The sequence below is a fragment of the Bombina bombina genome, chromosome 3, assembly GCF_027579735.1.
Source record: "Bombina bombina isolate aBomBom1 chromosome 3, aBomBom1.pri, whole genome shotgun sequence".
NCBI classification, from domain to species: Eukaryota; Metazoa; Chordata; class Amphibia; order Anura; family Bombinatoridae; genus Bombina; species Bombina bombina.
In genome coordinates, this window is record NC_069501.1 from 75,420,409 (window position 1) to 75,708,766 (window position 288,358).

A 288,358-nucleotide genomic window follows, 5' to 3' on the forward strand; every position below is an offset into this window, starting at 1 on the left:
CAGAATCAAGTTCAATCCGATTGGCTGATCCAATCAGCCAATCAGATTGAGCTCGCATTCTATTGGCTGTTCCGATCAGCCAATAGAATGCAAGCTCAATCTGATTGGCTGATGGGATCGGCCAATCGGATTGAACTTGATTCTGATTGGAATGATTCCATCAGCCAATCAGAAAATTCCTACCTTAATTCCGATTGGCTGATAGAATCCTATCAGCCAATCGGAATTCGAGGGACGCCATCTTGGATGACGTCCCTTAAAGGAACCGTCATTAGTAGGGAGACATCGGAAGAAGAGGATGGATCCGCGTCGCCTGCTTCAAGATGGACCCGCTCCGCACCGGATGGAAGAAGATCGAAGATGCTGCTTGGAGAAGATGTTTGCCGGTCCGGATGTCCTCTTCTTGCCGGATAGGAGGAAGACTTTGGAGCACCGGATTATGGATCGCCAACCCCCGCTTGGGTTGGATGAAGATCTTGGAGCCAGGACGGATCGGTGATACCTGGATGGTGAAGACAAGGTAGGAAGATCTTCAGGGGCTTAGTGTTAGGTTTATTTAAGGGGGGTTTGGGTTAGATTAGGGGTATGTGGGTGGTGGGTTGTAATGTTGGGGGGGGGTATTGTATGTTTTTTTTTACAGGCAAAAGAGCTGAAATTCTTGGGGCATGCCCCGCAAAGGGCCCTGTTCAGGGCTGGTAAGGTAAAAGAGCTTGTAACTTTTTTAATTTAGAATAGGGTAGGGAATTTTTTATTTTGGGGGGCTTTGTTATTTTATTAGGGGGCTTAGAGTAGGTGTAATTAGTTTAAAATTGTTGGAATATTTTTCTTATGTTTGTAAATATTTTTTTATTTTCTGTAACTTAGTTCTTTTTTATTTTTTGTACTTTAGCTAGTTTATTTAATTGTATTTATTTGTAGCAATTGTGTTTAATTAATTTATTGATAGTGTAGTGTTAGGTTAATTGTAGGTAATTGTAGGTAGTTTATTTAATTATTTTATTGATAGGGTAGTGTTAGGTTTAATTATAACTTAGGTTAGGATTTATTTTACAGGTAAATTTGTTATTATTTTAACTAGGTAACTATTAAATAGTTCTTAACTATTTAATAGCTATTGTACCTGGTTAAAATAAATACAAAGTTGCCTGTAAAATAAATATTAATCCTAAAATAGCTATAATATAATTATAATTTATATTGTAGCTATATTAGGATTTATTTTACAGGTAAGTATTTAGCTTTAAATAGGAATAAGTTATTTAATAAGAGTTAATTTATTTCGTTAGATAAAAATTATATTTAACTTAGGGGGGTGTTAGTGTTAGGGTTAGACTTAGCTTTAGGGGTTAATCCATTTATTAGAATAGCGGTGAGCTCCGATCGGAAGTTTAGGGGTTAATAATTGAAGGTAGGTGTCGGCGATGTTAGGGAGGGCAGATTAGGGGTTAATACTATTTATGATAGGGTTAGTGAGGCGGATTAGGGGTTAATAACTTTATTATAGTAGCGCTCAGGTCCGCTCGGCAGATTAGGGGTTAATAAGTGTAGGCAGGTGTCGGCGACGTTGAGGGGGGCAGATTAGGGGTTAATAAATATAATATAGGGGTCGTGATGTTAGGGGCAGCAGATTAGGGGTACATAGGGATAACGTAGGTGGCGGCGATTTGCGGTCGGAAGATTAGGGGTTAATTATTGTAAGTAGCTGGCGGCGACGTTGTGGGGGGCAGGTTAGGGGTGAATAAATATAATACAGGGGTCGGCGGGGTTAGGGGCAGCAGATTAGGGGTACATAAATATAACGTAGGTGGCGGTCGGCAGATTAGGGGTTAAAAATTTTAATCGAGTGGCGGCGGTGTGGGGGGACCTCGGTTTAGGGGTACATAGGTAGTTTATGGGTGTTAGTGTACTTTAGGGTACAGTAGTTAAGAGCTTTATGAACCGGCGTTAGCCAGAAAGCTCTTAACTCCTGCTATTTTCAGGCGGCTGGAATCTTGTCGTTAGAGCTCTAACGCTCACTTCAGAAACGACTCTAAATACCAGCGTTAGAAAGATCCCATTGAAAAGATAGGCTACGCAAATGGCGTAGGGGGATCTGCGGTATGGAAAAGTCGCGGCTGTAAAGTGAGCGTTAGACCCTTTAATCACTGACTCCAAATACCAGCGGGCGGCCAAAACCAGCGTTAGGAGCCTCTAACGCTGGTTTTGACGGCTACCGCCGAACTCCAAATCTAGGCCTTAGGTTCCCTGCCCTTTACAAAATGCGTTTCCTGTAGGAACACTATGTCCCCCCTTTTCTCTTTTATGTCTTTTAGCACTACGCTTCTTTTGTGTGGGCTATTGAGGCCTTTTGCGTTTGCCGTTAGGATGTTAAGACTATTCTGCGTGTTTTCTGTCATTTAACTCATTAAGAAGACTAAATCTAACCTTGTTTAACACTTGGAATTTAACTTGTTCCCTAGTTGTGTAGTGTTTCCATTCAAGGCAATCAGGTCGCCCATGCATTTGCTCCTGACCTGTGGCAACTTCAAAACAGTAGCTTAAGACTTTGAAGGCAATAAAACAAAGAACTGCATTTACTTCGTGTAATATAAACATTTCAAACAATTCAAACATTACTATCTGGGCACAATCTATCTTGTGCTATAAATCCCAGCTAGGGGGGATTGCTGGTTGACTCTTCTTGCCAATATAAACATTTCTATGGGGAGGGGGGGGAAGAGAGGGGGTGAAAAGCTTATCCATTTAAAACATTTCTAACATTTCTAGGGGTCTCTTCAGAGACCATAGTATCATGACAGAACCAAACTTAATCTAACTCTTTATACATGCTTTAGTAACGATTTGTTTAACCATTTACCAGATCCGGCTATCAGAACTGGATACCATACTAGCTTAACCCAAATGTTAACTTTTCTCTTTCGTTGAACAGTGTTCATGTGACTTGCGTCACTTAACATTTTAATGTCCTATGTGACTTTTCTCTAAGTTCAATATAGAATTATCTCACCCACAGATTCATTGTCCTGTTAATCATCCTGGATCGCTGCTGGACGATGTTGAGGGTTTTGGTCTTTTCTCCTTTCTTTTCTTCGTTATAACCGTTGACCAGGTCGGCTTTTGGTTCATCTGCTTGCTGAAAGATGCTGTAGCAGTTGGCAATCTTGACCTTTCTTCAGCTGTGGTTGGTGGACTAAAAGAGATGTCCAGTAGTTTAGATAGGTCCTCTAGGTCTTTAGGTGATCTATATGACACTGATCTTCCTTCATGTTGCACATGTAGGCAGAAGGGATATCCCCATTTATATCTCACATTCTTTTCCTGTAGTATTTTAGTTATAAAGCGGACCTCTTTTCTTTTCTGCACTGTTATGGGGCTAAGATCCAGAAATATTTGTAGGTGGTGATCTAAGTAAGTTATTTGTCTCAGTTGTCTTGCTTGGAGCCATATCTTCTCCTTGTCTGTGTACCTCAAAAACCTTAGAATGATATCTCGTGGAGGTGCGTTCGGTGGTGGAGGGGGTCGTAGGGCTCTGTGTGCCCTGTCCAGCTCCATGTCAGGAGCCTGTTGGTCATTCTGTAAGTGCTTAAACAGCCCTTGTAGGTATTCCGGTATTTCTGCTGGGGTAATGGATTCCGGTGCACCCCTTACCCTCAGGTTGTTTCTATGTCCCCTGTTGTCAAGGTCTTCTAGTTTGTCATCCATAGCTTCCATATAGGCTTCTTGCTCTCTTGCGTGGGTTGTTAGTGAGTCCACTATTTTATCTGTGGAATCTTGGGCTTCTTCTATGGACTCTATCCTGTTTCCTATCTCCTTTATGTCATGTTTCATGGAAGACAATTCAGATTGTATTAAGTCTTTTAGACCGTCAAAGTCAGCCTTGGTAGGTAACTTAGCAATGTCCATTTTTAGTTGGTCTGCATATTCTTTTGATATCGCCACAGACATGGAACTAGGCTGCATCTCCATTGTAGTTTTGTCTGCTTCCCTATGGGAATGTTCTTGAGGTTGAAAAAAGTTGCTTACAGGTACTGGTGAGAGTGTTTGATTTTTTAATACTTTGCTCGTTTTGTTCTGCTTATTGGGTCTTTTTGGGGCCATCCCCAGTGGCCTATTTCTGAATAATGATGCTTATGTATGGGTAGGAATATAGGTTCGTCACATCTTGTGTTTTATAGTCCTTTTGTGAGGGAAGTAGCTGTTATGGGGGATTTGAAAGTGCCGGTGTTATTATGTGCCACGTGGGCCGTCATATAATCTGCAGCGTTAAGATTTTTAAGCACCTTTTTCCCCTTGTTTATTGTTTTGAACAAATGTGATTCATACCTGTAGCTTATGTTTGGTCTCCATAGCTCCTAGAAATGTGAACCATGCAACTCCTCATCTCTCTGAAAAACTTGCAAATCTGCGCCCCTCCGGTTTTACAGGCTGTCAGGGCTTGGGCCTACACAGCGTTATCACTTTGCATTACGCCTCCCGGTTTTAACATCGGAGTTTTTCTTGCATCTGCCTATCCCCCAAGTGTAGATGGGTGATATGCCACCAAGTGGTCCTTTTTTACAAAGTCCGATTCTTCTTTTTTGGCTAAGGTTCGTCTAACCTGCTCAGAGCGTCAGTCTTTTGCGGCCATTTCCAGCTTGGCCTCGCTCCGCCCCCGTTTGTAAATATTTTTTTATTTTTTGTAACTTAGTTCTTTTTTATTTTTTGTACTTTAGTTAGTTTATTTAATTGTATTTATTTGTAGGTATTGTATTTAATTAATTTATTGATAGTGTAGTGTTAGGTTTAATTGTAACTTAGGTTAGAATTTATTTTACAGGTAATTTTGTAATTATTTTAACTAGGTAACTATTAAATAGTTATTAACTATTTAATAGCTATTGTACCTGGTTAAAATAAATACAAAGTTGCCTGTAAAATAAATATAAATCCTAAAATAGCTACAATATAATTATAATTTATATTGTAGCTATATTAGGATTTATTTTACAGGTATTTAGCTTTAAATATGAATAATTTATTTAATAAGAGTTAATTTATTTTGTTAGAATAAAATTATATTTAACTTAGGGGGGTGTTAGGGTTAGGGTTAGACTTAGCTTTAGGGGTTAATACATTTATTATAGTAGCGGTGAGGTCCGGTCGGCAGATTAGCGGTTAATACTTGAAGTTAGGTGTCGGGGATGTTAGGGAGGGCAGATTAGGGGTTAATACTATTTATTATAGGGTTATTGAGGCGGGAGTGAGGCGGATTAGGGGTTAATTCATTTATTAGAGTAGCGGTGAGGTCCGGTCGGCAGATTAGGGGTTAATAATTGTATGTAGGTGGAGGCGACGTTGGGGGCGGCAGATTAGGGGTTAATAAATATAATATAGGGGTCAGCGGTGTTAGGGGCAGCAGATTAGGGGTACATAGGGATAATGTAGGTTGCGGCGGTGTGCGGTCGGCAGATTAGGGGTTAAAAAATTTTAATAGAGTGCCGGCGATGTGGGGGGGCCTCAGTTTAGGGGTACATAGGTAGTTTATGGGTGTTAGTGTACTTTAGAGCACAGTAGTTAAGAGCTTTATGAACCGGCGTTAGCCCAAAAAAGCTCTTAACTCCTTGCTTTTCTCTGCGGCTGGAGTTTTGTCATTAGATTTCTAACGCTCACTTCAGCCACGACTCTAAATACTGGCGTTAGAAAGATCCCATTGAAAAGATAGGATACGCAAATGGCGTAGGGGGATCTGCGGTATGGAAAAGTCGCGGCTGCAAAGTGAGCGTTAGACCCTTTCCTGACTGACTCTAAATACCAGCAGGCGGTAAAAACCAGCGTTAGGAGCCCCTAACGCTGGTTTTGACGGCTAACGCCAAACTCTATTAATCTAGGCAATTATCTTGTTTATACATTGTGGTCTCTACTTTAGCCATACCCTGATGCCAGGTGAGAAACATGACGGCGGTGTTGGGATCCTGCACTCCCCCTCCTACACTTATCAGTACCTAGCTCCAATCCCATCTCTCTCCATCTCCTCCTTTGAATCCACTGTATTTGCCTGTTCTCCCCCTCTCCCTCAGAGTGGCAGTCATTTATCACTTCCTGGACCAACCTCCCAATTCTTTGCCAATTTTGGTGCCTGGCTTCCTCACTTTCTATCTACAATTATACCAATGCTAATTCTTGGTAACTTTAACATTCCCATTGACAACCCATCTGCCCCTGCTGCCTCTAAACTTTTTTCACTCACATCCTAATTCGGTCTCTCACTATCCACCCTATTACCTACTCACTGTGATGGACACTCCATTGACTTGGTATTTTCCTACCTTTGCTCTGTATCTGACCTCACCTGTTGCCATTTTCCCATTTCAGGCCATCACCTTGTTACCTATAATATTAATGCAACATCTAAACCCACTTCTCCATACTGCCCCCGCACCTGTAGAAATCTACACGCTGTGGATCCACTCCAGTTTTAAAAAATCATTCAAGATCTCCTCCCTCTCACTTCCACTATAACCTGCCTGATCTCCCTACAGCCCACTATAAAAAAAAACTTTCTTCTCCCCAACTGCACCAAACATCACGCCGTCAGTTACAGCCCTGGCACTCTCAGCAAACACGCTATTTGCAAAAATGCTCACATACTACTGAGCGTGTCTGGAGGAAAACTCACTCTGAACCTGATTTCATCCACTATAAGTTTATTCTTCGTTCATAAACTTCTGCCCTTCACTTAGCCAAGCAAACCTACTTCTCTTCTCTAATATTTACTCTTTCCTCAAATCCTAAATGCCTCTTCTCCATCTTAAACTCTCTCCTCTACCCACCTGCTCCGCCCCCTCAGTCTTTCTTTAGTCTCAAGACCTGGCAGACTGCTTTTTAAACAAACCACGTAATATCCCGAGCAACAGCCCAACACCAACCTGCAATCTTCCAACTCCAGGCCCAGTTACTCCCTCTGTCGACGGCATCACCATCTCCCCACCGCCCCAAGTCAGCTGCCTCAGAGTTACACTTGCCTTTCTTTATCCTGCCGCAACCACCTAAGAAATATTTCCAAGATTTGCCATTTCCTGAGCGCTAACACCACAAAGCAAATAATCAACTCCTTTGTTATTTCTTGAATTGACTACTGCAATAACCTACTTGGGTTTAGTATCCCTTTAACCTTAGCCAAACAACAGTTACTGACTCTACTAGTAAGTAACTAACTAAACACTAAACAACCTATAAAATAACCTTAACCAACCAATAGCATGTAACTAGTAGTATTACTAGTACTAACTAACAAATTTATACTAGTAAATGTAAATAAATGAAATGCACTAACTACTAAACCATAGAAAGACTACACCACCATCTTATCTTGCAATCTATTCTAATATCATCTAATTAAATATCATTATCTATCTATTTTTATGCATCCACAGATGGTGTCACTAGGGATTTACCAAGGCCAATGTTTTCAGTTTCATTGTTGTATGCTGATCTTGTGGAAAAGAAGAATCAATATTCAGCTGATGATAAGACATTTGGATAGATGGTAGTAAAATTTTCACCATGCACATTGCACATCTCTTGTCTCTACCAAATATACTTCCCTGTTATTCAGAATCTGTCTTTGAATCATTTCCAAATTCAGAAAGACGTGTAACCTAACCAAGAATAACAGCATCAAGCCGACTTCACCAGAAGGAAAAAGTTAACCTAACCTTCCTATCCATACAATAATTTAATTTCTTTCTACTGTACCTACTGGATCATTCATTCAACCACTGATAGTTAAACCATAACCAATAACAAACCATTACTAACTCATGCAACTCCTTCATCTCATCATCATTCTTCTCTTCCAAACTTCTTGTTCTAAACATTAACTAACCTACTAAACCTACTAGTACTACTACCAGTACCTATGTGACTGTGTGTGTTGTATTTGTTCTTTGTTGAACTTGTTATTATTTGTAATAACCTGTACTTCTTTATTTTATTAACAAAAACACTGGAACCAGGTGGCACAACGCAAATTCACTCAGATCCTGCTAACTCATATTGCAAAATCATTATCAGCATCTGGTATAATTTATTAAAAATCTCTTTAAAGCAGGTGCCATGCAGGCACAATTAAAAAAAATATCTCTCAGTGATGGCAGGGCTATGTCAGGGTGTGTCTGGAGAGACCACTGCACTCTCTAAGGGATTCATGTTTCTTGTCATTAGATTATGCCAGCCGGGATAATTCTGTCTTGATGGAAACGTCATAAGAGAGACTTTACTTGAAATAATAATAAGTAAGTATAACCCAACCCTCCCCTTCAGAGGTATGAACATTAAAATAAATTTAATATTTCGGCAGTACCAGGCAGCCAATGTCAACCAAACTTCGACTTTTCTTCAAGGTGTCATCAAAGGTGTGTGCACTGCATAAACAATATACAACAACATCCATATTTACTTTTTCATCAGAGGGATGTCCTTGACCTCTGTCTTGGCTGTCTGCTTAGTTACTGTACCTTTAAGTAAATGTTTTAGTTTTATCCAAAAATGCAGTGCACAAAAATGTATACATATATAAAAAAAAATAATTTACAACATAGACATAAAACTAATGCTAATAAAACGGATTAAATTTAATTACAACTTCAAAATGGCCAAAATCTGCACTGTAGCTCAAAACAAAAATGTATTTTAGTTAAAAAGAAAATTTCTAACAAAAATGAACTAAAACAAAAGTTATTTTTAACAAAATGAAAATTTCGGAAGAAACACAAATGTTTCACGTGCACAATGCACATCTCTAGTGGACAGTGGACTGTATACAGTGAAATGATTGAAGCAATAACATGGTGTACTGGCACTTCATGAGTAACACAATATTACACTAATTCAGCCAACATGTATGTGTGAGTGGTATGGAAGCAAAATAAGTGTGTGTGTATTTGTATACACAAATACTACAGTTTTTTGCGATGTGGGGGGCTGGCAGTTTAGGGGTTAATAGGTTTATTTTGTGGCAGGGATGTGGGAGGCCAGAGGTTTAGGGCTTAATAACTTTATTTAGTGGCGGCGATGTCGGGGAGCGGTGGAATAGGGGTTAATATCTTTATTATAGTGTGGGCGATGTTGGAGTTAGGGGGAATAGGGGTTAATACATTTTTTTAGTGGCGGTGATGTTGGGAGCAGCAGATTAGGGGTTAATAACTTTAATATAGTATTTGCGATGCGGGAGGGCCTCGGTTTAGGGGTTAATAAGTAGTTTATGGGTGTTAGTGCACTTTGTAACAGTATAGTTGTGAGTTTTGTGTAACAGTTTTGTTGCACTAAACTCATAACTACTGGTCTCAATTGCGGAACGGATCGCGTCGGTATAGGCTGTAACGCAATCTATTTAACCTCACCACACAACTTGTAATGGCATTTTTTTTATTGCGGGACTGACGTTGCGTTACAGGCTAAAATGCTTGCGGTACTGCTATACCGACAAAACTCTTAAAGGCTGCATTCCGGTTTTTACGCTGAAATGGCCATTTTTTCAGCGTTAAAACCAGAACGCAAAACTTGTACTCTAGGTGATAGTGAGTAGTTTGAAGGCATTTCAGCTTCTATGATGCTCACACCATGCATGTGACTTCTGGGGGTGCGTACTGGCCTCTTGAGCTCCCAGATTGGATGCTGCTGTAACTTTGTTTCCTTTCACTTCAGTGTGATACTTTCTGCTACGCGTTTCAGCTGTTAGAACAGCCTTTCTCAAAGCAAGACTGGTTGTCCAGTCAATGACCCCAGTCCAGTGCCTGGATAGAAGCACTGTGTTCCATCATTCTCTGTACTGAAAGGTTGGGCAATAAACTGCCCATAAAGTTCTCTCTTGTGCATCTTACAAACTATCTATGAGGGCTCTGGCTTATCTAAGGGAAAACCAAGCAACACATTTCTTCTGAAAAAACAAATGTTTTTAGCAAACAAGCTAAAGAAAATTAACCCTTTAGCATCTAAATCATGAGGTATTCATGACAGCATATTTATGCAATATGAATTTTTAATAAAGTTTTTAAGTATGTATATACTGTAAATATTTCAATTTCCTATGTTCTGCATATAACAGAATATGTCTACATATATTTGATGCTTTAGTGGTACTTATATCTATATATATATACGGTACCAAAAAACATCATATATATGTAGAAATATGTATTTATGAATAAACAGAACATATTCTTGTATGTGAAGAACATTAGAGTGTGATATATTGATATTTTCATGTCGGTTTAGCGCACATGAGAATAAGCAGTGTATCATGTCCGCCAGCCATTGTTAAATTGGCCCCACTGTATTAAAAATATAATTAAATATTATAATTACTTATTATTACTTATTATAATTTCAAAGAAACCTTAAAGTAATTATTTATTTTCATTAACAATATTTTTTCAATATGTTATATAAAAAACAAACGGCTAGATTACGAGTTTTGCGTTAGGATTAAAAAGCAGCGTTAGCCGGTCCTAACGCTGCTTTTTTTTAATGCCCGCTGGTATTACGAGTCTTGAAGGTACAGGCTCACCGCTCACTTTTTTGGCCAGACTTGGAAATACCGCAAATCCACTAACGGAAATTGCGTATCCTCTTTTTTCAATGGGACTTGCATAGCGCTGGTATTACGAGTCTGCCAAAAAGGGAATGGTAGACCCTCTCCTGTCAAGACTGGTACCGCATTTTAAAGTCAGTCGTTAAGAGTTTTGCACTACAACGCCGTAGCATAAAACTCTTAACTAAAGTGCTAAAAAGTACACTAACACCCATAAACTACCTATTAACCCCTAAACCGAGGCCCTCCTGCATCGCAAACACTAAAAAAAATGTTTTAACCCCTAATCTGCCAAACCGGACCTCACCGCCACTATAATAAATATATTAACCCCTAAACCGCCGCACTCCCGCTTCGCAAACATTAGTTAAATATTATTAACCCCTAATCTGCCGTCCCTAACATCGCCGACACCTACCCACATTTATTAACCCCTAATCTGCCGCCCCCAACGTCGCCGCCACTATACTAAAGTTATTAACCCCTAAATCTAAGTTTAACCCTAACCCCCCTAACTTAAATATGATTAAAATAAGTCTAAATAAAAATTACTATCATTAACTAAATTATTCATATTTAAAACTAAATACTTACCTGTAAAATAAACCCTAAGCTAGCTACAATATAACTAACAGTTACATTGTATCTATCTTAGGGTTTATTTTTATTTTACAGGCAAGTTTGTATTTATTTTAACTAGGTAGAATATTTATTAAGTAGTTATTAACTATTTAATAACTACCTAGCTAAAATAAAGACAAATTGACCTGTAAAATAAAACCTAACCTAAGTTGCACTAAAACCTAACACTACACTATAATTAAATTAATTCCCTAAATTAAATACAATTAAATACAATTAAATAAAATTAGCTAAAGTACAAAAAAAAACAACACTAAATTACAGAAAATAATAAACAAATTACAAGATTTTTAAACTAATTACACCTAATCTAATCCCCCTAACAAAATAAAAATTCCCCCCAAAATAAAAAAGCCCTACCCTACACTAAATTACAAATAGCCCTTAAAAGGGCCTTTTGCGGGGCATTGCCCCAAAGTAATCAGTTCTTTTACCTGTAAAAAAAATTACAAATTGCTCCCAACATTAAAACCCACCCAATACCCCCTTAAAAAACCTAACACTAACCCCTTGAAGATCACTTTACCGGGAGAAGTCTTCATCCAACCGGGCTGAAGTCTTCAACAAAGCCGGGAGAAGTCTTCATCCAAGCCGGTCGAAGTGGTCCTCCAGACGGGCAGAAGTCTTCATCCAGACGGCATCTTCTATCTTCATCCATCCGGCGCGGAGCGGGTCCATCTTCAAGTCATCAGACACAGAGCATCCTCTTCCTTCTGACGGCTAACACTGAATGAAGGTTCCTTTAAATGACGTCATCCAAGATGGCGTCCCTTCAATTCCGATTGGCTGATAGATTTCAATCAGCCAATCAGAATTAAGGTAGAAAAAATCCTATTGGCTGATGCAATCAGCCAGTACGATTGAAGTTCAATCCTATTGGCTGATCCAAATCAGCCAATAGGATTGAGCTGGCATTCTATTGGCTGTTCCACCCCCCAGTCCCCATCCACAACCTGGAGGTGTAAAGGTCCTAGCCGACCTATGCAAACACTACTTGCTACTAAACTTCATCCCACATCAAGTCAAAGCACCAAAGTCTGGTGGAGAGATGAGTCCCTTGGGGTATGACGTTCCTAATCGGAACATCCATTCTGCCTCTCTTCTTAAAAGGAGTTTATTCCTATCCCCTCCTTGGGTCAATTTTGGAATGTGGTCAATGAGAATAAACTTGATTGCAGATACAGCATGCCTTGCTGTCAACCAGTGGCGTGCCATTGGTTGATCGGATCGCCCTTTCTTAAGGGCTGATCTAATCGCTGCTCGATGGTTAGCCATTCTTTTGCGTATAGTTCCTTGGGTCTTTCCTATGTAGTGTAGTCCACATGGACAAATGATCAAGTACACTACAAATGTCGTAGTACAAGAAATTGGATGATTGATGGTATATACTTGGTTTCCATGCGGACGATTAAACTTCTTGGTGGCTATCATAGCGTTACAAGTTGTACAGTCAGGGCATTGAAAACATCCCTTGCGGGCATGTTTGCATGGGTCGGCTAGGACCTTTACACCTGCAGGTTGTGGATGGGGACTGGGGGGGTGGCATTCTGCCTCTAGGCGGGATGCCTACCCCTTTATACACTCAAGTATGATATAGTGGATGGCGTGGATCATCCTGGTTCACGTGGTTTACGGCTTTTCACCCCCTAAACCTGTGTGGCGGTGTTGTCCTTCCTAATTTGACTCTTGCTACTCTGTTCACACCTGCTCACCCACCACCTAACCACCCCCCCAAAATAAAAAACCTAACTCTAACAAAAACCTAAGCTACCCTTTGTCCTGGAAAGGGCATTTTTATGGGCATTTCCCTTAAAAGGACATTGAGATCTTCTACATTGCCCTGAAAAGGGCATTCAGCACTTTTAAAAAAGCCCCCAAAAAAACCCACCCAAAAAAAGTTAAAAAAAAAAACTAACACTGACCCCGAACATCCACTCACAGTTTCTGAAGTCCGGATATCCATCCTCAACCAGGCGGTGAGAAGTCTTCATCCAGATGGCAAGAAGTCTCCATCCAGGTGGCGTCTTCTATCTTCATCCCAGCTGTGTGGAGTGGATCCATCCATGAAGACATGGTCACCGCTGTACACTAGATCTTCAATGCAAGGGAGCCTTTTCAAAATGGTGTCACTTGCATTCCTATTGGCTGATTTGATTCTTTAAAATTCAAATCAGCCAATAGGGTGAGAGCTACTGAAATTCTATTGGCTATTCAAATCAGCCAATAGAATTTCAGTAGCTCTCATCCTATTGGCTGATTTGAACAGCCAAAAGGATTTCAGTAGCTCTCATCCTATTGTCTGATTTGAATTTCAAGAATCAAATCAACCAAAAGGAATGCAAGGGACGCCATTTTGAAAAGGCTCCCTTACATTGAAGATCCAATGTAAGGCAGTGACTGTATGAAGAGGACACTCTTCAAGGATGGATCTGCTCCGCACCGCTGGTATGAAGATAGAAGACGCTGCCTAGATGAAGACTTCTCGCCGTCTGGATGAAAACTTCTCGCCGCCTGAATGAGGATGGATGTCCGGACTTCAGAAACTGTGATTGGATCTTCGGGGGTTAGTACTTTTTTTTTTTTTTTTACTTTTTCTGGGTGTTTTTTTTTTTTAGATTAGGGTTTGGGCATTTTTAAAAGAGCTGAATGCCCTTTTCAGGGCAATGTAAAAGAGCTCTGTAGCATAAAGACAAAAAGAAGGACAAAGGCGCCACATGTCTAGATCAATAAAAACCAGATAATCCAGATATGGACAAACACAGGGTACGCACAAGTGAGAAGGCACTCAGTTGTTCCAGTAGAGGCAGGCTGGTATTCTGCAGCAAACCAGCTTTTTGTCTTTATGCTACAGAGGTTCATCATCCCATCGGGTGAAGTCAGAGAGCTGCCTACTATGTTCTATGCTTTTTTGAGGACATTCATTGGACTTTGATCACAACATCCAAAGACTATATTGTCATCATTGTTATATTCATTTTTTTATATATTATATTTTTTCATTAAAATCATATATATTTTTTGATCATTCTAGTTTTTGTTTATTTTGTTTAGCGCCTTCTATAGGAGTCAGTGGTTATAGAGGTCTTTCTCTTTCACCGTTTTACACTATCACTCCGTGTACATTTAATGTAAAAGAGCTGAATGCCTTTTAAAAGGAAATGCCCATACAAATGCCCCTTTCAGGGCAAAGGGTAGCTTAGGTTTTTGTTAGCATTGTTTTTTTTAATTTTGGGGGGTTGATTTTACTGTTGGGGGGTCTTTGTATTTTTTTTACAGGTAAAAGAGCTGATTTCTTTAGGGTAATGCCTTACAAAAGGCCCTTTTAAGGGCTATTTGTAGTTTATTGTAGGCTAGAGGGTGTTTTTATTTTGGGGGTGCATTTCTATTTTTTTAGGGCTATTAGATTTGGTGTAATTGTTTTTATTTTTGTTAATTTCATTTGTTATTTTTTGCGATTTAGTGTTTGTTATTTTTTTTTAAAACTTTATTTATAGAAAAGAATCCAAGACATACATGGCAAGTACAGTCACATTGGTGAAAATGTTTCAATGTTAACATATGCATAATAAGACAGGGAAAATAAAGACCGTGTTACAAAGCATGATATTTAAATGAAATTTTCATGCAGCATTTTTCAAGACCATTTTTTGTACAAACAAACAAAGAAAAACATATTAACTAAGATAAGAAGACAAAGAAAATAACATAGAAAGAAAAACAGAAAAAAGAACAACAGATAACAGTTATACTTACCCAGAGCACCTCCTGATCCCCCCATCCGACACATCGATTACACATGTGAGAGAGATCGCTAACGGACTTGATCAGAGGACAGACACCAATTGCCTCTAAGATTTTCATTTAGGACATACTGACTGTTTTTAAAAGGAAGGAGAACTCTGTCTCTCACTATGTCCGGTAAGTGCAACAGATAGACCTCCCATTTAAGGAGAAATGTCTTTACTCTTTTCTCAGGGTCTCCCCTAGTGTCTGCCTGCTCAATTAGCATCTGAGTATGTACTGTCTTGAGTAATTGCTGAAACGGTGGGGTCCGCTCACCTACCCACTCTTTTAGAATGATCTGTTTAGCTAGCATGAGGACTGTAGTTATAAAGATGTCATATTTGTATGTCAGGTCTTTAGGCGTCAAGAAAATCACATGCTGCGCCGAGAGGGACAAATTTTGTTTAGTTAATTTGGTCAGCCAGTATGAAATTTTCTGCTAGAATTTCTGCACCTTGGGGCACTCCCACAACAAATGGATCCAATCAGGAGAATTGCGGCTGCATTTACTATATAAATTATGTGCCCCCTGAACCCATTTAGCATGCATGCCAGGGGTAATATAGGCTTCGTGCAGGAATTTCATATGCGATTCTCTCAATTTCGCAGAAATAGTGCTTTGATTTGCCCTCTCAAAGCTCACATTGATCAACGTAGTAATCTAGTACCTTTTGTGAACACAGCACCACTAAATGTGCACGGTGGTGAGGAAAAACTGCAACTCCTCTGTGTAACATATACATTCATGAAATCCACCAGCACTATTGGGATAAAACATTCATTGTTTATTGAAGATCTTGTTAAAATAAGCAACGTTTCATGACCATGTGTCACTTAATCATGCTCTAAGTGACATATGGTCACGAAACGTTGCTTATTTTAACAAGATCTTCAATAAAAGATGAATGTTTTATCCCATTAGTGCTGGTGGATTTCATGAATGTATAGTGATCAACATAGTGTCAACCTCTAATTCCCCAAAGTGTGACCATTTTGATACAATCCCACATAAGGTGGAGTCCTCAAAATGAAGAAGCAGCAAATTGCATGTGTGTGAGAGTCTGTAAGATCCCATCTTTGCCAAAGCACAAAGTCTATCTAAATTAGAAGTTCCCTTGGATAACAGTCCCCCTGAGATCAGTGTAAAGATGTAATGTCTGCATTGGAAGTATGCAAACCTGTGAGTGTGTGGGAGGTTGTAGCATGTTTGCAAGTCCTGGAAAGGCACTATATCAAAAGTCAGGGGATGAAGAAGTTGATGAAGTCTTGTAAGTTGTAATTGTTGCCATATCTGAAATGCCTGTGTAGTGTACCCAGGAAGGAAATTGAGGTTGCCCTGGATTGGGAGATATTTACTAGTCGATTGCTGTATTCCCCAGAGTCTGCAAATCTTGGCCCAGGCTCTCAGGGGATCCCTAAACAATATATGGTGTTGGACAAACGGGGATAGCGACTTAAGATCCGCATGAGGCAAGAAAGCCAGATGCAATAGCTTAACAAAGTTGGACTCTAAGTCAGGGATGGTGTTGCAGTCTTTCCCCACCAGCCAATCCAGCACAAATCTGGAAAGGGCCGCCCAATTATACCACATTATATTAGGAAGACGGAGCCCACCCCCGCCCACTGGCATTGACAAGGGAGTCCTGCCTATTCTGTGTTTCTTGCTCTGCCAGATAAAATTTCCAATGGAAGTTTGTAAGGAAGTAGCGTCCTGTTGGGTAAGAAGAAGGGGCAACATTTGCAAGGGATAAAGAAGTTTAGGCAGAGCGACCATTTTAAAAAGATGCACCCTACCCGAGAGAGAGAGGGGAAGCCTCTTCCAACCCAGTAACATCTGTTTAATGTCACCGATGATCCCACTAAGGTTAAGGGAATATAACTTATGAGGGTCAACGTGTACCCATATGCCCAAGTATTTAAAGCAGCCTTCAGTGGTTTTAAGACCAGTATCTGCTAGTGTTATGTTGCGGGAGTTTTGTAACCAAGTGACTTCCGATTTGTCGATGTTAATCTTGTACCCCGAGAACCTGCCGAAATTCTTGATAATATCCAGGAGAGGATGTAAGTTAGTGCAGGGATTGCCTACAAACAGCAGCAAATCATCGGCGTACAATGACAAATGCTGCTGTTGACCATATAAATCTAGGCACGCACAGTGTTGTCTGATATAAGATGCCAGGGGCTCAATAGCCAAATCAAAGAGGAGAAGGGAAAGGGGACACCCCTGTCTCGTACCTCTCTGTAGCGTAAAAGAAGGGGAAAGCCCCCCATTGATTATGAGAGAAGCCTTAGGGGCTGAGTATAATCTCTGTAAAAAGTTAGAAAAATTACCCTGTATACCAAAGTGTGACAGTGAAGTGTGTAAGTGGTCCCACTCAATCTGGTCAAACGCCTCTTCGGCGTCAAGCGCCAAAAGGCAAGCGTCTGGTAGCTGAGAGGGAGATTGTGCATGTGCATTGTACCAGTAATGGGCAACAATACCAAGGGTCCTTCTAATATTTATCACAGATGACCTACCCTTCACGAAACCAGTTTGATCTGCATGAACTATGTATGGTAGGACCTTCGCCAGCCTGTCCGCCAAGATTTTTGTTAAAAGTTTATAGTCCCCATTTAGCAATGAGATCGAGCGGTATGAAGATGTTTGAGTGGGATCTCTATCAGGTTTTAATAAGAGACAGATATTGGCTTCAGAGAATCTGTCATCCATCTGCTCAGTACCCGCCAAATAAGCAGAGTACAAGGAAGATAGGACTGGGGCCAATTCCTCATCTAATAATTTAAAATATTCCACAGGCAACCCGTCAGGACCTGCAGCCTTACCCAGTCTACTCTGCCGTATGGCCCTGAGAACTTCCTGAGGTTGTATAGGCGAGTTCAAAAGAGAGGTTTGCTCCTCTGTAAGGGTAGGAAGTTGTACTGTGCCCCAAAAGTGTCGCTTTGCCTCTAGGTGAATTGGTTGTTTAGAGTATAAAGAGGAATAATAGTCTACAAATTCGGCCATAATTTCCTTAGAATTAGCAGTTAGAGTACCCCTAGATTTAAAAGATCTGGGACTTGGGCTTATAAGAGTTAACTAACTTTGGCAAGCAGCCTGCCGGCTTCATTGCCATGCCGGTAGTAACGACCCTGTCTGTAAATATTAACTTTGTTGTCTTGTTGAGCTAGATAATAAGTTTTCCTAGATGATGTCGTGGGGGTAGATAGATAGTTATTGTAAGCATCAGTAAGCTGGGAAAGAAGAACCCCATTCACCTTTTTAAACTGCCTATTGTGATGCGCTGTAAAAGAGGTTATGTGGCCTCTCATTACCGCCTTTGAGGCATGCCAGAAAAGATCTGGAGCTCCCAGATGGGAGGCATTGTTCGACACATAGTGTGTCCAAGAGGCTTTCAAATGGCGACGGAACTCAATATTGTTATAGAGGTGGAGGGGAAATCTCCAACCTCTGTTTGGAGGTTTGGGAGGTTGAGGCTGGAGTACCAAAGTGATTGGGGCGTGATCCGAGATAGTGACTTGACCTATATTTGTGGAGAAGATCTGTGGTGTAATGGTTGGGGAGGTAAAAAACGAATCAATACGTGACATGGTATGATGCGTTTTTGAGAGGCAAGTGAAATCCCTCCCATCTGGGTTTCTCGCTCTCCACACAGCCAACAGATCTAGAGTCTCCTTAAAGGAGCCAACCAGGGATACCTTGCGTTTATATCTAGTCACATGTTTTTTCAGGGTCCTTGAGATAGAGGGATCTTTAAACTCTCTCTCTCTCTAAAGGGAGAGCCTGGGCCAAGTTGAAGTCACCTCCTATAATTATAGGAGCGTTGTATGTGGCCAGTATTGCAAATAAGTTCGTCCAAAAGTCAGGGTTATATACATTAGGGCCATAGACATTACAGAGAGTATATGTGAGGGTATCAATCTGGAGTAAGGCAACTATAAATCTCCCCTTCTTATCTATCTCTACCTTAGAAAAAGTAGCCGCTAGGCCCTTTCGCACTAAAATGGCAACCCCCCTCTTCCTACCTTCTGTAGGGGAGCATAAAATGTGGCCCACCCAATGGGTTTTTAACTTTTCATGTTCCTCAACCGTCAGTTTCGTCTCTTGGAGCAAGGCTATGTCAGCACGTAATGAGTCTAAGTGGTGGAGAATCATGCTTCTTTTTGCCAGGGACGTAATGCCCCCCACATTCCATGCAATGATTTTAAAGGGAGTTGTCATGTCTAAAATACATAAGGGTATGAAACATGCGGCCCGGAGAACAAACCCGGCCAGATGTCCTATTTAGTGTATGAGGTGCAGGGTGCGTGTTTTGACTTACAGTTGTGTGATGGCGCAGATGAGTCCTCAAAGATGAGTGGCGTGGTGGAGAGGGGGGAGCCAGAGGCCTCCAGGCACCGATCTGACAGTAACTGCAAAGAAAGTAAGAACATACGGCAGCATTAGTTATGCATTGAGAAAATAGGCCTCTAACCACTTCTGCATTTGTAACATTAAATATGGTCGATGAGGCAATCTGTCTATAATATAGCTGAAAAAATGAAGAACTCTCTTTGCAAAAACAAAGAACACAGCAACCTAGGTCTATGAGTCCACTTAGGCAAGGGAGAGCAAGGTAAGGCAAAGCCAGATGTGACACGGAAGTATCCAATCTGATTTTAAGGTATAAAGTTGCCTCAAGGGTTCCAGCATGGGGCAGGGGCAGGGGAACAGACATATAATGGCTAGGTAAGGGTTGAGGTGAGTGACCATATAACTTGCATTCGTTGTCGATACCCTGGGACCGAGATACATCTGTGACATAAACAACAGTGGACATCAGAGGGTAGAGGGCGGGCATAGGGTCTCCATAGGGTTTTGTGAAAAACAAATCAGGGGCCAGGCATACGGGTGAGTAAAGGGGAGACCAAAGATAAATAAGAACCTTATTAATAACATAAACTTCCGAACCAAGATTCATATGCCATGGACATTGTCGCATAGCATCATTTAAACTGTGCATGTAGAAACTTGAACCAGTACACACAGTATGGGAACTGGGAAAACAAATTATTTGCAGAGCTGTACATCTTATAGAACCTAATTCGCTCGTACGGACCGGAGAGGAGGCACCTCAACACCAGTAAGTGCAATAAGTGTGTAGAAATTATTCTATCAAAGGCCAAAATTTAAGGTCAGAAGGCACCTTGGCATCACAGCGCCCCATCTCCCAGCCCCACAAGCGCATATTCAAACCTAGAATAAACAACCAAAACCACGAACTCTGCAAAAGAAAAACAGCATACATTATGAAATACATTATATGCGAAAATTGAGAACATTAATACTTATTAGAGTCCCATCATCCATTGTCCTGCCTCCGCTCTGATGCCAGATATGCCTGCGCTGCCGCAGGCGTACGGAAGGTTTTTGGACCTGAGAGGGTCTGGATCTTCAGGGTAGCTGGGAACATAAGAGTGAACCTACGCCCCTGTTCATGAAGGGTGGAACAGATTGAAGCAAAGTCCTTACGTCTCTTAGTTACCTCAACCGAGAAGTCCTGAAATAATAAGAGGCGATGGTCTTCATAAATGACTTCTTTAGCCGCCCTATAGGCTCTTAGAATGGCTAGCTTGTCCTGGAAATTTAAGCATTTAAAAATTACTTGTCATGGCCTTTCCTTGGAGTTGTCCAGATATCTGTTGGGGCCTATGCGGTGTGATCTTTCAATGTCCAGAGGCAGACCCACAAGTTTTGGGAGGGTCGAGGCGGCAAACTCCAATAAATCTTTGTCTTTAATGGATTCAGGAACACCTACGATTCGTAGATTATTTCGCCTACTGCGATTTTCTAGATCTTCCACTTTATCCATTAGTTGTTGATTCTGTTTCAGTAAGTGCTTTAATGAGATTTCTGATTTCTGTTGCCTATCTTCAACCCCAGAGATTCTTTGTTCTGCAGCAGACATACGTGTAGAAAAAAGTCGCACTTCGCTGGTTAATGTATCTACTCCAGCCTGCAAGCTATCCATTTTTGGTAAGAAGAATGCTTTAAGCTCCTGCAAGAGTGAGGAGTGATCTCCTGAGGAGTTGCTCTCAACATCTGCCAGTGAGGAGTTTGCCTGTGCTTCTGTGATGGTTTTTTGTCTTTTTTCCTGATTTTTTGATCTGTGACTCATGGTGCTGCTTGTAGGCGAGGGTAGCCTGTGAAAATACTCGTCCACTTTCATAGAACAAAATACAGAAGGAACTGATAATGCTGCAATGCTGTATATAGACCACTAAGTGGAACTGTTGTACTGTATAATGCAACAATCACATACGTTGTGAGAGAGAAAAATGAGAAAAAACAAACAATGAAGTTGCAATCACCACATCTCAAGATGCAAACTGCAATAAAGCTTTTCCCTTCTTCCCCCACAAAGGCTCTTTATATCAATGGGCTGAGGGCAGTCTCTGAGAGGTGTTAAGGCAATCACTTGGTAGCATTTACAGAGCAACAGTGTGAGCAGCAGTATTGAAGCGTGCTTAAACTTTCCCTTGCTATACAGTTCGCGTACGGCTAGATTTAGAGTTTTGTCGGTAACGACCCGCGTAGCTAACGCATGCTTTTTTTCCCCCGCACCTTTTAAATACCGCTGGTATTTAGAGTTCACAGAATGGCTGCGTTTTAAGTGCGTTAGGCTCCAAAAAGAGAGCGTAGAGCATAATTTAACGCCACTGCAACTCTAAATACCAGCGGTGCTTACGGACGCGGCCAGCTTCAAAAACGTGCTCGTGCACGATTCCCCCATAGGAAACAATGGGGCTGTTTGAGCTGAAAAAAAAACTAACACCTGCAAAAAAGCAGCGTTCAGCTCCTAACGCAGCCCCATTGTTTCCTGTGGGGAAACACTTCCTAAGTCTGCACCTTACACCCTAACATGTACCCCGAGTCTAAACACCCCTAACCTTACACTTATTAACCCCTAATCTGCTGCCCCCGCTATCAGTGACACCTGCATTTTATTATTAACCCCTAATCTGCCGCTCCGTACACCGCCGCAACCTACGTTATCCCTATGTACCCCTAATCTGCTGCCCCTAACACCGCCGACCCCTATATTATATTTATTAACCCCTAATCTGCCGCCCCCAACGTCGCCTCCACCTACCTACAATAATTAACCCCTAATCTGCCGACCGGACCGCACCGCTACTCTAATAAATGTATTAACCCCTAAAGCTAAGTCTAACCCTAACACTAACACCCCCCTAAGTTAAATATAATTTAAATCTAACGAAATAAATTAACTCTTATTAAATAAATTATTCCTATTTAAAGCTAAATACTTAACTGTAAAATAAACCCTAATATAGCTACAATATAAATTATAATTATATTGTAGCTATTTTAGGATTAATATTTATTTTACAGGCAACTTTGTATTTATTTTAACCAGGTACAATAGCTATTAAATAGTTAATAACTATTTAATAGCTACCTAGTTAAAATAATTACAAAATTACCTGTAAAATAAATCCTAACCTAAGTTACAATTAAACCTAACACTACACTATCAATAAATAAATTAAATAAACTACCTACAATTATCTACAATTAAACCTAACACTACACTATCAATACATTAATTAAATACAATACCTACAAATAAATACAATTAAATAAACTAACTAAAGTACAAAAAATAAAAAAGAACTAAGTTACAAAAAATAAAAAAATATTTACAAACATTAGAAAAATATTACAATTTTAAACTAATTACACCTACTCTAAGCCCCCTAATAAAATAACAAAGACCCCCAAAATAAAAAAATGCCCTACCCTATTCTAAAATTAAAATTTACCAGCCCTGAAAAGGACCCTTTGCGGGGCATGCCCCAAAGAATTCAGCTCTTTTGCCTGTAAAAAAAACATACAATACCCCCCCCAACATTACACCCCACCACCCACATACCCCTAATCTAACTCGAACCCCCCTTAAATAAACCTAACACTAAGCCCCTGAAGATCTCCCTACCTTGTCTTCACCACGCCGGGTTCACCGATCGATCCAGAAGAGCCTTGGATGAAGACTTCATCCGGATCATGGACATCTTCAGCCCCCCGCTTGGGCTTGGATCAAGACATCGGAGGCTCTTCTGGATCGATCAGTGAACCCGGCGTGGTGAAGACAAGGTAGGGAGATCTTCAGGGGCTTAGTGTTAGTGTTAGGTTTATTTAAGGGGGGTTTGGGTTAGATTAGGGGTATGTGGGTGGTGGGTTGTAATGTTGGGTTTGGGGGGGTATTGTATGGGTTTTTTTTACAGGCAAAAGAGCTGAATTCTTTGGGGCATGCCCCGCAAAGGGTCCTTTTCAGGGCTGGTAAGGTAAAAGAGCTTTTCTATTTTAATTTTAGAATAGGGTAGGGCATTTTTTTATTTTGGGGGTCTTTGTTATTTTATTAGGGGGCTTAGAGTAGGTGTAATTAGTTTAAAATTGTTGTAATATTTTTCTAATGTTTGTAAATATTTTTTTATTTTTTGTAACTTAGTTCTTTTTTTTAGTTTTTGTACTTTAGTTAGTTTATTTCATTGTATTTATTTGTAGGTATTTTATTTAATTAATTTATTAATAGTGTAGTGTTAGGTTTAATTGTAGATAATTGTAGGTAGTTTATTTAATTTATTTATTGATAGTGTAGTGTTAGGTTTAATTGTAACTTAGGTTAGGATTTATTTTACAGGTAATTTTGTAATTATTTTAACTAGGTAGCTATTAAATAGTTAATAACTATTTAATAGCTATTGTACCTGGTTAAAATAAATACAAAGTTGCCTGTAAAATAAATATTAATCCTAAAATAGCTACAATATAATTATAATTTATATTGTAGCTATATTAGGGTTTATTTTACAGGTAAGTATTTAGCTTTAAATAGGAATAATTTATTTAATAAGAGTTAATTTATTTCGTTAGATTTAAAGGACCAGTCAATACAGTAGATTTTCATAATCAACAAATGCTTGGTAAGAAGACAATGCAATAGCACTTAGTCTGAACTTCAAATGAGTAGTAGATTTTTTTAAAATAAATTGCAACGTTATGTATATTTCCACTCCCCCTGTATCATGTGACAGCCATCAGCCAATCACAAATGCATATACGTATATGCTGTGAATTCTTGCACATGCTCAGTAGGAGCTGGTGACTCAAAAAGTGTAAATATAAAAAGACTGTGCACATTTTCTTAATGGAAGTAAATTGGAGAGTTGTTTAAAATTGCTGGCTCTATCTGAATCATGAAGTTTAATTTTGACTTGAGTGTCCCTTTAAATTATATTTAAGTTAGGGGAGTGTTAGTGTTAGGGTTAGACTTAGCTTTAGGGGTTTATACATTTATTATAGTAGTGGTGTGGTCCGGTCGGCAGATTAGGGGTTAATAATTGTAGGTAGGTGGAGGCGATGTTGGGGGCGGCAGATTAGGGGTTAATAAATATAATATAGGGGTCGGCTGTGTTATGGGCAGCAGATTAGGGGTACATAGGTATAATGTAGGTTGCGGCGGTGTACGGAGCGGCAGATTAGGGGTTAAAAAAAATATGCAGGGGTCAGCGATAGCGGGGGTGGCAGATTAGGGGTTAATAAATATTATGTAGGTGTCGGCGGTATTAGGGGCAGCAGATTAGGGGTACATAGGGATAATGTAGGTTGCGACGGTGTGCGATCGGCAGATTAGGGGTTAAAACATTTTAATAGAGTGGCGGCGATGTGGGGGGGCCTCGGTTTAGGGGTACATAGGTAGTTTATGGGTGTTAGTGTACTTTAGAGCACAGTAGTTAAGAGCTTTATGAACCGGCGTTAGCCCAGAAAGCTCTTAACTCCTGTTTTTTTTCTGCGGCTGGAGTTTTGTCGTTAGATTTCTAACGCTCACTTCAGCCACGACTCTAAATACTGGCATTAGAAAGATCCCATTGAAAAGATAGGATACGCAATTGACATAAGGGGATCTGCGGTATGGAAAAGTCGCTGCTGCAAAGTGAGCGTTAGACCCTTTCCTGACTGACTCTAAATACCAGCGGTAGCCTAAAACCAGCGTTAGGAGCCTCTAACGCTGGTTTTGACGGCTAACGCCAAACTCTAAATCTAGCCGATAGAAAACGATTGCAATCAAAACATTCCCACATGCAAGCAGTAATGAACCCCTTCTTCTCTCCCCCTGCAGAGGCTCTTTATATCAGTGCACTGAGGGCTGTATTCAAAGGATGTTGGGGCAGACATACAGCAGGGGCTGCAAAGTAACAGTGCAGGCAGCAGTGTTGAGGGGTGTTTAAGCTGTCTCTTATTATGCAGAATCAGTAATTAAAAGGCATATGCCAAGTAGTGCAACAGCCCAGGACTTATCCTCCCCAGGGAGATTATACAGATATACAGGGGGTGAGATATTAGAACCGGGCCTTCCTGTCACACATATAACAAGTTAATAGTAAATAGTTCTCCCCAGCCAGCGTGGCCGTTATTCACTGTTAGTAGTGGTTAGTGATGTCGCAAACCTAAAATTTTCGGTTCGCGAACGGCGGACTCGAGCTTCCGGTATTGTTCGCGAACCCGCAAACCGCGCAAACCGCCATTGAATTCAATAGGCAGGCGAACTTTAAAACCTACAAGGACTCTTTCTGGCCACAATAGTGATGGAAAAGTTGTTTCAAGGGTACTAACACCTGGACTGTCGCATGCTGGAGGGGGATCCCTGGCAAAACTCCCATGGAAAATTACATAGTTTATGCAGAGTCTGCTTTTAAGCCATAATGGTCCTAAATCAACTAACATTCCCAAAGTGGCTGTCTCAAAACATCCCGGACAGAAGATAGATTGATAGATAGGATAGATAGATATACATAGATTGATAGTTAGATAGAATCGATAGAAGAGAAATAGATAGATTTGTTAGATATATAATTACCCTAATAAAGTCTAATAATTAAACATGCGTTCTTGGACCCAACTAGGTTGTGTTAAGTAGTACTGTTCTTCGCACTTTCAGCCCTGTAACTCCCCCTATTGGTGGAGGTCTATATGGCGGTTATGATTACCCTGACAAAGTATAACAACAAGACACGTGGTCTGGGACCCATGGTAATTTTGTTGTGTTAAGTAAAACTTTTCTTATCTCTTGAATCCCTCTTACCCCCCCTTTTGTTGGAGCTCTATATGGCCTGCATGATTAGCCTGACAAAGTATAATAAGAAAACATCTGGTCTGGGACCCATGGTAACTAGGTTGTGTTTAAGTAGTACTATTCTTATAACTGTAATCCCTGTTACTCCCCCTATCAAGGGAGGTCTATATGGCCTGCATGATTACCCTGACAAAGTATAACATCAAGACACACGGTGTTGGACCCATGATAACTAGCTTGTGTTAATTAGTACTTTTCTTAGAACTTTAATCCCTGTTCCCCCCCCCCCATCAGGGGGTGTTCTATATGGCCTGCCTGATTACCCTGAAAAAATATAATAATAAGACATGCGGTCTGGCACCCATTTTAACTAGGTTGTGTTTTAAGTACTACCATTCTTAGCACTTTAATCTCTGTAACTCCCCCTATTTGGTGAGGTCTATACGGCCTGGATGATTACCCATACAAAATATAATAATAAGACATCTGCTCTTGGTCTGCGACCCATGGTAACTATGTTGTGTTAATTAGTAATGTCCTTCGCATTTTAATAGCTGTTACTCATACTCACCCTATCGGTGGAGGTCTATATGGCCTGCATGATTACCCTTACAAAATATAATAACCAAACATATGCTCTGGGACCCATGGTAAGTAGGTTGTGTTAAGTAGTACTGTTCTTTGCAGTTTAATACCTGTTACAACACCAAATGGTGGCAGGTCTATCTGGCCTTCATGATTAGCTGCACCCAAACCCAAAAAAAAGCTGAGTGGTCTTAGACTAACACCCATGGCTAACTCGGTTGTTTCAATTAGTACTATTCTTAGCACTTTCATCCCTGTTATGGGTGGTCTACATGGCCATCATGATTAGCCGAACAAAATACTACAATCCAACCTTTGCTCAGTCTTCATAGGCCCTTCATTGTCTGTATTTTGATAGTACAGTTCTTATTATTTTTATAGCTGATACAACACCGAATAGTGGCAGCTCTATATGGCCTGCATGATTAGCCACACCCAATACAAAAATAAATCCAAGCGGTCTTGGATTAACACCTATGGCTAACTCTGTTGTTTCAAGTAGTACTATTCTTAGCACTTTCATCTCATCATCCCTGTTACTTCCAGGACTCTCGGTGGTGGTCTACATGGCCATCATGATTAGCCTAACCAAATACTACAATCCAACCTTGGCTCAGTCTTCATAAGGCCGTTCATTGGCTGTATTTTGGTAGTACTGTTCTTATTAGTTTAATACCTGATACAACACCGAATGGTGGCAGCTCTATATGGCCTGCATGAATAGCCGCACCCAAAGCCAAAAAAAAGCCAAGCGGTCTTGCACTAACACCCATGGCTAACTCTGTTGTTTCAAGTTCTACTATTCTTAGCTCTTTCATCTCATCCCTGTTACTTCCAGGACTCTCAGTGGTGGTGGTCTACATGGCCATCATGATTACCCTCACCAAAATATAACAACAATACGTGCGTGCAGGGAACCATGGTAAGCTTACTTCCTTTCGCAAAATCGAGTATAACAGTTGCAGGCAGAGGGTCTGACCCTGCATTATGGCTGCACCTCTCCCTAAAAGAGGCATGAGTTACAAAGTCTGTGGGCATGTATGCAAAGAGCTGGCCTGCCTAAAAAGAGGAGCAAGGCTGTACAGGTTGTTCTCCTTCAGCCGTTTTATACACTGTCCCACGGCCACGACCCTCAACAACCACAACAGAATGAAACACCACATATGCCATCCTTTTGAACAACAGAGTACAGGTATGGCATTGATTTTAGTTACACTGCGATATTTATTATGAACCGTGAAATTGAAAACAAAAACATGATTGGACACCAAGTACAGTACAGGTCGTTCTCCTTCGGCCTTTTTAGAATAGTGTTCCGGACCCCCAACAAAAACAACAGCAGTAAAGAGGACATATGGCATCCTTTTGAACAATAGATGACAGGTAAGGCATAGATTTTACAAAGCCATAGATAATTGTTTTGCAACTGTGAAATAAAAAAAAAACATTGATTGGACACCCAGCACACTTCTTTATCCTTAGGCCTTTTTATAAGAGGCTCCCGGAGCCTCAACTGAAACAACAGCATGAAAGAGGACATATGGCATCCTTGTGAACAATTGATTACAGTTAAGGCATTGATTTTAGAATCCCAGAGATCATTTATATGACCCGGGAAATAGAAAAAAACATTGATTGGACACCCAGTACACTTCTTTATCCTTAGGCCTTTTTATAAGAGGCTCCTGGAGCCTCAACAGAAAAAACATTATGAAAGAGGACATATGTCATCCTTTTGAATAATAGATTACAGGAAAGGCATTGATTTTAGAATCCCAGAGATCATTTATATGACCCGGGAAATAGAAAAAAACATTGATTAGACACCCAGTACACTTATTTATCCTCAGGCCTTTTTAATAAGAGGGTCCCGGAGCCTCAACCGAAACAACAGCATGAAAGAGGACATATGTCATCCTTTTGAATAATAGATTACAGGAAAGGCATTGATTTTAGAATCCCAGAGATCATTTTTATGACCCGGGAAATAGAAAAAAAAATTGTTTAGACACCCAGTACACTTATTTATCCTTAGGCCTTTTTAATAAGAGGGTCCCGGAGCCTCAACCAAAACAACAGCATGAAAGAGGACATATGTCATCCTTTTGAATAATAGATTACAGGAAAGGCATTGATTTTAGAAACCCACAGATCATTATTTGCAACCGGGAAATAGAAAAAATTTTTGTTTAGACACCCAGTACACTTATTTATCCTTAGGCCTTTTTAATAAGAGGGTCCCGGAGCCTCAACCGAAACAACAGCATGAAAGAGGACATATGTCATCCTTTTGAATAATAGATTACAGGAAAGGCATTGATTTTAGAAACCCACAGATCATTATTTGCAATCGGGAAATAGAAAAAAACATTGATTAGACACCCAGTACACTTATTTATCCTCAGGCCTTTTTAATAAGAGGGTCCCGGAGCCTCAACCGAAACAACAGCATGAAAGAGGACATATGTCATCCTTTTGAATAATAGATTACAGGAAAGGCATTGATTTTAGAAACACAGAGATAATTAGTTGCAACCGGGAAATCTAAAAAAACATTGAATAGACACCCAGTACACTTCTTTATCCATAGGCCTTTTTAGCAGAGGCTCCAGGACCCTCAACAAAAACAAGAGCAGGGAGGTGGGCATAGGAGTACAATGGAGTGTGACAATAATAATGTGAAGGGGAAGATTGCGGAGTTGTGGCATTTTAATTTTGTTATCGTGGGAAGTACTTGCAATGACCTTGCTCTGGTGAATCCATATTGCAAATGTGTTTTTTAAGGCACTGTTTGTCTATTTTTTGAATATCAGCATTTGGTAATTGAAGCTCAACTTAAGGCTGGTGAGAACCGACCTTTCTTCTGGCTGTTTGCAAATGTTGTGGCTCTGGACAAACATGTGAATAAGGGGCCATCAGCCATATTCTGCACACAACCCCTTTGATGATTGATCATAAACATGTGTCACCTGCAATCAGAGCCCGTTACTTCTGTCTAAATCATCTTCCTGGTATGGACAGGCCACTGTTTCCCACAGCAAGTCCGAAGCTTGAACTACAAGATTGTCTTGAGTATGGTAGGAAACCAAAGTTTATTTAATTCTGTACTATCACCACAAAAGCTGAACTTCTTGAACCAAGGAAAATGCAAGCAATTTCATGTGCTTATGGATGACAAGGACGTCCTGTCCTGTGGTGCACAGAGATGAAGAGGATTTTGGGCCTCCCTGTACACTACCCAGATGTCTCCAACATCACCAGAAACACAAGACAGCGACTCTTGGGAAGTTCCTGGAGTGTTCCGGTAGCCATCTCTTTGCGCCCCGAAAGGAATACTTTATCAGTGTTTTTGTATACATCCGACAACAGCTTCGGAGACTGTGATGATGCACATGTTATTTACTGTTGTTCCAGCTGTGGCAATATCAATTGGCATTAAAAAGGTAAGATTTGGGGGGGCGGAGCCTATAGCTGTTGCGGTAGGACGTGTGTTTGAGGAGCTCCAGGTCTTGCAATTTACTTTGGAGTTAGTTTTCAACCTTAATTTAATTTTCTTTTTGGGATTCATAGTCACACTTTCTGGGGCTATCCAAGAGGAGCCTGGAGATACCTTACTCATATCGGCTTACCTATGTTCCTCAGCTGACTGCGTTACAGCTAGCCGTGACACTGAGAGGCCTCTCTAGCCTGATAGTGCTGTCAAAGCTGCCGCCAATATACCCCCCCAGGACCCTGGGTTATCAAACCAGTTCTATAGTAACTGGACAACTCGTTAATCACAACTATTGACAAAGAGAAGGAAAAGCACTAGTCACCCCTTATATCAACGGGTACGGAGACCTGTATTTTGCCTTTCCAATATGGCGCCGGACACCAAACTAATCCTGAATGAAAAAAAAAAGGTAAGATTTGGAGACTAGTGACGCACATTTTATGCACGCTGTGGCAATTGCAATTTGCATTAAAAAGAATCTGCTAACAACCACTACCTACGACCACACCTGACTCCTGAAGTCATGCTTCAGTTATTAACTCAAGTTAAATAAAAAAAATTTTTTTTATTATGCTCAGCAGATTAAAAACATACCATTCTTCTAGTCATATCACATGACATGTCAAAATGCTGCATGGAAAATGGCAGTTTGCAAAGTCATAATCTTAGTGAACCTATAAGTGCATTACATTTTCTAAAATAAACAAAAGTACCGAGAAAAAAAAAAAAAAAGGAAAGAGGACATATGGCATCCTTTTGAACAATAGATTACATTTAAGGCATTGATTTGAGAAACCCAGAGATAATTTGTTGCAACCGGGAAATCTAAAAAAAACTTGATTAGACACCCAGTACACTTATTTATCCTTAGGCCTTATTAGCAGAGGCTCCAGGACCCTCAACAAAAGCAGCAGCAGGAAAGAGGACATATGGCATCCTTTTGAAAAATAGATTTCTGGAAAGGCATTGATTTTAGAACCCCGGGGATAATTTGTTTCAACCGGGAAATCTAAAAAAACATTGATTAGACACCCATTACACATATTTATCCTTAGGCCTTTTTAGCAGAGGCTCCAGGACCCTCCACAAAACCAGCAGCATGAAAGAGGACATATAGCATCCTTTTGAAAATTAGATTACAGGAAAGGCATTGATTTTAGAAACACAGAGATTATTAGTTGCAACCGTGAAATCTAAAAAAACTTAGATTATACACCCAGTACACTTCTTTATCCTTAGGCCTTTTTATAAGAGGCTCCCGGAGCCTCAACAGAAACAACAGCATGAAAGAGGACATATGGCATCCTTGTGAATAATAGATTACAGGAAAGGCATTGATTTTAGAAACCCAGGGATAATTTGTTGCAACCGTGAAATCTAAAAAAAGATTGATTAGACACCCAGTACACTTATTTATCCTTAGGCCTTTTTAGCAGAGGCTCCAGGACCCTCCACAAAACCAGCAGCATGAAAGAGGACATATGGCATCCTTTTGAAAATTAGATTACAGGAAAGGCATTGATTTTAGAAACACAGAGATCATTAGTTGCAACCGTGAAATCTAAAAAAACATAGATTATACACCCAGTACACTTCTTTATCCTTAGGCCTTTTTATAAGAGGCTCCCGGAGCCTCAACAGAAACAACAGCATGAAAGAGGACATATGGCATCCTTGTGAATAATAGATTACAGGAAAGGCATTGATTTTAGAAACCCGGGGATAATTTGTTGCAACCGTGAAATCTAAATAACATAGATTAGACACCCAGTACACTTCTTTATCCTTAGGCCTTTTTATAAGAGGCTCCCGGTCGGAGCCTCAACAGAAACAACAGCATGAAAGAGGACATATGGCATCCTTGTGAATAATCGATTACAGGAAAGGCATTGATTTTAGAAACCCGGGGATAATTTGTTGCAACCGTGAAATCTAAAAAAACGTTGATTAGACACCCAGTACACTTATTTATCCTTAGGCCTTTTTTTAGCAGAGGCTCCAGGACCCTCAACAAAACCAGCAGCAGGAAAGAGGACATATGGCATCCTTTTGAAAATTAGATTACAGGAAAGGCATTGATTTTAGAAACCCGGAGATAATTTGTTGCAACCGGGAATTTGAATCAAACAAATGATTCGATGGACACCCAGTACACTTCTTTCTCCTTCGGCCTTTTTATAAGAGGGTCCAGGACCCTCAAAAAAAACACCAGCAGGAAAGAGGATGTATGGCATCCTTTTGAACAATAGAGTACAGGTACAGCATTGATTTTACAAACCCAGAGATAATTTTGGTCAAATGTGAAATAGAAAAAAAAATTGAGTGGACACCCTGTACACCTCTTTCCCCTTTAGGTCTTTTTATAAGAGGGTCCAGGACCCTCAAACAAAATACCAGCAGGAAAGAGAACATATGGCATCCTTTTGAACAATAGAGTACTGGTACGGCATTGATTTTAGAAACCCACAGATAATTGTTTGGAAAAGTGAAATAGCCCCAAAAACCATGCTTGGACTCCCACTCCAGGTCGTTCTCCTTCAGCTTTTTTATAAGAGGGTCCAGCACCCTCAACAGAAACAACTGCAGGAAACACCACCACATATGCCATCCTTTTGCACAAGCGAGTACAGGTATGGCATCCATTTTAGAAACCCAGAGATAATTGAGAGGAACCAGGAACATTTTTCTAAAAATTTGATGGGGCACCCATTAAAGGTCGTTCTCCTTCAGCCTTTTTATACCATGGGCCACGACCCGCAACAGGCACAACAGCATGAAACACCACATATGCCACCCTTTTGCACAATAGAGTACAGGTATGGCATAGATGGAACACAGAGATAATTTAGAGCAACCAAGAGACGGATAAAGATGCTTGGTCGGTCCTCCTCCTTCAAATTTGTGGCATTTTGCATTCAATTTAATGATCCACCAGATATGAGTGGTTTGCTAAGTTGTACAATTCATAACAGTTTAATCACTAGTGTTATGTGCCTTATTTTTTTTATTTGAGTTTTGTACCCACAGAGCTGCAGCAGAGGCCAGAAAAATTAGGAATGTACAAATGACTGAAAAAATTGGGTATTGTTGTAGCAACTGCTGTAGCAGCGGCCAGAAAAATTGATGTTTGTAAAACATTTATAAAGTGCCCTAAAAGCTTGTGGCTTGAACACTAGTTGTTGGCGGATAAGTCAAGCAAGTCCTCCGGCTTTATAACAAAAAAAAAAGGCCAGCCTGTGTACCAGTTGTAGCCCAAGCCAGCTCATCTCATCATCAGGCCTTTTTTATTCAAATGTATCGCCCAATGTCAGTCCCTTCGGGATCCAGCCCTCATTCATTTTTATAAAAGTGAGATAGTCAAGGCTTTTTTGACCTAGGCGACTTCTCTTCTCAGTGACAAAACCTACTGCTGCACTGAAAGTCCTTTCGGACAGGACATTTGAAGCGGGGCAGGCCAGACGTTCCATTGCAAATTGGGATAGCTCAGGCCACAAGTCCAGCCTGCACACCCAGTAGTCAAGGGGTCCATCGCTCCTGAGAGTGTCGAGATCCGCAGTTAAAGCTAGGTAGTCTGCTACCTGTCGGTTGAGTCTTTCTCTAAGGCTGGATCCCAAAAGGCTCTGATGGTGCATGGGAGTTAAAAAGGTACGCATGTCCTCCATCAACAAGGCGTCAGGAAAGCGTCCGGTCCTTGCCGCCGTGGTCGTGGGAGGAGGAGGATTAATTTCATTAACTTCCCCTGTTACATTCCCGTGGTGCTGTGACATCACCCTTATACGCTGTGTAAAGCATAGTTTTTAATTTATTATGAAAATGCTCCATCCTTTCCGACTTGCGGGAATTTGGTAACATTTCAGGCACTTTATGCTTATACCGGGGGTCGAGGAGCGTGGACACCCAGTACAGGTCGTTCTCCTTCAGCTTTTTTATACGAGGGTCCCTCAACAGGCACAACAGCATGAAAGAACCATTTGAACAAGGTTGGATGCCGAGCCAATCATGTCCCGTTCCTCCTCCTCACTGATCTCACTGATGGTATCTTCTTCCCCCCAGCCACGTACAACACCACGGGTACCAGAGAGGTGACAACAACGAGCACCCTGGGATGCCTGTTGTGCTCGGTCTTCCTCCTCCTCCTCAAAGCCACATTCCTCCTCTGACTCCTCTACCTCACAATCCTCTTCCTGCATTGCCGCAGGTCCAGCAAGCGATGCTGATTCGGCTGTTTGTGGGGGTGATGGACACCACAACTCTCCCGCTTCCTCTTCACGCTCATCTACTGCCTGATCCAGCACTCTTCGCAGGGCACGCTCCAGGAAGAAAACAAATGGTATGATGTCGCTGATGGTGCCTTCGGTGCGACTGACAAGGTTTGTCACCTCCTCAAAAGGACGCATGAGCCTACAGGCATTGCGCATGAGCGTCCAGTAATTTGGAAAAAATATCCCCAACTCCCCAGAGGCTGGCCTAGCACCCCGGTCATACAAATACTCATTAACAGCTTTTTCTTGTTGGAGCAGGCGGTCAAACATTAGGAGTGTTGAATTCCACCGTGTCGGGCTGTCGCAAATCAAGCGCCTCACTGGCAGGTTGTTTCGATGCTGGATATCGGACAAGTGCGCCATGGCCGTGTAGGAATGCCTGAAATGGCCACACACCTTCCTGGCCTGCTTCAGGACGTCCTGTAAGCCTGGGTACTTATGGACAAATCGTTGTACAATTAGATTACACACATGTGCCATGCACGGCACATGTGTCAACTTGCCCAATTTCAATGCCGCCACCAAATTACTTCCATTGTCAGAAACAACCTTGCCAATCTCCAGTTGGTGCGGAGTCAGCCACTGATCCACCTGTGCGTTCAGGGCGGTCAGGAGTGCTGGTGCGGTGTGACTCTCCGCTTTCAGGCAAGTCAACCCCAAGACGGCGTGACACTGCCATACCCGGGATGTAGCATAGTAACTGGGGAGCTGGGGGGGTGCCATAGATGTGGAGCAAGATGCAGAAGTTGAAGAGGACTCAGCCGAGGAAGAGGTTATGGAAGCGGATGGAGTAGGAGGAGTAGAGGAGGTAGCAGTAGGCCTGCCTGCAAGTCGTGGCGGTGTCACCAACTCTTCTGCAGAGCCACGCATTCCATGCTTGTCAGAAGTCAGCAGGTTTACCCAATGCGCAGTGTAGGTGATATACCTGCCCTGACCATGCTTTGCAGACCAGCTATCCGTGGTCATATGGACCCTTGCCCCAACGCTGTGTGCCAGACATGCTATAACTTCCTTTCTCACAACAGAGTACAGGTTTGGGATTGCCTTTTGTGAAAAGAAATTTCTGCCAGGTACCTTCCCCTCTGTGTCCCAATAGATACAAATTTTTTGAAAGCATCAGACTCCACCAGCTTGTATGGTAAAAGCTGGCGGGCTAAGAGTTCAGACAAGCCAGCTGTCAGACACCGGGCAAGGGGGTGACTTTGAGAAATTGGCTTCTTACGCTCAAACATGTCCTTGACAGACACCTGACTGTGGGCAGATGACCAGGAACTGCTACGTAAGAGAGACTGAGTGGAGGATGGTTGAGAGGGGGCAAGGAGGACAGCACTGGTTGACGTGGCTGAAGATGCTGGAGCAGGAGGAGGAGGGCGGCTTTCACTTTGTGTGCTGCTTCTACTCATGTGTTCTTCCCATCGGCCTTTGTGATGGGAGACCATGTGCCTTCGCAAAGCAGTTGTATCTAGGTGGCTGTTGGACTTCCCACGACTCAGTTTCTTTTGGCACAGGTTGCAAATGGCATCGCTGTTGTCAGAGGCAGACACATAAAAAAAATGCCACACTGCTGAGCTCTACAATAACGGCATTCTGGTGGTGGCAACAGCATGCGTTGATGGGCGTGCTGTCTGGCTGACCCCTGGTGACGATGCATGCTGTCTGACTGTGCCACTAGCTCCTTGAGACAACCTCCCCATGCTTCCAAATCGTCTCCTCCTCCTCTCTGTCTCCCCATCTGAACTTTCCCCCTCTTCTTCTTCTCTTCTAGCAGGCACCCACGTGACATCCACCGACACATCATCATCAACCGCTTCACTTGTATCTGAAACATCAAGAAAGGAAGCAGCAGCGGGTACAACATCATCATCATCATCACACCGTACCTCCATGTCGGTAATGCTGCCTGACTGAGACTGATTACTATTATCTACATCCTCTGTCAATGATGGTTGCGCATCACTCATTTCTTCCAAATGATGTGTCAATAACTCCTGTGACAGATCAAGTGAAACGGCAGTGGTGCTAGTGTTGGTGGTGGCGACAGGCGGGGGAGTGGCACTGGTCACTTGAGACCTGCCCAAAGCACAGCTGGACTTAGATGGTGCGTCAAGGTTAGGACTAGCAGCGGAAGCGGAAGAAGATTGGGTGTCCTGTGTTAGCCAATCAACTAGGTCCTCCTCAGAAGTTTTTGCGTCCCCCCTGGCACCCGGCGTCTGAACAATGTGCATATTTTTAGGGTCTAAAGGAATCACAGCACCACGACCACGGAACCTGCGGGGTGGCCTGCCTCTGCCTGTCATTTTTTTTTAAATGGACACTAACAATACTATTACACCAATTGAGTGGTGGCACTGTGAAAGTGGGCACAGTATACGCTGTGAGACTGACAACAACAAAAAAGACAGATGTTTTAAAAATCACAAATTGTTAATTTTTTAAAATATTACAAGTACTGTGACAACAAATATGATTGTTTGGCACTAGTTGGCAAATGGGCCTGTCTGGCACACACGCTGGGAGAAAGGAAACTGCAATTCAATGGCACTAGGAGACTGAAGAATCACAGTCAAAACAGTTATGATTAACAGACATTCCAATCCTGTTACAATAAATATGAATGGTGGCACTAATTGGCTAGTTGGGACTGGCACACAGGCAGGCAGGCAGGAGGAAAATGCAATTCAAGGAGGGCACTAGTAGACTGCAGATTGACAGTCAAAACAGTGATGATTGACAAATTTTGCAATACTGTTAAAATAAATATGATTGCTGGCACTAATTGGATAGTTGGGCCTGGCACACAGGCTGGCAGGCAGTAGAAAAGTGCAATTCAATGGCACGAGCAAACTGAGGATTAAGATCAACAATCAAATTTTTTTTTAATTTTAATTAGTAACTATACTGTGACAAGAATTATGATTGGTGTAAATAGTTGGTAAGACGGCCTGGCACAAAAGGCTGGCAGGCAGGAGGTAGATGCAATTCAAGGACACTAGGAGACTGATTACTGACAGTCAAAACAGTGATGATTGACAATTTTTGCAATACTGTTAAAAGAAATATGATTGCTGGCAATAATTGGCAAGGTGGGCCTAGCACACAGCAGGCTGCAAGGCAGGAGGAAAGTGCAATTCAATGGCACCAGCAAACTGAGGATTCACAACAACTATTACCAAAAATTTTAATTTTTAATTATTAAGAATACTATGACAACAAATATGATTGGTGTAAATATTTTTCAAGTAGGCCTGGCACACAGGCTTGGAAGGCAGTAGAAAAGTGCAATTCTAGGGCACGAGCAAACTGAGGATTAAGATCATCAACAATCAAGAATTTTTTAATTTTAATTAGTAACTATACTGTGACAAAAAATTATGATTGGTGTAAATAGTTGGCAAGACGGCCTGGCACAAAAGGCTGGCAGGCAGGAGGTAGATGCAATTCAAGGACACTAGGAGACTGATTACTGACAGTCAAAACAGTGATGATTGACAATTTTTGCAATACTGTTAAAAGAAATATGATTGCTGGCAATAATTGGCAAGGTGGGCCTAGCACACAGCAGGCTGCAAGGCAGGAGGAAAGTGCAATTCAATGGCACCAGCAAACTGAGGATTCACAACAACTATTACCAATAATTTTAATTTTTAATTATTAAGAATACTGTGACAACAAATATGATTGGTGTAAATATTTTTCAAGTAGGCCTGGCACACAGGCTTGGAAGGCAGTAGAAAAGTATAATTCTAGGGCACGAGCAAGCTGAGGATTAAGATCAACAATCAAGAATTTTTTAATTTTAATTAGTAACTGTACTGTGACAACAATTATGATTGGTGTAAATAGTTGGCAAGATGGCCTGGCACAAAAGCCTGGCAGGCAGGAGGTAAATGCAATTCAAGGACACTAGGAGACTGATTACTGACAGTCAAAACAGTGATGATTGACAATTTTTGCAATACTGTTAAAAGAAATATGATTGCTGGCAATAATTGGCTAGGTGGGCCGGGCACACAGCAGGCTGCAAGGCAGGAGGAAAGTGCAATTCACTGGCACCAGCAAACTGAGGATTCACAACAACTATTAACAAAAATTTTAATTTTTAATTACTAAGAATACTGTGACAACAAATATGATTGGTGTAAATATTTTTCAAGTAGGCCTGGCACACAGGCTTGGAAGGCAGTAGAAAAGTGCAATTCTAGGGCACGAGCAAACTGAGGATTAAGATCATCAACAATCAAGAATTTTTTAATTTTAATTAGTAACTATACTCTGACAAAAAATTATGATTGGTGTAAATAGTTGGCAAGACGGCCTGGCACAAAAGGCTGGCAGGCAGGAGGTAGATGCAATTCAAGGACACTAGGAGACTGATTACTGACAGTCAAAACAGTGATGATTGACAATTTTTGCAATACTGTTAAAAGAAATATGATTGCTGGCAATAATTGGCAAGGTGGGCCTGGCTCACAGCAGGCTGCAAGGCAGGAGGAAAGTGCAATTCAATGGCACCAGCAAACTGAGGATTTACAACAACTATTACCAAAAATTTTAATTTTTAATTACTAAGAATACTGTCACAACAAATATGATTGGTGTAAATATTTTTCAAGTAGGCCTGGCACACAGGCTTGGAAGGCAGTAGAAAAGTATAATTCTAGGGCACGAGCAAACTGAGGATTAAGATCAACAATCAAGAATTTTTTAATTTTAATTAGTAACTGTACTGTGACAACAATTATGATTGGTGTAAATAGTTGGCAAGATGGCCTGGCACAAAAGGCTGGCAGGCAGGAGGTAAATGCAATTCAAGGACACTAGGAGACTGATTACTGACAGTCAAAACAGTGATGATTGACAATTTTTGCAATACTGTTAAAAGAAATATGATTGCTGGCAATAATTGGCTAGGTGGGCCTAGCACACAGAAGGCTGCAAGGCAGGAGGAAAGTGCAATTCACTGGCACCAGCAAACTGAGGATTCACAACAACTATTAACAAAAATTTTAATTTTTAATTACTAAGAATACTGTGACAACAAATATGATTGGTGTAAATATTTTTCAAGTAGGCCTGGCACACAGGCTTGGAAGGCAGTAGAAAAGTGCAATTCTAGGGCACGAGCAAACTGAGGATTAAGATCATCAACAATCAAGAATTTTTTAATTTTAATTAGTAACTATACTCTGACAAAAAATTATGATTGGTGTAAATAGTTGGCAAGATGGCCTGGCACAAAAGGCTGGCAGGCAGGAGGTAGATGCAATTCAAGGACACTAGGAGACTGATTACTGACAGTCAAAACAGTGATGATTGACAATTTTTGCAATACTGTTAAAAGAAATATGATTGCTGGCAACAATTGGCTAGGTGGGCCTGGCTCACAGCAGGCTGCAAGGCAGGAGGAAAGTGCAATTCAATGGCACCAGCAAACTGAGGATTCACAACAACTATTACCAAAAATTTTAATTTTTAATTATTAAGAATACTGTCACAACAAATATGATTGGTGTAAATATTTTTCAAGTAGGCCTGGCACACAGGCTTGGAAGGCAGTAGAAAAGTGCATTTCTAGGGCACGAGCAAACTGAGGATTAAGATCATCAACAATCAAGAATTTTTTAATTTTAATTAGTAACTATACTGTGACAAAAAATTATGATTGGTGTAAATAGTTGGCAAGACGGCCTGGCACAAAAGGCTGGCAGGCAGGAGGTAGATGCAATTCAAGGACACTAGGAGACTGATTACTGACAGTCAAAACAGTGATGATTGACAATTTTTGCAATACTGTTAAAAGAAATATGATTGCTGGCAACAATTGGCTAGGTGGGCCTGGCTCACAGCAGGCTGCAAGGCAGGAGGAAAGTGCAATTCAATGGCACCAGCAAACTGAGGATTCACAACAACTATTACCAAAAATTTTAATTTTTAATTATTAAGAATACTGTTACAACAAATATGATTGGTGTAAATATTTTTCAAATAGGCCTGGAACACAGGCTTGGAAGGCAGTAGAAAAGTGCAATTCTAGGGCACGAGCAAACTGAGGATTAAGATCATCAACAATCAAGAATTTTTTAATTTTAATTAGTAACTTACTGTGACAAAAAATTATGATTTGTGTAAATAGTTGGCAAGACGGCCTGGCACAAAAGGCTGGCAGGCAGGAGGTAGATGCAATTCAAGGACACTAGGAGACTGATTACTGACAGTCAAAACAGTGATGATTGACAATTTTTGCAATACTGTTAAATAAAATATGATTGTTGGCAATAATTGACTAGGTGGACCTGGCTCACAGCAGGCTGCAAGGCAGGAGGAAAGTGCAATTCAATGGCACCAGCAAACTGAGGATTCACAACAACTATTACCAAAAATTTTAATTTTTAATTATTAAGAATACTGTCACAACAAATATGATTGGTGTAAATATTTTTCAAGTATGCCTGGCACACAGGCTTGGAAGGCAGTAGAAAAGTGCAATTCTAGGGCACGAGCAAACTGAGGATTAAGATCAACAATCAAGAATTTTTTAATTTTAATTAGTAACTATACTGTGAGAACAATTATGATTGGTGTAAATAGTTGGCAAGACGGCCTGGCACAAAAGGCTGGCAGGCAGGAGGTAAATGCAATTCAAGGACACTAGGAGACTTATTACTGACAGTCAAAACAGTGATGATTGACAATTTTTGCAATACTGTTAAAAGAAATATGATTGCTGGCAATAATTGGCTAGGTGGGCCTGGCTCACAGCAGGCTGCAAGGCAGGAGGAAAGTGCAATTCAATGGCACCAGCAAACTGAGGATTCACAACAACTATTACCAAAAATTTTAATTTTTAATTATTAAGAATACTGTCACAACAAATATGATTGGTGTAAATATTTTTCAAGTAGGCCTGGCACACAGGCTTGGAAGGCAGTAGAAAAGTGCAATTCTAGGGCACGAGCAAACTGAGGATTAAGATCATCAACAATCAAGAATTTTTTAATTTTAATTAGTAACTATACTGTGACAAAAAATTATGATTGGTGTAAATAGTTGGCAAGACGGCCTGGCACAAAAGGCTGGCAGGCAGGAGGTAGATGCAATTCAAGGACACTAGGAGACTGATTACTGACAGTCAAAACAGTGATGATTGACAATTTTTGCAATACTGTTAAAAGAAATATGATTGCTGGCAACAATTGGCTAGGTGGGCCTGGCTCACAGCAGGCTGCAAGGCAGGAGGAAAGTGCAATTCAATGGCACCAGCAAACTGAGGATTCACAACAACTATTACCAAAAATTTTAATTTTTAATTATTAAGAATACTGTCACAACAAATATGATTGGTGTAAATATTTTTCAAGTATGCCTGGCACACAGGCTTGGAAGGCAGTAGAAAAGTGCAATTCTAGGGCACGAGCAAACTGAGGATTAAGATCAACAATCAAGAATTTTTTAATTTTAATTAGTAACTATACTGTGAGAACAATTATGATTGGTGTAAATAGTTGGCAAGACGGCCTGGCACAAAAGGCTGGCAGGCAGGAGGTAAATGCAATTCAAGGACACTAGGAGACTTATTACTGACAGTCAAAACAGTGATGATTGACAATTTTTGCAATACTGTTAAAAGAAATATGATTGCTGGCAATAATTGGCTAGGTGGGCCTGGCTCACAGCAGGCTGCAAGGCAGGAGGAAAGTGCAATTCAATGGCACCAGCAAACTGAGGATTCACAACAACTATTACCAAAAATTTTAATTTTTAATTATTAAGAATACTGTCACAACAAATATGATTGGTGTAAATATTTTTCAAGTAGGCCTGGCACACAGGCTTGGAAGGCAGTAGAAAAGTGCAATTCTAGGGCACGAGCAAACTGAGGATTAAGATCATCAACAATCAAGAATTTTTTAATTTTAATTAGTAACTATACTGTGACAAAAAATTATGATTGGTGTAAATAGTTGGCAAGACGGCCTGGCACAAAAGGCTGGCAGGCAGGAGGTAGATGCAATTCAAGGACACTAGGAGACTGATTACTGACAGTCAAAACAGTGATGATTGACAATTTTTGCAATACTGTTAAAAGAAATATGATTGCTGGCAACAATTGGCTAGGTGGGCCTGGCTCACAGCAGGCTGCAAGGCAGGAGGAAAGTGCAATTCAATGGCACCAGCAAACTGAGGATTCACAACAACTATTACCAAAAATTTTAATTTTTAATTATTAAAAATACTGTCACAACAAATATGATTGGTGTAAATATTTTTCAAGTAGGCCTGGCACACAGGCTTGGAAGGCAGTAGAAAAGTGCAATTCTAGGGCACGAGCAAACTGAGGATTAAGATCATCAACAATCAAGAATTTTTTAATTTTAATTAGTAACTATACTGTGACAAAAAATTATGATTGGTGTAAATAGTTGGCAAGACGGCCTGGCACAAAAGGCTGGCAGGCAGGAGGTAGATGCAATTCAAGGACACTAGGAGACTGATTACTGACAGTCAAAACAGTGATGATTGACAATTTTTGCAATACTGTTAAAAGAAATATGATTGCTGGCAATAATTGGCTAGGTGGGCCTAGCACACAGCAGGCTGCAAGGCAGGAGGAAAGTGCAATTCAATGGCACCAGCAAACTGAGGATTCACAACAACTATTACCAAAAATTTTAATTTTTAATTATTAAGAATACTATGACAACAAATATGATTGGTGTAAATATTTTTCAAGTAGGCCTGGCACACAGGCTTGGAAGGCAGTAGAAAAGTGCAATTCTAGGGCACGAGCAAACTGAGGATTAAGATCATCAACAATCAAGAATTTTTTAATTTTAATTAGTAACTATACTGTGACAAAAAATTATGATTGGTGTAAATAGTTGGCAAGACGGCCTGGCACAAAAGGCTGGCAGGCAGGAGGTAGATGCAATTCAAGGACACTAGGAGACTGATTACTGACAGTCAAAACAGTGATGATTGACAATTTTTGCAATACTGTTAAAAGAAATATGATTGCTGGCAATAATTGGCTAGGTGGGCCTAGCACACAGCAGGCTGCAAGGCAGGAGGAAAGTGCAATTCAATGGCACCAGCAAAATGAGGATTCACAACAACTATTACCAAGAATTTTAATTTTTAATTATTAAGAATACTGTGACAACAAATATGATTGGTGTAAATATTTTTCAAGTAGGCCTGGCACACAGGCTTGGAAGGCAGTAGAAAAGTATAATTCTAGGGCACGAGCAAGCTGAGGATTAAGATCAACAATCAAGAATTTTTTAATTTTAATTAGTAACTGTACTGTGACAACAATTATGATTGGTGTAAATAGTTGGCAAGATGGCCTGGCACAAAAGGCTGGCAGGCAGGAGGTAAATGCAATTCAAGGACACTAGGAGACTGATTACTGACAGTCAAAACAGTGATGATTGACAATTTTTGCAATACTGTTAAAAGAAATATGATTGCTGGCAACAATTGGCTAGGTGGGCCAGGCACACAGCAGGCTGCAAGGCAGGAGGAAAGTGCAATTCACTGGCACCAGCAAACTGAGGATTCACAACAACTATTAACAAAAATTTTAATTTTTAATTACTAAGAATACTGTGACAACAAATATGATTGGTGTAAATATTTTTCAAGTAGGCCTGGCACACAGGCTTGAAAGGCAGTAGAAAAGTGCAATTCTAGGGCACGAGCAAACTGAGGATTAAGATCATCAACAATCAAGAATTTTTTAATTTTAATTAGTAACTATACTCTGACAAAAAATTATGATTGGTGTAAATAGTTGGCAAGACGGCCTGGCACAAAAGGCTGGCAGGCAGGAGGTAGATGCAATTCAAGGACACTAGGAGACTGATTACTGACAGTCAAAACAGTAATGATTGACAATTTTTGCAATACTGTTAAAAGAAATATGATTGCTGGCAATAATTGGCAAGGTGGGCCTGGCTCACAGCAGGCTGCAAGGCAGGAGGAAAGTGCAATTCAATGGCACCAGCAAACTGAGGATTTACAACAACTATTACCAAAAATTTTAATTTTTAATTACTAAGAATACTGTCACAACAAATATGATTGGTGTAAATATTTTTCAAGTAGGCCTGGCACACAGGCTTGGAAGGCAGTAGAAAAGTGCAATTCTAGGGCACGAGCAAACTGAGGATTAAGATCAACAATCAAGAATTTTTTAATTTTAATTAGTAACTGTACTGTGACAACAATTATGATTGGTGTAAATAGTTGGCAAGATGGCCTGGCACAAAAGGCTGGCAGGCAGGAGGTAAATGCAATTCAAGGACACTAGGAGACTGATTACTGACAGTCAAAACAGTGATGATTGACAATTTTTGCAATACTGTTAAAAGAAATATGATTGCTGGCAATAATTGGCTAGGTGGGCCTAGCACACAGAAGGCTGCAAGGCAGGAGGAAAGTGCAATTCACTGGCACCAGCAAACTGAGGATTCACAACAACTATTAACAAAAATTTTAATTTTTAATTACTAAGAATACTGTGACAACAAATATGATTGGTGTAAATATTTTTCAAGTAGGCCTGGCACACAGGCTTGGAAGGCAGTAGAAAAGTGCAATTCTAGGGCACGAGCAAACTGAGGATTAAGATCATCAACAATCAAGAATTTTTTAATTTTAATTAGTAACTATACTCTGACAAAAAATTATGATTGGTGTAAATAGTTGGCAAGATGGCCTGGCACAAAAGGCTGGCAGGCAGGAGGTAGATGCAATTCAAGGACACTAGGAGACTGATTACTGACAGTCAAAACAGTGATGATTGACAATTTTTGAAATACTGTTAAAAGAAATATGATTGCTGGCAACAATTGGCTAGGTGGGCCTGGCTCACAGCAGGCTGCAAGGCAGGAGGAAAGTGCAATTCAATGGCACCAGCAAACTGAGGATTCACAACAACTATTACCAAAAATTTTAATTTTTAATTACTAAGAATACTGTCACAACAAATATGATTGGTGTAAATATTTTTCAAGTAGGCCTGGCACACAGGCTTGGAAGGCAGTAGAAAAGTGCAATTCTAGGGCACGAGCAAACTGAGGATTAAGATCATCAACAATCAAGAATTTTTTAATTTTAATTAGTAACTATACTGTGACAAAAAATTATGGCCTAGATTTGGAGTTCGGCGGTAAAAGGTCTGTTAACGCTCCGCAGGCTTTTTTCTGGCCGCACCATAAAATTAACTCTGGTATCGAGAGTTCAAACAAATGCTGCGTTAGGCTCCAAAAAAGGAGCGTAGAGCATTTTTACCGCAAATGCAACTCTCGATACCAGAGTTGCTTACGGATGCGGCCGGCCTCAAAAACGTGCTCGTGCACGATTCTCCCATAGGAAACAATGGGGCTGTTTGAGCTGTAAAAAAACCTAACACCTGCAAAAAAGCAGCGTTCAGCTCCTAACGCAGCCCCATTGTTTCCTATGGGGAAACACTTCCTACGTCTGCACCTAACACTCTAACATGTACCCCGAGTCTAAACACCCCTAACCTTACACTTATTAACCCCTAATCTGCCGCCCCCGCTATCGCTGACCCCTGCATATTTTTTTTAACCCCTAATCTGCCGCTCCGTAAACTGCCGCAACCTACGTTATCCCTATGTACCCCTAATCTGCTACCCCTAACACCGCCGACCCCTATATTATATTTATTAACCCCTAACCTGCCCCCCACAACGTCGCCGACACCTGCCTACACTTATTAACCCCTAATCTGCCGAGCGGACCTGAGCGCTACTATAATAAAGTTATTAACCCCTAATCCGCCTCACTAACCCTATCATAAATAGTATTAACCCCTAATCTGCCCTCCCTAACATCGCCGACACCTAACTTCAATTATTAACCCCTAATCTTCCGATCGGAGCTCACCGCTATTCTAATAAATGGATTAACCCCTAAAGCTAAGTCTAACCCTAACACTAACACCCCCCTAAGTTAAATATAATATTTATCTAACGAAATAAATTAACTCTTATTAAATAACTTATTCCTATTTAAAGCTAAATACTTACCTGTAAAATAAATCCTAATATAGCTACAATATAAATTATAATTATATTATAGCTATTTTAGGATTAATATTTATTTTACAGGCAACTTTGTAATTATTTTAACCAGGTACAATAGCTATTAAATAGTTAAGAACTATTTAATAGTTACCTAGTTAAAATAATAACAAATTTACCTGTAAAATAAATCCTAACCTAAGTTATAATTAAACCTAACACTACCCTATCAATAAAATAATTAAATAAACTACCTACAATTACCTACAATTAACCTAACACTACACTATCAATAAATTAATTAAACACAATTCCTACAAATAAATACAATTAAATAAACTAGCTAAAGTACAAAAAATAAAAAAGAACTAAGTTACAGAAAATAAAAAAATATTTACAAACATAAGAAAAATATTACAACAATTTTAAACTAATTACACCTACTCTAAGCCCCCTAATAAAATAACAAAGCCCCCCAAAATAAAAAATTCCCTACCCTATTCTAAATTAAAAAAGTTACAAGCTCTTTTACCTTACCAGCCCTAAACAGGGCCCTTTGCGGGGCATGCCCCAAGAATTTCAGCTCTTTTGCCTGTAAAAAAAAACATACAATACCCCCCCCCCAACATTACAACCCACCACCCACATACCCCTAATCTAACCCAAACCCCCCTTAAATAAACCTAACACTAATCCCCTGAAGATCTTCCTACCTTGTCTTCACCATCCAGGTATCACCGATCCGTCCTGGCTCCAAGATCTTCATCCAACCCAAGCGGGGGTTGGCGATCCATAATCCGGTCCAGAAGAGGCTCCAAAGTCTTCCTCCTATCCGGCAAGAAGAGGACATCCGGACCGGCAAACATCTTCTCCAAGCGGCATCTTCGATCTTCTTCCATCCGGAGCGAAGCGGCAGGATCCTGAAGACCTCCAGCGCGGAACATCCATCCGGACCGACGACTGAACGACGAATGACTGTTCCTTTAAGGGACGTCATCCAAGATGGCGTCCCTCGAATTCCGATTGGCTGATAGGATTCTATCAGCCAATCGGAATTAAGGTAGGAATTTTCTGATTGGCTGATGGAATCAGCCAATCAGAATCAAGTTCAATCCGATTGGCTGATCCAATCAGCCAATCAGATTGAGCTCGCATTCTATTGGCTGTTCCGATCAGCCAATAGAATGCGAGCTCAATCTGATTGGCTGATTGGATCGGCCAATCGGATTGAACTAGATTCTGATTGGCTGATTCCATCAGCCAATCAGAAAATTCCTACCTTAATTCCGATTGGCTGATAGAATCCTATCAGCCAATCGGAATTCGAGGGACGCCATCTTGGATGACGTCCCTTAAAGGAACAGTCATTCGTCGTTCAGTCGTCGGTCCGGATGGATGTTCCGCGCTGGAGGTCTTCAGGATCCTGCCGCTTCGCTCCGGATGGAAGAAGATCGAAGATGCCGCTTGGAGAAGATGTTTGCCGGTCCGGATGTCCTCTTCTTGCCGGATAGGAGGAAGACTTTGGAGCCTCTTCTGGACCGGATTATGGATCGCCAACCCCCGCTTGGGTTGGATGAAGATCTTGGAGCCAGGACGGATCGGTGATACCTGGATGGTGAAGACAAGGTAGGAAGATCTTCAGGGGATTAGTGTTAGGTTTATTTAAGGGGGGTTTGGGTTAGATTAGGGGTATGTGGGTGGTGGGTTGTAATGTTGGGGGGGGGGTATTGTATGTTTTTTTTTACAGGCAAAAGAGCTGAAATTCTTGGGGCATGCCCCACAAAGGGCCCTGTTCAGGGCTGGTAAGGTAAAAGAGCTTGTAACTTTTTTAATTTAGAATAGGGTAGGGAATTTTTTATTTTGGGGGGCTTTGTTATTTTATTAGGGGGCTTAGAGTAGGTGTAATTAGTTTAAAATTGTTGTAATATTTTTCTTATGTTTGTAAATATTTTTTTATTTTCTGTAACTTAGTTCTTTTTTATTTTTTGTACTTTAGCTAGTTTATTTAATTGTATTTATTTGTAGGAATTGTGTTTAATTAATTTATTGATAGTGTAGTGTTAGGTTAATTGTAGGTAATTGTAGGTAGTTTATTTAATTATTTTATTGATAGGGTAGTGTTAGGTTTAATTATAACTTAGGTTAGGATTTATTTTACAGGTAAATTTGTTATTATTTTAACTAGGTAACTATTAAATAGTTCTTAACTATTTAATAGCTATTGTACCTGGTTAAAATAATTACAAAGTTGCCTGTAAAATAAATATTAATCCTAAAATAGCTATAATATAATTATAATTTATATTGTAGCTATATTAGGATTTATTTTACAGGTAAGTATTTAGCTTTAAATAGGAATAATTTATTTAATAAGAGTTAATTTATTTCGTTAGATGTAAATTATATTTAACTTAGGGGGGTGTTAGTGTTAGGGTTAGACTTAGCTTTAGGGGTTAATCCATTTATTAGAATAGCGGTGAGCTCCGGTCGGCAGATTAGGGGTTAATAATTGAAGTTAGGTGTCGGCGATGTTAGGGAGGGCAGATTAGGGGTTAATACTATTTATGATAGGGTTAGTGAGGCGGATTAGGGGTTAATAACTTTATTATAGTAGCGCTCAGGTCCGCTCGGCAGATTAGGAGTTAATAAGTGTAGGCAGGTGTCGGCGACGTTGTGGGGGGCAGATTAGGGGTTAATAAATATAATATAGGGGTCGGCGGGGTTAGGGGCAGCAGATTAGGGGTACATAAATATAACGTAGGTGGCGGTCGGCAGATTAGGGGTTAAAAATTTAAATCGAATGGCGGCGGTGTGGGGGGACCTCGGTTTAGGGGTACATAGGTAGTTTATGGGTGTTAGTGTACTTTAGGGTACAGTAGTTAAGAGCTTTATGAACCGGCGTTAGCCAGAAAGCTCTTAACTCCTGCTATTTTCAGGCGGCTGGAATTTTGTCGTTAGAGCTCTAACGCTCACTTCAGAAACGACTCTAAATACCAGCGTTAGAAAGATCCCATTGAAAAGATACTGTGACAAAAAATTATGATTGGTGTAAATAGTTGGCAAGACGGCCTGGCACAAAAGGCTGGCAGGCAGGAGGTAGATGCAATTCAAGGACACTAGGAGACTGATTACTGACAGTCAAAACAGTGATGATTGACAATTTTTGCAATACTGTTAAAAGAAATATGATTGCTGGCAACAATTGGCTAGGTGGGCCTGGCTCACAGCAGGCTGCAAGGCAGGAGCAAAGTGCAATTCAATGGCACCAGCAAACTGAGGATTCACAACAACTATTACCAAAAATTTTAATTTTTAATTATTAAGAATACTGTCACAACAAATATGATTGGTGTAAATATTTTTCAAATAGGCCTGGCACACAGGCTTGGAAGGCAGTAGAAAAGTGCAATTCTAGGGCACGAGCAAACTGAGGATTAAGATCATCAACAATCAAGAATTTTTTAATTTTAATTAGTAACTTACTGTGACAAAAAATTATGATTTGTGTAAATAGTTGGCAAGACGGCCTGGCACAAAAGGCTGGCAGGCAGGAGGTAGATGCAATTCAAGGACACTAGGAGACTGATTACTGACAGTCAAAACAGTGATGATTGACAATTTTTGCAATACTGTTAAATAAAATATGATTGTTGGCAATAATTGACTAGGTGGACCTGGCTCACAGCAGGCTGCAAGGCAGGAGGAAAGTGCAATTCAATGGCACCAGCAAACTGAGGATTCACAACAACTATTACCAAAAATTTTAATTTTTAATTATTAAGAATACTGTCACAACAAATATGATTGGTGTAAATATTTTTCAAGTATGCCTGGCACACAGGCTTGGAAGGCAGTAGAAAAGTGCAATTCTAGGGCACGAGCAAACTGAGGATTAAGATCAACAATCAAGAATTTTTTAATTTTAATTAGTAACTATACTGTGACAACAATTATGATTGGTGTAAATAGTTGGCAAGACGGCCTGGCACAAAAGGCTGGCAGGCAGGAGGTAAATGCAATTCAAGGACACTAGGAGACTGATTACTGACAGTCAAAACAGTGATGATTGACAATTTTTGCAATACTGTTAAAAGAAATATGATTGCTGGCAATAATTGGCTAGGTGGGCCTGGCTCACAGCAGGCTGCAAGGCAGGAGGAAAGTGCAATTCAATGGCACCAGCAAACTGAGGATTCACAACAACTATTACCAAAAATTTTAATTTTTAATTATTAAGAATACTGTCACAACAAATATGATTGGTGTAAATATTTTTCAAGTAGGCCTGGCACACAGGCTTGGAAGGCAGTAGAAAAGTGCAATTCTAGGGCACGAGCAAACTGAGGATTAAGATCATCAACAATCAAGAATTTTTTAATTTTAATTAGTAACTATACTGTGACAAAAAATTATGATTGGTGTAAATAGTTGGCAAGACGGCCTGGCACAAAAGGCTGGCAGGCAGGAGGTAGATGCAATTCAAGGACACTAGGAGACTGATTACTGACAGTCAAAACAGTGATGATTGACAATTTTTGCAATACTGTTAAAAGAAATATGATTGCTGGCAACAATTGGCTAGGTGGGCCTGGCTCACAGCAGGCTGCAAGGCAGGAGGAAAGTGCAATTCAATGGCACCAGCAAACTGAGGATTCACAACAACTATTACCAAAATTTTTAATTTTTAATTATTAAGAATACTGTCACAACAAATATAATTGGTGTAAATATTTTTCAAGTAGGCCTGGCACACAGGCTTGGAAGGCAGTAGAAAAGTGCATTTCTAGGGCACGAGCAAATTGAGGATTAAGATCATCAACAATCAAGAATTTTTTTAATTTTAATTAGTAACTATACTGTGACAAAAAATTATGATTGGTGTAAATAGTTGGCTAGACGGCCTGGCACAAAAGGCTGGCAGGCAGGAGGTAGATGCAATTCAAGGACACTAGGAGACTGATTACTGACAGTCAAAACAGTGATGATTGACAATTTTTGCAATACTGTTAAAAGAAATATGATTGCTGGCAACAATTGGCTAGGTGGGCCTGGCTCACAGCAGGCTGCAAGGCAGGAGGAAAGTGCAATTCAATGGCACCAGCAAACTGAGGATTCACAACAACTATTACCAAAAATTTTAATTTTTAATTATTAAGAATACTGTCACAACAAATATGATTGGTGTAAATATTTTTCAAGTAGGCCTGGCACACAGGCTTGGAAGGCAGTAGAAAAGTGCAATTCTAGGGCACGAGCAAACTGAGGATTAAGATCATCAACAATCAAGAATTTTTTAATTTTAATTAGTAACTATACTGTGACAAAAAATTATGATTTGTGTAAATAGTTGGCAAGACGGCCTGGCACAAAAGGCTGGCAGGCAGGAGGTAGATGCAATTCAAGGACACTAGGAGACTGATTACTGACAGTCAAAACAGTGATGATTGACAATTTTTGCAATACTGTTAAAAGAAATATGATTGCTGGCAACAATTGGCTAGGTGGGCCTGGCTCACAGCAGGCTGCAAGGCAGGAGGAAAGTGCAATTCAATGGCACCAGCAAACTGAGGATTCACAACAACTATTACCAAAAATTTTAATTTTTAATTATTAAGAATACTGTCACAACAAATATGATTGGTGTACATATTTTTCAAGTAGGCCTGGCACACAGGCTTGGAAGGCAGTAGAAAAGTGCAATTCTAGGGCACGAGCAAACTGAGGATTAAGATCATCAACAATCAAGAATTTTTTAATTTTAATTAGTAACTATACTGTGACAAAAAATTATGATTTGTGTAAATAGTTGGCAAGACGGCCTGGCACAAAAGGCTGGCAGGCAGGAGGTAGATGAAATTCAAGGACACTAGGAGACTGATTACGGACAGTCAAAACAGTGATGATTGACAATTTTTGCAATACTGTTAAATAAAATATGATTGCTGGCAATAATTGGCTAGGTGGGCCTGGCTCACAGCAGGCTGCAAGGCAGGAGGAAAGTGCAATTAAATTGCACCAGCCAACTGAGGATTCACAACAACTATTACCAAAAATTTTAATTTTTAATTATTAAGAATACTGTCACAACAAATATGATTGGTGTAAATATTTTTCAAGTAGGCCTGGCACACAGGCTTGGAAGGCAGTAGAAAAGTGCAATTCTAGGGCACGAGCAAACTGAGGATTAAGATCAACAATCAAGAATTTTTTAATTTTAATTAGTAACTATACTGTGACAACAATTATGATTGGTGTAAATAGTTGGCAAGACGGCCTGGCACAAAAGGCTGGCAGGCAGGAGGTAAATGCAATTCAAGGACACTAGGAGACTGATTACTGACAGTCAAAACAGTGATGATTGACAATTTCTGCAATACTGTTAAAAGAAATATGATTGCTGGCAATAATTGGCTAGGTGGGCCGGGCACACAGCAGGCTGCAAGGCAGGAGGAAAGTGCAATTCACTGGCACCAGCAAACTGAGGATTCACAACAACTATTAACAAAAATTTAAATTTTTAATTACTAAGAATACTGTGACAACAAATATGATTGGTGTAAATATTTTTCAAGTAGGCCTGGCACACAGGCTTGGAAGGCAGTAGAAAAGTGCAATTCTAGGGCACGAGCAAACTGAGGATTAAGATCATCAACAATCAAGAATTTTTAATTTTAATTAGTAACTATACTGTGACAAAAAATTATGATTGGTGTAAATAGTTGGCAAGACGGCCTGGCACAAAAGGCTGGCAGGCAGGAGGTAGATGCAATTCAAGGACACTAGGAGACTGATTACTGACAGTCAAAACAGTGATGATTGACAATTTTTGCAATACTGTTAAAAGAAATATGATTGCTGGCAATAATTGGCTAGGTGGGCCTGGCTCACAGCAGGCTGCAAGGCAGGAGGAAAGTGCAATTCAATGGCACCAGCAAACTGAGGATTCACAACAACTATTACCAAAAATTTTAATTTTTAATTATTAAGAATACTGTCACAACAAATATGATTGGTGTAAATATTTTTCAAGTAGGCCTGGCACACAGGCTTGGAAGGAAGTAGAAAAGTGCAATTCTAGGGCACGAGCAAACTGAGGATTAAGATCAACAATCAAATTTTTTTTAATTTTAATTAGTAACTATACTGTCTGTGACAACAATTATGATTGGTGTAAATAGTTGGCTAGACGGCCTGGCACAAAAGGCTGGCAGTAGCAGGCAGGAGGTAAATGCAATTCAATGGCACTAGGAGACTGAATATTTTCAGTCCAAAAAATTATGATTTTTATTTTTTTATATACTGTTACAAGAATTATGATTGGTGCCACTAATTGGCACACAGGCTGGCAGATATGAGTCGTGGATGGTAGGTAGGGCAGCAATTTAACACAGTATGCTGTGTAAGTGACAAAAACACAGGCCTGATAGAAAATTAAGTTAGATTACACTAGCAAAATATTTTAAAATTTTAGATTTTAATATTAAAATTATGTTAAGAAGTGCAATGCACATATGACTCTATGAGTGGTCGCACTGGCTGGCTGCTACGTAGGGCAGCAATTAACAACAGTATGCTGTGTAAGTCAGATAGACAGTTAGACACAGGCCTGATAGAAAATAAAATTAGATTACACTAGCATAATGATTTAAAGACTTTTTTGGGGGAATTTAAAGAAAAAGGTTAAGCACATACATATCGTCGTGGCTGATAGCCTTGGAAGGGCAGCTATTAAAAACAGTAGGCTATTAGATTACACTAGAAAAATTATTTAAATTATTTTTTGGGGGGGAAATTAAAAAAAGGTTAAACACATATGAGTCGTGGCTCATAGACTAGGGAGGGCAGCAAGTAAACACAGTAGGCTCTGTATGTCAGCAAAACACACAGGCCGGATAGAAAATTATATTAGATTACACTATCAAACAAATTTAAACTTTTTTTTTTTTATATTAAAATTAAGGTGAAGAAGAATAGATATGAGTGCTGGGTGGCTGCCTGGCAGAGACCAATTAACCAAAAGACTGAAAAAAAATGAGATATATTAATGCTGAGTGAGCCTGACAGACACAGGCCTGATAGTAAATGTAATTAGATTACACTAGCAAAATATATATATATTTTTTTTAAATTTAAAATAATGTTATAAATGGATATTAACACTGGTGGCTGCTGGCTGGCACAGAGCAATGAACCAGAGTATATGCTGTGTGACACTGGCCTGATAGAAAATGAAAAAAAATTACACTAGCAAAATAATTAAATTTTTTGGTTAGTTAAATTTAAACTAATGTTGTTAGGGAGATATCAGTGGTGGCAGTAATCACAGCATATGCTGTGAGCCTTAAACACACAGCCTGAAAGCCAGGCAAATGCTAATAAAATAAAATAAAAAAACGGCACGAAATATAGCCCTAAAAAGGGCTTTTTGGGGTGCTGTGCTTGCAGCAGAGATGAGTGGAGTCCTTCTGGACTGTAAATACACTAGCCTAGCTATGTTTTTCCTATTAATGTCAGGAGCAAAAACACAGCACGTCCTCTCATTAAGAAAGCAAGGTCGTTATGAGTCTAAAATGGCGGATTCCGAGTAGCTGGGAGGGTCTGTGAGGGAGTGTCTGATGTTGATTTGCTCTAATGTGTCAGGCGGCTGTGACATAAAGGGTCAAAGTTTCCTCAATGATGACACATAGGGGCGGATCGAACATCGCCATGTGTTCGCCCACAAACGCGAACGAGAACAAGCTATGTTTGCTGTGAACCGTTCGCGGGCGAACAGTTCGGGACATCACTAGTAGTGGTACTGTCCCTGAGTGATCCCGGTTAGCCAGACAGTCCCAAAAGGCCGTGCACATGCAAATAAATGCAGCCTATGTCGTTAGCTCTCTTACTGTACAAGCTGGATTGTAGCCGTGATGAGAGGGATCTGGGTCTTGGCAGAGTCTGAGGTGCCGTTGTCCAATATGGCGCCGTTCGCGCCCTTTTCTTAATCCCTCCGTGGGCGAGGACCGCTGTTAAGGTCCTGCGTGTGTGTGTCGGTAATCAGCCTGGAAATGGTGGCGAGGTGTCAGGCCACCTATCAGGCAAGATGCAGGCACGGGGGCAAGCTGGGAAGCAACTTTAAGAAGCAGTTAGCTAGACGGAGTTGCGGAGCTCCTGTGAGTTGCGACCAGCTAGATGCCCCGCCCACCGGAAGACCTAGTGTTTGTTATTTTTAGTATAATAGTTTAGTATAATAGTTATGTTAGGTTAATTGTTAATTTAAAACTTAGGTTTTTTTAATTTCACAGGTAAGTTTTTTTATTTATTTTAAGATAGGGATATTGTAATTTTAATATAAAGTTAGGGGGTTGTTAAGTTTAGGGGTTAATAGTTTAATTTAGTTTTTTGTGATGTGGGGGGCTGGCGGTTTAGGGGTTTAATAGGTTTATTTAGTGGCGGTGATGTGGGAGGTCAGAGGTTTAGGGGTTAATAACTTTAGTGGTGGTGATATTGGGGAGTGGTGGAATAGGGGTTAATAACTTTATATAGGTGTCGGCGATGTTGGGGAGCTGCGGAATATGGGTTAATAGCTTTATTATAGTGTTGGCAATGTCGGGGAGCGGCGGAATAAGGGTTAATAACTTTTATTAGTGGCAGCGATGTCGGGGAGCGGCAGATTAGGGGTTAATAACTTTATTTCTGTGTCGGCAATGTTGGGGCGGTGGATTAGGGGTGTATAGACTTGGGGGTTTATGCTAGGGTGTTAGGTTTAAATTTAACTTTTTTTCCCCATAAACATCAATGGGGTTGTGTTACGGCGATCGTCATTCCGCACTTCTCCACATTGATGTCTACAAGGGAAAGCATGCACGAGCATGTATTCTCAGATCTTGGCTTTTGTGCGGTATGGAGCTTATCGCCACCATATTGCACGCTCCATGAGGATTTTCAGAAACTTGTAATGGCAGCGCTAAGGAGGGTGAAATATGCGTTAGTTTTGCACCCTGTAATCTAGGCGATTGTTTTTAATAGTACTGTGTTACCTAAAAAAACTATTGGGTATCTGAGAACATGTTGAAATATTATCATAATTTGTGTTTACTGTAAGTGAAACTCCTATTCATACAATCTACATTTAAATAATAATAACTGAATGAATGAAGGTGAATAAACTATGGTAATTACTAGTTGTTTGTTTCAGCATAAATAAAATAACAATATGACAGATTATGGGGTCAATTTATTAATTGGCGAGCGGACATGATACGATGTAACGTCCTCTGCACATCGATAAATGCAGACAGAATACACTGTCTGCATTTATCATTGCACCAGCAGTTCTTGTGAACTGCTGATGCAATACGGCCCACTGCAGATTCGCGGCCAATCTGCCGCTAGCAGGGGCTGTCAATCAACCCGATCGCATTCGATCGGGTTGATTTCTGTCCACCGCCTCAGAGAAGACAGACAGATTATGGAGCAGTTCTAAAAATGGAACACAGGAGCTTGATAAATTTGTCCCTATGAGTCATTTCTTCCTCAGTATAACTGGTGACCTATAGTTATGTTACTTCCTGTTTAGAATGGGAAACTTGCATCATGTCTGTGCAATACAGCTTATAGTGAAAAACATCCAAAAGCCCAGCACACTAAATGCTTCTGTATAATAAAAAAACAATTGCCTGCATTATGTGTGTGATCAGTACCATAATATCCACAAAACTCTTGCACCATGCTGCATGGGACAATTCTATTCTAATCAATGAGCAAATACTTTTCAGTCATCTTTTTGTAGTTTTGTAGCTTAACAGCCTTAAATACATTTTGATCTGTTTCAAGGGAGCATATTTTGGCTGTGAACAGTTATTTTCTGTTTTAGGGCTAGATTATAAGTGGAGTGCTAATTTATTGTACGCCTGCAAATGGGCAAATTTGCTCATTTGCGGGTGTGCGATAAATAACCAGCCATTACAGAAATCAGATCAGATGTAGAATTTTTTTTTAAAATAACAAACAACTGCGCTAGACAGATTTTAGGGTCTAAAGGTGGCGGTAAGGAGGTGTAAAGTGCCTTTACATTGCAGGCTATGGGAACTGTGTTTCCAGTAAATATATGTATATGCTGATATACAGTATCCCACAAAAGTTAGTACACCCCTCACATTTTTGTAAATATTCTATTATATCTTTTCATGTGATAACACTGTGAAGATATTACACTTTGCTACAATGTAAAGTAGTGAGTGTACAGCCTGTATTACAGTGTAAATTTGCTGTCCCCTCAAAATAACTCAACAAACAGCCATTAATGTTTAAACTATTGGCAACAAAAGTGAGTACACCCCTAAGTGGAAATGTCCAAATTGGGCCCAAAGTGTCAATATTTTGTGTGGCCACCATTATTTTCCAGCACTGCCTTAACCCTCTTGGACATGGAGGTCACCAGAGCTTCACAGGTTGCCACTGGATTCCTCTTCCACTCCTCCATGATGACATCACGTAGCTGGTGGATGTTAGAGACCTTGCGCTCCCCCACCTTCCGTGTGAGGATGCCCAATAGGGTTTAGGTCTGGAGACATGCTTGGCCAGTCCACCACCTTTACCCTCAGCTTCTTTAGCAAGGCAGTGGTCGTCTTGGAGGTGTGTTTGGGGTCGTTATCATGTTGGAATACTGCTCTGCGGCCCAGTCTCCAAAGGGAGGGGATCATGCTCTGCTTCAGTATGTCACAGTACATGTTGACATTTATGGTTCCCTCAATGAACTGTAGCTCCCCAGTGCCGGCAACACTCATGCAGGCCCAGACCATGACACTTCCTCAACCATGCTTTACTGTAGGCAAGACACACTTGTCTTTGTACTCCTCACCTGGTCGCCGCCACACATGTTTGACACCATCTGAAACAAATAAGTTTATCTTGGTCTCATCGGACCACAGGACATGTTTCCAGTAATCCATGTCCTTAGTTTGCTTGTCTTAAGCAAACTGTTTGCGGGCTTTCTTGTGCGAGCAACAATTCTTTTTTTCAGATCCTCAGAGTTCTATGCCATCAGAGCCGTTTCTAGAGAATTTGGCTCCCAGGGCAAAATTTCAAAATGTGCCCCCCCCCCCCCCACAGATTCTAAAGTCCCCCTCCTAGGCCTTGCACGTCACTCTGTCATTTAGAGGTCAGCTCCAAAGCAGCAGTGCACTACTGGTACCTAGCTGAACACATCTGGTGAACAAATGACAAGAGACAAATGTGTGTTGCGGCCAGCCACCAGTTAGCTCCTAGTAGTGCATTGCTGCTGCTAAGGATATGCACATATGCTTTTCAACAATGGATTCCAAGAGTACAAGAATAATAGAATTGTCTTAAAATTTGTTGGTGTATCCTGAATTATGAAAGATTTATTTTGACTTTCCTATCCCTTTAAATATGTCCTTTTTCTACTACAATTTTTTTTCCAAATATATTGATATTATCTAAAAATATCTTTATATCTTTTAATAATTGCCATTATATTTATACTTTTCTTATAGCTATGCATATTTATTTGTTTAATGCATATCAATCCCTTTAAATTCGTATCCAAAATGTATCTACAAAACGTCCAATAAACTTTAAAGTTGAACTTTGCAAAAAAATAATCAGGTAAGATTTTCTAAAGGATTGCAATATGGCACTGGGTGTATTTGTAACATATTTAGGGGTCTATTACAATTATTTAGAAAAGTTCTAACATTTTTTTTTTTTTTACAAAATTCACTATTAAAGTCTATGAGATTTTTGCACGTAAATAATTTTATAAAGAACTGTAATAACTGTTTATTTTTCAAATATACTATACACACAGGCAGTAATAGACAGATATATGCACAAACAGGCAGTAACAGACAGAGACATGCATTTACAGACAGTAATAGACTGAGACATGCACGCACAGGCAGTTATAGACAGAGACAAGCACTCACAGATAGTAATAGACATAGACATGCACATACAGGCAGTAATAGACAGACATGCACACACACAGGCAGTAATAGACAGAGACATGCACACACAGACAATAAAAGGCAGATACATGCACTCACAGGCAGTATTAGACAGAGAGATGCACACACAGGCAGTAATAGACAGAGACATGCACACAGACAGTAACAGACAGAGACATGCACTCACAGGTAGTAATAGACAGAGGCATGCACTCACAGGCAGTAATAGACAGAGATATGCACACACAGGCAGTAATAGACAGATACATGCACACACAGACAGTAACAGACAGAGACATGCACACACAGGCAGTAACAGACAGAGACATTCACACACAGACAGTAAAAGACAGAGACATTCACACACAGGCAGTAATAGACAGAGACATGCACACACAGAGACATACACAAACAGGCAGTAACAGACAGAAACCATGAGGTCCCATGTTGAACTTCCAGTGACCAGTATGAGAGAGTGTGAGAGCGATAACACCAAATTTAACACACCTGCTCCCCATTCATACCTGAGACCTTGTAGCCCCCATTCACACCTGAGACATTGTAACACTAACGAGACACATGACACCGGGGAGGGAAAATGGCTAATTGGGCCCAATTTGGACATTTCCACTTAAGGGTGTACTCACTTTTGTTGCCAGTGGTTTAGACATGAATGGCTGTGTGTTGAGTTATTTTGAGGGGACAGCACATTTACACTGTTATAAAGGCTGTACACTCACATGCACACACAAGCAGTAATAGTCAGAGACAAGCAAACGCAGGCAGTAACAGACAGATACATGCACACACAGACAGTAACAGACAAAGACATTCACACACAGACAGTAATAGACAGAGACATGCACACACAGGCAGAAATAGACAAAGGCATGCACTCACAGACAGTAATAGACAGAGATATTCACACACAGGCAGTAATAGACAGAGACATGCACACACTGACAGTAATAGACAGAGACATGCACACACAGGCAGTAACAGACAGAAACCATGAGGTTCCATGTTGAACTTCCAGTGGCCAGTATGAGAGAGTGTGAGAGCGATAACACCAAATTTAACACACCTGCCCCCCATTCACACCTGAGACCTTGTAACACTAACGAGTCACAAAAAATGGCTAATTGGGCCCAATTTGGACATTTCCACTAAGGGGTGTAGTCACTTTCGTTGCCAACGGTTTAGACATTAATGGCTGCGTGTTGAGTTATTTTGAGGGGACAGCAAATTTACACGGTTATACAGGCTGTACACTCATTACTTTACATTGTAGCAAAGTGTCATTGTCAAATGAAAAGATATAATAAAATATTTACAAAAATGTGAGGGGTGTACACACTTTTGTGGGATACAGTACATATATATGTATGTGTTAATATGTGTATATACACATATAAACACATACATACATATATTTACACTTTGCTGCCATCGCTGCGCTACTTACCCCCTTTGCTGCGCTAGTTCTCATGCTGTGTCTCACGGCATGAGAAGAAGGCTCCCATAGTAGCCTATGGAAGCGCACTCTTGTGAGCCCAATGCTCCCCAGCAATACGAACAAGAGCTTGATTAGAGTACGCTGGTATTTAGCACTCCACTTGCAATCTAGCCCTTAATATATAATTAAGTTTGCACAAATCAAACTAAGAAAATTATACTTTACATAAATATGGACATCACAGTGTTCATTTATTATTTAAAGGGACAATCTATACCTTGGTCATCTTAAAGTCTTACCTTAGATTAAGCTGCAAATAGCCTCCTGCACCCCATTCTGTATCATGCAGCAGGAATGGAAAAAAAATATTTTAAAATGAATATTGTTTCTGGCCACTTTCAAAGGGCGGCCAAGCTCAGCCCACTGATGACATCATGATCTGGGCTGCATATGGCATCCAACAACAATAGGCTCACTAGTTGAATTCAACAGACTGTCAGTTCTATTCAGCAGAGTGCCTAGATGTAGCCCAGAATGTGATGTCATCAGTGGGCAGCCATTAAATGCATATACATTTACAAATGTATGTTCTGCCCAATAGCAACAAAATATACAATAGCCATGAATAAAGGTTCAATTAAAGGGACACTGAACCCACATTTTTTCTTTCGTGATTCAGATAGAGCATGCAATTTTAAGCAACTTTCTAATTTACTCCTATTATCAATTTTTCTTCGTTCTCTTGCTTTCTTTATTTGAAAAAGAAGGCATCTAAGCTATTTTTTGGTTCAGAACCATGGAAAGCACTTGTTTACTGGTGGGTGAATTTATCCACCAATCAGCAAGAACAAGACAGTGTGTTTACCAAAAATGGGCCAGCATCTAAACTTACATGCTTGCATTTCAAATAAAGATACCAAGAGAATGAAGACAATTTGATAATAGGAGTAAATTAGAAAGTTGCTTAAAATTGCATGCTCTATCTGAATCACGAAAGAAAACATTTGGGTTCAGTGTCCCTTTAATATAGATCCAATCCATATATACATCTAAAATTGCATCTGTTGCCATATCAGACTGTATTGCACATGTGCAAAATAATAAAGCTATTCAAAATCATCTAGGAATACTCTCAAATATGTCCTCTTTCAAATTTGATAAATGAAAAATGATCCTTTTTTGAGAAATTGGAATGGCATCGGATAGTATCAAATTGCACAGGAATGTCCCACGGTAAGTATAGGGAGTTTTATTAGTGAACCAATCATGTGTTTTTGGGTCTGAGGAACACACGTAAAACCCACAGTTGTGGTCAGCTCAAACTTATCAAAAGGTGCCAATAAATATAAATAGATATAAATAGATATAAATATTAACCCATGAATTGTTATCAACGCCTTAGTTAAAGTAAGCTTTGGAGTGGCCTATCCTTAGCGGAACACAGCTGGGGATTGTCAGCTACACACATATGTTTCCCCTAATTGGCTCAGCAGCCATGTTTAGCTCTAGAGCGGTAGCGGCTTACTAGCCTGTAGATTATAAACACATATGTATAGGCTAGCAATACTGCAATAATACAATGCTTTAATTATTGTTCTTTCTTGTCCCTTCAATATAATCTAAATTGTATAAAATAAAACATTTACTAGTAACTTTAATTATTTTTAATTTCCTGGCAACAATAACAAGAAGCAGAAATTATGAAGAAGTACAAAATAACATAAATTCCAGGGAGGGGAGGTTTAATGACACGTAAAACATTTACTTGTGTAACATTCATGCCAATCTCTTGTTTCTAGCCATTATATTATTTAGGAAAATGCCTCTAGTTATATAAGAACTTCTAAAGAAGTTTTTCCATTGAAAATGAAAGTCCATTAATGTGTTCAGGACATTCTTGTTCTCTTAGATGGAAGAAAGGTTTCTTTTTGGTATTGCAGACAAAATGCATTGGTGTATACCTGACAAAATCATGCCAAATGCTTTACAAATTAATCATATGTATATGTCCTGTTAATTACTACTCTAGAGAACAAACCTTTTTGTTCCAACTGTGAAGAAACCCTGTAGTATCATATAAAGGTCATATTCCTTTCCTTCCAGGCAAGCAACGTTTCAGAATTACCCTTTGCTCATCCAATTAAATTTAAACCTAACAAATTTTTAAAAAAACTAAACATGGAGAACAATAATTGAAAGAACGTTCTTACCTGACGCATATCAAATCCATTTTTGACACATTATCAGCCCTTGCATGGGGACAATTAAACAGTGATATTCCAATCTACCAGAAAACAAAAACACAGTAGCTTTTTACAGAATTTTTAAAATTTGGTTGCCTTGATCTCTTGAAAACCTGGTTTAGCCTGTTTGAGTCACATATCTTGGTGGTGTTTTTAATTTTAATGTTTAAGGATTCGCACATATCCAGTTTACATGTTAAAGGGATAAAACAGTCAAAAATGAAAAGTGCATAGGTGTATTTCAATCTGAAATAAAAGCATTGTTGTAATACACTTCTATTAGCAAAAATGCTTCTAGTAAAAGTTATTACTGTATTTTAGACATGTGCGTTTCGTTCCGAATTTAAATTTGGATGAATTTGTCAAATTCGGAGATTCGGATCGATTCGAATTGCCGAATTACCGTAGCACAGAATCTAATGAATAAATCCGAATTAGTTTGGATTTATTCGTAACATTCGGAAGGCCATGGACTAATCACAATTACACTAGTATTGTACAGTATATTAGGTTATATCACTCTGCTATGGGTTACACCTAATATTACATTACATAATACTAGTCTAATACACAGCACATGCCACCTAACACATACCGAACTTCCAAATTTACTAATCGAATCTGAACCGAATACATCCGAATTTATTCAAATCCGAATGAATCCAAACGAATCCGAAACAGATGTATTTGAATGTATCCGAATACGAATCGATCCGAAAACGAAATTCTAAAACATCTGAATCGATCCAAAATGAACCGCGCACAAGTCTACTGTTTTTCTGCAGCATGCACACATATCTTATGAGGGCTCGTGCACCAGTATTCAAACACTGCTCCTTCTATGCATTTAGGGAAGAAAAATGCAAACGATAATTACAGACTCAATGACACTTTACTTACATTTACAAATGAAGAATGGGACTTGGGGATTTTTATTTCAGCTGATTAAAATTTAGCAAACAATGTAGTACTGCAGCAGGTAAGGCCATAGAATGCTGGGTTGTATTGGTAGAGGTATTTGTAGCAGACATAGTAACGGTTTAAGGAGCAGCGTTCTTAAGAACGTTGCTTCTTAACTTATGTTTCCGGCGAGCCTGAAGTCTTGCGCGGAAACTGCTGCATTTGTTTTAAGAGACTTTCCAATTTACTTCCATCATCAAATTTTGCATTCATATGCACAGTTTCTGAGGTTACTGAGCATGTGCATAAGTTTACGGTGTATACGTATACTAGTCTGTGAATGGCTGATGGCTGTCACATAATATAGGGGGCTGTCAAATAGGGGAAAAATATAAATTTGTCAGAAATTTTTTTTTACTGCTTATTTGAAATTCTGAGTAAATGTTATTTCACTGTGTTTTTATTATGCACTTGTTAATTATGTAAATCTATTGTATTTATTAGTCCTTTAAAGGTTGCAGCTCTTCCATGGATGTTGTAAAGTTCTCTTTGGAATGTTTTTGTGAAAATAGGATTTTCAAGGTGTATATTGAGTTCTGTTTAACATAATTTATGCACGTCCCTTTAAGACCGTAAAAGAAATGAGATTATATTAGGGATTTTTTGTGAAATATCAAGACATTCTAGGTTGATGCAAACAAATTGGGATGAAATGGGGACTCTCTCATGGAAATAAAAGAAATAAAAGAATGGATAATATTATATCAGGGCCTCCATTACATATGCAGCGTCACCCGCAAAATCCTCCGGCGCCAGATTTTATGTCGATTTTGGTATTACATATATGGCGTAGCATACAGGTTACGCGCGTATATTTCACCCGTCGCTCGCAATTATTACTCCCATAAGCTAACAAAGAACCGCGTCGTAAATCGGTATCCAATATCCAGCACAAGGACTTATGTGGTAAAAATGGAGAAATCTTACTCCATTTTTACCTCGCCATAAAATGCAGCCGCAGCAAGCCTTGCGCTGAGTATGGGAGCACCGTAACTCCCTAAAATGCCTGCAAAAATCAACTAACACCTAACGCATGTGCAATGTCTATCTACCTGTCCTGCAATCCCTCACCGCAATAACTAATAAACTATATTAACCCCTATATCCGCCATCAAACCCACACCGCAAGTAATAACTACTTTATTTATTTATTTATTTTTAAAGTAGTGTTATTTTTTTTAAATTTAATAGTAACTTTATTATTTTGTAAATTAAGTAATTTTAGTTCATTTAGGGGGTGTTAGGTTAGGGGGTGTTAGGTTAGGGGGGGTAAGGTTAGGTTAATTGCATTGTGGGCTATGGCGGTTTAGGGGTTAATACATTTAATATTATTAATGAGAGGGGGGGGATTGGGGATATAGGGGTTTTACGTGTCAGGCTTATTTTTTGGGAGGCATGCTAGACTTTTACAGGAGATTTGTTATTTTCTTTACTTTTCTTAGGCGCCGGCAGTTTCTAAAGTGCCGCAAGTCACTGGCGACTCCAGAAATGTGTATTTATGCTTATTTCTGGACATCGCTAGTTTATCAGACTTACGCCATTTAGGAAATGCCGGCTCCGTATATGTAATACCCTGATGTGCGAGGTGAAATTATGGGCGGTGTGGCTTTCTGCGCTTACGCTGAAACCTGCGCCGTATATTTGATCGCGCCCCTGATGTTAATCATGAGCTAAACTTATAAGTAAAAATGTTGCAATATTATAAATTGTAGAAATTGTATCTCTTGTAGTATGTTAACTTGTGTGAACGATTAAAAAGTTTATTAAGACAAATATTTTTACGCTCGATTTTCAAGACCATATAGATACATATGAAAAAACTATATTTTAAAGAAATCCCAGGTTTTCATGGGGTTAACTGCCTGTGACTCTGGTGATAGCACAGCTTCCTGTGAGTGCCAGTGAGCACCCAGGGCTGAGCATGTTGCAGGGTCATGGGATGTGTACCCAGTTCAGTCTGAGAGTGCAGTCCCCTTCCGTGTTTTGTATATGTCTAGGGTGATTACATAAGCCTGTGCACCCTTCACTCATTCCCAGTTTGTTGGATTGAGAGCTTGCATTGCGTGGCTGTTTTAGGGTCCCAGGTTTTGGAAGGGACCTTGATGTGGTACCTAGGCTTGTCCCATTTGGCCAGATGCGGTAACTAACCCTTCCATTTTTTGCTTTTAATCTTAGCTGTGAGCTTATAAGTGAGTGCTGGACTTTCTCTGTGTGTTTGTATTAATTTGTTTTGTAATTTCCCCTATGGTTCTTGCACCCAGACCTGTCTGGGGTTAACTGCCTGTGACTCTGGTGACAGCACAGCTTCCTGTGAGTGCCAGTGAGCACCCAAGGCTGAGCATGTTGCAGGGTCATGGGATATGTGCCCAATCCAATCTGAGAGTGCAGTCCCCTTCCTTGTTTTGTATATGTCTAGGGTGATTACATAAACCTGTGCACCCTTCACTTGTTCCCAGTTTGTTGGATTGAGAGCTTGCATTATGTGGCGTTTTAGGCTCCCAGGTATTGGAAAGGACCTTGATGTGGTACCTGGGCTTGTCCCATTTGGCCAAATGCGGTAACTAACCTTTCCATTTTTGCTTTTAATCTTAGCTGTGAGCTTATAAGTGAGTGCTGGACTTTCTCTGTGTGTTATATTAATTTGTTTTGTAATTTTTCCCTATGGTTTTTGCACCCAGACCTGTCTGGGGTTAACTGCCTGTGACTCTGGTGTCAGCACAGCTTCCTGTGAGTGCCAGTGAGCACCCAGGGCTGAGCATGTTGCAGGGTCATGGGATATGTACCCAGTCCAGTCTGAGAGTGCAGTCCCCTTCCGTGTTTTGTATATATATATATATATATATATATATATATATATATATATATATATATATATATATAAATATCTCACAGCACCCCTGGGAGAAAAGCAATGCACACCAGACAAAGAAAACAGGAGATCACACGCCTGTAAGGAAATAAACTGTAAGGAGATAAGCTTATGATTGCAGACAATATATGATTGCAGACAATATATGATTGCAGACTTTAGCAGGACACATCATGATGATCATCGCCATTGCCGCATCTATAACTTCCAGCGCTGTGTGGCATTCAGCGAACTTTCTCATTGCCCCTTGTTACACGCAGCCTGTCTAGATCTACCCAAATCAGTACATGCCTCCACTGCCATGCACGTTACAGGGAACATATCACCAAGATTACAAGTTTTGCGCTATACCGGGTGCATAAATAACGCAAAAAAAATATCATTATCACACTTTCCATAGCGCTGCCATTACAAGTTTCTGAAAAACCTTCTCTTTTTGTACGTGATAAGCTCCATACCGCACAAAAACCAAGGCTCGTGCACGCTTTCCCCATAGACATCAATGGGGAGAAAGTCTCAGAAAAAAAATGGCGATCGCCTTAATGCAACCCTATTGATGTCTATGGGGAAAAGAAAGTTATGTTAAAATTTAACACCCTAACATAAACCCCTAGTCTAAACACCCCTAATACGCCGCTCCCAGACATCGTCGATACTAAATAAAGTTATTAACTCCTAAACTGCCGCCCCGTTAACACCTAAATAAACATATTAACCCCTAAACTGTTGCCCCTGCATAGCTACTAATGAAAACTCTAAAATTACGAAAAATAAAAAACTAAGGCCTAGATTTGGAGTTTTGCGTTAGAAGGGGTGCGTTAGCTACGCGTGCTTTTTTCTAGCCGCACCTTTTAAATTTAAAATTTAGAGTTCACAGAATGGCTGCGTTAGGCTCCAAAAAAGGAGCGTAGAGCATAATTTACCGCCACTTCAACTCTTGATACCAGTGGTGCTTACGGACGCGGCCAGCTTAAAAAACGTGCTCGTCCTGCAAAAAAGCAGCGTTCAGCTCCTAACGCGGCCCCATTGTTTCCTATGGGGAAACACTTCCTAAATCTGCACCTAACACCCTAACATGTACCCCGAGTCTAAACACCCCTAACCTGACATTTATTAACCCCTAATCTGCCCCCCCCCGCTATCGCTGACCCCTGCATATTATTATTAACCCCTAATCTGCCGCTCCGTACACCGCCGCCACCTACATTATCCCTATGTACCCTTAATCTGCTGCCCCTAACACCGCCGACCCCTATATTATATTTATTAACCCTAATCTGCCCCCCACAACGTCGCCGCCACCTACCTACAATAATTAACCCCTAATCTGCCGATCGCACCTCACCGCTATTATAATAAAGTTATTAACCCCTAATCCGCCTCACTCCCACCTCAATAACCCTATAAGAAATAGTATTAACCCCTAATCTGCCCTCCCTAACATCGCAGACACCTAACTTCAATTATTAACCCCTAATCTGCCGATCGCACCTCACCGCTACTATAATAAATGGATTAACCCCTAAAGCTAAGTCTAACCCTAACACTAACACCCCCCTAAGTTAAATATAATTTAAATCTAACGAAAAAAATTAACTCTTATTAAATAAATTATTCCTATTTAAAGCTAAATACTTACCTGTAAAATAAACCCTAATATAGCTACAATATAAATTATAATTATATTGTAGCTAGTTTAGGATTAATATTTATTTTACAGGCAACTTTGTATTTATTTTAACCAGGTACAATAGCTATTAAATAGTTAAGAACTATTTAATAGCTAAAATAGTTAAAATAATTACAAAATTACCTGTAAAATAAATCCTAACCTAAGTTACAATTAAACCTAACACTACACTATCAATAAATTAATTAAATAAAATACCTACAATTATCTACAATTAAACCTAACACTACACTATCAATAAATTAATTAAATACAATATCTACAAATAAATACAATGAAATAAACTAACTAAAGTACAAAAAATAAAAAAGAACTAAGTTACAAAAAATAAAAAAATATTTACAAACATTAGAAAAATATTACAACAATTTTAAACTAATTACACCTACTCTAAGCCCCCTAATAAAATAACAAAGCCCCCCAAAATAAAAAAAATGCCCTACCCTATTCTAAATTTAAAAAGTTCAAAGCTCTTTTACCTTACCAGCCCTGACGGTTCCTTTAAATGACATCATCCAAGATGGCGTCCGTCGAATTCCGATTGGCTGATAGGATTCTATCAGCCAATCGGAATTAAGGTAGGAAAATTCTGATTGGCTGATGGAATCAGCCAATCAGATTGAGCTTGCATTCTATTGGCTGATCGGAACAGCCAATAGAATGCAAGCTCAATCTGATTGGCTGATCGGATTAGCCAATTGGATTGAACTTGAATCTGATTGGCTGATTCCATCAGCCAATCAGAATTTTCCTACCTTAATTCCGATTGGCTGATAGAATCCTATCAGCCAATCGGAATTCGACGGACACCATCTTGGATGACGTCATTTAAAGGAACCGTCATTCGGCTAGTAGGCGTCGTTAGAAGAGGATGGATCCGCGTCGGCTGGGAAGAAGATGGCTCCGCTCCGCTCCGGAAGAAAGAAGATTGAAGATGCTTCTTGATAGAAGACTTCATCCCGATGATGGACTTCCGACTTCAGCCCGATGATGGATTTCTTCAGCCGCCGCTTGGATCCAGACTTCAGCCCGAGGATGGACGTCACTCTTCAGCCCCCCGCTTGGGCTTGGATCAACACTTTCGAGGCTTGGATCAAGACTTCCGAGGACGGATCGGTGAACCTGGCATGGTGAAGATAAGGTAGGAAGATCTTCATGGGCTTAGTGTTAGGTTTATTTAAGGGGGGTTTGGGTTAGATTAGGGGTATGTGGGTGGTGGGTTGTAATGTTGGGGGGGTATTGTATGTGTTTTTTTTACAGGCAAAAGAGCTGAATTCTTTGGGGCATGCCCCGCAAAGGGCCCTGTTCAGGGCTGGTAAGGTAAAAGAGCTTTGAACTTTTTTTAATTTAGAATAGGGTAGGGCATTTTTTTATTTTGGGGGGCTTTGTTATTTTATTAGGGGGCTTAGAGTAGGTGTAATTAGTTTAAAATTGTTTTAATATTTTTCTAATGTTTGTAAATATTTTTTTATTTTTTGTAACTTAGTTCTTTTTTATTTTTTGTACTTTAGTTAGTTTATTTAATTGTATTTATTTGTAGGTATTGTATTTAATTAGTTTATTGATAGTGTAGTGTTAGGTTTAATTGTAGATAATTGTAGGTATTTTATTTAATTAATTTATTGATATTGTAGTGTTAGGTTTAATTGTAACTTAGGTTAGGATTTATTTTACAGGTAATTTTGTAATTATTTTAACTATTTTAGCTATTAAATAGTTCTTAACTATTTAATAGCTATTGTACCTGGTTAAAATAAATACAAAGTTGCCTGTAAAATAAATATTAATCCTAAAATAGCTACAATATAATTATTCGTTATATTGTAGCTATATTAGGGTTTATTTTACAGGTAAGTATTTATCTTTAAATAGGAATAATTTATTTAATAAGAGTTAATTTTTTTCGTTAGCTTTAAATTATATTTAATTTAGGGGGGTGTTAGTGTTAGGGTTAGACTTAGCTTTAGGGGTTAATCCATTTATTATAGTAGCGGTGAGGTGCGATCGGCAGATTAGGGGTTAATAATTGAAGTTAGGTGTCGGCGATGTTAGGGAGGGCAGATTAGGGGTTAATACTATTTCTTATAGGGTTAGTGAGGCGGGAGTGAGGCGGATTAGGGGTTAATAACTTTATTATAGTAGCGGTGAGGTGCGGTCGGCAGATTAGGGGTTAATAATTGTAGGTAGGTGGCGGCGACGTTGGGGGGGGCAGATTAGGGGTTAATAAATATAATATAGGTTTCAGCGGTGTTAGGGGCAGCAGATTAGGGGTTCATAGGGATAACGTAGATGGCGGCGGTATACGGAGCGGCAGATTAGGGGTTAAAAATTTTAATCGAGTGGCGGTGATGTGCGGGGACCTCGGTTTAGGGGTGCATAGGTAGTTTATGGGTGTTAGTGTACTTTAGACCACAGTAGTTAAGAGCTTTATGAACCGGCGTTAGCCCAAAAAGCTCTTAACTCCTGGTTTTTTTCTGCAGCTGGAGTCTTGTCGTTAGATTTCTAACGCTCACTTCAGCCAAGACTCTAAATACCGGCGTTAGAAAGATCCCATTGAAAAGAAAGGATACGCAAATGGCGTAGGGGGATCTGCGGTATGGAAAAGTCGCGGCTGGAAAGTGAGCGTTAGACCCTTTCCTGACTGACTCCAAATACCAGAGGGCGGTAAAAACCAGCGTTAGGAGTCTCTAACGCTGGTTTTGATGGCTACCGCCCAACTCTAAATCTAGGCGAATGATTACAAAAAATAATAAACAAAATTATCCAAAATAATAAAAATTACACCTAATCTAATAGCCCTATAAAGAAAAAAGTCCCCCCCCACAAAAAAAACACACCCCCTAACCTAACAATAAACTACCAATAACCCTTAAAAGGGCGTTTTGTAGGGCATTGCCCTGAAGCAATCAGCTATTTTACCTTAAAAAAATTACAAAGTCCCCCCTAAAAGTAAAACACCCCACCTAACCAACCCCCCAAAATAAAAAACCTAACGCCTAGATTACGAGTTCTGCGTTAGCCTTAAAAAGCAGCGTTGAGAGGTCCCAACGCTGCTTTTTAACGCCCGCTGGTATTACAAGTTTGGCAGGTACAGGTGTACCGCTCACTTTTCTTCCGTGACTTTTGGCTACCGCAAATCCCCTTACGTCAATTGCGTATCCTATCTTTTTAATGGGATTTTCCTAACGCCGGTATTACAAGTCTTGGAAGAAGTGAGCAGTACACCCTCTCCTGTCAAGACTTCTACCGCATTTAAAAGTCAGTAGTTAAGAGTTTTATGGGCTAACGCCGGAATATAAAACTCTTAACTAAAGTGCTACAAAGTACACTAACACCCATAAACTACCTATGAACCCCTAAACTGAGGCCACCCACATCGCAAACCCTATAATAAAATTATTTAACCCCTAATCTGCCGACCGGACATCACCGCCACTTTAATAAATGTATTAACCCCTAAACCGCCGCACTCCCGCTTCGCAAACACTAGTTACATTTTATTAACCCCTAATCTGCCGGCCCTAACATCACCGACACCTACCTACATTTATTAACCCCTAATCTGCCGACCCAAACGTTGCCGCTACTATAATAAATTTATTAACCCCTAAATCTAAGTCTAACCCTAAGTCTAACCCTCTTAACTTAAATATAATTTAAATTAAACGAAATTAATTTACTACAATTAAATAAATTATTCCTATTTAAAACTAAATGATCCAATCAGCCAATAGGATTGACCTTGCATTCTATTGGCTGATTGGATCAGCCAATCGGATTGAACTTCAATCCGATTGGCTGATAGCATCAGCCAATCGGATTTTTCCTACCTTAATTCCGATTGGCTGATAGAATCCTATCAGCCAATCGGAATTCGAGGGACGCCATCTTGGATGAGGTCATTTAAAGGAACCTTCATTCTTCGTTAGGACTTCGATTGAAGAGGATGCTCCGCGTCGGCTGGATGGAAGATGGACCCGCTCCGCAGCGGAAGGAAGAAGATAGAAGATGCAGCCTGGATGAAGCCTTCTGCCATCTGGAGGACCTCTTCTGCCCGGATCGGATGAAGACTTCTGCCATATGGAGGACCACTTGTGCCCGGCTTGGTGAAGACGGCTCAAGGTAGGGTGATCTTCAGGAGGTTAGTGTTAGGTTTTTTTAAGGGGGGAATGGGTGGGTTTTAGAGTAGGGGTATGTGGGTGGTGGGTTGTAATGTTGGGGGGGTATTGTATTTTTTTTTTACAGGTAAAAGAGCTGATTACTTTGGGGCAATGCCCTGCAAAAGGCCCTTTTAAGGGATATTTGTAATTTAGTATAGGGTAGGGAATTTTATTTTTTGGGGGGACTTTTTTATTTTATTAGGGGGATTAGACTAGGTGTAATTAGTTTAAAATTCTTGTAATTCTTTTTTTATTTTCTGTAATTTAGTGTTTGTTTTTTTTCGTAATTTTGTTTATTTCATTTAATTGTAATTAATTATAGGTAGTTTAGGTAATTAGTTTAATGATAGTGTAGTGTTAGGTGTAATTGTAACTTAGGTTAGGATTTATTTTACAGGTAATTTTGTACTTATTTTGGCTAGGTAGTTATTAAATAGTTAATAACTATTTAATAACTATTGTACCTAGTTAAAATAAATACAAAGTTGCCTGTAAAAGAAAAATAAATCATAAGCTAGCTACAATGTAACTATTAGTTATATTGTAGCTATCTTATGGTTTATTTTATAGGTAAGTATTTAGTTTTAAATAGTATTATTATAATTTATTTAATTGTAGTTATTTTATTTAGATTTATTTAAATTATATTTAAATTAGGGGGTGTTAAGGTTAGGGTTAGGTGTTAATAACTTTATTATAGTGGCGGCAGCAGATTAGGGGTTAATTAATTTAATATAGTTGCAGCGACGTTGGGGGGGGCAGATTAGGGTTAATAACTATAATGTAGGTGTCGGCGATGTTGGGGGCAGCAGATAAGGGGTTTATAAGTATAATGTAGGTGGCGGCGGTGTCCGGAGCGGCAGATTAGGGGATAATAGTATAATGCAGGTGGCGACAATGTCGGGGGCGGCAGATTAGGGGTTAATAAGTGTAAGATTAGGGGTGTTTAGACTCAGGGTTCATGTTAGGGTGTTAGGTGCAGACATATTTTTTCTTTCGCCATAGGAAACAATGGGGCTGCGTTAGGAGCTGAACGCTGCTTCTTTTTTTTTCAGCCAGCTCAGCCCCATTTTTTCCTATGGGGAAATCGTGCACGAGCACGTTTTGCAAGCTTACCGCTACCGTAAGCAGTGCTGGTATTACAGTGAGATGTGGAGCTAAATTTTGCCCAACGCTCACTTTTCTGAGGCTAACGCCGGCTGAAAGAAAACTCGTAATACCAGCGTTGTTTAAAGGGACAGTTTACTCAAAAATTTTCTCCCCTTTAATTTGTTCCCAATGATCCACTTTACCTGCTGGAGTGTATTAAATTGTTTACAAGTAGCTCCTTTACCCTTATATTGGCATTTGAAATTGTTAATTTAGCATGTGGTATCCCCACCTATTCTGAAAGTTTGTGGCCGCGCGTACCAGCTATAGATAAGCTTTGTAAACACAGCCAGCAGAAGAAATTACACTCCCAGTGTGATAAAGCAGAGATAAGGTAATAAAATGTTGATTTTCCATTGTTCTCTCAAAGTATTGGTGATTGGTTTATGTATAGATATAAGATAAAGAAGCAGGTATATGTGCACAATGTGATACAGTAATGAGATCTGATTATACCTACAAGCTCAACCCATTTTATCAGGCTGTGGCTTCAAAACACAAAATCAGAGCTTTAATATACAGAAATAAACCTTAAAAAGCTAATTTTCATACATTTTTTACTCTGCAGTTGGTAAAAAAAGCAATTGTAAACACATTAAGGGAAAAACTATTTTACAGTATACTATTCCTTTAAAGGGAGCAGTAAGAAAAAAAGGAGCGTTAGCACCGTACAGCCATACCGACAAAACTCGTAATCTAGCCGTTAGTCTGAAAAAACCTAAGCTACCCATTGCCCCTAAAGGGGCATTTTTATGGGCATTGCCCTTAAAAGGGCATTGAGCTCTTTTGTGCCCAAAGCCCTAATCTAACAAAAAAACAACCCCCCAAAAAAAGCCTAACACTAACCGCAGGAAATCTACTCAAAGTTCCTGAAGTCAGGACATCCATCTTCATCCAGGTGTGTCATTTTTTGAGTGCGGAATGGATCGTTGCATTACAGGCTAAAATGCTTGCGGTATAGCTATACCGCCGTGACTTGTAATATGGGAGACCTGCCATTCCACACGCAATGGCCAATTTGTCAGCGGTATAGCCGTACAGTACTATACCACAAAACTTGTAATCTTGGTGTTGGTTGCAACATGGATGCATTCTGCTGCAGGTTTATCTGACAGGCAAGGTGTTAATCATTTTAAAATTAGCAGGAATGTTATTCCCCTGAATGAATAAATTCCAGTAAAGGTTATAATACAGATTAGCCTGTGGGCATTACCTTTGTTTGTATTCAGTACATTTAGGGCCAGATTACTAGTGGGTGCTAAATATCGCTTTCTTGAAAGCGATATTTGTGCTCCACTTAGTAATACCAGTGCACGTTAATGTGAGCTGGTACTACAAGTTCACAGCAATGCAAATGCAAGCTCGTGTTTTCAGAACCAAAGCGCAGCAAAGGGGGTAAGTTGCACAGTGATGGCAGCAATATTAAATATATATGATTATATACATATATATTTATGTGTTAAAATGTGTATATACACATATAAACACATATATATGTATATAAACATATACATATATATTTACAGGGAACACACAGTTCCCATAGACCGCAATGCCGTTTGTTTTCTTTACGAAAATCTCTTAGGGCAATGTTTAGTTTATGGGGGTTATTGAGGCCTTGGGTGTTGGCTGTAAGAAAGATTAATGAATTGCCCCTAGGAGCTGTCATGGTAGTATTGTTTTTCTTTGGACTGAGATATAATGGTGAAGGTGCAGAGGAGTGCAGCTGGGAGGAGTGGAGTGAATACTGAAACCCGTGTTTTGCGACAGGTACTGAGGGGAATAATCTTGTGCACCACAGTGTGGTGTGTAGGGATATGCACTGACTGGAGAGGAAAACAAGTAAATGTACCACATATAAACAACATCAAACATAAACATTCGTAAAACATCTGTGTCATAATAAGACACTGACATAGAGGAGATTGTGCAGGAGATATCAAACACCCTCCCGCATAATATTATATGTAGGAACTAACTTTACCATATTTATGGTTTTGAAACTTGAGAACATTATTTGGCTGTGTGCGAGGTTCCCAAATCTCAAAATAAAGGTATCTGAGTAAACTGTTAAACAGAAACACTATAACATTATAACAGTATAATTGTAGGGATCACAATATGTGAGAGTTCAGACATAATATTAGTACTTTTACTTACAGGGCTTTAGGAAGGGTCGAGAGTAAAAACATTGCTTATGTCATAAATCACCAGGTAGATCAGGTAATTTGCATGTTGTCCGTAGGTTTTTCAGAGGTCAGTGGTTTGCTTTTTTTCCGTTTAGGGAGGACTTTCATCCAATTTGATTGATGATCCCTCTGAGAGTGGAGTTGGGCCCTGGAGGGGTCATCATTGATGGAAACATCAGGTGGATGAGGAGGTTTAAAGGTTATTTATATATATACAGTATATATATATATATATATATATATATAAATATATATATATATATATATGTATATGTATATATATATATATATATAAATATATATATATGCTTCTGATAGGGGGCGCAGGTCTTGATCCGACCAGTATGTGATGGTCCTGCCCTCGTGTGAAACATGTAAACAGAAGGGGAATCCCCACCTATATTTTATGTTTCTTTCCTGTAGAGGTTTTGTGATAAATCTGATGTCTTTTCTTTTTTGAACTGTAGTTGGGCTCAAGTCTAGAAATACTTGAATATCATGGTCTAGGTAGTGAATGGATTGAGATGTCATCGCTGCTTTCCATATTTTTTCTTTGTCTACGAATCTAAGGAATCTCAGAATCACGTCTCTGGGGGGGGGGGGGCATTTGGCGCAGGTGGAGGGCGAAGAGCTCTATGTGCCCTGTCAAGTTCCATGTCCAATGACAATGGGTCTATAAGCAGGTGTTGAAAGAGACCTTGTAAATACACATGAAGCTCAGCTAGTGTCACCGTTTCTGGAATCCCCCTGATTCTTAAATTATTTAGGCGACCTCTGTTATCGAGGTCTTCAATTTTGTCTTGCAGGCTTTCTATTTGGGAATCATGGGTATTAGCTTGAGTAGTTATGTTGTCGAATAAAACATTCGAGGAATCCTGCCCCTCCTCCACATATTCTAATCTGTTTCCATTTTCATTTATGTCTTTCTTCATATTAGATAACTCAGTCGTGATTATGGACTTAAGTGCGTCAAAGTCTGCCTTTGTTGGCAAATTTGCGATGACAGCTTTCAACTGGTGTGCGTATTCTGCCGTTATGGATATCGGAGAGACCATAGATTCTTGAGAACTGAGTACATTATTGTCCTGAGTGTCGCAACTAGAAATGTGAAAGAAACTACTAACTGTGGCTTGTTGCGCTGTTATAGGTTTGTTTGGTCTGTCAAGCTTCTGATTTCTCCTGGAAGCCATTTTTGTTTTCTGTGCATGAGGATTCTTTTATTGCACTGATATTTAATGATAATTTTTTCAGGGTTATGAGATGGTAAGTGCAGAAATTTGTAACAGTGTAAACGGTATAACCCTCCCCTCCACAGATCCGACAAGCGAGTGACCCCTGTAAGCTTAAGATCGTGGTAAGGGCTTGTTTAGATGTCAAATGAGGGTTTAGTTAAAGTCCTCTAGCTCCCAGAGATTATGATCGATTCTCTGCTCTTAACGCTCAATTACATTTACTGTTAGTTCTCTGATTTTAACTTTGTCCCCAAGTTAGCATGTCATGTGTCCTGGTCATGACTGTTGGATTTATACACCACTGTGCGCCATTTCACATCATGCTACAGGCCTGAATGATGGCTGCTAACTCATGGCGTGTAGTGAAATTGTACTGCAATATGCTAAATTAGCCTAGGCGTTTAGTAATCTGGAAGAAAGTACCTTATGTATCAGGGTCTTGCAGGATTGTATCTGTGCATGGATGCGCTACTGATGTGGGTCAGCATGTGCCAGCCCCGAGCTGTAGAAAACGTCTGACGGGCCGCTTGGGCCGAGTAGAAGCTGGTTCAGATGCGGTCACAAAAAAGTTAGTAATCCTCGTGAAGGTGGTAGGGTCTGATCCAGCTATCGTCCTCAACGATATTGGGTGGGTTTTCGTTCCATTTAAGCACTTTTAGAGCTGGTGCGGATGTCCCTGAACACAGAGCTTCACCTACATGCGGCCATCCGCTTCTATGGCCTGGCTCCACCCTTAATGCCGTTTGTTTTCTAACACACCACTCCAGCCAACTTTAGCCTCAAAATAGTGCAGATGCCGCTATCTTTATTTTTTAATAAAATACATTAGACTGTCTTTTTGGGGCATTTGGGGCACATTTATAAAATTAACCGGAGATCTGATCTCTGGTTAATTTTATGGGGTCAATTTATCAAGCTCCGTATGGAGCTTGATGCCCTGTGTCTGAAGACCACTGCTCCATAACCTGTCCGCCTGCTCTGAGGCGGCGGACAGAAATCAACCCGATCGGATATGATCGGGTTGATTGACAACCCCTGCTAGCGGCCGATTGGCCGCAAATCTGCAGGGGGCAGGATTGCACCAGCAGTTCACAAGAACTGCTGGTACAATGATAAATATTGACAGCATATGCTGTCTGTATTTATCGATGTGCAGCAGACATGATATGCTACATCGTATCATGTCCACTTCCACATTAGTAAATTGACCCCTATAAGCGCTAATTGCTACCGCGAGCTTGATGTAGCAATAACCAGTCCCTTGCAATGGTTGGTTATTTGTTGCGCTGGTGTTAGAAAATTTAGCACTCCGCTTGTATTCTAGGCTAGCCCATAGAGTTCATACACTTTGTAACATAAAGGTTTTTCTGTGAATACAAGTTAATCTATGAACGAGAAATAAGAAAGGACACAACAAGATTCCAGGTAAAAGCTTTTTTAATAAAAATACTGTGTATGTAAACTTGCGGACCCGATAACAGCGAAAACAGCCAGTGCTTGTGATCAGCACTCACATAGCAATAGGTAGGACACACGGTACTCTGGGGCTTTACTGAAAATTTTTGAATATAATTTTCTAAAAAGGCCAGCAGATGTCACTGTTACAAGAAGTTTTTCCCGTCGCACGTGACAGGGGACAGTGAGAAATCATGTCACAAACCAAATTATTTTCAATCCATTTGAATTATGATACTGTGTTACTACTGATACTGCTATATCAAAAAACTCTCCAAAATTAGACAAACTATAGAATAAAGCTCACTCAATATTTACAGTTGTACCTAAGGCTTAGGGGCCGATTTATCAAAGCTTCAACTGATAATATGATGGAATCCGCTTGAATCTCGCATCAAATTTGACGCAAATTGAATCTGCTGTAATTAACAAAGCATCAACATCGTCAAATGTTGAAATGTGTGGCGTAATATACACTCCAGCGCGATTAATCCAACGCAGATCGATGCTTTTGTTATTTGAGCGGAATACTGATAATTCGCCCTCATATCCGACTCTAATTGAACCTCTTGCTAAGTTATCAAATATTCAACAGGTACGCTTGCGATTATTCCGATGCAGTGTACCTATCGTTCAAACCGCCACCTCAGAGGCCGCAAATGCCATAGAAATCAATGGGACTCTGAAAACACAGAAAGGTTTGTGATACTTTGTAGACGCTAATACAAATAAAACCAATACAAATCTTTTAAATTGCATTCGCTTTCTAAGTCATGTTTGGCAATGTTAATACACCACATTAATCTTCAATACACTCCAATATTTTCCCACAAAGGACAGCAAGAGAATGAAAACCATTCCATACAAAAATACATGCAAATGTTTTTAAAATGGCATTCTACTTCCAACAAAGGATAGCAAGAGAATGAAAACTATTCCATACAAAAATAAATGCAAATGTGTTTTAAATTGCATTTTCCTTCCTACAAAGGATAGCAAGAAACTGAAAACTATTCCAAACAAAAATACATGCAAATGTGTTTCAAATTACATTTTCCTTCCCACAAAGAATAGCAAGAGAATGAAAACTATTCCATACAAAAATACATGCAAATGTGTTTTAAATTGCATTTTCCTTCCCACAAAGAATTGCAAGAGAATGAAAAATATTCCATACAAAAATACATGCAAATGTGTTTTAAATTGCATTTTCCTTCCCACAAAGAATTGCAAGAGAATGAAAAATATTCCATACAAAAATACATGCAAACGTGTTTTAAATTGCATTTTCCTTCCACAAAGGATATCAAGAGACTGAAAACTATTCCAAACAAAAATACATGCAAACGAGTTTTAATTGCATTTTCCTTCCCACAAAGGATAGCAAGAGAGTGAAAACTATTCCATACAAAAATACATGCGTTTGTGTTTTAAATGGCATTCTCCAATTATAAGTCATGTTTGGCAATGTTAATACACCACATTGTTCTTTAATATTGGAGTCTAAAAAACCCCATAATCACTGACTAACCTTTCAAGCCTTCACGACGCTGCTATCCAAAAACAGAAAACCAGAGTCATGAATTTTATCTATATTTAAATACTCATGTGTAAGTAATTAAGTTAATTGCACAATCAATATCAAGCATACACCTGCATTTACAGCTGGTGATCTTGTCATCTGGGAGGTGCTTTCATACATATTACCTTTTAAACAACAACTTTGTGCCCGTATAATGACGCATTCATGAAAAAAACAAAAAACCCTGCCATGTTATGTACTGTGTGTTGCAAAAGTAATTCAGTTAACTTCATCAATCAATATCAAGCATCCACAGGTGGTTTTCAGCAATTTAACTTGTCATCTGGGAGGGTCTTCCATACATTTTTCAGCTGGTGAACTTGTCATCTGTGAGATGCTTCCATACATGTTACCTTTTTAAAAACCACTTTGTGCACGTATAATGACGCAAAAATACAGAAAACCCAAAATTAATTTGTCTGTTATGTAATGTGTGGCGGATAAGTAAATAAATCAATTACTGCAATCATTTACAGCTGGAGATCTTGGCATTATAAAATGGTGTTTCAATCGACACACACTTCACACCCTGATTAATTTGCAATGGAGTTGATGAGCAAGTTAGAGATTGATTTATTATTACGGAGGCGCAGAGCAAGACACGTGATGATAGCTGCGGAGTGTCAAAGAAGACGCCAGCGGGTGCCAAGGGTTTTCCTGCCTAGGATTGGTCTCCATGTCCTCAGTGATCATTCTATTGAGAGACTCTATGTCGAATTCAAGGTCTCTCTCGAACCAATAACTGCAAGGAATAGGGCAATCCCTGGGATGGTAAAGTTACTATCGGCCCTCTTTTTTTTGGCAACCGGATCGTTCCAGGCTGTGACAAGTCTAGGCATAGGTATTAGCCAGGCAACCTTCTCCCGTCATCTGAAGGTTGTCCTGAATGCCTTGCACCAACGCCTAGTCCATCATGTCCACTTCCCAAAAACACCAGAGGAGTGGCATAATGTCAAGCTCCAGTTTTATTATCTAGCTGGGTTGCCAAGAGTATTGGGGGCCATAGATTGCTCTCATATATTGGTGCAGCCTCCCAGGGGAGGAGAGAAGCCATACAGGGACAGGAAGCATAACCACTCCCTGAATATCCAGGTCATCTGTGATGCCAGGTTAAGAATTATAAGCGTCCGCTCTGGATTGCCTGGTTCTAGTCACGATTCCTTTGTCCTCCGGAATTCTGTCACCTATGAAAAGTTTCCAGGAGGGACAAATGTCAGAGGGAATCCTAATAGGTAAATAGCTCTTATAAATTTTAACATATGTATATTTTAGATTTTATTCATTCAGATTGCTAATATCAATGCTCTTATTCTTTTACGCAGGTGATTCTGGATATTCTTGTCTTCCGTGGCTGCTCTCACCCGTCAACAACCTCAATAGAGTGGAAGAGGTGCTCTACATTGAGGCGCACATCGCTACACGATCGGTTATTGACCTTTGGAGTACTGAAGAGCCATTTCCGATGCTTGGACACCTCCGGCAGGTTCTTCAGTACGCCCCCTCATCTGCTATATGTTACACAACATTGCCATTAACGTGCCTGATATAGATCTGGGGAGCTTGGATGACCCCGAGTATGATAATAATTTAGCTCCATTACAGTAAAATGATGCAAGGGGAGTCCAAGCTCAATATGACTATATTTTGGGCAATAATGGTGTCAGGATTGATTGTTTAACATACAGTAGTTTTATTTTTGTTATATTATTTTTCAATATTGCTTTTTTCCCAAATGATGTTAATTTTGGTTATCTTGAAATTATTGACTTTGAAAGTTTGTCAATAAATATCTTGAAAACAAATATCTTCAAATAAAGATTATTTATTGTACACTTGACTCTGTTTTTCATTCAAGATTGTTTCCTGGATTGTCAATATATTTGTGCAGACATAAATCTCCAAGATATATTTGTAACATGGTTTTCATCTCTAAGCTTTGTGAATGTTAAGGTGACAGCAAAGTCAAAATTACACCTTTATCTGGCTTTTTCTTTAAATGTGCTTTGTTCTTTTTTTATTCTTATTTGAAAGATACACCTAGGTAGCCTCATATGATAATATCTAACTACTTGAAGGGTGCCTCTTATCACATGCTGTTTTATTTCGTTTTCACAACAGGGGACTTCTATTTCATGTGAGGCTTATAGATATTATTGTAATCTCGCACATTGCTTTAAGCAGACAATGCACTTATTGGCTAATATGCAAATCAATTGATAATTAATTATATATCATGTACTCAGAGGGCTGTCATGAGATGCTTACATAGAATGTAATAAGAGGTATAAATTATAGTACCGGGACATGAAACACAAAGTTTTCTTTCTGGATTTAGGTAGAACATAAAATATTTAAGAAATAAGTTTCCAGTTTACTTCTACTATAAAGTTTGCTTCATTATCTTGTTAGCATGTGTTGAAGGCGCAGCAATACGCTACTGATTTATAACTGAACGCATATGTAAGCCAATGACAATCGGTGTATATATATGCAGATAACAATTAACAGATGGAAACTATATTCTTTTTACATATGTGATTAACTTGTATGTAGGCCTCTGCAAACTGCCCCCTTATTTCAGTTATTTTGACAGATTCGCATTTTAGCCATTCAGTGCTGGCTCCTAGGAACTCCACATGCGTGAGCACAGTGTTATCTATATGACACACATGAACTAACACCCTCTAGTGGTGAAAAACTGTAAAAATGCCCTGAGAGAGGTGGCAGCCTTCAAGGGCTTAGACATTAGCATATGAACCTCCTAGGTTTAGCTTTCAACTAAGAATACCAAGAGAACAAAGCAGAATTGTTGCTAAAATTTCAATTTGAATTTTTTTAAACATTACAGGCCCTATCTGAATCATGACATTTTATTTTGGACTAGACTGTACCTTTACTAAACTGAGTCAAGTCTCTTTAAGATATTACAACATTTCTTTGCATAACAGTTTTTTTGCACAACATTTCATGCACTATACTATTTTGTAATTCATTGTATTGCTGTTAATATGCTAAAAATGTTATAATGTTTTTGGTAACATAGTATAACTTTGTGTATGATTTTGTATTAGTTAGATTCAGTGGTTAATATGTTTAATTAATCTTGATCTTGATCATACTACTTGGACATTTGAATGTTGTCCAAGGTAGTAAGCAGCTCTGTTCCATGTTGTGTTTTAATTTAAAGGGTTAAATCATGTATTTTAAATTTTGTAATCTGATTGGTTGATTAACCTTTAAAAAGTAACCATATGACCAGTATCTATGAATAAGTGCAAGTAAGGAGTATGAAACGTGTAAGATTGTTTGATGGATTAACCCCCTTCTGTGAATTGTTGTTTTTAAGAAGACACAATAAAATGTTATTGTTTTAAGATTTGGCGTTTGCGGCCCATTTCTGCTTTGGATATTACACAGCTTGGTTCAGCTGTATTGGCCGGCACCCCCGCTATGACGTATGTACACAGGTGCATTCTCTCCCTATGATCTGAGCAGCAAGTGTATCTGGGCCTTTATTACCCATTCCCTAGTTTTGCTTAACCCAAACAGTTAGATAAAAACACTCTTTACATATGTGATTATCGTGTACTAGTTGATAAACCTGCCCATAGGAAAGTCTATGTGTGAAAAATTGTAACCCCCCCCCCCCCCAAGCTAAAAAAATAAAAAATAAAAATACAGAAAAAAATAAACAACACTATCCAAAACAAAAAAATTAAACCTAATCCCTATGAAAATAAAAAGCCCCCCTAAAATAAAAAAATCAGCTTGTTTACATTAAAAATAAACAAAGACCCCCTAACAGTAAAACCCCCCACCCACCAAACCCCCCAAAATAAAAAAACTAACACTAATAAATCTAAACTACCCATTGCCCCTAAAGGGGCATTTGTTTGGGCATTGCCTTTAAAAGGCCATTCAGCTCTTTTGCAAATTGCCCAATAAACCCTAATCTAAAAAAACGACCCCCCCCCCCAAAAAAAAAATAACACTAAAGCTCCAATAGGTACTCACGGTTTCAGAAGTCCGGCCGAGAAGGTATTCTTCCAGGTGGGTCCATCATCTTCATCTACAGCGAAGGCGGCATGGAACCATGAGTACCTATTTGGGGCTTTAGTGTTAGTTTTTTTAATTTTTTTGGGGGGGTTTGTTTTATTAGATTAGGGTTTATTGGGCAATTTACAAAAGAGCTGAATGCCCTTTTAAGGGCAGGGGAAAAGAGCTGAATGCCATTTTAAGGGCAATGCTCATACAAATGCCCCTTCAGGGGCAATTGGTAGTTTAGGTTTATTAGTGTTAGGTTTTTTTATTTTGGGGGGTTTGGTGGGTGGGGGGTTTTACTGTTAGGGGGGACTTTGTTTATTTTTAATGTAAAAGAGCAGACTTCTTTAGGGCAATCCCCTACAAAAAGCCCTTTTAAGGGCTATTGGTAGTTTATTCTTAGATTGGGGGTGTTTTTATTTTGTTATTTTGGGGGACTTTTTTTATTTTTATAGGGATTATGTTTATTTTTTTATTTTGGGTAGTGTTGTTTATTATTTTTTGTAATCTTAGCCTTTTTTATTTTCTGTAATGTTAGATTAATGTAATGTAATTTTTTTAAAATTTAATTTTAATTGTAATGTATTTTCTTTCAAATTTAAAGGGCCACTAAAGCCAAAATCTGATTCAGATAGAGAATAGAAATTTAAACAACATTACAATTTACTTCTATTATTTATTTTGCTTCATTTTTTAGATATCCTTTGTTGAAGAAAAAGCAATGCACATGATGAGCCAATCACACGAGGCTTCTATTTGCAGCAACCAATCAGCAACTACTGAGCATATCTAGATATGCTTTTCAGCAAAGAATATCAAGAGAATAAAACAAATTAGATAATATAAGTAAATTAGAAGGATGTTTAAAATTGCATTCTCTTTCTAAATCGTGAAAGAAAAAATGTGGGTTTTATGTCCCTTTAATTAAGGGGTTAATTTAGGGGGTGTTAGGTTAGGGGTCTTAATCATTAAATTAGTTGTGCTGGTTGGCGGTTTAGGAGTTAATAGGTAAATTAGGTTTAATGCATTGTGGGGGGGTTGGCGGATTAGGGGTTAATATATATATTAGGTAGTTTGCAATGCTGTGGTTGGCAGATTTAGGGGTTAATAATGTTTTTTTTTTTCTTAATACTTCTGTGTGGACGGTTAGTTTTTTTTTTATTACTTATTGCGGACGGATAGTTTTTTTTTTATTGCGGTTGGTTGGAGGTTTTTTTTTTGTAATGCTCCATTTGCCTTCGCTGCATCCCGGTGGATTCTGAAAATGGCACCACCCTGAATTCTTTTGGCTGCTAACATTCCTTTGAGGATGCGTTTGCAACTGCCAATGGCGACGGACGTGTTACAAACACGATTATAGTATAGATGTAGGCCTCTGCAAAGGGCCCCCTTATTTCAGTTATTTTGACAGACTTGCATTTTAGCCAAACAGTGCTGGCTCCTAGGATATCTATATGACACACATTAACTAACACCCTCTAGTGGTGAAAAACTGTCAAAATGCCCTGAGAGAGGTGGCAGCCTTCAAGGGCATAGAAATTAGCATATGAACCTCCTAGGTTTAGCTTTCAGCTAAGATCATTCGGAATTACACACCTCTCTTCAGTAGCTACAATGTTGTACAGGCTTCTTACTGTGTTGATCCCAGGTTTGAATTGTCCCATAACATTCAAATCAGCTTAGGTTTATTCTTACACAAAGTCCTCTTACAGACATTGTATCATAAGATATAACAAGGGTCACACACTTTTCTTCAGCAGCATATTTTATTGCCACACTGTTGTATATTTAATACATTAATTGATCTTATTGGATTATTCTAGCCAAATTTAACTTTAATACTGTATCCTCTTTCGTCGACACAATAGAGTATCTGCTTTCTTCTACGCGTTTCGACTGGCTTGCAGCCTTTATCAAGATACTCTAGCCTCTATTTAACTTTTAATGTCTGTGATGTCATTTCCTATTTCTGATTAACCCTAAGTGTCCTGATGACTTTTAATTAAATTTCTGATAGCAATCACTTTTAAAGCTATATTACACATTCATAGTTATTAAAAATCAAATATTCTTACAAATACAAATAATATTGTTTTGTAAATTAATAAAATATCTTTATGTTAAAATATATAGTTTAAGTCCATTCCTGCATTCAATCCTCTTAGATACAAGGTTTTATTTTTAAATTCAAATATCAATTCTGATTCTTTATACAGCAACTTCCTTTCCAGATAATTTTTCATCTTAGAATTTTTTTTTCTAAATCTTTAGGGCTTTGTCCATGTACCTTTTTAAAATATTTTTAGAGTAGATGGTCTTCATTACCATTTCTAATATTAAACAAATGTTGTTGTATCCTGTCTCTCACTGGTTGTGTTGTTTCACCCAAATACTGTTCCACGGGTATTGGATAATGCATACAAGATTCTTATTGCAAACTCTAATCTGTTCATTTTGAAAATATTCCCCGTATTTGTTATTTCTTTCTTATCTTTTTAAGTATTGAATGTACATGCTGCACAGGTATGATATGGAAAGAAACCTTTAATCATATTCACATATAGATTTAAATTTGTTTTTCTTTACCATTTGGGTTAGAATTACTTGGGGCCAATATGTTTTTAAAGTTCCTTGCATTTTTATTTATCACTTAAGGATCTTTCTGTAGTATATACCAAGGTTTTGTTTTGTTTGTGGTATAATTTGTTATAAATAGTACAGTTGGTCTATCTACTCATCTATATTAAAAATCAGTCTTTATTGATGTTCATATAAAAATAGATCATATGGAAGCAAACCACTGAATATCTTGGCACAGAATATGGGTGCTTACTGTACCTGTGAATATACAGAAGGCACTGCAGACTCTGCTACTTCCTACTGCTCACAAAAAGTTCAGTCCAGTCCCTCAGTCTTGACTGGCAGTGAGTATGTCTGCATTCAGTTCTGGAAAAAATTAAACTTAAAATAATTTGTAAGGATTTTAATTCCCCCCTAAGAAGATACTGAAATACCCACACATGTATACTTGCACACTACTCCTATTTTTCTGGGACATTTCCATGTTTTGGGGGTCAATTTATCAAGCTCCGTACGGAGCTCCATAACCTGTCTGCCTACTCTGAGGCGGAGGACAGAAATCAACCTGATCAAATACGATCGGGTTGATTGACACCTCCTGCTAGCAAATCTGCAGGGGGCGGCATTGCACCAGCAGTTCACAAGAACTACTGGTGCAATGATACGCTGTTGGCATTTATCAATGTGCGGCAGACATGATACGCTACATTGTATCATGCCCGTCCGCACAATAATAAATAGACCCCTTGGCCTCTTGTCTATCCCAGAAATCTGACCTGAATTGTTAAACAATCTTTCCTGCAGAGGAAGTTTGGTATAAATGTTTGCCTATAGGAATTAGACAAAAGGTCTTTATTGGTATTATGCTTACATGTGTTTGCATATTTTAGCGTCTAAATAACATAATTTATGCTTACCTGATAAATTTATTTCTCTTGTAGTGTATCCAGTCCACGGATCATCCATTACTTATGGGATATTCTCCTCCCCAACAGGACGTTGCAAGGGGATCACCCACAGCAGAGCTGTTATATAGCTCCTCCCCTCACTGTCATATCCAGTCATTCGACCGAAACAAACCGAGAAAGGAGAAACCATAGGGTGCAGTGGTGACTGAAATTTGATTAAAATTTAGACCTGCCTTAAAAGGACAGGGCGGGCCGTGGACTGGATACACTACAAGAGAAATAAATTTATCAGGTAAGCATAAATTATGTTTTCTCTTGTTAAGTGTATCCAGTCCACGGATCATCCATTACTTATGGGATACCAATACCAAAGCTAAAGTACACGGATGATGGGAGGGACAAGGCAGGAACTCAAACGGAAGGAACCACTGCCTGAAGAACCTTTCTCCCAAAAACAGCCTCCGAAGAAGCAAAAGTATCAAATTTGTAAAATTTTGAAAAGGTATGAAGCGAAGACCAAGTCGCAGCCTTGCAAATATGTTTAAAGGCCCAGGTGGAAGCCACAGCTCTAGTAGAGTGAGCTGTAATTCTTTCAGAGGGCTGCTGTCCAGCAGTCTCATACGCTAAACGGATTATACTCCGAAGCCAAAAAGACAGAAAGGTTGCTGAGGCCTTTTGACCTCTCCTCTGTCCAGAGTAAACAACAAACAGGTTAGATGTTTGACGAAAATCTTTAGTAGCCTGCAAGTAAAACTTCAATGCACGGACTACGTCTAGATTATGCAAAAGACGTTCCTTCTTTGATGAAGGATTAGGGCATAATGACGGAACAACAATTGATTGATTGATATTCTTGTTATAAACCACCTTAGGTAAAAACCCAGGTTTTGTACGCAGAACTACTTTATCTGAATGAAAGATCAGATAAGGAGAATCACAATGTAAGGCAGATAACTCCGAGACTCTTCGAGCCGAGGAAATAGCCATCAGAAAAAGAACTTTCCATGATAGAAGTTTGATATCAATAGAATGAAGGGGTTCAAACGGAACTCCTTGAAGAACTTTAAGAACTAAGTTTAAGCTCCATGGGGGAGCAACAGGTTTAAACACAGGCTTAATTCTAACTAAAGCCTGACAAAATGCCTGAACGTCTGGAACGTCTGCCAGACGCATGTGTAAAAGAATAGACAGAGCAGAAATCTGTCCCTTTAAAGAACTAGCTGATAATCCTTTATCCAAACCCTCTTGGAGGAAGGACAATATTCTAGGAATCCTAACCCTACTCCATGAGTAATTCTTGGATTCACACCAATGAAGATATTTACGCAATATCTTGTGGTAAATTTTCCTGGTGACAGGTTTTCGCGCTTGTATTAAGGTATCAATTACTGACTCGGAGAAGCCACGCTTTGATAGGATCAAGCGTTCAATCTCCATGCAGTCAGTCTTAGAGAAAGTAGATTCGTATGATAGAAAGGACCTTGTATTAGAAGGTCTTGTCTCAGAGGCAGAGTCCATGGTGGAAAGGATGACATGTCCACTAGGTCTGCATACCAGGTCCTGCGTGGCCACGCAGGCGCTATCAATATCACTGAAGCTCTCTCCTGTCTGATCTTGGCAATCAGACGAGGGAGCAGAGGAAATGGTGGAAACACATAAGCCAGGTTGAAGAACCAAGGCGCTGCTAGAGCATCTATCAGTACCGCTTCTGGGTCCCTGGACCTGGATCCGTAACAAGGAAGCTTGGCGTTCTGGCGAGACGCCATGAGATCCAGTTCTGGTTTGCCCCAACGGAGAACCAATTGAGCAAACACCTCCGGATGGAGTTCCCACTCCCCCCGATGAAAAGTCTGACGACTTAGAAAATCCGCCTCCCAGTTCTCTACCCCTGGGATATGGATAGCTGACAGGTGGCAAGAGTGAGTCTCTGCCCAGCGAATTATCTTGGAGACTTCTGACATCGCTAGGGAACTCCTGGTCCCCCCTTGATGGTTGATGTAAGCCACAGTCATGATGTTGTCCGACTGAAATCTGATGAACCTCAGTTTTGCTAACTGAGGCCAAGCCAGAAGAGCATTGAATATTGCTCTTAACTCCAGAATATTTGTTGGAAGGAGTTTCTCCTCCTGAGTCCATGAGCCCTGAGCCTTCAGGGAGTTCCAGACTGCACCCCAACCTAGAAGGCTGGCGTCTGTTGTTACAATGGTCCAATCTGGCCTGCGAAAGGTCATACCTTTGGACAAATGGATCCGAGATAACCACCAGAGAAGAGAAGCTCTGGTTTCCTGGTCCATATTTAGTAGAGGGGACAAATCTTTGTAATCCCATTCCACTGGCTGAGCATGCATAATTGCAGCGGTCTGAGATGCAGGCCCGCAAATGGCACTATGTCCATCACCGCCACCATTAAGCCGATTACTTCCATGCACTGAGCCACCGTGGGGCGCGGAATGGAGTGAAGAATACGGCAAGCATTTAGAAGTTTTGATAACCTGGACTCCGTCAGGTAAATTTTCATTTCTATAGAATCTATCAGAGTCCCTAGGAAGGAAACCCTTGTGAGAGGGGATAGAGAACTCTTTTCTTCATTCACTTTCCACCCATGCGACCTCAGAAATGCCAGGACTATCTCTGTATGAGACTTGGCAATTTGAAAGCTTGACGCCTGTATCAGGATGTCGTCTAGGTAGGGAGCCACCGCTATGCCTCGCGGCCTTAGAACCGCCAGGAGTGAGCCCAGAACCTTTGTAAAAATTCTTGGGGCTGTAGCCAACCCGAATGGGAGAGCTACAAACTGGTAATGCCTGTCTAGAAAGGCAAACCTCAGGAACCGATGATGATTCTTGTGAATCGGAATGTGAAGGTAAGCATCCTTTAAATCCACTGTGGTCATGTACTGACCCTCTTGGATCATGGGTAGGATGGTTCGAATAGTTTCCATCATAAATGATGGAACTCTGAGGAATTTGTTTAGGATCTTTAAATCCAAAATTGGTCTGAAGGTTCCCTCTTTTTTGGGAACCACAAACAGATTTGAATAAAATTCCTGTCCTTGCTCTATCCGCGGAACTGGATGGATCACTCCCATTACAAGGAGGTCTTGCACGCAGCTTAGAAATGCCTCTTTCTTTATCTGGTTCGCAGATAATCTTGAAAGGTGAAATCTCCCTTGTGGGGGGAGAAGCTTTGAAGTCCAGAAGATATCCCTGAGATATGATCTCCAACGCCCAGGGATCCTGAACATCTCTTGCCCACGCCTGGGCGAAGAGAGAGAGTCTGCCCCCTACTAGATCCATTGTCGGATAGGGGGCCGCTCCTTCATGCTGTCTTGGGGGCAGCAGCAGGCTTTCTGGCCTGCTTGCCCTTGTTCCAGGCCTGGGAAGGTTTCCAGGCCTGCTTAGATTGAGCAAAAGTTCCCTCTTGTCTTGAGGTAGAGGGAGTTGATGTTGCGCCTGCCTTGAAGTTTCGAAAGGCACGAAAATTAGACTGTTTGGCCTTTGATTTGGCCCTGTCCTGAGGAAGGGTATGACCCTTACCTCCAGTAATGTCAGCAATAATTTCCTTCAAACCAGGCCCAAATAAGGTCTGCCCCTTGAAAGGAATGTTGAGTAATTTAGACTTCGAAGTCACATCAGCTGACCAGGATTTAAGCCATAGCGCCCTGTGCGCCTGGATGGCGAATCCAGAATTTTTAGCCGTTAGTTTAGTCAAATGAACAACGGCATCAGAAATAAAAGAGTTAGCTAGCTTAAGTGTTCTAAGCTTGTCAATAATTTCAGACAATGGAGCTGTATGAATGGCCTCTTCCAGGGCCTCAAACCAGAACGCCGCCGCAGCAGTGACAGGCGCAATGCATGCAAGGGGCTGTAAAATAAAATCTTGTTGAATAAACATTTTCTTAAGGTAACCCTCTAATTTTTTATCCATTGGATCTGAAAAAGCACAACTGTCCTCGACAGGGATAGTGGTACGCTTTGCTAAAGTAGAAACTGCTCCCTCCACCTTAGGGACTGTCTGCCATAAGTCCCATGTAGTGGCATCTATTGGAAACATTTTTCTAAATATAGGAGGTGGGGAAAAGGGCACACCGGGTCTATCCCACTCCTTACTAATGATTTTTGTAAGCCTTTTAGGTATTGGAAAAACATCAGTGCTCGCCGGCACTGCATAGTATTTATCCAGCCTACACAATTTCTCTGGCACTGCAATTGTGTCACAGTCGTTCAGAGCAGCTAATACCTCCCCAAGCAATGTACGGAGGTTCTCAAGCTTAAATTTAAAATGAGAAATCTCTGAATCAGGTTTCCCCGATTCAGAGACGTCACCCACAGACTGAAGCTCTACGTCCTCAGGTTCTGCATATTGTGACGCAATATCAGACATGGCTCTTACAGCATCTACGCGCTCTGTATCTCGTCTACCCCCAGAGCTATCGTGCTTGCCTCTTATTTCAGGCAATCTGGCTAATACCTGTGACAGGGTATTATTCATGATTGCAGCCATGTCCTGCAAAGTAATCGCTATGGGCATCCCTGATGTACTTGTCGCCATATTAGCGTGCGTCCCTCGAGCGGGAGGCGAAGGGTCCGACACGTGGGGAGAGTTATTCGGCATAACTTCCCCCTCGACAGACCCCTCTGGTGGCAATTATTTTATAGATAAAGACTGATTTTTACTGTTTAAGGTGAAATCAATACATTTAGTACACATTCTCCTATGGGGCTCCACCATAGCTTTAAATGAACAAGTAGTTTCCTCTGTGTCAGACATGTTTGTACAGACTAGCAATGGGACTAGCAAGCTTGGAAAACACTTTAAACCAAGTTAACAAGCAATATAAAAAACGTTACTGTGCTTTAAGAGAAACAAATTTTGCAAAATTTGAAATAACAGTGAAAAAAGGCAGTTACACAAACAAAATTTTTACAGTGTATGTAACAAGTTAGCAGAGCATTGCACCCACTTGCAAATGGATGATTAACCTCTTAATACCAAAAACGGAATAATAAATGACAAAAAACGTTTTTAAAACACAGTCACAACAACTGCCACAGGTACTGTGGTTGTTACCCTCCTCAAACACGACTTTTGAAGCCTTTAGAGCCCTTCAGAGATGTCCTGTATCAAGCAGAAGGAAGCTGAATGTCTCTGTCTGTAATTTTAGCTGCGCAGAAAAGCGCTAAAATAGGTCCCTCCCACTCATATTACAACAGTGGAAAACCTCAGGAAACTGTTTCTAGGCAAAATTCAAGCCAGCCATGTGGAGAAAAAACTAGGCCCCAATAAGTTTTGTCACCAAACATATATAAAAACGATTAACATGCCAGCAAACGTTTTATATTACACTTTTATAAGAGTATGTATCTCTGTTAATAAGCCTGATACCAGTCGCTATTAAATCACTGCATTTAGGCTTAACTTACATTAATCCGGTATCAGCCTCATTTTTCTAGCAAGTTCCATCCCTAGAAATATGTTTACTGCACATACCTTATTGCAGGAAAACCTGCACGCCATTCCCTCTCTGAAGTTACCTCACTCCTCAGAATATGTGAGAATAGCAATGGATCTTAGTTACTTCTGCTAAGATCATAGAAATCACAGGCAGATTCTTCTTCTAATGCTGCCTTTGATAAAACAGTACACTCCGGTACCATTTAAAAATAACAAACTTTTGATTGAAGTTAAAAACTAACTATAATACACCACACTCCTCTTACAACATCCATCTTTGTTGAGAGTTGCAAGAGAATGACTGGATATGACAGTGAGGGGAGGAGCTATATAACAGCTCTGCTGTGGGTGATCCTCTTGCAACATCCTGTTGGGGAGGAGAATATCCCATAAGTAATGGATGATCCGTGGACTGGATACACTTAACAAGAGAAAACTTGTTCTTTACATTAGACCTTATTTGGTGAACTGGTATCCGTGAATCCTAAAACAATAGGGTTGTTCCAACCTTTCCAAAATTAAAATATAATATTTGAAAAACAGTTTTTTGTTTGTTTTTTTAATAAAATTGATTACAAATATACTCAGTCACACATATTTAAGGTTGATAACTCACAAGATATTCGATCTCCATTTTACAAGAACTCCACCCAGAAGGATCAATAATGGTTTCAATAATCAAACACCTGAAATGATACACACGAAAAATAATTTGAAGTGTGTAACAAGCACTCAAATCCAACATGGTGAATTTGTGCATTTTTTACTTGACATTCCATCCCTCCCAACTTCCCAGCCAATCACAATCCTGAATTAAATAATCAAAATGAAATATTGTTGCACACTATGCAGAACCACAATTTTAGAAGGAGCTCAATGTCGGGACAAGAGAGAGAGAAATAGCTATAGATAGAGATAAAAAGGGAGAGAGAATGTTACATTTTTAATATATATACTGATGGACAGTGAACTTCTGCACAGTGCAAGGGGCTGGCAAAAAGAGTTATTTAGGCAGGAGGTTAAGTATAAGGGTGCACATATACCCAAAACATTATTAAAAGATTAAGAGGACACAAGTTTTCAGAACAAGAAAGCATAACTTTAGTTGAGGCAATATTAGAGCACAATAAATATTATTTGCACCATCTGATAACAAAATAAGTGCATGTTATGGGCTAGATTAAGAGTGGTGTGATTGTAGTGAGGAAGCTGTATTGTTTTTTTCCTTGGCTTTTTGCACACAACGGAAATAACACATTTATTACGAGTTAAAAGTAAACAACGATTTATGCTCACCGGGTTAGTTTGACTTCAGAGCTCATGTAAAGGGTAGGAAAAAAGTTGCATAAAACACAACATAAATACACGTAAGAGTACAGTTACACTCACATAAACATTGTCTGATCAAAATTATAAGGGATCAAAGATGGTAAAATGTGTTTAAAAGAAAGGGTTTTAACATTTATATGCATAAATAGACATGTCTAAATATGTATGTATATGTGTATATATATATATAATACATTATTTCTATTATAATGAACTACACTTTGGATCAATAATCGTAATTTATTTTTTTAAGCGGATACTAATAATAATAATATATATATGTGTGTGTTATAAATTTGGAGTATATGAAAACTTTGAACATCGTTCTGAACTAATTTTAATCATAAATGATTTGTGAAATACATTTATATGTTCCACAATTAATATATTGTTTAATCAAAAATCTTCTATGCTTTGTAAAAACTCATATTCACACTCACCGGACACTTTATTAGGTACACCTGTTCAATTGCTTGGTAGCACAAATTGCTAATCAGCCAATCACATGGCAGCAACTCAATGCATTTAGGCTTCTGGACGTGGTGAAGACGACTTGCTGAAATTCAAACCAAGCATCAGAATGGGGAAGAAAGGGTATTTAAGTGACTTTGAATGTGGCATAGTTGTTGGGGCCAGACGGGCTGGTCTGAGTATTTAAAAAACTGCTGATCTACGGGATTTTTATGGACAAGTTGTGAGCAGCAGTGAGCGGCAGTTGTGTGGACTAAAAGGCTTTGTTGATGTCAGAGGTCAGAGGAGAATGGGCAGACTGGTTTGAGATGATAGAACGGCAACAGTAACTAACCACTCAATACAACCAAGGTATGCAGAATATCATCTTTGAATGCACAAAACATCGAACCTTGAAGCAGATGGGCTACAGCAGCAGAAGACAACACCGGGTGCCACTCCTGTCAGCTAAGAATAGGAAACTGAGGCTGCAATTCACACAGGCTCATCTAAATTGGACAATAGAAGATTGGAAAAACGTTACCTGGTCTGAGGAGTCTCGATTCCAGCTGCAGATGGTAGGGTCAGAATTTGGCGTAAACAACATGAAAGCATGGATCCATCCTGCCTTGTATCAACGGTTCAAGCTGGTGGTGGTGGTGTAATGGTGTGGGGGATATTTTCTTGGCACACTTTGGGCCCCTTAGTACCAATTGAGCATCGTTTAAATGCCACAGCTCACCAGAGTATTGTTGCTGACCATGTCCATCCCTTTATGACTACAGTGTACCCATCTTCTGATGCCTACTTCCAGCAGGATAATGCACCATGTCACAAAGCTCAAATCAACTCAAACTGGTTTCTTGAAAAAGACCATGGGGCCTATTTATTATGGTGCAAGTGGAGATGATCTGATATAGCGGATCATGTCCGCTGCACATTGATAAATGCCGACAGCATACGCTCTTGAGATTTATCATTGCACCAGTATTTCTTGTGAACTGCTGGTGCAATCCTGCCCCCTGCAGATTTGCGGCCAATCAGGGGGTGTCAATCAACCCAATCGTATTCGATCGGGTTGATTTCTGTCAATTTCTGTCCGTCACCTCAGAGCTTCATAACTTCTGTTTCCCGCGAGCCAGAATGCTCGCCAGAAACACTGGGCATCAAGCTAAATATGCCCCCATGAGTTTACTGTACTTCAATGGCCTCCACAGTCACCAGATCTCAATCCAATAGAGCACCTTTGGGATGTGGTGGAATGGGAGATTCACATCATGGATGTGCAGCCAACAAATCTGCAGCAACTGCGTGATGCTATCATGTCAATATGGACTAAAATGTCTGAGGAATGTTTCCAACCCCTTGTTGAATCTATGACACTGAGAATTAAGGCAGTTCTGAAGGCAAAAGAGGGTCCAACCCGGTACTAGCAAGGTATACCTAATAAAGTGGCTGGTGAGTGTGTATATATATATATTTATATAGCCCCTTGCGTGTTGATCAGATAAGGTAGATAGCATTTGAAAAAAATTAAGGGTCAGTGTGACGCAAGGTGGCCTGAATGCAGAAATAAAAAGATGATGTAATTTTGAAATATATCTTTGCTTACAAGCCGTTTACTACTAGTGCGGAGAATGAACCTCATAATATTTTTTAAACCTCAATATAATGGCACAGAGTAATGTGGTTTAATTTACTATCACTTTAAGTCCAGATGAGTGCTTTCTATTTCTGAATATGCAAGTATTGCTTTCGGATTATATATGTCTGTACAATAGATAGAAAGCGTTTTCTATTGGCTGGTTCTAATTTGAAATTGAAAAAATCAGCCAATAGAAATGCAAGGGTACTCCTATATAAAGAGGGTGTGCGGCTGGTGACCGCATGAAGAGGACGTCAGTGACAGAAGATAAGAAGATGGATGAAGATAAAATACTGCCAATGGGGTGAAGACAGAAGACCATGTGCAGGGATGAAGATGGACCACCGCCCAGATTAAACTTTTGTGAGCACCATCTTTGGGGTTTAGTGTTAGGATTTTTTAGAGTGTTTTTTTTAGATATGTTTCTTATTTTAATTTTATTTTGGGCAGAAAGAGAGCTAAATGCCTTTCTAAGAGACTAAGTCACTTTAGGGCACTGCCCTACAAAAATCCCTTTTAAAATATGTTGCTGTAGTTTAGTGTCAGTATAGGTTTTTATTGTTTTTTTTTTCTTTTAAATGAAAAATATTTACTTTCAACTTGTAATATGACATGCGCAAAGAGCAGAAGTCAAGAAGAGTTAGCGTGTGAGCGGGAGCGGTAATTACTGCTCTACTGATAATCTACCCCTTTATGTTTAAGTTTCTGCATAATTGACTTAAATAACGGCTTCTTAGGTGGGCAGCTCTAGCGGAGCTCCTCTTCTTCCATCTTCCACCCGTCTTCTTCTGATCTTCCATCCGACATCTTCCTCAAGCTGTCACTAAAGCTTGAATGCGAGTTTTCCCCTCATAAAGGGGTGCCCTTGTATTTCTATTGGCTGATTTTTAAATTTAATCCAATCAGCAATAAAAAAAAGCTTACATTCTATTGGCTGGTTGGACTAAGAACACAAAAATCAGCCAATAAAAATGCAAGGGCACCCATTTATATGGGGGAACCTTGTATTCAATCTTCAGTGTTCTGGGGGACAGCATGAAGAAGACGTCAGACAGAAGCTCAGAAGTAAAGAATATGGAAGAAGAGGACACCCCAAAAGAATGGAAGAAGACAGAAGAGGAGCGAGATTCTAGCTGCCACCTAAGGAGCCAGATTGAACTTGGTAAGTACTAACTTTTGTGGTTTAGTATTATGGATTTATTTTTTTAGGTTAGGGTTGGCAAAAGAGCTTAATTACTGGTGCCCTTTTCAGGGCATCTTTTTTTTAGAATAGTTTTTTTTAAAGATATGTTTTTTGGGGATGGGTTGCAGGGTTACTTTGGTTTTAGTATAGGGATTTTTTAATGCAAAAGAGTTAATTCACTTTAACTAGAGCACTGCCTGAAAAATGCCCTTTTCAGGGCATTTTTAGAATGGGTTTTAGTGTTAGTTTATAGGGTTTTTTAGAGGTGGGCTTTTTTAAAGGAGAATTTAGTTTTATTTAGTTTTTATTTTTAGTAATTTGTTGTTGTTGTAATGCTAGTGTATTTTTTTTGTAAGTTAGGTGGTGTTAGGTTAGGGGTCTTAGGGGTATTGGCGGTTAAGGGGTTAAGTAGTGTGGGGTAGTTTGCAGTGGGGTATTGGCAGTTAGGGTTTAAGTAGTGTAGGGGTATTTTGCAGTGGGGTAACCGTTTGTTATATTTCACTGGCTTATATGAAAACAAGTTCTCTACAAGAGTTTTTAGAAAATATTATTTTATGTAAATTGATAACTTAATGGGACACTTGAAAGTAATGAACGCTCCCTTGCAAGTGCCAGATCTTCATGATTGGCTTCTTAAAGTCTCTTTACAATGGACTGTGGCTACTGAAGAAATTTTGAGATACGTAGAGATGTTCAGGTGATATTTTCTAGTCAGCTTTTTACAGATATGTTGTATCACTTTCAAGTAATTTAACATTTAAGCATCATACCCCTTTAAGGGAATCTCATGAAAATACAAATTTAAAAATGCTGATGGTAAGTTTATGGATAAAACAAAATACAATGAGATAAAATATCATGGCTGCTTTCAACTACTGTGTAAAATGTGTAGGCTGGAGGAAATAATTACATTTAGTTTAAAGGGACATTAAACACTAAATAAATGCTAGATAGAATGATGCAGTCAAAGAAAAGATCAAATTTTAAATATTGACAAAATAGGTGTTAACATTTTAGGCTTCGATCACATACTTGGCGACGTTCGCAAAAACCAGCGTCACCATTTTTTTCACACATCCGGCAATCACAAACCCGGTGCAGCACATAAGTTACTCACGTAGATTTTACACAGCATGCACAGTTTTTACTCCCATAGACTAACATAGAACTGGCGTCAGCAGTCGGTATCATAAAGGCAGCGCATGAACTTATGCGCCCAGAATCTATATATTTTATGCCAGTTTTAGCTCTCCACACACAGGCAGGTGCAGCAACCCTTGTGCACAGTAAAAAAACAGTGTAAGTTCCTGGAAGGCTAAAAAAACACCTAACACATGCGCACTCAAACATTTAACCCTTGCATGGCCACTTAATAAATCAAACCAGTATCCACCCTCTGCAAGTTTGTCAAACCAATCACAAACAGCACAACCTCACATCTGCAGCCTTAAAACACCTGACAGACAATGCACACCCTGATTACCCACAATGTTTACATTGCTGTTTCTGAGATGTGAGAGGGATCGTTTGAAAAGACACCGTTTGAACTTTTACGTGTGAAGTCAACATAAGCACTCCTACTCTTTCGTGCAATATACTGCGTGCAATATACTGGTTTAAAGTACTGACGATGCCAGAAATGTGTAGTTGCGCATATTTCTGAATGTTGCCAGATTAGCTTACTTATGCCAGTATATCATATGGTGGCATGTGTTATGTGATTCACCCAATATGTGAGGTGAACTTACAGGGGACGCAGGTTTCGGCAGTTGCGCTGAAACTTACGTGAACTATGTGATCGTGCCCTGTGTGTCTATTAAATAATCGGAGCAGCCATGTTGTATCTTAGGTTACCTTTTCTGCTGTGGCCAATTAAAGACAGGTATAAATAGGTCACAAGAGTGTGCAGCCAATGGCTGTGCGGAATATCACAGTGTTCAGTACTTCCATTTCTAAGAGGAACTGCAAAGCTCACAATTTCAGAATTGAATTACAGGAAAAGGGGCCAAAATAAATAATGAAAGTATATTGTAGACATTTTTTTAATATATACAATTTATAATTTTATTTTACCATCTCAAAGTTTTTAATGTCCCTTGAATGTACTGAATAAGAAAAGTAAATGAGCATTGTCAAGTTTCTATAAGAAACATTTATGACATTGCAATGTTGTGATTCATATTTAAATGTGAGTGCTGCTTATCATGTTATGGAAAACAGGTTAATTTCAAAACATAACTAAATACATTCCTCAAATAATATATTACACAATTAGTTTGTAAGTACAATCTAGCATTAGATTGCAAAACATAAACTGAAAAGCATAATACTGATCATTGGATAATTGACGGTAAGTACTTTTATCCTTTTTATAACTTGCATAATTAAAAGATTTCCGGTTTACATCAACCATATAAAATGTATCCAATCACTTGTACATCACGACAACCGCACCCTAATCACATGGGAAATTCCCAAATATTTTGTGCTTACTCAACAAAAGCGCAACCTACAAACATGATATCAAACCTAATGCTTGAGAATAATTAATAAGCCTACTGTAAATAGTTTTGCAAGTTGTACATAAAAATGTTTCATGAAGTCAAAACAAGCCATTTAAAGGGACATTAGGCACGTTGAGATGATAATAAAAAATGATACATGTTGTGTATATATATATATATATATATATATATATATATACAGGGAGTGCAGAATTATTAGGCAAGTTGTATTTTTGAGGATTCATTTTATTATTGAACAACAACCAAAACACTCAAAAGCCTGCCATCCATGGATTCTGTCAGTGTTTTGATCTGTTCACCATCAACATTGTGTGCAGCAGCAACCACAGCCTCCCAGACACTGTTCAGAGAGGTGTACTGTATTCCCTCCTTGTAAATCTCACATTTGATGATGGACCACAGGTTCTCAATGGGGTTCAGATCAGGTGAACAAGGAGGCCATGTCATTAGATTTTCTTCTTTTATACCCTTTCTTGCCAGCCACGCTGTAGAGTACTTGGACGCGTGTTATGGAGCATTGTCCTGCATGAAAATCATGTTTTTCTTGAAGGATGCAGACTTCTTCCTGTACCACTGCTTGAAGAAGGTGTCTTCCAGAAACTGACAGTAGGACTGGGAGTTGAGCTTGACTCCATCCTCAACCCGAAAAGGCCCCACAAGCTCATCTTTGATGATACCAGCCCAAACCAGTACTCCACCTCCACCTTGCTGGTGTCTGAGTCGGACTGCGCTCTCTGCCCTTTACCAATCCAGCCACGGGCCCATCCATCTGGCCCATCAAGACTCACTCTCATTTCATCAGTCCATAAAACCTTAGAAAAATCAGTCTTGAGATATTTCTTGGCCCAGTCTTGACGTTTCAGCTTGTGTGTCTTGTTCAGTGGTGGTCATCTTTCAGCCTTTCTTACCTTGGCCATGTCTCTGAGTATTGCACACCTTGTGCTTTTGGGCACTCCAGTGATGTTGCAGCTCTGAAATATGGCCAAACTGGTGGCAAGTGGCATCTTGGCAGCTGCACGCTTGACTTTTCTCAGTTCATGGGCAGTTATTTTGCGCCTTGGTTTTTCCACACGCTTCTTGCGACCCTGTTGACTATTTTGAATGAAACGCTTGATTGTTCGATGATCACGCTTCAGAAGCTTTGCAATTTTAAGAGTGCTGCATCCCTCTGCAAGATATCTCACTATTTTTGACTTTTCTGAGCCTGTCAAGTCCTTCTTTCGACCCATTTTGCCAAAGGAAAAGAAGTTGCCTAATAATTATGCACACCTGATATAGGGTGTTGATGTCATTAGACCACACCCCTTCTCATTACAGAGATGCACATCACCTAATATGCTTAATTGGTAGTAGGCTTTCGAGCCTATACAGCTTGGAGTAAGACAACATGCATAAAGAGGATGATGTGGTCAAAATACTCATTTGCCTAATAATTCTGCACTCCCTGTATATATATATATATACACTGTCGTCTGCAATACTTTATTTATTTATACTTTATTTATTTTGTCTCCTTTTCCTTTCATTTCATTCTGAAATTGTGAGCATTTCAGTTCCTTTTAGAAATTGAAATAGATACAGTTCCATTTACATGAGAACAGAGTATTTTTTAGTTTGGCAACACATGTATTCATGTAATGAAATGTTTGTCATACTTGAGATAAGATTCTGGCGCAAAAGCGTCCTGCAAGACGCAATGATGATAAAAAAATAATACGTTATTTTATATTTCACCCTGTTGGATAAAAAAAAAAAAAGAAATTGAAGTGCAGATCATTGGTATATTCCACACAGCCATTGGGGCCTATTTATTAATGGTTTTGCGGACCTGATCCGACAAGACCTCGCTGAATACGGAGAGCAATACGCTCTCCGCATTTAACATTGCACCAGCAGCTCACAAGAGCTGCTGGTGCAACACCGCCCCCTGCTGACTCGCGGCCAATGGGCCGTCAGCAGGGAGGTGTCAATCAACCCGATCGTATTCGATCAGGTTGATTTCCGGTGATTCCTGTCCGCCTCATCAGAGCAGGCGGACAGGGTTATGGAGCAGCGGTCTTTAGACCGCTGCTCCATAACTTGTATTTCTGGCGAGTCTGAAGACTCGCCAGAAACACGGGCCCACTTGATAAATGGGCCCCATTGATTGCTCGCTCTAGGGACCTGTTTATAACTTTCCCTAATTGGCCACTGCAGAGTTACAAAATGGCAGCTCCCATTGTTTTATAGGCACTAAAGCATTAAACTTATTTTGTCAATATTGAAACAGCTAATGAAACTTTAAAAATATATATATATCTACATGTTATACTGAGACTGATCTTTCCTTTGAATGCATCACAAAAGTCCCTTTAAAAGATGGATTGTAAACATCTATGGATAAGCAGCCTGCTCTGTGACTTTCCTGGATTTCACAAAGGTGAAGTCAAATCGCTTTTATAATTTCCCTCATTCATTTGCAAGATCAATGCTCTAGATATGCAGTGGGCAACCTTTTGTTTGTGATTTGCCAAAGTAACACTTTGAGGTCCCTTGGAGTGCTGTATACTCTGTATAGACACGCAATTAGCTGCATAATATAAATGTGTGTGATGAAACATTTAAAAAAATTAACACTTCATTTTTTTGGAAAAGCCTAAATATGGTTTTAAACCCACATTATCGTTCCTGTACTACACAGACCTTTACCGATTGACATTTTATAGTGGAAATCCCCCCTGAGAATATGTGACTGTTTCAGTAGGTTGCAAATAAATGCAACCTGACAGTAGATAATAACCTTTTTAATCTTCTATAATAAATGAAAAATTGTGAGAATGCCAACTATTGGCACATCGTAGCCATGCACTTGGAACCCGGAAGCTTCATTAATTATTAGATCTAAAGATAATACTGTGCTTCAGCTCTGAACAGTATGTTCCATGTGGGGAAGTGTTACACAGGAATCAAGTAGATTAAAATGAAAAACTGAGGAATGAACCTATTTCAAGCTCTTTATTTTCAAAAAGATACCTATTCTCTTGCCGTACTTACAGACTCACACTAACCTATAGCTGGTTGTATGGCTATAGTAATACAGGTAGAAAACCCTTAAGGGGCCACTGTAAGTAAATATTTTCTATGCCTGTTACTAACTAACTACCCTAAATACGCTTTTTAGCAATAGCATTTCATTAACATATCTCTACCGTATATCAGAAATCTTGTCTGCAAATTTAATTGTTTTCCAAACCCACTCCGTGGGTATCCTTTGCTCTGTACCAATCCGTTTACAATACCTAGGTTTCAAAATGGCGCTTTAAACACAAAGTTATTGGTTTAAGTATTTTGAACATGCAGTGCTGAAAATAGTGGGCAGGATAACGTGACATCATCGGCGAATAAAAGATATAGCTTTTAGAACGTTATGAAACTTTGTTTTGGAGAAAATATAGGTCAGTAGGTTATAATTAATGTTTATTAACTTTAATATGTTAGTTGTTTAGTTTAAAAATTATAACAGAAAGTAATCCTTTAACCAAACTGCTTGGGACCAGAAAAGGTTTGGATTTCGGAATAGTTTGGATTTTGGAATATTTGCATCTTTAAAATGAGACAGTAAGGAGAAGGCATGGAACCAAGTGTAACCAGCAATATCTTATGCCATTTAGGCAATATTTAGTTTCTATAAATAGTCCAATTCATTAATACATTTATACATTTTGGGCTAGGTTGCAAGTGGAGCAGTATGTAGTGCTCCCGCTCGAGCGTAAACTCCACTAGAAGTAATCTTTTTGCGCATGTGGGTTATCGCACGTATTACAAGTTGAAAGTGAAAGTTTTGCAAGTAAGTGAAACCTGGCGCGCTAAACGTGATAAATGTTTCTCCCTATAGACTTCAATGGAAAGCGTAGCAGATAAAACCTTACACATAAATCGCGCACTAACAAGACAGGAGTTAATAATATTTCACATACAGTAATATGTTATTTGTATTTTAAATACATATTTATATATATTTATATATACCTGTATATCTATTTCTATAGATATATAAGTATATATATTTTACATTACCACACACACACACACATATATATATATATATATATATATATATATATATATATATATATATATATATAGAATCAAGTCAGTAGAATAGGCACTCCATAGAACAATAGCAGCATCCAGGGTGCACTTGAAAAATATCCAGTAATCCAAAGTAGATAAAAGGCACTCACTGAAAAATATCTAAAACTTAACGTTTAATAAATTACATAAAATTCATAACGTTTCGGGAACGTTACGTCCCCTTTGTCAAATGCATGATATAGCAGAGTAAAAAATTACAGAGCAATATACCAAACACCCCAACCCGTTACCTTAAATACCTATATGTCTATATGTGACTCCATAGAACACCGAGCGTAGCAGTGACGTCACCAGCGTGTACCACGCCGGGACGTTTACTTACATTACAACGTAAAGAAACATAATCAGAAGGGGCCAGCCAATAGAGGAGCACTCTGATCGCCTGTCAAAACAAAGCATATATGCGATCATGAACGGACATAGTGCAACATACCTCTACAAATAATTGCAGCCAGCTTGTGAAGGTTAAAGTATAACCCTGCATAAAGATAACATCATATGGAGTAAAATGCATATAAAAACATCACATTTTAACACTTAATAGCGATTCATAGAGGACAAGTAGTAGCTTTAAAAAATAGGTAAATGGAACAATGTTATAACATAGTCAGCACATTATGACAGGAAACAAGAACGGCATTATGACAGATGACAATACCTCAATCTAGAATCATAACAGATATTATGCGCACATACATAATTAACTATTGATCTTACACACACCCTGGAATATGGTAGAAAACCTGGGGCACGATCCGATATGCAGTGTCGCCCGCAAAAGCCGGCGACGCCGAAATTTGCACTGGTTTGGTATCCTATATACGGCGTAACCTAGAAGTTACGCTCGTATATTTCTGCCTTCGCCCGTAGTTTTTTGGGCCACAGGCAGGTATACCAAACAAGCGCAGTTTGGTATCCAATATACAGCGTAAGGACTTACGTGGCGAAAATGGAGAAATCTTACTCCATTTTCACCTCGCCACAAAATGCAGCCGTAGTAAGCCTTACGCTGTCTATTGGAGCCCCGTAACTCCATAAACTAGCTGCTAAATAAAACCTAACACCTAACGCATGCGCAATGTCTATCTACCTGCCAACCGCGATCCCCCACCGCAATCCCTAATAAAGTATTTAACCCCTAATGCGCCGCTCCCGGACCCCGCCGCCACCTACATTAAAAGTATAACCCCCTAATGTGATCCCCCTACACCGTCGCCAGCTACATTACATACCCCTAAAGTGAGCCCCTACCCCGCCGCCATCTACCTTACCTACCCCCTAAAGTGAGCTCCTACCCCGCCGCCATCTACCTTACCTACCCGCTAAAGTGAGCCCCTTACACCGGCGCCATCTACCTTACCTACCCCCTAAAGTGAGCCCCTTACACCGCCGCTATCTACCTTACCTACCCCCTAAAGTGAGCCCCTTACACCGCCGCCATCTACCTTACCTACCCCCTAGAGTGAGCCCCTTACACCGCCGCCATCTATTTTATAAATATTAACCCCTAATTTAATCCCCCTACACCGCCGCCAGCTATATTAACTATATTAACCCTAATTATATTAGGGTTAATATAGTTAATATCGTTCTTATATTATATATATATATTAAGTATAATAACCCTATCTAACTCTAACATCCCTAACTAAATTCTTATTAAAATAGCTCTAATGAATATTAATATTATTAATTAAAATATTCCTATTTAAATCTAAATACTTACCTATAAAATAAACCCTAAGATAGCTACAATGTAATTAATAATTATATTGTAGCTATTTTAGGGTTTAGATTTATTTTACAGGTAACTTGGTATTTATTTTAAATAGGTACAATAGCTATTAAATAGTTAATAACTATTTAATAGCTACCTAGTTAAAATAATTACCAATTTAGCTGTAAATTAAATCCTAACCTAAATTACAAATACACCTACACTATCAATACATTAAATAAACTACAAATATCTAAACTAAAATACAATAAAATAAACTAAACTAAATTACAAAAAAACAAACACTAAATTACAAAAAATAAAAAAAATATTACAAGATTTTTAAGCTAATTACTCCTATTCTAAGCCCCCTAATAAAATAATAAAGCCCCCAAAAATAAAAAAATGTCCCTACCCTATTCTAAATTAAAAAGTTCACAGCTCTTTTACCTTACCAGCCCTTAAAAGGGCCTTTTGCGGGGCATGCCCCAAAGAAAACAGCTCTTTTGCCTGTAAAAAAGAAAATACAATACCACCCCCCAACATTACAACCCACCACCCACATACCGCTATTCTAAACCCACCCAAACCCCCCTTAAAAAAACCTAACACTACCCCCCTGAAGATCTCCCTACATTGTCTTCACCCAGCCGGGCAGAACTCTTCATCCGATTCAGGCGATGTCTTCAATCAAGCGGCAGAGAAGTCTTCTTCCATCTGGGCGATGTCTTCAATCAAGCGGCAGTGAAGTCTTCTTCCATCCAGGCGATGTCTTCAATCAAGCGGCAGTGAAGTCTTCTTCCATCCGGCGATGTCTTCAAGCAAAGCGGCATCTTCAATCTTCTTTCTTTGCTCCTCCTCCGCGGAGCATCCATCCGGCACGAAGACTGAACGAGGAAAGAGGTACCTTTAAATGACGTCATCCAAGATGGAGTCCGTCGAATTCCGATTGGCTGATAGGATTCTATCAGCCAATCGGAATTAAGGTAGAAAGTTCAAGTTCAATCCAATTGGCTGATTGGTTCAATCAGCCAATCAGATTTTTCTACCTTAATTCCGATTGGCTGATCAGAATTTGACGGACGCCATCTTGGATGACATCATTTAAAGGTACATCATTCCTCGTTCAGTCTTCGTGCCGGATGGATGCTCCGTGGCGGAGGAGCGAAGAAAGAAGATTGAAGATGCCGCTTTGCTTGAAGACATCGCCGGATGGAAGAAGACTTCACTGCCACTTGATTGAAGACATCGCCCGGATGGAAGAAGACTTCACTGCCGCTTGATTGAAGACATCGCCCGGATGGAAGAAGACTTCACTGCCGCTTGATTGAAGACATCACCCGGATGGAAGAAGACTTCACTGCCGATTGATTGGACATCGCCCGGATTGGATGAAGAGTTCTGCCCGGCTGGGTGAAGACAAGGTAGGGAGATCTTCAGGGGGGTAGTGTTAGGTTTTTTTTAAGGGGGGTTTGGGTGGGTTTAAAATAGGGGTATGTGGGTGGTGGGTTGCAATGTTGGGGGGTGGTATTGTGTTTTTTTTTTACAGGCAAAAGAGCTGTTTTCTTTGGGGCATGCCCCGCAAAAGCCCTTTTAAGGGCTGGTAAGGTAAAAGAGCTGTGAACTTTTTTAATTTAGAATAGGGTAGGGAATTTTTTTTATTTTGGGGGGCTTTATTATTTTATTAGGGGGCTTAGAATATGTGTAATTAGCTTAAAAATCTTGTAATATTTTTTTTATTTTTTGTAATTTAGTGTTTGTTTTTTTTGTAATTTAGTTTAGTTTATTTTATTGTATTTTAGTTTAGATATTTGTAGTTTATTTAATTTATTGATAGTGTAGGTGTATTTGTAACTTAGGTTAGGATTTATTTTGCAGGTAAATTGGTAATTATTTTAACTAGGTAGCTATTAAATAGTTATTAACTATTTAATAGCTATTGTACCTATTTAAAATAAATACCAAGTTACCTGTAAAATAAATATAAACCCTAAAATAGCTACAATGTAATTATTAATTACATTGTAGCTATCTTAGGGTTTATTTTATAGATAAGTATTTAGATTTAAATATGAATATTTTAATTAATAATATTAATATTAATTAGATCTATTTTAATAAGAATTTAGTTAGGGATGTTAGAGTTAGATAGGGTTATTATACTTAATATATATATAATATAAGAACGATATTAACTATATTAACCCTAATATAATTAGGGTTAATATAGTTAATATATATATAATATAATAACGATATTAACTATATAAACCCTAATATAATTAGGGTTGATATAGTTAATATAGTGGCGGCGGTGTAGGGGGATTAAATTAGGGGTTAATATTTATAAAATAGATGGCGGCGGTGTAAGGGGCTCACTTTAGGGGGTAGGTAAGGTAGATGGCAGCGGTGTAAGGGGCTCACTTTAGGGGGTAGGTAAGGTAGATGGCGGCAGGGTAGGGGCTCACTTTAGGGGGTAGGTAAGGTAGATGGCGGCGGGGTAGGGGCTCACTTTAGGGGGTAGGTAAGGTAGATGGCGGCGGTGTAAGGGGCTCACTTTAGGGGGTAGGTAAGGTAGATGGCGGCGGGGTAGGGGCTCACTTTAGGGGGTAGGTAAGGTAGATGGCGGCGGAGTAGGGGCTCACTTTAGGGGGTAGGTAAGGTAGCTGGCGACGGGGTAGGGGCTCACATTAGGGGGTTATAGATTTAATATAGCTGGCGGCGGGGTCCGGGAGCGGCGGTTTAGGGGTTAATAACTTTATTAGGGTTTGCGGCGGGGGATCACGGTTGACAGGTAGATAGACATTGCGCATGCGTTAGGTGTTAGGTTTTATTTAGCAGCTAGTTTAGGGAGTTACGGGGCTCCAATAGACAGCGTAAGGCTTACTACGGCTGCATTTTGTGGCGAGGTGAAAATGGAGTAAGATTTCTCCATTTTCGCCACATAAGTCCTTACGCTGTATATTGGATACCAAACTGCGCTGGTTTGGTATACCTGCCTATGGCCCAAAAAACTACGGCCGAAGGCAGAAATATACGAGCATAACTTCTAGGTTACGCCGTATTTGTTATACCAAACCAGCGCAAATTTCGGCGTCGCCGGCTTTTGCGGGCGACGCTGCATATCGGATCGGGCCCCAGATATCTAAGGACTAAGAAAGTAGATATGTGCTATAAACATAAAAATAAATTCACACTAAGAAAGTTCTCTTCTTATATATATATATATATTCAACAACAATTAAAATTATGGGGAGGCGAAAAGTGAGTTTAAAATCCTCCACTAAATACAAAATATAGAGAAAATAACTCATTGTGTAAACCATTTACAAGCCATTTTACAAATCTAAACAAGTCTGACTTGTTTAGATTTGTAAATGGTTTACACAATGAGTTATTTTCTCTCTCTCTCTATATATATAAATATATATATATGTATATATATATATATATATATATATATATATATACATCCACTCAGTTGTTTAAGTCCCACCAAAGGTCATCCACCAGGGTGCAATATTTGAGTACAATAAACTAATAAGGATATGCACTCTCAGGGTTTGTGAAAAAGCAAGTCAAAATGTATTGACGTTTCGGGGTCACAATTAACCCCTTCTTTAGAATAAGGGGTTAAAGTGACAGTTAACACCCGACACAACATGATTCCATATTTTTATAACGCAAACGAAGATCCACCTGCACCGCCTCCCTTCTCTATTACCTCTATCCTTGTACAAGTCATCCTTCAAAATACAGAAGTTAATCTACTCGAAATATGGCCACCTAACTCCGCCCACATTTACGTATCTACCTTTTCTTTCAAGCCATCGGCCAATCAGAATGCAGTCCTCAGTCAGAATTTTCAAACTCGTTCACGGAGTTTAGCGCATGCGCGTTTCAATAGGAACCAAAAAAGCGGAACTTTATTCTGCACAATTGTTTCTGCCGGCTTCTATTTCTAGCTTTTGAAATGAGCGTTTTAGATTTTTGTGACCTAACAAATTAATTGGCTGCTGCAAGTCCAATTTCGGATTACGATGTGACTGATTTACAAATGCTCATGCACCATGACGTATGAAGAGCATCATCAATACCTACATAAACGAGCCTGAAATAGCATAGAGATGGGGAAGAAGGAGTAGGGGGAGGAGTTTGGCGGCCATATTTAGTGTAGATTAACCGATGTATCGTGAAGGATTACTAGGACAAGGATATAGGTAATACAGAAGGGAGGAGGTGCAGGCGGATCTTCGTTTGTGTTATAACAATATGAAATCCTGTTGTGTCGGGTGTTGACTGTCCCTTTAATTGTGACCCCGAAACGTCAATAAATTTTGACTTGCTTTTTCACAAACCCTGAGAGTGCATGTTTCCTGTATGTGAAATATTTACAGATTATTAAGCATTAGTATTGATTTATTACTTAGACACACACACACACACACACATATATATATATATATATATATATATATATATATATATATATATATATATATATTATACCCATTTGCAGTCAAATACATGGCCATATACCATATACATTTGAACCCTTATAACCTTTTTTAAAATTACAAATTTTTATCAGATAGTGTTTATATGAGTGCAACAGTATAGTTAAATGTATATATGTTATGGTTTTGTTCCAAATATTACTAGATTCTTGACATTCTTCCCAGTGATACAACAATGTATGTAACCAGTGCAAAAACACAGAGGCTTGTACAGCAGGCCTGGACCCCAGACGCTGAGGCTTGTACCACAGGCCTGAACCCTAGACACAGAGACTGAACTGTGTGTGTGAGATAGGAGCCCTTATAGCTAGTGAGAGACAGACCCTGAGACATAACTGCCACTGACAGAGACTCAGAGGCTGAGACTGACCAGGACATCACCCAGACCGAAAGCAAAATGCATAGTAAAGCTTTGGGAAATGATAGAAAAAGGAAATATTAATCAAACATCAGACAATGGTCTGCTTTTTAACCAATGAGAACAAGACCCTAGGTCAGGTGACCAGCATTAAGAGTAACCGCTATGCCAATAGAAGCGCTACACTGAGAAGCAGGAAGTCTCACAAGGTTTACACACAGTGTGCATAAGGCTTGGGAGACGTAAGATCCGCTGTTTGTGAGCACCAGGCATACGGTGAAAAAAGAAGTCACAAGGGTCAGGTAGTATAAACGACTTTTGCTGCTTTGGAACTGTTTGGAATTACAGACTGACCACAAAGTACTGTAATAATAATCCCAGCTTAAATTGCTGGAACGGCTATACGAGCCGCATATTTCATCACAATTGCACTGGATTAAGGCTAATAATGGCTTTAAAGGGACAGTGAAGTAAAAAAAAAACTTTCGTGATTTAAATAGGGCATGTCATTTTAAACAACTTTCCAATTTACTTTTATTACCAATTTTGCTTTGTTCTCTTGGTATTCTTAGTTCAAAGCTAAATTTAGGAGGTTCATCTGCTAATTTCTTAGACCTTGAAGGCCACCTCTAAGCTGAAGCTCCTAGGAGTTAGCACTGATTGGCTAAAAATGTATGTCTGTCAAAAGAACTGAAATAAGGGGGCAGTTTGCAGAGGCATTGATACAAGCTAATCACAGAGGTAAAAAAGTGTATTATTATAACTGTGTTGGTTATGCAAAATTGGGGAATGGGTAATAAAGGGATTATCTACCTTTTTGAACAACAAAAATTCTGGTGTTTACTGTCCCTTTAACTGAAAATGACTCCAATGCACTTCTTTAGACATGTATATGTATGTATCTCTAGGTAAAGCCCTTTGCCTGCTTTTTTTTTCTAACACCTGAGACCTAATTTCTTTGAGCATTTATAACTTTTTTGTGCAATAATTTTTTTTAAATACTGTACTTTGTAATCTATTTTTGATGTGTTTTGTGATACTTTATTGTTTCGCGAAACAGTTAAACAGAGCTTTTAGGAAGCGCTAACCCTAGTAAAGGGATAGTAAAGTCCAAATTAAACTTTCATGATTCAGATAGGGCATGTCATTTTAAACAACTTTCTAATTTAATTTTATCATCAAATTTGCTTTATTCTTTTAGTATTCTTAGTTGAAAGCTACACCTAGGTAGACTCATATGCTAATTTCTAAGCCCTTGGAGGCTGCCTCAGCATTTGACTGTTTTTCACAGCTAGAGAGTGTTAGTTCATGTATTTCATAAAAATAACATTGTGCACATTCACAAGTTTTTTAAGAGTAAGCACTAAGTGCCCAAAATGCAAGTCTGTCAAAAGATCTGAGATAAGGAGGCAGTCTGCAGAAGCTTAGATACAAGGTAATTACAGAAGTAAAAAGTATATTTCTATAACAGTGTTGGTTATGCAAAACTGGGGAATGGTAAATAAAGGGATTATCTATTTTTTTTAAACATAAAGATTTTTGGTGTTTACTATCCCTTTAACTTGAATTGCGCTCAAGAGATTGCGTTTACTTTAACCCAACGCATGCAAACAGTTGCGATAAACCCCTTATCGCTTGCACGTAACTGTTAGTGCACCACTCGTAATCTAGCCCATAATGCTTAATTTTGCGTAGTAAAACAAGTTTGCAATACATATTCATTATTTATTTGTGCAGTAATTCATTTCTAATAAACATCATGGGCGGAACTACCGGTGATGCAGCATACGTGGTCGCGGTCACGGACACAACCGGACCCCTGGGAGGTCCCATTCAGAGGGGCCCCACCTTCAGCACAACTTACCCCCCAGAATCTCTTGCGCCCCCCCTCGTGGACCCCCCTTCTTCATCTGCCTGTTTTGTTGTCTCCTACTCCTGACAGTTTTAAATCAGAGTGTTGCCATGGTAACCTGCGGCAACACTCTGATTTAAAACTGTAATTTCTTGCTGAGCGGGAAAGAAGGAGCTGCCTGTGTAACACAGTTGTAGTGAGTACAGTTAAGTAGAACAGTGTCTGGATTTTGGAGGGATGGCATTATGGCCAGGCAACCTCATGTGCATGTGCAGAGGGAGGAGGGCAGGTACCGTGCTCAGGCCCAACTTAGTTCAGTCAGTGCATTACAAGTCAGTGTCACTATGGCTAGCAAAGCTAACGACAGGCACAGGAGACATGAAGAGCAGCAGATTGAAGGTATGTCCTCAATTAGCTTGTTAATGGTACCACTGCTGACTTCAGAAACTGACACTCTACAATCCATACAGGGAGTGCAGAATTATTAGGCAAATGAGTATTTTGACCACATCATCCTCTTTATGCATGTTGTCTTACTCCAAGCTGTATAGGCTCGAAAGCCTACTACCAATTAAGCATATTAGGTGATGTGCATCTCTGTAATGAGAAGGGGTGTGGTCTAATGACATCAACACCCTATATCAGGTGTGCATAATTATTAGGCAACTTCCTTTCCTTTGGCAAAATGGGTCAAAAGAAGGACTTGACAGGCTCAGAAAAGTCAAAAATAGTGAGATATCTTGCAGAGGGATGCAGCACTCTTAAAATTGCAAAGCTTCTGAAGCGTGATCATCGAACAATCAAGCGTTTCATTCAAAATAGTCAACAGGGTCGCAAGAAGCGTGTGGAAAAACCAAGGCGCAAAATAACTGCCCATGAACTGAGAAAAGTCAAGCGTGCAGCTGCCAAGATGCCACTTGCCACCAGTTTGGCCATATTTCAGAGCTGCAACATCACTGGAGTGCCCAAAAGCACAAGGTGTGCAATACTCAGAGACATGGCCAAGGTAAGAAAGGCTGAAAGACGACCACCACTGAACAAGACACACAAGCTGAAACGTCAAGACTGGGCCAAGAAATATCTCAAGACTGATTTTTCTAAGGTTTTATGGACTGATGAAATGAGAGTGAGTCTTGATGGGCCAGATGGGGCCCGTGGCTGGATTGGTAAAGGGCAGAGAGCTCCAGTCCGACTCAGACGCCAGCAAGGTGGAGGTGGAGTACTGGTTTGGGCTGGTATCATCAAAGATGAGCTTGTGGGGCCTTTTCGGGTTGAGGATGGAGTCAAGCTCAACTCCCAGTCCTACTGCCAGTTTCTGGAAGACACCTTCTTCAAGCAGTGGTACAGGAAGAAGTCTGCATCCTTCAAGAAAAACATGATTTTCATGCAGGACAATGCTCCACCACACGCGTCCAAGTACTCCACAGCGTGGCTGGCAAGAAAGGGTATAAAAGAAGAAAATCTAATGACATGGCCTCCTTGTTCACCTGATCTGAACCCCATTGAGAACCTGTGGTCCATCATCAAATGTGAGATTTACAAGGAGGGAAAACAGTACACCTCTCTGAACAGTGTCTGGGAGGCTGTGGTTGCTGCTGCACGCAATGTTGATGGTGAACAGATCAAAACACTGACAGAATCCATGGATGGCAGGCTTTTGAGTGTCCTTGCAAAGAAAGGTGGCTATATTGGTCACTGTTTTGTTTTTGAATGTCAGAAATGTATATTTGTGAATGTTGAGATGTTATATTGGTTTCACTGGTAAAAATAAATAATTGAAATGGGTATATATTTGTTTTTTGTTAAGTTGCCTAATAATTATGCACAGTAATAGTCACCTGCACACACAGATATCCCCCTAAATAGCTATAACTAAAAACAAACTAAAAACTACTTCCAAAACTATTCAGCTTTGATATTAATGAGTTTTTTGGGTTCATTGAGAACATGGTTGTTGTTCAATAATAAAATTAATCCTCAAAAATACAACTTGCCTAATAATTCTGCACTCCCTGTATACCTATGTAGTCAGAGGGATCAAGTTTCAGCATAAATGTGTTCATTTCTGTTTGGTTGTACTCCCTCCCTCCCCTGTGTCTCCCTCCCTCCCCTGTGTCTCTCTCCCTCCCTTCCTCCCCTGTGTCTCTCTCCCTCCCTCCCCTGTGTCTCTCTCCGCTCCTCCCCTGTGTCTCCCTTCCTCCCCTGTGTCTCTCTCCCTCCCCTGTGTCTAACTCCCTCCCCTGTGTCTAACTCCCTCCCCTGTTTCTCTCCCACTCCCTCCCCTGTGTCCCTCCCTTCCCTGTGTCTCTCCCCTGTGTCTCTCTCCATCCCATATGTCTCTCTCTCTCCCTCCCCTGTGTCTCTCTCCCGCCCCTGCCTCTCTCTCCATCACTTGTGTCTCTCCCTCCCATGTGTCTCTATCCCTCCCCTGTGTCTCTCTCCCTCCCCTGTGTCTCTCTCCTGCCCCTGTGTCTCTCTCCCTCCCCTGTGTCTCTCTCCCTCCCCTGTGTCCCACCCCCTCCCTCCCCTGTGTCTCTCTCTCTCCATCCCATATGTCTCTCTCTCCCTCCCCTGTGTCTCTCTCCCTCCCCTGTGTCTCTCTCCCACCCCTGCCTCTCTCTCTATCCCTTGTGTCTCTCCCTCCCCTGTGTCTCTCTCCCTCCCTTGTGTCTCTCTCCCTCCCCTGTGTCTCTCTCCTGCCCCTGTGTCTCTCTCCTGCCCCTGTGTCTCTCTCCTGCCCCTGTGTCTCCCTCCCTCCCCTGTGTCTCTCTCCCACCCCTGCCTCTCTCTCCATCCCTTGTGTCTCTCTCTCCCTCCCCTGTGTCTCTCTCCTGCCCTTGTGTCTCCCTCCCTCCCCTGTGTCTCCCTCCCCTGGGTCTCTCTCCCTTTCCTGTGTCTCTCTCCCGCCCCTGCCTCTCTCCATCCCTTGTCTCTCTCTCTCCCTCCCCTGTGTCTCCCTCCCCTGTGTCTCTCTCCTGCCCCTGTGTCTCCCTCCCTCCCCTGTGTCTCTCTTCCTCCCCTGTGTCTCTCTCTCCCTCCCCTGTGTCTCTCCCCCTCCCCTGTGTCTCTCTCCCTCACCTGTGTCTCTCTCCTGCCCCTGTGTCTCCCTCCCTCCCCTGTGTCTCTCTCTCCCTCCCCTGTGTCTCTCTCTCCCTCCTCTGTGTCTCTCTCCTGCCCCTGTGTCTCCCTCCCTCCCCTGTCTCTCTCTCTCTCCCTCCCCTGTGTCTCTCTCTCCCTCCCCTGTGTCTCTCTCTCCATCCCTTGTGTCTCTCTCTCCCTCCCCTGTGTCTCTCTCCCTCCCCTGTGTCTCTCTCCTGCCCCTGTGTCTCTCTCCTGCCCCTGTGTCTCCCTCCACTGTGTCTCTCTTCCACCCCTGCCTCTCTCTCCATCCCTTGTGTCTCTCTCTCCCTCCCCTGTGTCTCTGTCCCTCCCCTGTGTCTCTCTCCTGCCCCTGTGTCCCCTTCCCCTGTGTCTCTCTCCCACCCCTGCCTCTCCCTCCCCTGTGTCTCTCTCCCTCACCTGTGTCTCTCTCCTGCCCCGTGTCTCCCTCCCCTGTGTCTGTCTCCCACCCCTGCCTCTCTCTCCATCCCTTGTGTCTCTCTCTCCCTCCCCTGTGTCTCTCTCCTGCCCCTGTGTCTCCCTCCCTCCCCTGTGTCTCTCTCCCTCATCTGTGTCTCTCTCCTGCCCCTGTGTCTCCCTCCCTCCCCTGTGTCTCTCTCCCACCCCTGCCTCTCTCTCCATCCCTTATGTATATACATGTGCACATACATATGTTCACCTATAAACACACTCAAACACACTCAAACACACACACACACACACATATATATATATATATATATATATATATATATATATATATATATATATATATATACACACATACATTTAATCTCTTCCCAGTCCACAGTCCAACACCTTGTCATCTACCTTATCCATTTAAAGCAATGTTAACACCATTTTTTTTATTTTCTATGACAGAAATACTTAAAATTGCACTGTTTTTCAGTCAGATATATGTATATAGCTATATATACAGTATATATATATATATATATATATATATATATATATATATATGTATACATATATGTACACTGTTGAGTGAGAGGTAAGCATAGTGAATGGTTTGGTCTGAATGGGAGCGTAAAAGGAAGCTGTGTCGGCGCCTCTCCCAGCACAAACCTAAGCTAGCAGACCAGGCTGCTGGTTCTCAGGTATAAATATCAACAAGAAAAAATTCCCCTATATACGATTCCCAGACCAGGTGAGATGTCCACTGAGTTAGGCACAACACAAGCACATAAGTCGAGATAAAGTAAATCAATTCATACCTTTATTGTGGCATGTCGGACAAACACTCTGCATACAATTGTGGTGTGACTACCAGCAGGTGTGTGCGGAGTGTGACGTCATCTGATGCGTTTCACGCCCTTCTGGCGCTTTGTCAAAGATTTTTGGTTGTTATCCTTGGTTGAAAAGCATACCTAGGTAGGGTCAGGAACAGTCATGCACTACTGGGAACTAGCTGTTGATTTGTTCAGATATATATGCCTCATGTTATTGACTCACCAAATGAGTTCAGCTAGCTCCCAGTAGTGCACTGCTGCTCCTTCAAACAAATAATACCAAGAGAATGAAGCAAATTTGACAATAGAAGTAAAGTGGATTGTTGTATTAAATTGTATGCTCTATCTTATTCATGAAAACATGAAAGAAAAAAAAAGTGGTCAAATATCCAGTGAGACAAATCTCTTCAAATTCTTTATCATACAAGTGTCCTAAAGTGAATAGAGCTACCTAATGGATTAGTGCTTCCAATGTCAATTTTCAGTGAAAACCTAAGAGTTTCTATGGTTTTTAACATAGGCATCTCCAGGGGGTAGGGGTGGCACTAACACCCCAGTTTAATGGCTGGCCCCTCACATGTGACTCTCAGCTGTGATTACCACTCCCAGACCCAGAATAGAGTTTTATTACCACCACGACATGACACAGCTCCACTCTTGAAAACACATTGTGGGTTGGGAGGTATGTACTGTATATAGTAGGTCTTTGGCAGTGACCTTCTGCTTTTGACTGAGTGCCCCCTGACAACATCACTGGTTTTTACGTTAAGAGCCGTCATTGAATTCAAATTGAGTCAATGACAATATTTTATGTACTTTTTTCTAATAAAGGCAGAAATTACAATAATAATTTTAATATTCAATTATCTCTTTCTTCCCTAATATAAACTAAGGGACACTAAAGTCAAAATTAAACTTTTATGATTCAGATAGAGCAGGACATTTAAAAAAACTTTCCAATTTACTACCATTATCAAATTGTGCTCAATGTTTTTATATGCATGATTCTGAGGCACCAGCTGCTACTGAGCATATGCAAAGATTCAAAGTATATACACACTAGTCCTAAAGCGCATGTACACGGGACATTTTCTGCAGTGCAGCGGTCCCACCCACCCACTTTTGCCTGGCCATGCCTCTACCATGCCTGCTCCCACTGGCCGCATCCCCGCCATGCATGCCCCTGTCTGGTCCCATCCCGTCATGACGGCTCCTGTCTGGCCATGCCCCCTGTCACACCCACTTTGCACTGCCACGCCCCCGCCACACCCGCTTCCGTCCACCCTCTCTGCTGTCTGATCTTCACTGACTGATCCTTCCTTACGAATTCCAAAAGAATCCACAGCACCAAGGATATATTCACAACTTTATTGGAACATCTAGGTCAGACAGATATTATAAGCAACGATTCGGGATAACATAATTAAGGGTTGTTAACCCGAAATTTTGCTTATAAAATCTGTCTGACATAGATATTCCAATAAAGTTGTTAATATATCCTTGCTGAGCAAATGACCAGGCGAGACTCGAGGCACTTGTAATCAAATCAAAGGTTAGCTTTATTGGAAACTCGTAAAAACATGCATAGCAGAGCCTGACAGCTCCAAGACAAAAGGTGTCTTATGCGTTTTGGCTCTAATAAGACTTACTCACAGACATATATCCTTGGTGCTGTGGATTCTTTTGGAATTTGGATGAATATCTTTGGGTGTCTGCAGTAACCCTTTCAGTGTGCACTAGGACTAAGGTGTTGAGGTGCTGTGTCTATTGGGATCGCATATGATCCTTCCTTATGGCCAGGTATGTTTGTCCTCGTGCTGTCACATGAAAGGAAATAACTGTCAGAAAAAACTCTACTAATCATTAGACAATTAAAGTTATCAGTATTGCATTGTACTTTTATAATGAATTTGTTGATTATGCAGTTCTACTGTATTTAATAATCTTTTAAGGTATTAAAGGGACATGAAACCCAATTTTTTTCTTTCATTTAGAATGAACATGCATTTTTAAACAACTTTCTAATTTACTCCTATTTAATTTGGTTCATTCTCTTGATATCCTTTGCTCAAAAGCATATCTAGATAGGCTCAGTAGCTGCTGATTGGTGGCTACACATAGATACCTCATGTGATTGGCTCACTATGTGCATTACTATTTCTTCAACAAATGAAATCTAAAGTATGAAGCAAATTAGATAATAGAAGTAATTTTAAATGTTTTTTAAAATTGTATTCTCTACCTAAATAATGAAAGAAAATATTTGGCTTTAGTGTCCCTTTAACCCCTTAACGACCAAGGACGTACAGGGTACGTCCTACAAAAAAGGTCAGTTAACGACCAAGGACGTACCCTGTACGTCCTTAGGGGTTTGAAGCGGTGGAAAAGATCCTGATCGTTTCCAGCTGCTTTCATAGTATTGCAGTGATGCCTCGATATTGAGGCATCCTGCAATACCATTTTTTTTACACACCAATGCAGAGAGAGCCACCGGGGGGCCTGCGGGGCGCTCATGCATGTGTGTGCGCGTGCGGGCAGCAACTACTGCCGTCAATGTATGTGTATGGGAAGGGGCGAGAGGGAGGGGGGAATAAATAAAGATCAAAGGATCTAGGAGGGGGGTATTGAGGGGGGCAGCTACACTACAGAATTTTTTTATATTTAATACAAAAAATCTTTTTTTGGCAAACTGGGTACTGGCAGACAGTACTGGGCACAAACTAGCATTGGTGTTGGTAAATACGGCAACTCTTGTTTATGGTAGTTTAACTTTTTTGCACAAACATAATATAATATTAGTAACATTACATACATTAATGGAAATGTGCTCAGCAAATAAGAATAGTTGGGGTTATAGATTATGTAAGTTAGTTTACAAAAGTCCCAAAAGAAACAATGGCCCCATTAGTTTTGAGCTAATATTGCCAAGGATACGGTACAAGATGTATCAACATGTGATATGTATGCTAAAATTATAATGTAATTATTATTATTATTATTATTATTATAATGTAAGTTTTGCAAGGTCAGAACTAAAAGTTTTTTATGTCTCTTCAAGTACTTTATCTATGTGCTTAACTTTGACATTTACTTTGCATCTTTTATTCTGTACTTTGTACACAGCACTTTAGCATATATCGAGAGATATACCACATCTGTGTGATTTCAATTTCAGTGTTTAGATAATGCAGTAATTGTTTATTTAATACAGCCCACAGAATAATAAACAATAAGTAATTAAGAACATTACATACATCAATAGAAATGTGCATAGTAAACATCAGTATTTGAGTTACAGGTCAATAAGGATCCTTGAATTGAACAGTCAGTTCATGAATGTCTTATAGGAAATACACGTCCCATTAGTTTATTGAGCCAGCATGGTCAAGGACAAGTTTATAAAGTATTAAAATGTGAAATGCATGACAAGATTACAATTTAGCAATTTTTTTGCTAGGTCGAAATTAATAAGCTTTTCTATGTTTCTTTAATTATTTTATCTATGTGCTTAATTGTGTCATTCACTTTGTATTATTTACTATGTACTCTGTATACAGTATTATACTTTATATTGTGAATGTAGGTATAGCGCATTAGTGTCATTCAAATTTCATTGTTTAATTAATGTATGCGATTGTTTATAGATTGTAGCCCACAAAAGGGTTAAACATGACTTGAGGAAGTTAATGTTCCCTAATGTCTAATTGGTCAAACCTTATCCAATAAGCATTAAGCAAAGGGTATATGTTTTTAATTACACATTTGTTTTAACCAGGTCTATGATTAAGGCTATGGCCGAAACATGTTAGACAAGCAAGCACCCTAGAGCTATTGCACTTTATCTTGTTCTCGTTTTATGGAAACTTCAATAGATTTGGACTTTTAATCAAGAAGTTGAGTGCTGGCTTAACTTTAACTATCTTTGCATGAATTTTCCCTAACAAGCTGAGCACCTTTTTGGGTCCACTATCACTAAGATACAAGTTCCAAATATCATCCGTGATTGTAGGAGGTGAATACAGAGGCGGCACTGATCATTTGGTGCAGGAGTGACAGACAAGTCCCGCACAGGTGCCGGTAATCAAACAGGCAGTGGAGAGCCGAAAGAGAAGTACTACAGAGCAATCCCCCGCTAAGGAGGTACCATTCCGTCTGGAGAAGTATTTCCTGTGTTACACACGGCTGCGGTGGCGGCAGTAGGTATATCGCAAGGTATCTGAGGAGGCTGGAAGTAAGTTTTTACCCTTATCCTGGGGGAGTCCGGTTAACAGAGGCGCTTAGTACTCGGCAATTTCTGCTGGAATTACATCAGTGACTGCCTGATACATTTGGCTTGTTGATTGAGCACCAGCTCATAGGGGTATTTTGAATCTGTGTATACATTTTTTGTTACAGGTATCAAGGAAACCCGTCACCCCATATGAACTTAGGGTGCTTCTCAAGTCATACGGACTCGTAACACCTTATGGAACTTTTACAAAGAAAATTATTTTAGTGACAAGTGATTTTGAACTGAGTTTCCAGGAGAACTTTTTACCCAAGAATTAAGTTTGATCAGTTATATGGACAACTCCCTCGTGTTGAGAAAGTTATTCCAGATTTGACAATTGTGAAACTGTGGTTACCTGCTGCTAGATTCTTTACATATATATTTTCTTCTTTTTCTTTTTTTCTAATTGTACTTATAGTCCAGATTATTAGACGGTTCATTTTTGTCTCTTTGCATTTTATATATCGTATATCCTTTTGGCATTCATAATAGCGACAAGAAGTGTGTTCCTCTAATATTTATAGAGAGGATTTCTTACATACACTCATTTGTTCAGTTTAATGACTAACTATTAATGCATTTAAATAAATTTACTGAGCACTATGAAAAAATAAGGAAAAGGATTAATTACACCTAGCGAACAGGTGGGGTAGAGAGCAGACACTTTATTAGACAGAAGCCTTACAGTCTACGGACCTCTGTCTTACCCTTTTAATTGTAGAATTATTCTGTGGAGTTTAGGTTCATAGTACCTTTAATTGATTTTGGCATTCCGCTATTGCAGCATATATTTACTTGAACCTATAGGACACACTCAAGCTATGACAGTCCTTTTATACTGTATACTTTGATAGTACAGTTTTTTGTTACATATATGCAATGCTTTGTTAGTGCTTAACAATTTATTAAGTTATTACACTGACTCTCTCTAGTATAAACAGAATTGATGATTCTCTGATAAACTCTTTAAATACAACCTATACCTTCAACACCTATTCGGTTAATAAGCTGAGTACTTGAAAGTTGAATCTTAAATCTTTTTTTTTTGCTGGATTTGATTCAGAGTAGTGACAATATTTATTTAAAGTGTTGTCACAATTTTGGATCAATCATTTTCAACTTATACAACTTATAAGTGATTCAGGTTTCCAACGTCTAGATTATTATTATAGGCTGATAACAACCTTTGAAGCTATAATTATATTTTGTGTTATCATATTTTGTATTATTTGTTTTTTCCAAATATTCGATAGTTTATTCCAAATACTTGATAGTATAAAGTCTTACTGTAGGCCACCAGGTGTGACATTTGAATTACTGACCTTAGGATAATATAGAGCATATGCTAATACTTTGTTCTATCTTTTTCATATATACACTGAATTTTCTGAGGGTATTGAAGTTCTCAATATGGAAGCTTCCATTGGATAAGAGGGTACTTCTACTAGTGGTTATTACTCACAGATCTCAATGGCTGAATTAGATGAATTAGAGAATGATTTTGAACGTATTTTTAGTGACACAGTAGTCACAAGCTCTCTGAGTGGTCATTTTCAGTCATTGGAGGGATTAATAGTGAAAGAAACTAAATTAAAATGGGACAAATGGACCCTTGAAAGATACATCAGATTAAAGATAGTCCCAAGAGGACTTAGGATCAGGAAGTTCCCTACTTTTGCAGTGGAGGACTTAATATTCATAGAGAATTGGAATAATTGCTTATCGGATTGTTTATTCAAACTTATGAACATGATTATTGAATATAAGGATTCCCAACTATTGAGAGTGAGGGAAGAGATAGAAAGATTACAGAGTGATTTAGATACACACACAGCTGAGGAGAAATATAAAGAGTATGATACTATATTGAAGGAAACCATAGCAGCTTTAAAAAAAGAACTTATCGAAACTAAGCACGACAAATTTAAGAGAGATCAACAAGATTACCTACAAAACAAAGTTTATCTCTGGCAAAAATCTTCCAGAAATAGAACAAGAGATAGGGGTAGAAGAAGATTTTCAGTTAATGGTGATCATATCATCAGTGATAACTCAGGCGGCTCCGACATAGGGGGCATCAGTCATTCAGACAATGACTCTTCTGAGAATGATCTTAGTAATAAACAGTCAATAAATAACCCAAAACCGATACTAAAGAGTAATAAAGAACACAAAACAGAAACATTTGCAGGTAATACGGCAGTTGCAAGGCCACCTACACACACAGACCCCATGAACACTGACATAACTTTGAACACAAACAATGAGAGAGGTCAGTTAGATTAGGTTTTTCAAATTACCCCATGAATCACTCCGTAAGAGGAGGAAGAGGAGGGGAGGGAAGAAGAACAGGAAGAGGTTTAAGAAGAGGAAGAGCCACTCACTCACAGTACTCTCTGAGGGAGAACAGAAAACAGACCAAATACCAATAAATTCAAACAATACAGGCATGGTCAGTAATGTAATTAATTTAACTAACTATCAACTAAACAAACATGAACTAAGGGTCTTGAGCTACAGGTTGGGTTTTGTACCAACTAACAAATTTAATTTGTTTCAGACCTTAGTGGACGTAAACAAGTTGATATGTAATATGACTCTTAAAAAACACTTCAGAGATCAGTCAGATACAGAGAGATGGGAAGTATCCATCCCAAAGTTTACTAATCCTAATAATAATGACATACATTAGGACTTCTCAGAATTCCAGGACATAGTCAATATGACAGACCTCATAGGAGACAGAGACACAGAGGTGTCAGTCATCAATTCACATGGGGGTTTTAGATCAAAGTCAATTTTCTACCCGATACAATCTAGAGGGGATATACTTATGAGTTTTCAACGTAGGATAGAGGCAGGCCTAATAGATTTAGCAAAAAAACCTGCCACTTGCAAACCAAATCTCTCCAAAGAAGAGAAAAATGCCATTGAAACCCTAAAAAGGAATGATCATTTAGTGATCAAGATGGCAGACAAGGGAGGTAGTTTAGTGGTTTGGTGCAAAGAAGCCTATCAGGAAGAAATTATGAGACAACTAAGTTGCCAGGATGATTACCGGTCATTATACTGTGACCCTACCTCTATCTTCTCAAAAGAGATTAAATCACTTTTAGACGATGGCCTAGAGGAGGGACATATTGATCAGGAAACTTGTGCATTTTTAACTGTCAAAGAACCTATCATACTCATATTTCACGTACTTCCGAAGGTTCACAAATCTCTAGTAGAGGTAAAGGGTCGCCCAATTGTCTCTGGTATAGGCTCAATTTGTGAACCTCTTTCAGAATGGCTGGATGATCTGCTCCAACTAATGGTATCCAACTTGAACAGTTATCTTAGAGATACAAAACATCTATTGCAGATCCTAGCCAAGAGTAAGTGGGAACCACACTACGTTTGGCTTACTGTGGATGTGGTATCCCTTTACACTTCGATCCCGCATGATATGGGCTTGGCAGCTATTAGGTTTTTTCTAGAAAGAGACACACTTTACACTACAAATTTCATCAATTTTATATTAGAAGTAACAAACTTCTTACTGAAACATAATTATTTCAGATTTGACGGGAATTTTTTCCTCCAAATGAGAGGTACAGCCATGGGGGCAAAATTTGCCCCCTCTTTCGCAAACCTAACAATGGGTTGGTGGGAGCTCAATACCATTTATGGAGGGCCGAACAACTATGCCAGTAAGATAAAATCATTCTATAGATATATTGATGATTTGATTTTCATTTGGATGGGTAGTGAGACTGAGGCCAGTGATTTTGTGAAGTATCTGAATGATAATATATGGGGTCTAAAATTCACATTTGAATACAACAAGTTGACTGTATGCAATTTGGATCTTAGATTAATAGCAAATATAGAAACCAATAGTGTTGAAACTACTAATTACAGAAAACCTATTTCAGGTAACACGTTATTACAAGGCAAGAGCAGCCATCCAGCCATTGTACAGAAATCAATAGTGAAGGGACAATTGATCAGACTAAAAAGGAGTTGTACAAGTAACCAGGAATACAAAAAACACAGTGAGGATTTGAAGAACAGACTCCAAGACAGAGGTTATAAAAAGCCATTGTTGGAAAAAATTGGAAAGGAGATAGATGAGTTAGACAGGAAAGAATTACTCAAAGATACACGAAAAGCAACTAGATCGGGACATAATGGTGAAGGAGGACAAGTGTCTTTTGTCACACAATATTCCTCCAACTATAGCGACATATGCAAAATTATCAAAAAACACATACCGATGCTAGCAGCTGATGAGGGACTTATTCAAGTAGTCCAAAAAGGATGTAGGTTTTCTTATAGGAAGGGTGTCACTTTGGGCAATATGCTATCACCCAGTGACTTACCAGGCAACAATGCTACAAGTTCCTAGCTAACTACTAAAGGGGTGTATAGATGCAGTTATAGCCAATGCATACCGTGTGGCTTTATAGACAGAGGAGAAACATTCAAATCCAATATCACTTCAAAGGACTACACAATAGAAGGGTGTGTTAATTGCAGATCAAAATATGTAATCTATCTGGCATGGTGTACCTTCTCTAGCAAACAATATATAGGATGTACCTCAAGAGAAGCCAGTGAGAGAATCTGGCAACATCTCTCAGATATAAAGAGGTCTGATGCTAAATCGGAATTAGCAAAACATTTTATAGACAGACATGATTGTTCAAACCACACTTTCAAATGGAAAATCATAGAGAAAATCAAGAAGCCAAGAAGAGGTGGTGATTTGAACAGACTATTGCTAAAGAGAGAGGCTTTCTGGATTTTCTCCCTGGACACTAGGGTACCAAAAGGCTTCAACTCTATCTATGATATCATAAACTTTTGGGAATAGTCTGTCTTAATACTAACTAGTTTCAGAGAGATTACAGTAAGTAGAAAGGCCACTGTTCAATGGGGAACATGATAGCGAATATCGACTGAGATCAATATCTCATTAAAGTAGTCCTTACATACAGAAGACAATTTTCATGTCATTACACCTAGTAGGTAACAAGTATGAATGATATGTGTTAAATAAGAGATAGCACATATATTCTTATCAGAAAATTGTAATCTAAGGAACAATATTAATCTGTTACTGAGATATCGTGAATGGGCACAAACTAGCATTGGTGTTGGTAAATATGGCAGCTCTTGTTTATGGTAGTTTAACTTTTTTGTACAAACATAATATAATATTAGTAACATTACATACATTAATGGAAATGTGCTCAGCAAATAAGAATAGTTGGGGTTATAGATTATGTAAGTTAGTTTACAAAAGTCCCAAAAGAAACAATGGCCCCATTAGTTTTGAGCTAATATGGCCAAGGATACGGTACAAGATGTATCAACATGTGATATGTATGCTAAAATTATAATGTAATAAGTTTTGCAAGGTCAGAACTAAAAGTTTTTTGTCTCTTCAAGTACTTTATCTATGTGCTTAACTTTGACATTTACTTTACATCTTTTATTCTGTACTTTGTACACAGCACTTTAGCATATATTGAGAGATATAGCACATCTGTGTGATTTCAATCTCAGTGTTTAGATAATGCAGTAATTGTTTATTTAATACAGCCCACAGAATAATAAACAATAAGTAATTAAGAACATTACATAAAAAAATGTGCATAGTAAACATCAGTATTTGAGTTACAGGTCAATAAGGATCCTTGAATTGAACAGTCAGTTCATGAATGTCTTATAGGAAATACACGTCCCATTAGTTTATTGAGCCAGCATGGTCAAGGACAAGTTTATAAAGTATTAAAATGTGAAATGCATGACAAGATTACAATTTAGCAATGTTTTGCTAGGTCGGAATTAATAAGCTTTTCTATGTTTCTTCAATTATTTTATCTATATGTTTAATTGTGTCATTCACTTTGTATTATTTACTATGTACTCTATATACTGTATTATACTTTATATTGTGAATGTAGGTATAGCGCATTAGTGCGATTCAAATTCCATTGTTTAATTAATGTATGCGATTGTTTATAGATTGTAGCCCACAAAAGGGTTAAACATGACTTGAGGGAGTTAATGTTCCATAATGTCTAATTGGTCAAACCTTATCCTATAAGCATTAAGCAGAGGGTATATGTTTTTAATTACACATTCGTTTTAACCAGGTCTATGATTAAGGCTACGGCCGAAACATGTTAGACAAGCAAGCCCCCTAGAGCTATTGCACTTTATCTTGTTCTCGTTATATGGAAACTTCAATAAATTTGGACTTTTAATCAAGAAGTCGAGTGCTGGCTTAACTTTAACTATCTTTGCAATAATCGTCCACTGATATATAACATGACCTAACATAACAATTCTTTACAAAATGTGTTCTAATTGTTTTCAACAGAAATGCTAGGCTGTGGTTCACTTCCTGCTATGTGTGTGTTTTACTGACATGAGGGATTATAATGTCTCCTCTGTAAATGTTACTGCAGTGAGAAGGTTACATTTCTGCACTGTGAGTAACACAAAGAGGTCCATGTACTAAAAGCGTCAGTTGTCTTGCTGGTTGACAATCGGATAAACTCGCTCTTGCTCGCCACGAGCAAAATGAAGCCTGTTTCTCGTATATACTAAAAAACACCTCTGAAAATGTTGCGTCTAATCCGTCACAAGTTGTTGCGGATGATTGATAAATCTGACGCCTCGCTCACCGCGATGTTTCCAATGTACTAAAGTGTCTGACTTGCGAAGTAAATTATTTTTTTCTTGTCACACTTGACCTACAAGGTTTCATAGACGTCATAGTCACGGGAAGTGCAGTCAACCTGTTATAAAATCAAGTGTTGTCAGGTGGTTTTACATTCTAACAACTTTTTTCAAAGTAGTTAGTTATCGACTTAAACCAAATAACATGGCTTCTTCTGCATCCGATTCTCAGCCTGCAAAACCTAAAAATTATAAATTTTCCCACCAGCAGAATGTCGTCCTTGTTGACATGATCCTCGAAGCTTACGACTGTCTTTTTGGAAGTCGCATGAGGCAGACACCTACCAGTCACAAGAAGTGCCCTGGGCCCGGGAAAAAAGGACATTGATCAAATTAAAAAGTGTTTCAACAACATTAAATGCTTCTCCAAACAGAAATTGGCTAAGGAGAAAAATTCCGCAAGGGGTACTGGTGGAGGCCCAGCCTATTACGCTGATCTGACCGACTATAAGCAAAAGTTAATAGATCGCCTGGGTCCCGAGGTTATTGTCGGAGTTGCCAAAGACTGTGACAACGACATAAGAAGTAAATGTATTACTACAATTTAGACTCCATTTGTTTATAAATAATAGTTTGAATTGTACCTGCATTATGTGCTATTTTGATCGCTATATTTTCAGAATATTCTCTTTATTTTTTTTGTTTTTTTTAAACATTCAATATAATTGAACTAAAATTAAAAAAAAGAAAATAAAAAATTATAATATATTCTTACATGGAATATATTTATTTTTGTAGTACATACACAACACTGTTGTGAATATAGTTATGACGCACTTATTTAGAAAATGGATTCCTTCCATAAGAATGAAATCTATTAGGTTACAAAATAGAATAATCTTATATTGTATCAATTATTACAATATCTATAAATCATATTGACAACCTAACCAAAGAATATGGAATGCATAATCAAATTTATGCTCTTTAATAAGATAACAAACCTTGAACCTTTAAAGCACCTTTTTGTTCAATATCTATCGATCTATCTATCTATTTATCTAATATATATATATATATATATATATATATATATATATATATATATATACTATATATATATATATATATATATATATATATTTATCTCTCTCTCTGTCTCTTTTCTCTCCCTCTCTTCGTTTTCAGTTCGGATCGATTCGGATTTTTCGAATTTCGGTTCGGGTCGAATCGAATTCGGCAAAATTTGAATGAATTTGTTTCGGATTTATTCAGATTCGGCTGAATTCGGTTCGATTTGGTTCCGAAATTCGGTATGTTTTAGTACACTAACACCCATTTAGTACACTAACACTCATAAACTACCTATGAACCACTAAACCGAGGCCCCCCCACATCGCAAACTCTATAATAAAATTATTTAACCCCTAATCTGCCGACCGGACACCGCCGCCACCTACATTATAGCTATTAACCCCTAATCTGCCGACCGGACATCGCCGCCACCTACATTATAGCTATTAACCCCTAATCTGCTGTCCCTAACATCGCCGACCCCTACATTATAGTTATTAACCCCTAATCTGCCCCCCCCAACGTCGCCGCAATCTAACTACAAGTATTAACCGCTAATCTGCCGACCGGACATCGCCGCCACCTACATTATAGCTATTAACCCCTAATCTGCTGTCCCTAACATCGCCGACCCCTACATTATAGTTATTAACCCCTAATCTGCCCCCCCAACGTCGCCGCAATCTAACTACAAGTATTAACCGCTAATCTGCCGACCGGACATCGCCGCCACCTACATTATAGCTATTAACCCCTAATCTGCTGTCCCTAACATCGCCGACCCCTACATTATAGTTATTAACCCCTAATCTGCCCCCCCCCAACATCGCCGCAATCTAACTACAAGTATTAACCCCTAATCTGCCGACCGGACATCGCTGCCACCTACATTATAGCTATTAACCTCTAATCTGCTGTCCCTAACATCGCCAACCCCTACATTATAGTTATTAACCCCTAATCTGCCCCCCCAACATCGCCGCAATCTAACTACAAGTATTAACCCCTAATCTGCCAACCGGACATCGCCGCCACCTACATTATAGCTATTAACCCCTAATCTGCTGTCCCTAACATCGCCGACCCCTACATTAAAGTTATTAACCCGTAATCTGCCCCCCCCAACGTCGCCGCAATCCTAACTACAAGTATTAACCCCTAATCTGCCGACCGGACATTGCCGCCACTATAATAAATGTATTAACCCCTAAAACGCTGCACTCCCGCCTCGCAAACACTATAATAAACTTTATTAACCCCTAATCTGCCCTCCCTAACATCGCCGCCACATACCTACAATTATTAACCCCTAATCTCCCGCCCCCAAAGTCGCCGCTACTATAATAAGGTTATTAACCCCTAAACCTAAGTCTAACCCTAACCCTAACACCCCCTAACTTAAATATAATTTAAATAAAACGAAATAAATTTACTATAATTAAATAAATGAATCCTATTTAAAACTAAATACTTACCTGTAAAATAAACCCTAAGCTAGCTACAATATAACTAATAGTAACATTGTAGCTATCTTAGGGTTTATTTTTATTTTACAGGCAAGTTTGTATTTATTTTAACTAGGTACAATAGTTATTTAATAGTTAATAACTATTTAATAACTACCTAGCTAAAATAAATACAAATTTACCTGTAAAATAAATCCTAACCTAAGTTACAATTACACCTAACACTACACTATCATTAAAATAATTAAATAAATGAATCCTATTTAAAACTAAATACTTACCTGTAAAAAAAACCCTAATATAGCTGCAATATAACTAATAGTTACATTGTAGCTATTTTAGGATTTATATTTATTTTACAGGCAACTTTGTATTTATTTTAACTAGGTAAAATACCTATTAAATAGTTATTGACTATTTAATAGCTACCTAGTTAAAATAATTTAACCTAAGTTACAATTAAACCTAACACTACACTATCATTAAATAAATTAACTACAAGTACCTACAATTATCTACAATTAAATAAACTAAACTAAAGTACAAAAACCCCCCACTAAATTACAAAAAAACGCACTAAATTACAAAAAATAAAAAAATATTACAAGAATTTTAAACTAATTACACCTAATCTAAGCCCCCTAATAAAATAACAAAGCCCCCCAAAATAAAAAAATGCCCTACCCTATACTAAATTACAAAAGTTAACAGCTCTATTACCTTACCAGCCCTTAAAAGGACCTTTTGCGGGGCATGCCCCAAAGAAAGCAGCTCTTTTGCCTTTAAAAAAAAACCACAATACCACCCCCCAACATTACAACCCACCACATACATACCCCTAATCTAACCCAAACCCCCCTTAAATAAACCTAACACTACCCCCCTGAAGATCTTCCTACCTTGAGTTGTGTTCAGTGTTCACCCAGCCGGGCCGAAGTCTTCATCCGATGGGGCAGAAGAGGACATCCAGACCAGCAATTTTAAACTAATTACAGCTAATCTAAGCCCCCTAATAAAATAACAAAGCCCCCCAAAATAAAAAATGCCCTACCCTATACTAAATTACAAAAGTTAACAGCTCTATTACCTTACCAGCCATTAAAAGGGCCTTTTGCGGGGCATGCCCCAAAGAAAACAGCTCTTTTGCCTGTAAAAAAAACACCACCCCCAACATTACAACCCACCACCCACATACCCCTACTCTAACCCAAACCCCCCTTAAATAAACCTAACACTACCCCCTGAAGATCTCCCTACCTTGAGTCGTGTTCACCCAGCCGGGCCAAAGTCTTCATCCGATGGGGCAGAAGAGGACATCCAGACCGGCAGAAGTCTTCATCCAAGCGGGGCAAGAAGAGGTCTTTCATCCATCAGAAAAGTACCAAAAAACAAACAAACACTAAATTACCAAAAATAATAAAATATTACAATAATTTTAAACTAATTACACCTAATCTAAGCCCCCTACTAGCTATTAATATATCTACAATATAACTAATAGTTACATTGTAGCTATTTTAGGATTTATATTTATTTTACAGGCAACTTTGCATTTATTTTAACTAGGTACAATAGTTATTAAATAGTTAATCCTAGGATTTAGTTAATAACTATTTAATAACTACCTAGCTAAAATAAATACAAATTTACCTGTAAAATAAATCCTAACCTAAGTTACAATTACACCTAACACTACACTATCATTAAATTAATTAAATAAATGAATCCTATTTAAAACTAAATACTTACCTGTAAAATAAACCCTAATATAGCTACAATATAACTAATAGTTACATTGTAGCTATTTTAGGATTTATATTTATTTTACAGGCAACTTTGTATTTATTTTAACTAGGTAAAATAGCTATTAAATATATATTAACTGTTTAATAGCTACCTAGTTAAAATAATTACAAAATTACCTGTAAAATAAATCCTAACCTAAGTTACAATTAAACCTAACACTACACTATCATTAAATAAATTAAATAAATTAACTACAAGTACCTACAATTAAATACAATGAAATAAACTGAACTAAAGTACAAAAAAAACCAACCACTAAATTACAAAAAATAAAAAAATATTACAGGAATTTTAAACTAAGTACACCTAATCTAAGCCCCCTAATAAAATAACAAAGCCCCCCAAAATAAAAAAATGCCCTACCCTACACTAAATTACAAAAGTTAACAGCTCTATTACCTTACCAGCCCTCAAAAGGGCCTTTTGCGGGGCATGCCCCAAAGAAAACAGCTCTTTTGCCTGTAAAAAAAAACACAATACCCCCCCCCCAGATTCAAGTTCAATCCGATTGGCTGATCCAATCAGATAATCAGATTGACCTCGCATTCTATTGGCTGTTCCGATCAGCCAATAGAATGCGAGCTCAATCTGAATGGCTGATTGGATCAGCCAATCGGATTGAACTTGAATCTGATTGGCTGATTGAAACAGCCAATCAGATTTTCCTACCTTAATTCCGATTGGCTGATAGAATCCTATCAACCAATCGGAATTCAAGGGACGCCATCTTGGATGATGTCACTTAAAGGCACAGTCATTTAGTCGTCGGATCAAGAAAGAAGAGGATGCTCCGCGACGGATGTATTCAGGATGCTGCCGCTCCGCTCCGGATGGATGAACATAGAAGATGCCGCCTGGATCAAGACTTCTGATGGATGGAAGACCTCTTCTTGCCCCGCTTGGATGAAGACTTCTGCCGGTCTGGATGTCCTCTTCTGCCCCATCGGATGAAGACTTCGGGCCAGCTGGGTGAACACGACTCAAGGTAGGGAGATCTTCAGGGGGGTAGTGTTAGGTTTATTTAAGGGGGGTTTGGGTTAGAGTAGGGGTATGTGGATGGTGGGTTGTAATGTGGGGGGGTATTGTGTTTTTTTTTACAGGCAAAAGAGCTGTTTTCTTTGGGGCATGCCCCGCAAAAGGCCCTTTTAAGGGCTGGTAAGGTAATAGAGCTGTTAACCTTTGTAACTTAGTATAGGGTAGGGCATTTTTTATTTTGGGGGGCTTTGTTATTTCAGGATGCTGCCGCTCCGCTCTGGATGGATGAACATAGAAGATGCCGCCTGGATCAAGACTTCTGATGGATGGAAGACCTCTTCTTGCCCCGCTTGGATGAAGACTTCTGCCGGTCTGGATGTCCTCTTCTGCCCCATCGGATGAAGACTTCGGCCCAGCTGGGTGAACACGACTCAAGGTAGGGAGATCTTCAGGGGGGTAGTGTTAGGTTTATTTAAGGGGGGTTTGGGTTAGAGTAGGGGTATGTGGGTGGTGGGTTGTAATGTGGGGGGAGGATTGTGGGTTTTTTTACAGGCAAAAGAGCTGTTTTCTTTGGGGCATGCCCCGCAAAAGGCCCTTTTAAGGAATGGTAAGGTAATAGAGCTGTTAACTTTTGTAATTTAGTATAGGGTAGGGCATTTTTTTATTTTGGGGGGCTTTGTTATTTTATTAGGGGGCTTAGATTAGGTGTAATTAATTTAAAATTCTTGTAATATTTTTTTATTTTTTGTAATTTAGTGGGTTTTTTTGTACTTTAGTTTAGTTTATTTAATTGTATTTAATTGTAGGTACTTGTAGTTAATTTATTTAATGATAGTGTAGTGTTAGGTTTAATTGTAACTTAGGTTAGGATTTATTTTACAGGTAATTTTGTAATTATTTTAACTAGGTAGCTATTAAATAGTTAATAACTATTTAATAGCTATTGTACCTAGTTAAAATAAATACAAAGTTGCCTGTAAAATAAATATAAATCCTAAAATAGCTACAATGTAACTATTAGTTATATTGCAGCTATATTAGGGTTTATTTTACAGGTAAGTATTTAGTTTTAAATAGGATTCATTTATTTAATTAATTTAATGATAGTGTAGTGTTATGTTTAATTGTAACTTAGGTTAGGATTTATTTTACAGGTAAATTTGTATTTATTTTAGCTAGGTAGTTATTAAATAGTTATTAACTATTTAATAACTATTGTACCTAGTTAAAATAAATACAAAGTTGCCTGTAAAATAAATATAAATCCTAAAATAGCTACAATGTAACTATTAGTTATATTGTAGCTATATTAATAGCTAGTAGGGGGCTTACATTAGGTGTAATTAGTTTAAAATCTTTGTAATATTTTATTATTTTTGGTAATTTAATGTTTGTTTGTATTTTGGTACTTTTCTGATGGATGGAAGACCTCTTCTTGCCCCGCTTGGATGAAGACTTCTGCCGGTCTGGATGTCCTCTTCTGCCCCATCGGATGAAGACTTCGGCCTGGCTGGGTGAACACGACTCAAGGTAGGGAGATCTTCAGGGGGGTAGTGTTAGGTTTATTTAAGGGGGGTTTGGGTTAGAGTTGGGGTATGTGGGTGGTGGGTTGTAATGTTGGGGGTGGTGTTTTTTTTTACAGGCAAAAGAGCTATTTTCTTTGGGGCATGCCCCGCAAAAGGCCCTTTTAAGGGCTGGTAAGGTAATAGAGCTGTTAACTTTTGTAATTTAGTATAGGGTAGGGCATTTTTTTTATTTTGGGGGGCTTTGTTATTTTATTAGGGGGCTTAGATTAGCTGTAATTAGTTTAAAATTGCCGGTCTGGATGTCCTCTTCTGCCCCATCGGATGAAGACTTCGGCCCGGCTGGGTGAACACGACTCAAGGTAGGGAGATCTTCAGGGGAGTTGTGTTAGGTTTATTTAAGGGGGGTTTGGGTTAGAGTAGGGGTATGTGGGTGGTGGGTTGTAATGTTGGGGGGTGGTATTGTGTTTTTTTTTTACAGGCAAAAGAGCTGTTTTCTTTGGGGCATGCCCCGCAAAAGGCCCTTTTAAGGGCTGGTAAGGTAATAGAGCTGTTAACTTTTGTAATTTAGTATAGGGTAGGGCATTTTTTTATTTTGGGGGGCTTTGTTATTTTATTAGGGGGCTTAGATTAGGTGTAATTAGTTTAAAATTCTTGTAATATTCTTTTATTTTTTGTAATTTAGTGGGGTTTTTTTTGTAATTTAGTGTTTTTTTTTGTACTTTAGTTTAGTTTATTTAATTGTATTTAATTGTAGGTACTTGTAGTTAATTTATTTAATGATAGTGTAGTGTTAGGTTTAATTGTAATTTAGGTTAGGATTTATTTTACAGGTAATTTTGTAATTATTTTAACTAGGTAGCTATTAAATAGTCAATAACTATTTAATAGCTATTGTACCTAGTTAAAATAAATACAAAGTTGCCTGTAAAATAAATATAAATCCTAAAATAGCTACAATGTAACTATTAGTTATATTGCAGCTATATTAGGGTTTTTTTTTACAGGTAAGTATTTAGTTTTAAATAGGATTCATTTATTTAATTAATTTAATGATAGTGTAGTGTTAGGTGTAATTGTAACTTAGGTTAGGATTTATTTTACAGGTAAATTTGAATTTATTTTAGCTAGGTAGTTATTAAATAGTTATTAACTATTTAATAACTATTGTACCTAGTTAAAATAAATACAAACTTGCCTTTAAAATAAAAATAAACCCTAAGATAGCTACAATGTTACTATTAGTTATATTGTAGCTAGCTTAGGGTTTATTTTACAGGTAAGTATTTCGTTTTAAATAGGATTCATTTATTTAATTATAGTAAATTTATTTCGTTTTATTTAAATTATATTTAAGTTACGGGGTGTTAGGGTTAGACTTAGGTTTAGGGGTTAATAACCTTATTATAGTAGCGGCGACGTTGGGGGCGGGAGATTAGGGGTTAATAATTGTAGGTATGTGGCGGCGATGTTAGGGAGGGCAGATTAGGGGTTAATAAAATTTATTATAGTGTTTGCGAGGCGGGAGTGCGGCGGTTTAGGGGTTAATACATTTATTAGAGTGGCGGCGATGTCCGGTCGGCAGATTAGGGGTTAATACTTGTAGTTAGATTGCGGCGACGTTGGGGGGGGGCAGATTAGGGGTTAATAACTATAATGTAGGGGTCGGCGATGTTAGGGACAGCAGATTAAGGGTTAATAGCTATAATGTAGGTGGCGGCGATGTCCGGTCGGCAGATTAGGGGTAAATACTTGTAGTTAGGATTGCGGCGACGTTGGGGGGGGCAGATTAGGGGTTAATAACTATAATGTAGGGGTCGGCGATGTTAGGGACAGCAGATTAGGGGTTAATAGCTATAATGTAGGTGGCGGCGATGTCCGGTCGGCAGATTAGGGGTTAATACTTGTAGTTAGATTGCGGCGACGTGGGGGGGGCAGATTAGGGGTTAATAACTATAATGTCGGGGTCGGCGATGTTAGGGACAGCAGATTAGGGGTTAATAGCTATAATGTAGGTGGCAGCGATGTCCGGTCGGCAGATTAGGGGTTAATACTTATAGTTAGATTGCGGCGACATTGGGGGGGGGCAGATTAGGGGTTAATAACTATAATGTAGGGGTCGGCGATGTTAGGGACAGCAGATTAGGGGTTAATAGCTATAATGTAGGTGGCGGCGATGTCAGGACGGCAGATTAGGGGTTAATACTTGTAGTTAGATTGCGGCGACGTTGGGGGGGGGCAGATTAGGGGTTAATGAAATTTATTATAGTGTTTGCGAGGCGGGAGTGCGGTGGTTTAGGGGTTAATACATTTATTATAGTGGCAGCGATATCCGGTCAGCAGATTAGGGGTTAATAAGATAATGCAGGTGTCAGCGATAGCGGGGGCGGCAGATTAGGGGTTAATAAGTGTTAGATTAGGGGTGTTTAGAGACTCGGGGTACATGTTAGGGTGTTAGGTGCAGACTTAGTGTTTCCCCATAGGCAACAATGGGGCTGCGGTGTTAGGTTTTTTTTCAGCCTATGGGGAAATGCCGAATTTTACCGAGCTAATTCAGATTTATTCGGAGATACGGCAGCTATTTCGGATTCATTCGGTAGATTCGGAAGTATTTTAATTCGGAAATTCGAATCTATCCGAATCTCAGAATTTACCGAATTTTCCGAATTTCCGAATAAATCCGAAATGAACCGCACATGTCTTATATATATATATATATTTATTTATTTTTATATATTTTGTTATGGAATATGTGATCTATATATGTATGTTACTATTTCTTTAATTTATATTTTTTTTTATTCAAAATATTTTTTTTCTTAACAGCACCACAAGAAGTCATGGTTGGAAGGTCATCTGATCAACATGCCACCTCCCAAATTTCTGAGTCCATTGCATCTACCTCGAGTGCCAGGCCTTCTACAAGTTCTGCACATGGGCAATACATTCAATCCAATTCCACTGTAAGTCACAGTTTGTCTTTGGCTGATACCTTCCCAGACATCAGAAGCAGCACTCCAGATCTAGCAGTTGGAAGAGGATCAGGTAATATACCTTTAATACAATTATATTAAAAAAAAACTATATTTCTGTTAGCCCAAATAATTTATATGTTTATACTACTATTTGTAGAATATAAACATATAACATTTCTTCAAAATTATATCAATTTGATTAAATGTTTTATCCAATAGCTTGTATGATAGCCTTTGTTGAACAACATGTATATTTGTAAGTTTACAGGAGATCCTTGTCTAGATTCATTTGTAAATGTGTCATTTGGCCTGTGTTATAAACCTTTTCAAAGTGTCCCTATTTTTTTTATATATATATATGTGTTATAATCCCATCCATTAATATTTTTATATTGAAGCTAGTTTGTAATCACCAATTAAAAAAAAATTGTCTGTGTAAACACTAATAATTATGTATATAGCGTAATTAAAAAAAACCATATTTCTTTCACAGTTTTATTTCAATCAATGAAAAGCAAATTATTTCCATAAAAAGCTAAATTACATAAGGGATAAACCTCCTATTATGTCCTACATTCTGTACTACTTCAAATAAAAACACAACACAACTGCTTGGGGAAAAGACCGGTCACGGTCGCGTTTATTAAATAAACCTATTTAATTCTGCCTAATATTAGCCGATGATTAGGCAGCTCTTTTCAACTTACAACTGAACTTGTAACAAGTTCCTTCCAGTTTGTGGCGGCATCTTCTTCTAACTAACTAACCCCTACTGATTGCCGGTCAAGGCCCCTCCGATGTCTGCAGCGTGGCACAGAGGTTGCACACGCTCATTGGCACAGAGAGAGAGATTTGTTACGAAGAGCTCTTCGGCCTGCAGCTCTTTAAAGGGAGAGGAACCCCTAAGCCGGCCCTTAGTGGGCGACACCTCTCCCTGTGTTCGAGCCGTCACTCTGCTCTCCCTGTGCCTGCTCCCAGGGCCTTGCCCGACCGCCAGCTAGGGCACAACTTCACCAACCCAGTAAGGCGTCCCCTTCAACCGAGTCGTCCAACACGCTTGAGAGAGGTGGATGACTATCTTACAACCTCAGGCTTATGGGGCTGGTTCAACTAAACCTACCCCCGCCGAGGACAGACTTACCCTAAACTTACTTGCCGCCACATACCTTCTTCCGGGGACGGGCGGGCGGGGAAAATTCTCCTCGAAGTCTGGAGGCAGGAAGAGGCCGGATCCACTGCAACAGGACCCTATAAAGGCAAGAGGTACACCCGCCCACCCACTTGCAACATTGTAACATACACACAATCCAGAACCCTCCAGACTTCAAGTCAGCTATCCCTTAATTTTGCTACAGGCCCACTAGAGGGCCTTCCACTGCCACAAGGGATAAACCTCCTATTACGTCCTACGTTCTGTACTACTTCAAATAAAAACACAACACAACTGCTTGGGGAAAAGACCGGTCACGGTCGCGTTTATTAAATAAACCTATTTAATTCTGCCTAATATTAGCCAATGATTAGGCAGCTCTTTTCAACTTACAACTGAACTTGTTCCTTCCAGTTGGTGGCAGCATCTTCTTCTAACTAACTAACTAACTAACTAACTAACCCCTACTGATTGCCGGTCAAGGCCCCTCCGATGTCTGCAGCGTGGCACAGAGGTTGCGCACGCTCATTGGCACAGAGAGAGAGATTTGTTACGAAGAGATCTTCGGCCTGCAGCTCTTTAAAGGGAGAGGAACCCCTAAGCCGGCACTTAGTGGGCGACACCTCTCCCTGTGTTCGGGCCGTCACTCTGCTCTCCCTGTGCCCGCTCCCAGGGCCTTGCCCGACCGCCACAAGAGAAACATTCCCTCTTGCCGCCACCCCTAACCAACACAGCCCTTAAATAACCTTAACTCTATATACAACTCTGATCAATTAGCAATATATATATATATATATTTTTTTAATATAAATTGCTGTGCAAAACAACCGTCGGATGCCAACCATAGCACAGAACTTCAACAAGGTTAAAACTATTGCACTAACAACTTTTCATGTTTAAACAACCAATGAGACGGCTTTCCTTAGGTCAGCCAGAAAAATGTCCAACCCGACGTCCGTCAGGTGGACTCCATCCGGTCGGTAAAGGGCCTTCTTGTCGGCCGTGATAGCATCATGCCTGATGACAAATCCTCCCACGGCCGTGACCGCTCTCCCCACTTCCCTATTCACTTTCTTGCAAACATTATACGCTGCCCTCTGCGTGACAATATGACGCCAACGCAGTTGTGCAACCACGTTTGACCATCCAATCCGCACGTCCTGGAGCCTAGCACACACCCACTTTAAGTCCGCAATCATAATCTTATCCTTATCAAGTCCAACACAGGGATAGAGCCCAGGTCGTTCCCCCCTAAATGCACCACAATCACTTGAGGCTTTCCCCACCTCCTATGCGCATCTTGTAACAGAGAGGGAAGCTCGCTCCAATTTAGCCCCCTGCGCCCGAGCCAGCGAATGTTAGCCCTGGATGTCGCCAATCCTAGCTGCTGCCCGCCCGGGGATTGATGCGCCCTGATAGCCGCCCAGTGGATAAAGGAATGCCCAATAATCCACACACGCACTGGGGTCCTTACTTTACCTAGAACAATATGAATGGGGACACATGAAATACTGCTGACCGTCGAAACCTAGGCCTCCCTCCCTCTTCTAACCCGGCTGGGAAGGTGTTTGAGAGGCCCTCCCCCAGCTTTCCCCCATTTCCACTTATCCTAGTCCCTCAAAGGGCAAATGTAACCCTTATAGCGCTTGGATTTCCACCGCCCCAATTTCTTAATCTCAGCTTGCGATGACCCGCTAGCCGCTGAGCAAGTCGCCGCCCCAATTCTAAATAAATGCGGCGCTATTCTAGACAGTTCGAAACCCAACGCTGCCGCAACTTTTGCCAACACTTTGCGGAACTGGAAAGCTGAGAGTGAGCTTCCATCCTCATGCACGAGAAACTGCTGAGCTCCACTCGGCCGAACGCGTAAGTAATCCTCAACGCTTAAAACCGGGCAGCATTCTGGGAATTCATGCCTAGCTAAGGTAACCAAGCCCCCTTTTCATCCTGATCTGTTTTGGATCGCGGGATCAACAGGAGCAGACCTTCCTCTGAGGCCCTCACATGCTCCAACTTAATTCCTCCTACCTCTCCCTTAGTTGAGGTGGAAACCAGCTCTCCTATTCTCATAGCCCCGCTGAACGCAAGCGCATAAGCATGCCCGAAACAAACAGGCTTCGTAAGAAGAACTGCATACCAACCCCAATTTTCCCACCATCAGCCTCAAACACGCCAAAGTGATGGGTTCTCTTTGATCTTTGGGGCGTGGGGCCACCCGGACCCAACCCTTCAAGATCTGCCTCACCAGGAAAGTATTTGAAAAGTCAGAGAGACCCAGTGCCTATTTAAAAAATGACAAAGCCACTAACCTACTCAGGGCCGACAATCTGGACACACCCTCTATTTTCAAGCACGCCAACCATTCCAGCACATGTACCTGAGACGCCTGTTGAAGTAAGAAGCCTCTCTGCTCGCTGAAGCGATCCCATGCCCTCCAATGCAACAGGTACGTCGCCCATGTCTTAGGCGCCAGCGAAGCCCTCAACAAGGGGAGAATGGTCTCCCAACACCCACTAACTGTCAAAGAAATGGAGGGCACGTTAGACCCTCTGTCGCCGCCCTCGGGGCCACCCTCCTGAACTGACCCCATTGAAATCTAGAGAGGGCATCTGCTATAACATTCGTAACCCCCGGCACGTGCCGCGCCGTGAAGCGAATATTTTGCTGCAAGCATCGCAACACCAGGTGTCTAAGGTAGGTCACCACCACGGCGAAGCCGCTGACAACCTGTTTATGGCGTACACAACGCTCATATTGTCAGACCAGAAAATCACCAACCGATTGGCCAGCCGATCCCCCCCAGAGCTTGACCGCTACAACTATAGGGAAAAGCTCCAGCAGTGCCAGATTATGCGTAAGGCCGGCGGAAATCCAGTCTTCCGGCCACACCTCCACGCTCCAGTCCCCGTCCAGATAAGCTCCGTAACCCAGCCCTCCTGCCGCGTCTGTGAACAGGTGTAGGGCTTGGTTGGAGGTAGGTCCCTCCCTCCAGAGGCAAACACCGTTGAAGTGAACTAGGAACTGTTCCCAAACTCTTGAGTCATCCCTAATCTGAGCCGTAACCTGGCACCGGTGATTCCGACCCCGAGGACCTTTCAACTGCCCCTCTAGCCTGCGGTTGAAGACTCTCCCCATTGGGATAGCCCTCCCCGCAAAGTTCAGGAGACCCAACAGCATTTGCAGCTCCTTACTGGAGATGCATTCGGCCCGTGCGACTGCTTGAACTGCCTCCAAGAGGCGGCCAACTTTATCCTTTGGGAGCCGGCATAGAGACTCCACAGTGTCAATCTCGATACCCAAAAATGTAAGGCATGTGCACGGGCCCTGAGTTTTGTCCTCCGCTAACGGAACCCCAAACTCGCCCATTACCTCCTGCATCACCTTCATCACCCTAGCATATTCGTCTTTTCCTGAACGCCCTACCAGCAAAAAATCATCCAGGCAGTGGGCCACGGCCCCACCCCCAGATGCCTTCTGCACTACCTAGTGCAGGAAGGAACTGAAACATTTGAACAAGGCGCACGAAAGCGAGTACCCCATCGGCAAGCACCTGTCGACAAAGTACTCCCCTGCAAACTTCATTCCCATCAACCGAAAGGAAGACGGGTGAAGCGGGAGCAATCTAAAGGTGGATTCTATATCCAATTTCGCCATTAAAGCCCCTCTACCTTTTGCCCGTACCGCCCCAAGAGCCTCATCAAAGGACTGATAGTGCACTGAGCTGAGGTCTGGGTCAATCGCGTCATTCACTGACGATCCCTTGGGATACGACAGGTGGTGAATTAGCCTGAACTTTCCCTGCTCCCTCTTAGGGACTATGCCCAACGGGGAGACCACAAGGTCCGGGAGTGGCCATTCCCGGAATGGCCCTACTACCCTCCCCAATGTCAGCTCCTTTGCCAACTTTTCCCTCACCACATGAGGGAATTCGTAGGCTGACTTCAGGTTATGATGGACCGATGACCCCACTACTTGCGTAGTAGTCGGGATCCTAAAACCCTCCCTCAACCGTGACAACAGGTTGGTCGCCGCCTCCTGGTCAGGGTAAAGCACCAAGCATGGCGCCATCACCTCCACTCTAATTGGGGTTGGAGCCCTTGACCCCAGCCCAGCCCCTTGGAGTCTGGGAGGCGATAAAGGAGTCTCTTCATTTTCTGCACTCCGAACCCGGGTGCGGTCCACTGCAAAATTTACAGATGTGCCGAAAAGAGCAGTTTGCTCCTCTGTCACACTGTTTATCCTGGAACTTCCAGCATTCCCTCCCATGCTTTTTCTGCCGTGGTAAGGAACGCTGAGCCCCAGGCCTGGCTACCGCTGGTGGCGAAGTCGATCTTTCGCGCCCCAGTTTCGACCACAGGGGCATATCCTGTGTCCCAAAGTGTAATATGGGGTTTCCCACCATTTTCTTGCGGAATGCCACATTGTAATCCCGCCAAGCACCCTCTTTAAATCTCTTATGAATATCTTCAATGGTGTCTTGATATTTGAAGAGATTATGCCCTTGGGAGGGCCATTTATCAATGTAACACGCTGCTAGGACCCTATAACCGGTCTGCCATTCCTCTACATCTCCTGACGCCGAAATTTCTTAGGACCAGACCCTTCGGCCGCCCTCTCCTTTGCCCTGCATGCCTCCGGGGAAAGTTCGTAGATATTCACATATCTACCTTCCTGTATTTTCTTTATGACTTTGGCTTTCAGGTGCCCATACAATCGGTATGTATCGCCGTGCACCGCCACCTTCCGTGGTTCTATCTGGCCCGCCGACAATGCCGACGCCTCCACTATCTGCGATAGAGCAGTGCCTTCTACTACGCCTTGCGCCGCCTCCTTAGCCTGCACCTGCGCTGCCACCAATTTCTTTATCATCCTAAACATCTGTTGTTGCCCCTTTCCCACTAACCCCAGCCCTGCCTCACTGTCAGAGCCCGAGTCACTTGAGGAAGAACCCATGTTCGTGTGTGTGATGCTAGTGATGGAGCACTCAACCAATTGCGCCAACTGCTGCGGGGTCCCGTCCGAAAGGGGTTGATGTCCAGCTGATGCCGAAGTAGAAGGCTCCTGTGCACCCCTGGCAACTGTGCTTTGGCTGCTTGTTCCGGCCTGCATTCTCTGCAGGCTGTCAGCGGGACCCTGCGAAAAGAAAGCAGATTGGGGAGTACTCTGGGCAGCAGGAAGGGCCCCAGGAGGGCTGCAACCATCCCCCCTTGCTCCCTGCTGCACCCCCAAGGCAGACGCCACTGCTCTCCTTATCAAGTCCTCTTGCCCACACATAGCCTGATTCACGCACTCTCTCACCTCTCTTTGCAGGGATGAAGCCTGCAGACTACCCACTGGGCCCTCACACACCCTATGTGACTGCCCAGCCCCAGTTGGTCCTACTGCGACACGGGACGCAGACCCCCTGAGATCCTGACTACCATGCACCACACCATGCATACTCATAGCCCCCTCTGAGCGATCATCCCGCTGCCTTGTCCCCATCTCATGCGCAACACCCCTGTCTGCACTCCCGGCGTCATTTGCTCCAATGCCCCCACAGTGTCTAAGAACCGAGGCCTCTCCATGCACATTCCAAGCCCCCAATGTGCTGTTATCCTGCTGGCTGGGCCTAATCACATGCAACACCCCCATCTCAGAGTTGTCGGCGTCATTTGTGCCCCTGCCTCCATTCACTCTCATGACCGGAGCCTGTCCTTCTGCCCCCAAACCTCTCTGAACATTTTGGGCAAACGCGCCAGCCTCTCGTACCGCCCCTCCCACCTCCTGAGGCCGTAGCCGCCACCTGGAGCCTCCCCAACTTACTAGGAGCGCTTCTGGATGGCGAACCAGGCCTTGATGTGGAGTGCTGCCGTCTGCGCGCGCATCCACGCTCCTCCCCCACTGAAGAGTCGTCGGAATGGGAGGAGTCACGTCGCGCATCACGTGCGGGGGCGTGGCCATACCTCGAAGACGACACAGGTACCTCGCGCACATGCCCAGGAGCTCCGCCGCTGCCGCCCGACACCCCAGCCCCATCCTGGCCCTGAGGCACACCAACCGGTACAATGACCACAGCTAGTGACTGTGCCAGGGCCAGGACAGCAGCCAGAGCCGCCGGCGGAAGCACCGGGAGCTGCTGTAATAGTGCAGCATCTTGAGCAGGCTGGTCCCCCATGGCCCCCACCCCCCTTTGTGCCTGACTGTGCCCCACATGGGAATTATCTGCAGCGGTAGCTAGAGGCAACCCCGGGTTCCCTCCCCGGGCCCTAGTGACAGATGCAACTTCCTTTCTATTCCTAGAGGGCAAAGCTAGCTCCCTCCTAACCGTTTCCCTAGCTGCTAAGGAGGGCCTATTAGATTTCTTAGGCTGTGGGGTGGGGGGTACCACACTCTCAGAATCTGATGCCTACTTTTCTCTTCCAGGTGTCCTCCGTCGTGATGACTCTCCAACCGCATCCCTGTACCGCCTGGGAGGCAAAGAAGTACGCCTGGCACGCTCCATCACCACAGAAGGCCTTCAACTGATGACAACCAGAACAGCAGAAAATTCTCCTCGAAGTCTGGAGGCAGGAAGAGGCCGGATCCACTGCAACAGGACCCTATAAAGGCAAGAGGTACACCCACCCACCCACTTCAAGTCAGCTATCCCTTAATTTTGCTACAGGCCCACTAGAGGGCCTTCCACTGCCATTAAATCTAAATATTTTATTTTTTATTTTTTACAGCTGATGTAGGTCAGATTTTTCAAAGGATGCTTACCAACACCTCTCAATCTTTATTTGAAGGTATGTTAGATTTTTATATATCTATCATTTTTGTTATTTTATCTACTCTTACTATTTTTGTCTATCTCTCTCATCTCTTTCTCCATTTAAATATATCTCTCTTTATCTAGTACTCTCTTCCATTCCTTTCCTTTGTAAGTTTTATATTGCTCTTTTGCTCTATCTCCTTCTCATCTTTTCTCTCTCTAACATCTATCTCTTTATTATGCTTTATCTCTTTCTTTGTCTCTCTCTCTATTTCTTTTTCTCTCTCATCTCTTAGTTTACTAAGCTTTATATCTTCTTTTGTTCTCTCGCTTTCTCTTATCTATTTCTTTTTTATTTCAGACTCTCTTTTTCTCTCTCTAGAATCTCTTTCTTTATTATTTTTTTTTTCTATTTCATTATCTCTACCTGTCAGGTTCTAAACCTACCCCTTTAAGGCTCTCCTGATAGTCTATTTAAGGCTCCTCCTGTTCCTGCTTCAGGGCTAAGTATTTTGTGTTCAAAGGTGATTCTACACTGAAGACGTCACAACTTAGCCTTACTACCATAGGATTTCTAGCCAAAGAACCTGTGCTCCTGCACCAAAACCTTTTGTGGACTCAGTTCTACACTGCTGTATTCACTTATACAGTTAAATCTTTGATCCCCACAAAGCGCAACATTGTTTCACTACAGGCAGCTGGAGATTGCTACGTCACGCTGACACGCTGCCAACGGATTCCGTTCTCAGACTCAAACAGCTGATCCTCTGCTCTGCTTGCGAGCACTACAGATGCCGCCGACGCAGAACTGCTCCTCTTACCTGCAAGTGTATTACACACGGCTGTCTTCGCAGCACATCTGACTCTCTCTGTCAGGCTTCTGCTGACAACCTGGGGCTCAGGGGAAGGAACGCTGCTATAAGGTAACACTCACAGGCCTTTTGCCAACAGAACCATTAGCCCATATAGCCAACGAATTACACATTATTCAAAGGGCAAGCAATTCTGGAGTAGCTCATACTTAAAAACAGCTTTTGATGCTAATCAGCAGATACGGGACTTTGCTTTGTTAAAACATCATTTAAAGGGCAAGCATTTCTGGAGTTGTTTATTATTACAGAGCATTTGGTTTTTATCAACAGATACCGGACTTTGCCTAGTAAAACACACATCTATTGTGTACAACTCTGCTGCACCGTTTCTTCACTTATTGCAGAGCACTGGCACACTTCTTACTATTCTTGCACCTGAACTCTGGCTATAAATCTTATAGCATTTTCTCTGATACATTCTGCTCACTCTAACTACTTCCTTTTCTGACTGCCTTCAGTCCCCTCAGTCGATGAGCAAAAACTTGACTCTGATTACACCTAGAGTCACAGGTTTGGTGTGAGACTGAGCGGGGAATAGGCTGCATGCTTACATCTTTTTAAACACAGGTTCAGAAGCCTTACACTACCTCTCTTCTCTTTCTTCATTTTCTTTCTCTCTCTCTATTTCTATTATTCTCATTGTCATCTCTTACTAAAAAATGTTTTATTGTTGTAAAATGCTCAATTAGGTATTCCTATAGAGGATAAAACTGTTCAGAGGAAGTAGTGTTAAATCTGGTCCCTGTGGAGAAAGAAACATGTATGTCTGCTGAAAATCAAAGACTTGGAGGAGACAGTGAAACCCCAGATCTAATTCAAGAAATGGGAGATGCACAGCCTTTTGATATTCATTCACCACCAGAGCATGATCTTCCAGGAGCACTCCAAGAAGAACCTTGTCGTGATGGGGTACAACAAGAACCAAATGTACCCGAGGTTACCAATATACCAGAGGCTGAATGCATAGGTGACGTTGGCCTCACTAACATGCTAGACCTTGGTCGTCAATATAGGGTTGACCATGTTGAACTTCAAAACCTAATTAGCTCAAAATTTGATGGATGGGCAGAAATTTCTCAAAGTAACATGCATTTAGAAAAAGAAAGATTTGAGTTTCAAAGACAAATGGATCAGCAACGCTTTGAGTGGCAAAAGCAAATGGATGAGCAGAGGAATGAACAAACAAATAGAGCTCTCCATATTGCTGAACGTACATTAGAAACTCTGTTTTCAATTGTAAGGGATACAGATGGACCATCAGATCCTAAGAGAGCCAGACATGAGTTATTACAATGCATGTCCTATTTTTAATAACATGTTCTCATGCCCTGGTTGTTTGTTAATTGTTTTTTTGGTTTGAAATGTAATATTTATTAATGTATTGGAAAAGTTAAATGTTAATTTCCATGACATTTAAAATCAACCAAAAGAGTAAAAAAAAAAATCAAAATTAAATCCAATTTTTTTTTTCTTCAAAATTAGAAAACGTTTTTGAAAAATGTATCAATTATAGAATGTTCATTGTTCAGATAACATATCTCCAATACAGAAATTCAACCTGTTCGGTAAGCATGTTTAAAGTTACCCTGATTTTTGCAAGTTTGATCATGAAGTTGTCTGTGTGCTTTTGTCTTCAGTATCATCAATTAATAGTGAAACAACATCTGCAAAATCAGTATATAATATTATTTAAATCATTTTTAGGGGGATTAGCATTTTAAAAATATAAAAATAGATATTTAATATTTACCTTCTGTTGTAGTTGTCACTGTATCAACTGTAATATCTGTTTGCATAATTTGGTCAACCATAACAATAAGTTCTGAGGATCCAACAGCTAAATTAAATTTTATAATAACAAATATAGAATAATTATATGTAGTTGTTATATATTTTTAGAGCTCTGTAATTTTTAAAAGAAAAAAATATATACCTTTATCTGTGAAGTCGCTAGTTACTGTCTAAGCATTGTATGTCAAATTATCTTCAAATTCTAAAGCAGATCTATTAAATTCTTGTTCTGTGTCTATTTCAATCAAAACAATTTAGTTTAAAATCTGGAGTATCATATTGGTTAATAATGATATATTATTAATTAATTACCATGATCTTGGTCTTGGTCTTCAGCCACACAATCTTGGTTCCAATAACATTCTGTACTTATGTTATTATCTGTGTGGTTTAAATTTATATAATTATCGATAATTAAAAAAAAAAATATAAGAATTGTTTTATTTTTTATTTTTACATGTATGTTACTAGAATTAAATAATTATATAATTACCAGTCTGAGTCCTTCAATTTACAATTTTAACACCTTGGACTCTTTTTGGGTAACACTCTCGATCCATCAAACGTAAAGGTAGAGGTGGGGAAGAAGCCTCACTCTTTGGAGTTGTAACAAACATGGATCATAAGTAACGTGGTGGACGTTTGCCCTTCAATTTCTCTTTCATCTGATCTATATAACAAAATAAAAAAATAAAAAATGATTATACTGTTATTTGCATGTCACGTTTTGGCCCAAAGGGGGGATGAAACGTAAATAAATGTTATTTTGAATGAAGAAACATGAGTCAGAGTTATCTGTGAGTTATGTGAATCTTTGACTACCACTGTACATGGATTGAAAGTGTGCAAAGCAAAACTGGATACATATATATATATATACGCTAGTTGTGGGATCCAAGCACTCACTGTTGATAGTATTGCCTGGGTGCACTCTATGGTAGGTAAGTAGAAACTTCTCAAAAGAAGAGGCACTCACAGGTCTTAATTAGCAAAAAATAGTTTAATATTTCATAGGTTCAGTCAACGTTTCGGTCCTCGCAGGGACCTTTGTCAAGACTGTTCTTAGTGCTCCTTATCGGTCAGCGGTGATACATATATATATGTACACAAATATATATGTATACACCACTATAATATATATATATATATATATATATATATATATATATATTATTTTGAAGAATATATATATATATATATATATATATAGAGAGAGAGAGAGAGAGAAAGAGAAAGTGATTAAATTACAGAAAAATTTAACATCAAGTTTATGGGCCATTAAAACCACAATGTTGATTTCAAAATTGTTAAAAACAAGAGGTTATTGAAATGAATAATAACATAGCTTTAAAGGGACACTAGACACAGATTGTTAACTCCTTATTCAGATAGAGCATGCTAGAGAAACAAGAATAATATATAAAAGGAGTATAATATAAAATAGCTTACATTTTCAAGATGTATCTGAATACTGAAAGAATTGATTTTGGTCCACTGTAAATTGAAACAGTAAACTATGCAAATCTAGCAATACACATTTTTATTAATTCTATCATGATGCTATAAAAATACTTACATGTCCGTAGCAGTCTTTTAATGGAGTGATAATACTCTGGCTCCCTCCTTTTTAAATCGCTATATTTCCTAAGGCATTGACGTCTTGTTCATTTATATTAGAGACTCTATACATTCTACGTAACATCTCATATATAACCTTATCTCATATAAAATAGTTAAGCATTACAAAGTGTATATAGTTTGATATGAAAAATGTTAAAATGTATAAAAAATGTTTTTGTACTGTTAAAAATAAAGAAAAAATCCATGTAATGAAAAAACAAAATTTTTATTTTTTAATGAACTTTAAAAACTAAAGAAAAAGGCTTTTAATAATTAAAACAATAGTCAAGCATCAAAATAATTATCTGCAACCGTGTCCCTAGTTGCAATACCATGTCTGTTGGGAGCTTCACACAAATGTCATCTGGAAATTCTTCAATGTTTATTGGTGTCTCATCTTCAATTTCACATCAGCTCCTGATGGCAATGTTATGCAATATACAGCAAACCAAGATATTTTTTGCCACTTTCTCTGGTGCATACTGCATCACAACACGTGAATGATCGAGACAACAATATCGCATTTTAAGCAAACCAAATGTCCTCTCAATTATGCCTCTTTTATGGGACTCATTAAATATTATCTGTTGTCTTCCTTGAGGATTCTGATATGGAGTAAGTAACCATTCTGACAATTTGTATCCGGCATCCCCTGGAAGAATATTTTATATATATATGGTATTGAGCCAGTTGTTCGTTCCTGTGAGTGCACTTCTCTCTGTATGTATTTAGTCTCCCTATGGGAAAAAGGGACAACCAGACGTGGACTCCTTGCTCAGTGTGCTTAGAGGAATATGGCTACACCTCACTGACGAGGCCCAATGAAGGCTGAAACGATCGTCTGGGGTTGCTGTGTTCCTTGTACAGAGAGGAATTGCCTGGTATTTCGGCGCTGGACTGACCGTAATAGGCGGGATCAGACTGATATACTACAGGAAAGTTCTACTCTGTGAAAAGCATTACTGGGCTAAAAAGCTGCACCCAGGTGGTAAATCGCCATAGAACAGGCTAACAATGGTATTGAGCCAGTTGTTCGTTCCTGTGAGTGCACTTCTCTCTGTATATATATATATATATATATATATATATATATACAGTATATATGTATTTATTTATAAGACATAAAATTAACAATTTGGGTTCAGTGTCTCTTTAAGTATTGTTGGATGGTTAAAATATTTAAAGTGACAGATTAAACCAAGATTTTCTTCAATTTAAAATGTTCACAATGATCCATTATACCTGTTTGAGTGTATTAAACTGTTTATAATTCGATTAAACTTACCCCTATTTTGGGATTTGAAATATCTGATTTTAAATGAGGTTTGACAACCGATAATGAAAATATTGACACTTGAGTCTCAGATATGAAGTAGCCCAACTTAAACACAGCCAGCACAATAAAATAAACTCACGGTGGGGTGCAGGATAGTTAAAGGGACAGTCTACACCAGAATTTTTATTGTTTTAAAAGATAGATAATCCCTTTATTACCCATGCCCCAGTTTTGCATAACCACCCCAGTAATTTTAATATATGTTTTACCTATGTGATTACCTTATATCTAAGCCTCTGCAGGCTGCCCCCTTATCTCAGTGCTTTTGACAGGCATGCAGTTTAGCCAATGTTATCTATATGAGCCCAATGTTATCTATATGACACACATGAACTAGTACTGTCTAACTGTGAAAAACTTTCACAATGCTCTGAACTAAGAGGCATTTTTCAAGTGTTTAGAAATCAGTTTGAGCCTACCTAGGTTTAGCTTTTCAAAAATACCACCAAGGGAACAAAGCAAATTTAATGATTAAAGTCAATTGGAAAGTTGATTAAAATGTCATGCCCTATCTGAATCACGAAAGTTTAATTTTGACTAGACTGTCCCTTTAAGTAATAACATTTAAATTTGACATTCTTATCTCTTTGTATTTAACTTTAGTTTTAGAGATACATTGAAGATAAGGAAGCATGTGTGTAAACATTAAAGAGATAGCATAATGAAATTTAAGAGATAATGCAAACTGTGAGTGAAAGTGTTAAATCAAATCAATACCTAAAAGGATGCTGTCTGAATGAGCTTTAAAAATGTAATTCTTATGTTTCAGAATTGTTAAGCTCGAAATCCCCATACACAATTAATTTTATGGCTGTTTCTTTCTTTAGGAAAATTGCATAAGTGAATAGGGATTATCAGATGGGCATTGCTCGAAGCTGTGAACAAAGTTGGAAAAAACACTGATAAGAGTGGGGGAGTTAAATGCTCCAAACAGCTTAGCTATGTAATTATTTAATTATTATTATTTTGGACAATTATTTACTAATACTTTCCAACAATTTTCCAAAATGTTATTTATGCAAATTATATCAAATGATTTATCTCTTTTGGGATATGCACAAATCTCAACCTGTTTTATGGCACTTTAAATTACAATTTAAACATAAATTTGCGTCACAGTAGACAAATTAATTATTTAAAAAAAGAATTTTGACACAATTGAGCTTACCTAACAACCACCCCTCAGGCATATCTCCATTTTCAAATTTATGGTACAATCCAGTTTGAAGAAGAATGTATGAGCCATGACAAGACCCAAGGAAATTGGAACATACACTTATAATTTTCATATTGTGGTCACACACCATTTGGACTTTTAAAGAGTGGTAATACTTTCTGTTCCTAAACACCTCTTCACGGTCACATGATGGTCTGACAGCAATATGAGAACAGTCAATTGCACCAAGGACATTTGGCATCCCTGCCATCCTGTAGAAATTGGCTTTGACTGATTGCCACTCTTCCTGGGCAGATGGTAGACAGACGTAACACTAAAATACAACCATCAATGCGTCAATTACCTTAGAAAGGTGCCTTGAAAAAGCAGACTGACTCATTCCGATGATGACGCTTGAAACCGACTGAAAAGAACCAGTTGCAAAAAAGTGTAATGCCGCCATCAACTTCAGTAATCCGGGAATGGCCCGTGATCGCGCCGTCATTGGCTCCAGATATTGGGATATTTTGTTATACAGAATAATAATGGATTCTTTATCTAGCCGAAATCGTTGCACAATTTGTCTGTCGGAAAGGTCATGTAAACCCATTTTTGGGAGGATTTCTCTTGGTACTCTTCTTCTCCTTCTTCCTTCTTCTGTCATCATCCACAGGAGCTTCTTGAATCTGCCTTTGACTTCTAATTTGTATGTATCGAAGCATGAACAAGTGCATATGTGACTCCATCACTGACGATAAAAAAGTAAGTAATACACTTTCGCAATAGATTAAGCTATACTTTGGCGTCAGATTCGAATTTCCTATTAGTTTGTATTGTGCTCGCCACCTAAATGGTTGTGTGAATACGATGCGTAAAGTGTTACGAGCGGGCGGATAAGTTGATTGTTTAGTAGTTATGAATAATTGCGAGTTAATTGGTGAGCGAGGTCTTTTTAGTGAGAAAAAAAAGTCAGATTGAGTAGTAGCGAACAGGTACGCTCGCAAGTAAAAAAAAGCGGATTTAGGCATGTTTGACTGCTTATGTATGTATATATTGGGCACTTGTAAAGCGCGGCTAATCACCCATAAGGGTCTCAAGGCGCTGCTCATTTTATCGACCTCGGAAGGATGAAAGGCTGAGTGGACCTTGCCGGGGATCGAACCTGCAACCCTTGGGTTGCTACAGAGCTCAGTCACAGTGCCTTAGCATGCTAAGCTATCTGTCTGGCTGCTTAGTAAATGTGAATTGTATACAGAGAAAGATGCAATATTGGAAATGAAAAGTAAAATGACTGCTTAGTACATAGAGCCCAAAGTGGGTTTATTCTCTGCTCAGTGTATGTGTTACTGACATATAGGGCTTATATCCTTTCTGTGGGCTAGATTACAAGTGGTGCACTAAATTATTGAGCTCCCGCAAACGGGCACATTTGACTGTTTGCAGAAGCGTGATAATTAACCAGCCATTACAAGTGGCTGGTTATTGCTACCAATTAGCACTCCAATCCAGATCCAATCTCTGGTTAATTTTCAAAAGATGCCCCAAATGCACTCAAAACAGAGGGCATTATAGTTTTTTATTTTAAAAACAAAATTAGCATTTATTTAAATAAAAAAAAAACTTCACTAGGCAGTTTTGGGGTTTTAAAGTTCGTGGGGTGCTAGAAAAAAGTCCATGGGAACTGTGTTCCCAGTAAATATATATTTATATACACATATTAACATATATAAGCATATACATTACTAACTGCTGCCCATTGATGCGCTACTTACCTGTTCACTGCATCTGTGACGGCATCAGATTGAGGCTCCCATAGGAGCCTATAGAAGCGCACTCATATGAGCGCAATGTTTTACAGCAATGCAAATGCAAGCATGTATTTGCATTGCTGTAAACTTGTAATACAAGTGCACATTAGTGTGCGCTGGTATTACAATGTGGAGCGCAAATATCACTTTAGCTAAAGCGATATTTTGTACTCCACTTTTAATTTGGCCCTGGGTGTTCTACAGATATATATCAATATTTATGCCACATGTTTAGAACTCATAAACACATGTTTTAAAGAAAAATCTTCTTTATATTATTTATTTTTTAGCTATTCACTATAAGGGACAGCAAATTCAAAATGAAATGTTCATGATTCAGGTAGAGCATGCTATTTTATGCAACTTTGCATATAATTTCAATTTGCTTTGTTCACTTAGTATTCTTTGCTAAAGAGTAAGCCTAGGTAATCTCAGGAGCATTCACGTGTCTTTAGCCATCTAGCAGCAGTGTTTGCAACAATGTTTATAGCAATATTATACATAATTACAATCTCTGCTGCCATATTGGTTCTGTAGTATTCTATGGCAGCAGTGTATAACATTGCTATAAACATTGTTGCAAACACTGCTGCTAGATGAGTAAGGACACGTACATGCGCCTGAAAACTCACCTAGGGTTACCGTTACCAAAAGATAGCAAGAGAACTAAGCAAAATTGATCATAGAAGTAAACTTAAACGCTGTTTAAAATATTATGCTATATCCAATCTTTTTAAGTTAATTTTTAAATGTACTGTCACTTTAAAGATATAACAAATAGTGTATTGTAAAGGGCTATGTACCTCAAAATTAAACTTTTATGACTGAGAGCATACAGTTTTTAATCATTTTCTAATTTACCTCTTTCTCTTAGGATCCTTTGTTAAAACATATCTTCTTTGCATGAGAGCATATTGTGATAGGCTCAGGAGTGTGCATGTTTTGTGTACTATATGTCAGATGTATTTGTAACAACAATATCATCTCTCTGTAGCTTGCATACTACCCTTTGTACATAAGGGGTTAATTGGGATTTTTGGGGTTTCACGCAGCAGCCAGGTTGAATATTGAGAAGTGTACCATTCCCACTGGGAATTCCCTTTTACAATGATCTTCACTCTTAGTTAAATGTCTTTACAGATTTCAAATGCACAACAAAAAGACAGAAAATTAGAGAAAGTACAACATAGACATTTTTTAACTGAGATATTTGTGTAGAAAGTTTTCATTCACTGGGAGTAATAAAGATAAGGAAGTACAAAAATATCCAGCGATGATGTGGTGCCTGGGTTACAAAGTCATAATAATGTTTTTTTTATAAAGAAGACATTGAACTTTAAATAACATTTTCCAGGGTGTAGTAGATTTGTATTGCTATGAATCTAGTGTAATGCTTATTGTTTGTTCTGTCCTAGATACTGGGAACTTTCCACCCTCAACAATTTTAAAATATTTTGACTCATATATTTCTCACAACCATAGACTCAAAGAGCGGTCATGTACCCTTACTAGACAACCTGGGAATGTTGTAATACTATTAAAAATAAAACATTTAGAGAGTGTAGGAGTGTGAAGGGATTATGCTATAGAACCAACCCTAAAATGAGCAGCCCACATAAATCCTCTGCCCTAGGCACATACCATCAATCCAGTTCAGGCCAATGTAGTGCCAACAGGTGAAGGATGGACTATAATCTCCTAAAACTATAAATGATTTATCCCCAAAACAGCCCTAATTACAAGTATTGCCGTTCTCTTGTTGGTGATAAGCCTTTAATAATTTAAACACTGGAGGTGCTAGTAAAGTTTCCTACAGAGATCAGGGGTCATCTTTCTTCTTTCTTTTCACATTTAAAGGGACATGAAACCCAGATTACAATTTTAAAAAAGTTGTCAATTTGCTTCTATTATCAAATGTGCTTTGGGCCTCTATTTATCAAGGTCTGTTGGACTTGAAATGACAGCGCGGATCAGGTCCGACAGACCTCTCTGAATACGGCGAGCAATACGCTTCCCATATTCAGCATTGCACCGCCGCCCCCTGCAGACTCGCGGCCAATCGGCTGCCAGCAGGGGGGTGTCAATCAACCCGATCGTACTCGATCGGGTTGATTTCCGGCGATGTCTGTCCGCCTGCTCAGAGCAGGCGGACAGGTTATGGAGTAGCGGTCTTTGTGACCGCTGCTTCATAACTGCTGTTTCTGGCGAGCCTGCAGGCTCGCCAGAAACACGGGGCATCAAGCTCCATTCGGAGCTTCAAAAATATGCCCCTTGATCTCTTGTTATTATTTGTTAAAGAGATATCTATATAGGTAGCGTGCACATGACTGTAGTACCACATGACAGGAAATAGCGCTGCACAGGGCAACTGATCACCAACCTTATAACAATTTAAAATAATTTACTTATGTTCTAACAGTTTTCTTTTTAAATATTGTTTTCTGCAATTATCTGTTCTTTCACATTACATTTCCTAACTTTCTGAATTTTGCTAAGTTATTATTTATTCTTGATTTTAAATGGGAAGTGTTTACTTTGATTTGATAAATAAATAAATATATTGTGTTTCACTGCACTGGTAATTCTATTGTGTGTGACCTTTTAAAAATGTGTTCCTCTTTTATCCCCTTTCGCTATGATCCTTTTTTGTGTTTTTCTGCAATAATGTTTCATCAGCTTATATCACGTATCATATTTAATTCATGCAAATTAAAGGGACATGAAACCCACATTTTTTATTTTATGATTTAGAAAGAGCATGCGATTTTAAACAACTTTCTAATTTACTTCTATTATCTATTTTGTTTAATTCTCTTAGTATCCTTTGCTGAAAAGCATATCTAGATAGACTTAGTAGCTGCTGATTGGTGCCTACACAGAGATGCCTCATGTGATTGGCTCATCTATCTGCATTGTTATTTCTTCAGCAAAGGATATCTAAAAAATGAAGCAAATTAGATAATAGAAGTAAATTGGAATGTTGTTTAAAATTGTATTCTCTACCTGAATCACAAAATAAAAATTTTGTGTTTAGTGTCCCTTTAGCGCTCATATTACAATGTGAAAGTAAACGCGATTGCCTTTAATTTAATGCGTGTCGGGTTAGTGCGACCTCAAAGCTCTGTTCCTGTTATATAAAAAAAGTTGCACAAAGCAGACTAAAAATACATTGAAAGGTACAGTTACACTCATAATAATACTATCTAATAAAAAGTATTAAAAAAAATATTGCACAAAAAAGTTATAAGGGCACAAATATATGAGATCTCAGGTACATGTCTAAATATATATGTGTATTTACAGAAAAATATAAAGGCATAAATACATATGTACACATATATAGATATATATTTAAGTGCACTGGAGCCTTTTGCAGTCAAGTAGATGCAATATTCATATTTAATATTTTTTATATGTATTTACTGTAAATATTTCACATTCCAATGTTCTGCACATAGCAGAATATGTTCTATGTATGTATAAAAAGTTATTCATATATAATTATCTATATATATATATAAAATCATATATATATATATATATATATATATATATATATATACACAGTATATATAGGTATAGATATATATTGTACCAAAATACCATCATATAAATGTATATATATATATACAGTATATATACATATACTCATGTATTTGTGTATAAATAGAACATTCTTCTATGTGAAGAACATTGGAATGTGAAATATTGATATTTTCATGTCGAGTTAGCGCACTTGAGAATCTGCAATTGGGTTAGGGTGCGAGTAGGGTGTTAGGTTTTTCTCCCACTCTTTTTGCTCCATTGACTTCTATGGGGAAAAAGGTTAACGAGCATGTTATTCAAACTTCAGCTTTTTGCGCATCAGGTTAGTGCGCAAGCGATAACTTTTAACTTTCAGCTTGTAATAAGAGCACTACCTGATGTGCGCAAAATACCTCTTCACTTATAATCTGGCCCACAATGAGTTGTTAAAAAAACCCACCAAAAATAAAAAACCCACAGTTATGCCTATTCTAAAACTAAAGCCCTCCCCTTAAAAAACACCCCAAAATAAAAAACCCTATGCTAACATAAAAAGTTACTAAATCAATATCCCTTAGAATGTATTTTTCGTAGGGCATTGCCCTAAAGCAATTTAGCTCTTTTGCTACAAAAAATACAAACCCATTCTAAAATAAAAGTCACCCCCAACAAAGCATAACAAAATAAAATTGCCCTGATAGCGGCATTTGTTAGGACATTGCCGTAAAGCAATCATAGCTCTTTTTACAATAAAAAAATGTCCTTTTCTAAAAAAACTTCTGTAAAGTCAAAATTAAACTTTCCTTATTCAAATAGAGCATGTCATTTTAATCAATTTTCCAATTTACTTCTATCTAATTTGCTTCATTCTCTTTGTATCCTGTGTTGAAAAATTCACTGTTGGGAGCTAGCTGCTGATTGGTGGCTGCACCTATATGCATCTTGTCATTGACTCACCAGGTGCATTCAGCTAGCCCAAGTAATGCATTGCTTCTCCTGTATCAAAGGATACCAAGAGAATGACATTAATTTGATAATTGAAGTTAATTGGAAAGCTGTTTAAAATTGCATGTTCTGTCTGAATAGTAAAAGATACATTTTTTGTTTCATGTCCCTTTAAGAAATCTCTGGAAAACTCATGTCCAGCCCCTCATCTGTCTCTCTCTCTCTCTCTATATATATATATATATAGAGAGAGAGAGAGAGAGAGAGAGAGTGTGAGAGAGAGAGAGACACTCAGCTGAGACAGAACAAAAGCTAGAATAACTTGCATGCCTGTTCATTTTCAGTGCCACTCAGGGTGCAGTCTCTTTTTGCACACTATGCCTTTTCACAGAGAAAAAATATCCTGTAGCACATCAGTCTGACACTGTCCAATGACAGTCCAGCTCCGAAATACCAGGCAATTCTTCTCTGAACAAGAGAAACAACAACCCCACACAATCTTTCGGCCTTCTGTGGGCCTCGTCAGTGAGGTGAAGTTGCATCTCTCTAAGGGCATGTGTGCAAGGAGTCCACGTCTGGTTTCCCCCATTACTCTTATGGAGACTTAAGAGCAGTTTGGTTATAAATATGAAAAGAGAGAGAGACGCACTCAGCTGAGACAGAATAAAAGCTAGAATAATTTCCATGCCTGTTCATTTTCATTGCCACTTAAGGTGCATACTCTTTTAGGACACTAAGGGGCCAATTTATCAAAGCGTCAATCGCTGCATTTGCTGGAGTCAATACACTCACCAGATATCGCCAGACATTGCTGATGAAAATCTACATACGACAGCCTTATTTATTAAAAAGTCTGTCAAAAACACGCGCATCAAGTACGGTGCAATGAGCATCGAACTGTTGATAAATAAGAGTTATTGATGTTGCGGATATTCTGTTTTTTCCAACTTTATACCATTTCATTACTGTCCATGAACAAGCACATTTCTCTAAAGCTAATCTTTTATTTTTCATCTGTTAATGTCCAGGAAACAGCTAGATTTATACCTCAACAAACAATAATATCTCATAGAAAGTTATTTTTCTATTTATTTGTTATACAAAAAATCTGATATATGATATTTCCACATAAATGAATGTGTATTTGTATTTCTAGAAGTCATGATATGCCTATCTCAGGTTTCTTTTCTTTTTTTTTAAATGATTATTAATGCTAGAATTTGTACATATATCTTTGCACATACTTGTATATATATATGTTATGTCAGAAATCTTTTGCAAACATATTTACATGTCCCTAAATTCCTTTTTTTGTTCTAAACAATGTTGTCTTTCATATAGCTGTGTTTATTTATACCACTATATATATATAGTGTAAATTTATTATTATTCTGAGCAGGAATAATTGCGAATATAACATGTAATCAGGGTATCATATGTATTTATTTGCAATCAATGTGTGTAACCGCTCCTGATTGCAATATAGTTTTAAAAACCACCGCTTCACAGGTGTTATAAAATGGGCTGGCATATAAGATGACATTTCTTACTGAAAAAGAAATTCAAGAGAAGGAAGAAAATACTGAAAATAGCATGCCAGTAAAGAGGTGATTTTAATTTCTTCTGTATCTGATTCATGACAGTTAAATGTTAGGTAAACTATCCCTTTGAGCTATTAGCATAATATTATATTGAATCAAACATCATTCGATTATTAAAATCATTGTCAAAAATATTACACTGTGTGTCCTAATGTCAGCATCATTGTTTAACTGTAATACTAATTTCACATATACATACTTTCAAAGTATAATACACAATGTAACAAATGGCACTTACAAGTTCTGATGAGTGATCAATGACTCAAGTATAGAGTAATTTGATTCATTAGTGAAAGTAGAAAATGTATATTTCAATCAGATTGGCTGATTTCACTAATCACGTGATTATGCATTTACCAATAAAAAGTTGTGGAAAACTTTACTAGTTTGTGGGTTGTTTAGGAGTTTGAGTATAGGGTCAAATTTGGTGCGAAGTGGAGAGCGGGATTTGTATTACATGAGTTAAACATGGTGCAAATAGATCTATCCAAAAAAGGAAGTTAGCTATATGTAATGTATTTATTTAATTTTTATCCCTATATCTACTAGTGCACCACATTTGAAGCAGTACTTTGCACCAAATTTGAAGCAATAATATTGTCCCCTTGCTTTATAATGAGAGACAAAGATGTAACATAATCCATAAGTAGGGTAACATCTCCCTACTTGATTTTATTTAGTAATAAGGGCTAAATAAAATCAACTTAAAAGGAAATGAAACCCATATTTTGTCTTATGATTTAGAAAGAGTATACAATTTTAATAAAGTTTCTAATTTACTGTTATTATCTGATATGCTTCATTGTCTTGCAGCATCGAACATAACCTTTCTGTGTTTTCAGACTCCCATTGATTTCTATAGCATTCGCGGCCTCTAGGGTGGCGGTTTGAACGATAGGTATGCTGCGCCAGAATATATACACACGTGTACCTGTTGAATGTTTGATAAATTGGCAAGAGGGTCAAATAGCGTTAAATGTGACGGTTGGACGATCAGTATTCCGTTCGAATAACACAAGCATCAATCTGCATCGGATTGATATCGTGGGAGCGTATATTACGTCACACATTTCAACATTTGATGATCTTGACACTTTGTTACTACAGCGGATCAACTGTGCTTTCAATTTGATGTGGACTTCCAGCGCATTCACAGTTGAAGCTTTGATAAATCGGCCCCTATGCCTTTTCACAGAAAAAAATATCCTGTAGCATATCAGTCTGACCCTGCCCAATGACAGTCCAGCGCAAAAATACCAGGCAATTCTTCTCTGAACAAGAGAGACAACAACCCCAGACGATCGTTTTGGCCTTCTGTACGTCTCTCTCTCTCTCTCTCTCTCTCTCTCTCTCTCTCTCTCTCTCTCTCTCCTCTCTATATATATATATATATATATATATATATATATATATATATATATATATATTCAATAACAACTGAATTAAAAGTGCTGCAGTTGTAATTATTCATTTTCCATGCTGCAAACAGCTGCAAAACAGCTCATGTATGATGTGTGAAATATCATGTATTGGAGCAGTAAAGTCAAAATGAAACTTTTATCATTCAAATAGATCATGTGATTTTAAATAACTATACAATTTAATTAAGTTATCAAATTTACTCCATGTCTATTGAATCCTTTGTTGAAAATTAATCTCCAGAGCAGGAATGCACTACTGGGAGCTAGCTGAGCACATTGGGTAAGCCAGTGACAAAAAACATATGTGCAGTCACCAATACATGCTATTGCTAATCAGCTGATTATTGCCCCTGTGCTCCAGTTCAGATATCCTCAAAATGTGGACTGTTAGGGAGGTCTGAGGACAGGTTTGAAAACCAGCGATCTAGTTAGTGTCCTCTAAGGTATAGGCCGCTTTTTTGTGCAAATGAATTACTTTGTATGTATTATAGGCATCCAAAGTGCATGTTGTTGTTGGGGAGATGGTTAACACCGCTGCTTTGTGTGCGTCACTAGCAGCTGTGGGTAAAATTGCTGCTTTGAAGACTGACAGCCAAGTGGGGGAAAAAAAGCTGCTCAAACCCTTCTTGGACCATACAAGAAAATAGATTGACAATGGCACTATAAAAGGCAAACTCCCAAAAAAGATTCTGTATTAAAAGCAAATATCAGTAATAATATGTTGTTCTATACTAGTGTTTGGGAGTGGTGCTCTGCATTAGAGACCTATTGATTTTGTTGTGGAAAAGAGATGAGATTCCACTAAAGAATACAATACAGCACTCTCTGCCCAGACTAATAAAGTAGAACAAAAGAATGGAATTCAGATTAAAACATAACTTTTTTAAAAAAAATCCTATTTTTAGTATTAATAAAAGTTATGTTTTATTCTAAATTCCTTTCAGTCAGGAAAGGGTCTAACGCTCACTTTCCAGCCGCGACTTTTCTATACCGCAGATCCCCTTACGCCAATTGCGTATCCTATCTTTTCAATGGGATCTTTCTAACGCTGGTATTTAGAGTCTTGGCTGAAGTGAGCGTTAGAACTCTAACAACAAAACTCCAGCCGCAGCAAAAAGTCAGGAATTAAGAGCTTTATGGGCTAACGCCGGTTCATAAAGCTCTTAACTACTGTGCTCTAAAGTACACTAACACCCATAAACTACCTATGTACCCCTAAACCGAGGCCCCCCCACATCGCCGCCACTATTATTACATTTTTTAACCCCTAAACTACCTATGTACCCCTAATCTGCTGCCCCTAACATCGCCAACACCTACATAATATTTATTAACCCCTAATCTGCCCCCCCAACGTCGCCGCTACCTTACCTACACTTATTAACCCCTAATCTGCCGACCAGACCTCGCCGCCACTATAATAAATGTATTAACCCCTAAACCGCCCTTTTAAGGGCTGGTAAGGCAAAAGAGCTTTTTACTTTTTATTTTAGAATAGGGTAGGGCTTTTTTTTTTATTTTGGGGGGTTTTGTTATTTTTTTAGGGGGCTTAGAGTAGGTGTAATTAGTTTAAAATTCTTGTAATCTTTTTTTATTTTTTGTAATTTAGTGTTGGTTTGTTTTTGTAATTTAGTTTAGTTGATTTAATTGTAGATAATTGTAGGTAGTTTATTTAATTAATTTATTGATAGTGTAGTGTTAGGTTTAATTGTAACTTAGGTTAGGATTTATTTGACAGGTAATTTTTTAATTCTTTTAACTAGGTAGCTATTAAATAGTTCTTAACTATTTAATAGCTATTGTACCTGGTTAAAATAAATACAAAGTTGCCTGTAAAATAAATATAAATCCTAAAATAGCTACAATATAATTATTCGTTATATTGTAGCTATATTAGGATTTATTTTACAGGTAAGTATTTAGCTTTAAATAGGAATAATTTATTTAATAAGATGTATTTTATTTCGTTAGATTAAAATTATATTTAAGTTAGGGGGGTGTTAGGGTTAGGGTTACACTTAGCTTTAGGGGTTAATACATTTATTAGAGTAGCGGTGAAGTCCGGTCGGCAGATTAGGGGTTAATACTTGAAGTTAGGTGTCGGCGATGTTAGGGAGGGCAGATTAGGGGTTAATAATATTTATTCACACAAAAAACTGTTTAGTAAAGCTCACCTTTAAGTTAATAATTTTAATCAATTAACTATAGTGCAACCTAGAAGACTATATACTTAAAAGGCAGGAAAAGAAAGAAGATTCCACAAATAAGTGAAATCTCAAAGTCTAGGATGCAAAGCACATATAGAAACAGGACCAGTAAATTCAGTGCAAAAAAAGATATATTTGAATATATATAATGAACAATAAAGTATACACAAATGTACATTCAACTAATCATTCATACACACACATACATACTTCAAAAAAAGGGGTACCCCAGTTTGCAGCAAAAGAGTAAAGTATTATCGTGGTGCACCACACAAGTCCAGAGACTGTAAATCACAAATAGCACAGGATGTAAAAGCCAGGCACTAGGTAAATGTAGGTAGATGCGTTAGCAAGGTGCAGTAAAGCAGGAATTAGGGCATTTATCCAAAGGTTACACATGCAGGTTTGTTAGTGCGCTAAGCTTATGAGTCATAGTCCCATCCAGGCATACTGTAGATGCAAGCAGTAGCGTGCAATAAAGCAGAGTTCAGTACAAATTCTTTTAAATGCAGAAAAGTTTGTAAAGCACAATCTCAGCCAAAGACACTGCTATGTAGAAAGTTGGTATCAAAATAGTGTATACGTCTCATTGGTGCATGTTTTCTCACAATCGACAAGAGCCACAGCACATACTAAAGTCACTTGCAGTTCCCGAACAAATGCTTAATAAGCACAATAAAGAAGCACAGACAGGTAATCACACACCAGCCGCATCGAGCGGCATACTTGGTTATAGAACACAGTGATCCTCATCCGTCTGTGTAGAGCGTCAGTGGCAAGTGGTCTTTTCCATTGGCTTCTTGGCTTTTGCATGCAAACGATGGGCCTTCCCAGTGGCGGGCAAACAGTGTGAGGTAGCGACCTACCAACGCGTCCCTGTGCGCGTTTCGCTCCGCTCTCGTGGCCGCTCGGAGCTTCTTCCGGGTTTGACGTCACTACAGCTTGCATATCTTTTTATTGGTTATTCTAACCACATGACTTAGAGGCTCGTTCTGTTTGTCTTATTGCATCAGAGTTCCTCATTGGCTACAGCTGACAACAAGCATAGTATAGCTGTCACGCTTCTGTGTTAGTTCAAAATCGTGCCATCATTTAATCAATTCATAAGAGCACATAAGGTCTTATAAGCTGAGAGATTTTTTAGAGGCTGCAGAACATGAACATAATAAACCAGACATACTAAAACATACATACATTGATAGTGCTAATAATTTGCAAAAAACTAATACATTTTTTCGATTTGCTAAGATCAAATCACAGGAACATGGTATAAATAATAAATGCTAAATATAGCATACAAAATTAGTAATTGATTATTCATATCGAAACATGGGTGGCCAAAACCCCAGAACATCATGACGAATACATCACGAAAAAAGTGTGTCAGTTCAAAAAAGAGGCAAACTCTAATTTCTCATTAAACCCATGTGGGGATAAAGTATTGAGATAATAAATCCAGCGAGTTTCTTTTTGTAAAAGAATGGTATCAATGTCACCACCTCGTTTGCTGACTTTCACTGTTTCAATCCCAATAAATTTCAAATCATCTGTCCTAGACTGATGGCACTGGGCAAAATGCCTTGCTATGGGACTGTCAATATTAAAGTCTTTTACATCATCACGATGTTCAGTTATTTGAGAGCGAAACTCTCTATAGGTTTTTCCTACATAAAATAAAGGGCAGGAACATGATAGCAGGTATATAACACCTGTTGTTGAACAATTTATGAAGGATTTGATTTGATAGATTTTATCGGTATTACTAAAAGGTTAGATCCTGGTATCAATCTAAGAGGGATAGATGCCAATAATGAATTTATTGAGAAATGGAATGAGATATTGACAAAATGTTCACTTGATTTAATTACTCTAATGATTGCAGAAGATGAGAAGAAATTGGAAAACTGTAAAATTGAGGTTGATACCATCTATGAGAAATTGAAATATTATGAAAGTGATTCTTCTTTTGAGAAGCTAAATAAGGAGACCCAGAAACTAATTGAGAAATTGCAGAGTGAAATCAAATTAAGAAAGAGACGTAAATTGATCAGAGATCAAGATGACTAGAGGAGAAATAAAGTTTACATTTATCGTAATAGATTTAACAGCAGAAATCATTATGATTCTGGAACTGATGGGTCTGATATGGACTCTGATCAGGACAATTTAAATCATGAAATCACTCAAGAGTCACACCCTTTAGGGGTAGGACCAGGAGAGGGGGGAAGTGGAGACACGCGAAGGCCCCCCCTAGAAAGAAGAGATGGGGGAGGGAGAAGGAACAGGGGTCACTACATGATTACAAGAAACAGGTTGAGGTTCAATTAACATCTGATCCCATATCCCTTTTAGGTGAACCCCCTTTTGAACAAAAATCTAATATTGTAAATCTGTCTTCCTTTCCCCTTAATCAACAGCATATCAGTTTGTTGGAAAAAGCTCTTAGTTTCTGTCCTTCTAACAGGCTTGATCTATTCGAAATTACCAAAGATCTGCATCTCAGCGAACAACTATTAATCTTAGGAGTGTTGAAGATAGGGAGGCTATTCATAATCTTGAAACTTTAGCGTTCAAACAATCTATAGAACCAATGATGATATGTCCTCACACTGATATGAAAAAAAGATCTACCTATATGCCATCTTTTTCATCTATTCCAAATATTGCGGTATTTGTGCAGAGTGTGACTGAACAATTTGCACAGATTCAGTTCACTGGTGTATTGAATGATAATCTATCAAAAGGTGAGCGGAAAGCTTTGGAGGAATTGATAGCTCATAATGAGCTTGTGGTAAAACCAGCCGACAAGGCAATGCGCAAACTTCAAGATGATGAGCAATATGTATCAGTTGCTTTTGATGATTTCCAGAGATCTCACAATGAACTGTTATTTATTCTCAATGATGCGAGAAGATCTAATCTAATCACTAGTCAAGAACAAGGGTATATGTATAATGCTAAACCAGTAACTCCTGTATTCTACTGGATACCGAAACTACATAAATAATAATGAGCTTGTGGTAAAACCAGCCGACAAGGCAATGCGCCAACTTCAAGATGATGAGCAATATGTATCAGTTGCTTTTGATGATTTCCAGAGATCTCACAATGAACTGTTATTTATTCTCAATGATGCGAGAAGATCTAATCTAATCACTAGTCAAGAACAAGGGTATATGTATAATGCTAAACCAGTAACTCCTGTATTCTACTGGATACCGAAACTACATAAATCCTTGGAAAAACCTCTGGGCCGTCCCATTATTTCTGGGATCAGCGGTCCAACTGAAGGTATCAGTAGAAACATTGACTATTTCTTAAAACCATTTGTCAATGGACTCCGGACTTTTGTACAGGACTCCACTGACGTGATTAAAAAACTGGATGGTATTACTATATCGGAAAATATGCTGTTTGTTTCCCTGGACGTTGAGTCTTTATACTCTTCGATCCCGCATTCAGTTGGAATTGAAGCCTGTAAGTCCTATTTAACGATTAGGGGACCAGGTTATTTGAAACATACTCAGTTTGTTGTTGACCTCTTGGAGTTTGTTCTAAGTAACAATATTTTTCTCTTCAATGGAAGGTACTACAGACAGAAACGCGGTACAGCCATGGGGGCCACATGTGCACCAACCTACGCCTGCCTCCATCTTGGATGGTGGGAAGATAACATTGTGTTTAGTGAACATTCTGAGTGGGTTGATGCACATGTGGCCCTCTGGATCCGCTATGTGGATGACATCCTTATTTTATGGGATGGTACTGAGCAAGAGTTGTTGGAATTTGTTTCTGTTCTTAATCAAAATGATCTCAACATATTTCTAACCTGCAATTATCATGCTAATGAAATAAGCTTTCTGGATCTTCTTGTTGGCAGAAGGGAGAACTTGGTGGTAACTCAGGTGTACAGGAAACCGACTGCATCCAACAGCCTGTTTTTAGGATCGAGTCATCACCCTGAAAATCTAAAGAAAAATATCCCTTATGGGCAATTTCTAAGACTACGTCGAATTTGCACTGATGAGTGGATCTTCAATAAGCAGGCTAGTGAGATGGCTGAGAGATTCAGTGCTAGAGGGTACTCTAGAAGATGTGTAAAAAGGGCTCTTTTTAGAGCAAGAAATATGAATAGAAGAGATCTTCTATTTCAAAATCAAACTACTGAAAATGTAAAAGAAATGACAACTACTAAAATTAGGTACATTACGAGATACAATTCCCATTGGGGAAAGATTAAAAGTATACTACAGAAAAATTGGCATCTACTCTCTCTTGATCCCATTTTAAAGGAACATGTGGGGGAATATCCCCTTATGACGGCACGAAGGGCTAGAAATCTTAAGGATTTTCTGGTCAGGAGTGAGTTTAATCAGGAGTGAGTTTAATCAGGTTAAGAACACTAATTGGCTAGAGAAGCACTCTCAGAAAATTGTGGGATGTTCCCCGTGTAATCACTGTGTTTGCTGACAATATGTAAAGAGAACAAAAAGTTCACCGATAAAATCTATCAAATCAAATCCTTCATAAATTGTTCAACAACAGGTGTTATATACCTGCTATCATGTTCCTGTCCTTTATTTTATGTAGGAAAAACCTATAGAGAGTTTCGCTCTCGAATAACTGAACATCGTGATGATGTAAAAGACTTTAATATTGACAGTCCCATAGCAAGGCATTTTGCCCAGTGCCATCAGTCTAGGACAGATGATTTGAAATTTATTGGGATTGAAACAGTGAAAGTCAGCAAACGAGGTGGTGACATTGATACCATTCTTTTACAAAAAGAAACTCGCTGGATTTATTATCTCAATACTTTATCCCCACATGGGTTAAATGAGAAATTAGAGTTTGCCTCTTTTTTGAACTGACACACTTTTTTCGTGATGTATTCGTCATGATGTTCTGGGGTTTTGGCCACCCATGTTTCGATATGAATAATCAATTACTAATTTTGTATGCTATATTTAGCATTTATTATTTATACCATGTTCCTGTGATTTGATCTTAGCAAATCGAAAAAATTTATTAGTTTTTTGCAAATTATTAGCACTATCAATGTATGTATGTTTTAGTATGTCTGGTTTATTATGTTCATGTTCTGCAGCTTCTAAAAAATCTCTCAGCTTATAAGACCTTATGTGCTCTTATGAATTGATTAAATGATGGCACGATTTTGAACTAACACAGAAGCGTGAAAGCTATACTATGCTTGTTGTCAGCTGTAGCCAATGAGGAACTCTGATGCAATAAGACAAACAGAACGAGCCTCTAAGTCATGTGGTTAGAATAACCAATAAAAAGATACGCAAGCTGTAGTGATGTCAAACCCGGAAGAAGCTCCGAGCGGCCACGAGAGCGGAGCGAAACGCGCACAGGGACGCGTTGGTAGGTCGCTACCTCACACTCGGCTAGATTTGGAGTTTTGTCGGTAACGACCCGAAAAACTAACGCCGGCTTTTTTCTGGCCGCACCATAAAAATAACTCTGGTATTGAGAGTCCACATAAAGGCTGCGTTAGGCTCCAAAAAAGGAGCGTAGAGCATTTTTAACGCAGCTTCAACTCTCGATACCAGAGTTGCTTACGCAAGCGGCCAGCCTCAAAAACGTGCTCGTGCACGATTCCCCCATAGGAAACAATGGGGCTGTTTGAGCTGAAAAAAAACCTAACACCTGCAAAAAAGCCGCGTTCAGCTCTTAACGCAGCCCCATTGTTTGCTATGCGGTAACCCTTCCTACGTCTGCACCTAACACTCTAACATGTACCCCGAGTCTAAACACCCCTAACCTTACACTTATTAACCCCTAATCTGACGCCCCCGCTATCGCTGACCCCTGTATATTATTATTAACCCCTAATCTGCCGCTCTGTAAACCGCCGCTACTTACATTATCCCTATGTACCCCTAATCTGCTGCCCTAACATCGCCGACCCCTATATTATATTTATTAACCCCTAATCTGCCCCCCACAACGTCGCCTCCACCTGCCTACACTTATTAACCCCTAATCTGCCAACCGGACCTGAGCGCTACTATAATAAAGTTATTAACCCCTAATCCGCCTCACTAACCCTATAATAAATAGTATTAACCCCTAATCTGCCCTCCCTAACATCGCCGACACCTAACTTCAATTATTAACCCCTAATCTGCCGACCGGAGCTCACCGCTATTCTAATAAATGTATTAACCCCTAAAGCTAAGTCTAACCCTAACACTAACACCCCCCTAAATTAAATATAATTTTAATCTAACGAAATTAATTAACTCTTATTAAATAAATTATTCCTATTTAAAGATAAATACTTACCTGTAAAATAAATCCTAATATAGCTACAATATAAATTATAATTACATTGTAGCTATTTTAGGATTAATATTTATTTTACAGGCAACTTTGTAATTATTTTAACCAGGTACAATAGCTATTAAATAGTTAAGAACTATTTAATAGTTACCTAGTTAAAATAATTACAAAATTACCTGTAAAATAAATCCTAACCTAAGTTACAATTAAACCTAACACTATACTATCATTAAATTAATTAAATACAATATCTACAATTACCTACAATTAAACCTAACACTACACTATCAATACATTAATTAAATACAATATCTACAAATAACTACAATGAAATAAACTAACTAAAGTACAAAAAATAAAAAAGAACTAAGTTACAAAAAATAAAAAAATATCTACAAACATAAGAAAAATATTACAACAATTTTAAACTAATTACACCTACTCTAAGCCCCCTAATAAAACAACAAAGCCCCCCAATGGGTCGGCGAAGTTAGGGGCAGCAGATTAGGGGTACATAAGGATAACGTAGGTGGCGGCGCTTTGCGGTCGGCAGATTAGGGGTTAATTATTGTGTGTATGAATGATTAGTTGAATGTACATTTTTGTATACTTTATTGTTCATTATATATATTCAAATATATCTTTTTTGCACTGAATTTACTGGTCCTGTTTCTATATGTGCTTTGTATCCTAGACTTTGAGATTTCACTTATTTGTGGAATCTTCTTTTCCTGCCTTTTAAGTAATAATATTTATTATAGGGTTTTTGAGGCGGGAGTGAGGCGAGGTCCAGTCGGCAGATTAGGGGTTAATAAGTGTAGGCAGGTGGAGACGACGTTGTGGGGGGCAGATTAGGGGTTAATAAATATAATATAGGGGTCGGCGGTGTTAGGGGCAGCAGATTAGGGGTACATAAGGATAACGTAGGTGGCGGCGCTTTGCGGTCGGCAGATTAGGGGTTAATTATTGTAGGTAGCTGGCTGCGACGTTGTGGGGGGCAGATTAGGGGTTAATAAATATAATATAGGGGTCGGCGGTGTTAGGGGCAGCAGATTAGGGGTACATAAGGATAACGTAGGTGGCGGCGCTTTGCGGTCGGCAGATTAGGGGTTAATAAGTGTAGGTAGGTGGAGGCGACGTTGTGGGGGGCAGGTTAGGGGTTAATAAATATAATACAGGGGTCGGCGGTGTTAGGGGCAGCAGATTAGGGGTACATAAGGATAACGTAGGTGGCGGTCGGCAGATTAGGGGTTAAAAAAATTTAATCGAGTGGCGGCGATGTGGGGGGACCTCGGTTTAGGGGTACATAGGTAGTTTATGGGTGTTAGTGTACTTTAGAGCACAGTAGTTAAGAGCTTTATAAACCGGCGTTAGCCCAGAAAGCTCTTAACTACTGACTTTTTTCCTGCGGCTGGAGTTTTGTCGTTAGAATTCTAACGCTCACTTCAGACACGACTCTAAATACCGGCGTTAGAAAGATCCCATTGAAAAGATAGGATACGCAATTTACGTAAGGGGATCTGCGGTATGGAAAAGTCGCGGATGAAAAGTGAGCGTTAGACCCTATTTTGAGTGACTCCAAATACCGGCGGTAGCCTAAAACCAGCGTTAGGAGCCTCTAACGCTGGTTTTCACAGCTAATGCCAAACTCCAAATCTAGGTCACTGTTTGCCCGCCACTGGGAAGGCCCATCATTTGCATGCAAAAGCCAAGAAGCCAATGGAAAAGACCACTTGCCACTGACGCTCTACACAGACGGATTAGGATCACTGTGTTCTATAACCAAGTATGCCGCTCGATGCGGCTGATATGTGATTACCTGTCTGTGCTTCTTTATTGTGCTTATTAAGCATTTGTTCGGGAACTGCAAGTGACTTTATTATGTGCTGTGGCTCTTGTCGATTGTGAGAAAACATGCACCAATGAGACGTATACACTATTTTGATACCAACTTTCTACATAGCAGTGTCTTTGGCTGCGATTGTGCTTTACAAACTTTTCTGCATTTAAAAGAATTTGTACTGAACTCTGCTTTATTGCACGCTATTAACGCTACTGCTTGCATCTACAGTATGCCTGGATGGGACTATGACTCATAAGCTTAACGCACTAACAAACCTGCATGTGTAACCTTTGGATAAATGCCCTAATTCCTGCTTTACTGCACCTTGCTAACGCATCTACCTACATTTACCTAGTGCCTGGCTTTTACATCCTGTGCTATTTGTGATTTACAGTCTCTGGACTTGTGTGGTGCACCACGATAATACTTTACTCTTTTGCTGCAAACTGGGGTACCCCTTTTTATGAGTATGTATGTGTGTGTATGAATGATTAGTTGAATGTACATTTTTGTATACTTTATTGTTCATTATATATATTCAAATATATCTTTTTTGCACTGAATTTACTGGTCCTGTTTCTATATGTGCTTTGTATCCTAGACTTTGAGATTTCACTTATTTGTGGAATCTTCTTTCTTTTCCTGCCTTTTAAGTAATAATATTTATTATAGGGTTTTTGAGGCGGGAGTGAGGCGAGGTCCAGTCGGCAGATTAGGGGTTAATAAGTGTAGGTAGGTAGCAGCGACTTTGGGGGGGGGCAGATTAGGGGTTAATAAATATAATATAGGGGTCGGCGATGTTAGGGGCAGCAGATTAGGGGTACATAGCTATAAAGTAGGTTGCGGCGGTGTACGGAGCGGAAGATTAGGGGTTAATAACAAAATGCAGGGGTCAGCGATTGCGGGGGTGGCAGATTAGGGGTTAATAAGTGTAAGGTTAGAGGTGTTTAGACTCGGGGTACATGTTAGGGTGTTAGGTGCAGACTTAGGAATTGTTTCCCCATAGAAAACAATGGGGCTGCGTTAGGAGCGGAACGCTGCTTTTTTGCAGGTGTTAGGTTTTTTTTCAGCTCAAACTGCCCCATTGTTTCCTATGGGGGAATCGTGCACGAGCACGTTTTTTAAGTTGGCCGCATCCGTAAGCACCGCTGATATTGAGAGTTGAAGTGGCGGTAAATTATGCTCTACGCTCTCTTTTTGGAGCCTAACGCAGCCCTTCAGAGAACTCTCAATACCAGCATTATTTAAATGATGCGGGGGAAAAAAAAACACGCGTAGCTAACGCACCCCTTTGGCCGCAAAACTCTAAATTTAGCCGAATATTATTTAAAAATTAACCTTTACTCAAAATGAATTAAATATCAAATATCACAGTTGAATGCTACTAGAACAATTTATAATTAGTTATTAACATTAACCAGGAAATAATATGGCTTATTTAACAATGTTTGGATAGCAAGTCTGTCCAAATATTACTAAAAAATCTTACCAATATATACATTATTAGCAGTTTAATATATAAATCAGTAAAGCATTAATAATTCCGATCTAGCCACAATAATAACATTTCTAAAATATATCACAGTAATCTAAAATTAATTTATGAGTATTAATGCATAACCCTTTTTCTCAATAGTAAATTCACTTAATGCTGATATAATTATCTAGAATACACTATTTAATATTAGATTGTAAATATAAGGGACACATTAAAATCACAGCTTCAATTACACTATTGCTATAAATAATGTTTAAGCTGTAGTACTTATTAAAATATTTCTCTTATATGTTACCCGTTAGCAATATTTGAGAGTTTCAGCACCCAGAGTTTCATTCACTGTCATACAAGGAAGATATCCACAATTTAGGATGTGAAGTGGCCCAATATTCTTATTTCCTAAAAAGAGTGTTCCAGCAACGGTTGTCTCATCAAGACTGTGTCACACAAGAGTCTATGTAAAAGCAGCAGAAAAAAGGCCCTACTCTTCCAATGTGTAGAACGTTTGTCCTTGTGACATAGTTCCTCCTCCATTTTAAATTCATCCAATGAGGAAAATTATGGGTGTGAACTCTGGGTTCTCATAGGTCCCTTGCTTGGCCCACCTAGTGATTTAATTGATCAGAATTAAGTACCTTTGCTGCATTTTTCAGGTTCGGCCACTCGGAGCGCAGGACCTTGAATAAGTTTTATTTTTCTATAACATAACTTTATTTCTCAAATACAAAAGTATAATTTTTCTTTATATATTTTCATAAAGCATTCATTTAAATACACTTATGATTTCATAGTTTTAATAAAATATTGGTTCATAGTATATGGTCTATTTAATTTGAATTAGTATGTATGTATATACTTAATATTAGATATGTGTATAATTGTATATCTGATTATATATAATACACATATTTTTTAATGTATGTTTCTATAGAATTCCTTATTTAGGTCTCAAGAGATGTATTTGAGAGGTTTATTGTTGGAGATTAAGGAATAAAATATTTTCAGTATATTATATCAATAAGCCAATTAAGATATATTAATGTTATCATTTCATTTAATATTTTGATAGTACATTTTGTTACACTTTCTAGTCATTTTTTTATATCCTACACATATACTTGTTGAGGTCTGAGGGAACTAATTATATAGATATATTTTATATTTGAGTCTTATTATTATTGGCTATTTAACATAAATATATTACATCATCAGAGGATATTTCTTAATGATGTTTGAGTGTATCAAAACATAATTATGATATAAATCATAATACAATTTATATAGGTATTGGTCATTTCAGAACCACATTGGTACATCAGATGTCTGTAATAAAATGTAACTTTCTAAGCATAATTTGTCAAGCATTTATAAATATAGTTATTTTAGATATACTGGTACATTTATACAGTCTTGATGTATATTAAATATATGAAAATTACATACACAAGTTATTAAACTTTAACACTACTAAATACCTTGATGTTACCTTAATGACAGACATAACCCCTAATAAAGTTGAAACTAAATCATATAGGAAGCCGATAGCTAAGAACAATCTGCTGCACTCTTTGAGTAATCATCCAAAGAATGTTTCCAGAGCAATAGCGAAGGGGCAATTTATCCTTATGAAACTTTCTCTAGAGCAGAAGATTACAGAGATGAGTGCAGCAGGCTGAGTGAAAGCCTTCTTGAAATAGGCTATGGTAAGAGAACTATAACTAATGCATTAAGAGAAGTTAATACTATCCCTAGAGAGCAGCTTCTTGAGAAATCTGACAGGGACACTGCAACTATATCAGGCAAAGATACTCCAAATATTACCTTTGTCACTAGTTATAGTAACCAGTATCAACAAATCTGTAGTATTATTAAGAAACATCTTCCCATTCTACTTGCAGATAATAAGGATGCAGATTCTCCTACAGACATAGTGTGACCCTAGGAAACATACTCTCTCCTAATGTTTTACCTAGAGTAGGTGTAACTAGCAGTTGGTTGATCCATAAAGGTACTTTTAAGTGTGGCATCTCTAGGTGCAAAGCCTGTGACTATATTCAACAGTGTACCTGTTTTGAATCCTATGTTACAGGTAGTAGGTATGAAACCTCCCAATGTATACACTGCAGTATGGGATATGTAGTCTACCTTATCTCATGCGTGGTGTGCAAGCTTCAATATGTGGGCCTCACTACTAGAGAAGTGAGGTCTCGTATACGTGAGCACTTAAGTAACATCAATTTAATAAAGAGTGTTCAGCTCTAGCTGCTCATTTTATTCATTGACATAAACAGTCAGTAGAGTCCTTGAGGTGTCAGGCCATTGAAATAGTATACCGCCCAAAGCAAGGAGGTGACAGAATTAAGGAATTAAATCACAGAGAAACTTTTTGGATTTTTAAATTAGACAAAAGGTATTCTATGGGCTTTTATTCTGATGATGATATTATGAATCACTGGGAACAATAAGGCTTAATGTTCTCTAAACTTTCTATTTTCACATAATGCCAGTGAATCTTTGTATTAGCGAATCATCTTGGATTATTGATATATGAATGAACCTTTAGCATTGTATATGTTATTACTTTGGTTTATTTTTGGCAGATTTTTAGTCCTTATCTATATTGCTAAATTGATGCATTGTATCTGTATATATATTTTTCTATGCCTGATACACCAATTTAAATCGCTGGTATCTACTCTCATTTAAACACTTCAGAAAGTTTAGAATAAATTATTCTATCTGTTGTTTTGTAGGAACAATGAATGTACTTCGAAATATGCTAACAGCAAATATGGTAAATTATATAGTATAAAGATACATTGTCAATTATATTCTTTAATATGTTCTAAAACATTTTTGGTTTTGTGTGTCTTTGATTTACAGGACATGTCACTGCTTTTCTATGGACCATTAGTCAGTTCACATTGTTTCATTTATTTAGATGTAGGAGAATTCATCTAGGTAAGATTAATCTCTATTTTTCATATATAAATATGCTGTATTTAACCCCTTAAGGACCAGCGACGTACCCTGTATGTCACTGGCCTTTTTTTGGGACTTGATTGTTTTATAGCGCGGTCTTGCCACCAGCGTTGAGACTGCTCTATTCCACAAAGCCTGCTGGAGGGAGTGCATTAATAGCGTCTTCTTGCTAGACTTGTGCTATTATGTCCTGAAAAAACCCTTAACGACCAGTGACATACAGGGTACATTGTGGTCATTAAGGGGTTAAATTGCAAATTGTATGCCTAGTAGAGTTAAATAATACTAAATTATATTCTTTAATATGTTCTAAAACATTTTTGGTTTTGTGTGTCTTTGATTTACAGGACATGTCACTGCTTTTCTATGGACCATTAGTCAGTTCACATTGTTTCATTTATTTAGATGTAGGAGAATTCATCTAGGTAAGATTAATCTCTATTTTTCATATATAAATATGCTGTATTTAAATTGCAAATTGTATGCCTAGTAGAGTTAAATAATACTCTCCTTATTGATGTTCAACATGTATTTATAAAGTTGAATTGTGTTAACAATGTGTATATCGCTTTTAAGCCTTTATTATATCTTGGCGCTTTAAATCTGACATACGCAGGTGTTCATTAAGCATGTGTCCTTTAAAAGACTAATCAGCAATAACCTGGCTTTATGTGAGTACGGGGCAATCCCGAAATGCGTCCTTGGCTGGGATGTGTGCTGTACTGCTTCGCTTTTGTTTTTAAATTCTTGTATGCTGTTTGCCCACGCTGGTATAACATTTTATCAATAAAGTGTTTTTGAGTGAGCCGTTCTGGATTTTCCCTTCTTCTTTTGCATTCATCTTGAAACATTCCAATGGGCTCTCCATTCACATACCAAGGCCTTGACCCCCAACCCAGATATGCCTGCTTCACACGCAGTCAAAAGACTCAGAGGAGGAATGCAGCTGACTGGTAAAGCATGATGGTGCAGTTTACCTTGATGAAGGGAATTGTTTCCAGTTTGTGGATCTGCGGTTGTCACGTATCGTAAGTGGACTTCTTAGTTTACTCCTGTCTGTTGAAATGCTGCTATAATCATCATTCTCTAACCTAATTCCCAGGGATTTGTACAGTCACGTCTAGTGCTGACTGCTCATTTTTTGCTGTAATTAAACTTTAAGGTCACACATTTTTTATATGCCTGCAGAGGGAGCATGGCAAATGGTTTCCCAGACAAAGATGTGTGTTGATACTGTTGAATAAATTCAAAGATTTCCTAGTGTCTTGTCATTTGTTTACATTATGCAAGTGTTAGATTTACTACATCCTGGGATTCCTCTAGGTCTTAAATATATGTGTAGCCTTTTTTCTTCTGTCACCAAAGGGATGCTCTGATCTAGCTTCTATCTCATGGAAGTTATTGAGGGTAATTTAATTTAGAAATTTAAAATCTGATAGAGATCATAGAACAAAGACTGTTTTGAAGTGACATCCTTACCATTTGAGCAAATACATTTTCTTTCTTTGTACTTGGAGACATTCTGGCTGGTCAGAACAGTAGGAGGTCTAGTCATGAGCCTGTTTAGGCCCATTGAATAAATAGATTTGTATTTTACAATGGTCAAAACAGTTTATATCAAAGTACAGGCAGTCCCCGGGTTACAGACATCCGACTTAAGTACAACTCGTACCTACAAACGGAGAAAATAAAGCTTTATCGCCAATCCTTCTTTCCAGGATAACCCAAAATACCCAAATCCAATTGTCACAAGGACAGAAAGTGATGTGAAATGTTCTGAACAGGGGCACAGATAGCAAAACAAACTTTTCCCTATGCTATCCAAAACTAAAAAAAAATGTTTGGCTAGAGTTTTACCCAAAAAAAGTGCCTGTTCCAACTTACATACAAATTCAACTTAAGAACAAACCTACAGAACCTATCTTGTTCGTAACCTGGGGACTGCCTGTAGTTATAAATATAAATACAATATTAATCTATATGATATATATAACTTGCAATGCAACTTACCTTTTACCTGACATAATTCCCCCTTTCCATTCCATTGTCAGGATTCGCCTCAAGTATCACTTGTTAACAAGAATTAGGGCTGCTGTACCTTTAATAACATTTTGCTTCACTTCCTGTTTCCTATAAAAGTTTGCCACTCCTTTAGCTCATTGCTTGGTATTGAGTCAACCTTGATACTATGCTCTCCTGACAATCTACAGATTTCCTTTCTAGTGATTCAGCTTACTAAAAAACCTTTTAAGCTTTCTACTCAGTTGCTGTGTTCTTATTCAAGTTTCTCCTGCTGCTACGAATCCATCAGACATTCCGGCCGGATCTACAATATCCATCCACGGTGACGTCACACGCCAACGGGACCGATCAACCAGGCAACTGCCGCAGCTCACATACACATCGGAACTCTAAGTTGGCATTGAAGCTACCTCTCAAAATCTATACTTGCCATCCGGCTCTGATAAGGTACCTCTCTTCTTCCATGGCTTTATCCTAATCTACCAAATACTCTCAGCTATCATGTTTTAACCAATTATTATCAGGAGTATGTAAGCTCTATTAAACCCTGCCTGTAGTTTTTTTTCAATCAGTCTCATTTGTAACTTTCATTTCTTAATTGTGTTCAGAAAGTTGATACTTTTAGCTACAGTCTCTCAGCTTGTATTTTTCCTGTTACTTCTGTCATTATTCCACACAAGTTTCATTTATTAAACTTAACTGCATTTCACTGTAGTAACTCACAGGTGGCAGTTATAAGCTCTTCTTATTTTTATTTTGAAACTCATATCAACTGCTTAGAATTATACTTGTGACTCACGTTATCTATCTGGTAACCTATTTGTTTTACATATAATTCTAATCCACAATTCCAAACTTTTATCTCAGCAGCTGTGGTCTAATTGAAGTTTCCTTTTTTGTTCCCTAGATAAGTTTGTTTAACAAACAGACTGTGACAGAATACCAAGCCCTTTTTTTGTAACATGGACCCAGCTGAGATGACCGCACAAATACAAGCTCTTAATCAAAAAGTAGATTTATTGGCTGATGGCCTTAACACATTAAAAGCAGAGAATGTAGCACTTAAAGCTTACATAAAGGATTACCTAGAGACTAAAGTACATACACCTGAGCCACAAGTTAGTCTTCCTGAAAAATTCTATGGAGACAGGGCACACTACAGAGATTTCAAAAATGCATGCCTTCTCCTGTTCACTTTAAAACCACAATCATACCCTAATGATAGAATCAGAGTTTTGACTATTATCTCGTTCCTCAGAGGGGAACCACGCAGTTGGGCCAATACTTTTTTTGAGACCAATGAAAATATACTCAACTCATTGGATCAATTTCTCTTAGCCATGGGTCAATTGTATGAGGACCCTTTCAAACAGCAGACTGCAGAGACAGCACTCAGGGCTCTGAAACAAAGAAAAAGGGTAGTCGAGGACTACATTACAGATTTCAAGAGGTGGGCAAAAGATTCCGAATGGAATAATCTCTCTTTAAGGAATCAGTTCCGCCTGGGTCTAGCAGATTCTGTTAAAGATGAACTCTCCCGCACAGATATTCCTCCCACACTAGAAGAGTTAATGAAGCTCAGTATTACTATTGATAGGAGATTAAGGGAGAGACAGCACGAAAGAACATACCCAGAGGCATACACTAAGAAAAATACTAGTAGTACACCTGTCACTTCCTCTCACAAGTCTAACATAGAACCAATGGAGATTGGCTTTCTAAAAGGCCCTTTAAGCCCCCAAGAAAAAATTAGGCGCAGGGAAAACAGTCTGTGCCTCTACTGCGCTTCAGACGAACACTCAGTTAAGGATTGTCCAGCCCTGCAGAGATCTAACAAGGGTGAGTCTGTTACTTCTAGTACTTGCTGTAATACTTCTGAATTACGAACAACATACTGTAAACTCTCACTCTTTTTTCAGTGGGATCAACATCGGATCAACGTCCCCGCAATAATTGACTCTGGAGCAACAGCTTGTTACATTGATAAAGATTATACATTTATCAATAAAATTCCCCTTATCCACAAAAAGTCTCCTGTTTTATTAAAGGGTATTGATGGAAGGCCTATTTCCTCAGGTCTTGTAGAGTTTCAAACAATACCCATACTAGTCTCTACTCCTGAACAACATAGGGAATATCTTACGTTTGATGTCATTGCTTCCCCTGCATCCCCAGTCATAATAGGGTTAAATTGGCTAACATTACACAACCCTGACATAAATTGGACAACTTTGACGCTTACTTTTTCTTCTAAATACTGCAGTACCACATGTTTCCCATTAAACATCATGCACATCACCCAGGTACAAGATGATATACATTTACCTGAACAGTACAGGGATTTTGCAGATGTATTTAGTAAAACTCAGTCAGAAAATCTTCCCCCACATAGGAAGTATGACTGCCCTATTGAGCTAGTCCCAGGAGCACAGATACCCTATGGCCATATTTTTCCTCTATCCAAACCCGAACTTTCACATCTAAAAACCTATCTTGAGGAAAATTTAAGAAAGGGATTCATTCGCCCCTCCACCTCTCCAGCTGGAGCGGGCATATTCTTCGTGAAAAATAAAGACGGCTCTCTACGGCCTATAGTAGATTACAGACAACTTAACAAGATCATAATAAAAAACCGGTACCCCTTACCACTTATCCCTGAATTGATCGAAAGATTAGAAGGGGCTAAATACTTTACCAAATTAGACCTGAGAGGGGCTTATAACTTAATACGTGTAAGAAGTGGTGACGAATGGCTCACGGCGTTCCGAACTCGATACGGCCTGTTTGAGTACACCGTGATGCCATTCGGCTTATGTAATGCCCCGGCCACCTTTCAACATCTGATCAACAATCTTTTTAGGGATTTTCTAGATGTTTTCCTTGTCATATATTTGGATGACATACTCATTTACTCAAAGACCTTCTCTGAACATATTCTACACGTAAGACAGGTACTTTCTAGGTTGAGGAGTAATTCCCTTTATGCAAAACCCGAGAAGTGTATTTTCAACACACAGAGTATAACCTTTTTAGGTTATGTTATAACATCCACTGGAATTCACATGGAACAAACCAAGATTCAGGCCATTATCGATTGGCCCCCGCCTAAAACCAGGAAAGAGGTGCAAAGGTTCCTTGGTTTTGCGAACTTTTATCGGAAATTCATAAAGAACTTCTCGAACATAACAAAGCCTCTAACTTTCTTAACTAAATCCAATTCACCTTTCAAATGGAATACTGAAGCTCAATCAGCATTTGATATATTAAAACACCGCTTCACTACCGCACCAATCCTAAGATTTCCTAACCCTGAACTACCTTATACCCTGGAGGTAGACACTTCGGATGTAGCCGTAGGAGCAGTCTTATCTCAACGTTCTGGTATAAACCAACCCCTCCATCCTGTAGCTTTCTTTTCTCGCTGTTTATCCAGCTCGGAACAAAACTACCCTATTGGAGATAAGGAGCTCTTGGCCATTAAGTTGTCACTCGAACACTGGCGTCACCTACTAGAGGGCACTTCAGTTCCCACTGTCATATATACGGACCATAGGAATCTCCAATACCTTAAAACTACAAGGACGCTTTCCGCTAGACAGGTCCGCTGGAACCTCTTCTTCTCTAGGTTTAATTTTCAAATTGTCTACCGGCCAGCGAACAAAAACCATAAAGCAGACGCCTTATCAAGGTTACCTAACCACACTCGTTTCGATTGTCCAAAAGATACTATCATCCCATCAGAAAACTTTGTCTCTTTTGTCATAGACACCAACCCAAGTCTTTCCCAGGAGCAATCGTTGGACTCCAGTAAACCGATCTCCCACTTGCAGAAGAAGGCTGATGGCTTATACTACTTCAAGGATAAAATATACATCCCTCCTAAACTAAGAGGGATTGTTCTGCAATCCTCACATGAATCGTTACTTGCTGGGCATCCCGGCATTAAAAAGACACAGGAACTTATCACACGTTCCTATTGGTGGCCAGGAATCTGTCAAGACATAAAAAAGCACGTCCTCACCTGTACAGATTGTACAATTTCCAAAAGAGCTAAACATCCTCCCTATGGACTCTTGATTCCAATACCTACGCCTAGCAGACCTTGGCTAGAGATCGCTCTAGATTTCATCGTTGATCTTCCAAAATCAGACAACAACACTACCATCTTAGTTGTTGTCGATCTGTTCAGCAAAATGTCACATTTCATTCCTTACCATAAACTTCCCTCTGCATCTGAAACCATTCAACTACTTATTCATCATGTTTTCAAGCATCACGGTATCCCCGATACTATGCTTACTGACAGAGGAACTCAATTTTCTAGCAAACTCTGGAGTGAATTCTGTAAGGTTTTTTCAATTGACAAGCGGCTGAGTACGGCTTATCATCCCCAGACCAACGGCCAAACTGAGAGGTCGAATCAGTGGCTCGAGCAGTTCCTTAGGACCTACTGCTCGTCTCAACCACTGCAATGGTCGAACCATCTTCCCTACGCAGAATTCTGCTTCAATAACACCACTCACTCCACAACTAAACAAACTCCATTCTATATTAACTACGGTTATCATCCCAGATTTCAACTACTGCCCGACAACCAGAGTTTTTCACCCAACATCTCAGATCTTTCCATTCTTATTTCGTCCAATTTTTCCACTGTTAAGGCTGCTATAGAAGATGCAAAGAAGACCCAAAAGTACTATTATGACAGGAAAAGAATACCATCTCCGTTATACTCGATTGGTGACTTAGTTTGGTTATCAACCAAAAACCTCAAACTTAACATTCCTTGTAAGAAATTTGCTCCACTTTTTATTGGACCGTACCCTGTGACTCACATCGTCAATTCCAATGCTGTTCGTCTTAAGCTGCCTGATTCAATGAAGGTGCACCCCACCTTTCATGTATCTCTACTAAAACCATACAAGGCTCTTAGAAATTCCTCTTCTGGTACCGTCCATCCAGAGGTTGTTGTGGATCCTAACACTGAATATGAGGTGCTTTCTATCCTGGACTCCCGTATCCATCGGGGAGTTCTTCAATATCTTGTCCGTTGGAAGGGTTACACCCCAGATGATGATTCGTGGGAACCTGCTGTTAACATCTCCGCTCCTAGACTGGTTACACTGTTTCATCGTAGGAATCCTGACCGTCCCAGTCCTTGAGCCCCGGAGTTGCTCCTTGAGGAGGGGGTCCTGTCAGGATTTGCCTCAAGTATCACTTGTTAACAAGAATTAGGGCTGCTGTACCTTTAATAACATTTTGCTTCACTTCCTGTTTCCTATAAAAGTTTGCCACTCCTTTAGCTCATTGCTTGGTATTGAGTCAACCTTGATACTATGCTCTCCTGACAATCTACAGATTTCCTTTCTAGTGATTCAGCTTACTAAAAAACCTTTTAAGCTTTCTACTCAGTTGCTGTGTTCTTATTCAAGTTTCTCCTGCTGCTACGAATCCATCAGACATTCCGGCCGGATCTACAATATCCATCCGCGGTGACGTCACACGCCAACGGGACCGATCAACCAGGCAACTGCCGCAGCTCACATACACATCGGAACTCTAAGTTGGCATTGAAGCTACCTCTCAAAATCTATACTTGCCATCCGGCTCTGATAAGGTACCTCTCTTCTTCCATGGCTTTATCCTAATCTACCAAATACTCTCAGCTATCATGTTTTAACCAATTATTATCAGGAGTATGTAAGCTCTATTAAACCCTGCCTGTAGTTTTTTTTCAATCAGTCTCATTTGTAACTTTCATTTCTTAATTGTGTTCAGAAAGTTGATACTTTTAGCTACAGTCTCTCAGCTTGTATTTTTCCTGTTACTTCTGTCATTATTCCACACAAGTTTCATTTATTAAACTTAACTGCATTTCACTGTAGTAACTCACAGGTGGCAGTTATAAGCTCTTCTTATTTTTATTTTGAAACTCATATCAACTGCTTAGAATTATACTTGTGACTCACAATATCTATCTGGTAACCTATGTGTTTTACATATAATTCTAATCCACAATTCCAAACTTTTATCTCAGCAGCTGTGGTCTAATTGAAGTTTCCTTTTTTGTTCCCTAGATAAGTTTGTTTAACAAACAGACTGTGACATCCATAGATAGTGGGATACATGTAGTGGAATTGACTATAGTCCAGTGGTAATTTGTGAGGGTACTGATGGTAAATGTATTATAGACAATCTTACAAGAAGAGAGTCTGTTATTTTTGAATCCTCATATTTATGTTATTTAGCAAGATATCTTATCTTTACTTTAATTTACAACACTTCATTAGTGTGTTTGAGGATATGATCTTTTATTCTGTTAAAAAGAATTATGTATATGTGCGCTAACAGCTAAGGGGTAAATCTCTGAATGATAATCCAAAGACAAACAATGTCTAAAAACAATATTTAATCAGTAATATAAATGTATAGTACACCAAATTAATAACAGTATTAAAATAAATCCTCACATATGACCAGTCATCTAAATGTGAATAAAAATGGAAACATAAAACAATGGTAAATAATTGCGAATAATATCCATCTTAAAAGTTACCTATGTAACCAAACTTTAGAGATATATATCATGGTGCAAGCATACTAAAAGTCCTTAATCAGGGTACACCCTGGTGTCCCTTTAAGAAATTTCTCCACTTATAGCTTTAATAGGGATCCGACCTTGAGGTAGTGTTAATAGCAAAAAATGTTTGCTGGAGGTGTCCATTGTTAGCCCACCAGGGTATAAACAGATGTATGAATTTGCAGGTTATCGATAGTGTTTCAGCATTATAATGCACAAGTATAGGAAGTCAATTAAAGGAGAGTCCCATTAAAGAACCACAATCACAGGCTGTTACACCTCTGTGTGCCTACCTGATTTCATGAAAGGTTTAGCCGATCCGATTGGGGCAAGGCACAGGTGTCTGTACAGCTCTGTGTAGTTTATGACGTCACTCGTTACGTCGCTCCTGGGAGAAGTAGTTCCGTAATCTTTTATTCTCCCCCTATGATTTGGAATTGGGACCTAGGGTGGCATGCTCGCAACTGATTAATGTGAACCCATTTATCTATAAAAATATACTTTTTAAGGATCCTTCTTTTATAGGCAACTGGGGATATTTTGTCAGTAAGTACATATGGGCCTTTCCATGAAGGAAGGAATTTGCTCTCCTTGACCTGATCTCTTTCAAAATTATAAAGATAAACATTATCATTTATTTCATATTCCTTTTTGGAAATTTTGAGGTCATAATAAGTTTAAGCAGTAGTTGTGGACCTTTATTTGTTCTTTTGGGCAAAGGAAAAAGCATATTGTAGATCCTTAACTTCTTTACACACTGATATGTAGTGGTAGCATTTATTAAATTCTGGTCTGAGGTGCGATACAGTAAATGTTGAGGTAGAACCATTTTGCTACGAGTCATCAGTTCAAAGGGTGATATCTTAGTAGCACTACTCAGTGTTGCTCTTAAGGACTAGAGGTAATTTTACATCGCTGTCCTTACCTGTTTCATTCACAAAATTTTTGAGGTTTTTTTACGATGGACTGGTTGTAACACTCTACACCACCACTAGAGGCAGCTCTATTTTCTATATGGAGCTTCCTTTTGACCCCTAGAATTTTCTACATTTTGGTCATCACTTCGCTAATGAAGTGAGTCCCACGATCAGATTCAATCCTCTGGGGTAAACCAAATCTAGAAAACATGTGGTTGATGAGCAATGCTGCGCATGTTTCAGCACTATTATTAGGTGCTCTGATGCACTCTACCCATTTGGTGAACAGGCATGTTACTGTTAACATGCATTTGTTACCTCTGGATGATCTACTTACTTGACCAATAAAATCAATTAGTATACCTAACCATGGCATTACCATCCCCCTTTTCTGCAATGGCGCTCTATGCGTTGGCACAGTGGGTTAGAACTGTGGACAAATTAAACATCCTTGACAGTAAGTCTGGACATTCTTTAACATATGTTGCCAGAAAGAGTAATCATGCAATATTTCCTATGTTAATTTGGCACCATGATGGCCAGATGTGGGAGCATCCTTAAAGTGTTGAAGCATGAGACCCCTGAACTGGGTAGGTACGACCCATTGTTGGATACCTGTTTTGGTGGTTCTGATTAACAAACCATCCTGTAATTTTTAATTGTGATATGGACTTCATTAAGATTCTAAGATCTTCCTTACCAATACAGTGCTCTTTTGAAATAGGGTTGTTGTCAGGATTTTCTATATTTTTATAGAAAATACCTATAATGGGGTCCTCTTTTTGACTAGTGATCAGGTCCTCACTAGGAGAATCCTGACTCCATTGTACCATATTAGGCTTATTTTGTTGTTTAGCTTGTTTTCTGGTAATTGCTTCCACATGAATAGCACCCATTAAGTGGTTAATATTAAGGAGCTCTCCATCTATGGCCTCTTGTTTGGCTAATGAATCTGCTAGATCATTCCCTTGTTTATCTTTATGGAATGACCCTTAGTCTTTTTCCAGTGTATGGTTAACACATTGGAAACCACTAACTTATCAATTTTACAGAACAACTTACCAAACATGTCAGGTTTGTTGTTAGTTTTATGCATGCCTTTTCTTTTCCAAGTTGGAAGGTATTCAACAAAACTGTCACACACATAATTTGAGTCAGTAATGATCACAAATTCCTGAATATCTTGCTCAATAGCCATCTCAATGGTTTTTAGAATAGCAGCGAGTTCTGCTACTTGACTGGATCTCGGTCCAATGTTGAATCCTACATTAATATAAGGGAATCCATTTGCCCAAGCTATACCAAAACCAGCCACTAATCTGCACTCATTATCAACAGTGGCATGGTAAAAACAACCATTAACATATACCCAAAGTAATGTTTGACAAGGGTCCTCATTGTATATTTTATATGGGGAATCAATTGTTCCTCTAGGAAATCATATTCTATTAAGTCTTCCCCATGATCTTTATTTCCCTGCATGACTGGATTCTTCTTATTTTGCTTATAGCGGATTTCTAATGGCCAACCCTGTAGGGAAAGAGTCCAAGCTGTTATGTGGCTATTGGACAGGTTCCCATCTCTAATTTTCTCACTTTGCAAATATAGCAAAGGCTGGTGGGCCATTTTTACAATAATTTTATTGCACTGTATGGAGCTGCAGACATTTTTTAGAGCCCATACAGTTGATAAGAGGGCTTTCTTGCAATCATTACATTTCATTTCCACTGGGGATAACATTTTGCTCGCATAAGCAATAACTTTACTTAAGTTATCATGTTTTTGGTATAAAACATACTTACATCATCAGTGTAATTTGTTTCTAAGTAGAAAGGTTTGACACCTTCAGGGTAAGCTAAGCAATTTCTTGAATGAATTTTCTTTTAAGTTCTCTCATAGCTAGACATGTGCGTTTTGTTTCATTCCGAATCTAAATTCTGCCAAATTCGCCAAATTCGGAGATTCAAATCGATTCCAATTACCAAATTACTCTAGCAACAAAAACTTAACTAATCTGAATGCATTTGTAACGAATAAATCCAAATTAGTTCAATTCAATTCAATACAATTCAATACAATTCAGTATAAAAATTACATTTAGTGAGATAGAACAGTGAAATTATTCCATTTGTGTAACTTGGAACCATCTGAATCAACATAACACATACCGAACTTCCAAATTTACGAATCGAATCTGAAACGAATACATCCAAATTTATTTGAATACGAATGAATACGAAACGAATACATTCGAATGTATTCAAATTCGAAACGATCTGAAACAAAATTAGAAAAAATCCAAATCGGTCCAAAACGAACCAAAAAATTTTTTTCCGCTGTGCATATGTCTACTTATGGCTGTCTCTTGAGCCTCGCTCCAGTGCCATTCTACATTCTTCTTTAGAAGATTTAGCAGTGGTTTAGCAAATTCTGCATAATTATCAATACATTTGCAAGAATCATTTGTCATACCCTGGAATGATCTCAGTTCCTTTAGATTAGTTGGGTTTTTAGAATTTATTATGGCTTCAAACTTTTTCTTCAGAGGATTTAACCCTTTGGAAGTAGCATCATGTCCCAGGAAGTTTACACGAGTATGGCACCATTAAGCTTTTTATAGGGATAATTTGACACCGGCTAATTTATATGGTCTTCCTCATGCAACTCATTCACCTTTATAGTCCAATATCCCTGTGCACAATCAATTGTATTGAATATTTTAGATCCCTGCATCTGCGCTAGACACAGTATATGGCACAGGCCAGACAGACATGTATACTCGTTTGTTTAGCTGTCTTAAGTCAGCACTCAAACGCCATTTAGAAAACCAAAAAAACACACATATTTTATGATACGAACTGTATATGCAAGTACCTGTTTATGCTGTTATATTTATAGGTTGTTTGTTTTTGATGTATACATTCTCAGCACCTGTGAATATTTGTTATTAGAGCTGCATTAGTTTTTGAGGTCTATTTGGCCTATTTTGTGCTAACGTTGTTATAGGTCTATATCAGCATACGTATGCTTAGGCAGTTAATACCGTATTACTGACAACCTTTGGTCTGTTCCTTTTTTAAACTTGGGTTACTGTTGTCTGACTTGGCCAAATACAGTAATTCACTGAATGTGTGTGGGAAATAATAAATTGGAATATTTATTTTTTATAAAGGACTCTCTGTGTGCTCATTTGTATCCCTTGCTTTTTCAAATTACTAATATATAATTTGAATTTTTCTTTCTATTATAATTTTTTATACTCAAACGCCATTGTCCATTGAGTTTAAGAATACCTAGAATAGGATTATTATAAGAGCTGTGCACCTGTCTGATGATACCCCTTTCTTCCAAGTTCCTTATGATTTTTAAAAGTGAATAATATGAGGCTAAAGGAAGTCTGTCTTGTTTGACAAATACAGGTGGTGCATTGGGATTGGTTTGGATTCTTGCAATGTGTAGGTCTGTAGTCCCACAGTCATAAGAATCCCTAGCAAAAATATCCTGGTACTCCATCAGTTCTATTAGCTGTTGGCGTTCATCATCATTGGAGTAGCCATTTGCTAAAGAAATTTGCTCTTTGACTATTTGCTGAAATCCTGGAAAATGTTCAGGCTTTCCTATCTCATAGGCTTCTTCAAGCCTAGATGTGAGGTCTCCTTGATTATAATTTACATTACCCTCATGATTTTGGATATTGGGGTATTCTTGCTCTTTGATTGGTTGATCAAATACTAGGGAGGTTTCTTCAATTCTACAGATGCCTTCTTCTGAACTAAAAGGAAAAATATATTGAATTGTAAATAATCCTTCTGGCATGGATGCAAAGGACTGTTCTATTAACTGTTCTTTAGTTAAATACCTTTTAGGTATTAGCCCTATTACATTACTCTGGAATCCAAAAGTATAATAACTAGATTCCAGAGTGAATCCTACAGTAGTTCATTTGGATAAGGTAATATCATGTGGGGTCATGTTATGAATGATAACATGTATTGGAATTTTTCCAATATTTACCATGGGAGTATGGGTCATTGTTGTGCCCATATTTTGCATCCTCTGGGAGATGCAAATTAGTGCTTCAGAAGTTTTCAACTTCTGACCGCTTTTTACCTGAATAGGTAATAGAAATGTATTATGCCCAGCAGGGATAACAATATCGTTAGACACCTGCATATTTACAGCATATGGCATTTGCTGATTTGATTTCAGGGTTGCATTTTCATCCTGAAATACTTCAGGGTCCCCTTTTAGCCTGCTCCAGAGGCAAAAGTTAATCAAATCTATTTGTATGGCATATCTATGCAAGAGATCGTTGCCAATGTATATTTGATTATGAGGATTATTAAAAACTAAAAACAGGTATTTTGCAGACTTATTACCTATGGAAATAGAAAATAAACATTTAGCTATAATGTTATAGCTCTCAGAATTATCATCTAGTTCGTGGACCCAGTGATCTTGGGGAGAAAGATATTTAATCCTCTTAGGATCTATTATTTGTGCTAATAAGTCTTGGCTTATATAGCTAGCTTCCTGTTTTAAATTTATTTTGGCATACTTGGATTTTCCAATGTCATGCATTTGTATATGGATAAATAAATCATCCTTACATATCTCAATTCCTGTAAGGAACGGAGAATGATCGGCCCCTTTAGGGAATTTATGATCCCCTAATATGGTTAATACATCGCCTTTCAGGAAAATATTTGCTATTTTCCCAGGCAGAATTTTTATTGTATGATCATCAGTGCCCTTTATGGGAGTTTGAGCATCTATTTGTAGGACAGTTTTTTCAGGTACGGAGCTGTTCCTGAAATTAATTTCAACAGCATCTGGCTTTTCCTCCACCATATGACAGTTATGTCTGGTGTGAGGTATTCTGGACCATTTATATATAATAGGTATTTTGACCTGTGACCAAATTATATAATTTATGCAATCAATTATGGTATTTAATCTTTTGAGAAGATCAAAACCGATTATTAATTGATCATTTGGCAGATCCACTATGATGAAAGAGTGTCTTATTACACTGTTTCCCAGCTTAAGTTTTAAACATTTAGTGCCCGAGACTTTGAGAGAGTCACCCCCAACATCGAGTAATGAACCATTAAATTCCATGATTTAATTTATCAGAATTAAGTACCTTGACTGCATTTTTCAGGTTTGGCCACTGGGGGCACAGGACCTTGAATGAGGAGTTTCTTTTTTCTATAACATAACTTTAAATACACTTATGATTTCATAGTTTTAATAAAATATTGGGTCATAGTATATGGCCTATTTAATTTGACTGAGTATGTCTTTATATACTTAATGTTAGATATGTGTAAAATTGTATATCTGATTTTTTTAATGCATGTTTCCATAGAATTCCTCATTTAGGTAATGTCTCAAGAGATGTATTTAAGAATTATATTTATATTTGGAGATTAAGGAATAAGATTTAATATTTTCAGTATATTATATCAATTAGCCAATTAGGATATATTAATGGTATCATTTCATTTAATATTCTGATAGTACATTTTGTTACACTTTCTAGTCATTTTCTTATATCCTACACATATACTTGTTGAGGTCTGAGGGGACTTATTATATAGATATATTTTATATTTGAGTCTTATTATTATTGGCTATTTAATATAACTATATTCCATCTTCAGAGGACATTTCTTAATGATGTTTGAGTGTATCAAAACATAATTATGATATAAATCATAGTACAATTTAAATAGGTATTGGTCATTTCAGAACCACATTGGTACATCAGATATCTGTAATAAAATGTAACTTTCTAAGAATAATTTGTCAAGCATTTATAAATATATGGCTAGATTACGAGTTTTGTGTTATGAGTGAAAAAGCCTCATAACGATGCTTTTTCACTACCGCTGGTATTACGAGTCTTGCAGGTATATCTGTACCGCACACTTTTTTGGCCGTAACACAACGTAACTATCGCAGCTTTCAAAAAGTCCTTTTTCAATGGGACTTCCATAGCGCTGGTATTACGAGTTTGCCTGTCCGGCCAAAAAGTGAGCGGTACAGCCTATAACTACAAGATCCATACCGTAAACTGAAAGTCAGTAGTTATGGCTTTTATGTTTCAAAGTTGTAACATAAAACTAATAACTTAAGTGCTAAAAAGTACACTAACACCCATAAACTACCTATTAACCCCTAAACCGAGGCCCTCCTGCATCGCAAACACTAAAATTAAATTATTAACCCCTAATCTGCCACTCCGGACATTGCCGCCGCTATAAAATATTAACCCCTAAACCGCTGTACTCCCGCATCGAAAACACTAGTTAAATATTATTAACCCCTAATCTGCTGTCCCTAACATCGCCGCAAGCTACATTACTTTTATTAACCCCTAATCTGCTGCCCCCAAAATCACTGCCACTATACTAAAGTTATTAACCCCTAACCCTAAGTCTAACCCTAACACCCACTAGCTTTAACATAATTAAAATAAATCTAAATAAAAATTACAATTAATACATAAATAATTCCTATTTAAAACTAAATACTTACCTGTAAAATAAACCCTAAGCTAGCTACAATATAACTAATAGTTACATTGTAGCTATCTTAGGATTTATTTTTATTTCACAGTTAAGTTTTTATTTATTTTAACTAGGTAGACTAGTTAGTAAATACTTATTAACTATTTAATAACTAACTAGTTAAAATAAATACAAATTTACCTGTAAAATAAAACCTAACCTGTCTTACACTTACACCTAACATAACACTACAATTAAATCAATTACATTAACTAAATACAATGAACTACATTACAAAAAATAATAAACACTAAATAACACAAAATAAAAAAGAAATGATCAAATATTTAAACTATTTTCACCTAATCTAATAGCCCTATCAAAATAAAAATGCCCCCCAAAAAGAAAAAAAAACCTAGCCTAAACTAAACTGCCAATAGCCCTTAAAAGGGCCTTTTGCAGGGCATTGCCCCAAAGAAATCAGCTATTTTACCTGTAAAAAAAAATACAAACAACCCCCCAACAGTAAAACCCCCCACCCACACAACCAAACCCCCCAAATAAAATCATATCTAAATAAACCTACGCTCCCATTGCCCTGAAAAGGGCATTTGGATGGGCATTGCCCTTAAAAGGGCATTTAGCTCTTTTCCATTGTCCAAAGTCCCTAATCTAAAAATAAAACCCACCCAATAAACCCTTAAAAAAACCTAACACTAACCCCCGAAGATCCATTTACAGTTTTTAAAGACAGGACATCCATCCTCATCAAGCCGGGAGAAGTCTTCATCCAAGTGGGCAGAAGTCCTCAACGAAGCCGGGGGAAGTCTTCAACCAAGCAGCAAGAAGTGGTCCTCCAGGAGGGCAGAAGTCTTCATCCAGACGGCATCTTCTATCTTCATCCTTCTGACGCGGAGCGGCTCCATCTTCAAGACATCCGGCACGGAGCATCCTCTTCTTTCAATGGCTACTGAAGAATGAAGGTTCTTTTAAGGGACGTCATCCAAGATGACGTCCTTTGAATTCCAATTGGCTGATAGAATTCTATCAGCCAATCGGAATTAAAGTTGAAAAAATCCTATTGGCTGATGCAATCAGCCAATGAGATTGAGCTCGCATTCTATTGGCTGTTCCAATCAGCCAATAGAATGCGAGCTCAACTATAATTCCGATTGGCTGATAGAATTCTATCAGCCTATCGGAATTCAAAGGACACCATCTTGGATGACGTCCCTTAAAGGAACCTTCATTCTTCAGTAGCCATCGAAAGAAGAGGATGCTCCGCGCCGGATGTCTTGAAGATGGAGCCGCTCCGCGTCGGAAGGATGAAGATAGAAGATGCTGTCTGGATGAAGACTTATGCCCGCCTGGAGGACCACTTCTTGCCGCTTGGATGAAGACTTCTCCCGGCTTGATGAGGATGGATGTCTGGTCTTCAAAAACTGTAAATGGATCTTTGGGGGTTAGTGTTAGGTTTTTTAAGGGTTTATTGGGTGGGTTTTATTTTTAGATTAGGGACTTTTGGCAATGAAAAAGAGCTAAATGCCCTTTTAAGGGCAATGCCCATCAAAATGCCCTTTTCAGGGCAATGGGGAGCTTAGGTTTATTTAGATAGGATTTTATTTGGGGGGTTTGGTTGTGTGGGTGGTGGGTTTTACTGTTCGGGGGTTGTTTGTATTTTTTTACAGGTAAAAGAGCTGATTTCTTTGGGGCAATCCCCCTCAAAAGGCCCTTTTAAGGGCTATTGGTAGTTTAGTTTAGGCTAGGTTTTTTTTTTATTTTGATAGGGCTATTAGATTAGGTGTAATTAGTTTAAATATTTGATAATTTCTTTTTTATTTTGTGTAATTTAGTGTTTATTATTTTTTGTTATTTAGTTCATTGTATTTAATTAATGTAATTGATTTAATTGTAGTGTAATTTTAGGTGTAAGTGTAAGACAGGTTAGGTTTTATTTTACAGGTAAATTTGTATTTATTTTAACTAGTTAGTTATTAAACAGTTAATACCTATTTAATAATTATTCTACCTAGTTAAAATAAATACAAACTTAACTGTGAAATAAAAATAAAACCTAAGATAGCTACAATGTAACTATTAGTATTATTGTAGCTAGCTTAGGGTTTATTTTACAGGTAAGTATCTAGTTTTAAATAGGAATTATTTAGGTATTAATTGTAATTTTTATTTAGATTTATTTTAATTATGTAATGTTAAAGTTAGTGGTGTTAGGGTTAGGGTTACGCTAGGTTTAGGGTTAGACTTAGTGTTAGGTTTGGGGGTTAATAACTTTAGTATAGTGGCGACGATGTTGGGGGCGGCAGATTAGGGGTTAATAAGTGTAGGTAGGTGGCGGCAATGTAGGGGGCGGCAGATTAGGGGTAAATAACTGTAATGTAGGTGGCGGCGACATTGGGGGCGACAGATTAGGGGTTAATAAGTGTAGGTAGGTGGTGGCGACATTGGGGGCGGCAGATTAGGGGTTAATAACTGTAATGTAGGTGTCACCGATGTCTGGGGCGGCGGATTAGGGGTTAATAAGTATAATGTAGGTTGCGGCAATGTCGGAGGCAGCAGATTAGGGGTGTTTAGACTCGGGGTTTATGTTAGGGTGTTAGGTGTAAACATAAATTTTCTTTCCCCATAGGAATCAATGGGGCTGCGTTACAGAGCTTTATTCTCCTTTATTGCAGGTGTTAGGCTTTTTTTAGCCGACTCTCCCCATTGATGTCTATGGGAAAATCGTGCACGAGCACATAAAACCAGCTTAAATATATGAAAATTACAGACACAAGTTATTAAACTGTAAGGTCACACTTTTTTATATGTTTTCCTAGACAAATATTGGTATTGAATAAATTTAAAGAATTCCTGGTGTCTAGTCATTTGTTTACATTATGCAAGTGTTAAATTTACTACATCCTGGTATTCCTCTAGGTCTCGAATAGTAGGAACTCTAGTCATGAGCCTGTTCAGGCCTGTTGAATAAATAGATTTGTATTTTGCAATGGTCAAAACATTTTATATCAAAGTAGTTATATATATATATATAAATGCAATATTAAGCTATATGATGTATATAACTTACAGGGCCACTCAACTTTTACCTGAAAAGGCTCTCAAGCAGACAGGGGTTAAGATGCAGAAACTGCTTGTGGTTGCAGGCTTTAATTTCAAGGTTTTAAAAGCTGCAAATTCAGCTTGATTATGTTTCCTTTAATACATTATCAATGTATCCTTTTTTAATAAAAAACTAAATTCAGGGGGGCGGAGTCTAGCCACGCTAGGAGATGGCAGCTAGATAGAAGGGCTCCTGTCTCCTATACCGACATAATAAGCTATTTGATGGCTAAGTACCCCTAATTTTACCCCATCTACACACCCGATGACCCTCTTTTACAGCCAGCACTAACCGGGTGCCTCCATAAGAAGCTGCACGGCACTATCTGTGGGGGATTGCTGGAGGCCTAACACCGCGGCCGCAGTAACGGAGAAGATCCTGTGGCTAAAGTCCCCAACTCTGAGCAGGCAAGGCTTACCACCCCTCTAAAGCAGCGGACCGACGGCTAACGAGCTGCATAATTACATTACAGGACCAAGACCGGACCCGAGGTGAGCGCTCCGATTTACAAAAAGGTAGAGTGCGGGTGACCTCAGCGGCGTTTAACCGCTCGCTTCACAGATTATTCTTCTGAGGGTCCGGGGAGAGCTGATTCACAGTGGTCTCAATCATAAAAGGCTATTGGGGCTGGCCTCAACTCAAATGTCAGCACTATATTAAGACCAGGGCCACAGAACCGCAGTGGACCTTAAGTGCGACATAAACACTACGCAGGGAAGCGCAGCTGCAGGGCCTCACCCTGTCTGCAGTTAGCACATTATAAATTTAACCCAGCGATTGATAGGGGATTAAACAGAAGCCTCAACACTTCACAAGCATCTTTTTGGGTTACAGCACCATTTGACTACAAATATATAAATACTACAAAGCAAAAATTCTTATCACGCAGTATATTAAAGGGGCAAGCAATAATCAGAAACCACATTCCGGTGTGCCCACAGCTAGCCTGAAAAGGACAGACACCCTCTCCCTCATAATTTCACATTAAGATCAGGGGCCTTTTACATCTTCCTCCCTAAACACTAAGATCTTTTACCTTACTTCTCGAGATCAAACCTGGAGGGTCAGGGGATGCCTTGTAAGAGGCAAGCTAAAGGTGAAAAAACCCCTTCTTCCAAAACCCTCAACCAATACTTAATACCTAAAGGGCCACACTCCTCAAACGCAGAGGGACCTACAGAATTACAATCATCTATGGCAGAATCAGAAAACACAGAAGACCCTGGATTGGGGTCTTTTCTCACAAAGAAAGACATCACCCATCTATCATCCAAAGATGATATTAAAGTAGTTCTGCACGAAATGAGAACACTGTTCGGTGACTTGAGGGCTATGGAGAAGAGAGTAGTCTCACTGGAGACCAATCAAAATGCCTTGCAGACAGAGGTCCAGACTAACACATCATGTGTCCAGGAGCTTGATAACAGGGTGCACACTCTAGCAGACAAATTAGAGGACCTGGAAAACAGGACTCGCCGTAATAACCTTCGTATAAGGGGGGTTACCGAAACCATCTTCCCCCCAGCGATTGAGGGTTATCTCCAAGCCCTTTTTAGAGTTGTTAAAGATGACCCCTCTGGTAAAGATATCCAAATAGAAAGAGCCCACAGGGCCCTAAGGCCCAAACCTCCACCTAAGGCCCCGCCACGGGACATAATAGTTAAATTCCTTAAATATAAGGACAAAGAAGACCTTCTCCGCTGTGCAAGAGAAAAACATCCAATCATGCATGCAGGAGAGGAGATTCAACTGTTCACTGACCTCTCCCCCACCACTCTCCAAAAAGGAAGGGACCTATCCCATATTACTAGCACCTTGAAAAGGCACAAAGTTCAATATAGGTGGGGCTTCCCAGTTTCTTTGATTGCCAACGCCAATAACAAAACAGCCATTTTTAGGCCTGGAGTAAACCTTGAACTCTTCTACAAGGAACTATCTCTTCCATATACCACAGACAGAGGGGACCCTCCGCAAAACAATAGAGACACCCAGGAAACTGGTTCTCCCACAAGAGCTCCTTCTGCCCTAAGATGACTTTCATCATGTAACTTCTCAACACCCCTCCAGTGCTTTCCCCCAAAGGTTTTATAACACATTGGCACAGCATCATCTACTGGTCCACAAGAGACTTTAAGGATGGATCACTCACAAACTGCCTCTCATTGACCAAACCAGCCTTTTGGCCCTCGAGAACTTTCTCAAGGGTAGATCTAACCTCTCTAATCAGGAGGGATGAGGGCGATTGCAGAGGCTAAGACAGGAGTCAGATGAGCTCTCACTCACAGAAGTATCCCTTTTTGGTCTGGTCCACTGGGGGGTGGACGCTTAGAGTCTGCTCAACATTGGATAGAACTATATCCCTATGATTGATTAGTGCCCGCTCTCTTATGACAATCTGGGAAAGTTATATTGTTAACATGTTTTACAAAGTTTTTTTCTTGTTAGAATTTTTGAGGGAATGTTCTAAGGATTGTTTGCTGTGTTTGTAACTGTTTATGCCTTCTGTTTTGGACAGTTGCTTGCGCATCTCACTAAAAGCTTTGACCCCCCCCGGGGAGGTTACATCATACACGCAAGGTAACGCTTTGTTAGAGTAACATGTAGATAGCCAAAGTCCAAAGGTTTGTTTAATTCACATTATTTTATGTTACTTTTTCTTCTTGCCTTATCTCAGAGAAGGTCCTTTGGTAGACACTCAAGCAGACTCTCCACAGCACCCAGACTTAAAACTTAAAAATTACAACATTAATATAATTGGATTAAATTGATGAAATACTTCACACATTGTGGGTCATACACCCCCTTTTACACCTTCCCCCCTCCCCTCCCCCTCCCCCTATCTTCTGCCTTCTATACCCTATACCCTTCCCCTATACTTAGACCATCAGTTCCAATGCACTTTTTCTTAAGCACTACACATAGTCGGTTATGGAGTCACTTCCCCAGTGTAGTTACCTTTTTAACAAAGGGTTCCAACTCCACTCTGGGAGTAGTGTTTTTTTTTCTTACTCAGCTCTATCAAGCTCACAACTCACAAAGGGTATTACTCCTGTTTGCTCAGCTCATTACCAGCTTCTTGTACCCTTGCTAGTCCTACTTCATCTTTTCTTAGATCTTTTTCTCTTTCCTTCTATACTACTTCTCAGCTATCTCTATCTCTATCTATAATTTTTCCTAGATCCCTTTTTTTTTTTCTTTAAGATGCCGCTCAGTAGATTTCAAGACCACTCGCTCAAACTCCGGGAATTGAACAAACTAAACAGCCAGATCATCTTACTACAGGAAACCCACTTTCAAAAAGGTAAAGAACCCCATTGGTCCCCCAGACACTTTCCCATATCTCTCTTTGCCTCTGGCCCAAATAAAAAAGGTGGGGTTAGAATTCTCATTCACAAAACACTGCCCCTGAAGATCATACACCTCATAAAAGACCCGAAAGGACGCTATATTCTATTGGTAGGCACACTATTTGGACAACACATCACTATACTGAACGTTTATGCTCCCAATCAAGCTCAAGATAAATTTTTTAAAGATGTCATGAACACATTACTAGATCACGCTAAAGGTGTAACATTCCTAGCAGGGGACTTTAACCTTTGCCTTGACCCCCTTGTGGACGCCTCAAAAGGGACCACTTGTGTTCCTGGACCAGCTCTTAAAAAGGTTAGACACATCTTCAATACCCATATCATGCATGACACATGGAGGATATTTCACCCCAATGACAGGGATTATACATTTTTCTCTGCACCACATAACTGTTACACACGCATTGACTATGTGTTGACTGACGCTCAAGGACTATCTCTGATTACACATTGTGACATAGGAAACATCACCTGGACGGACCATGCCCCAGTAACCTGCTCCATTCTGTGGCCTGATCTTCCAATAACACACACAGAACTTGGAAACTAGATGACTCACTCCTGGATAGTCCATCTATCCTGGAGGAGGTGGAAAAGGCTCTCTCTGAATACTTTGCACTTAACACAGACACGTCCTCCTCCCCTATAGTAGAGTGGGAAGCCCACAAATCAGTGATTCGTGGAGTATTCATTAAACACAGCGCTAGACTTGCTAAGCAAGCCAGAATATATCATACCAGTCTTCTAGATAAGATTAGTGCCTTGGAAAAATCACACAAGCAGGACCCTTCTAATGACACTTGTAAGCAGGAGCTAATGTCCACAAGAACTGAACTGAAGCAATATCTTATTAAATCACATCAGCGTAATGCCCTCTTTCTTAAACAACAATACTATGAGGGAGGCAATAGGCCGGGTAAAATACTAGCGAGAACTCTTCGAAGGAAACAATTAGCTACTTACATACAATTCTTACACACCAGAGAGGGCACAGCAGTCCACAGTAGTAAACTTATCGCTTCTACTTTCAGGGATTATTATAAGTCACTTTACAACATCAATAGTACTAACACTCCACCACAATCACTTTTAGATGATGGAAATCTCACGGATCACATGTACAGCTTCTTTAATGACCTAAACCTCCCTACCCTAAATGACACTGATAAACTAGACCTTGCATCCAATATTACAGGGGAGGAACTACAACAAGCTATTACAGACACACCATCTGGTAAAAGCCCTGGCCCTGACGGCCTTACTTCTAGATATTACAAATTATTTAGCAACTTACTATCTCCCCACCTGCTACAGTTGTTTAACAATCTAAGAGAAAGTCCTATCTTATCCAAAGTACTTCTCGAGGCCCACATTACAGTTATACCCAAACCCGGGAAACCGGCATCTCGCCCTGAGAATTTCAGGCCCATCTCGCTCATAAACACTGATATGAAGTTACTTGCTAAAATTTTGGCCAATAGGCTAAACAAATACCTACCTAGACTGATAGCCAAGGACCAAGTGGGTTTTGTCCCGGGAAGAGAAGCCCGGGATAACACCATTAAAATATTACAACTGATAAATCACGCAAAAGTTACAAATACGCCATTGGTCCTCCTTGCAACCGACGCGGAAAAGGCCTTCGACAGGGTTCGTTGGTCTTTTCTGCAGAAAACCATGTCTGAGATGGGCATCCCGAAGCCCTTTTTAAATATGGCCATGGCATTATACTATTTCCTGAACGCCAGAATTAGAGTTAATGGCACTCTGTCGCATTCGTTTAACATAACAAACGGTACCAGACAGGGATGCCCTTTATCTCCTTTGCTCTTCGCTATGGCGATGGAGGTACTAGCTCAAAAGGTTAGGAATAACACAGAGATTAGGGGCATGACTATAGGGGAATTAGAACACAAACAAGCCCTATATGCTGATGATGCCCTATTCTCCCTGACTGAAGCCGAAACATCCGTCCCTGCCCTAATCAAGGAGATGAGTAGCTATAGCAAGATCTCAAACTTCCAATTAAATTTCTCTAAATCGGAATTCCTCAATATAAACACTAACCCGAACCAGATAAAACACTTAAGCAACGCATATGACATCCCCATGGCCAAGAATAAGCTGAAATATCTAGGAATATATTTAACCGCCTCCACTACAGACCTGTTTAAACTCAACTATAACACCCTAAAAAATGATATAATCCGGGATCTGTCTTCCTGGAAAAGCAAAAAACTCTCTTGGCTAGGAAGGATTGGGGTGCTCAAAATGAATATCCTACCTCGCATATTATATCTGTTCCAAACCCTTCCCATTTCGCTCCCTGAGGGATATCTCCTGCAACTACAAAAAGCCTTTGAGCAGTATATATGGGTCGGAGCTAGACCCAGGATTCCTAGGAAAACCATGTATCTTCCCAGAGACGAGGGTGGTTTGGGGGTACCCTGCTTAGAAAGATACAAGCAAGCAATATCCTTACAACACATTGTAGAATGGGCACACAACTCCAATGATAAAGCATGGATCCACATAGACAGGCATATCTTTAAACTTAACAATGTCGCTTCGCTGGGATGGACAGTTCACCAAAAAAGGCCCAAATTAATTGATAACTACCATGTTACAGCAGGCATCTTATTAGATTGGGACAAAATCCTTGCAACCAGCACACACATCTCCTCGAAATATGCACCGCTTACTCCAATCATCGAACAAGTAGATCTTCCATATTATCGGTTAGGATTTTCCAGGCTACAACCCTATAGTCTAAACTCTGGGACGGTGCTCTCCGCCATGAAAGAAGGGGGATTTAAAACACAATCTGAAATGGAAGAGGCCCATGGGGGGATCTTCTCCTCGTGGCTCCACTACCACCAATTGATCCACTTCATATCATACCACAAACACAAAGGAGACCTAGGTAGGAAGTTAACACCCTTTGAGGACCTTTGCATAATGCAAACGTTCCCGTCCCACTTAATATCTAAACTTTATAAAATACTCACCAAACCTGTCTCCCCGGACCTCCCGTCCTACACGTACTCGTGGAAGACGGAGCTTAACTATGACCTGGAGGATGAAGCTTGGCTTCAAGCTTTCAGGTTAACTAAAAAATCTTCTGTTTCAGCGGTGACGCAAGAAATACATATACAACTCTTGTGTAGATGGTATCTGACGCCATCCCATCTGCACAGGATTTACCCCACGCTCAGTAGCACTTGTTGGAGAGGATGCGGGGGAGAGGGATCCCTCCTCCACATCTGGTGGACGTGTCCGCGTTTGACGGATTTTTGACATGAAACCCTGTCAGAAATGTCGGTGATCTTGGGAACACATATTGATCACAGCCCTCACACCCTACTACTCCTCTCACTCCCTAAATTGATAGAATTGGCCAAACACCCATTGTTACTAATTATGCTTACGGCAGCTAATCCCGAAATTCTGGAAAACCCAAACAGTCCCTACCCTCAGTATATGGAGAACAGCTGTTGCTGACCTCCTCTCTCTTGAGAGATACCACTACCTGAAAACCCATAAGCTGGAGGTACATGAGATGATGTTGGCCTTGTGGTATAGGAAAATATAATCTAAGTACTATTACCATACATAACCCCTATTGGCTCGACTTGAGCGAGATTGTCCATTTTTTTTTGTTTGTTTGTTTTTTCTTCTCTTCTTTCCCCTCTTTCTTCCTTTCTTTCTCTTCTCTAATGTCCTTTTGTTCTAATTACTGAGACTTGCAATTTAGTGTCTCAGTTACAAATGTATACCTTTGTTCCTGCTTGATTTCATACATGCCTATTACTAAAATTTAAAAAAAATTGTTAAGCATCACGAGAAAGCCTGTTACAATTTATAATCTCGACTTCAAGATTATACTTTCTCTATTTATATGTGTTTTATGATGGAATAGAAAACTATGGTTGTTTCATGTAAATAATGGCTTAATGTAACTTCTTGGACTTTAACAGCATATATTTAGCCACATTCTTTGTTTCTTTTTATGTACCGATGCCTATACACCCTTGTTGTCATTTGGATTATCTCAATAAAAATGTATTTAAAAAAAAAAAAAAAAAACTAAATTCAAAATTTTACACATGAAAATTCTTAATCAAAAACGGATATTCGTTTCATTTCCTTGAAATTAATATCTGAACAATGCACCAACTAAATTTATAGAAAAGAAAGAAACCCTGAAGAAATTTGCCAGTATACATATTGTTTCCTTTACATTACCTTTAGGGGTTATAATATTTACCTGTATTGTGCTGGAGAGCTGCACTAATCCCAACCCTACTTCTTAGAGCCCCGGGCACTGCTAATAGAAGGTTTAGCATGGCAGTTCCTATGGCCTGAGTTAAAGGAGAAGGTCCGCCCCACTATGCCTCTTAATATCGCCGTCATGAGCTCTGTGAAGAAGGGTTGCGGCTCTACAACATGTTTCCTCAGAGGAAGCGTTAAGTGAATCACATGCCAGGGTTCACACTAATAGGAGCTTAGTCTCTCTATTTAACTAAATTGCCTGTGCAATGGTGAACTGATTGTGCAACTAATCCCAGGTGGTGATTGATATATATGGATGTATGAGCAATACCTGCAAGTCTACTAAATGATAGTTGTAATAACTTAGGGATCACAATAATGGTAACTTAGCTCCCAGCATAGTAGGAGCAATTCAAATCTGTTTATATTGGCAGTTACCTCTATCAGGGATCACCTAGTTAATAATAAAGTGGCTCACGGATTGTAGGTGCCTAATTGAGCTATAGAATAGTAGGACTTGTATTGTTATAATTTGCACACCAATACTCAGTTATATACAGATGATTCTTGTAATTGTTGTAAACATCATAAAACTCAAAAATGTGTGGGGCACAAGTATACTATTTGATTTAATAAAAATACTGAATGGAATTGAATGATTCAATTGTAAATATATAATATACCTACACTATATAATTAAATTTAAGGAAGGGCAAATTTCTTTCCTTTCTTTTGAAATTATATTGCAATATGTAAAAGTCTGACATTTTTATTTTTTGAGACTTTCCAACCTCCTCTAAAATATTAAGGGTAATTTTAGGCCATCCAAAGAAGTAATTATAGTGTAGTTAATTCCCTACTTTTTGTTTTTGAGGTATAAATGCTTCTATCAGCCATTGAGCATTAAAGGGACAGCCTACTAATTTTTATTGTTTAAACAGAAAGCTAATTCCTTTATTACCTACTAGTCCTAAAGCCCGTGTACACAGGCCATTTTTTGCAGTACAGTGGTCCCACCCCTTGCTCTCTCTCTCTCCTCTCTCTTCCCCCCTCTCTTTTGCTCTCTCTCCCCCCCCTCTCTTTTGCTCTCTCTCCCCCACCCTCTTTTGCTCTCTACCCCCCTCTTTTGCTCTCTCCCCCTCTTCTGCTCTCTCCCCCCTCTTTTGCTCTCCCCCCTCTCTTTTGCTCTCTCCTGTCTCTCTTTTGCTCTCTCTCCCCTCTCTTTTGCACTCTCTCCCCCTCTTTTGCTCTCTCTCCTCTCCCCCCTCTTTTGCTATCTTTCTCCCTCTTTTGCTCTCTCTACCCCTCTTTTGCTCTCTCTACCCCCCTCTTTTGCTCTTCCCACTCGCTCTCTTGCCCTCTTTTGCTCTCTCTCCCCCTCTTTCGCTCTCTCTCCCCCTCTTTTGCTATCTCTCCCCTCTCTTTTGTTCTCTCTCCCCTCTCTTTTGCTCTCTCCCTTCTCTTTTGTTCTTTCTTTTCCCCATCTTTTGCTCTCTCTCTCCCCCCTCTTTTGCTCTTTCTCCCCCTCTCTTTTGCTCTCTTTCCCCTCTCTTTTGCTCTCTCTCCCCCACTCTCTTTTGATCTCTCTCCCCCCCTCTTTTTCTCTCTCTCCCCCTCTTCTGCTCTCTCCCCCTCTTTTGCTCTCCCCCCTCTCGTTTTCTCTCTCCTTCATCTCTTTTGCTCTCTCTCCCCTCTCTTTTCCCCTCTATCCCCCTCTTTTGCTTTCTCTCCTCTCCCCCCTCTTTTGCTATCTTTCTCCCTCTTTTGCTCTCTCTCCCCCACTATTTTGCTTTCCCCACTCCCTCTCTCTTGCCCTCTTTTGCTCTCTCTCCCCCTCTTTTGCTCTCTTTCCCCCTTCTTTTTCTCTCTCTCCCCTCTCTTTTACTCTCTCTCTCCTCTTTTGCTCTCTCCCCCCTCTTTTGCTCTCTCTCCCCCCTCTTTTGCTCTCCCCACTCGCTCTCTCTCCCTCTTTTGCTCTCTCTCCCCCTCTTTTGCTCTCTCTCCCCCTTCTTTTTCTCTCTCTCCCCTCTCTTTTGCTCTCTCTCCCCTCTCTTTTGTTCTCTCTTTCCCCCATCTTTTGCTCTCTCTCTCCCCCCTCTTTTGCTCTCTCTCCCACTCTCTTTTGCTCTCTCTCCCCTCTCTTTTCCCCTCTATCCCCCTCTTTTGCTCTCTCTCCCCCTCTTTTGCTCTCTCTCCCCCACTATTTTGCTTTTCCCACTCACTCTCTCTTGCCCTCTTTTGCTCTCTCTCCCCCTCTTTTGCTCTCTCCCCCCTTCTTTTGCTCTCTCTCCCCTCTCTTTTGCTCTCTCTCCCCTCTCTTTTGCTCTCTCCCTTCTCTTTTGCTCTCTCTCCCCCTCTTTTGCTCTCTCCCACCCTCTTTTGCACTCCCCCCCTCTTCTTTTGCTCTTTCTCCCTCCTCTTTTGCTCTCTCTCCTCCCTCTCTTTAGCTCTCTCTCCTCCTCTTTTGCTCTCTCTCCCACCTCTTTTGTACTCTCTCTCCCTCTTTTGCTCTCTCTCCCCCTCTTTTGCTCTCTCTCCCCCTCTTTTGCACACTCTCCCCCTCTTTTGCACTCTCTCCCCCTCTTTTGCTCTCTCTCCCCCTTCATTTGCTCTCTCTCCCCCCTCTTTTGCTCTCTCCCCTCTCTTTTGCTCTCTCTCCCCCTCTTTTGCTCTCTCTCCCCCTCTTTTGCTCTCTCTTCCCCTCTTTTGCTCTCTCTCCCCCCTCTTTTTCTCTCTCTCTCCCCCCTCTTTTGCTCTCTCCCCCCTCTGTTTTGCTCTCCCCCCCCCTCTTTTGCTCCCCCCCCTCTTTTGCTCTCTCTTCCCCTCTTTTGGTCTCTCTCCCCCCTCTTTTGCTCTCTCTCCCCCCCCTCTTTTTATCTCTCTCCCCCTCTTTTGCTCTCTCTCCCCCCTCTTTTTGGTTCTCTTCTGCCTCTCTTTTGCTCTTTCTCCCCTCTCTTTTGCCCTCTCTCCCCCTCTTTTGCTCTCTCTCCTCTCCCCCCCTCTTTTGCTCTCTCTCTCTCCCTCTTTTGCCCTTTCTCCCCCTCTTTTGCTCTTTCTGTCCCCTCTCTTTCCTCCCTCTCTTTTCCTCTTTCTCCTTCCTCTTTGTCTTTTGCGCTATCTCTTGGCCACGCCCACTCCAACCTGGCCATGCCCCCATGTCCTTTCCCATTGGACACGCCCCCTCCGCATGCACACACCGACCATGCCCCTAGTCACATCCGCCCGGCCATGCCCCCACTACGACTCTCCCATCCAGCCATGCCCCCCACTACGGCCACTCATCCTCTCTGCTTCTCAAGGCCAGGCATGTTTGTCCTCACACAGTCTCTACTGTGCATGACTGCATCTGACAAACATACCTGGCCTTTTATTATATAGGTTTCCCCAGTTTTGCATAACCAACACTGTTATATTAATTCACTTTTTACTTCTGTGATTACCTTGCATCTAAGCCTCTGCAGACTGCCCCCTTTTTAGTTCTTTTGACAGACTTGCATTTTTGCCAGTCAGTGCTGACTCCTAGGTAACTCCATGGGCGTGAGCACAATGTTATCTATATGTCACATGTGAACTAATGCCCTCTAGCTTTAAAAAACCTGTCAAATGCATTCAGATAAGAAACTGCCTTCAAGGGCTTAGAAATTAGCATATGAGCCTACCTAGGTTTAGCTTTCAACAAAGCAAATTTGATGATAAAAGTTAAAGTAAAGTTGTTTAAAATGACATGCCCTATCTGAATCATGAAAGTTTAATTTTGACTAGACTGTCCCTTTAAACAGCACATGCCTTTATGCACAATTGTTACTGCTATATTAGTTTTAATTTAAATTTAAAACTTTTACTTCACAGTTTTTAAGGCAACACGTTTAAATGCTGTTTTTTCATATAGATGAAATAATTACTTTGAGTGCACTGTCACTGTATTTGTACTAGTGCTTTTTTCATCAAACATATCCTGCTTGGCTTATCTACCAAATTATATTGCATAAAGTTTCAGTGGTCCAATCCATCAGGTAAAGCAAAAAAATCCAACTGTGTTTAAAAAAATCATGTGGCGTTTGAGAAACAAACTACCTGTTCAGAAAAGGTAAAGACATAAGGGTTAAATCTTGTCATAACTGTTCAAGAGCCTATACCAAAAAGAGGTGACCCCACCCCCAAACACAGATTCAAATAACAACACTTACACACAAGGCTGGAATAATGGACCAACATGGTCACGTTTATTTATCAACAAACAGATTTAATGTAAGAGCACTAAACATAATGGAAAAATTCCAATAACAGGTAGGTGCTGAGTTCCTAATATATATACAGTATATCTATCTATCTATCTATCCATCTATCTATCTATCTATCTTTCTATTCAAGTAGGTCAGGTCCCCAATGATAGCTTATTCTGTGACAAACCAGCCGACCATCACCTAACAAAAATTTTATGTAATTTGAAGCTTGGGTCAGCAGACCCGAGGGGAGGGGCTATCCAGGCTCCAACCTGAAGTATCATGCTCCTCCCATTAGCTCAGCCACACTTCATCCAGACCCTTGCATTAAAAAATTGGGCCCCCCTAACCTCGCCTGCTAGGATGAAACATATAAATCCCAGCCCAGTAGGAAGCAGAAGAAAGCTGGCCTTTCCATGTGCACTCACCCTGGTCAAGACAAAAATTACAGCCATTGACTTACTCAGAGTTTAGAGGTAGCACGAATGCCCATGCTCCCACCATAGCATCTACACAACCCTAAGAAAGCTGAATCTTCAGTGCCACTGTGAAACCGCTGTGCGAGCTGAACGTGTTAGGGAATTGGAGAGGGGAAAACAACTTGATCCCAGGATAAAGAAGAAGATGATGCCACAGGAACAATCATGTAATGTAAGTAATAGGCACACCCACAACATTGCTACAAAGTTGCCACACAAGAAAGATAAGTTCTTGACCTTAAAGGGATAGTAAACACCAAAAATGTTATTGTTTTAAAAGATAGATAATCCCTTTATTTACAATACCTCAGTTTTGCATAACCAACACTGTTCTATAAATATACTTTTTACCTCTGTAATTACTTTGCACCTAAGCTTCTGCTGACTGCCCCTTATCTCATATCTTTTGACAGATTTGTATTTCAGGCAATTAATGCTGTCTCTTAAATAACTTCATGTGCATGAGCACAGTGTTATCTATATGAAACACATGAACTAACGCTCTCTAGCTGTGAAAAACTGTCAAAGGCAGAGGCGACCTTCCAGGGCTTAGAAATTAGCATATGAGCATACCTAGGTTTAGCTTTCAACTAAGAATAACACGAGAACAAAGCAAATTTGATGATAAAAGTAAATTAGACAGTTGTTTAAAATGACATGCCCTATCTGAATCATGAAAGTTTAATTTGGACTTTACTATCCCTTTAAGGTTAACCCTTAAAGTGATATGAAACCCAATTTTTTTTTTCTTTCATGATTCAGATAGGGCATGTAATTTTAAGCAACTTTCTAATTTACTCATATTATCAATTTGTATTCATTCTCTTGGTAACTTTATTTGAACAGCGGGAATGTAAGCTTAGGAGCTGGCCCATTTTTGGTTCAGAACCTGGGTAGCGCTTGCTGATTGGTAGCTATATGTAGGAGTAAATTCGAAAGTTGCTTAAAATTGCATGCTCTACCTGAATCATGAAAGAAAAAAACATTGGGTTTCATATCCCTTTTAAAAGACAGAGGCCTAGATTTAGAGTTTGGCGGTAGCCGTGAAAACCAGCGTTAGAGGCTCCTAACGCTGGTTTTAGGCTACCGCCGGTATTTGGAGTCATTCAAAAAAGGGTCTAACGCTCACTTTTCAGCCGCGACTTTTCCATACCGCAGATCCCCTTACGTAAATTGCGTATCCTATCTTTTCAATGGGATCTTTCTAACTCCGGTATTTAGAGTCGTGGCTGAAGTGAGCGTTAGAACTCTAACGACAAAACTCCAGCCGCAGAAAAAAGTCAGGAGTTAAGAGCTTTTGTGCTAACACCGGTTCATAAAGCTCTTAACTACTGTACTCTAAAGTACACTAACACCCATAAACTACCTATGTACCCCTAAACCGATGTCCCCCCACATCGCCGCCACTCGATTAAATTTTTTAACCCCTAATCTGCCGACCGCCACCTACGTTATACTTATGTACCCCTAATCTGCTGCCCCTAACACCGCCGACCCCTATATTATATTTATTAACCCCTAATCTGTCCCCCTCAACGTCGCCTCCACCTGCCTACACTTATTAACCCCTAATCTGCCGAGCGGACCGCACCGCTACTATAATAAAGTTATTAACCACTAATCCGCCTCACTAACCCTATAATAAATAGTATTAACCCCTAATCTGCCCTCCCTAACATCGCCGACACCTAACTTCAATTATTAACCCCTAATCTGCCGACCGGAGCTCACCGCTATTCTAATAAATGTATTAACCCCTAAAGCTAAGTCTAACCCTAACACTAACACCCCCCTAAGTTAAATATAATTTTAATCTAACGAAATTAATTAACTCTTATTAAATAAATTATTCCTATTTAAAGCTAAATACTTACCTGTAAAATAAATCCTAATATAGCTACAATATAAATTATAATTACATTGTAGCTATTTTAGGATTAATATTTATTTTACAGGCAACTTTGTAATTATTTTAACCATGTACAATAGCTATTAAATAGTTAAGAACTATTTAATAGTTACCAAGTTAAAATAATTACAAAATTACCTGTAAAATAAATCCTAACCTAAGTCACAATTAAACCTAACACTATACTATCATTAAATTAATTAAATAAAATACCTACAATTACCTACAATTAAACCTAACACTACACTATCAATACATTATTTAAATACAATATGTACAAATAACTACAATGAAATAAACTAACTAAAGTACAAAAAATAAAAAAGAACTAAGTTACAAAAAATAAAAAAATATTTACAAACATAAGAAAAATATTACAACAATTTTAAACTAATTACACCTACTCTAAGCCCCCTAATAAAATAACAAAGACCCCCAAAATAAAAAATGCCCTACCCTATTCTAAATTACTAAAGTTCAAAGCTCTTTTACCTTACCAGCCCTGAACAGGGCCCTTTGCGGGGCATGCCCCAAGAAGTTCAGCTCTTTTGCATGTAAAAAAAACCATACAATTCCCCCCCCAACATTACAACCCACCACCCACATACCCCTAATCTAACCCAAACCCCCCTTAAATAAACCTAACACTAAGCCCCTGAAGATCATCCTACCTTGTCTTCACCTCACCAGGTATCAACGATCCGTCCTGGCTCCAAAATCTTCATCCAACCCAAGCGGGGGCTGGCGATCCATCATCCGGTGGCTGAAGAGGTCCAGAAGAGGCTCAAAAGTCTTCATCCTATCCGGGAAGAAGAGTAGATCCGGACTGGCAACCATCATCTTCCAAGCAGCATCTTCTATCTTCATCCGATGAGGACCGGCTCCATCCTGAAGACCTCCACCGCGGACCCATCTTCATCCGGCGACGTCCAACTGAAGAATGACGGTTCCTTTAAGGGACGTCATCCAAGATGGCGTCCCTCGAATTCCGATTGGCTGATAGGATTCTATCAGCCAATCGGAATTAAGGTAGGAATATTCTGATTGGCTGATGGAATCAGCCAATCAGAATCAAGTTCAATCCGATTGGCTGATCCAATCAGCCAATCAGATTGAGCTCGCATTCTATTGGCTGTTCCGATCAGCCAATAGAATGTGAGCTCAATCTGATTGGCTGATTGGATCAGCCAATTGGATTGATCTTGATTCTGATTGGCTGATTCCATCAGCCAATCAGAATATTCCTACCTTAATTCCGATTGGCTGATAGAATCCTATCAGCCAATCGTAATTCGAGGGACGCCATCTTGGATGACGTCCCTTAAAGGAACCGTCATTCTTCAGTTGGACGTCGCCGGATGAAGATGGGTCCGCGGTGGAGGTCTTCAGGATGGAGCCGGTCCTCATCGGATGAAGATAGAAGATGCCGCTTGGAAGATGATGGTTGCCGGTCCGGATCTACTCTTCTTCCCGGATAGGATGAAGACTTTGGAGCCTCTTCTGGACCTCTTCAGCCAACGGATGATGGATCGCCAGCCCCCGCTTGGGTTGGATGAAGATTTTGGAGCCAGGACGGATCGGTGATACCTGGTGAGGTGAAGACAAGGTAGGATGAACTTCAGGGGCTTAGTGTTAGGTTTATTTAAGGGGGGTTTGGGTTAGATTAGGGGTATGTGGGTGGTGGGTTGTAATGTTGGGGGGGGTATTGTATGTTTTTTTTTACAGGCAAAAGAGCTGAACTTCTTGGGGCATGCCCCTCAAAGGGCCCTGTTCAGGGCTGGTAAGGTAAAAGAGCTTTGAACTTTAGTAATTTAGAATAGGGTAGGGCATTTTTTATTTTGGGGGTCTTTGTTATTTTATTAGGGGGCTTAGAGTAGGTGTAATTAGTTTAAAATTGTTGTAATATTTTTCTTATGTTTGTAAATATTTTTTTATTTTTTGTAACTTAGTTCTTTTTTATTTTTTGTACTTTAGTTAGTTTATTTCATTGTAGTTATTTTTACATATTGTATTTAATTAATGTATTGATAGTGTAGTGTTAGGTTTAATTGTAGGTAATTGTAGGTATTTTATTTAATTAATTTAATGATAGTATAGTGTTAGGTTTAATTGTAACTTAGGTTAGGATTTATTTTACAGGTAATTTTGTAATTATTTTAACTAGGTAACTATTAAATAGTTCTTAACTATTTAATAGCTATTGTACATGGTTAAAATAATTACAAAGTTACCTGTAAAATAAGTATTAATCCTAAAATAGCTACAATGTAATTATAATTTATATTGTAGCTATATTAGGATTTATTTTACAGGTAAGTATTTAGCTTTAAATAGGAATAATTTATTTAATAAGAGTTAATTAATTTCGTTAGATTAAAATTATATTTAATTTAGGGGGGTGTTAGTGTTAGGGTTAGACTTAGCTTTAGGGGTTAATACATTTATTAGAATAGTGGTGAGCTCCGGTCGGCAGATTAGGGGTTAATAATTGAAGTTAGGTGTCGGCGATGTTAGGGAGGGCAGATTAGGGGTTAATACTATTTATTATAGGGTTAGTGAGGCGGATTAGGGGTTAATAACTTTATTATAGTAGCGGTGCGGTCCGCTCGGCAGATTAGGGGTTAATAAGTGTAGGCAGGTGGAGGCGACGTTGTGGGGGGCAGATTAGGGGTTAATAAATATAATATAGGGGTCGGCGGTGTTAGGGGCAGCAGATTAGGGGTACATAAGGATAATGTAAGTAGCGGCGGTTTACGGAGCGGCAGATTAGGGGTTAAAAATAATATGCAGGGGTCAGCGATAGCGGGGGCGGCAGAATAGGGGTTAGTAAGTGTAAGGTTAGGGGTGTTTAGACTCGGGGTACATGTTAGGGTGTTAGGTGCAGACGTAGGAAGTGTTTCCCCGTAGCAAACAATGCGGCTGCGTTAGGAGCTGAACGCGGCTTTTTTGCAGGTGTTAGGGTTTTTTTCAGCTCAAACAGCCCCATTGTTTTCTATGGGGGAATCGTGCACGAGCACGTTTTTGAGGCTGGCAGCGTCCGTAAGCAACTCTGGTATCGAGAGTTGCAGTTGCGTTAAAAATGCTCTACGCTCCTTTTTTGGAGCCTAACGCAGCCATTCTGTGGACTCTCAATACCAGAGTTATTTTAGAGGTGTGGCCAGAAAAAAGCCAGCGTTAGCTACGCGGGTCGTTACTGACAAAACTCTAAATCTAGCCGAGTGTATGCCAAAACAAAAAATCTATTAAACTTTGTAATATACATTAATTACAAATTTTGCAACCAGGTCTGTTAAAACTGAGAAACTTCAAGCAGAGCTAGGGGTTTTCCCCAATGGTGTATTTAGGTTTTGTGCTGCCCTAGGCACTCAAAATTCTGTGAGTTCCATTGCACAGTAATACACTGCTCACACTAAGTACATCATGAAGCACATTGCCCAGTAATCAGTAGACTGCAACTTGCATGAGACTTTAGAGCAGGAAGTATTTTGAGGAGCTAGCTACACAATAAGATTTAAGAAACCACCCAGCAAAAAAAAAAAAAAAAAAAAAAGGGAGAATAATGTGAATTTCTTGTAATAATTATAAAAAGGATTACTCTACCTTCACTCTACATAGCTGTACTCCCTGCTATGGAGGAAATTAAGTGCATGAGCCTCCACAAATGTCAGTTTGTAAAACACTTTGGGGCCGATTTATCAATGTCTGTCCAACACGATACGTTGTAGCGTATCATGTCCGACAGAAATCCCTGAATGGCGACAGCATACGCTGTCGGCATTTAACATTGCACAAACAGTTCTGGTGAACTGCTTGTGCAATGCCACCCCCTGCAGATTCACGGCTAGCAGGGGTGTCAATCAACCAGATCGTATAGGATTGAGCGGATTGATGTCCGCAGGCAGCGGACCAGTTAAGGAGCAGCAGTCTTAAGACCGCTGCTTCATAACTGGTGTTTCCGGCAAGCCTAAAGGCTCACACAGAAACAGGGGCATAAGGGGGTCATTTGGCCCTTGATAAATTGGCCCCAGAGGCAGGACCTTGGCGGCTTTGATAACCCCATGGATTAAAGTCCTTACCCACAGCAGAATCTGGCTGTTAATTTTGTTTTTAAAAACTGCAGATGTGAATTAAGATAAACTGGGGGCTTATACAGTTCGCCAGAAAGCCCTCCTCCTGCTCTGTCAGCTTCGTTCCCATGCCTGGGCTGTGCCTGCCGCCCTAGCAAAAACAATGACATTAACAGGGCATTATTATTGTGGTTGGAACTGTTGACTAATTGCTATTATGGGGATTCATGTCATGCTCATAGGAGCTGGTTCAGGAGTTTGGAGCTTATGTTATGAGACTGGGGGGCCGATTTATCAATGTCTGGCAGACACAGTGCAATTTTGTAACCTTCTATTTGTTTACTCAGAATGTCCCAAGGAACTCCCAATCTAAGGAGGTATCAAAGATTAGGACTGGTAAATTACTACCTTTTTTTGCAGTCTTAGTATCATGTCTGTAAATACATATGTGGGATATGCGGAATATATCCGCGTTCAGGTATAGTTTGTACATATATACCCTTAGCACTGACTGATTAAAAAATCTGCACCCCATAAATTGCATTTATAAAACCTGTAATCCCTTGGGACGGAGGTGGAGCTTGGCAGGGAAGGAAGATGGCAGCAGAGTGAGAAAGCTCTGTGTTAGTGCAGACCTCCCACCTCATCCAGACTCCCTATAATACCGGGAACATTATCGCCGAGGAGTGCAATATGCACTGACCCCAAAAGGGCTCATCCAACTCGCAAACCGCAACGCTCATTCCAGAGCGAACACAAAGAGGGGCGTGCTACTTCAGACCGCAGTCACCACACCTAACTCCGTGACATGCAGATCGTTGCATGCATTGCCGGGGATTCATCTGAGAAGCACCGGTCCAGAAATTTACGGCTGCCATTCCTGACACCACATGGCGTGGCCTGTAACAAAACAGAGCAGAAGATAAAGTAAATGAGTGCCCTCTAACAGAGGATGCATTGATAAAAAAAGCAGGAATTCTCTGAACAGTGCATGGAAAATGCAAGTATGTATATATATCCGTTAAGCATCTAAACACACTGATTACTTAATATGCTGCATCCACAGTTATCCAACATATAGCTCTGGATTTTCACAATAGCTCTATTTGCTCACTTTACTAACACATTAATGAGAATATCAAGCAGGGATTACTACCTTTTTATTATGATCATGCGATTGGCCACCAATTACCTATTTGTAAATTAACGTACTGTGCATTAGAGTTAACCATCGCTATTATATTGTCAGTATCTAAAGAGTTTATAGACCGATACCTTAATATGCACACAACTATTTGTACATTATTCTTATCAGATATCCTTATAGGTCGTAAGTACTTAGATGTGCATTTATCCTACTCCAATTTTTTATTTTTTTTATTTTAGTTATAAACCTTTTAAGGACATATGCATTCACAAGCTAATAATTGGTTCATTTAGCACTTTACTATAGTTCACAATATTGCATAACATAGTACTGTTCTGTTTGTCATATTAATGTGTTTCATACAAGGATATAGTTCATCCTATTAACTTTCACATTATCACATATACATAGTTGTCCATTAACAACATATAAATACACAAGACACATCCCCTACACTGTTAAGGGTTTATTTAGTTTGTTTTATATCAGCTGTTCAATTTTGAATTTCAACTACTATCATGCGATTGGCCAATAGTGGTCACGTGTCTAAATGACCTATAAGGAAATCAATACGTAGTTGATTTCTGTCGGCTATCGCTTCCATATTTGCAGGTTTAGCATTAAAACAGTTTGTATATTCAAACAGAAATATGCACATACTATCACTTATAAGGTAAGAAATATAATTTCATGATTTTAGTATCATAATACAAATAACGAATATGGAGCATTATGATTGAACATTACGATGTAGTTTAATTAACATAGCACCTGATTACATACAGAGTTGCGTTGATTTACACAATGTTGGGATCAGGGAGTTAAGTTTAGAGCTCACATTAAATACTGGTTTATGTACAATGATACAAGTCATGGAAGTTGTTAATAATTTGGTAATGTTGTATTTGTTTATGTTTTATTTAAAAGGGTTAGAATCTTGTAAGCTACTAAATGCCTGATGAAACGGCTGCTTCCTAAGCCGAGAAATGCGTTGCATATAGGAGGCTTGTGTGAATCCCCTTTTCACTCACTGAAACCTTCAAGGTTTTTTCCAATTCATCAAAACTGACTCCCAAGCAAAACCCATAAAATTGGAAAGAGCTCACAGAGCCCTCAGAGCTGCTTTACCCAACTCTCCACCCACAATGTTATAGTTTGCTTTCTAAAGTATAAAGATAAAGAAGAACTCTTTCTCAAGGCCCGACAAACACCTCAAATCCAGTAGTTGGACCAAATTATACAAACTTTTATGGACTTATACCCCATCATGATTCAAACGAGAAGAGAAATCAGATTCCTTACTAAAGCACTACAAGAAAATAAAAACATCAAATATAAATGGGGCTTTCCTTTTAGCCTAATAGTCACCAAAGATGGAAATACCCACATCTATAAAGGTCAGCATGACCTTGACTCTTTTGCAAAAAGCTTAGGCCTGACAAAAGAGGGAAAACATCCAGAACTCCTAACAGGATCCTTACAAGCCTACTCTTTGGAACAACTCAAATCTAAGGAACATTTTCAATGTTGGCATAAGGTCCAACACAAAAAACACAAAGACAGGGCATCCACTTCTCCACAACCGAGTCTTAATGAACAGATAACTTGAAACATCCAACACTGTACTGTGGTGATATAATAACTATTAGTATAATGAGTATCCTATATTTATAGTACTGGACAGTCAAGAGACGATAGATCTCATACTTTAAGTTGAAATCTATGGTTTTCATAGAAAGAGCATATTTCTGCTCAATACTATCCACTGACTAGTTATTAGTCAATGTATCATTACGTTTACATCTTTATGTCTTTGTTACCACCCGTTGCATGGTTTATTTAATGTACTGTTGCATTATTTTTTGCACTGTGATTATTATATTCTTAGTATTAGTTTTAAAAATACTCAATATTTAAAAGTAAGGAGACCCAACTGACTAACTCTCATCCCACTTGATAAGAGATACCACTCTTATCAATTGCTGAATTTGTTATATTTAATAAGTTTATTCATTATATTTCTGTTTATTTTGTTTTTTGGTTCAATACAGGGAGTGCAGAATTATTAGGCAAATGAGTATTTTGACCACATCATCCTCTTTATGCATGTTGTCTTACTCCAAGCTGTATAGGCTCGAAAGCCTACTACCAATTAAGCATATTAGGTGATGTGCATCTCTGTAATGAGAAGGGGTGTGGTCTAATGACATCAACACCCTATATCAGGTGTGCATAATTATTAGGCAACTTCCTTTCCTTTGGCAAAATGGGTCAAAAGAAGGACTTGACAGGCTCAGAAAAGTCAAAATAGTGAGATATCTTGCAGAGGGATGCAGCACTCTTAAAATTGCAAAGCTTCTGAAGCGTGATCATCGAACAATCAAGCGTTTCATTCAAAATAGTCAACAGGGTCGCAAGAAGCGTGTGGAAAAACCAAGGCGCAAAATAACTGCCCATGAACTGAGAAAAGTCAAGCGTGCAGCTGCCAAGATGCCACTTGCCACCAGTTTGGCCATATTTCAGAGCTGCAACATCACTGGAGTGCCCAAAAGCACAAGGTGTGCAATACTCAGAGACATGGCCAAGGTAAGAAAGGCTGAAAGACGACCACCACTGAACAAGACACACAAGCTGAAACGTCAAGACTGGGCCAAGAAATATCTCAAGACTGATTTTTCTAAGGTTTTATGGACTGATGAAATGAGAGTGAGTCTTGATGGGCCAGATGGATGGGCCCGTGGCTGGATTAGTAAAGGGCAGAGAGCTCCAGTCCGACTCAGACGCCAGCAAGGTGGAGGTGGAGTACTGGTTTGGGCTGGTATCATCAAAGATGAGCTTGTGGGGCCTTTTCGGGTTGAGGATGGAGTCAAGCTCAACTCCCAGTCCTACTGCCAGTTTCTGGAAGACACCTTCTTCAAGCAGTGGTACAGGAAGAAGTCTGCATCCTTCAAGAAAAACATGATTTTCATGCAGGACAATGCTCCATCACACGCGTCTAAGTACTCCACAGCGTGGCTGGCAAGAAAGGGTATAAAAGAAGAAAATCTAATGACATGGCCTCCTTGTTCACCTGATCTGAACCCCATTGAGAACCTGTGGTCCATCATCAAATGTGAGATTTACAAGGAGGGAAAACAGTACACCTCTCTGAACAGTGTCTGGGAGGCTGTGGTTGCTGCTGCACACAATGTTGATGGTGAACAGATCAAAACACTGACAGAATCCATGGATGGCAGGCGTTTGAGTGTCCTTGCAAAGAAAGGTGGCTATATTGGTCACTGATTTGTTTTTGTTTTGTTTTTGAATGTCAGAAATGTATATTTGTGAATGTTGAGATGTTATATTGGTTTCACTGGTAAAAATAAATAATTGAAATGGGTATATATTTGTTTTTTGTTAAGTTGCCTAATAATTATGCACAGTAATAGTCACCTGCACACACAGATATCCCCCTAAAATAGCTAAAACTATATTCAGCTTTGATATTAATGAGTTTTTTGGGTTCATTGAGAACATGGTTGTTGTTCAATAATAAAATGAATCCTCAAAAATACAACTTGCCTAATAATTCTGCACTCCCTGTATGTTGTTAACACCATTCATAAGATTGCTCTCAATTATTCAATGCTACATGACACAGCAGGTCACAACCTCAACTATTCACAAAACTCAGATAACACCTATCCAAACGAGCAAACTTCTAATACTCCCACATAGTAACGCAAACCCTATTACCCACACAATGACTACCATACATAAACCAAGTTTAGTCTTCCTAACAATTAACACTAAAGGTTTAAAAAGCCCAAATAATGTGGCCTTAAGGGACTTCAAACACAAAAAGGGAGATATTATATTTGTACAAGAAACACATTTTGTCCAAGGTAAGGAACCCAAGACCTTTCAATTCAAATGAAGGGAGTCATATTATGCATTCCATAAAGTAAAGAAAAACTGCATTGGGATATTATTAAAGAAAAAATATACCATTCAAACTATCCAAGAAAATTAAAGACACTGAAGGACATTTTCTAATTTTCATTTGCACATTCTACAACAGTCAAGTTACCCTAGTAAACATTTATGCACCAAATTCTAACCAAGATACATTTTTTAAGAAACTTACAAATATCATTCTTGAGGAAGGCAAATGATCACTTATAGTTTCTGGTGACTTTAATGCCACACTTAAGCCAACCTTAGACACTTCATCAAGAACCTCCTACATTTCTCCTAGCAATAATAATAGAGTTAGAACTTGCCTAAAAGACATAGTATTACAAGATGTATGGAGAACCACACACCCTGAAGATAGGCATACACTTTCTACTCCTCACCTCACAATAGTCACTCACACATTGACTATGTTATGATGGATGTCACTAGTCTTATTACAGTTAAAAACATAGCCATTCAACCCAGAGTCTGGTTCGATCACTCTATGATCAGCTGCACCCTTGCCTGGCCCACGGCTCCACTTACTTCATACTACTGGAAGCTAGATGAAGAAATACTAGCGATCCACTCTATTAGTCAAAAATTGAAAAATCACTCATAGAGTATTTCAAAATAAATCTAGGTACTGTGCAAGACAATAGAATACTATGGGAAGCCCATAAGGGTGTATGTACTTAGAGGAAAACTTATGAGTATTAGGGTTAACAGGTTAAATTAAATAAAGCAAAACTGAAGGTAATTTAAGACAAGATTGAAGAGTTAAAATTAGCCCAACAAATAGACCCCTCTAACCTAACTATACGGGAAGAACTAGAAACTCAAAGAACGCAAGCCAAATCCTTTCTTGCTTATGAGAGTAAGAAATAGGCTCTTAAGTTACAACAAATATATTATGAAGGGGATAATAAATGCAGTAGAATTTTCACACATTAGTTAAAATGCAGAACTCATAAATCCTTAAAACTAGAGATAAAAGGCAAACATAACCAAAAACACTCTGCAACTGAACAAATAGTCGAATCCTTCAGGACTTGCTATGACTCATTATATTATTTAGCAACATCAGATACAGTAAAAGGGACCAACTCCGGCCCAACTAAACAACAGCGAATTAAAAAAAAAACCTAGATAAATTTAAATTCCCCCGAATTACTAGAGACCAAGCCAACTCCCTTAACAAACCCTTTAGTAGGGAAGAAATAGAATCCATCTGGTAAAGCACCAGGCCCAGACGTATTCACAAACTATTCACAAACGTATTGACAATTACTAGAGACCAAGCCAACACCCTTAACAAACACTTTAGTAGGAAAGAAATAAAATCCATCTGGCAAAGCACCAGGCGCAGATTCATAAACTACTATTATAAAAACTTCAAAGAACATTTACTCTCACATCTTCTACCCCTCTATAATTCCCTTTTTAAAGAAAATGCATTCCCAACACAAGCCCTGGAGGCACATATATCTGTCATACCCCGAATTACTAGAGACCAAGCCAACTCCCTTAACAAAGCCTTTAGTAGGGAAGAAATAGAATCCATCTGGTAAAGCACCAGGCCCAGACGTATTCACAAACTATTCACAAACGTATTGACAATTACTAGAGACCAAGCCAACACCCTTAACAAACACTTTAGTAGGAAAGAAATAAAATCCATCTGGCAAAGCACCAGGCGCAGATTCATAAACTACTATTATAAAAAATTCAAAGAACATTTACTCTCACATCTTCTACCCCTCTATAATTCCCTTTTTAAAGAAAATGCATTCCCAACACAAGCCCTGGAGGCACATATATCTGTCATACCTAAACCAGGAAAAAGCCCAGATAAAGTGGAAAATGGCAGACCCATTTCATTATTTAATTCCCATGTAAAAATCTATGCAAAACTAAAAGATTTAACCAAATTGTCCCAGACACTAGAGAAGCAAGGGATAACTCTGTCAGGGCCCTACAAATTATAGACTACACCTCAACCAAACAAATCCTGCTGGTCATTGTGTCAACGAATATGGGGAAGGTGTTCGACCGTGTCTAGTGGCACTTCCTTAAGGCAGTAATCTCTAGATTCGGATTAGACAATACCTTCATATCTAAAATATTCGCCCTGTGGGGGCGGAGCTAACTCTCAAGCTGAACGGTCGCACATCACAACAGCTCCGGCTATACTATCAATAAAAAACAAGTTTGGCGACCGTTCTAGCCCAAATACTGCATCACTACTGAAAATTGGGAAGCCCAGACGACCTAACTATCTAAATACAAAGTGTGAGACAATAGACGGACAACACTTCACTGTCTAAACACCTCTATCCTACCGACTAGGATTTCTGAGAGCGGTCATTTGCTGGCCCACGTGGAAACTGACAGGCAGAATGAGACCGGCTAACGGCCAATTTGCTACCTTCCATAGAGTCACTAAATCAGCTCCCAGCGGAGTGGCATTGCTGTTTGGACTCTGAACATGGGGACGAGAATTTATTCACTATTTGCGGGTTTAAGCTCCCAATTGGCAGACCATTTCAGGAGTCTTATCAAGGAAATAGAAGCTGCATTCTCTCCTGCCTTTGCTACTACTACGAGCGCTGATCTCACGCAGGTAACCCAGAAGCAGTTCATAATACCGGTGGCTCGTAAGTCAGAATGCTCTTGTACATTTGGAGCTCTGGATAGTACCCACATTGGGATCACCAAATTACAAGCTGTTCTGAGACTGGAAGATTTCTACACGAAACACCCCACATAGACGGGATGACTCCATATGATCCTGCAGCTACGGCAGACATAAACTTACCTGAGAGCAATGGACTGTCTACCCCAATGGCCGAGCGGATCTCCATGCTTCAAGTGCCCATGCTGCCTACTTGGTCACAGGATAACATGTCTAGCGAGGTGGGTGTCACATTTCTAAAGAGCAACGGATGTGGAGGGTTATTCCGCTACCTCAGTGTGATGTGTCCTGGCAGTTCAGTGGTGAGTCTCACCACCCCAGATCTACAGAGCAAATACGATGCTCAGACTGATTGTCTCAGTCTTCTGAAAGGACATTCTCATAATACCGGAGTGAGATACAAACTAAAGATAGGAGTTGGCTAAGTACCCGGTCATACTCACGACCCCAACAAACAGACCCGAATTGTTCAGATTTTTCATAGAACTTTCACTGCTGATTTGTTGGAGGACTTATCACAACTGTCTCTTTGTTTTTGTTATAGTATTAATATGCAGGTATATTTACATGATGCTAACTAGCTGAACTATATACAGTATGCCAGTAACTTAATTCCTAAAACTTCACTATGCTATGGTAATGAGTACAATTCTTAAAAAATGCCTAAAACGTCCTCAAAACACATAACTAGGAAACTAATATTCCTTTATACCTCATACTTTGCTGCTCACCATATAGAGAACTGGGTCTTAATACTCTATGTTAACAAGGCTATAGATCTTGAATGTATTGCGTTATGTGAGTTCCTTAAACAGAAATATGAAGTTAAATCTCTAAACATGATTTCATAAGTTTACACTATAGTACTATGTCAGGTAAGATCTTGTATTTTGCAGGGAAACGATCTCTTCCTATGGGTATGGGGGCATTGTCTAGTCACTATATCCACATAGCGCTGAGGGTCCAAAAATCCCATGCATAGGGGTGCGAGCCCCCACGTGGCCGATGATTTGAGTGATCAAAATGTATGCTTCAATATAGCTAGGTAGCAGAGACGGGGTGTATTAGCTCCTTACTGACATAGGCTGACTTATGATGCAGGGGGTTGTTTATTACCTGCAAGGTTGTATAGGCTATAGAATAAGCTTTGTTTGCCTCCTACACTCTCTCACAGGATCTGCGGTGCTCAGTGTTAGGTATTAATAGGATTCATGTATTATAGCTGCTTCTGACCAACATGAGTTACCCTTTGAATTAATTTACATGATCCTACCCCTCTAGCCCTATACAACTTAAATTCTATCTCTTGTAAGCACTAGTATTGTTATCTACTCATGCCCATAGGTTAGGTTAAATATTGGTAGGCACAGAAGACCTCCTGAGATGTAGAAAATGCATTGTTAGGTCGCTCCCCGTACTCACCTTCTTACAGCTCTCTTTTTAACTATGTTTATGTTTATTGATAAAGCCCCTAGTTAACGTTTATTGTTTTTTATAGAGTTATGGTTTTCCTGATGCAGTACCTCTGTGTCTCTTGTTTGGTGACACTAATTTAATTTATGTAAATAGTGTGCTTTCTGCGGCCGGGACAGCATACCAAGGTTTCACTATAAAACACAGCCAAAATAATATTTGGGATGGTATTCATAAATTTCATAGCCCCAGGTCTTAGACATTTACTAATAACCACACACTTAACCCATAATATACAAGTGCACTATAAACCCAGAGGTACACAAATGTCTAAATGCAGAGAGCTCATGATAGTGTCTATTGGGGCCACTGGATTATATTTAGTTAGATGCCTAGCATTAGTAGTCTCCCTATACATATAGGGGTAACATCCATTATTTTTGTTCTCCTCTTCTCATGTCTGTAACATTTTGTATTCTAACTAGCTAAAAGTACTTAATTCTTGTTTTTTTTTTGTTCCTGACTAACCTGGATGTTTTTGCATTTGAGCTAGTTATCTCTACTTTCAAGAACAGTACAATTTTGCTCTCCTGCAGCTTAATAATTAATCTCCTCTTGCTTGAATTTTGAGACTTTTCCTTAGTGGATAGAGGGATCGGAAAATACATAGCAACCAGTAACAATGATTATGAGCCTTATCTGCATACTTGATTAGTTAGCTTGTGAGCCCCAACATACCCCTCTAGATTGCACTGAGCTGGCGGCCGCGATAGTGGCTTGTACCCCGATCTCATCTAGTCCCCTCATATAGGCACATAATATAGCACAATATAGCAGACTATAGCTGACCAGCGATGTATTGTATACTGTGAAAGAAATAAAAACATATCTTAGCTTTCCCCCTCTATACACTGTGCTGATAGGAGATATCCTTACCTGCTTTGTATTCAAAAGTTTAGAGGCCCAAAAAGTCTTTACCAGTCTGGCAACCTAATTGGCTCCACTCCCCATTTTCTCCCTTTTCCCCCTCACCTCATCTAGAGCGGCTTTTGTCAGTTGATTTTCACTTCCCCAAAAACTAAGAAGCCAATCCCCCCTAGCCCCATTTTATCTAGAATAGATAAACCAATGTATATTCTCTAAGGCAATGCGGGGACCGTTCCTCTTCTTAATATAATATAAAACTGAGGTTACATTATATTATACGAAACTTCTACGGACATACTAGTTCCATTCACTGTGGACTACCATTCCCACTTACTAGCTCTATGTTATAGATTATTTTGCCCTTTTACAAACGGGTGGAATAATAAACTAGGTTATATACTATATAGGTATTGGTTCTACACTTTTCCTGAGATTTACAGAATTTATGTCTTGAGTTATTACCACTTGGTTTTATTGCCATTTTTGTACGCTAAGAATGTATGTCTCATTACAATGTTATTATTGTTCATGGGTGAATCTTATATGTAACGTCTTTAACAACATCAATAAAAAAAAATTCTTTAAAAAAAAAAAAATATTCGCCCTGTATGCTACACCCTACGCCAAGGAAAAAATAAATGGCACTCTATCTCAATCATTTTATATAATAAAATTGCACTAGGCAGGGATGTCCCCTATCGCCTCTGCTCTTTGCATGCCTAGTAGAAGCATTTGCCATACAAGTTAGATCCCTCCAGGATATTGAAGGTATGCAGATAGCGAATTCCATGCACAAAATAATGCTATATGTCGATGTCATACTGTTTTACTTTACGAACCCCTCCAAGTCCATCCCTATCCTACTGCATACGTTTACCGAATTTAATGCAGTCTCTAATTTTCTTATTAATGAATCAAAATCAGAAATCCTGAACATATCTCTCCCCCTTTCCGATGTGCAACAAATAAAACAAATATGCCCTTTCAAATGGCAACCAAAAAGATGAAATACCTATGAATCTTCCTGTCCCCAACCATAGAAGATATATCCAAGACCAATAAAAATTTACAAAAGACATTGATCATAGAGATGTCTTCTCTGCGCTCACGTAACTTATAGTGGCTAGGAAGAATCAATGCATTAAAAATGAACATACTTCCAAAAATGTTATTTATTTTACAGACCCTCCCGATCCCCCTACTGAATACTTTCCTCATCACTCTGCAAAACCAAATCTTTGAATACAAATGGAACAAAAAACCTGCTAGAATTAACAAGCACATTATGTGTCTCCCAATTGCACAGGGGGCATGGGTATCCCCAATTTGATTAACCCTTTGAGTGCTAATGACGGCTCTGAGCCATCACAGAGTTTCTCTCTCTGGTGCTAATGACGGCACAGAGCCATCACTAGCACTCTCCCACCTTGATCCCATTTTACGTGGTGAAGTCACCGCGCAACTTTATTTATGCTTAACAATGTTAAGTATAGGAGCAGGGGGCATGCTGCTTAGAAGCCTGTATCTCAGGCATCTAAGCAGCTACAGACCCCCAAGACCCACCATCGGAAAGGTAATCGCCTAACCTTTTCAACAGTGTAAGTCTTGGGGGTCGGAAAAAAGTAAAATGAAAGTTAAAAAAAATTGTTCAAAAAATAAAAAAAACATTAAAAAATCTTAGCACCCAGGTGGGAAAGTGCTTAGCACTCAAAGGGTTATATATAGACAAACTATCTATTTACAGGGAATCTTGATTGGTTATCTAATTATGGTAAAAAAAGCATGGGTAAAAATGGAGTGTGATATTGCTGGCAAAACACATTTTGGTGCCTTGTTTTGGGGACCTAAAATCACCAAATTAAGCCAATCAGAATACATATCAATTACACAAGAAACCTACTCCATTTGGGAAAGACTACTGTTAAAAGTAGACCTTCCCCCTTAACCCCTCTCACAAATAACCCCAGATTCCCTCCAGGATTTGGCAACTAAGCATACCTAGCTAAGAAATCACATAGATCCCTAATGACATATCACCTGGGCAATGAACAAAGGTGGTTTACAGTGAACGAAGGAAAAAGGGTTAGACTTTCTACAAGATTGGTTTAAACTATGCCAGTGTCACTCATACATCTCCTTACACCTGGAGAGGAAAAACATGATGAGACCCTAACTCAATTTGAATCCTTGTGTAGTAATTATGTACCAATTAAACACACTTTATCACTAATATACACTATATTACAGACCCAAACTACTGGACATACTCCATACTATATTAATCGATGGGAACGTGAACTGGGCATAGACATCTCCCCCTTAGACATGAAACGGATGTTTGCAAATATTACTAAATCCACAGATTCTAGTAGAATGCTCAAAATAAATATTAAAATAATGCATAGATGGTACCTCACTCCTGTGAGATGCCAGAAACTATTGCTGGAGATGTCATACCGATTTAGGTAGTATGTCAAACATATGGTGGCAATGTCTCAAAATAACCTTATTCTGGACAACAGTCTTAAATGAAACATCTAAAACCCTGGGCCCAACAGTCACCGACAGCCCACTTATATGGCTATTCAATTTGACCCCAAAAAAACTAACCACTTGCCAAACTAAATTGTTTCATAACCTGATTAATAGCGCAAAAACATTGATAGCAAGAAATTGGAGATCAACCACAGTCCCCAACCTAGCACAATGGATAGATCAAGGTAACACGGTTTTAAATCTAGAAGAGTTCTATTATATAAAAACGAAAAGCAAGGATATGTATGTTGAGATTAAAACTATGCGGGAATCCTACCTATCTCAACAATTCTAGGACTTGACATAGATGAATATCTGACCCTACCTCTTGTAATGTCTCTACAAGATTTCCCAGACAGTTTACTGAAATGAGAGTATTGCTGAGTATAATTTACTGACTGGCTGAGATGTAATGGTGTTAAACTTTTCAGTTTTCTAATATTTGTTATTATTATTGTACTTAAGACAAAATTGTACGTCAACCTTTATTTCATTATTCTTCTTCATCTTACAAATATGTATGTACATTTCTGCATATGTTTAATAAAAAAACTTTAAAAAAAAACAAACAAACCTGTAATCCCTTGGTTAAGCCATGTACCACTTTTTTCCCCCTTTTTTTTAGATAACATTTGATATGGTTTTATTACCTCTCTTTGCATATAATTAAATTTTTTATGATTATGCCATTTTAGGATTTATCAGTATAACTTTTATATCATTTAAATTTTTTTATATTATTTGTATATTTTTTACATTTTTAAAATTTTATAATTTTAATTTAGGGAAATCCTATTCATATTTTTTATTTTGCATAATTCAATTTCTTGTTTACTCGGGTCCATCGACCATGCATGTATAAAAAAATGTTATTACACTTTCAAGGTTACACAATTCAACAAGTATACATATAATACAAGATGTGATTCAATAATTGGATATCATATGAGTGTTAGGAACCCGTTTGTATAGCAACAGAAGTAAAGCAATAAAGTTTGGACAAACCCAGAATAATGTTATAATATGAGAAGTATATCCTTGTTAAATCAGATAGATAGCCTGTCTTTTTTGAAGAATAAAACCCAACCTGTTGATATCTTGAGTATAAATTGAGTACTATGGCATATGCACCATTAAGATAAAAAAGAAACATTTACCAGTGTCACTCTAAGACTGATAGGTTTCTTAGATTTAACAGGTATAATTAAAGCTCTAGTAGGAATAATTGTTTTAAATTATGAACTGTAGAGCATGTTTAATAATCTTGTAATAAAATCCAAGGGAGAAGAAGTAAAAAAAAAAAATAAAGAGAAGGGAAAAAAATAATAGGGTAGGGTATGGGGAAAATTCAATTCAATTTCTGCAGGAGATTTCTAATCTTTAAGAAAAAAAAAAGGAATGAGGGATCTGTGGAGCTTAAAAGCCAAAATAGTATTTTAAGGATAATGATTCTAATAACCAAAGCCTATCAATGGGACCAAGCGTCCCATATCTCTCAGTAAACCTCTATCCTATCTTGGGTCCCATAGATGTATTTCTCCATTGTAGCCATGTAGTCTACCATAGCGCAAACCTTAAAAAACTGGGATGATCCAGCTTTTTCCAGTCATGGGCAATACATAGCTTTGTTGCAGCTAAAATATAGATCATCAGCCTTTTTGACGTATCTGGGAATTTATCATCTATAATGTGAAGAAGAGCACATGAAGGAGAAGGATTAGAAATTATATCAAGGGAGTCCAACAAGGATTACATCTCATGCCAAAAGGTATTCGTTTTGGGCAATCCCACCATATGTAGATTTGACCCTATATCTCCACAAAGTCTTCAGCTTTGGGGTGAACTACACGTGAAGATTAGATTAGTAAATCTCAAAGGTGTTTTATGTCATTTCCAAAGTATTTTAATATTGACGTCTAAGACCGTAATACAGTGAAAAGTCTTCTTTGTAAGGGTTGCAGCTTTTTCCAAGTCTTGGTTAGAGATCACCCGACCCAATTCTCGACTCTACGCTGATTAGAATCCCAAGGAGTTTGAGATGGTCTGTAGACCATGAGAAATTATTAGTTTTCTTCAGTTATGTAAGAAGTTTCAGAGAACACTAGATTTTTCTTTGCATAAATATTTTGTAAATGACCGATTTATATAGCCTATATAGCTTTTTTTTTAAATGTATAGTTTTGCTTATTTTTAAATATCATTAAACTGTGTTATACTGGATTTTAGATCAGTATCTGTGCATTTTATTCTTTATAGTAGTGTCTATTACATGCAGTTAAATTCAAATTGGGGTAAACTGTCCCTTCAATAAAAATGTATTTTATAGTAACTCAGCCTGCCTAATAGTCCAATTAATATAAAGATAGTTGGCATAGAGGAATTAGTGACTATAGTAAGCAGAGTAACATCAGCTGCGAAAAGTACAGTTTTCTCAGTGGGAACTCCATTAAGAACATCTAAGATAGACTGGGAAATATGGACAGCCTAAGCAAAAGGTTCCATTACCATTGCAAAAATCAATGGGGACAGGGGGCAGCCTTGTTGGATGCCATTACAGATCTGGAGTTTTGGGTAACAAAAGCCCATTCCGCTCACTCTTGCAAATGGGGAGGAGAATAAAGCTTGAATAGCCAAAACAAAAGTCTCTGGAAACCCAAAAAATCTTAGTACCTCCCTAAGATAATCCCATCTAACCCTGTTGAAAGAGTTTTCGGCCTCAAGACAGACTGGCACCCACCATAGCAGCCATAGTTACATACAGTCCCCTTAATACATAGGTGGTTGTTTAGGAGTGATCCAGAAGGAGCGGTGGCTATTCCCAGGTACCAAAGGAGAGATCCGGGCCCCAAGGTGTTCCAGTCCAAAAAGCGACATGATCCATTGCTGGGGGCCAGAGCCGCATGGGATTAAAGGTACACCGTGTAAGCCCAGTGGAGTAGGGGCTGTAGGGGGGTCAGAAACACCAAGTTCCCAAGGGAGCTCCCTTCCAGCAATCACCCCACCTCTTGAACTCCCTAGAGGGTACCAATCCCCAAAAGAGCTGAGCTCTGGGCAAGGGGCCTCTGGAGTGACCTGGGGTAAAGATTAGTGGGTATTCGGGGTAGTCTGGCGAGCCAGTAGTTCCAGGAGCCCGGCCAGCCAGAGAGGGGTCAGGCAGTAGGCGATCAGCTCTTCTATGAGGAGGTACAACAGTAAAAACATGAAACAGGAAGAGTTTGGGAGATCCTGTAAGCCATGAAAGGGCCAAAACTGGTGTGATTAATAGTGAGCCAGGTATTAGGGGTGGGGTGGGGGTAGCCTTGGCAGCCTGGTATCCGTGACACTACTGATAAAAAATACAGAATAAACTGGTAGCAGAGACAGGCTGGTAACCAGAGAGAAGTCAGAAGACAGGCCGAGGGTTAGATACCAGGAACCAGTCTGATCAGTTACCAAACACTGGGAGAATCCAGAAGAAAAGTCCCGAAAACAGGCCAAGTTCGGAAAACCGGAGAAGCTGACCAATCCTTCATCAAATCCATAGGAGATCCAAAAGAGAAGTCAGGATGTAAGCCTGATTCAAGAACCAGAAGAATCACCCAACAACCGTGCACTAAACATGTGCACAGCGGAAAAAAAAATTTGGTTTGTTTCGGACCGATTCAGATTTTTTTGAATTTCGTTTCGGATCGAATTTGAATACATTCGAATGTATATGTTTCATATTCATTTGTTTTCAAATAAATTCAAATGTATTCAGATGTATTCGTTTCGGGTTTGATTTGTAAATTCGGACGTTCGGTATGTGTAATGTTGATTCAGATGTTTTCAAGTTACACAAATGGAATTATTTCACTGTTCTGTCTCACTAAAGTATTATTGTATTGAATTGTATTGAATTATATTGAATTGAATTAAATTGTATTGAATTGAATTAAATTGAATTGTATTGAATTGAATTGAGTTGAATTGAACTAATTCGGATTTATTTGTTACAAATGCATTCAGAATAGTTAAGTTTCTTGTTAGGGTAATTCGGAAATTCGAATCGATTTGAATCTCCTAATTTGGTGAATTTGGCCAAATTTAGATTCGGAACGAAATGAAACGCACTTGTCTACAGTGCACTAACAGCAAAGATAAACCACACTGTCAGGGCCGGGAGTAGCCTGTGAAGCAACATTTTATAGCTGTGCTAATTGTAAAACTACCTCCAGCTGGCAAGTAGGTAGAGCTAGAGAGCTAACCAGTGCAGGCAGTAGATCTCCAGGAACAACAACAGAAGCCAGAGCCCTCTGGTGGCACATAGACAGAGAATCAGGCTGTGAATAAGGAGCCCCAGGTTCAATCCTTGGCACGGCCATAAAAGCACATTGATGAAGGGAGATTTCTTGCTGAGACTGAGTAACTGTTTAGTTGCTGCTCCCTACTGAGGCTGAGGCTGTAAAATGTGCTGCCACCCTAGACACAGGCCTTGTTCCCACACTAACCACCTGTCTACAGCCAGCGGAGATACTGACTGTAATCTGAACAGCTTAGCTGTGATACTGAAGTTTTATTTTCAAGTTATCAGGTAAAATTCATACAGTCATGTCTGCTTCTGTCCGGTAATACTGCTAAACTGTTTACAAATTATTATTTTTCTATTTATATTTTTTATTGAGAAAATTGGGTTCCAACATAAATCATATAACGTATCCACACAGGGATGTACATGTACTGGAACAATCACATTTTTATCAGTAACCTAGGGTGAACATAATCAATAACAAGAAAATAAATAACAAAGAAAATTAGAGTACTGTCCTTGAGGAAATCAAGTATAAGTGATCATATAGCGTACCTAAACAACAGTATTTAAACAGTAAAATGTTGTAGTAGGATTGGGAGAGTTGTTGTATAAGAAACTTCTGATTGGATTTACTCAAGGGTATCGAGATTATTTCTCAATTTACAGTTCTATGCCTTATAGCTCTGCGCCTCTCGTAGATTGGGAGGGGGAAGAGAAAAATTAAAAAAAAGGGGGGAATGGGGAGATGAAGACGATAAGGGGAGGGGTAAGGGGGGTCAAGTTTTCCCATAGGTCTTAATAGTAAAATTTTTCAATCCATGGCAACCATATTGCAAAGTAGGTGTCTATCTTGTCTAGAACTGAGTAAGAGTATGATTCCATCTTCTGTATGTAAATTATTGTTGCTATGACTTGTGTAATTTTGGGGGAAGATTTTTGCTTCCAGGCTTTCGTGATTTCATAAGACTACGTTTAGTGGGTGAATTGAGACCCTGAGAGTTAAGGGTTAAAACACGCATTTTGTACCATTATGGGGAGGGGGGGTAGGGATATGAAAGAAGGGGGGGAAGAGAGAAAGAAAAAAAGGAGAGATTCTACGAGATTAGCAGTTCAAGATATATTGGTCAATGCGTTATATGAGGCAGGAGTAGGGAGGGGATGTTCAGCCGCTCAAAATAGAGGAGGGGTAATGGAAGGATGTATTATAATGAGGAAACACTCTGGGGTGCACTGTAGGCTTAATCGGTGGAAAGAACCAAGTATTTTGGGTATCAGGATAGGGTCAGTAGAGAGGGCTTATATAACTAGGATAGTTGGGGGAGAGTATACTTGTATAACCAAGTGTTTAAAGAATTAAGGAGTCTAATGGTATAGGAAGGGGGGGTGCCAGGGGTAGAATGGGAGAAGGGGGTCTCCACTTGGGGTGAAAAAGAAAATGCCATATGTGATAGGATATAGGGGAGGGGTTAATATATATGAACCTTCAGGTTAGAGCTTGCAAGTAGGCCTTTATGAAAAATAGAGTGAATCCATTATGATTAGTGACAGTTCTATACATGACAAAACTACAGATAAGATAACATAAAATACATAGAAATCTCGCATATAAGGGCCACAATAGGGAGTGCGTAGCAATATCATGAAGAAAGGAAGGGCTGTGGTGGTAATGTAACCTTTGTCAGTTAATCATCATGTGTTGGAGCTAAACGGTATACTGAGGTTTGGGAAGACTGAAGGAGGTGGTTTATACATCTGTAACATGTGTAAGTTTAATGGCGCAGTGGTAGTCTGAACCAGTAATCAGTAAGGCCTAAGGGTGCAGGAAAAAAGTATGATCAGGAGCACTGCAAAAACTAGACTAATAAGCTATATTCTGAGTCAGTAGTAAGTGAGGAATACAAATAGTATAGTAGTGAGGGCTATGTTCACTATGAGATTCAGTTTATAGGAATCACTGAGTATAGCTGCCCCATTAAAGTAGGAGTCCAGGGGAAGACTGTAGAGCAAATGAACAGGTAACGTGGCAGATTGAAGTACGTGGTATAGGTGGGCCCGCTGAGTCTCATACCATAAAGGAAATTTCCCCTATATTAAAAGGATATACTTTGTCTGTGATATGAGAGGTGGGAGGGGTGGTATACCACCTGTAGGGCTGAGACTCCAGGGTACACCATTAACTTACATGAATAGGGCACTCCGCACATTCTCTACAGTTCTGTCAGTGTGATGTTAAAGTGGTGGACATTACCCCTGCCACTAGGGCTTGCTAAGGGGTCCACACAGCGGTTAGAGCGAAAACACCAGGAGCATTAGCTGATCTATATATAACAGGCATACACAGAGGAGAACATTATGTACACACAGAATCTTACACATAGCAGTAACATAGCAAGGAGCTTAAGGAAAAGAAGGCCAGTGGTAACAATGTCCTCTATATTAGCTAATCTGCTGTGTGTTGGGCCGTAGCTCCATAAAGGAGTGAGACTAAAGACAGTGAGATGGGTTATATATCTCCAATGTGTGCACTCCTCATGGCTCGGTAGTAGGTGGTTTCTTTAATCAGTGAGGCTTGAGCATGTAGAACTTAAGCGAGGTTATGCCTTCAGAGGTACTCAACGTATAGGTCATTTCCTGTGATAATGGCGGGTAAAGGGGGTGAGCAATACTGCAACTGAGGTTAGGTGAGATATGAAGACTGGTCTATAAAGAATTCTAAGTACAGTTGGTATGTTATAGCAAATTTATAACAATAAGCCATGAAGTACGGGGGTGGGTGTTATAGAGGGACTATATATGGAGCGTAGATAAGCTAATCAAGACCACTGACCATACAGATAACCTCTCTGAAACTAAAGATATACATCCTGTCTGTAAGAGGAGCAGAAATACACAAAGAGAATAGGCGATGACATAGGATTAATTTGACACACACAAAAAAAGAACTGTAAAGAAAACCAAAATAACTTTATGAACCATGAACTTAAATAATCAGGCTGTATTACCCAACGTCCATAGATCAGTCAGTGTTGTATGACAGCAACCGGAACATTCAGTAGACCACCCCACTGGGTGTGAGTTATGACAAAACTGTCCAGGTGAAAGTGTTCAATTATAAGCCCAGAAGTATGTCTTCAGAGCTACAGATCTGCCAGGACATGGAGTCAAGGGTCTTCATTAGGTGGTGAGATTTCTTTTCTTTTGGACTGGTAGGTAAACCTCTGTGGTAGTGGGCGCCAGTCCGGGGCTGCAGGATTTAGTGTCTCTGTATTGTCGGCTGAATCTTTAAGTGAGTTTGAAGGGTGGAGCAGACCCTTAGAATGTAGAAGCTTGATCCCCTGATCTGGTGTAGAAATGGAATAAGAACGGTCTTCTAATTGGAAGTATAGCTTAACTGGGAAGCCTCATCTACAGGGAGTGCAGAATTATTAGGCAAGTTGTATTTTTGAGGATTAATTTTATTATTGAACAACAACCATGTTCTCAATGAACCCAAAAAACTCATTAATATCAAAGCTGAATATTTTTGGAAGTAGTTTTTAGTTTGTTTTTAGTTTTAGCTATTTTAGGGGGATATCTGTGTGTGCAGGTGACTATTACTGTGCATAATTATTAGGCAACTTAACAAAAAACAAATATATACCCATTTCAATTATTTATTTTTACCAGTGAAACCAATATAACATCTCAACATTCACAAATATACATTTCTGACATTCAAAAACAAAACAAAAACAAATCAGTGACCAATATAGCCACCTTTCTTTGCAAGGACACTCAAAAGCCTGCCATCCATGGATTCTGTCAGTGTTTTGATCTGTTCACCATCAACATTGCGTGCAGCAGCAACCACAGCCTCCCAGACACTGTTCAGAGAGGTGTACTGTTTTCCCTCCTTGTAAATCTCACATTTGATGATGGACCACAGGTTCTCAATGGGGTCTCAGATCAGGTGAACAAGGAGGCCATGTCATTAGATTTTCTTCTTTTATACCCTTTCTTGCCAGCCACGCTGTGGAGTACTTGGACGCGTGTGATGGAGCATTGTCCTGCATGAAAATCATGTTTTTCTTGAAGGATGCAGACTTCTTCCTGTACCACTGCTTGAAGAAGGTGTCTTCTAGAAACTGGCAGTAGGACTGGGAGTTGAGCTTGACTCCATCCTCAACCCGAAAAGGCCCCACAAGCTCATCTTTGATGATACCAGCCCAAACCAGTACTCCACCTCCACCTTGCTGGCGTCTGAGTCGGACTGGAGCTCTCTGCCCTTTACCAATCCAGCCACGGGCCCATCCATCTGGCCCATCAAGGCTCACTCTCATTTCATCAGTCCATAAAACCTTAGAAAAATCAGTCTTGAGATATTTCTTGGCCCAGTCTTGACGTTTCAGCTTGTGTGTCTTGTTCAGTGGTGGTCATCTTTCAGCCTTTCTTACCTTGGCCATGTCTCTGAGTATTGCACACCTTGTGCTTTTGGGCACTCCAGTGATGTTGCAGCTCTGAAATATGGCCAAACTGGTGGCAAGTGGCATCTTGGCAGCTGCACGCTTGACTTTTCTCAGTTCATGGGCAGTTATTTTGCGCCTTGGTTTTTCCACACGCTTCTTGCGACCCTGTTGACTATTTTGAATGAAACGCTTGATTGTTCGATGATCACGCTTCAGAAGCTTTGCAATTTTAAGAGTGCTGCATCCCTCTGCAAGATATCTCACTATTTTTGACTTTTCTGAGCCTGTCAAGTCCTTCTTTTGACCCATTTTGCCAAAGGAAAGGAAGTTGCCTAATAATTATGCACACCTGATATAGGGTGTTGATGTCATTAGACCACACCCCTTCTCATTACAGAGATGTACATCACCTAATATGCATAATTGGTAGTAGGCTTTCGAGCCTATACAGCTTGGAGTAAGACAACATGCATAAAGAGGATGATGTGGTCAAAATACTCATTTGCCTAATAATTCTGCACTCCCTGTATATTTAACGTTGTTCTTGCGTAGGCATTGGGTAACCTGCTGGAAGGATCGTCTCTTGGATAGAGTATGAGAGGACAGGTCTGGGAAGATCTGGATAGTTTGATAAGGCTCCTTCAAGTTTTTGTTCTGGAATGAAGCTTTGAGTATCCTTTCTTTGAACGTCTAGTAATGTAATCTGATTACGTCTCTTGGGGATCCAGGAGGAGAGTTTCTCGGCCGAAGAGCCCTATGAGCTCTGTCCACAAGAGCTTCTTGGTCTTGCATGGGTCCAAGGAGTTCCCTGAAGAGATCCATCAGATATTTAGTGAGGTGTGGTTATCCAACCTCCTTTGGAATGCCACGGCTCCTGATGTTGTTCCGGAGAGACCTGTCTTCCAGGTTCACCATTTTGGACTCCAAATCCGAGATCATCTCAGTGAGAGACTGGGTATAGGCGAGGTTGGAGTGATCTAGGTGGAGGTCTTCTTGTTTCCTCTCAAGTGTCTCTGTCCTCTCACCTAGTGAGGAGATATCCCTTTTCAATTCTGACACTGACATTTTAAGCTCTTGTTTAACAGATGAATGGTGAGAGTCTATTTTATCCGACAGCTCTTTGATGGAGTCTAGTATAGAGGCATTTACGTTGACAGACCTCTCTGCTGAGTGACCCGTCACTCTATGGGTCCCTATAGAGGAGACTATCGATTCTCTAGAGTCATCGTCAGACATGTCATGCTCATAGAGGTTTTTGCTAAGAAAGTGATCTGATAGGGTTCTCTTCGGAGTATCAGTATGCTTTGGTTTCGTCTTTTGAGAGTGTGACATCTCGGAGATAATGGATATACCGTAACTTCAAGTACTTTTTAAATGGACAGAATGGGTAATCTCCCATATCTAATGGTAGATGGAGAGAGTGGATCTGGCACCCCCGCAGTTACAAAGTTAGCACATCATACTATTCTGTGGGTATGTGTCATAAATAAGGTTTCCGTTAACAATTTTATTTCTTGGCCTATAGCTTGCTTGAGGGATCCCTTGTCGCTGCAGCCAGTCTGCCTCTCTCCTGGGGAAGGTGCTCTCTCTGGGCAAGTATGGAAAAAGGAGCTTGGGATATGACCCGTAGGCAAGGAGGGCCAACGGGAAAGGGAGGAGAGAGGGCAGTAGATGCAGGTGGTCAAGCGCCGTGCGCTACTAAGGATTTAGATGGGTATGTGGAATAGGGCCTCAGTGCCAGACCAAAATATGGCCAGTGAAATTCTCTCTTATAGATGGACAAAGCGTGCCCTAGATGTGAATAATGAAGGTTCAGAGAAGAAGGTATGAGGCCTCCTCTGGCATTGGGTCTTGAGAAATTACTTTTTATTAGGTTTAAGTGAGTATAGAGGTGCTAATTGGCCCTGTGTAAGAATTTCTAGCTGGGGTAGAAAGGACCGCAAAAATTGGCCCAAAAAGTCCAACAGACATATGACTAACTGCTTTATTAAAATAAGTCACAAAAGGAATGTAGTGTGCAGTCTTACCACTTTATATCTTCCTATGCAAGGCCTCTACTGTAGCGGGAGTGAGTGTGATGCTCAGGCTGATGAATTGCCTGCAGGTGCAATGGAATAAGAGGCTCCCTGCTGCGATCCGGGAATTGATTGTGCCTGACCTCAGTGACATAAGTGAGACATGGAGATGTATATGCGTCCCCCTCAACTGGCTTGCGGTGGAATGTAGGGGCCGTGTGGCGATCTTCCTAGGATATGACGGCCGGTGTTAGCAATGCTCGATCTGGCACTTTTCAGTCCTCTGTGCACTGTCTCTGGAGGGAACTGTTGTAGAGTGGTGAGCACTCGCTCAAAGTCGGAAGCTGTGAACTGTGAGGTCCGACTATGCGAATAGGATGATCTCGCTAACTGGCACCAAGATGGAGCTGGAGGAGGTCCAGTAGTTAGCTGCCCGGGTCAGTCAGGAGATTCACAGCACTCTTTCCCTCCGTTTCCTTTGTTCCTCAGTATCGACCAGTACTCTGGGGTCCGTGAGGGTTAGGGTATGGGTGATAAGTAGAGTTAGACCACAATGAAAAATAACATTTATGGGACTTGGTTCAGAGAGCTCGGTGAAAGTGCGTCCACCCTGTAGCGTGGCAAGCTTCGCCCTGTTTACAAATTTTAATCTGCACCAGTTACCATGGAAATAAAAATAAAGCAGGTTCTGTACTGGAAGATATGGGAACCCTGGTTCCTATACCAGGACAACTAAAGACTATCACATATACATTGCAGTGCCCCCACCCTTACCCGGTAAATCAGTACTTAATGCAGAACTCTACCCAAAACCCCATCAATCTTAATTCCCCCCCTCCCTTTCTCCAAAATGCAACACCATCCCCTTTCCCTCCCCTCCCCTCCCCTCTTGAGGTTGCTTGCCCCGCCTGGAGACGGCCTCTGAACTCGAGCTTCTACCAACAGAGGTTTACCCATCCTATCGGCTAGATTACGAGACTTGCGTTAGCCTTAAAAAGCAGCATTAAGGGGTCCCAACGCTGCTTTTTAACGCCCGCTGGTATTACGAGTCAGGCAGGAAAGGGTCTACCGCTGACTTTTTTTCCGCGATTTTAGCTTACCACAAATCCCCTTACGTCAATTGCGTATCCTATCTTTTTAATGGGATTTGCCTACCGCCGGTATTACGATCGCCTGAAAAAGTGAGCAGTAGACCCTCTCCTGTCCAGACTCCTACCGCATATAAAAGTCAGTAGTTAAGAGTTTTATGGGCTAATGCCGTAACATAAAGCTCTTAACTAAAGTGCTACAAAGTACACTAACACCCATAAACTACCTATTAACTCCTAAACCGAGCCCCCCCCCCCACATCACAAACACTATAATAAAATTATTTAACCCCTAATCTGCTGACCAGAAATCGCTGCCACTTTAATAAATGTATTAACCCCTAAACGGCCGCACTCCCGCCTCGCAAACACTAGTTAAATTTTATTAACCCCTAATCTGCCGTACCTAACATCGCCGATACCTACCTACATTTATTAACCCCTAATCTGCCGACTCCAACGTCGCCGCTACTATATTAAATTTATTAACCCCTAAATGTAAATCTAACCCTAACCCTAACCCCCCCAACTTAAATATAATTTAAATAAAACGAAATTAAATTACTACTATTAAATACATTAATCCTACTTAAAACTAAATACTTACCTATAAAATAATCCCTAAGATAGCTACAATATAAATAATAATTACATTGTAGCCATCTTAGGGTTTATTTTTATTTTACAGGCAACTTTGTGTTTATTTTAACTAGGTACAATAGTTATTAAATAGTTATTAACTATTTAATAACTACCTAGCTAAAATAAGTACAAAAGTACCTGTAAAATAAACCCTAACCTAAGTTACAATTACACCTAACACTACACTATAATTAAACTAATTACCTAAGCTACCTACAATTAATTACAATTAAATTAAATAAACTAAATTACGAAAAAACCCCACTAAATTACAGAAAATAAAAAAGAATTACAAGAATTTTAAACTAATTACACCTAATCTAATCCCCCTAATAAAATAAAAAAGCCCCCCAAAATAATAAAATTCCCTACCCTATACTAAATTACAAATAGCCCTTAAAAGGGCCTTTTGTGGGGCATTGCCCCAAAGTAATCAGCTCTTTCACCTGTAAAAAAAATACAATACCCCCCAACATTAAATCCCACCACCCACACACCCAACCCTACTCTAAAACCCACCCAATCCCTGCTTTAAAAAACCTAACACTACCTCCTTGAAGATCACCCTACCTTGAGCTGTCTTCACCCAGCCGGGCACAAGTGGTACTCCAGAGGGTCCGAAGTCTTCATCCTATCCGGCCAGAAGAGGACATCCAGACCGGCAGAAGCCTTCATCCAGGTCGGCATCTTCTATCTTCATCCTTCCGTAGCGGAGCGGGTCCATCTTCAAGACATCCGACACGGAGCATCCCCTTCATCCGACGGCCGACGACTGAATGACTGATCCTTTAAGTGACGTCATCCAAGATGGCGTCCCTTGAATTCCGATTGGCTGATAGAATCCTATCAGCCAATCGGAATTAAGGTAGGATAAATCCTATCCAATTAGCCAATAGAATTGAGCTCGCATTCTATTGGCTGTTCCAATCAGCCAATAGAATGCGAGGTCAATCCTATTGGCTGATTGCATCAGCCAATAGGATTTTTCCTACCTTAATTCCGATTGGCTGATAGGATTCTATCAGCCAATCAGAATTCAAGGGACGCCATCTTGGATGACGTCACTTAATGGACCAGTCATTCAGTCGTCGGCCGTCGGATGAAGAGGATGCTCTGCATTGGATGTCTTGAAGATGGACCCGATCCGCTCCGGAAGGATGAAGATAGAAGATGCCGTCTGGCTGAAGTCTTCTGCCGGTCTGGATGTCCTCTTCTGGCCAGATAGGATGAAGACTTCGGACCCTCTGGAGGACCACTTGTTTCTGGCTGGGTGAAGACGGCTCAAGGTAGGGTGATCTTCAAGGGGGTAGTGTTAGGTTTTTTAAAGGGGGGATTGGGTGGGTTTTAGAGTAGGGTTGGGTGTGTGGTTGGTGGGTTTTAATGTTGGGGGGGTATTGTATTTTTTTTACAGGTGAAAGAGCTGATTACTTTGGGGCAATGCCCCGCAAAAGGCCCTTTTAAGGGCTATTTGTAATTTAGTATAGGGTAGGGAATTTTATTATTTTGGGGGCTTTTTTATTTTATTAGGGGGATTAGATTAGGTGTAATTAGTTTAAAATTCTTGTAATTCTTTTATTATTTTCTGTAATTTAGTGGTTTTTTTTCCGTAATTTAGTTTATTTAATTTAATTGTAATTAATTGTAGGTAGTTTAGGTAATTAGTTTAATTATAGTGTAGTGTTACTTAGTAATAGTGTAATTGTAACTTAGGTTAGGGTTTATTTTACATGTAAATTTGTATTTATTTTAACTAGGAAGTTATTAAATAATTAATAACTATTTAATAACTATTGTACCTAGTTAAAATAAATACAAAGTTGCCTGTAAAATAAATATAAATCCTAAGCTAGCTACAATGTAACTATTAGTTATATTGTAGCTACCTTAGGGTTTATTTTATAGGTAAGTATTTAGTTTTAAATAGGAATAATTTATTTAATTTTAGTAAATTTATTTAGATGTATTTTTAAATTATATTTAAGTTAGAGGGGTGTTAGGGTTAGGCTTAGACTTAGGTTTAGGGGTTAATAAATTTATTATAGTGGCGGCGACGTTGGCGGCGGCAGATTAGGGGTTAATAAATTTAATATAGTTGCGGCGACGTTGGGGGGCAGATTAGGGGTTAATAACTATAATGTAGGTGTCGGCGATGTTGGGGGCAGTAGATTAGGGGTTCATAAGTATAATGTAGGTGTCGGCGGTGTCCGGAGCGGCATATTAGGGGTTAATAATATAATGCAGATGTCAGAGATAGCGGGGGCGGCAGATTAGGGTTTAATAAGTGTAAGATTAGGGGTGTTTAGACTCGGGGTTCATGTTAGGGTGTTAGGTGCAGACATAAAATTCCTTTCCCCATAGGAAACAATGGGGCTGCGTGCTTTTTTGCAGGTGTTAGTTTTTTTTTCAGCCTGCTCAGCCCCATTGTTTCCTATGGGGAAATCGTGCATGAGCACGTTTTGCCAGCTTACCGCTACCGTAAGCTAAATTCTCCTCTACGCTCACCTTTTTGCGACTAACGCCAGGTTTAAAAAACCTGTAATAACAGCTTTACTTTAGGTGAGCGGTGAGGGAAAACTGTGCGTTAGCAACGCACCCCTGTTACCGCAAAACTCGTAATCTCGCCGATTGTTAATAACTACCTTCTTGTTGAAATAAATATGTTTATTTTATATAAATGGAACTTACTTTTAAACTTAGCCCACCATGATAAGCTACTTAAACACAGAATTTCTTTTGTGACAATACTGGAAGTCTAATCGCATACATACCTCTGACCATTTAATTTCCTGAAATTTTTATTGAAACTGTTATCAGACCATTGATAGGTCTTTGATTCTGTGTGCTATACTTGAAACTGTTGTCATCATATCATGATTTCTTTCTCAATAAAACACCATTGAAACAAAAAAAAATAAAGTAGGTTCCATACAGAATATTATAGATCTTACAACAATAGCTGTACAGAAATGACAAATATAATACTCCCCTCTGGGTGAACCGCTGCCTTCTCTCAGTCTCTCCCAAGGGACTGTTAAGAAATGTATGGATTTTGGAAGTAGAGGCGCAGGTCCCAAAGTTTTCTTTTCTGATGTTTCAATTTACCAGGACTTCAGATTAAGGCTGGGAAAGAAAGAACTTCACTTTTGTGAACACCAAATAATGTGTGCAGTATAACTCACTCTGAAAAGTTCAGAGTCCAACTTCATCAGTTGTTACAATGATTTTCAATGTGAAGTGTAGCTTCAGTCTGTTTCCCTTGGTATAAACGTAACTGCAAGTAAAAACTTTCACTGGTGTATGCTATATTCAACAATGTGAATTATATGCAGTATACTCACTCCGAGGTAAACGGAATCCGGCTCCTCACAAGATGATTGCAACGATTGTTTGGCAGTTTTCAAAAAGCAGCAACAAATATTCGTTGTATAGAACAAACATTTATTTAAAACATCTCAGCCGCAAGTATAAAATAGCTCTATGCATTTCAACGAAGAACTCGTCTTTTTCAAGAGCAGTAAAAGTTGAAAAGTGCTGCTTTTGATAAAAACAGGCGCTTTAAATACAGGTTATTAATGTTCCACTTCCGGATATCCCAGAATTGGACTCACAAAGTTAAAATTGCCAAACATCAGTATTTTTAGTTTATTCCCATCCGATTATTTGATTAAGCTAATTTTAGCTTTAGAAATATAAATTAAATTAAATAGGGACACTGAACCCAAATTTTTTCTTTTGTAACTCAGAAAGAGAATGCAATTTTAAGCAACTTTCTAATTTACTCCTATTATCAATTTTTCTTCGTTCTCTTGCTATCATTATTTGAAAAAGAAGGCATCTAAGCTTTTTTTTGGTTTCAGACTCTGGACAGCACTTTTTTATTGGTGGATGAATGTATCCACCAATCAGCAAGGACAACCCAGGTTGTTCACCAAAAATGGGCCGGCATCTAAACTTACATTCTTGCATTTCAAATAAAGATACCAAGAGAATGAAGAAAATTTGATAATAGGAGTAAATTCGAAAGTTGCTTAAAATTTCATGCTCAATCTGAATCACGAAAGATAAATTTTGGGTACAGTGTCCCTTTAACTATTTCAAAATCAGATGAGTATAAGCTTGCTAACGTATCGTTAGCCTTTCCACCAATCATAAGAAGCCAAACAGGTAGTTCCCTTTCGAGTCTCCTGTGAATATAGCTCCAAATCAAGTCCGTTGTTGTTCCGGAGTCACGTGTTCTGTCTGAACCAATGATGGGATAGATGGTGTGTTCATTCTTTATTTGCGTAATGTTCATATGTCCAATGGTGGTTAGTCCCATATTGATTCTTGGCCAATGAAAATTAATCTTTTGTATAATCTAAAATACACAATATTTGTACAAATCACAGTGGCAACATATTATATTGTAAGACGTTACATTTTTGCATATTGAAGATTACATTTATAACATGGTGATTGAGTCTAAACCAAAATAAAATCTGAAATATATAGTATTTCTAGCATTCGCCAATTGAATCTAAACCATGATAAAATCTAAAACGGTAGTGCACAAGAAAGGATATAACACACAAGCGCCAGAGTGTGGCTAAAATAACCAAAGAAAACAAGATTATGTAGTAAAAAAAATATTTTATTATTTTATTACTGAGCTATATAAAATAAGTAGAGGTTAATATAAAAGGTTATACTCAGTTAAAAATGTTTAAACTGCATACAAAACGTTGGTCATCACAGTGCCAGAGGTGATAAGTATATTCAGGTTGGCCAACCTTAGGATAAAATATATATAAAGGAAGATATATAGAGAAGTATAAAAACGAGTACAGCACTGAGAGATATTCAATAAATAGTTCCAAATGAGAGGAATAAACTTTCTATATACAGTATCTTCACATGGACTCCATACCGTATGTTACGGTTTTTACTAGAGTCTATAGCAGAGTTTTAACAGTAAAGTTCTTGATAGAAAAATTCCATACAGTATATGTGAAGTGTCAAATAATACGTTTCAAATATTAAAGTTATGTAGAGTGAAATGTCTTTAAAAGTATATCGTATAGTCTCTATCACGGATTACTCGTATAAGTGTTCTGATGCCATTTACCAATTATCAGGCTTATAAATCACTGATCACCGGTATAGATATGCAGCTGAACGGTACCTTAAATTTCCTTGCAAAGTGCACTGTGAGGATCTTCTGCTTCACTTCAATTGAAGCTCTGTGTGCGAGTCCTTAGAGTTCTCAAGTTGCAGCCGATTGTGGAGCCGGTCTGGTCTGTTCGGCGTTCTCCTGCTGTGAGCATACAGAGTCCGCGCCTTCTCCAGAAGGGGCTCTGATTGGTCCTTGCTCTTGGGGGAGTTGCCGCTTCAGAAGTAGATCGCGGCTCTACGGCTGAAATTGGAAGATGGTCTGTTTGGTCCTTAATGATACTCTTTCCTCTTCTTATAGTCTAGCTGCTGATTAGGTAACCAGCTACAGTTGGCAGGCAGGTGCAGCCAGAGAGCCAGTGCAGGCAACAGGTCTCCTGAACAATCAGGCTGAAGCAGAGCCCTCCAGTGGCTTAGAGCATTGTTTCTTAACCACTGTCACCTCTGGCACTGTGATAATGACCAACGTTTTGTATGCAGTTTAAACATTTTTAACTGAGTATAACCTTTTATATTAACCTCTACTTATTTTATATAGCTCAGTAATAAAATAATAAAATATTTATTTTTACTACATAATCTTGTTTTCCTTGGGTATTTTAGCCACACTCTGGCGCTTGTGTGTTATATCCTTTCTTGTGCACTACCTTTTGGGACCTTTTAGAGGAAGTTCCTTTTAACCCACTAGTATATACCCTCTTGTTCTAGCGCAGTCTATTATCACAACCTTCATAAAATCTAAAACGGACAATGTTTATAATGTTCACCAGTGGATCTAGACCGGGATAAAGTCTAGCATAGCTAATCACATTATCCTAAACCTTTTTTCTTATTTAAATGTGTATTTTAGTACTTCCCGGTTTTCTTGGTAATTTTATTTTGATAAAGTGAATGTGTCTATTCTGTTCAGGGCAATAGAAGAGAAAGTGAAAATGATAATATTCTGTGCATTGGAATAAAATAATAAAATATATATTATACAATTGTAAGAAGTTAATTTGTGTTTAGCTATCAAGTGCTATGTTAAAAAGACCTATTTATAGTGTATATAGCTTAAGTGTTGGGGTTTCTTAAATATTTTAGTGCAGTCCTGGTTTGAGGTTATAACCCTATCGGTTCACAACTAATTATTAAATAATGTTATAAGAACATCCAAATAAAATATGGATCTGTGTATAATCTAAGTGCTTAATATAAAGTAGATCCATTTATTAAGAATATAATAGTATCTGTATAGTATAGTATAGTATCTGTTTACCACTATATTTACAGAACATATAAATGGAGCATATGTGAATAGAGTTGTGAGAATGTTATAATATTGTGAATTTGTTATACGTGCAGATTACTTCTAGAGGAATGCTGCTACTCTGATGTCTTTGTTTAGTCCATAGTGTCCATATGTTTTCATGGTGTGTATCGACCAGAGTTCCCTCTTATCAAGCTCTTTTTCCATCTTTTTCCATCTTACCAATCTCCAATGTAAAGAAACCTTCTCAATACCAATCCAAAGTAGATTATTTGTGTTATAGAAAGGGCAGTGGTTATAGAAAGGGGACCCCATATTTCTCTTTTTCAATTTTTTTAAGTGTTCTAATATTCTAGTTTTTACAAAATGGGAGGATTGGCCTAGATATTGAATCCTGCAATTACATTGTAATAAATAGATCACATTTTAGTTTTACAGCTAATGAAATCTTTTATTTGGTGTGTTTTTCCTGTGATAGTCGAGGTAAATGTCTTATGTGTTCTTTTTGTGTTATTGCATGCTTTACAATGGCCACAGGTATAAAAGCCTGTGAGATTTTAAATTTGGATGGGTTTGGGTGGATTCATGCCTTTGATTAGGGAGGGTGCCAGTCGTTGTTTGAGATTGGTTCCCTTTCTGAAAGTTATCATTGGTTTATCAGGAATTATAGTATTAAGGACTTCATCATTCTTTAGAATGTGCCAATGTTGGCCTATGATGTGTTTACTTTGTTTATGGCCACAATTGAAGGTGGTAAAGAATCTGGGAAAATTCTGGGTTGAAAAGCAGCACTTTTCAACTTTCACTGCTCTTGAAAAAGACGAGTTCTTCATTGAAACACGTAGAGCTATTTTATACTTGTCGCTGAGACATGTTTTAAATAAATGTTTGTTCTATACAACGAATATTTGTTGCTGCTAAAACTGCCAAACAATCGTTGAATCATCTTGTGAGGAGCCGGATTCCATTTACCTCGGAGTGAGTATACTGCACACAATTCACATTGTTGAATATAGCATACACCAGTGAAAGTTTTTACTTGCAGTTACGTTTATACCAAGGAAAACAGACTGAAGCTACACTTCACCTTGAAAATCATTGTAACAACTGATGAAGTTCGACTCTGAACTTTTCAGAGTGAGTATACTGCACACATTATTTGGTGTTTACTACACACACAAAAGCGAAGTTCTTTCTTTCCCAACCTTAATCTGAAGTCCTGGTAAATTAAAACATCAGAAAAGAAAACTTTGGGACCTGCGCCTCTACTTCCAAAATCCAACCATGGCAATAAAGTAGCAAGCTTCTACACACACACGGGAGCTGACAATGTAACTTCTACACACTGCTCTGTGAAACAATCATAGCCAGGATCATATAGAGCAAAGCAGCTACAGCAAAAATGTACAGCTCCTGATTTGTATTATGCAGGCTGGTGAATCTTGAAGTTGGTTGGACGCTAGACCCCACCCCTTGAAATAAAGTCCCTCCTCTCATATATATATATATATATATATATATATATATATATATTCAGTATATATATTAGATACAGATATGAAAGAACGCATGCACAACACACATACATATTAGTGGTAGTGAGGTTAAAAATAACAAGAAAAATAATAGCAGCACTTAGCCAGTCTGCACATTATTACTTGAAATTGTTTTCAGTGATCAATGTTATTATTGAAAATTAGAAGCCTTGTATAGTGAGGGGGTCACATTACAAGCCATAAAAAATCATAACATTTAAATACCAGGATACATTAAACAAGATAAGAAAAGTGATCATTATAAATTATATATTTTCTAGAAGCTCCCATAAAAACTGCATTCTTCTTTAATATCAATTACCTACCTTGAATCCCTGTGAATAAATAGGACACAGACCAGATAGTGTAATCAATGTAGCCTCACTGCAGCAAAAGGGTTAAACTGTGAGTGGGTTGGGTCTCTGACTCTGAGGATAATGTATTTCCTGTTTAGGGTGGTGGAAAATGTGTGGAGGGCATTGAGATATGCAGTCATTAGGGATGTCAGGGCTGATAAACATGCTCTCCCTACAGCTGGGGAAACGGAGGGGGGAGACTGGGAGGCACACGGTTGTAAGGTAACACTCAGTAAACATAGAGCTGCATGTTATCTGCTTGGTGGTTATATCTGCTCTCCAGTCTGCATAGTAACTGCTGTTGCATGCAGATAATCTACAAATAATCCTCTCACTATCACAGCAGATGATACAGTCATCAGTCACTTCTCTTGCACAGTCACAGTCTGTAGTTGCAGACACAATACAGAAGCCTAGAGTTGATGATCCAAGGGGCCCCACACCAGCTTTCCACTGCTTGCTCAGTAATTGCCTAACAAAGTAATTAAAAAAAGCACATGCCACTCACTTATTTACACATGTAGCAGCATGCTTTCTTAACTTTTATTTTCAGCTCCACTCTGTGCTCTGGAAATCTGTGTGGCCCCCTAAGCCCTCCCGATGCAGTGGCACCTCTGCACGGTGCACCAGTAATATTTCTGCCTCTATTGCATTCAGAAGCTCAGAACACACCTTCCATTGGTCATGTGATTCAGAGTGACCAATACCAGACAAGTATTTCCAGAGAGCTCAGCTCTCAGTTATTACAAGTTAAAAATTTAGAGTGATATGCTCTCAACCATTCAGAGATTCAAAGAACGTTTGTGCTTAGGCATCTGTATAGAAAGTAAATTATAATAGAAGAAGACAAAGAATGTGCAAAAGTGTTCTGAAACAGGGCACATGTCAATAGTGCCCTTAGATAATGACAGTGCTTTTATTATAAGAAAAGCTTTTTAAAATAAATTATTATTTTAAAACAAACGTCTACTTAACTTCTGAAAACAAACTTACTTGTCCCACTGACTTTACAATGGCATTTTATTTATTTTATTTTTGCCCCAAGAATCATTTGGGGCGTTGCCCACACTGCCCCTATGGCGGAGCCTCAACTGGTATGCACACTAACCTGAAACACTTTATATAGCTATAAAAAAAATAAGCAATATTACGGATCTGTGAGTGTGCACAGCTTCTGTCACAGGCTGTGAGAACACCTGAGATCCAAGATGGCAGTCCCCAGTGCAAAAGAAGTGGGTCTTAGTATCTGGCACATTTAACTAATTAAAACAGGAGAACTCATTTGAAAAGAGCTGCAGGAAGAAGATGAAATGTAACATATTGAGTACTTACTATCCTTTTGTAGTTGGGCAAAGCAATTTAGTGTCCATTTAAAGTGCTTTAGTCAAGACTTCCTATGCCTGCACAGACAAACTGTATTGGATGCATGTTTATTTTTTCTCAAAAATGTTTAGTTGCACATTATGCATTACATCCCTATTAATACAGGTGAGTCTGCCCAGAACATAACTGTAACCATGTGACACCAGATCAGCTGTATTGGTTAGATGACTCACTGAGGCTTGTAACTTTTAGACTGCTTGTGTATTCTGTGCTTCAATATTTATATGTGTCAGGGTGCCAGGAATCAGACTGAGACGAGAAGTGCAAAAATAATCACACCTTTATTAATAGCAAAAAAATAATAAAAAGTCCACAAGTCAAATAACAAGCCAGGAATCAAAACCAGAACTGGTAGTCAGATTAGCCGAGTCAGGAGCCAAAGCGAATAGTCAGACAAGCCAGGGATCAAGCCAGGGATCAGGAACCAGGAAGGACGTCAGGCAGCCAGGTAATACACAGGAACTCTCACAAACAGGTCTCAGACAACGCAAAGGCAAAGCATACTGAACAGAGGCCCTTTAAATAATAAGTGATGACATCACAATTCTGAGACTGCATCCTGTCTCACATGGATGATGCACAGCAGTTTGGCCATAAAAGGAAGTGCAGGAATTGAGCAGCATCCCCTACAATGCACCATAGTCAGGAAGAGAGGTGAGTAAAATGGCAGCCAGCAGCACATGGCAAACACAACAGGGAAAAAACCCTGACAGTACCCTCCCCTCAACGACCCCTTGCCCACGGGAGGACAAAAGACTTATTGGGGAAATGGGCATGGAAGGCACGGAGGAGGGTGGGAGCATGAACATCAGAGGAGGGAACCCAAGAACGCTCCTCCGGACCGTAGCCTCTCCGGTGAACCAAATACTGTACACGGCCCCTGGACATACAAGAGTCAATAATGCTGCTGACCTCATACTCCTCATGGTTGTCAACAAAGATAGGACGGGGACAAGGCAACACAGTGGTAAACCGATTACAAACCAATGGTTTCAAGAGCCAAACTCTCTCACCAACCTGGTAGGAAGGTGCGGGCAGACGCCTACGATCAGCCTGAAACTTTTGGCGCTGCATAGAATGATGAAGGCAATCCTGAATCTGCACCCACGTGGAACAGAGTTGCCAGAGATGCTCCTCCAAAGCCGGAATACCCTGAGACATGAATGAATCGGGCAACAAGGATGGTTAAAACCCATAATTCACCATGAACGGGGATATCTTGGAGAAAGCATTAATAGCACTATTACGAGCAAACTCTGCCCAAGGTAACAGTTCAGACCAATTATTGTGGTGATCTGAGACATAGCAACAGAGGAACTGTTCCAGAGCTTGATTAGACCATTCCGCAGCCCCATTGGATTGAGGGTGATATGCCGAGGAGAAGGAAAGCTGGATCCCCATTTGAGCACAAAAGGAACGCCAAAATCTGGAGACAAACTGGCTACCCCGGTCCGACACTATCTCCTTGGGTAACCCATGTAAATGGAAGACCTCCCGGGCAAAAATTGAAGCAAGCTCCTGAGCGGTAGGCAGCTTCATCAAGGGAATGCAATGTGACATTTTAGAAAAACGGTCAACCACCATAAGGATAACAGTATTGCCATTGGAAACAGGGAGCTCGACAATGAAGTCCATGGAAAGATGTGTCCAAGGGTGCTCACCATTAGCAATAGGTTGAAGAAGACCCACAGGAAGACGTCGAAGAGTCTTATTCTGTGCACAAACTGAGCAGGAGGCAACATACGCAGCAACATCAAAACGAAGACCTGGCCACCAGAATTGTCGAGTGACAGACCAAATAATTTGGTTCTTGCCTGGGTGACCTGCAGCTTTAGGATAGTGGTAAGTGTGCAAAAGTTTAGTTCTAAGATTCTCAGGAACAAAACACTTACCACTAGGTTTTTCAGGAGGTGCATTGGTTTGTGCAGCCAGGATCTCCTCCCCCAAGGGAGAAGTCAAATTAGTATGTATGGTAGCCAAAATATGGTCAGGAGGTATAACAGGAGTAGGTACAGACTCCTCCTTGGACAGAGGCGAAAATTGTCGAGAGAGGGCATCAGCCCTAACATTCTTACTACCAGGCAGGTAGGAGACCACATAATTAAACTGAGACAAAAATAGCGCCCATCTGGCCTGTCGGGGCGACAAACGTTTTGCTTCAGATAGATAAGTTAAATTCTTGTGGACAGTAAGAATGAGCACTGGCACGCTAGTACCCTCGAGAAGATGCCTCCATTCCTTAAGTGCCAAAATTATGGCCAGTAATTCCCTGTCGCCAATTTCATAATTGCACTCCGCCGGAGACAATTTCTTAGAGAAGAAACCACACGGATGCAAGGAACCATCAGGCGTAGGACGTTGAGACAAGAGGGCACCTACTCCAGTCTCAGACGCATCAACCTCAAGAACAAAAGGCAGGACAGGGTTAGGATGAGCCAGAACTGGAGCGGCAGCAAAGGCAGTCTTAAGACTATCAAAGGCCTTAATGGCAGTAGGTGACAAATGGAGTGGATCATTCTCTTTACGGTTCATATCTGTGATAGGTTTGACCAAGGAAGAAAAGTTTTTAATAAACTTTCTATAGTAATTGGCGAACCCCAAAAAACGTTGAATAGACCGAAGACCAACTGGGCGAGGCCACTGCAGACAACTTGTCAGGATCCATGGAGAACCCTGCAACGGAGATAACATAACCTAGGAAGGTTACTTGAGTCTGATGGAACTCACATTTCTCGAGTTTACAAAACAGGCCGTTCTCACGTAGTCTCTGAAGAACCCGTGTAACATCAGAACGATGAGCCTCAAGTGTGGGTGAGTGTATGAGGATGTCATCTAAGTACACCACAACACACTGTTGCAACATATCTCGTAGGACATCATTAATAAATTCCTGAAAAACAGCAGGAGCATTACATAGGCCAAAGGGTATTACAAGATACTCATAATGCCCGCTCCTGGTGTTAAATGCTGTTTTCCATTCGTGGCCCTCCTTAATCCTAACGAGATTGTACGCTCCTCTCAAATCAAGTTTAGTAAAGACAGTAGCTTCCTTGAGGTGGTCAAAGAGTTCCTTAATAAGCGGAATAGGGTAAGCATTCTTAAAGGTAAGACAATTAAGACCCCTATAATCGATACATGGTCTTAACTCGCAAACCTTTTTTCTTCACAAAGAAGAAGCCAGCCCCTGCAGGAGAGCAGGATTTGCGGATAATCCCCCGCGACAGAGCATCGGCAACATACTCCTCCATAGCACAATTCTCTGCAACAGACAGAGGGTACACCCAGCCCCGAGGAGGAATGGCTCCGGGTTGCAGGTCTATGGCACAATCGTAGGACCGGGGAGGAGGCAACGCACCGGCACGAACCTTGTCAAACACGTCTAGGAACTCTCGTTACTCCTCTGGCAATTGAGAAACCGAAGAAGTGCACAAGACTTTAACTGGTTTCCGAAGACAAGAGGAAATACATTGCGGGGACCACAACAAAAATTTTGGACCTGGGATTGTGCTTTTGGAGCCAGGGATAACCCAGAACAACCAGAAAATGTGGAGAGTTTATTACCTGGTACTGGAGGGTTTCTAAATGGAGAGCCCCAACAGCCATGGACAATGGAGCAGTTTCGTGAGTAACGAGTGCGGGCTGAAGGGGCCTACCATCAATGGCCTCAATAGCAAGCGGAACAGACCGTGGCAAAACAGGAATGGAGTGCTTTGATACAAAAGCACTGTCAATGAAAAAGCCCGCAGCACCGGAGTCAACAAGAGCCTGGATGACTATGGAGGAGTCCACCCAGGAAAGGACAACCGTGACCAAAGGTTTCTCCTTAAGCAGTTCCGGGGACGAGGATAAACCACCCAATATCTGCCCCCGACAGGACCTTAGGTGTGAGCGTTTCCTGGCCGTGTAGCACAAGACTTCAAAAGGTGGCCCTGTAACCCACAATAGAGGCAGAGCCCCTCCCTCCTCCTAAAGGCCCTCTCCGCCGCGGAGAGGCGCGTGAATCCCAGACTGAGACGAGAAGTGCAAAAATAATCACACCTTTATTAATAGCAAAAAAATAATAAAAAGTCCACAAGTCAAATAACAAGCCAGGAATCAAAACCAGAACTGGTAGTCAGACGAGCCAAATCAGGAGCCAAAGCGAATAGTCAGACGAGCCGGAATCAGGAACAAGGAAAACAGCAGAGTCGGGAACAAGCCAGGGATCAGGAACCAGGAAGGACGTCAGGCAGCCAGGTAATACACAGGAACTCTCACAAACAGGTCTCAGACAACGCAAAGGCAAAGCATACTGAACAGAGGCCCTTTAAATAATAAGTGATGACATCACAATTCTGAGACTGCATCCTGTCTCACATGGATGATGCACAGCAGTTTGGCCATAAAAGGAAGTGCAGGAATTGAGCAGCATTCCCCACAATGCACCATAGTCAGGAAGAGAGGTGAGTAAAATGGCTGCCAGCAGCACATGGCAAACACAACAGGGAAAAAACCCTGACAATATGGTAATTGTGACTTGAAGACTAGAAGGTGTTCAACTTAGATGGTTTTTGATTGAGATATATATATATATATATATATATATATACACCATGCCTGACCATATATATATATATATATATATATATATATATATATATATATATATATAAGAAACCTATCTATCCATCTATCTATCTATCTATCTATCTATCTATCTAATATATTGGGGATTAATGAGAAAGTAAAGGAGAAAGATGCCATGTTCCACAATTCTAGCTAATATATAGGACAATTGGTTTGAAGGGTCTGTCCTGCTGTTCCTATGCCCCTCTTCCTACACTAATATGGCCTGGATACCATAGTAACACAAGTTATAGCAGTTCCTCTCCCTGTATTCTTCAGTGTGTGCTACATTGTACCAGGCAACTCAGGTACTTCCCACTGTCAGTGACTGAGATGTCAATGCCGGTAAGTCAGATCTTCCCTTCGTATAAGATTTGTTTTTAACCACATACTTTGCTGGGATTTTAAATCTAGATGTATATTTGTGAAAGTTCCAGCATTGCTTTGTATTTGCTTTATGGATAATGATGAATAGTTGTTGTCTTAAATATTAAAGGGCCATAATACCCAAATGTTTAAACACTTGAAAGTGATGCAGCATAGCTGTAAAAAGCTGACTAGAAAATATCTCCTGAACATCTCTATGTAAAAAAGAAAGATATTTTACCTCAAAAGTTCCTCAGTAGCCACCTCCAATTGTAAAGGATTTCTAAGCAGCATTTTAGTGTGTCTGTCCTGGGACAGCTTAGGGGATGAGCCTCGTGAACTCTCATATTATTTCACCAATCAGGTAAAGGAAGCTTACTATGAAATCTCATGAGAGTTAAGTCAAATCTCATGAGATCACAGTAAGAGTTCATGACCTCAGCACTGCTGATGCTGATTGGCTGCTGTTCATTTCTTCATTTTTTTTTATTTTTACCTGCAGCTGGGAGCAGCTGAGTTATAACTTTTTACACAGAACTTACTCTGCCGAGCTGAGGAGATTGTGAGGTAAAATATCTTCCTTTTTTACATAGAGATGCTCAGGTGATATTTTCCTGTCAGCTTTTTACAGTTATACTGCATCAGTTTCAAGTGATTTAGCATATTAGTATTATGTCCCTTTAATGAGGTTCAACATATTTTTTTCTAGTCTTAAAGGGATATGAGACCCAAAAATGTTCTTTTGTGGTTCAGACAGAGCCAACCATTTAAAAAGGTTTTCAATTTACTTGTATTATCGAATTTGCTTTGTTCCCATTACATTCTGTGTTGAAGAGATACCCAGGTAGACATCATGAGAACTACATGCAGAAAATAGTGCTGCCATCTAGTGTTCTTGCAAATGGATAACATTCTTCAAAAACTGCTGCCATATAGTGCTCCATAAATGGGCCAACGCCTGAGCTTACGCTCCTGCTTTTCAACAAAAGATACCAAGAGAATGAAGAAAATGGATAATCAAAGTAAATTAGAAAATTTGTTTAAAATCACATGCTCTCTCTGAATCATTCAATAAAATTTTGGGGCTTCATATCCTTTTAATATCTAATGTTTCAAATCCATGTTGATTAGATATATACTGTAGATAGAGGCAGATAGATAAATAGAGGCAGATAGAGGCAGACATATAGATAGAGGTAGAGAGAGAGAAAGATAGATAGACAGATAGATTGATAGATAGATAGATAGATAGATAGATAGATAGATAGATAGATAGATAAAGAAAGAGAGATAGAGAGAGATAGAAATAGATAGAGAGATAGATAGATAGATAGATAGATAGACAGATAGATGATAGATAGAAAGAAAGAAAGAAAGAAAGAAAGAAAGAAAGAAAGGGAGAAAGAGCGATAGAGAGAGATATATAGATAGATAGATAGATAGATAGATAGATAGATACAAAGATAGATAGACAAATTGATAGAGAGAAGAGAGATAGATAGATAGATAGAAGACATACATACAGATAGATAAAAATATTGATATATAGATAGATATAGATGATAGATATAGATAGATAGATAGATAGATAGAAAGAAAGAAAGAAAGGGAGAAAGAGCGATAGAGAGAGATATATAGATAGATAGATAGATAGATAGATACAAAGATAGATAGATAGATAGATAGATAGATAGATAGATAGATAGATAAAAAGACATACATACAGATAGATAGATAAAAATATTGATATATAGATAGATATAGATGATAGATATAGATAGATAGATAGATAGATAGAAGACATACATACAGATAGATAAAAATATTGATATATAGATAGATATAGATGATAGATATAGATAGATAGATAGAAAGAAAGAAAGGGAGAAAGAGCGATAGAGAGAGATATATAGATAGATAGATAGATAGATAGATAGATAGATAGATACAAAGATAGATAGACAAATTGATAGAGAGAAGAGAGATAGATAGATAGATAGATAGATAGATAGATAGATAGATAAAAAGACATACATACAGATAGATAGATAAAAATATTGATATATAGATAGATATAGATGATAGATATAGATAGATAGATAGATAGATAGATAGATAGATGCAGCCCCATTCAAACTGCTCATTTACTTGTGCCTCGCTTGCTGGCTATGGGCTAGATTACAAGTGGCACAATATTTTTTCCCCTGCAATTGTGAAAACTTTGCTAGAGTTAAGCTTTTTCCGCTGGTCCGGCTGTGTTTGTATTACAAGTTTCAAAAAAACATATTTTGTGCAAGTGTTAACAAGAATAACGTGAAAACGCACCGACATCTTTTCTTTCATGGATACAAAAAGGAACAGGCGCACAGCCCGATTCAAGTGTATTAAAAAATAAACTTTAGTAGCCCCTATGATCGGCCTTCACTCACAGGATAAAAATGATACATAGGCACAACAAAAAGTTAAAATCTTTCTGTCCTCGTTCCACCCGACTTAGTCATTGAGGTTCAGTGCAAGCAGGAGTCTCAACAGTCTTTCAACATTTCAGCTCTCCCCCGTTTTGTGGTTATAATGTGGTGTGATAGTCCAGATATAATATATATAAAATACGTAAGTTTAAAACTTACCAAGAACAATCCCTCGGCTACCGCTTTCTTGTACAAGACTGCACAATAGTGAAAGTGAACAACTTGTTGAGTTGTTTGTCCCTAGGAGGCATCCGTACTTTCACTATTGTGCAGTATTGTACGAGAAAGCAGTAGCGGTATCACAGTAATCCTGTTTATCTTGGTGTCTGGAGCGCTACATGACAGGAAATCGTGTTGCCATCTAGTGCTCTTGCAAATGGATAACATTCTTGCAAAACTGCTGCCAAATAGTGCTCTAGACACGTGAATGCTCCGGAGCTTATGTTCCTGCTTTTCAACAAAAGTTACCAAGAGAATGAAAAACAATTGGTAATAGAGGTAAATTCAAAAGTTGTTTAAAATGGCGTGTTCTGTCTGAATCATGAAATAAATAAATGTGGGTTTCATGTCCCTGACTGTGTCAGTCCTTGTTGACAGTAGATATTTGTATATACTTTCTGGCAGTATGGTCTGTATTGTCCTCTGATTATTGGCTTTTAGCTATCGTTATATTACACTAAAGATTACTAGTTATATTTTTTGCACATTATGTTCCTGTTTGGCTTTTTGCCTGGACTTATCTGGATCTAAATCCGTCACTCAGCTCTGGCCTATATCCTCTTTACTCTCCGACTTGTCAGACCAGTTGCACAACCGTATCAAGCCTGCTGCTAATTCCTGGCTCTCACCCACTAACCTAAAACTGTGCAGTGCTCATTGTTATCAATCAGGCAGATTACAAGTTATGCTCGCTATAAGGAAATTAACGAACACAACAAAAGTTGCGTTATTTAACCCTCTACAGCGCAGCCATTATAAGTTTTCAAACAGCCGGCTGTTTGAAAAGTTTCAGCAGCTCTCATCCTATTGGCTAATTTGAACAGCCAATAGGATTTCAGTAGCTCTCATCCGATTGGCTTATTTGAATTTCCAAAATCAAATCAGCTAATAGGAATGCAAGGGACGCCATTTTGAATTGCGTACCTTGCATTAAGGATTCAGTATATGGCAGGGACCATATGAAGAGTATGCTCCGCGCCGGATGTCTTCAAGATGGACCTGCTCGGCGCCGCCGTGTTGAAGATAGAAGATGCTGCCTGGATGAAGATAGAAGAGACCGTCTGGATGAAGACTTCTTGCCGCCTGGATGGGGACTTCTCCGCCTGGATGAAGATAGAAGAGGCCGCCTGGATGAAGACTTCTCACGGCCTGGATGAGGACTTCGCCGCCTGGATGAAGATCGTTCAAGCGGGACTTCAAAAACTGAAAGTGAATCTTCGGGGGTTAGTGATAGTTTTTTTTTTTAAGGGTTTTTGAGTGTTTTTTTTTTTTAGTTTAGGGTTTGGGCTATTCGTAAACAAGCTAAATGCTCTTTTCAGGGCATGCAAAAGAGCTAAATGCCATTTTAAGGGCAATGCCTATACAAATGCCTTTTTCAGGGCAATGGGTAGCTTAGGTTTTTGTTACAGTTAGGTTTTTTATTTTGGGGGGTTGGCTGGGTGGTGGGTTTTACTGTTGGGGGTATTTTTTACAGGTAAAAGCTGTTTAACTTAGGGCAATGCCCTACAAAAGGCCCTTTTAAGAGCTATTAGTAGTTTATTGTAGGCTAGGGTTTTTTAGATTAGGTGTAATTCTTTTGTTATTTTTCGTAATTTAGTGTTTGTTACTTTTTGTCATTTAGTATTTTTTATCTTTTTGTAATTAGATACTTTGTAATTGTTATAGTAGTGTTAGGATTTTTGTAATGTGTATTTCAGTTTTCTTTAATTAGTAGTTAGTTTAATGTTAGTTTAATAGTTATATTAGTTTAATTGTTAGTTTAAACTTAGTTTTTATAATTTTACAGGTAAGTTTTAATTCAATTTAAGATAGGGAAATTGTAAGTTTAATATAAAGTTAGGGGGGCCTAGGTTTAGGGGTTACTAGTTTAAATGAGTTTATGGTGATGTGGGGGCTTTTGGTTTAGGGATTAATAGGTTTATTTAGTATATTTAGTTGTGGGGGCTTTCAGTTTAGGGGTTAATAGGTTTATTATAGTGGCAGCAGAATTAGGGGTTAATAACTTTAGTATAGTGGGGGCGATGTGGGCGGATGGCAGATTAGGGTAAATAATATTTAAATAGTGTTTGCGATGCGGGAGGGTGGCGGTTTAGGGGGTTAATAACTTTAGTATAGTGGCGACGATGTCATTGAGCAGTGGAATAGGGGTTAATAATTTTTAATACTAGCAGCGATGTCGGGAGCGGCAGATAAGGGGTTAATAACATTAATATAGTGTTTGAGATGCGGGAGGGCCTCGGTTTAAGGGTTAATAGGTAGTTTATGGGTGTTTAGTGCACTTTGTGACAGTTTAGTTATGAATTTTATTTAACAGTTTTGTTGCATAAAACTCATTACTTCTGCTTTCAGATTGCAAAACGGATCTTGTCAGAATAGGCTGGAACGCAAGTTTTTTAGCCTCACCGCAAAACTCGTAATGGCAGCACTATGGAAGTCCCATGAAAAAACGTATTTTTTACGAGTGCAGGACTGATGTTGCGTTACACTAAAAGGCTTGCGGTACAGCTATACCGACAAGACTTGTAATGGCTGAGGTGCTGTTTTAACGTTGAAATTACCATTCTTTCAGCGTTAAAACACGAACGCACAACTTGTAATCTAGGTGAATGTTAATTATTTGTTAATTGAAGAATAAAAAAAAGTTTCTTTAGCATTGATTGTTTTCTCAGTTACTACCGCGTGTCACAGCTTTAATGATGGGGAAATGAGCTGTGCAGTAGTGTGCTGTCAGGTTTTGCCCTAATCTTTCTTCCTTTAAATGCCCCCTGAAGACTTTTCTGTTCAGGGAAGCCTACCCCCCCATTGACAGCGCTGCGAAATATGTTGGCGCTTCATAAATAAAGTACAATAATAATAACATTAGTGAGCAGTGTGGGCCAGCTATGAGGCTTAGTTAAAGGGACATTCTAATAAGCCCATCACTGGCTGTTTTCTGCTTAAAAGCAGCAAAGCTTGCAGCTCTCCAGCAATACATCACCTTTGTGTTTGCTGGGGTTAATCACTTACGGCTAGATTTAGAGTTTTGTCGGTAACGACCCGCGTAGCTAACGCCGGCTTTTTTCTGGCCGCACCATAAAAATAACTCTGGTATTGAGAGTCCACATAAAGGCTGCGTTAGGCTCCAAAAAAGGAGCGTAGAGCATTTTTAACGCAGCTTCAACTCTCGATACCAGAGTTGCTTACGCAAGCGGCCAGCCTCAAAAACGTGCTTGTGCACGATTCCCCCATAGGAAACAATGGGGCTGTTTGAGCTGAAAAAAAAACCTAACACCTGCAAAAAAGCCGCGTTCAGCTCCTAACGCAGCCCCATTGTTTGCTATGGGGAAACACTTCCTACGTCTGCACCTAACACCCTAACATGTACCCCGAGTCTAAACACCCCTAACCTTACACTTATTAACCCCTAATCTGCCGCCCCCGCTATCGCTGACCCCTGCATATTATTATTAACCCCTAATCTGCCGCTCCGTAAACCGCCGCTACTTACATTATCCCTATGTACCCCTAATCTGCTGCCCTAACATCGCCGACCCCTATATTATATTTATTAACCCCTAATCTGCCCCCCACAACGTCGCCTCCACCTGCCTACACTTATTAACCCCTAATCTGCCGAGCGGACCGCACCGCTATTATTATAAAGTTATTAACCCCTAATCCGCCTCACTAACCCTATAATAAATAGTATTAACCCCTAATCTGCCCTCCCTAACATCGCCGACACCTAACTTCAATTATTAACCCCTAATCTGCCGACCGGAGCTCACCGCTATTCTAATAAATGTATTAACCCCTAAAGCTAAGTCTAACCCTAACACTAACACCCCCCTAAGTTAAATATAATTTTAATCTAACGAAATTAATTAACTCTTATTAAATAAATTATTCCTATTTAAAGCTAAATACTTACCTGTAAAATAAATCCTAATATAGCTACAATATAAATTATAATTACATTGTAGCTATTTTAGGATTAATATTTATTTTACAGGCAACTTTGTAATTATTTTAACCAGGTACAATAGCTATTAAATAGTTAAGAACTATTTAATAGTTACCTAGTTAAAATAATTACAAAATTACCTGTAAAATAAATCCTAACCTAAGTCACAATTAAACCTAACACTATACTATCATTAAATTAATTAAATAAAATACCTACAATTACCTACAATTAAACCTAACACTACACTATCAATACATTAATTAAATACAATATCTACAAATAACTACAATGAAATAAACTAACTAAAGTACAAAAAATAAAAAAGAACTAAGTTACAAAAAATAAAAAAATATTTACAAACATAAGAAAAATATTACAACAATTTTAAACTAATTACACCTACTCTAAGCCCCCTAATAAAATAACAAAGACCCCCAAAATAAAAAATGCCCTACCCTATTCTAAATTACTAAAGGTCAAAGCTCTTTTACCTTACCAGCCCTGAACAGGGCCCTTTGCGGGGCATGCCCCAAGAAGTTCAGCTCTTTTGCCTGTAAAAAAAACCATACAATACCCCCCCCCCACATTACAACCCACCACCCACATACCCCTAATCTAACACAAACCCCCCTTAAATAAACCTAACACTAAGCCCCTGAAGATCATCCTACCTTATCTTCACCTCACCAGGTATCACCGATCCGTCCAGGCTCCAAAATCTTCATCCAACCCAAGCGGGGGCTGGCGATCCATCATCCGGTGGCTGAAGAGGTCCAGAAGAGGCTCCAAAGTCTTCATCCTATCCGGGAAGAAGAGGCGATCCGGACCGGCAACCATCTTGATCCAAGCGGCATCTTCTATCTTCATCCGATGACGACCGGCTCCATCCTGAAGACCTCCACCGCGGACCCATCTTCTTCCGGCGACGTCCAACTGAAGAATGACGGTTCCTTTAAGGGACGTCATCCAAGATGGCGTCCCTCGAATTCCGATTGGCTGATAGGATTCTATCAGCCAATCGGAATTAAGGTAGGAATATTCTGATTGGCTGATGGAATCAGCCAATCAGAATCAAGTTCAATCCGATTGGCTGATCCAATCAGCCAATCAGATTGAGCTCGCATTCTATTGGCTGTTCCGATCAGCCAATAGAATGCGAGCTCAATCTGATTGGCTGATTGGATCAGCCAATCGGATTGAACTTGATTCTGATTGGCTGATTCCATCAGCCAATCAGAATATTCCTACCTTAATTCCGATTGGCTGATAGAATCCTATCAGCCAATCGGAATTCGAGGGACGCCATCTTGGATGACGTCCCTTAAAGGAACCGTCATTCTTCAGTTGGACGTCGCCGGAAGAAGATGGGTCCGCGGTGGAGGTCTTCAGGATGGAGCCGGTCGTCATCGGATGAAGATAGAAGATGCCGCTTGGATCAAGATGGTTGCCGGTCCGGATCGCCTCTTCTTCCCGGATAGGATGAAGAATTTGGAGCCTCTTCTGGACCTCTTCAGCCACCGGATGATGGATCGCCAGCCCCCGCTTGGGTTGGATGAAGATTTTGGAGCCAGGACGGATCGGTGATACCTGGTGAGGTGAAGACAAGGTAGGATGATCTTCAGGGGCTTAGTGTTAGGTTTATTTAAGGGGGGTTTGGGTTAGATTAGGGGTATGTGGGTGGTGGGTTGTAATGTTGGGGGGGGGTATTGTATGTTTTTTTTTACAGGCAAAAGAGCTGAACTTCTTGGGGCATGCCCCGTAAAGGGCCCTGTTCAGGGCTGGTAAGGTAAAAGAGCTTTGACCTTTAGTAATTTAGAATAGGGTAGGGCATTTTTTATTTTGGGGGTCTTTGTTATTTTATTAGGGGGCTTAGAGTAGGTGTAATTAGTTTAAAATTGTTGTAATATTTTTCTTATGTTTGTAAATATTTTTTTATTTTTTGTAACTTAGTTCTTTTTTATTTTTTGTACTTTAGTTAGTTTATTTCATTGTAGTTATTTGTAGATATTGTATTTAATTAATGTATTGATAGTGTAGTGTTAGGTTTAATTGTAGGTAATTGTAGGTATTTTATTTAATTAATTTAATGATAGTATAGTGTTAGGTTTAATTGTAACTTAGGTTAGGATTTATTTTACAGGTAATTTTGTAATTATTTTAACTAGGTAACTATTAAATAGTTCTTAACTATTTAATAGCTATTGTACCTGGTTAAAATAATTACAAAGTTGCCTTTAAAATAAATATTAATCCTAAAATAGCTACAATGTAATTATAATTTATATTGTAGCTATATTAGGGTTTATTTTACAGGTAAGTATTTAGCTTTAAATAGGAATAATTTATTTAATAAGAGTTAATTAATTTCGTTAGATTAAAATTATATTTAACTTAGGGGGGTGTTAGTGTTAGGGTTAGACTTAGCTTTAGGGGTTAATACATTTATTAGAATAGCGGTGAGCTCCGGTCGGCAGATTAGGGGTTAATAATTGAAGTTAGGTGTCGGCGATGTTAGGGAGGGCAGATTAGGGGTTAATACTATTTATTATAGGGTTAGTGAGGCGGATTAGGGGTTAATAACTTTATTATAGTAGCGGTGCGGTCCGCTCGGCAGATTAGGGGTTAATAAGTGTAGGCAGGTGGAGGCGACGTTGAGGGGGGCAGATTAGGGGTTAATAAATATAATATAGGGGTCGGCGGTGTTAGGGGCAGCAGATTAGGGGTACATAGCTATAATGTAGGTGACGGCGCTTTGCGGTCGGCAGATTAGGGGTTAATCATTGTAAGTAGCTGGCGGCGACGTTGTGGGGGGCAGATTAGGGGTTAATAAATATAATACAGGGGTCGGCGGTGTTAGGGGCAGCAGATTAGGGGTACATAAGTATAACGTAGGTGGCGGTCGGCAGATTAGGGGTTAAAAAAATTTAATCGAGTGGCGGCGATGTGGGGGGACCTCGGTTTAGGGGTACATAGGTAGTTTATGGGTGTTAGTGTACTTTAGAGTACAGTAGTTAAGAGCTTTATGAACCGGCGTTAGCCCAAAAAGCTCTTAACTACTGACTTTTTTCTGCGGCTGGAGTTTTGTCGTTAGATTTCTAACACTCACTTCAGACACGACTCTAAATACCGGAGTTAGAAAAATCCCATTGAAAAGATAGGATACGCAATTGACGTAAGGGGATCTGCGGTATGGAAAAGTTGCGGCTGAAAAGTGAGCGTTAGACCCTTTTTTGAGTGACTCCAAATACCGGAGGTAGCCTAAAACCAGCGTTAGGAGCCTCTAACACTGGTTTTCACGGCTACTGCCAAACTCCAAATCTAGGCCATAGTAAGCTTGTACTAGCAATGTAAGCCATGTTTGCAATGCAATGTCCCTTTAAATATTTTTAATTGGAAATGTTAAGCCCATTAAACATATAGCTCATTAGGATAAAGTAAGAGTAATCTATAAAGGAAATTAGTATGTTATTTAAAGGTTCTGTATAGTAAAGCCTGAAATGCACATCAGTTATGATTAGATTATGCTTTTTTGGCAAGCTATGTGGCCATCCTAGAAGAAGACTACAAACAGTTTACCTCCTGAAATCTCCATAAACTTTCTGGGACAGAGGTGGGAGAGGTTAGTGGCCGGGTTGGGTGAGGTCAGGTATCTGGTGCAAGTTCTGTAAAAAAGGATTTGCCTTGAAGTGAGAAACTACCACCTAGATTACGAGTTTTGCGTTAACAGCGGTGCGGTGCTAACGAGCAGTTTATGCTCACCGCTCACTTGCAGACAACGCTGGTATTACGGGTTTTTAGAAACCCGGAGTTAACCGCAAAAAAGTGAGCGAATAGCAAAATTTAGTTCCACATCTCACCTCAATCCCAGCACTGCTTACGGTAGCGGTGAGCAGGAAAAACGTGCTCGTGCACGATTTCCCCATAGGAATCAATGGGGGAGAGCCGGCTGAAAAAAACACCTGCAAAAAAGTAGTGTAAAGCTCCTAACGCAGCCCCATTGATTCCTATGGGGAAATACTTTTTATGTCTACACCTAACATCCTAACATGAACCCCGAGTCTAAACACCCCTAATATTACACTTATTAACCCCTAATCTGCTGCCCCAACATCACCAAACCCTACATTATATTTATTAACCACTTATCTGCAGCCTCCAATGTTGCCACCACTATAATAAAGTTATTAACCCCTAAATCTAAGTCTAACCCTAACCCCCCCAACTTAAATTTAATTTAAATAAATCTAAATAAAATTAATACAATTCACTAAATTATTCCTATTTAAAACTAAATACTTACCTATAAAATAAACCCTAAGATAGCTACAATATAGCTAATAGTTACATTGTAGCTATCTTAGGGTTTATTTTTATTTTACAGGCAATTTTGTATTTATTTTAACTAGGTACAATAGTTATTAAATAGTTATTAACTATTTAATAACTACCTAGTTAAAATAAAGACAAATTTAACTGTAAAATAAAACCTAACCTAAGTTACAATTACACCTAACACTACACTATAATTAAATTAATTACCTAAACTAAATACAATTAATTACAATTTAAAAAAAATATCTAAAGTACGAAAAAAAACCCCACTAAATTACAGAAAATAATAAAATAATTACAAGATTTTTAAACTTATTACACCTACTCTAATCCTCCTAACAAAATAAAAAAGCCCCCCAAAATAAAAAAAAGCCCTACCCTACACTAAATTATAAATACCCCTTAAAAGGGCCTTTTGCGGGGCATTGCCCCAAAGTAATCAGCTCTTTTACCTGTAAAAAAAAATTACAAATACCCCCCCAACATTAAAACCCACCACCCACACAACCAACCCTACTCTAAAACCCACCCAATCCCCCCTTAAAAAAACCTAACACTAACCCCTTGAAGATCACCCTACCGTGAGACGTCTTCACCCAACCGGGCAGAAGTCTTCATCCAAGCCGGGCAGAAGAGGTCCTCCAGATGGGCAGAAGTCTTCATCCAGATGACATCTTCTAGCTTCATCCATCCGGCGTGGAGCGGGTCCATCTTTAAGACATCCGACGCGGAGCATCCTCTTCTTTCTTCATCCAACGACTGAATGAAGGTTCCTTTAAATGACGTCATCCAAGATGGCGTCCCTTCAATTTGTGCTGATGGAGCAAGCCAAGCCATTTTGGATTATGTCCGCCCATTCTTTAATATCTCTAGAGAGGTTGACCTCTCCTTCCCATTTAAGTTTAACTTCTCTGATCATTCCCATCAGCCATTCGGAATTAAGGTAGAAAAAATCCTATTGGCTGAAGCAATCAGCCAATAGGATTGAGCTTGCATTCTATTGGCTGATTGGAACAGCCAATAGAATGCCAGCTCAATCCTATTGACTGATTGGATCAGCCAATATGATTGAAGTTCAATCCTATTGGCTGATTGCATCAGCCAATAGGATTTTTTCTACCTTAATTCCGAATGGCTGATGGGAATGATCAGAGAAGTTAAACTTAAATGGGAAGGAGAGGTCAACCTCTCTAGAGATATTAAAGAATGGGCGGACATAATCCAAAATGGCTTGGCTTGCTCCATCAGCACAAATCTGAAAGAAAGCAATATAAAGGTTGTATATAGATGGTATATTCACCCAAGCAGATTTAGACACAGACATCGCTAGTTCACCCCGGTGTTACTGAGGTTGTCAAGTTGAAGGTACTTACATTCACATGTGGTGGGAGTGCCCGAACAGTGCCAAAGTATGGGTAGCTACCTCTGAGCTACTGAGTAAAATAGTCAACAAACAGATTGCACTAAATATGGATTAAGCCCTCCTACACTTCCCCATTGAAGGACTCCAGAGGCATTCTTTAAAGCTAGTGGGTATCATATGTACTGCTGTTAGAACAGTTATAGCAAAATATTGGAAAACTTCGATCCCTCACTACGATGTTATACTAAACAAAATTAAATACTATCATCAAATGGCCAGCATTGCAGCCTCTTTATTAGACAATAGAAATGAGTTCTTAAAGGTCTGGGAAGAATGAATAGTTTGGGAAGATACTGTTAGAATGCAGACGAGAAGGTGTGTTGGAAATCGGGTCTGTTAAGACATAGATAAAACTAGAGGCAGATTCCGCGAATGTTCACCACAGCTCTTTCTCTTCCTCTCTCTGTCTTCTTTTCTCTCTTCTCCACTCTCTGAACTTCTATCATATTTCCTCTTTTATTACTACTATAAATGTTAATTTGAAAATACCGGAAGTTTACTACTGTTTCAGGATACTGGACCAAGTCAGACAACCCTCATAGACTTGGCATGTGGACAGTGTACAATTCTATACTATCATATTCACTGTGTTGAGTAAGTTGTTAATTCATATTGTACTTTGTAAAGGTCCATTTATTAATGCAACATTATCTGTTCAAATGGAAATGCTTCAATAAAAATATTTCAACATAAAAAATGTATAGTTTTGCTTATGTTTAAATAACATTGCTCTGATTTTCAGACTCCTAAACAAGTCCCAAAGTTTTATGAGAGTACAGTCAGCTACCTTCTCCAGCTTGCTCCTGTTTGTGTAAAGGGTTTTTTCATATGCAAAATAAGGGGAGGGTCTTATTTCCCACTTGCAGTGGACTTTCCAGCTACCTTTTCAACAGAGCTAAACTGAGAGCTTCTAAATAAGTTTTTAAAGGGACAGTCAAGTCCCAGTCCAAAAAAAACTTTCATGTTTCAAATAGGGCATGTAATTTTAAGCAACTTTCCAATTTACTTTTATAACCAATTTTGCTTTGTTCTTTTGGTATTCTTAGTTGAAAGCTAAACCTAGGAGGTTCATATGCTAATTGAAGTCCACCTCTAATCTAAATACATTTTGATAGTTTTTCACCACTAGAGGGCATTAGTTCACATGTTTCATATAGATAACATTGAGCTCTTGCACGTGACTTTACCATGGAGACAGCTCTGATTGGCTAAAATGCAAGTCTGTCAAAAGCACTGAAATGAGGGGGCAGTCTGCTGAGGCTTAGATACAAGGTAATTACAGAGGTAAAAAGTGTATAATTATAACTGTGTTGGTTATGAAAAACTGGGGAATTGGTAATTAAGGGATTATCTATCTTTTAAAACAACAAAAATGCTGGTGTTGACTGTCCCTTTAAACAGTTTTATACTAGATTTTTATATCACTATCTGTGCATCTTATTCTTTATAGTAGTGTCTATTACATGCAGTTATATGAAAATGAGTGTATACTGTCCCTTTAATTTGCTACTGAGTTGGGTTGTAGGCTTCCTCAACAAAAATATATTTAGAGAGCATTTAAATTGGAGGACAGATCAGGGAAAAGTCACATAGTGCAAGGGAGAGCATTCCAGTGGGTTGGTGCCACCTAAAAGAAGCCCTGCAGTCTAGCATGAGAAGAGGTGATAATAGAAGATGCAGAACATTGTTGGACCTTAGGGAGCAGGCTGGAGTATATTTGTTGATTACCTCCTGTACGGCTAGATTACGAGTTGTGCTTTAGGGTTAAAAAGCAGCGTTGAGAGGTCCCAACGCTGCTTTTTAACGCCCGCTGGTATTACGAGTCTTGAAATGACAGGCTCACCGCTCACTTTTTTGGCCAGACTCGGAAATACTGCAAATCCACTTACGTCAATTGCGTATCCTATATTTTCAATGGGACTTGCATAACGCCGGTATTACGAGTCTAACCAAAAGTGAGCGGTAGACCCTCTCCTGTCAAGCCTGGTACCGCATTTTAAAGTCAGTAGTTAAGAGTTTTACACTACAACGCCGTAGCATAAAACTCTTAACTAAAGTGCTAAAAAGTACACTAACACCCATAAACTACTTATTAACCCCTAAACCGAGGCCCCCCCACATCGCAAACACTAAAATAAAAATTTGAACCCCTAATCTGCCGAACCGGACATCGCCGCCACTATAATAAATATATTAACCCTAAACCACTGCACTCCCGCATCGCAAACACTATTGAAATATTAACCCCTAATCTGCTGGCCCTAACATCGCTGACACCTACCTACATTTATTAAGCCCTAATCTGCCGACCCCAACGTCGCCGCCACTATATTAAATGTATTAACCCCTAAGTCTAAGTCTAACCCTAACCCTAACCCCCCCTAACTTAAATATAATTACAATAAATCTAAATAAAATTACGATTGGCTGATCATTGGCCTGCACACAGAAACTTATATAGAATGGAAATTGCACCCCTAATCCTGGTTGTGGAGCTACATAGTTTTTCAAACAGTGTGGGACTGTATGGGTCTCCAGGTCTACGGACTTCGTCTATTCTGGATTTTAACTGAAAGTAGTGAAACCAGGAGTGTGGTGTGGAGGGTGGGAGGTCATTGTATTGCTCAAATGAGAGGGCATCGGTATCTCGTAGCATACCAGCTATTCTATATAAGCTCTTATTAGCCAAAATTTTGCTAGTCTTGTTACCATAGCTACCTGGAAAAACAGCCAAAGGTATCAGAGGTGAGCCCCTAGGAATTAAATTATATTTGTTTTGGAAATTATCCCATAGACCCAAAGTATGTGCGAGTGATACGTATTTTGTCCAGGAATCTTGTCTGTCTTTTTTAGGTGTCCAGAACATCTTATAAATTGGATTAAAATTTAACATATCACTCCCCTATTGGACCCATGCTAACTCGCTTTCAGAGTTATGTAGGTGCGCTGTTTGAGCTAGTCTAGCAGCATTAAAGTAAACCTGGAGATCAGGTACCCCTAGTCCTCCCTGCTCCTTGTTTTTTTAGGAGGGTGTCCCTATTGATCCTTGCTTTTTTATTGGACCAAATAAATTCAAGGATATGTTTCTGAAAGTTTTTGATATCTCTTGAGGGAACATTAACCAGATATAATTGTTTTGGGAGTATTACCATCTTGCTAACAACCATTTTCCCATAGAATGATATCTTGTATGTGCCCCAGGTTTTCATTTCTTTATGGAGATATTTATAAAGGGGGGAATAGTTAAGTTTATACAAATCTCTCAGATTATATGGAATTGAAACTCCAAGGTATTTGATCGCCTGAGTGGCCCATTTGAAATTGAAATTTATTTCTAATAGTTTTTTTGTATAAATAGGGAGATGCACCTCAATCGCCTCGCATTTGTCATTGTTAACTCTATAACCAGACAAGGTTCCAAAGTTTAGTAGAAGGCCGTATAAAATTGGTAGCGATAGTAGTGGTTTGCTAATTGTTAATATAATTTTGTCTGCAAATAAGGATAATTTGTGTTCATTTTTACCTACTGTTACACCGGCAATGTCTTTATGATTTCTAATGCTAATGGATAGAAGTTCAATGCATATGGCAAACAACAAGGGCAACAAGGGACACCCTTGTCTGGTGCCGTTGTGGATGCTAATTCTTTTGGATTGGTATCCTGCTACTCTGAGGTATGCAGACGGGCTAGTATAAATGGCTTGTATGGTTTTTAGCGAATGGCCCAGAAATTCCAAATTGTGACAGGGTTTCAAACATGTAGTCCAAATGAATTCTATTGAATGCCTTCTCTGCATCCAAAGATAGGAACAGAGAAGGCACTCTTGCATTTGTTGCAAAGTCAATCAAGTAATAATCAATAACCCTACGAACATTAATAAACCCTACTTGATCATTTGAAATTAATTTAGGTATATGCAGATTTAATTTAGTGGCAAGTATTTTAGTAAGAAGCTTAAGGTCTAAATTAATAAGTAAAATTGGCCTGTAATTTTTACAGTGTAATTTGTCCTTGCCTGGTTTAGGGACTATCGAGCTATTAGTAATTCGGTTGGGATAATACCTGCTCCCATTATGTGATTAAATGATTCAACCAGATGAGGGATAAGTTCGATTGAAAACCTTTTATAAAAGCTCCCTGAATATCCATCGGGACCCAGGGCTTTATTACTTTTGAGCTGTTTTATTGCTATGGCTATTTCTAGTTGAGGAAGATGACAATTGTTTAAGAATGTTTGTATTTTATTTATTCTAGAGTCTGACTGGTTCTTTGGTAGTCTGTATAAAGATTGATAAAAGTCGGCAAAGGTTAGCGATATGGGAAGGATTATTAGTTATCAAACCTGATGGCAACTGGATTTGGAGATAGAGGTTGATCTGGTGATGTTTCTAATTTTCCTGGCCAAAATTTGGTCAGGCTTATTAGCGTAAACAAAGTATTGTGCATCAATAATCCTCAGTGAGGCTAAAATCTCTTCATCAAGCAATGTGTCTAGTTCTGCTTTCTTAGTTTTAATTATGTTAGCTAAATTGGGGTTTCTGGTTATGATATGTTTTCTATTAAAATATTCAATCTCCAGCTTCTTTTCCTCAATTAGCTGTTTTTTAAGTTTACTTATGTTTGATTTTTCCTGAATTAAGATTCCCCTAAGGAAAGCTTTGAATGCTCCCCAGATATATAGAAGATTGGGCGTTGAATTTTTGTTATCTGACCAAAAGTGTCTAATTTGTTGCGTGAGCTTCTGACATATCTCATTTCTTAATAGGGATGGGTCTAGGGACCAAGAACTGTCCCTGGAGGGGTTAAAAAAGCCACTCAGCAAAATTTCCACAATAGAGTGATCAGACCAGCTAGTTTGCGCTATATTAGCATGTCATTAATGGGCATAAAATTTGGCTAGCAAAGATATAATCGATCCTGGAAAAGGAATTATGAGCCGCAGAGTAATATGTATAGTTTTTAACTCCCAGATTATGGATTCTCCAAACATCTATCAGATTATGGTCTAGTATGAAATCGCTCAAAAAATTTTTGGGAGATGTACCTGTTGGGGGGATCTATCAATTTTATCATTAAGTTTTAGGTTAAAGTCCCCACCCAGAATAATTTTGTATTTTTTCCATGAGGTCAGTAATTTACTGATTTTGGACATAAAATGTCCCTGATTCTCATTTGGGGCATGTACAGTATATTCCCTAGCACTACTGTGTTGCCATGTATTTTCCCTTTAAGAATTATGAATCTACCTTCTGAGTCCCTGACTACCTCTTCTTCTTGGAAATTGAGGGACGCATGTAAAATAATAGAGACCCCTCTCTGTTTCTTCTGGCCAAATAAGTGGTATTGGATTGGAAAAGCCGAGTCCCAATACTTTGGGTTCCGTGTGGAGGTAAAGTGGGTCTCTTGTAACATAATAATATGTGCCTGTATGCTTTTGTAGTCTGCAATAGCTTTTTTCCGTTTGACATGAGAGTGAAGGCCCCTCACGTTATGTGAAATTATTTTGAATGACAGCAAGTGAGTGCCTAAGTAATGTGATACCAGGCTAAATAATACTTGGTGTACCTGTCATTATAAGCCAAATTGCTCAGTCCTCCCACCGCCCACCACCAGAACCCGGCATTCATGCCCCCGCAAGTGTTCAGAGATAAAGAGAGAACAGCTAGAAAAGAGAGAAGCATATTATTAATAAACATACAAACAAAAAGTAACAGTAGAATCAGTATGAGATACTCAATTTTTCCGTATACAATACTTAGTGGTTTAATGGTGTATAAATAATTTAGCCAACACAGGTTATTATAGTAATTCCAGTCACCAATCAGAAATCTGCAAACTTAATTCTTATTTCACAGAGGGTTGCTGATATATGAATCTATATCTGTATGGGGTATCATTAGAACAATGCCATGGGATAGGCGCAATGAGTATAATAGCTTATGTCTAGTATATAACATAGAGCTCCTGGTATTAATTTAGGGGGGCCCAGAACTGTATAGAGAAAAGAATGCTGAATACTCCACATTACTCCCAATGGGTCAATGTTATCCTAAAATGTATCAATGGTCTTCCATGCTCTTGGGGAGATAGTGTATCAGAGCCCTATGTAGTTAATACAGAATGCACTTGAGATTTAATATTGCATTCCCCAGTATGGGAACCTTCTAAACCTTTTGTAGCAATAACAAATTTCTATTAACTCTAAGGTGAAGGGTTCCAATTAACTCAACCTTATGGGTTTAGGTATGTTGAGGACTCCTCATTACCCATAGTGGGCCAATGTGATCCTGGAATATAACAGTAGTCTCCTGTGGTCTTGGGGATATAGTGTGACAGAACCCTATGTAAATAATATAGACTAAACTTGAAACTTAATTTTGCTATCCCCAACAGGGGTAGCTTCTAAACCTTTTGTAACAATAACAAATTTAAATTAACTCTATGGTGAGGGGTTCCTATAGACTCCATATTTCAGCAGTAGTTGGATACCCCTACATCAGCATACTTCAAAAGTTAGACCCCCACAAATCTTATAGTTTGTGAATGGAACGTGGACTCTCCATCTTAATATTATATTTCTTGGGCAATGACCAAAGAGTTCCGGTAAATATCCAGCTGAAAAAAGTTTGTAAACAAATCCCATGTGTTTAAAGGACCAGTCAACACAGTCGATTTGTATAATCAACAAATGCAAGATAACAAGATAATGCAATATCACTTAGTCTGAACTTCAAATGAGTAGTAGATTTTTTTTGTGACAATTTTAAAAGTTACCGGTATGTCTTTTTCCACTCCCCCTGTACCATGTGACAGCCATCAGCCAATCACAAATGCATACACGTACCATGTGACTGTCAGAAATCGGCAGATCAACTAGAATTCTCTATCAATTGAATAGAGGTAAATGTAACACTATTCAAGAAAGGAAACACTAGCTTCAAAGTGAATCCACATAGAACAGTGTAAGTTATTATTCAATACAGAAGTCAGGATATACTGACTGGTAACGTTATTAGATGTCTCTTTTGTCCTTATTGAAGAACAGGAGACAATATTGCCTTAATATGATTAAAGTCATGAACAGGAATTGGTATACTTCTTAGAAATTAGCAGCTGAGATACACAGGAAATGACAGTTCAATTGATTAATCCAAACAGATCACAAGTTTGAAGCAGTGTTTCAAATAAACAAAATGTCCCAGATAACTCTTGTAATGTAATACTCAGATGGAGTACAGTTGACAACTTAATAGAAAAGTTTGCTAAGTACTCACAGTGTCTTGTTATGTGGCAGTGAAACTCCGGTGTCTGTACGAAAACTGGCAGCAATCCAGATACTTCCTGTCTGAACAGCGAGAGGAGTTGCAGGCTGTCAGAGTGACGTCAGCGGTTGAACGCTGTGAGAGAGCAGGGGAGAGATAACCGGAGAGCTGACAAGTTTCCAGGTTAAAAGGCACACTTACTACAGATACGGTTAGTTATCCTGTGTTTGTAATAAAGCTGTCCAGAAGTAGGTCCTGTGTTAGAGATTCCAGGCTGTGAGAGGTTTTGAATTAATTGTATGATTAGGTTCTTTAGTAGTTCGGCAACAATTCCTCCTGTATAGGAAAACAAACAAGCTTTGTTAAGGAGAGTTCAGTTAGATAATGAATATCCAGTGAAACTAGGAAGTCTCAAGGAAAAGGCTCAGTGTTGCTCTGGCAAGGAGAAACAAAATACTAAGCAAGGTTAGTTAGGTATTCAGGTGTTATATAGGCGTTGTCAGAATATGATTGGTGATCCAATTAAGAGTAGAAACAACCTGATCCCTGACAGTGACAGACATCAGCCATTCACAAATGCATACACACTTATTCTTGCACATGTTCAGTAGGAGACTGTGCACATTTAGTTAATGGAAGTAAATTGGAAAGTTGTTTAAAATGCTCTATCTGAATAATGAAAGTTTAATTTTGATTGAGTGTCCCTTTAAGTTGATGAAGTATGGATAGCGGCTCTCTTCATCCATTAGTTGCAGCTTGGGTTTGCAGGTCTGGGTCTTCTCTCGGTTGGTCTCTGACCCTTCTGTTGGGTGTCGCATCTTTAGAAACTCTGTTCCACATCTGTTGGATCTGTTTCTTTGGAGGTCTAGGTGGCAATGGTAAAGGAGTGTCCTCTCTTACTCTCTTACTGGTTCAGTAGGAATCACAATCATGGGAAAGACTGCTGACCTGACAGTTGTGCAGAAAACCATCATTGACACCCTCCATAAGGAGGGAAAGCCTCAAAAGGTAATTGCAAAAGAAGTTGGATGTTCCCAAAGTGCTGTATCAAAGCACATTAATAGAAAGTTATGTGGAAGGGAAAAGTGTGGAACAAAAAATGTGCACAAGCAGCAGGGATGACCGCAACCTGGAGAGGATTGTCAGGAATAGGCCATTCAAAAGTGTTGGGGACTTTCACAAGAGCCACCACACACAGACGGATCCTGGACATGGGCTTCAAATGTCGTATTCCTCTTGTCAAGCCACTCTTGAACAACAAACAACGTCAGAAGCGTCTTACCTGGGCTAAAGAAAAACAGACTTGGTCTGTTGCTCAGTGGTCCAAAGTCCTCTTTTCTGATGAGAGCAAATTTTGCATCTCTTTTGGAAACCAAGGACCCAGAGTATGGCGGAAGAATGGAGAGGCACACACTGCAAGATGCTTGAAGTCCAGTGTGAAGTTTCCACAGTCTGTGTTGATTTGGGGAGCCATGTCATCTACTGGTGTTGGTCCACCGTGCTTCATTAAGTCCAGGGTCAACGCAGCCAGCTACCAGGAGATGCCCACACTGCCAAAAGCACCAAAACCTGGTTCAATGACCGTGGGATTACTGTGCTTGATTGGCCAGCAAACTCGTCTGACCTGAACCCCATAGAGAATCTATGGGGCATTGCCAAGAGAAAGATGAGAGACATGAAACCAAACAATGCAGAAGACCTGAAGGCTGCTATTGAATCATCCTGGTCTTCCATAACACCTCAGCAGTGCCACAGGCTGATAGCTTCCATGCCACACCGCATTGAGGCAGTAATTGCTGCAAAAGGGGCCCAAACCAAGTACTGAGTACATACAGTATGCATGCTTATACTTTTCAGAGGTCCGATATTGTTCTACAGGTATGTACAATCCTTGTTTTATTGATTGCATGTAATATTCTAATTTCCTGAGATTGTGGATTTGGGGTTTTCATGAGCTGTAAGCCATAATCATCACAATTATGACAAATCACAGCTTGAACTATCTTGCTTTGCATGTAATGAGTCCATCTCATATATTAGTTTCACCTTTTAAGTTGCATTGGTGAAATAAATGAACTTTTGCACGATATTCTAATTTTTCTAGTTTCACTTGTATATACACACATACATAAACATATAAACACATAAAGACACACACTTACATATACATACTTTGGTATCCTTTGCACTCAAACACATTTAAACATAAAACATAATTTTTATTCAATTCTAATATTTAATCATGTGTTTTACTGTGTATTTACTGTAAATATTTCACATCCCAATGTTCTTCACATAGGGGAAAATGTTCTTTGTATTTTTAATAAAATATGCCTCTATATATCTTTATATTTCTATAGCTTTATATATTCATATAGAATATGTGCGCAAAACCCGACAGGAGTACACTAATTATTCATGTGCGGCATGATTTATATTAAGGTGTTATGTATAAAATTAAATATAAAATATTGAAAAATATTAATAATTAATTTAAATAATTATTATAGATGTTCTTAAAAATTAAATTCTATAAAATCATATGATTATATATGTATTTTTATACACCTAGATTTAGAGTTTTGCGGCCAAAGGGGTGCGTTAGCTACGCGTGTTTTTTCCCCCCCGCACCTTTTAAATAACGCTGGTATTTAGAGTTCTCTGAAGGGCTGCGTTAGGCTCCAAAAAGGGAGCGTAGAGCATAATTTACCACCACTTCAAATCTCAATACCAGCGTTGCTTACGGTAGCGGCCAGTTTGAAAAACGTGCTCGTGCACGATCCCCCATAGGAAACAATAGGGCAGTTTGAGCTGCAAAAAAACCTAACACCTGCAAAAAAGCAGCGTTCAGCTCCTAACGCAGCCCTATTGTTTCCTATGAGGAAACACCTCCTAAGTCTGCACCTAACACCCTAACGTGAACCCTGAGTCTAAACACCCCTAACCTTACACTTATTAACCCCTAATCTGCCGCCCCCGCTATCGCTGACCCCTGCATATTATTATTAACCCCTAATCTGCCGCTCCGTACACCGCCGCCACCTACATTATCCCTATGTACCCCTAATCTGCTGCCCCCAACGTCGCCGACACCTACATTATATTTATTAACCCCTAATCTGCCCCCCCCAACGTCGCTGCTACCTTATCTACACCCTAATCTTCCGACCGGACCTCGCCGCCACTATAATAAATGTATTAACCCCTAAACCGCCTCACTCCCGCCTCGCAAACCATATAATAAATTTTATTAACCCCTAATCTGCCCTCCCTAACATCGGCAACACCTAATTTCAAGTATTAACCCCAAATCTGCCGACCAGACCTCACCGCTACTATAATAAATGTATTAGCCCCTAAAGCTAAGTCTAACCCTAACCCTAACACCTCCCTAAATTAAATATAATTTAAATCTAATGAAATAAATTATTTCTTATTAAATAAATTAATCCTATTTAAAGCTAAATACTTACCTGTAAAATAAACCCTAATATAGCTACAATATAACGAATAATTATATTGTAGCTATTTTAGGATTTATATTTATTTTACAGGCAACTTTGTATTTATTTTAACTAGGTACAATAGCTATTAAATAGTTATTAACTATTTAATAGCTACCTAGTTAAAATAATTACAAAATTACCTGTAAAATAAATCCTAACCTAAGTTACAATTAAACCTTTACACTAAACCACTACACTATCAATAAATTAATTAAATAAACTACCTACAATTACCTACAATTAAATCAACTAAACTAAATTACAAAAAAAACCCCCACTAAATTACAAAAATAAAAAAAGATTACAAGAATTTTAAACTAATTACACCTACTCTAAGCCCCCTAAAAAAATAACAAAGCCCCCCAAAATAAAAAAATGCCCTACCCTATTCTTAAATAAAAAGTTAACAGCTCTATTACCTTACCAGCCCTTAAAAGGGCCTTTTGCGGGGCATGCCCCAAAGAAATCAGCTCTTTTGCCTGTAAAAAAAAACATACAATACCCCCCCCAACATTACAACCCACCACCCACATACCCCTAATCTAAACCACCCAAACCCCCCTTAAAAAACCTAACACTAAGCCCCTGACAATCTCCCTACCTTGTATTCACCCAGCTGGGTATCACCGATCCGTCCAGAAGAGGGTCCGAAGTCTTCATCCTATCCGGGAAGAAGATCCTCCAGAGGGTCCGAAGTCTTCATCCTATCCAGCAAGAAGAGGTCCTCCAAAGTCTTCATCCAGGCGGCATCTTCTATGTTCCGATCAGCCAATAGAATGCGAGCTCAATCTGATTGGCTGATCCAATCAGCCAATCGGATTGAACTTCAATCTGATTGGCTGATTCAATCAGCCAATCAGATTTTTCCTACCTTAATTCCGATTGGCTGATAGAATCCTATCAGCCAATCGGAATTCGAGGGACGCCATCTTGGATGACGTCATTTAAAGGAACCTTCATTCGTCGTTAGTCCGTCGGTGAGGAAGGATGGCTCCGCGTCGGCTGCTTCAAGATGGATCCGCTCCGCTCCGGATGGAAGAAGATAGAAGATGCCGCCTGGATGAAGACTTTGGACCCTCTGGAGGACCTCTTCTTGCCGGAAAGGATGAAGACTTCGGACCCTCTGGAGGACCTCTTCTTGCCGGATAGGATGAAGATTTCGGACCCTCTTCTGGAAGGATCGGTGATACCCGGCTGGGTGAATACAAGGTAGGGAGATCTTCAGGGGCTTAGTGTTAGGTTTTTTAAGGGGGGTTTGGGTGGGTTAGATTAGGGGTATGTGGGTGGTGGGTTGTAATGTTGTGGGGGTATTGTATGTTTTTTTTTACAGGCAAAAGAGCTGATTTCTTTGGGGCATGCCCCGCAAAAAGCCCTTTTAAGGGCTGGTAAGGTAATAGAGCTGTTAACTTTTTATTTTAGAATAGGGTAGGGCATTTTTTTATTTTGGGGGGCTTTGTTATTTTTTTAGGGGGCTTAGAGTAAGTGTAATTAGTTTAAAATTCTTGTAATCTTTTTTTATTTTTTGTAATTTAGTGGGGTTTTTTTGTAATTTAGTGTTTTTTTTTTTTGTAATTTAGTTTAGTTGATTTATTTGTAGGTAATTGAAGGTAGTTTATTTAATTAATTTATTGATAGTGTAGTGTTAGGTTTAATTGTAACTTAGGTTAGGATTTATTTTACAGGTAATTTTGTAATTATTTTAACTAGGTAGCTATTAAATAGTTAATAACTATTTAATAGCTATTGTACCTAGTTAAAATAAATACAAAGTTGCCTGTAAAATAAATATAAATCCTAAAATAGCTACAATATAATTATTCATTATGTTTTCTCTTGTAAGGTGTATCCAGTCCACGGATCATCCATTACTTGTGGGATACCAATACCAAAGCTAAAGTACACGGATGAAGGGAGGGACAAGGCAGGTACTTAAACAGAAGGAACAACTGCCTGTAAAACCTTTCTCCCAAAAATAGCCTCCGAAGAAGCAAAAGTATCAAATTTGTAGAATTTTGAAAAAGTATGAAGCGAAGACCAAGTCGCCGCCTTGCAAATCTGTTCAACAGAAGCCTCATTTTTAAAGGCCCATGTGGAAGCCACAGCTCTAGTAGAATTCTTATTAGATACTACCTTAGGTAAAAACCCAGGTTTGGTACGCAAAACTACCTTATCTGCATGGAAAATCAGATAAGGGGAATCACATTGTAAGGCAGATAACTCGGAAACTCTACGAGCCGAGGAAATAGCTACCAAAAAAAGAACTTTCCAAGATAAAAGTTTGATATCTATGGAATGAAGAGGTTCAAACGGAACCCCTTGAAGAACTTTAAGAACCAAATTTAAGCTCCAAGGTGGAGCAACAGGTTTAAACACAGGCTTGATTCTAACTAAAGCCTGACAAAATGCCTGAACGTCTGGGACATCCGCCAGACGCTTGTGCAAAAGAATAGATAGCGCAGAAATCTGTCCCTTTAAGGAACTAGCTGACAACCATTTCTCCAATCCTTCTTGGAGAAAAGATAATATCCTGGGAATCCTGACCTTACTCCATGAGTAGCCCTTGGATTCACACCAATAAAGATATTTACGCCATATCTTATGATAGATTTTCCTGGTGACAGGCTTTCGTGCCTGAATTAAGGTATCAATGACTGACTCGGAGAAACCACGCTTTGATAAAATCAAGCGTTCAGTCTCCAGGCAGTCAGCCTCAGAGAAATTAGATTTGGATGGTGTTACAGAAGCATTAGTTATTTTGTTGTGAAGAGCTTATTTCCCAGCAGCAATGCCTGAACCAGCAAGCCAGCGCCTAAGAAGGGCTCCAAGAAAACCGTAACAAGTATCATTTCATAAAGAGTTAACTCTTTTTTTTTCAGCTTTTAGAAACTATTGTCTAATCACCTCTGGAGCCAGACTGCTAATTGATAAGATGAACTTGTAAACTTGTTATCTTAAGTACTGTAATCCTATTGTGGCCTGTCAAAGGACAGTGCTCTCTATCTAAATGTGTGATGGGGGATTTTGTGCTTCCCCCCCTCTCCCCCTGGGAGTGCCCTGTGTGCATGTAACCTTAATAAAAAGCAGGCTGGGCATCCCAGTCCTGAGTTCTTGTTTGACCCTCAATCGCAGCGTTGACTCGTTTTTGTGGGCAGAAGGGTATCCTAGCGGTACTGCAGCTAAGGGAGATTATTCTATATTTGCGAGACTCATATAGAATACTATGGAAAGCAGCTTCTCCCCTCTTTAGCAATAGGGATCCAGGCTACTAAGCGGTCCATCTCTCAGCGAGACTAAGGGTAACCGTAACATTTGGCGGCAGCGGCGGGATTTTCCTGGATTTCCTAGGAGAGGTACAGAACGGATGGAGAGCGCTTACGAAAAATTGAAGCGTACAACCCAAAAGGATTTACTTGAAAGCAGAGGGGGGTACGCCAGCAACCGGCCGAGGAGAGAGCTGATCGCAGAATTGACCGAACTGGATCAGAGCTTCACAATGGCGGAAACACCGACCACGATTAGTGACGAAAAAACCAGGATTGTTCGGGAAAGGCTCTCATTATACGGGCCGAACCCCTCCATGGAATTGGTACAGCAGTTGATGGCAGAGGCGGACGAGGATATACGAGAGACTCGAGCCCACGAACTCAACCTAGCGAATGCACACCGCAATGCTGAAGCCCCGCAGGTAATCATCCCTGTCGAAAATGCTGGGAGGCCCAAGATACCCTATGCGGCATTTCGACCCTTCCTAGAGAGCGAGACAGGGATTGATGAATATTTGGCGGACTTCGAAAGGCAATGTGCCCTGCACCAGATTCCCAACAGAGAGTGGCCCACGATATTGTCTGGGAAACTATCCGGGCGAGCCCTGGAAGCCTTTCGTACTCTGGGTGCTGAGGAAGTGACACAGTATGAGCTAGTTAAGGAGACACTGTTGCGACGGTACGCTGTAACTCCGGACACGTATCGCCGACAGTTTCGGGGCACGGAAAAGAAGCCTAACGATACCCATATGGAATGGGCGCACCGAATGCGGAGAGCGGCAAATCACTGGCTGAGCGGAAGTAAAGCGGTGACTGGGGAGGAAATTTTACAATTGTTTCTCTTAGAACATTTTTATAATGGCATGGAACAGCAAGGGAAGGAATGGCTGCGAGACAGGCGGCCTTCTACCTTAGAAGAAGCAGCCAAATTGGCCGATGAACATTATGACTCCCGTCTTCACGAACCCATGAACTACCGAGCTCCAGCACGGGTCGAACCCAGAGAGGTTTACCGTGCACCCCCTCGTACTGAATTCCGAGCCCCGGTGCCCACAAGGCCCGTCCGACACTCAGGACCACCCAATAACAGCTCTGAGCGTCCCAGACCGACTTGCCACCGATGCAAGCAACCAGGGCATTTCATGGCTAGCTGCCCCCTTAATACGCACCAGACACCCAGGAATTACAATTACCCCTCTGGGTCCTATCGTCCGGCCCGGGCCCTCTGTGTTAACCAAGAGGCCCCTATGGAGGGATATGTGGGGCCGCTTCACGAGGCAGACCCTGTATATGCTGCCTCAGATAACCGCCAGCACCATCGGCAGAGGGTATGGCTCGAGGGGCGATCTACCGAGGGATTGCGAGACACAGGGGCTACTATCACGCTGGTACAGAGTCATTTGGTGCCAGAGCACAAGTGATCCGGACAGACTGTGGCCGTTAGAGTGGCGGGGGGGGATGTGTACAAAATTCCTACAGCTAAAGTGCATCTTGATTGGGGAGCGGGAAAGGGGGCTGTGAACGTGGGCCTAATGGATAATTTACCTGCCGAAGTACTACTGGGCAACGATTTGGGCCCCATGACTTCTGCCTATGCTCCAGTATGCAACAACGAGGCGGACCCAGTGACTACACGGGCCCAAGCCCGGACGGAGCGAGAGCTCTCACCAGTGCGGGAGACACAGGTAAGACCTACCCCGACCTTGCCTGACAGGTTAGGCCCCATACCCTGGGACACCCCAGATGCTTTCGAGGCAGAGTCTAAGACTGACCCGACCTTACAAAAGTACCGGGAACGAGCAGAGACCGGAGGGGGCGGGGCAGATAACGAAACATTCTTATGGGAAAAAGGGAAACTATACCGCTGGACAGAGAAAAGGGGACAGCGTAGGCGACAGCTGGTAGTGCCCCACAAATACCGTCAAGAAATCCTCAAAATAGGCCACGACATCCCCTTAGCAGGCCACCTAGCCGTTACCCGTACCCTACACCGCATTACTCACACGTTCTTTTGGCCAGGGGTGCACGCTGACGTTAGAACTTACTGTAACACCTGCGATGTGTGTCAACGAGTAGGAAGGCGAGGCGATCACCCTAAAGCCCAGCTAGTAAATATGCCCATTGTAGAGGAACCCTTCAGCCGGGTTGCTATTGACCTAGTGGGACCACTGGCTACCCCTAGTCCCTCCGGTAAGCGATACATTCTTACCGTAGTGGACTACGCTACCAGGTACCCAGAGGCTGTCGCCCTATCCAACATACAAGCGGATACGGTAGCGAATGCACTAGTACAGGTGTTCTCCCGGGTAGGATTTCCAAAAGAAATCCTATCCGACCGAGGCACCCAATTTACGGCTGAATTGACCCAACAACTCTGGCAGGTTTGCAAAATTAAGTCCCTCCTGAGCTCCCCATACCACCCCCAGACGAACGGGCTGTGTGAGAGGTTCAATGGGACCCTCAAGCAAATGCTCAAGACGTTCACTCAGGAATACCGAGACTGGGAACGCTTCCTGCCGCACCTCCTATTTGCTTATCGGGAGGTGCCCCAGGAAACGACAGGGTTCTCTCCCTTCGAGTTGCTCTACGGAAGAAAGGTACGGGGACCCCTAAACCTGATCCGGGAGCACTGGGAGGGAGAGATGGAGGCTGACGGTGTCCCCATTGTGCCATACGTGCTGGAACTCAGGGACCGAATGGAGCAATTAGCCAAATCCGTGCGGGCTAATCTCCAGTTGGCCCAGAGAAGACAGAAAGTATGGTACGATCGGGGGGCCCGAAAGAGAATCTTCACCATAGGACAAAAGGTGTTAGTACTTAAGCCGGTGAAGACAGACAAATTGCAGGCGTCCTGGCAGGGTCCCTACCAGATCGTAGAGAAAAGGGGAGACACCACTTATGTGATAGCTAGCTGCCACGACAACAATCTTAGAAAGACATTCCATGTAAACATGCTCAAGGAATATTTTGAGCGGCCAGAGAACGTGACGGCCGTATGTTGTTCCCCTCAGGAAGACCCCGACAGTTTACCCATTCCAGACCTATTAGAAAAGAGCCTCCCCACAGGTATAGTGGCGCAGGTTCAGATAGGGGACTGACTTAGCCCCACTGAAAGGGAGCAGCTCAACCAACTCCTCCAGTCTAAACACCTCACCTTCTCCCCGAAGCCAGGGTACACTACTTTAACCACCCACCAGGTAGATACTCCGGGACAAGCTCCCTTGCGCCAGGCTCCGTACCGAATCCCCGAAGCAGTTAGGACAGGAATGAAGAAGGAGATCGATGAGATGCTCCAGCTCAGGGTAATTGAGCCCTCCGATAGTCCCTGGGCCTCCCCAGTTGTCTTGGTGCCCAAGAAAGATGGGACCACCCGGTTCTGCGTAGACTATCGGAGGCTCAATGAAAATACCGTGACGGACGCTTACCCTATGCCCAGGGTAGACGAGCTACTCGATCGTATAGCCAGGGGAAATTACCTGACCACTATTGACCTCTGCAAAGGTTACTGGCAGATTCCCCTGGCCCCGGAGGCTATCCCCAAGTCGGCATTCGTCACCCCATTCGGCTTATATCAGTTTAGGGTAATGCCGTTTGGGATGAAGAATGCCCCAGCTACATTCCAGCGCTTGGTGGATAGGCTCCTGGATGGCTTCCAGAGTTTTGCTTGCGCCTACCTGGACGACATAGCGATCCACAGTGAGTCCTGGGAGGACCACTTAGCTCATGTGGGAATGGTTCTGGATCAGATCCGGGCTGCTGGCCTGACTCTGAAGCCAGAAAAATGCCACTTTGGGATGGCCGAGGTACAGTACCTGGGTCACCGGGTGGGGTGTGGAAAGCAGCGACCAGAGCCGGCCAAAATAGAAGCTGTCGCCAATTGGCCCACCCCCATCACTAAGACTCAGGTCCTAGCCTTCCTGGGCACGGCAGGGTACTATAGACGGTTCGTACCAGACTACAGCACACTTGCCAAACCCCTGACTGACTTGACCAAGAAGAACTTACCTCGACAGGTCCTGTGGTCTCCCCACTGTGAAACGGCTTTCCAGGCTCTCAAAAATGCTCTAATTAACGCTCCTGTCTTGGCGGCCCCAGCCCTTAACAAACGTTTTATCGTCCATACAGATGCTTCCATGTTCGGGCTGGGAGCCGTCCTCAGCCAAGTAGGCGAAGATGGAGGGGAGCATCCAGTTGCCTACATCAGCCGGAAGCTCCTGCCCCGCGAAGTCAGCTATGCAGCGGTCGAAAAGGAGTGTTTGGCTTTGGTGTGGGCATTAAAGAAATTGACTCCCTATTTATATGGTCAGGAGTTCACTCTGGTCACCGACCATAACCCGTTGGTGTGGCTGAACCGGGTCTCTGGAGATAACGGCAGGCTATTACGTTGGAGCTTATCGTTGCAACCCTTCAATTTCACCATTACTTACAGACCTGGGAAACAGAATGGCAACGCCGACGGGTTGTCCAGACAAACCGACCTCAGCCCCGCATAATCAGCGGTCTGGACAGCCTTAGTCTGCCCCGAAAAGGGGTCAGACCGTGTCTGCCAGAGTGTTCCACAGAAAGGGAGCACTGTTACAGAAGCATTAGTTATTTTGTTGTGAAGAGCTTATTTCCCAGCAGCAATGCCTGAACCAGCAAGCCAGCGCCTAAGAAGGGCTCCAAGAAAACCGTAACAAGTATCATTTCATAAAGAGTTAACTCTTTTTTTTTCAGCTTTTAGAAACTATTGTCTAATCACCTCTGGAGCCAGACTGCTAATTGATAAGATGAACTTGTAAACTTGTTATCTTAAGTACTGTAATCCTATTGTGGCCTGTCAAAGGACAGTGCTCTCTATCTAAATGTGTGATGGGGGATTTTGTGCTTCCCCCCCTCTCCCCCTGGGAGTGCCCTGTGTGCATGTAACCTTAATAAAAAGCAGGCTGGGCATCCCAGTCCTGAGTTCTTGTTTGACCCTCAATCGCAGCGTTGACTCGTTTTTGTGGGCAGAAGGGTATCCTAGCGGTACTGCAGCTAAGGGAGATTATTCTATATTTGCGAGACTCATATAGAATACTATGGAAAGCAGCTTCTCCCCTCTTTAGCAATAGGGATCCAGGCTACTAAGCGGTCCATCTCTCAGCGAGACTAAGGGTAACCGTAACAGATGGTTGAAAGGACCTTGAAGTAGAAGGTCCTGTCTCAGCGGCAGAGTCCATGGTGGAAAGAATGACATGTCCACCAGATCTGCATACTAAGTCCTGCGTGGCCACGCAGGCGCTATCAAGATCACCGATGCTCTCTCCTGCTTGATTTTGGCAAACAGGCGAGGGAGCTGAGGAAACGGTGGAAACACATAAGCCAGGTTGAAGGACCAAGGTGCTGCTAGAGCATCTATCAGCATTGCCTTGGGGTCCCTGGACCTGGATCCGTAACAAGGAAGCTTGGCGTTCTGGCGAGACGCCATGAGATCCAGTTCTGGTTCGCCCCAACGATGAACCAGTTGTGCAAACACCTCCGGATGGAGTTCCCACTCCCCCGGATGAAAAGTCTGTCGACTTAGAAAATCCACCTCCCAGTTCTCTACACCTGGGATATGGATAGCTGATAGGTGGCAAGAGTGAAAATCTGCCCAGCGAATCATCTTTGAGACTTCTAACATCGCTAGGGAACTCCTTGTTCCCCCTTGATGGTTGATGTAAGCCACAGTCGTGATGTTGTCCGACTGAAATCTGATGAACCTCATTGTCGTTAGCTGAGGCCAAACCTGAAGAGCATTGAATATCGCTCTTAGTTCCAGAATGTTTATTGGAAGGAGTGACTCCTCCTGAGTCCACGATCCCTGAGCCTTCAGGGAGTTCCAGACTGCACCCCAACCTAGAAGACTGGCATCTGTCATAACAATTGTCCAATCTGGCCTGCGAAAGGTCATACCTTTGGACAGATGGACCCGAGATAGCCACCAGAGAAGAGAATCCCTGGTCTCTTGATCCAGATTTAGTAGAGGGGACAAATCTGTGTAATCCCCATTCCACTGACTGAGCATGCAGAGTTGCAGCGGTCTGAGATGTAGGCGTGCAAACGGCACTATGTCCATTGCCGCTACCATTAAGCCGAATACTTCCATGCACTGAGCCACCGAAGGGCGAGGAATGGAGTAAAGAACATGGCAGAAATTTAGAAGTTTTGATAACCTGGACTCCGTCAGGTAAATTTTCATTTTTACAGAACCTATCAGAGTCCCTAGGAAGGAAACTCTTGTGAGGGGGGATAGAGAACTCTTTTCCTCGTTCACCTTGCACCCATGCGACCTCAGAAATGCCAACACTATGTCCGCATGAGACTTGGCAATTTGGAAGTTTGACGCCTGAATCAGGATGTCATCTAAATAAGGGGCCACTGCTATGCCCCGTGGCCTTCTTAAGATTTTTAGATCCAAAATTGGTCTGAAGGTTCCCTCTTTTTTGGGAACCACAAACAGATTTGAGTAAAATCCCTGTTCCTGTTCCTCCTTTGGAACTGGATGGATCACTCCCATAACTAAGAGTTCTTGTACACAGTGTAAGAATACCTCTCTCTTTATCTGGTTTGCAGATAATTGTGAAAGGTGAAATCTCCCTTTTGGGGGGGAAGCCTTGAAGTCCAGAAGATATCCCTGGGATATAATTTCCAACGCCCAGGGATCCTGGACATCTCTTGCCCACGCCTGGGCGAAGAGCGAAAGTCTGCCCCCTACTAGATCCGTTACCGGATAGGTGGCCGTTCCTTCATGCTGTCTTAGAAGCAGCAGCAGGGTTTTTGGCCTGCTTACCCTTGTTCCAGGTCTGCTTAGGTCTCCAGACCGTCTTAGACTGAGCAAAAAAAAAAACTTTTCCTCCAGTAATATCAGCAATAAGCTCCTTCAAACCAGGCCCGAATAGGGTCTGCCCCTTGAAGGGAATGTTAAGCAGCTTAGACTTTGAAGTAACGTCAGCTGACCACGATTTAAGCCATAGCGCCCTGCGTGTCTGGATAGCAAAACCAGAATTCTTAGCCGTTAGTTTAGTCAAATGAACAATGGCATCAGAAACAAAAGAATTGGCTAGCTTACGTGCTCTAAGCTTGTCAAGTATGTCATCCAATGGAGTCGCTACCTGTAAAGCCTCTTCCAGAGACTCAAACCAGAACGCCGCAGCAGCAGTGACAGGGGCAATGCATGCAAGGGGCTGTAGGATAAAACCTTGTTGAATAAACATTTTATTAAGGTAACCCTCTAACTTTTTATCCATTGGATCTAAGAAAGCACAACTGTCCTCGACAGGGATAGTGGTACGCTTTGCTAGAGTAGAAACTGCTCCCTCCACCTTAGGAACTGTCTGCCATAAGTCCCGTGTGGTGGCGTCTATTGGAAACATTTTTCTAAAAATAGGAGGGGGAGAGAACGGCACACCTGGTCTATCCCATTCCTTAGCAATAATTTCTGTAAACCTTTTAGGTATTGGAAAAACATCAGTACACACCGGCACTGCATAGTATTTATCCAGTCTACACAATTTCTCTGGCACTGCAATTGTATCACAGTCATTCAGAGCAGCTAAAACCTCCCTGAGTAACACGCGGAGGTGTTCAAGCTTAAATTTAAATGTAGAAATATCAGAATCAGGTTGCATCATCTTCCCTGAGTCAGA